At 38.2% G+C, this 288358-nt stretch overlaps 15 protein-coding genes, 2 long non-coding RNA genes and 1 pseudogene across 40 annotated transcripts in view; 12 read left to right on the top strand and 6 right to left on the bottom strand.

Moving 5' to 3' along the window:
• The window catches only part of LOC113109573 (A-kinase anchor protein 2-like), a 97684-nt gene extending 39555 nt beyond the window's left edge, over positions 1–58129 (top strand). For 3 of the 6 annotated variants that reach the window (XM_026273220.1, XM_026273217.1, XM_026273219.1), the window contains 5 exons: positions 6458–6540; positions 43085–45215; positions 51759–51949; positions 52806–52829; positions 54048–58129. In XM_026273220.1, coding sequence (XP_026129005.1) covers positions 6458–6540; positions 43085–45215; positions 51759–51949; positions 52806–52829; positions 54048–54182 — 2564 coding nt within the window. In that variant the 3' untranslated portion in view covers positions 54183–58129. Of the gene's footprint in view, positions 1–6457; positions 6541–11567; positions 13452–37403; positions 37646–43084; positions 45216–51758; positions 51950–52805; positions 52830–54047 lie in introns of those variants that run through there. The other 3 variants (XM_026273221.1, XM_026273222.1, XM_026273218.1) reach the window with 3 other exon arrangements.
• Positions 58130–59408: 1279 nt separating this feature from the next.
• On the top strand, positions 59409–64434 carry LOC113109572 (thymic stromal cotransporter homolog). Its single transcript, XM_026273216.1, has 4 exons — positions 59409–60688; positions 61521–61604; positions 63037–63193; positions 63287–64434. The coding sequence occupies exons 1-4, from the start codon at positions 59707–59709 to the stop codon at positions 63339–63341; spliced, it is 1278 nt and encodes a 425-aa protein (XP_026129001.1). The 5' UTR covers positions 59409–59706; the 3' UTR covers positions 63342–64434.
• Positions 64435–64488: 54 nt separating this feature from the next.
• LOC113109571 (sorting nexin-30) lies at positions 64489–84148 on the bottom strand. Of its 2 annotated transcripts, none has more exons than XM_026273215.1 (9): positions 84115–84148; positions 76924–77112; positions 75316–75426; positions 74937–75095; positions 72472–72661; positions 71381–71580; positions 69348–69434; positions 68426–68578; positions 64489–66762 (listed from the first exon to the last, which is right to left on the bottom strand). In XM_026273215.1, exons 1-9 carry the CDS (start codon positions 84124–84126, stop codon positions 66691–66693), a joined length of 1173 nt encoding a protein of 390 aa, XP_026129000.1. In that variant the 5' UTR covers positions 84127–84148; the 3' UTR covers positions 64489–66690. The 2 variants fall into 2 exon arrangements, with proteins under 2 accessions (XP_026129000.1, XP_026128998.1); XM_026273213.1 differs by lacking the exon at positions 84115–84148 and adding an exon at positions 80298–80541.
• A 396-nt stretch (positions 84149–84544) lies between these two features.
• LOC113110442 (uncharacterized) lies at positions 84545–85370 on the top strand. Its single transcript, XR_003293139.1, has 2 exons — positions 84545–84921; positions 85193–85370. It is a non-coding gene; the product is annotated as an uncharacterized LOC113110442 (long non-coding RNA).
• Positions 85371–85818: 448 nt separating this feature from the next.
• LOC113110441 (uncharacterized) lies at positions 85819–87659 on the top strand. Its single transcript, XR_003293138.1, has 3 exons — positions 85819–86519; positions 86640–86698; positions 87081–87659. It is a non-coding gene; the product is annotated as an uncharacterized LOC113110441 (long non-coding RNA).
• A 7747-nt stretch (positions 87660–95406) lies between these two features.
• On the top strand, positions 95407–97760 carry LOC113109570 (vesicle-associated membrane protein 8-like). Its single transcript, XM_026273212.1, has 3 exons — positions 95407–95619; positions 96280–96441; positions 96598–97760. The coding sequence occupies exons 1-3, from the start codon at positions 95617–95619 to the stop codon at positions 96739–96741; spliced, it is 309 nt and encodes a 102-aa protein (XP_026128997.1). The 5' UTR covers positions 95407–95616; the 3' UTR covers positions 96742–97760.
• Positions 97761–98442: 682 nt separating this feature from the next.
• LOC113109566 (heterogeneous nuclear ribonucleoprotein D0-like) lies at positions 98443–103536 on the bottom strand (annotated as a pseudogene).
• Positions 103537–103670: 134 nt separating this feature from the next.
• On the bottom strand, positions 103671–107613 carry LOC113109567 (heterogeneous nuclear ribonucleoprotein D-like). Of its 4 annotated transcripts, XR_003292990.1 has the most exons (9): positions 107383–107613; positions 106839–107007; positions 106599–106760; positions 106390–106521; positions 106035–106140; positions 105787–105951; positions 105059–105151; positions 104614–104705; positions 103671–103915 (listed from the first exon to the last, which is right to left on the bottom strand). XR_003292990.1 is itself a non-coding variant. In XM_026273210.1 (8 exons), the coding sequence occupies exons 1-7, from the start codon at positions 107469–107471 to the stop codon at positions 105081–105083; spliced, it is 894 nt and encodes a 297-aa protein (XP_026128995.1). In that variant the 5' UTR covers positions 107472–107613; the 3' UTR covers positions 103671–104705; positions 105059–105080. The 4 variants fall into 4 exon arrangements, 3 of the variants coding, with proteins under 3 accessions (XP_026128995.1, XP_026128994.1, XP_026128993.1); XM_026273210.1 differs by having other exon boundaries at positions 103671–104705; XM_026273209.1 differs by lacking the exon at positions 104614–104705.
• LOC113109569 (enolase-phosphatase E1) lies at positions 106965–117489 on the top strand. Its single transcript, XM_026273211.1, has 7 exons — positions 106965–107086; positions 108842–108927; positions 109010–109111; positions 113866–114068; positions 114508–114640; positions 116451–116574; positions 116667–117489. The coding sequence occupies exons 2-7, from the start codon at positions 108844–108846 to the stop codon at positions 116804–116806; spliced, it is 786 nt and encodes a 261-aa protein (XP_026128996.1). The 5' UTR covers positions 106965–107086; positions 108842–108843; the 3' UTR covers positions 116807–117489.
• An 818-nt stretch (positions 117490–118307) lies between these two features.
• On the bottom strand, positions 118308–129352 carry LOC113109565 (transmembrane protein 150C-like). Of its 3 annotated transcripts, none has more exons than XM_026273205.1 (9): positions 129001–129352; positions 127657–127835; positions 124736–124827; positions 124593–124646; positions 124467–124499; positions 124326–124393; positions 123668–123795; positions 123371–123548; positions 118308–119360 (listed from the first exon to the last, which is right to left on the bottom strand). In XM_026273205.1, exons 3-9 carry the CDS (start codon positions 124807–124809, stop codon positions 119164–119166), a joined length of 732 nt encoding a protein of 243 aa, XP_026128990.1. In that variant the 5' UTR covers positions 124810–124827; positions 127657–127835; positions 129001–129352; the 3' UTR covers positions 118308–119163. The 3 variants fall into 3 exon arrangements, with proteins under 3 accessions (XP_026128990.1, XP_026128992.1, XP_026128991.1); XM_026273207.1 differs by having other exon boundaries at positions 127657–127753; XM_026273206.1 differs by lacking the exon at positions 129001–129352 and adding an exon at positions 128229–128300.
• An 834-nt stretch (positions 129353–130186) lies between these two features.
• Positions 130187–143924, top strand: carm1l (coactivator-associated arginine methyltransferase 1, like). Of its 4 annotated transcripts, none has more exons than XM_026273203.1 (13): positions 130187–130443; positions 132641–132766; positions 134226–134332; positions 134452–134532; positions 135246–135356; positions 137839–138016; positions 138111–138201; positions 140845–140926; positions 141026–141111; positions 141488–141577; positions 141657–141794; positions 142231–142320; positions 143772–143924. In XM_026273203.1, exons 1-13 carry the CDS (start codon positions 130287–130289, stop codon positions 143779–143781), a joined length of 1347 nt encoding a protein of 448 aa, XP_026128988.1. In that variant the 5' UTR covers positions 130187–130286; the 3' UTR covers positions 143782–143924. The 4 variants fall into 4 exon arrangements, with proteins under 4 accessions (XP_026128988.1, XP_026128986.1, XP_026128985.1 ...); XM_026273201.1 differs by having other exon boundaries at positions 134449–134532; XM_026273200.1 differs by having other exon boundaries at positions 134428–134532.
• Positions 143925–146608: 2684 nt separating this feature from the next.
• Positions 146609–149668, bottom strand: LOC113110440 (phosphatidate cytidylyltransferase 2-like). The gene is made up of 4 exons (XM_026274630.1): positions 149461–149668; positions 148100–148435; positions 147775–147845; positions 146609–147649 (listed from the first exon to the last, which is right to left on the bottom strand). Exons 1-4 carry the CDS (start codon positions 149573–149575, stop codon positions 146939–146941), a joined length of 1233 nt encoding a protein of 410 aa, XP_026130415.1. The 5' UTR covers positions 149576–149668; the 3' UTR covers positions 146609–146938.
• Positions 149669–150599: 931 nt separating this feature from the next.
• Positions 150600–170945, bottom strand: LOC113109561 (protein transport protein Sec31A-like). Of its 5 annotated transcripts, none has more exons than XM_026273191.1 (27): positions 170807–170945; positions 170113–170192; positions 169881–170004; positions 169116–169314; positions 168933–169028; positions 167033–167173; positions 166127–166269; positions 165944–166043; positions 165701–165862; positions 165464–165616; positions 165145–165375; positions 164995–165069; positions 164868–164915; positions 162685–162862; positions 162382–162560; positions 162072–162198; positions 160791–160936; positions 160497–160670; positions 158912–159052; positions 157015–157096; positions 155849–156094; positions 154774–154809; positions 154190–154248; positions 153893–154108; positions 153685–153795; positions 152394–152465; positions 150600–151691 (listed from the first exon to the last, which is right to left on the bottom strand). In XM_026273191.1, exons 2-27 carry the CDS (start codon positions 170189–170191, stop codon positions 151512–151514), a joined length of 3498 nt encoding a protein of 1165 aa, XP_026128976.1. In that variant the 5' UTR covers position 170192; positions 170807–170945; the 3' UTR covers positions 150600–151511. The 5 variants fall into 5 exon arrangements, with proteins under 5 accessions (XP_026128976.1, XP_026128978.1, XP_026128977.1 ...); XM_026273193.1 differs by having other exon boundaries at positions 155894–156094; XM_026273192.1 differs by lacking the exon at positions 154774–154809.
• A 39-nt stretch (positions 170946–170984) lies between these two features.
• LOC113109562 (uncharacterized) lies at positions 170985–174220 on the top strand. Of its 4 annotated transcripts, none has more exons than XM_026273196.1 (5): positions 170985–171058; positions 171723–171934; positions 172983–173393; positions 173470–173540; positions 173671–174220. In XM_026273196.1, the coding sequence occupies exons 2-5, from the start codon at positions 171910–171912 to the stop codon at positions 173809–173811; spliced, it is 648 nt and encodes a 215-aa protein (XP_026128981.1). In that variant the 5' UTR covers positions 170985–171058; positions 171723–171909; the 3' UTR covers positions 173812–174220. The 4 variants fall into 4 exon arrangements, with proteins under 4 accessions (XP_026128981.1, XP_026128983.1, XP_026128984.1 ...); XM_026273198.1 differs by having other exon boundaries at positions 173008–173393; positions 173671–174219; XM_026273199.1 differs by having other exon boundaries at positions 173470–173575; positions 173671–173812.
• A 1085-nt stretch (positions 174221–175305) lies between these two features.
• On the top strand, positions 175306–204088 carry LOC113109560 (CDC42 small effector protein 2). Of its 3 annotated transcripts, none has more exons than XM_026273187.1 (5): positions 175306–175532; positions 192714–192973; positions 198327–198428; positions 199881–200000; positions 201228–204088. In XM_026273187.1, exons 2-4 carry the CDS (start codon positions 192920–192922, stop codon positions 199980–199982), a joined length of 258 nt encoding a protein of 85 aa, XP_026128972.1. In that variant the 5' UTR covers positions 175306–175532; positions 192714–192919; the 3' UTR covers positions 199983–200000; positions 201228–204088. The 3 variants fall into 3 exon arrangements, with proteins under 3 accessions (XP_026128972.1, XP_026128975.1, XP_026128974.1); XM_026273190.1 differs by lacking the exon at positions 175306–175532 and adding an exon at positions 175550–175637; XM_026273189.1 differs by lacking the exon at positions 175306–175532 and adding an exon at positions 187999–188621.
• A 947-nt stretch (positions 204089–205035) lies between these two features.
• sptlc1 (serine palmitoyltransferase, long chain base subunit 1) lies at positions 205036–213890 on the top strand. Its single transcript, XM_026273186.1, has 15 exons — positions 205036–205134; positions 205815–205922; positions 206144–206238; positions 206332–206425; positions 207200–207272; positions 207349–207481; positions 207564–207693; positions 208598–208687; positions 210367–210474; positions 210562–210657; positions 211518–211614; positions 211730–211784; positions 211960–212077; positions 212819–212892; positions 212971–213890. The coding sequence occupies exons 1-15, from the start codon at positions 205081–205083 to the stop codon at positions 213062–213064; spliced, it is 1419 nt and encodes a 472-aa protein (XP_026128971.1). The 5' UTR covers positions 205036–205080; the 3' UTR covers positions 213065–213890.
• A 1612-nt stretch (positions 213891–215502) lies between these two features.
• Positions 215503–283078, top strand: LOC113109558 (tyrosine-protein kinase transmembrane receptor ROR2). The gene is given in 10 exon segments (XM_074559932.1): positions 215503–215859; positions 254912–254992; positions 263120–263416; positions 264938–264968; positions 269447–269565; positions 277445–277747; positions 278006–278263; positions 278360–278565; positions 279420–279555; positions 279558–283078. Coding segments are annotated over 10 exon segments (2796 nt in total). The 5' UTR covers positions 215503–215783; the 3' UTR covers positions 280847–283078.
• Positions 283079–284166: 1088 nt separating this feature from the next.
• On the top strand, positions 284167–288038 carry nfil3 (nuclear factor, interleukin 3 regulated). Its single transcript, XM_026273185.1, has 2 exons — positions 284167–284346; positions 286285–288038. Exon 2 carries the CDS (start codon positions 286392–286394, stop codon positions 287775–287777), a length of 1386 nt encoding a protein of 461 aa, XP_026128970.1. The 5' UTR covers positions 284167–284346; positions 286285–286391; the 3' UTR covers positions 287778–288038.
• Positions 288039–288358: the final 320 nt, after the last annotated feature.

Genomic DNA, 288358 nt, shown 5'->3' with positions numbered 1-288358 from the left:
CATATTTAGTACATGTTTTTACTGGAAACCTGAGTTGATTCTGATATACTCTAATAAGTGCCAAAATTCATAGAACACACCAATATTGCTTAAAATTACATTACTTGTACATGATATATACTAATTCAAACATATTTATAATTATCATTTAATCTCCATTATAACCTGATTACTCTTGATCATCTCAAAAATATCACTGCTCAAACAGTGATAGTTCACCCAAAAAGAAAAATCCTCCACTTGTTCCAAAACCTTGTTGAACACAAAGAAGATATTCTGAAGAATGTTAGTAATCAATCAGTTGCCAGCAGCCATTGACTTCCATAGTATGGGGGGGGGGGGGTTGTCAATGGCTACCAGCTATTGTCTGGTTACCAGCTTTGACAGAACACATTTTTGCTGGGTGAACTGCCCCTTTAAGGACAATACTGACAGTCATTCCTCATAACCCCTAAACACCAGCATTTAGAAAGACATTATACTTACTTCTTAAAATTGTCTAGAATGCACAAAATGCATACTTACTAATGTGTCTTGATATATTCCTATATTTTCCTATAACAACATCTCGGTTAAGTATGGTAACCCTCGTTCCCTGAAGGAGGGAACGGAGACGCCATGTCGGTGACCGACGAATATAGGATATCGCTTCGATAGACCAATCTACTTCGAGTGTAAACTAAACGAGCCAATGCACATTGGCATGCAGTTATTGCATCCAGCTACCTCTGATCACTGCGTGAGTATAAGAAGGCAGCAGGTGCAACGCATTCCAGTTTTTTCGCTGAGGAGGCGAGCTGGGGACCCGGCAGCTCAGCTTACCATACGTAACCGAGACGTTCTCTTTCAGTCGGTCATGCTGGACGCCACGTCGGTGACCGACGAATATGGGATCCCTATCAAAGCGCCATGGGTGCTGCCCCTATAAGGTGTAGGCCGGGGCTCAGAACAAGTAGCTCCACTCACCATTGTCAAAGCACTACTTCACTGGTTGAGATTGGATAACACTGGGAAAACGTACCCGGTCCGGGAACCGGGACGCTGCGGAGGACCCATCCTTCCGGAAGGAGGTCTTGGAGGCAAATACACATATAGCATCCGTTTAGGAGTATACGGAGAAATTTGAGGTGATTAAAAACCCTCTTGGGAAGGCAGAAGTCTGCCGGGGAAACATGGGCTCTAAGGCTATACCGTGGACTATAGACATATGAGTACAGCTTAGGTTTCAATATGGAACCCACCCTTCCATGGTTCTCACGGATACATCATGAAGGCCTGGCGCCGGGCGTACCGCTGCGTCCAGCTGCTTAGGGTGATGGAGGATCTCAACAGGGTCTACAGTACAGACACTCTGGAGTAGTTTAAGCAAGCCGACACTAACCGGGGCCTCTCAGTGCCACTACCCGTTTGAGGTGAGAACACAGGAGGATACCGGCTTTACACGAAGGCTATAGAACCTAGCGAACGTGTTAGGGGTCACCAGCCAGCAGATCTACAAACATCTGTCAGCGAGGCGCCATGAGCCCGCGCCCAGGAGCATGCAACACTTCTAGTTGAGTGAGCTCACAACCTGAAAGGGCAAGGCACATCCTGAGCCTGATAGGCCAGGGTTATGGCATCCACAATCCAGTGGGCCATCCTCTGCTTAGAGATGGCACTCCCCTTCTGCCGGCCTCCGTAACAGACAAATAGCTGGTCTGAGGTCCTGAAGCTTTTTGTCCGGTCTACATAGCACCTTAATGCTCGGACGGGACAAAGTAAAGCCAGGGCTGGGTCTGCCTCCTCCAGGGGCAGCGCTTGCAGGTTCACCACTTGGTCTTTGAAGGGTGTAGTGGGAACCCTGGGCACGTAGCCAGGCCGGGGCTTCAGGATTACCTGGGAGTCAGCCGGCCCAAACTCTAGGCACGAATCGAAGACCGAAAATGCATGCAGGTCCCCTACCCTTTTGATGGAGGCCAGTGCAAGCAGGAGCAGAGTGAATTTTTTCAATGAATGAAACTTTAGCTCAACTGAATGCAAAGGCTCAAATGGGCCCTGCTGTAGTGATTTAAGCACTAGAGACAGGTCCCAAGAGGGTATAGAGATGGATTTAACCTCCTGGCCCCTCTAAGGAACCTGACGATGAGGTCATGTTTACCCAAAGACTTCCCATTCACAGGTCATGATATGCATCAATAGCACCAACCTGGACTTTGAGGATGGAGGGAAACAGCCTTCGCTCCAGCCCTTGCTGCAGAAAGGACAGCACGACCGCAATCGGGCATCTTCGGGGGTCTTCTCGCCAGAAGAACACCACTCGACGAACAGGTTCCACTTCAAGGTGTAAGCGTGTCTCGTAGACGGTGCTCTTGCCGAAGTGATGGTGTTCGCTCCCTCTTGGGGTGGGTCACCTAGAACTTCCATGTCCCATCCAGGGACCAGACATGGAATTTCCAAAGGTCTGGACGCGGGTGCCAAATGGTGCCCAATCTCTGAGTCAGTAGATCCTTCGTCAGAGGAATTGGCCAAGGAGGGGATGTCGCAACGAGCACTAGTTCGGGGAACCTGGTCCGCGTGGGAAATTATGGTGCTACTAGCAAGACTTGCTCCTTGTCCTCCCAGACTTTGCACAGTGTCTGTGCGAGAAGGCTCACTGGGGGAAACGCATACTTGCGTAGGTCCCGCGGCCAGCTGTGTGCCATTACGTCCGTGCCAAGAGTTCCCTCAGGCAGGGATTAGAACAACTGGCAGTGAGAGGTCTCTGGAGCAGCAAACAGGTCTACCTGAGCGGCTCTGAACTGCCTCCAAATCAGCTGGACCGTCAGGGGTTGCAGTCGCCATTCTCCCGGGAGCATTGCTCGAGACAGCTCGTCGGCTGTATGACTGAGCGGGCCTGGAATGTGAACGGCACGAAGTGACCTCAGAACCTTCTGACTCGCTCGAAGGTCATTTGCGGTTCGGAGTTCATCCAGAAGCGCTGGATCGTGACCATCCTCGTACAGGTCCTTCAGTGCCTTAGCCTGGTGCACCTGCAGTAACGCCATAGCGTGTTAGATGGAAGCAGCTTCCCCGCAAGCCGCATAGGCACTGCCGGTCAGACCAGACGAGTGCCTACAGGCCCGGGAAGGGAGCACCGGGTCTCCACGCCAGGAGGCGGCAGACTTAGGACACAATTGCATCACTACCGCCCACTCCACCGACGGGATTCCTGAATACCCCTTCGCTGCACCGCCATCAAGGGTGGTGAGGGAGGAGGAGCCCACAGGCCGGTTTCTGGCAGCAAAATGTGCCATCCACGACGTGGTGAGCTCGTCATGCACTTCTGGAAAGAAAGGCAATGGGGTGGGGCACTGAGAACTAGCGCGCCATCCGAGAAACCAATCATCCAGCCGTGAGGGTTCGGGACGTGGTGGGGGATTCCACTCGAGCGCTTCCCTCTCGGCGGCCCGGGAAAGCATAGCTTCCACTTCGGGATCCGACTCAGGCTTTGTCACCATCCCAGAGGGTGGTAGCGCAGCCGAATCGTCATCCGACAGCCCTCCCTCTGACTCTCTAATAGAAGAGAGACACGTGAGGCAGTGATCATGACCATCACCCGTTGCGAGGTAACGACCGCACCCAGAAACGCCCATGAAGCTCTTTAGGAAATGCTCTTTTAGTGCTGAGGTGCACAGGGGAATTGGCCGCTTGCAACACGACAGGGGTAGTGCAGCCTGAAGTGTGCAATCCACTCTACACAGGAACGACCGCCGGGAGTGACCGACTGAAAGGGAACCCATTATATGCACTATATACTATAGAAAGTTATTTTTGTTTGTGTGTGCTGTGGCAGGATTATCGGACCAAACTACACTTCCATCATTCTCTTCAGCACCATGAAGATGACAGAAAACACAGATAAAGCATCAGCTGCATGCTTAAAGTGAATCTCTATGTGCTCTTTAATATGTTGCATTAGTGCAAAGCTTCCTAGGTAATAAAAATGAAATCAGTATAAATATCTATAAAATATCAAGTCGTAATTACAATTTCCGAACTCATAATTACAAACCTCCCAGGAGGATCTGAGAGCATCATTAAAGACATTCAAAATAATCACTTAATGTGTTATTAGTCAGAGAGCCTTCCACAAATAAAAACAGCACAGCTGCACTGGGCTCTTATCATCCTCTCCTCATTTACATAAACTATTCCAGTGACAAATGTTATTTACAAGATCCTTCTTCTTTAAAAAAAGAAGAAAAACAGAATGGAAGCAGTTTTCTCGAAGCAGACTTACACTATATGAAACACAGAGCTATAAACACATGAAATTTGAGATATGACCTTTGAAAATACAGTTAAATATATTTAGATGTATTGAGCCCATCAGTTGTCCCGAGTGGCAGGACCTGCAGCTTTACTGCTCTAGACAAACCAGCAACAAAAGTTTACAGTCAGCTGCTTTAGAAACAGATGCTTAGGAAAATAAACAGGGCAAAATATGTATTTAAAAAGAAAGAATATACATCCTGCACAATCTTCAATGAGTACACTGTAAAAATTGATCATTTTCAATTGCTACCTTTATCTTTAGAGCTATTTTAAATGACATTTTTATAATTATATGAATTGTTTTGTTGTTATTAATTATGTTGTCATTAATTATAATGTACTTTATAACTTTTTACTTGAATAAAGCAATTTAGTTAATTAGTTAGATGTTATTTTTATTCAGTGAAGTGAATGTATGAAGCAGAATTAAATGTAATAAACAAGAAAAACACTATTAAACTTACCAGCTGCAGAGAATAATCTCAACAGTGTAATGGACAGATCTACCTGAACCGTATAAACTCTCTGACCTGGCTTTGAGAGAACATACTAGAACACGCATTAAAGGCAGGGTAGGTAAAAAATATATAAAAAACTTTTTTTCCAAATTTGTTTAAACTTTATTTATATATCAATACATAATTAAAATGTAAGTACTCTGAAAAAGAAAGTATAAATATCGAGTGTCTGTAGACCTCTCACGACTGTTTTAAAGACAGCTCATTATTTCCATTCACTCCACCCCCTCCCTTCTGGGCTCCTTCCAAAGCCACGCTATAGCTATCATCTTGAGCTAGGCCTATAGATTATTTATCGTCTCTACTACGGCTCGCTAAGTAATGTTATGTTAGCTATATTATGCAGCTACGTGTGCTAATGACACATGCTTCATGAAAAAATAAACAAAAAAATATGTATGATCAAAATACAAAAATAAAGATTTACCTGTTCAGCAGAAATAAAGCCATCAAGGAGTCACTTTTCAGCCCCTTGAGTTCCCTCAGTTCTCGCATCGCTGGAAAGCCACGCCGATATTAACTCACGTTTTATTTCTTTGTTTATCCAAAGACTTTTTGTTCATTGCCTTTTCTTGTACTGTTACTGTCTTCCTTTTTTTGCCTGGTTTGCCTTCACTAACTGCATAGGCCGGTACTGTGAATTTTGCTTGCTGTTTCTCTACAATTGTTTTGGTATTCCTAGGATCCGTGCCTCTTGAATTCCTAAAATCAAACATACGCTCGCAAGTGGGCAGGTCATGTGTGGCAAAAGTGTGGTTGCCATGGTTGCGAGAGAGTGACAGTCGCCTAAGCCAATCCTATGTTTCGTCCCCGAATGGAAATAATGACCTGTGTTTAATACAGATTAAACGGTCTAGAGTCACTCGATTTTTATACTCTTTTTATCAGAGTACTTACATTTTAATTATGCATTGATATATATAGAAAGTTTAAACGAATTTGGAAGAAAGTTGTTTATAAATGTTTTACCTACCCTGCCTTTAACTATCAAACACTGATAGTGGCATTAAAGGAATATTTCACAAAAAAAAAAAAATAAAGTAAATTGTGTGTGTGTGTGTGTGTGTGTGTGTGTGTGTGTGTGTGTGTGTGTGTGTGTGTGTGTGTGTGTGTGTGCGTGTGTGTGTGTGTGTGTGTGTGTGTGTGTGTGAGAGAGAGAGAGAGAGGTAGGCACACGGTGAGATGGCATATTTAGCATTTCAAACCCAGCACACTATCTTGACCTTTGACCCCTAAGGCTGTGTGTGGGCTGCTATTATAAACAGCACAGCTGACCTTCCTTCTCTTAAACACTTTATCTGATACAAATAACAACCTCAAATTACTTCTATTACACACAAATAACCCTAATTACACATTTGCCATTAACATGCTGCCAGATGCAGTTCCATAACAGAGCGATGAGATATTATTTAATGTTTATGTCATATTTAGTAAAGTCACAGACAAACATCCATCAGATTTTCATCGAAATAACTCACTCAACAAGTTATTCCTGTGTTGACAACATCACTGTGAAGTACAGCTTCCTGTTGCTATGATTCCAGCTGGTGGGCGTACAGTAAATCTATATTTGAGGCTGTTTGAATCCAGATTGTTTGAGGTTATGATAATGAAGTGATTGGGTTGGTGATATTCTGTTGCAGGCGGGGAGAAGGCACGTTCAGTGCTGCTGACACCCGAGAATGGACTGTATCCTACAGCCACACCACGATCTGCTGACTCTCTGGTAAGACTACGGTGATCATTTTCACAGGGCCACCTGGATTTTATTATTACTACACAATATTTCAATATGTCCGAGGTGATTTAGAATTTGACTTTAATCTTCCATCAACACCAGTGCCAGGAAACAATTCTGGAACGTCATTTCTATGCAAGATCTTTTCAATAGATTAGTACATTCATATCTTATTAATCTGCCATTCCTATAACTTCAGTGCACTGTTAAATGTATTAGTGAGAAGGTATGTGGGTACCTGGAAGATGGACAATCTGTTACTACTTAATAACAGCATTATATTTCTCTACATTAAATTATATCATTTTGAAGAATTGCTTGGACATGGGGTGTGGGGTGGTCTTCTCAGCTGTTTTCTGGCAGTAATTGAGAGATTTTGAAAATGTATGAACTTTATGAATTGTGTGGTTCTCCATGTTTATGACTCCAAGGCCACTTTTTGTCAAGACAATATTCAAAGACTCTCAAATATCTAGGCTCATATGTACCGCTCGTTGGTTGGTTGTTTGATTGGTTTGTATTTATTTATTTTTATTTATGAATTCTTACTTTTTACTTTTTTATTTTTTAAGACAAAGTACTTCCGGCACTTTCAAATATGAATCCATTAATCATAATATAATGCATATTTTTTACTAGTACTGAATGTTAAACATCGTGGGTGTATCTCATGAAAACACGCAGGTCATATTTCACCTCAAAACCAAACTAAGGAAAATAATGAATTATACGCTGTTTGGATGGGAATCATATGGAAGCCCATTTGTGCCATGTAAAAAAACAAATAAATCATGCCTTAAAAAGTCAAAATTATGACATACTAAATAGAAATTATGAGATCAAATGTCGAAACTGACCTAATGACTTTCCAAACACATTGGTCACAGGATACTGGTCTATAATGATAAAGGGACATTCTGAAACGAGTTAATTAGGCAGTTTGGGGGGACCAAGTTCAATACACACCTTATTAATAAATCATAGTGCCATAAAAAAGGTCTTTGCCCCTTAATTGTTTTTTTTTTTTTTTTTACTTTTTTGCATATTTTCCATACTTCAAATATTCAGGTCATCAAACGAACTTTAATATTACACAAGATAATGCAAGTACACATGCAACACATCATGCCGCAATCTAAAGAAATTCAAGAACAGATGAGAAACAAAATAGTTTATATGTATTAATCTGGAAAGGGTTATAAAGCCATTTCTAAGCGAACCACGGTCAGAGCCATTATCAACAAATGGAGAAAACTTGGAACAGTGGTGAACCTTCCCATGATTGGCTAGCCAACTAAATTTACTCCAAGAGCACAACAACCGCTCATCCAGGCCTCACTTGCCTCAATTAATGTCAGTGTTCATGAATCAACAATAAGAAAGAGACTGGGCCAAAACAGCATCCACTGGAGAGTTCCATGGCAAAAGCCATTGCTGACCAAAAAAATAAAACACACAAAGGCTTGTCTCACATTTGCCATAAAATATCTTGATTATCCCTAAGACTTTTGGGCAAATATTCTGTAGACTGATGAAACAAAAGTTTAAATTTTTGGAAGGTGTGTGTCCCATTACATCTGGCGTAAAACCAACACAGCATTTCATAAAAAGAACATCATACAAACACTCAATCATGGTGATGGCTGTGTGATGGTCTGGGGCTAATTTGCATCTTCGGGATCTGGACAACTTGCCGTAATTGATGGAACCATTTTTTACTGATCAAGTATCAAGTATTTATTTATGTTGGTTGATTGGTTGGTTGGTTGGATTGATTGAATTTGACCTGCACATGTTCTTGTCAAGTTCTGTGAGATTTCCCCTCGTGCCATTTGCTAATAACCAATTGCTTAAAGTTATTATATTGCGTAAGTCTTTGATATGTCGCTGAGAAGGAGGTATGTTGATTATCCAGACATGCATGAGGAAGACATTCTTCAGATGCCTTGAAGTCTTTTAACTTTTTCTCTAATGAGTCCACAGCGGGACATTGTAGCACAACTTAATTGTTCTAGAGAATGTTCAAAAAAAAAATGCCCTGGGCTTTCAATATTTCACTGTTGACCCCCTGCGTCTTTGTTTGCCAGAGTGGAAACAAAGGCAGGATGGGGGCCAGACTGAATAGGCGAGCCGTAACCCGAGCACAGCGCTCGACTCATTGTGACCAGTTCCTGATTGAGCTAGAACGAGAGAGAAACGTCCACGCTGCTCCAGTGCTGCTCTGCTCATTCATTATTCAGCGGGAGCGTGCCGAGCGCGAGAGACAGCGAGAGAAGTACAGTACAGAGAGAGAGAGAGAGATCAGACAACAGCACAAGCGCCCAATGCGTTAAAGCGCTCAATGTCAGAGTTGCTGCAGCATCTGAGAGCGATGCACAACACTGGCACAGTGACGGTTCCATCTTACAATCTACAGCTGAGGAACTGATAGACACTTGATGCTGTTCACTGGTGAGAGGTAACCTTCCTTTTTATATCATTAAGAACATGTGAATCATATCAGGATACAGAGACCATTCAGATAAACCTTGTACATCTTTTGTCTAAATATTCATCTGAGATCTGAAAGAGGCAAGTGCATTGGTCCCGATGTCCCTTGCAGCGTTTCACTGCATGTGTCCCAGTGCAGGTGACCTCTTCTTTAATTGCACCTGGTATACTGTAGGTGAAAATCAGTCTTGTGCGAATAAAATACAAGTGGAACGGCTAGAAAATCCATGCATTCATGTTCAAAGAACACAAAAAGTTGTGCGTGCCAAATGAGATCTGTAATGAATTACAATTTTGTTGCCACTGACCATGCATATTGCAGTTTAGCATCAGTTTGAGTGGCAGAGACTGTATTTGAGATGCTGTTAACAGACCGATGGGAGTGTATTGATTATAATGGAACTGAAATGTCATTTGAAGGTTTCTCAGAAATGCATGCTTGTTATCTAATCACTATTACAGTTTTTGCTCTGAATGGGCCTCTGGGAATTTTTATTATAATGTGTTAATCTGCTCATGTTGTGCTTGGAATACAAAGTGAAGTGAGGAGAAGCAGAGGTCATAGGCACATTCTTATTTGGTCAGCATTCCTGAGGCACTGTGATCCATGAGCAAAGCTTACGGTGCACCACAGGCTAGCACAGATGTCCTCCACTGATTCTGATTTGTTTTCGTGGGGAAGTATTGGAGAAACAAGAGAATAACAGATATTGCCAAGCAGTGCGAACACAGCAGCTTTCTATCAACAGAAAGCTGACATTACTGTACATTACTTGCTCATCAGTGAATCCTCTGCAGTGAATGGGTGCAATCAAAGTCCAAACAGCTGATTAAAAGAGCCTTATAAATAGCAGATGAAATTGTGTATAAATAGCAGATTTATTTATTTTATATTTTATATTTATACACAGAAATTGATATTGGTGTGCATACAATACACACGTGTTTGACATGCATATAATTCAAACTTTTTGCATGCTAATGATACTCACTTTGTTGGCTATGCATATGATACACATTTTGGCATACATATAATACACACTTACACCATTAAAGGTGCAATAGGTGATTATTTTCAGATTTTTTTTTTTGTTATGCTGGTTGAAAGTCTCTTCACATCCCTATAGCAATCATTAAGTTGAGTGGTCGAGATGTATTTATCTGTATTTATATATTCTGTGGAAGGCGTAGGACCAAGAAATGTACGTCCAATCAAAACACTCGGTCTGAGCATTTTAAATGGCTTTCCTATCTGCCTGTCAACACATGTATTTGCATACTTCTGCGCACCCTGTTTGCGCAGACAGGATACGTGATCAACACGTTCAGCGTTCACCTGAGTAGGTATTTACTTCACTTCGGAACATGGACTGGAATTGGGAACCGCTGATGTTGCCTATTGTAGTAGCTACTGTTGTCTCTGGTACACTGGTCTGTGAGCATAAATGCATTCAGGGGGCGTGGCTTTGGACAGTGATCGCAGGGAGGGTGGCGCAGTACCTTTCAGTGCTATCAGGCTAATGTTAGCATTTTCCAAGATTTCCTATCCCACCTTTAAACCAAGCAGCAACCTCCCACTCTCTCTCCTGAAGCCACCAAGGAAGTGACTTAAACTGTAATTTGTCAACTGTCCGCTAGAGGCTGGCTGCAAAAGGGAGTCAATCCCATAGACTCCCCAAGATAAAGCAGAAAAAAATATGTTTACAGCCTAGTTCAAAAAATGATTTTGGTCTATATAGCTATGCTATCTAGCTACCTTCATGACAACAAGGGGGGTGATTTTTTTGTTATAACTCATCCGTATAAATTATTTTAAGCCTTAAAGTGCTTCATAATTAGGGGGGTGGCCACCTGAGTGACAGGTGGGTTGCCACTGCTATCACAACCATCAAGTTGGGTGGGCGGGATTTCAGCAACCAGCTCCTGACTTTTTGCCAATTTTTTTCGAATATCAGAGAATGATGTGCGGTGACGCACTGCCAAGATGGCGACGTTCTGCTCCGCCCACTTTGAGCTTCAAAACCACTCTTCAGAAATCAATGGATGATGACACTACATCCATGTTTTTATATATTGGGTTATCCATACCACTCCAGTCCATCAATTAACATCTTGAGAAGATAAAAGCTTTTTGTTTATAATAAAAAAATAATAATAAACATCACCAGACATTTGTAACTTTGTTGCTAAAATATGAATCCATAGTATTGCTTTCTCCAGTGAAAATGTGGTCTGGTCTGAACCAGGAGAAAAATCTGCGCGGATTGAGCACAAGCCAAAACAGCTCTAAACAGATATGTGGATGGATTTTTATGTGAGAGACAACAGAAGATGGGTTTTTCAGTGAAGCAAGCAACATTACGGATCACAGACTCTATTTTGTGCAGAAGTGATGGTTTGAAGTCTTAATGATGAATTTGTTTCTTACAAACATGCAGCTTTTGGCTTCACAAGATGTTAATTGATGGACTGGAGTGGTGTGGAATACATTGGATTATTGCTTTGTTTTTATCAGCTGTTTGGACTCTCATTCTGACGGCACCCATTCACTACAGAAGATAATGAAAATTCACAATCATAAGGTATTCCACCAAATTCAGCATGTTAATGGTGTTAACTGCATTTGCATAGATGGTTGGCAAACTGTAGATTGTGGGTGATCTGTAGCTTTCAAAAGTTGAAAAGACGACAGACTTACTAGAAAATATGTAAAGGCTTAATTATTAACATTTCTTTGAGTCCAAACGTGATCAAAACTGATTATTTGATTATTTGTGACCATACAAAGATAGATTTTCAAAACAAAACTCATGATGTCATCATTACTCAGACACATGGTTTGGCCGTAGATTACACAACCACCATTCACACCAGTGTTTACTACGGATTATCCATCCATATCCTGTTGCTTGTAAATGATACAGGAATGCAGCTATCTGCACATAATCATCAACAGGTGAAGTGGTGTTGTGTTCTGACATTATATCTTAATGGGAAGTAGAAAGCATGCTAGTGGCCTGGCGATTTTCCTGCTGTGTAATGGAAGCGTTGTTGGATAGATGTGAGCCGAGGGGTATCGTTTACTCCATGCTTAGAAACCAGGACAGTCGAACCCATGGGGCATAGTCCACTTTGTTGTCCCTGTTGTAGTCTATGGACCTGAATTACGTTGTGTATGGAGCTTTTACCAAGAGTCCTACAATTATGGACCATTAACATGTAACTGGCATGACCATTAAGCTTCCAATTTAAATGTATTCATAGATTCTGTTTACCGTAATACAAAAAATTACAATATTGTTATATTTGCCTTTAATTTGTAATAGCTAATAGTTACAGTAACTTTATTCATAGGAATTACAAAAACTGAAATGAGAGCTGGGCATGTGGCACAAAATTCACACATATATGGGCTTCATAAAACTGTTTGTTAACCTTGCTAATCTTTTAACTTCTGTCATGGCCATTAGGCTGGTAAAACCCATAACTTTATGTAGTGTACACACAGAATAATCTATAAACATATAACCAGGCATTCATCTGTGTGATGTAGTTTCTCCTGTAAGGCTGTTGATTGATTTGTGGAATTGTTATTGATTAGTGAGGAATTTAGCATTGCATACCAAACTGCATGTGACCAGATTCCAAGAAGATGAGAAACTACAATACTGTGACCGGAGTGATGCAGAGAACATGGAAATAGCTTCTGACATAACCATTTGTGTCCATGTTGGAACAACCCATCCCATCTAGTCACCATGCAATATAACATATCATACAAAGTAGTTCATGCAATCTATGCGCCGTTTTCCAACTGCCACTATTTCATGATAACCAAGAGTTTTTTGTAAGGGATTTATTGCAGCTGCAACACATTTTGTGTCACATGGTAGAAAGACAGTCATATTGAATTGGAATTAAACATGATTTAAGTGAACAATGGCGCAATATTTCTTAATACACGAAATAAGACATAATTAAAAGACAAAATATCTGCAGTGTTGAATATTGATTCCAAATGAAGAATAGATTGGCAGCCCAGGACTTATTCACACCGTCTAAATAAAGCAGGGTAATCAGGAGCTGGAAATAGGATTGTGGGATGCGGTGATTATCTGTCTGTCGCACACTACGCTCACAGAAAAACCAGCGACACTATTTATTTCTCCCAGCTCTGCCTTTGCATCTGCATGAGAGAGCGCTGGTGTTCGGTGTGTTGAAGGCAGCCTGGGGCAGACAGCAGCTAATTGAGTCTGCCATGCTGACACTGATGCTGAAGCCGGGGCACAGTTAGGAGTTACATTCAGAAGTCAATAGGCGAAGGTGACGCTCGCACAAACGGGATTAATCTATATCTGCAACTGTTTTAACCAGGTCATGTCACACCGGGACTTTTAATGGCATTACAGGTAAGGGTCGCATTCATTTAGGATAAAATGTTGAAGATGGTAATTCCATAAAGTGAATATTTCCCTCTTTGCTGATTAAGATGAATACTTATGTAAGTAGTTTAATTGCATTAATTATACATAGTAATGCACTTTACAATGCAGTGTATGATCTCATTAATAATTGTAAACACAGCTGTAATACATTATAATACTTTTACACCAAGTATAATGCATTAAAATGCATGACACAATCTTTCAAATAGTATAATACATGTTGACTTTGTGCATAATTATTCATGAAAAGATTAAATGATGCATTACAACACATAATGCATGCCTTTATAATGCATATTGATGATGCCAAAGCTTTTCTCTGAACTTGACATGGTTTAACATGTAATGTTTTATGAATAAGCATTATAATTCATCAAATAGATTATACTTATTTATATTTATTATAGTATTTGTAAATGAATAATTAATAGGCAGTATCCTAATGGTCACAGAAACATTGTAAGAGCATTTTGGAGCATAGAAAGCTCCTGCAAACAGGACTACTCAATGCAATACTCTAATAAGCATAGTGCATACAAATATGTCAGTTGCTTTATCATTTTTTTTCTTGGTTGCTTTCTTATAATGCATTACGGATTTGAGTTTTCTGTGCAGGACTGATGCAATGCTGTTTTAGAATCTCTAGTGTAGCTTCTGAATGATACACAAATCAGTTCCAAATCAATTATTTATGGGATTCGGAATCAGTAACTCATTTGCTGGCTTTTCCCTATTTCAAATGTAGAATTGAGTTTAGAGTTGAATAAGTCTGACTCCCGGTGGTTGTATTCCAGTGAGTAAGAGAACTTCAAGTTGTTGGGAGTGCAGCAGACTCTGTTTTGGAAAAGTGCGATTTTTACACCAGTGTGTATATTGTTGATTGCGTGTGTTTACGTGAATACATCTGTGCGAACAGATGAGTGAAAGAACTTGAGTGTGTGCTCTGATTGAAATCTCATCAGGGCGCTTTCATTCACACCTGCCGTCCAGATCAGAGCAAAAATCATCCACAGCTGTTATTAGTGCTCGGATCTAAACCATAGCAGCAGATAATGAGTGAAAGGGGAGAGGTGCAGTGCACTGTGGCAATCTCCATTAGTTAGCATCAAAATTAAGCCTTCTATCAATGTTCCGTGACAAGCACAATGACAGCTAACAAACGAAGGCATATCTGTTCATTTTAGTGAATCTGTTGGTTTGAACTCGATTTGAGTCTCTGCATGGCATGTCTTTGTTTGACTTCATTTTATGTCACAATGTAATAACCTGGAGTGCCTCTTAAACAACAGGCTGTATTTTTGGAAGTTAACACCCACTTTGCATGAGCCAATCAAGTTCCTCCCTAGAGTTTTTCCAGTCGAATATGCTTTCACTTGACCATGTATTGGATTTTGAAAGTAAAACAGATTGCGAACGGCTTTTCATGTTGGTTTTAAAGGGGTTTGTTGTGCTAGGAGTGCACCATGCTGACTACAGCACATAAAACAGGCCAAAAGCACTGAATGTGCACTAATAAGAAACCTTCCTCCTCATACGACCCTCAGTTTGCACTTCTCAGTGAAGCTGAATCCAGTGTGCATAGTGGAAAATATTTGTGGTTTCTGTTTGTATTGCATCTATAATGCCTCATGTCAACAAAGCTGTTTTATATATGCTTTACACATTAACCGGCAGTAGTAAGTTTGTTTGCAGAGATGTGTGTGATGTCTATGAGTGGATGCTAATGCTGCGATTCTGAGCCGGGTTGTGTCTTTAGAATCTCATGCACAAAGTCTTTCTTTTCATGTCTCCCCAGCATTCAGCCTTTTGTTGAGCTGCCTGTTTATAAAGAGAGCGAGCGAGCGAGCGAGACCCATGTTGCCATGACTGTTGCCAGCGTAGAGTGCATCTAAGTGCGTTTCCCAGTTAAATCAACAGATCGGCAAGAAATGGTTTCATTTTGGATGATATTTTCGGCTTTTTTGGTAGGTGGATTGTTTTTATTTTTTAAATAGTCATATTAAGGAACACTTTTACAGTTTTTTTCAGTCGCTAACAAGCATTTGTCCAAGCAGTTGTCACATTTTCAAAACTCTAAACACAATTAGCACAGCATCTGTCTATTGTGGCCATACCATTCACACATTTCATGTCGTTTTCACACAGTATGGAGTCATTGAACACATTTCCACAATGCTTACATTTTCTGAACAGACAAGCTATACCTCCCAACAAAATTATGGATCGTTTTTGTAGTATTTACAAATGTTAACACACAACATCCCACAATAGCAAAAACAATGTTCCAAACCTTAGATACAGTATAAAAACCTCTGCTTCTGCAATGATATCAGTTCAAAAACAATTTATCTTAGCTGATTTATGTTGTGTAATTTGGGCAAACCACAACTGATTCCAATCTGGCTTAGACTCAATGGCAGGGGTTATTTTTTTCTATTACATTGACACTTATACAATACAGTTTTTCTCAGTCACTTTGGTGCATTTTTCAAAACAGAAATGAAATTCTCAAAACTACTTGTACAACCTCCACATCATCTAGCCATTTATACACATCATAAAACCAGTTTCTCATTCTTTTGAACAAGTTGCGATTGCTTTTGTACATTCATGCAATTGATTATGCATGTTTATCGGCAGTTTCCTACATTATCAGTTGCTCATGTCATGTTGCTCAAAATGTATTGCATAGTTTTCTGTGCAACAGTCTTACCCCCCAAAACATCTAGTCTTTAGTTCATCATATAAGTCATTAAATGCAAAATGGTTAATCTAGTTGTCAAAAACTGCCTAGCACACTTTTTATATTTATTTTTACACATTATTATTAGACTTTTTGTACATTTGGCATGAATTGTCCAAGTGAATCTTGACTTATGAAGAGAATGTATATGATAAACCAATGATAAACCCTTTCTCTGAAATAGCTCAAAGGTTCATCTCATGAATCTTCAGTTGAAAAGCTTATACTGTATAGACAGAGGACAACACAAGAGTTACACATTCTGAAAATGGACTTATTTTCATATTTGTGTCCATATTTGTTTTTCCTTTTCTATATCACAATGACATTGTAAAGGTTTTTTTTTTTTGGTCAGACTTTGTAAAAGTGTAACTGGGAATTCTATCCAGTCTCTTTCAGTCAATATCCCACATACAGTAATGTGTAAATGTGTACGTTTGAAATGGATATGGCATACATAAGCATATGGCATATTGTTCAATACAGTAGTTTACATCAGATCATCCCTCCAGAGTAAACTGTTATATTGACAACATGACTAAGCAATTTGACTGTCTTATCCGTACACTATGACACAAGGACTTGTCATTCTGATGGCACTGATATGTTCATTGACACAGATATTTACTTTTGAGAGATGAACTAAGGATTTTGAGCAGGAGACTGGCTTTTGCAGGTAATCCATGGTGTTTTGCTATTTGTACGGGTTGTTTTGAGAAATGCACTTTATGTTTTGCAAATTGTGAGTTTGATTCAAGAAATGTACCAAAGCGACTGAGAAAAACTGTAAAAGGAGGACTTTGAAGAGTGATATTTTTGGAAACAGAAACAGAAAAAGACAAACACTGTAATGTATGGACGAGGAAGAGTAAGAGCAAGGGGCCCAGTGAGAGGAGCAGGAGCAGTGAGAGATGCAGTGAAAGGAGCAGTGAGAGGAGCAGGAGCAGTGAGAGATGCAGGAGCAGTGAGAGATGCAGTGAGAGGAGCAGTGAGAGGAGCAGGAGCAGTGAGAGATGCAGTGAGAGAAGCAGGAGCAGTGAGAGGAGCAGTGAGAGGAGCAGGAGCAGTGAGAGGAGCAGGAGCAGTGAGAGATGCAGTGAGAGAAGCAGGAGCAGTGAGAGGAGCAGTGAGAGGAGCAGTGAGAGGAGCAGTGAGAGGAGCAGGAGCAGTGAGAGGAGCAGGAGCAGTGAGAGATGCAGTGAGAGAAGCAGGAGCAGTGAGAGGAGCAGTGAGAGGAGCAGTGAGAGATGCAGTGAGAGATGCAGGAGCAGTGAGAGGAGCAGTGAGAGGAGCAGTGAGAGGAGCAGTGAGAGGAGCAGTGAGAGAAGCAGGAGCAGTGAGAGGAGCAGTGAGAGGAGCAGGAGCAGTGAGAGGAGCAGGAGCAGTGAGAGATGCAGTGAGAGGAGCAGTGAGAGGAGCAGGAGCAGTGAGAGATGCAGTGAGAGAAGCAGGAGCAGTGAGAGGAGCAGTGAGAGGAGCAGTGAGAGGAGCAGTGAGAGGAGCAGTGAGAGGAGCAGGAGCAGTGAGAGGAGCAGGAGCAGTGAGAGATGCAGTGAGAGGAGCAGTGAGAGGAGCAGGAGCAGTGAGAGATGCAGTGAGAGAAGCAGGAGCAGTGAGAGGAGCAGTGAGAGGAGCAGTGAGAGGAGCAGTGAGAGATGCAGTGAGAGATGCAGGAGCAGTGAGAGGAGCAGTGAGAGGAGCAGTGAGAGGAGCAGTGAGAGAAGCAGGAGCAGTGAGAGGAGCAGTGAGAGGAGCAGTGAGAGGAGCAGTGAGAGAAGCAGGAGCAGTGAGAGGAGCAGTGAGGGGAGCAGGAGCAGTGAGAGGAGCAGTGAGAGAAGCAGGAGCAGTGAGAGGAGCAGGAGCAGTGAGAGAAGCAGGAGCAGTGAGAGGAGCAGGAGCAGTGAGAGGAGCAGGAGCAGTGAGAGGAGCAGGAGCAGTGAGAGAAGCAGGAGCAGTGAGAGGAGCAGTGAGAGGAGCAGTGAGAGAAGCAGGAGCAGTGAGAGGAGCAGTGAGGGGAGCAGGAGCAGTGAGAGGAGCAGTGAGAGAAGCAGGAGCAGTGAGAGGAGCAGTGAAAGGAGAGGAGCAGTGAGAGATTGTTTTTATTTTACCCCCCCCCCCCCCCCCCCTTTTTTTATCTGGGCTTTTTGCTGTTGTTGTTTTTTGTTCAGAATGCTCTTATGTGTTTCATGGATATTTTGTTCACTGTAAGCAATACTGTCAAACCTTTTCTGTTCTATCATACCGTGTTTCTACTGTACCTCCTGCAGTAAACAGTAAAGGAAAAAAATAGCTTTTTACTGGAATGCTTTTGAATGTGAACATTACTGTACATTTGGACATACAGTTCCTAACCAAGAAATTTAGTGTAAAACAATGAATTGCATGTTTTGCATGCAAATACCTGTAAAAGTGAAACATAAAAGTCTATGCAGTTTTTGTAATGTCAACAATAGCCAGTATTTTGAAACCTGGTGTACTTTGATTGACTGCATGTACCTTTTAAACAAGTGTTATTCTTTGACAGAATAATTTAATTTTGAGTCAGATTTCCAGTGTTTTGGTAAAGTTGGTGTGTGCAGAGAAAGATGTGTTCTATTTTGAAATGAAGACTTAGTATATATTTAACAAAATGTGTTTTTGAGAAGAAAATTATCCATTTGGCCAATTGTGTTTTGTAGGTGTTTGTCTGTGTTAAGAGTTTAGAAAAAGTATCTGAAGTATGGTTAAGCGCTTGTTAGCGATTGAAAAAAACTGTAATGCAGATCTGTAGCCAGTTAGACTTTTGGTGCCTTTGAGATGCAAATTTTTGTGTGTTTTTTGTCGTTTTTGTTGTTCTTTTGTTTTGTTTTGTTTTACATTTACGTTCTCTGTAGATCCCACCTTCTCACACACCACGATTGGTTGATTATGTACAATACCTGCATGTTATTGGTCAAACTACTTTGGATGTTTTGTAGGCAATATAGAAACCCTGGCCAAGGTGTGTCCTGTATAAATGGCACATATGTACACTCTAACTATGACCTAGTTAGTTTGTTGTTAAGTTTAGCATGGATAAATCAGCAAAGATTAGATTAAACAGACTTTCAGATAGTCAGGAATGCACAGATTGCATTAACAGCGAAAATAGATTAAGTAAACGTCTCAGTTTAGTTTCAGTGGCCTGGAGATATGAACCGTATACTTAAAATATCACCACTTAAAAGAAAAATATGCTATTTTCTGGGCTTTACTTAAGCCTGAGGAGCTGATAAGCTTCACGTTTTGCTAGTATGTCTTCAAGACTGACAAAGCATCTACAAATGCTTTTCTATGGGCTTTTCATTCCAATTTATAGGTCTCTTTTTTATTAATCTCTTTTTTTTTCTCTTGGAAAAAAATCTCCAAGAAAGAAAACCTGAGCACTAGACCATCAGTAACCTTCAGCCCATAACCAGGCATAGACATAATAACTACAGTCCTGTCTGAATCATCAAATGACCTGACACAGGTCTCCTGTTAATAATTCTAACTTCATAAATTAGTGCATTTAAAGTTTTACTGTATTATGAGAAGTCTATGATTGTTTGCTATGAGCTCATGTTTTGATATTGTGCTCACTCAGCAACATAAGCAATAAGAGAAATATTAATTAAGGGAAACCAAAAATGACCTGGAAAACCTGGCCAGCAAACATCTGGGAAAAGAACAACATTATCCAAATCCTCTTCTCTGAAAGAAGCCAAATAGCTATCATTAACTCCAAGGCTCTCTCCAAGCCAAATAGTTTTAAATGTAATGGCACGAATATGGCGCTTTTTCCTTTGGCCCTTGAGTTGTTCAGGGTTTGTCCTTGGAATGGTTTTGGGTTTTTCCTGTCTGGCTTGACCTCTCACATTGTGCTGAAAGCACAAACAAATCAGCTGCTTCCTCCCGTCGAAGTCTGTCATGGAGTTAAAAGACAGCTGCTTTCAGTAATGTCTGAGGAATAACCGGAAAATGAGAAAATTCCTGCAGCTGCACTGCACAGTATTTTTTAACCAGCAGTGTACCTGTCAGGAAACTGTTTATTGAATATGAAATGGTGAATGTTGTGGGGAAATCATTCCTGTTGATAGCAAGCTAGCTAGGGGAGAATTGCCCTGAATAGGATTGAAACTGAAAGGACTCTTGCGGTTAGATTCCTGGAAAAAGACAGAAAGTGTGTCAGCTTCGCTGCGTGAATCTGGGTTGCATTTGGCAAGGACGAGCCAACTGGTGCAGGACAGACATACAGAACGATCTCTGCTGCCAGTCAGATACGCCAGAGGAATGGACCTTCCCGATCTTTCTTGCATCATTACACGGGTGATCTGCAAAGAACTAGCAATATAGAAATGATGAGATGTTTAGGCTTATTGTTTTGTGAAGGCTTGAATGGATGGTTAAAATTCTTACCGGTTCAATTGAAGAGACTGTTGGAAATAAACTCCGTTTGCAACCCATTTAATTTCGGAATGACAAAAATTGTAGGGCGGAGCTTGGTTTTATCACATCGGGAAGAGAGTGTGTTAGTGCCCACCCACTTTTTCAGTGGCTTTCGTTTCAGAAGTATTTTTCCCGTTAATTTTCACACTGGGATTTTTTTAGTCTCTGTTAAAGCCATGAACCAAACCAGCCAGCTACGAGGAGAACAACAAAATTACAATCTTCAAATTGACACAAAAACATATTTGAAAATTCGATAAAAACACAGATATACAAAACTGTGTGAAAAATATCTTTCGTGACTGAAAGAACAATAATCCCACGATGCAACACAAAAACTTTTTTTATTGAAAAAGGAGTGTATATATATATATATATATATATATATATATATATATATATATATATATATATATATATATATATACAAATATTTAGTTATTTTTAGAGTGTAGAGAGGATGCATTGATAATATTATCCACCATGAAAGTGTTAAAGTGCCCCTATTATGGGTAATTAAAGGTTCGTATTTTTGTTTTCGGAGTCCCCAACATGCATGCAAGGTCAAAAAACACTTTAATTTTCTTATAATATGCATTTCTTTTTACCTGATTTGCTCAACAACTCCCAGCGATTCACTTAAAGGGGGGGTGAAATGCTATTTCATGCATACTGAGTTTTTTACACTGTTAAAGAGTTGGATTCCCATGCTAAACATGGACAAAGTTTCAAAAATTAAGTTGAACGTTTGAAGGAGTATTTTTGTTCCCAAAAAACTCCTTCCGGTTTGTCACAAGTTTCTGAAAGTTTTTTTCGAGTATGGCTCTGTGTGACGTTAGATGGAGCGTAATTTCCTTATATGGGTCCTGAGGCACTTCTCCCGGAAGAGCGCGCTCCCGTATAGCAGAGCACTGAGAGCACAACAGACTTCACTGATCAGAGCGAGAGCGTCGCGAAATGTCACAAAAGGAGTGTGTTTTTGGTTGCCAGGGCAAGACAACCCTGCACAGATTACCAAAAGAGAAACAGCATTAAGAGACCAGTGGATGGAGTTTATTTTTACAGAGCATCAACGGAGTTGTGCAAGTGTTTGTGTTTGTTCCCTGCATTTCGAAGATGCTTGTTTTACAAACAAGTCCCAGTTTGACGCCGGATTTGCGTATCGTTTATTTCTTAAGGATGATGCAATCCCAACGAAAAAGGGTCACGATCGTGTGTTGGAACCGCAGGCGGTGAGTAAAACTGCTTCAAATATCTCTGCATCCTTGTTAGTGCGTCCGCCTCCCATGCCAGAGGCGACCCGGGTTCGAGCCCCGCTCGGAGCGAGTCGTTGCTGCTGCTGCTCTCGTTCAGTTTCAGCCTCGGGATCTGATTCTGGATCATAAATAAACGGCTGAATCTGACTGTAAGCCATGGTTTGTTTTGGATGATGTGTTTTTCCTCACGGTAATGTCACAGCTTCCAAACGCTCTCAACGCAAAAGCCTACTGGCGCTCGTGATTCTTTAGCTCCGCCCACACGTCACGCCTCCAGCCGGTCGTGTTTTTTTTTTTCTGGTACAGACTATCTTTCTCTTATGAATATAATAAAACTAAAGACTTTTTGGAGTTATGAAGGATGCAGTACTACTCTATAGGTACTCAAGATTAACAGGATATTGAGTGAAAACGAGCATTTCACCCCCCCTTTAACGATTAATTTTTCCAAACTCCTTCTTTGCATGATGCTCCTCTCCTTTTCCATTTCATATACATATATATATATATATATATATATATATATATACAGAATTTTCATTACTACCAGAGCATCCATTATAAAGTAAAGATTGTTTACATATTGACTTAATATAACCTAGTATTGCTCTGTTCAGTAAGGCAGTGCTGTAGGGATCAACTGCGTCAAGAATGACATCAATGACTTTGGGGCTTTCTGCGGTTCTGTTCAAAAGTTCCTGAATGAAGAGCACTTTGACTCGCATAATTGACGTTTTATTCTTTGTCATTATTTTGTCCTTCATTTTGAGAGAGTTATCGAGTGCACTTATACAACAGCTTCAAGAGCAAATGGAGAGAAGAAAATGACGGCTCTCACCTATCAGATAGGAGAGCCATATAATTGGTTCTGATGTTAAGCTCATTTTCAGATGAAAAGCCCTCGGGGATGACTTTACTTGGATAGGCGCTGCTATAATCGGCAGTAGAGAGGAATGTTACTCTCTGTGCATACGCTTCTGATTTTATTTGTTTTTTCCAAATGAACGTTGAGGAGGTCTCTGGCCATAATTAAGGAGGAATAAACATCGAATGAAAGAATGTGAGAGCACTGATTGCTGTTTTATTGTGTAGTCTAGTGAATCAAGGAACCTTTATAAGTATGTTGAAATACACAGCACCTTGGCAGGTCCTCTGCCTCACTTTGGAAAAAAGCCCAAAGGTAAGACCTTTTTATTTTAGAGCTTAACATGGACTTGGCGCTGTACCTCCAGTTTTGTAGTCTTTGAAGTTTTTTTGAGGAGCAAGGATCAGCTGAGGGTTGTCTGATGCTGTGATTGTTGAGACGATTGCAAATGAGTTCAATTGTGGATGAGGAAGCTTTGCAACATTTAGAACAATTTTACATTGAATGAGTAATATGTAAAGACAAAAATAGTGTTAATAGCTTGTTGAAAATGATCACTGAACAAACTTGTTCTGCATTCTGGCTGTAAGATCTTTATAGCAAAAATGTTTGGCACTGCTGTCTAGTATCATTGTGTTATGAGCAACACCAATGACATTTTTCAATGCATTCAAGTCAAATAGATGAACAAAACATGTCATGATGTTCATCATGTATCACTCTTGTCTATTTTAGTTGAGATCACAATAACATTTAGACATATAATTAAGTTGAAAATGCAGCCTAGCTGTTTCTTTTTCTAGAGAAATTGTCCATAAAACAAAGCAGGGTTTACCACATCACAGCTCTGCCTGCAACCTGGATGCCAAATTTAGAGTAGAGGATGTGCTCTATTTCTCTTCTCCCGCTGGGCTTGGAAAGCAGGTTAACCAAGAGTTTGAGGGCCACACTGGAAATGCCATGCTTAGAAGTTCACTCTAAGACTAGCCTTATCGAGCTGTATACAGGTGCTGGTCATATAATTAGAATATCATCAAAACGTTGATTTATTTCACTAATGCCATTCAAAAAGTGAAACTTGTATATTATATTCATTCATTACACACAGACAGATATATTTCAAATGTTTATTTATTTTCATTTTGATGATTATAACTGACAACTAAGGAAAATCCCAAATTCTGTATCTCAGAAAATTAGAATATTGAGAAAAGGTTTAATGTTGAAGACACCTGGTGCCACACTCTAATCAGCTAATTAACTCAAAACACCTGCAAAAGCCTTTAAATGGTCTCTCAGTCTAGTTCTGTAGGCTACACAATCATGGGGAAGACTGCTAACCTGACAGTTGTCCAAAAAACGACCATTGACACAAAAGGTCATTGCAAAAGAGGCTGGCTGGCTGTTCACAGAGCTCTGTGTCCAAGCACATTAAATAGAGAAGAGAAGCGAAGGAAAAGATGTGGTAGAAAAAAGTGTACAAGCAATAGGGATAAGCACACCCTGGAGAGGTGGGGGAGATTCACAAAGAGTGGACTGCAGCTGGAGTCAATGCTTCAAGAACCACTACGCACAAACGTATGCAAGACATTCAGCTGTCGCTTTCCTCATGTCAAGACACTCATGAACAACAGACAGCGTCAGAAGCATCTTGCCTGGGCTACAGACAAAAAGGACTGGACTGCTGCTGAGTGGTCCAAAGTTATGTATTTTGATGAAAGTAAATTTTGCAATCAGGGTCCCAGAGTCTGGAGGAAGAGAGGAGAGGCACACAATCCATGTTGCTTGAGGTCCAGGGTAAAGTGGACTACAGAGAAAAAAAAGTGTTACTTTGAATTATTTCTACATTTTATTCAGCGGAGCTTCTAAATGCAGACTTTATTCTTAGGTGTGCAGGTTTTTGGTCTAATAAGTAATATCTGAATTTAATAGGAGAAATTTCTGATCATCTAATCTTTTATATCCTTAACACATTCTGTTCAAATAGATAATTTAGAAATAGAATGATATGAAAAAATGTATCTGATATATATAGCTGGGTATAATCAGCATAACAATGGAAAATTAACCCTTGTTTTCTAATAATATTTTTTAAGGGGCTGGATGTACAGTATACTGAGAAAAGCAGAGGGCCTAAAACAGATCCTTGAGGCACTCCATACTTTACTGGCATTAACTTATAATAATTGTATACTTACAATATATAACTTATAATTCCTTATTTACAAAGATACTATGTAAATGGTCAGACAAGTGGGATCTAAACCATCCTGAGGCTTTTCCCTGAATGCTAGTATAATTTTGTAGTCAGTCTAAGAGTATGTCATGAATAATTAATTTATTATTCTCAATGAATATTATTCTCAATGAATTATTCTTATCTTTTATTAAAAATACATCAAATTGTGTTTGTGTGTGTGTATGATAACTTGTATGATTAGAAACTAGGTGTTTAGGTTGTCTAGGTTATAGCCACTGAATGAATTTTACTTGTTTAAAGTTTGGTGTGGTTGAGAAGATTTTAGAATACAATTAGAATTATTGGCCTATCTCTAATAGGTTGGTTTAAGTCAGTTATGCTCCCTTGACCTTTATTCCATGATGTCTGGGCAAGCCTGTGAGGTGTATAAGTGTCAGTGTACGGACATCCCCTGAGTAATGGACATAAGCCATTAAGCCACTGTAATTCAGCTTTCACTAACTGGGGTTGGTGCCATTTTTAATGGCCTTTAAGCCAGGTTAATTTGAGGACAGTAAGCTGTTTTCCAATCAGCTCTACTAGTTGTAAGTACTAAGGCTAATTGAAACAGTTCAACGAGTTTCACAAAACCATACTTGTTTTTGTTGAGGGTGTTGATTTTCCCATTTTACCCTTGGGTTTGGCTGACAATATCCAGATGACCCTCTTCCAAATGTCTTCCCATAGATTAGAGGTCATATTTTAGGCAGGGCGGTGACAGGGTGTTAAGCACAGTGTCCTGGGTTTTATTGTCTTCCTCACCTCCTTGTCTCTAAATACATTGTTGTTTCAGTCTACAGGGTCTACAGGGATCTGATCTTCTTGGTTTCAAACCAGCTCCTCTGAAAGCTGAATTAATTTTGTCCTTTCTACAAGGCACACATATACAAAGTATATAAAGAAAAAAGAAAATAAAATAAATTATAATACCCGTTAAATTAAATAATCATTAACCACCTTGTTTTTAAACATTTTCTTGAATTTACAAAGTGAATTACACAATTTTAATTCCGTATGCAAATTATTCCAAAGATTAACCCCTTTGACAGATATGCATCTATTTTTTGTATTAGTTCTAACCCTTATTTTTTTTTTAAACATATGCATTCCTCTTATTCCATACTGACTTTCTCTTATTTCAAACAGCCTCTGGATACAGTTTGGAAGCAAATTATTGTAGACTTTATACATTGTCTGTACAGTGTAGAAATTTACTAGATCAAAAATTTTTAAAGCATTTAAGTTACTAAACAATTGATTAGTTGGCTCGTGATAGTCAACATGCTTTATAATCCTTATTGCTCTTTTTTGTAACATATATATTGGATTTACATTGGTTTTATATGCATGTCCCCAAACCTCCACACAATATATCATGTATGGAACTATGAGCGCACAATACAAAATATATAATGAATTTTCATTCAGAATATGTTTAGTTTTATGTAATATTGCAATGGATTGTGACATTTTTCTTTTTACATAATTAATATGTGGTTTCCAACTTAATTTATGATCTATTATAACACCTAGAAATGTATTTTCATATACTCTATCTATTTCCTCATTGTTAATCCTAATTTTAACTTTATTAATACTCTTTCGATTACCAAATATTATGAACTTTGTTTTACTTAAATTCAATGACAATCTATTATCATCAAACCATTTTTTTAAGATCATCAATTCAATTTCCACTGTATTCAGAAGCTGTTCCAAATTTTTCCCTGAACAATATAAATGAGTGTCATCAGCAAACAAAACCATTTTTAATATTTTTGACACTTGACAAATATCATTTATATACAGTACAAACATTATGGGGCCTAACACCGAGCCCTGTGGAACACCACAAGTTACTTTCATTAAATCTGATCTAACATCATTTATTTGGACAAATTGATATCTGTCATCAAGGTAACTTTTTAACCAAAAATAGGCTTTGCCTCTTATACCATATCTTTCCAGTTTCCTCATTAATCGACCATGATCAATAGTGTCAAAAGCTTTTTTTAAATCCAGGAAGACCCCCACAGTATATTCATTATTATCCATTGAAGTGGAAATCTCTTCAACCATTTCCATCACTGCCATTGAAGTTGACCTATTTGCTCTAAAACCATACTGATGTTCACTCAATAGTTTATGTTTGTCTATGAAGTTGTCTAGCCTACACACAAATAGTTTTTCCAAAATTTTTGAGAACTGGGAAAGCAGAGAAATTGGTCTGTAATTGGAAAAAAGATGTCTATCACCGCTTTTAAAGATAGGAATAATTTTAGCTATTTTCATTTTATTTGGAAATATACCTGTTAAAAATGATTGATTACAAATATATGTAAATGGTTTTACTATATATTCTATGATATTTTTTAATAATGACATGTCAATATCATTACAATCAGTTGATTTTTTATTCTTACAATTATTAACAATATCAAGTATTTCCATTTCATGAGTTCCCCTAATAAATATTGAATGGATATTACTAGGGATATCTACTTCATCTGGCCTTTCCTCATTTCTCTGCTCCACAATCTCTTGTGCTAACTTATAACCAACATTTACAAAATACTCATTAAATGTATTGACAATGTCATACACTTTATTTATAATTCCTGATTCATAATTTACAAAATAATTAGGGTAATCTACTTTTCCTCTATTTGTTTTTATTATACTATTAAGTACTTCCCCTGTTTTTTTAGTATTACTCTTATACTTGTTCAATAATGTATGATAATAGTCCTTTTTACTAATTCTTATAATACTTACTAATTTATTTTTATAAATTTTATAATTATTTTCAGCTTGTTTTGTCATTGTTGTAATAAATTTCCTGTATAATGCATTCTTCTTTTTACATGCCTTCTCTATTCCATTTGTAATCCATGGTTTGTCCACATTTTTTCGCTTCCTTACAAACTTCTTGAAAAAACAATGTTTTTCATATTTTTCAATCAGTATGGTTAAAAAAGCATCATAGGCTCTATTAGGATCTTCATTTTCATAAACCTCACTCCAATTAAGTTTCTTTAAATCCTCCCCAAGAGCAGCAATGGCTTCTGGTGTTCTATGTCGAATCATTTTAACATTGTTTGTCCTTTTTTCATTTGGTTTTGTAAAAAATCTTTGAAAGATCGCAAAAACTGGGAGATGATCAGTCACATCATTTATAAATAATCCTCCTACAGTTTCCCCTCCAATTTCATTTGTATATATATTATCAATTAGTGTAGCAGTGTCTGATGTTATTCTACTTGGTTTTGTAATCACCGGAAATATACCCTTACTATACATTGTATCAATAAAATCAGATGTTCTTTTATGTCCATTTGGATTTAACAAATCAATGTTAAAATCTCCACATATAATTTGTAACTTGTTCTCATTCCATTTATTTAACACACCTACTAATCTATTCATAAATGTATCAATACATGTTCCTGGTGTTCTACACACAACTAATTATTATATTTTTAGATCTTTCAAAGTCGATTTCTATGGTTAAGCATTCCAGAATGTTTTCTATAGTCCATGACATACTTTTAATCAAACTACATTTTAACCCTGTGTCAACATATAAAGCAACTCCTCCTCCTTTTTTGTTAACTCTGTTAATCGTCAACAAATTATATCCATCCAATTCTACATCTTGTGCTTTCTCATTATCAAGCCAAGTCTCTGACAGAGCAATCACATCAAATTTATTAAACTTGCTCAAAAAATCCTTAATTTGTACGAAGTTTTTATAGAGACTTCTACTATTATTTATTAATTATTAATTATTATTTTGATAATGTAACAATTAAAAATGTATATAACTGAAACATCATAATAATATCAATGCTTTTAGATGCTCAAACATGCAGAAAAAAATACATTTTGTACCTTTAAATGTTACGCACAAATATCTATGCATACAAACAATGACACTAATCTGATTTGAACCAGTAATAAAGGAGTTATTAATGTTTCCTGAAAACATGAAAAAGTTGTTAATAGTAAAAGCACATGTATTTATGAATTGCTAAACATTTATGCCTAATGTGTTTGTAAACATTTTAGGAACACTTATTATTAATGCAAATCATGTCAACTAAAGGTAGAAGTTGAAGGTGTCCTGAACACATTGATCGATTTGACCTCAATTCTACAGCTTTCTTTAAAAAGCTACAAAGCATTTTTCTCTCATGTAAACTGACGGACATTTAATCAGGCTTTGTTTTTGTCATTCCCACTTCCATTCATGGACAGTCCTGGATCTTTAAGGTTCTGCAAGCTCTTGAGGTGCAACTGTGAGGTTAATCTCAGTAGTTTCTGTTGCATTGTGGAGGCATTGAGTAAGACTGTTTACAACAGCCTTCTGAGAATAGTTTAAAAAGATTTATTTTTTCGGTCCTCGAACTATAAATAAGATAGTAATGGCTATTATGAGTGGCTTTGAATTGCTTTTATGTCTGAGGTTGGAATGAATGTTGTCATTTAATAGTATATTAGCCTCACTCTAGGAGGTCTGTTATATCTGAAGAGAGCTGCCATTTATCTTGACTGCCATTTGCAGTATCTGACAGCTGTTTGGCAGGCACATGAAACCTGAAATGACCTGTATGTTGCCAACTTTCCTAACTGACACTCAGTTTTGTGCATGTATTTGAAAGGATTTTAGGCTTAGCTGGTGTTGGAAAGTAATTAAGAGCATTTAATTTGATCTTTGACCTACTGACTTTTATTTCATAATTTTAATTTAGTATTCCATAATTTCACAATATTATAATGTCTTTTTATGTCAATTTCAGCTTTTGTTTCAAATAGTATCTTATAGTTTACACATTTCTGTGACTTTCAACTTTTTAGTTACAGCTTAGAATATCCTGATTAATATTTCTTGCAAGATTTCATTACTTTTCATTTCAAGAATATGATAGTATTTTATGCCTTACTTTGACTTTTCATATTGTCATTTTGCTTTTCATCTCACAAATCTAATTAGTATTCCAGAATTTTGACTTTTGTCATTGCGACATTTCATCTCAAATTTGACCTAATTCGACTTTTATGTCAGTTTAAACTTTTTTATATTATAAATATGAAAAATAATGTTACCTTTTTATCATAATTGTAACTTCAAGACTTAGAATCATATAAAATATGATATTGTAATAATCATATATGACCCTTAAGTGTGAATATCTTAAGTGTCAATTTTTCGAAATGATGTATGATTTATTAGGATAGGACAATATTTGGCAGAGATGCAACTATTTGAAAATCTGGATTTTGAGGGTGCCAAAAAAATCTAAATATTGGTGCCGGCACCTGTCAAGGGGGGCGCGAGCATCAGTAAATTCAGACATTCCCTTGAGGATTCATGAATATAAGTTCTATCTTAAAAGTTCTTAATCTTAAAAAGTTACCAAATCGTTAGCCATCCACTAGGGGGCAATCTGACTCCCACTGCTAGTCAACAGGTAGAGCAGAGTAGACTCGAGTATCAGTCACGCTTAATGACAGTGTAAGATGATTTACGGTTAGCCGTTTCAGAAAACCAACCACAAATTATCTTTTTTTTTTTCTCAGAAACACGCTCAGCAATCAAACTGAATCAAGTAAACTGGTTATATATTTATGTTGCCGTATAATTACGCACACTATGCAGGGGCGGTTCTAAACCATTTTTAGGTGGGTTTCAGTCCCCGATCTATCACCTTAGCTCCCAAAAACTATCTTAACGATCAGGCCAGTGCTGCTTCCTAAAGAAAGTTTTTCATTCGTGTTTTAAGTCTTGTCAGTTTGAACACTAAAGTAATTTTAAGCCCAAGACATCTCAGTGCAGTACTCATGTGCTGTGATAATGCATTTTTTATGGCGTTGATTTACTGACAAATGTCGGGTGCGCATTATTGTAGCGCGAAAGCACATTAATGCAATGTGCGAGCGCAAATCTCTACACTCATGTGCGGATTTTCTTTGCTCTCGCACAAAACCGGACGTGCGAGGCATGGAAATGGCAAAAACTGCATAAACCTAAATACAAACAAAAAAAGAGATGTAGTAAAACAAAGTAGCTACATTAACCAGTTTATGTTAAAACAAAAATACAAAAATATAAAAAAAATCAAGGAAAGGCCCTGCACAAATCTGTTTTGAGACTACTTTTTAAAAGTTTATCATAACCTTTGACGATGTTTAATTCAGGTGCGAAAATAATTAATATCTATGGCGCATGAGCACAGAAAGATCTGAACGTGCACAGGACACAGGAGAGACACGTTTTAGGTGCGCGCAATTTCTCCGGGCGAGAGCAGTGTATATCTGAGCGTGCACCCCTGGTTTGAGCGAGAGCAAAGGAAATTTGCGCATGAGCGGAGAGATTCGTGCTCGAGCATTGTATTAATGTACTTTCACGCTACAATAACGCACTCTTGACATTTGTCAGTGACAACTGGTTGTCTCTTACAAGTATCCTTGTAAGCACAGTCGGTTGTTTTGTGTGAACATAAAAGTAAAGATAATATCAAATTGATGTGAACGGATCAGTGCATTTCTAAACGAAAAAAAAAATTTTTTAGCTGCTTTATTAGCTTTAATGGATATTTGCATTTATGATAATGTTAATAAAGTAATTAGGTGTGAATATGGTGTGGGGGGCGCGAGTGAAATTAGACAAACTTGGGGGGGCGCATGTCCTAAAAGGTTGAAAAACCTGCCATAGACTGCCAAGTAAATAACAGTGTTACGGTCCGGAAAAGTATGAACGATATCGTCAGAATACTACATCTGCCATAAGTGGTTCAATCTGAATTTTATGAAGCGATAAGAATACTTTTTGTGCGCAAAGAAAACAAAAATAACAACCTTATTCAACAATTTGAACAATCTGTACACTGTTTGCGTTCAGCTCATTTTCTCTAAAATGTCGCTACAGTGATGCGGACAGACACAGAGGAGACGAATTGTCAAATAAAGTCATTATTTTTGTTTTCTTCTCATACAAAAAGTGTTCTCGTTGCTTCATAACGTTACGGTTGAAGCACTGATGGCAGATGGACTATTCTGATGATATCTTTCACATTTATCTGGACCTTGACCGTGTAAGTTACTTGGCAGTCAATGGGACAGTCACAAGCCTCCCAGTTTTCATCCAAGATATCTTAAATTGTGTTCTGAAGAAGAACAAATCTTTTACGGGTTTGGAACGACATGGGGGTAAGTGACTGATGACTGAATTTTCATTTTGAAGTGGAGTATCCCTTTACGACAGGTTTTGTGGTCCAGGGTCACATATTATTTTGTCACATTATTACCTCCTAAATATGATTTAGTATTTTATAATTTTTTTACTTTTGTCAATTTCAGCTTTGTATATTATAAATATGACGTTTACTTTTTCGCATTTTATATCTTAGAATCATATTATTTTGACTTCTAATGTCATATTTTCAACTTTTTATATCATCAATATTACTTGGTAGGTCATAATTACAACTTTTATGTCATTATTATTATTTTTATGTCATAATTAAAAGAAATTGGCTTCCATAGAACACTTTTTCAATAAGGTAGCTTGACTGCAGCTATATTAGCAAATTATTTGAAGCTTAAAGCATGACACAAAATACCGAAAACAGCACACAGAACTCTGCATTATTATTATTCTTGATCCACAATGACACACGGACTGTGGGAGGAAGGAGCTCTCTAACAGAGGATGACACACCCCAGACCACTGCTACCAACATCCTCCATTAAAACACACTTCCGTTTCAGCCATTCCTTACAGACACCTTCCAACTCTAAAGAAGGAGAAATGAACAAAAACCCCCACCACAACCTGTTACTGTTTTGAGCAATATCACACATACTCCTTTGAGTAATATTTTAATATATTTCCCAAGAAATTATGAAATGGTAGAGCATTGCGTTAGCAGTGCAAGGTTGTGGGTTTGATTCCCAGGGAACGCACGTTAGGTAAAAAAAAAAACTAACCTAAATGCACTGTAAGTCACTTTGGATAAATCATCAATTTAATTTAATTTAAGATAGCTATGTGAAGTGGTTAAATACATACTGCAAAACAGTAAAAACTCTTTATTATTGATATGACTGTTGTTTCTGGGTTCAGATGAAGGTTTTACTGCAGTCTTTGTCTATCTCTGAAGAGAACCAAGCATGTGATGTTATTATTAGCACAACGTCTCCTTTGCAGCCTTGTATGACTGAGTGGCATTCAATTCTCACAGCAATCTTGCCTGAATCTCTTTTGCTCTTATCTGTATTTCTATTGTAGTCCCATTTTTAAAGGCCCTTGTTGGCACAAGGACATTATAGTGTTACTACAGCGAAATCTCACCAGGATTTCGTCAGGGACGTACTGTGCTAACTTCTATTTTGAGATTTCAGTGAAAACAATAACTATAGAGATCTATTTAATCATTTACCCATAAATTCACAATGTGTACTACACGACCTGATAAGACATACAAATAGTACTTGCTAGCTTTTGTGAGTAAATTCCTGAAACGAGCACAACAGGGCTGATTAGAAACTGAGAAAGTGAACACAAATCACATTGTAATTATTTTGTTTATGGGATGGTTTGGTTGCTGTGAATTGTGTGAGTCTGGCTTAGGATTATTGGTAAAGGGCCTATAGAGTAATGACTCAGTTTGGTACCTGCGCTCTTCTCCCTGCTTTCCAGTGCTCACTTGTGTATTTGTGATAAGAAAAATACTTGAAATGTGCCATATTTGCTCATAGGTAGTACATGAGCCAATAACCTGAGCCATAAATGTCATGTGACTGATTATAATAAGAGCTGCAAGAGACCTGGGAGTGTAAAATACTTCAGTTAGTTTACCTGATTACCATAATTAATATTAATTGCAAGGATTTGTACTTTACTCACACGCAATTGTAATACTTAGGATCTTACTGTCACGATCATGGACCTTCTGTTTCTATTGTGTTTCCTTATTTTGGACATGTCCCGTTCCTCGTTTTGTTCATTGATTTAACCCCACATGTTTTCCATTCCCCTGATTACTGTCCATGTGTTTAAATACCCGGTCTGTTTAGTTCCTCCTGGTCCGCGATTGATGTTAATAATGCTATTTCTCCTGATGTGGTGTCCTGAAGTTCTGATGGTTGAAGATTTGTGTTGGATTTACCCTTTTCTCCCGTAATAATTAAAATACTATTTTGATTAACATCCTCCTCGTTCGTTTGATTACCAAGCGAGCAGACATTTGTAACAGAATCGCGGACCCAAACAGTGAGTTTAGCGGCAATTTTAGTTCTTTTTGCTTTTGCTTTCTCCCTCTCCCGGAATGGCTATCCCGGCAGTCCGACACCTGTGCCTGGAGCAACTCGACCGTTCGCTGGAGAACCACACCAGGGACTTTATCAATCTGGCATGCCTTACCAACTTCCCAGACTGCTCGCTCTTTTTATTACACCGGCCTGAGCGAGCGGAGTAACACACGCCTGCCAGCGAACGGTCACAGAGAGGATTTTGCTGCCTTCGTGGAGTGGGAGCTGGTGAATAACGGATCCCCGTTCACCGTCGGCCCCGCTGAGGAGGATATCTCCAGCCCCACTCCCAAACCAGAGACCAGCCAGCCATCATCCCGCTGCACAGAGAAACTCCCTGAGCCCAACGCAGATGGAGAGCTCAACACGACGGAGCCGATCGTCGCCAAAGTGCCTGAGCCACTAGCAGGGTCTGACCAGGTGTGTTAGCCGACAACACCGTGCGTCGTGGAATTGCTAGTGAGCATCGAGGGCATGGAGGAGAGCCCTGCCCACACTCCTACAACTGAGAGTGAGCTGAAACTGGTTTCTGAAAATTATGTAGAGGGATAAATGGACATTTTTCAAATGGACCTTATAGACTGGTTCAGTGAGGTATTACCCAAGTCCCCTGTGTCTTCGCTGGTTCTGTCCAGCCCTGATCCTCCTGTGTTCCCTGTGTTCCTCCCTCTCCCACTTCCTCCTAGACCAGTCAGTTCCTCTGCTCCATTCCTGCTGTTTCCGTCCAGTCCTGAATCTCCTGTTTCCCTGCTGGTTCTGTCCTACCCTGATCCTCCTGTGTTTCCTCCCAGTCTCTTTCTCGCACCTCCTCCTAGACCAGCCAGTTCCTCAACCTCATCTCTGTTGGTGCCAGTCAGTCCCGCAGCTTACCCAGCCTCCGAGCCCTAGACTCCACTTCGGTCCTTCGACCCAGTGGCTCCGCCTTGGCTCTTAGCTCCCTCGTCTCCGCCGTGGCCCGGCATCTCACCAGCTCCACCGGGTTTCCTCATCCCTCGGGCTCCACCTTGGTCAGTCATCGACCATCTGCCACCTCCGGACTCCATTCCTCTGGTTTCGCCTCGTCACTCCATCCCTCCAGCTCTGTCAGGCTCCTCCTTCCCTCATGTTCCGCCTCCATCCTCAGTCAATCCGGCTCCGCAGCGGTCTTCCAGGGGCCCGGCTGCGCCTTGCTTGCTTGAACCTTCTGCTCCTCCTTGGCCCTCCAAATCCTCTGCTTCACCCTGGCTGTCTGTCTGCTTGGCTCCAACCTGTCAGTCTCTCCCGGTCAGTCAACCCCCTGGTGTTGTCGGCTCCTCTTCTACAATGGCTCCTCCTCCCGTCGACTCCACCAAGGGTCAGCATCCTGGCTGGTCTCTGGATGACCATCTGGCTTCTCTTACTCCGGGCTCCTCCCATCCTCTCCACCCTGGTTCCATGCTCCATGCTTCCTCTCCATTGCCTGTCCCTTGCCTGCCCCACGCCCGCCTCCAGAACCCCCACCTTCCCTCTGCTGGAATATCTCTTTCAGTGCGAGGACACACCGTTCCGGGAGGGGGTGAACTGTCAAGATCGTGGACTTTCTGTTTCTATTGTATCCTTATTTTGGTCATGTCCCGTTCCTCGTTTTGTTTATTGATTGATCCCCACATGTTTTCCATTCCCCTGATTACTTTCCTGGCGTTTAAATACCCTGTCTGTTTAGTTCCTCCTGGTCCGCAATTGATGTTAATAATGTTACTTCTCCTGATGTGATGTTCTGATGTATAAAGATTTGTGTTGGATTTACCCTTTTCTCCCGTGATAATTAAAATACTCTTTTGATTTACATCCTCGTTCATTTGATTTCCATGCCAGCAGACATTTGTAACACTTACTTAAATGCATTTTTCTGAATAAAAGACCTTTCCTGTTCTAAGGTTTATTGGTCAGGCCATTATTATCCAGTCACATTTCACGTTATTTAGCTAAGCAATGTCTAATGATATGGGAATATATAATGACAATGCAGCAAAAGTTATCTGTGTTAAACATTACATTTGTGTTAAATTAACATTGTATAAAAAACATAACAAAAATTTACATTACAAAAATTTAAAATGAACATTAAATTCATTGTAAATGCATGTGTGTTTATAAAATGTTTCAATGTTTTAATTTTTTTTTTTTAAGAAAATTTGTACTTTTTAAGCATTTGTTTCTATTGAAACTTGTTTGTCATGTTTTATTTTTTTTATTAATTGTAATTACATTTGTAATCGCACCTTTGTAATTCTGTAGAAATTTTGTACATTTAAAATATATTAACTTTAAATGTTGAAATATTGAATAACACAACAGTTAAAATGATACTCTGATATATACTTAACTTGTGCTTTATGTTAGCCGACACATCAAAATAAGTGTGCTTTATTTAAAGGACTTTAAAGGAATCTTTAATTTTATATTAAAAAGTGCACTTTTTTAAAAGTTTACTTAAGTGTGTTTAGACGCATTGTCGTGAAAACGAGTTTAAATTTTAAACACAGTGTGCTAAGAAACATAGCTATGAAATTTTCAATATAAATTCATTAAAAATATCAATTTGTGCAGTACGTTCAAATTCTTGCAATATCGGGTTTGGAAACACTTGAATGCAGCCTGCCTTAAAGTATTTCAATTTGTTATATTTTAAACAAATGTTTATATTAATTTTGTAATATATTAAACTATAGAAATAAAGCTTTAGAAATAGCATATTTCCAATAGCATGTTTTTGCTGTGACGTGGTAAAATTCTATCTTTATCAACTTCCAAAACTTGTTAACTTATCTAATATGAGTAAGAGAATCCAGTCAGGGAGTCATTTTTGAGTCAGCGGTGAATAATGTTCCACCCAGAAGACAGATGTCCACCCAGCCATACTGCGTCTTTTCTTGTAAGGTGTAAGCCATACTAGAGGAATCTGGAGACTCCCTCGGTCCAGGTCAGTGAAGGGCGTTTGGAGGGCGGCTCTGACAGAGCGCTTCTCTATGTGAGTACAGGAAGAGACCACACCCCTAACTCTTAAACCACACATGCGGGACACACACACACACACACACACACATGAGGAAAGGGGCGGGGGTGGAAGCAGTGGCCAGGAAAAGCCCTCCGTTGTGTTGTCCTGGGCAGGGTTTCACTGGGTTTCCTCAAAGGCTTATAGTTTGAGGTGTTGGAGGACTCAGCTTTGACAACGGGACACTCAGGACTTCTAGTCTGTACTGAGGTTTCTTTTTCATGTAAAGGATCTGTGATTTGGTGGCAGAAATCCGTTTACAAATTTGGAAAAGTATGAAAAAGGTAAGAAAAAACTCTTTGCAATAGGGGTTTAGACATATGGGCCTAAATATATAGAAAGTGTAGTTTCAGATTCGAGTCTGAGAAAAGTGATTGCACATTCATAGCTCAGGAGATTCAGTTGTGTTTCATTTGTGTATCAGCTGCATGAGATGTTTCGACTGGAATCCCTCAGGAAAAAGAACTTAACTGTTGACGTACAGTGAGAGTTTATACTCTTAAAAATAAAGGTTTTTATTGGCATTTAAGGTTTCACGAAGAACCTTTAACATCCATGGAACTTTTCTGTTCCACAAAGGATTCTTTATAATGTAGAAAGGTTCTTGAGATTTTTTTTAAAGTTCTTCACACTGAGACAAAGATGGGGTTTTAAGAACCATTCACTGAAAGGGTCTTTGGGGAACCAACAATTTAGGAACCTTTATTTTTTAGAACGTAGACACTCTTAAAAATAAAGGTGATTATATGCACTGCCATAGAAGAACCATGTTTGATTCCACAAAGAACCATTCAGTCAAAAGAACCATCTCTTTCTTACCTTTTTATAATCTGAAGAATCTTCGTTTGCCACAAAGAACCTTTTGTGAAACAGAAAGGTTCTTTAGATGTTAGTTAAAGGTTCTTTATGGAACCATTTAGACCATTTATATATATATATATATACAGTGGGGCTCGAAAGTTTGGGCACCCCTTGCAGAATCTGTGAAAATATGAGTATTTTTCAAAAAATAAGAGAGATCATACTAAATGCATGTTATATTTTATTTAGTACTGTCCTGAGTAAGATATTGTACATAAAAGATATTAACATTTAGTCCACAAGACAAAAAAAAAATGCTGAAATTATTAAAATAACCCCACTCAAAAGTTTGGGAACCCTTGGTTCTTAGCACTGTGTTCTGTTACCTGATGATCCTCGACTGTCTTTCTGTTTTGTGATGGTTGTGCATGAGTCCCTTGTTTGTTCTGAACAGTTAAACTGAGCAGCGTTCTTCAGAAAAATCTTTAAGATCCTGCAGATTCTTCAGTTTTCCAGCATCTTTGCATATTTGAACACTTTCCAGCAGTGACTTTATGATTTTGAGATGCATCTTTTCACACTGAGGACATTTGAGGGACTCAAACACAACTATTAAAAAAGATTCAAGCATTCACTGATGCTCCAGAAGCAAACAAGATGCATTAAGAGCTGGGGGGTGAAAACTTAAGTGCCCAAATACTTTCAGGGGGCCACTCTTTTGAAAGAGAAAGTAGGGCCAAATGTAGCAAACCGGTTCAGATGTGTTAATTACATCTGTCTGTCTGATTAACTGCTTCCAGATGCTGCGAGGGCAACAACACGCTGAGTGTCACATAAATAGAGACACAGATAGACTAGTTTCAGTAAATGTAAAATGACAAATATGACACACTTTGTCTTTAAGCACATAAAGTTATATAAATATACAAGGAGTTTATCTCCATGCATATCGGTCTTTTGCAGGTTTATATACACACACACACACATGGTTAAGTTAGGTTGAGGCAGGGCTGAGTATCCTTCATCACTTCTGTTAGACTGCAGGAGTCTGGAAGACAGCTGAACTATGCTGGGAATGTCAGAGGGGGTTTGTGTGTGTGTGTGTGTGTGTGTGTGTGTGTGTGTGTGTGTGTGTGTGTGTGTGTGTGTGTGTGTGTGTGTCAGCCTCAGCAGATATATATGAGATCGGCTTATGGTTATTAAATAGAAAAAAAATGAAGAATTAAGAGGGTAATTCTGACAGGTTGCTCTTTCAAAACTTCTTTAACGTACTAGCTTTGGCTTGCATATTTCATCTAAGATTACTTAAGAAATACATTTTCACAAATAGTGAGCATTAAATGGATGTGAATCTCAAGGGTTAGATAAGAAAGACAACAGGTTTTAGTGAAATTCACTATAGACTTACTATGAGCTCTGAGGTTTGTTGGTATACAGTATGCTTCTCTAGAGATGTGATTTAATAAAACAAAGACTTAAAGAACTACACTATCCATAATCCTGAACAGAGCTTCAGCAATCAGACGAGTCGCTATTACCAATGAGACAAAAAAAGCTTTGTCATTTGATTTGGTCACTCAAACACTGGCTATATCTGTAATACCTAAATATTTAGCAATAAATGTTAAGTATACTGATTTTGCATATTCAGTTAGTCATATAGTTAAGTCAGTATTTTTGCTTCATGTGGTTAGTTAATTTTTAAAAAAATTCGAGCACTTTAGTTGAACACTTGTAGAACGAAAGTTTCAATGCTGTAGTTCATGTCTAACTCTTTTCTGAAGATAAGCATTGATGATTACTGTTTTTTTTTTTTACTTAATTATGATGAGCAATGTTTGAGCTCATATTAAAATTACATACAGTCTTTTGACAAATCTGAGCATTGTTTGGGACACTATTGAGAACTTATGAAATTGCAATTTTTTTTTCTCATAAGAAAAACCTGAGATAGACTTAAATGGATATTTCAAAAATGAAAGCTTTGTCTGTCAATGTTTAATACGTTGTTCCAAACCTGTATGTGTTTCTGTCCTCTGTTATATGCCTTATAAATGAACTTATAATAAATCAGTTGATAAGCCAGGTCGTTTGAGGTAACAAAACAGTTTCTCCAGACAGTGTGCCAATCAATCACTGGAATATTTGAATAGTCATGATTCATAACATCCATTTTTCTGTTGTCTTTTTATTTATGAGCTGTATGAATTGCTCTGTCAATGATTTGTAAAACCGTTCTTACATAAAAAGTAGTGGATTGAATTAACCATTTTACAAATAATTTGAGTTAGTGCGGTGCTCTATTCAAAATGATAAACATTCACTCTCTGTCTGTAAATCTGTCCTAGTCTGTTTTTCACAGCCTCGGGGAAGTTCACATGACTTCCTAATGTCATTATTTGGTAAGAGTTTGGGCTGAAAGCTTGTGAACACACCCGGAGGCGAAGGGTGGTCTGTGCGACTGAAGAAAGGGGTCTTATTGAACTCATGCCACATTAAAGACATCATGTGCCTGCTACTCATACACACTGCAGTTTGAGATAAGAAGGACATTATTAACACTAGTTTGATATGAATTAATTCTTTAGATTCGCTTTTACAAGCTTGGGCATAAAATGTTTTTCCCGTTTAGAGCAATCCATTCTTTTGAGAATATGTAACTGTTTTATAGTTGGTGATTTTGTAAGAATCGTTCAATTGTTAGAATAAAAATATACAATGATGTAATACAGGTTTTGTTCCGCCCAGTGTTTAAACAGAAATAGGTTTACTTTATGTGGCAATGAACACACCGTCACCTGAAATAGCACTTGGCTTTGAGTTGAAACAAATTCCTCTTTTCTAGGCTGTCCAGTAAAAATAACATCTCTATGCTTCATTTCCCACTAGTTTATTATGCTTTTCCATTTATGGCAGGTTATATTACTGCTTTTCTAAACAGGTCTCTGACTAGCCTTTTCAGGAACGCCAAATTTCAAACAACAGCAAACAAGTGAAATTGCTCAGGCATGCATGCTCACCTCTAAAACATTAATGCTGAGCAAAGAAACCAAATTCCTGCCATGGCCTCTGTTTACTAGAGAATATAGTGGTTCGGTTCAGTAATACTGCACTTTAGACAGGTCTAACAAGCAATAACTCTCTCACATTGTTAGTATCTTGTATTGATACTGTGATTTTGTATGTTAAAGGTTTGCTAAAACTTTTCTGGAGTGCTGTTCATGTAGGTTTGGCACCCTGTGTTTTCCAAACTTGGAACCAATATCAGCAAAGGAATTTCATGCAGCTGGAACAGCAGACCAGCATAACAAATTTGTGGCCAAGATTAAACATGAAAGCATAAAATAAAAACTCATGTGGACTAATAACAGTCAACAACAATGTTAACAAGATTGTCATTCCACAATAATCTCAGCATTATTTCAGTTCATACCAATTGATGAACCTAAACCTGGGACACTGAAAATGATGTCACATTGTGTAAGACTCTGTCAGAGTTTTTAATTTAAAAAGATCTGTCCCATCTGGTGAATGAGCAGCAATGAAAGCAAAGCTCGGCGTAATAAGTGGTATTTTCCCCTGAGGAGACCATGCAGTGCTTCATTCTGCAAATGCATCTCAGCCATCTCCCACAGGGTTACCAGACCACTTAAAGGTTTCAGTACCAGATCCACGGAGGACAAGAACCTCTGCAATTAGTGCTCTGTAAATAAAGAGAGTCATAGTCTAGACATCTGTGTTTTTCTTTTAGTACATAATTAGGGCCAATTACACACTTACACACATTAGACATGGACATGGAGGGGGATATTGAAAACTAAGGCGTGCAAAACCTTCTCTTTTCTCTATTTCTTTTAGTGATTTCTTCAATTCAACTTGTGAACCAATTACGTTTCTCATAAACTTGCTTATGATGTTCCTGTAACTTAACCCTTAGAGCAGTGCAAGGTCATTGGTTTAAAACTTAGGAGATCAGTTGTAGCTTGCTTTGGATGAATATCTCTGCCAAGAACATAAATGTAAATCCTTCCAGCAAATAGAAGAAATCATAACTGAAAATATATATGTACTTTATGTTCTATTGCAGGTAAAGGGGATTTTCCAAAAGGATAAGTACAAATTCCAATACTATTTTGGTTCATGTTTTCTTCTAATTCAAAACTTTTGCAACTCCATTATACCATTGTAGACCTCTGAAGAGACCTTAAATTATTAATACTCAGGATCAAATAGCACAGGTCAGAGTTCAACAAACCCATTATCTTGCACATTTTATCACAGATAACCTATATTATGCATGATGGTCACAAGCAGTATTTCCTTTGAGACGTTGTTTTGTTCTATGATGTTCATACAACTGGCAGTGTAGAAACTAATATAATTGGGACATTTCATCATTTTAAGTACAGTACTATGCAAAAAAAAAAAAAAAAAAAGCAAAGCAAGTACTTGGTTTGGGACAGGGATCTACCCATTCACATATTTTGTCATTGCATCATCTTACACTATTGTAAATTATGCCTTTTTGCATGCATAAACAAATTGTACATCATTATGTTGTTCTGCAATTTCATTCATATCAACAGCAAGAGTTCACAAGAACTACATCCCAGAGCACCTCAAGCAGACTTGAGTGTGGATTACATATGCACACACAGCTTCAGAAAACAATGCATGCAATCCAAACCAACCAAACTTTGACATCAAATAAACCCAGTTGTGCAGAAAAAGTGTCACTAAATTTTGAAGGTATGGAATGTCTTAAGTTTTGAAAAAGGTCATGTCTTGCAATTATAGAAATGCTCAATCCTTGCTCTTGAGTACTCAAGTGTGCATGCCCATCCATAATGCAGTGTTTATTGTGAAGAAGAATTGCATAAATCCATGTTTAAACTAATGTGACCTCTGTTTTATTTCCCCAGAAGTCCCCTGTACTCTCAGAGGATGACAGTGAGCTGAAAAGCGAGAGAAGCCTGAAGACTGTGAGTTTTTTCGATTCTGTGAGTCTGATATCCAGTGGTGAGAGCAGTATGGAGCTTGAAACTCAGACCAACTCTCAGCAAAGTTATGAGAGCAGTGGACAGAACATAGTGAGAGATGGAAGAGAAGGAATGGACAGCGAAGTTGCCAAGGAAATCCTTTACCTGGATGAGGTCCTTGAGGCCAACTGTTGTGATGCCAGGGCAGAAATGACTTCAAATGGGACAAGTTCCCCTGATATTAAGTCAATTCAAGTTCATGGAACTGGACCATCTGTGCGTACTTGTGACACATCTCCCTTATACAACCATGAAGTTGTTTTAGAAGGAAAAAAACAGACCACTTTTGTTGATGACAACTTCAACACCAAACCCAATGGTCATACAATGGACTGCACAAGGTCACCTGAGTCACCTAGGACAGCAATCAAGAAAGAGGCCCGTTTTGAGCTCCGACCATTTCATGAAGAGAAGAAACCTTCGAAACTATTCGACACCCCAACTAAGAAAGAAGTTCGGGTGAAGAAAATCAGACCCTCGGAGGAGATTGAAGAGCTAGAGAGGGAAAGGCTGGAACTCATCCGGGGTCAAGCAGTCAAGAAGAATCCTGGAATTGCAGCAAAATGGTGGAACCCACCTCAGGAAAAGACACTGGAAGAGGAGCTAGAGCCAGAGCAACTGGAGTCGCTTCGAAGATATGAGGAGAGGAAGCAGATGAGAACAGACGTCAACCTTATGCCTCAAGCTGCACCCAGACAGACAACCTTCTTTACCCAACCTGAAATAGAAAATAAGGAGGATGTTGTCATGGAAGAGATTGACTTTTCTGCTGCACGCAAGCAATTTTTGCAGATTGAACATAGCAAGCAGCCCACAGCCCCTAAGAGGAATGTGGCACCACAGCTTTACTCTGCCAAACCTTTCTCCAGGACTTCAGAGGTCACACATGTAGAGAGGCCATGCGGTTCTGTTACAGTTGCCAATCAAGAAGGGGTCACATCCTACAATGGAAGTGAAGTTTCTACAGTCAAAGCTGAAAAGATTTACTGCTACTCTGAAGAATCTGCCATGCCACCCAAAGAAAATTTGGCTCAGAATGAGTTGAAAGATGATGAATTTACTTGTGCCCGGGCAGTGATGACCATTGTGAAGGAAGAGGACTCTGATTTGTGTCAACGCTCTTTGAACAGCTCTTACCATATGGAAGAAATCGACTCCGGATTAGATGACCTATCCCTTCGATCTCAGGACACCACTGTACTTGAGTCGCTCTCCAATGACTTCAGTATGGACAACATAAGCGACAGTGGTGCATCAAATGAGACCATGAGTGCCTATTTGGAAAACTCTCTTGGGGAATACTCTTTTCCCTCAACTCCAATGGCCACTACACCAATCAATGGAAAACATGAAAGTGGAATCAAATCTCCAAGTGAACAGAGTGGGTCTTATCAGGCAGATGGCTTGACGGAAGAAGAGCTGGAATACCATGCAGGTATTCTTGTCCAAAACGCTATCCAACAAGCCATTGCTCAACAGAATGACAAATGGGAGCCTTTACAGGCCACACAACATTCATCCCCCATTCCTGAGAGACATGTGGAAAGTATTGAACCACAACCCCAACCTTTAGTGGAGAGATCTGCTGCAACGCCACCTCCCAAAGTGCCATCCCCCCTGGAGGAGAAGAAAACAATTGCTCCTCAGATAACTGTAGTTCAAGCTGCCCCGGTTATCCCAGTGAACACTTACAAACCTCCCAGTCCCTCTCCACCAGCAAGTGAGAAACCAGAATTCAGCTATTTCAGTAAGTACTCTGAAGCAGCAGAGCTCAGGAGCACCGCAGCTGTCACTCGTTCTCAGGAAACAGAGGTCACCTCAGGACCGTTCAAACTGCGCTCACGCAAACAGAGAACCCTGTCCATGATCGAAGAGGAGATTCGGGCGGCCCAAGAGCGTGAGGAAGAATTGAAGAGACAACGACAGGCACAAACATTGCACCTGCCCCGTACACAGAAGCTAAAGTCCGGCACCCAGCCGAACAAACTGGTCCTTGCTGGGAAGACAGCACCAGGTATGATTATATCCAACCATTTTATGCAATCATGGCAACAATAATTGAACACTCAGAATGATAAGTCTGATATATGTGTGAAACTTTATTTGAAGACTCTAAACTATCACGTTTATCATGATTTTTACATTAAAATAATAGGTTATTTTCTGTCCCGTTTTGACCCCACTCATCAGAACGCTCTGTTTAAATAGGCATGGTGGACTGTAGACTCAGAAGTAAATGCCCACTGCTATGATTGGCTTTTAGTTATGTTTGACAGGCTGCATCCTTCCTAGATAGACACTACTGTGTTTTAGTTTAAAACCCCATAAATACTTAGTAAATATAAAAAGATTATCTGTAAAAGCAGACAAAGAAATAGTAACCACATAATAACAGTAACACTTTTGGTAAATATAGTTGACAATAGTGTTGTCAAATGTCTCCACTTCAGTACAATTTGATACTGCAATTTTTAAAACGTCTATTTCCCACTAATATTTAGTACTGTTGAGCGGATTCTTAGACTCAACAGATGTGATTGTGATTGGCCGACTGGTACCGAAGTAAGTACTTTTGACAAAGTATCGTATTTTAGTTTCAGTATTTCTGAAAATCCTGTGTTGAACTGTGCTTTGTTTGTAAATGAATCCACTGTTAAATGAAATGAATGAAGAACCAAATTCTTATTGACATAGTCTGGCACTTAATTAAAAATCAATCAAACAAATAAAATGTATCGTTTGGTTTCTCTGTAGACCGACATTTGTTGTTCTCCTTGTGTGAATTGGTGGGCGGGATTAAACAGGCAGTAATTTAGAATCGGTGGACGGGGTGAAACAGGAAGTGATGTAGAATCAGTGGGCAGGGCTTAACAGACAAGGGCTGGGCTAATCAGGCAGTGATGCAAAATCGGTGGATGGGGTTAAACAGGCAGTGATGTAGAATCAGTGGGCGGAGTGAACAGGCAGTGATGTAGAATCAATGGGAAGGGCTAAACAGACAAGGGCTGGGCTAATCAGGCAGTGATGTCAAATCGGTGGGTGGGGTTAAACAGAAAGGGATGTAGAATCGGTGGGCGGGGTTAAACAGACAGTGATGTAGAATCAGTGGGCGGGGTTAAACAGGCAGTGATGTAGAATCGGTGGCGGGTTAAACAGACAAGGGCTGGAATAATCAGGCAGTGATGTACAATCATGGGTGGAGTTAAACAGGAAAGGATGTAGAATCGGTGGGCGGGGTTAAACAGTCAGTGATGTAGAATCAGTAGGCGGGGTTAAACAGGCAGTAATGTAGAATCGGTGGCGGGCTAAACAGGCAAGGGCTGGGCTAATCAGGCAGTGATGTAGAATCGGTGGTGGGGATAAACAGACAAGGGCTGGGCTAATCAGGCAGTGATGTAGAATCGGTGGGCGGGGTTAAACAGACAAGGAATGGGCTAATCAGGCAATGATGTAGAATCGGTGGGTGGGGTTAAACAGGAAGGGTTTTTAGAATCGGTGGATGGGGTTAAACAGGCAGTGATGTAGAATTGTGGCGGGGCCAAACAGACAAGGACTGGGCTAATCAGGCAATGATGTAGAATCGGTGGGTGGGGTTTAACAGGAAGGGATGTAGAATCGATGGGTGGGGTTAAACAGGCAGTGATGTAGAATTGTGGCAGGGCCAAACAGACAAGGACTGGGCTAATCAGGCAGTGATGTAAAATCGGTGGACGGGGCTAAACAGACATGGGCTGGGCTAATCAGGCAGTGATGTAGAATTGGTGGGTAGGGCTAAACAGACAAGGGCTGGGCTAATCAGGCAGTGATGTAGAATCGGTGGGTAGGGCTAAACAGACAAGGGCTGGGTTAATCAGGCAGTGATGTAGAATCGGTGGGTAGGGCTAAACAGACAAGGGCTAGGCTAATCAGGCAGTGATGTAGAATTGGTGGGCAGGGCTTAACAGACAAAGGCTGGGCTAATCAGGCAGTGATGTAGAATCGGTGGGTAGGGCTAAACAGACAAGGGCTGGAATAATCACGCAGTGATGTAGAATCGGTGGGTGGGGTTAAACAGGAAAGGATGTAGAATCAATGGGAAGGGTTAAACAGGTAGTGATGTAGAATCGGTGGCGGGCTAAACAGCCAAGGGCTGGGCTAATCAGGCAGTGATGTAGAATCGGTGGTGGGGGTAAACAGCCAAGGGCTGGGATAATCAGGCAGTGATGTAGAATCGGTGGTGGGGGTAAACAGACAAGGACTGGGCTAATCGGGCAATTATGTAGAATCGGTGGTTGGGGTTAAACAGGAAGGGATGTAGAATCGGTGTGTGGGGTTAAACAGACAGTGATGTAGAATCGGTGGGCAGGGCTAAACGGACAAGGGCTGGGCTAATCAGGCAGTGATATAGAATCGGTGGGCAGGGCTAAACAGACAAGGGCTGGGCTAATCAGGCAGTGATGTAGAATCGGTGGGTAGGGCTAAACAGACAAGGGCTGGGGTAATCAGGCAGTGATGTGGAATCGGTGGTGGGGGTAAACAGACAAGGACTGGGCTAATCGGGCAGTTATGTAGAATCGGTGGTTGGGGTTAAACAGGAAGGGATGTATAATCGGTGTGTTGGTTTAAACAGGCAGTTATGTAGAATCGGTGGGCATGGCTAAACAGACAAGGGCTGGAATAATCACCCAGTGATGTAGAATCGGTGGGTGGGGTTAAACAGGAAGGGATGTAGAATCGGTGGGCAGGGTTAAACAGGCAGTGATGTAGAATCGGTGGCGGGCTAAACAGCCAAGGGATGGGCTAATCAGGCAGTGATATAGAATCGGTGGGCAGGGCTAAACAGACAAGGGCTGGGCTAATCAGGCAGTGATGTAGAATCGGTGGGCAGGGCTACACAGTCAAGGGCTGGGCTAATCAGACAATGATGTAGAATCGGTGGGCAGGGCTAAACAAACAAAGGCTGGGCTAATCAGGCAGTGATATAGAATCGGTGGGTAGGGCTAAACAGACAAGGGCTGGGCTAATCAGGCAGTGATGTAGAATCGGTCGGTAGGGCTAAACAGACAAGGGCTGGGCTAATCAGGCAGTGATGTAGAATCGGTGGTGGGGGTAAACAGACAAGGAATGGGCTAATCGGGCAATTATGTAGAATCGGTGGTTCGGGTTAAACAGGAAGGGATGTAGAATCAGTGTGTGGGGTTAAACAGGCAGTTATGTAGAATCGGTGGGCAGGGCTAAACAGGCAAGGGCTCGAATAATCACGCAGTGATGTAAAATCGGTGGGTGGGGTTAAACAGGAAGGGATGTAGAATCGGTGGGCAGGGCTAAACAGGCAAGGGCTCGAATAATCACGCAGTGATGTAAAATCGGTGTGTGGGGTTAAACAGGCAGTTATGTAGAATCGGTGGGCAGGGCTAAACAGGCAAGGGCTCGAATAATCACGCAGTGATGTAAAATCGGTGGATGGGGTTAAACAGGCAGTGATGTAGAATCGGTGGCGGGCTAAACAGCCAAAGGCTGGGCTAATCAGGCAGTGATGTAGAATCGGTGGTGGGAGTAAACAGACAAGGACTGGGCTAATCGGGCAATTATGTAGAATCGGTGGTTGGGGTTAAACAGGAAGGGATGTAGAATCGGTGTGTGGGGTTAAACAGGCAGTGATGTAGAATCGGTGGGCGGGGCTAAACAGACATGGGCTGGGCTAATCAGGCAGTGATATAGAATCGGTGGGCAGGGCTAAACAGACAAAGGCTGGGCTAATCAGGCAGTGATGTAGAATCGGTCGGCAGGGCTAAACAGACAAAGGCTGGGCTAATCAGGAAGTGATGTAGAATCGGTGGGCAGGGCTACACAGACAAGGGCTGGGCTAATCAGGCAGTGATGTAGAATCGGTTGGTAGGGCTAATCAGGCAGTGATTTAGAATCAGTGGGCAGGGCTACACAGACAAGAGCGGGGCTAATCAGGCAGTGATGTAGAATCAGTGGGCAGGGCTACACAGACAAGGGCTGGGCTAATCAGGCAGTGATATAGAATCGGTGGGCAGGGCTAAACAGACAAGGGCTGGGCTAATCAGGCAGTGATGTAGAATCGGTGGGTAGGGCTAAACAGACAAGGGCTGGGCTAATCAGGCAGTGATGTACAATCGGTGGGCAGGGCTAAACAGAAAAATGCTGGGCTAATCAGGAAGTAATGTAGAATCGGTGGGCAGGGCTACACAGACAAGGGCTGGGCTAATCAGGCAGTGATGTAGAATTGGTTGGTAGGGCTAATCAGGCAGTGATTTAGAATCAGTGGGCAGGGCTACACAGACAAGAGCTGGGCTAATCAGGCAGTGATGTAGAATTAGTGGGCAGGGCTACACAGACAAGAGCTGGGCTAATCAGGCAGTGGTGTAGAATCAGTGGGCAGGGCTACACAGACAAGGGTTGGGCTAATCAGGCAATGATGTAGAATCAGTGGGCAGGGCTACACAGACAAGGGCTGGGCTAATCAGGCAATGATGTAGAATCGGTGGGTGGGGTTAAATAGTCAAGGACTGGGCTAATCAGGCAATGATGTAGAAGCACTCACTGATCTTCTTCTGGCAGTATTTAGCCACAGTATTACATAGTCGTACCTTACAAAGTCTGTTGTTTTGGCTGATTGTCTTCAAAATGTGCTGTTTTTAGACTAACAAGACAGTTTTGAGTTTTGAAACTTACAGGATGTTTTATAGTGCAATTACCTCTTATAAATCAAAAATCATATAAATCATATAAATAATTTCTTTGTTTGTTTTTACATGGATTGCACCAGTTAATTATGTACTTCAATTAGTAATCAATGCATCTTCCTCTGATGGTGTATATGCCAGTTTGACTACTAAAGCAAAGCATCTAAAACCAAAGGTTCAGATTTCTAGCTCTGAGCTTTGATGTTAATTAGCTGGAGATTTTCAGTCATGTAACTGGAATCCTGGAAGTTTTCTTTATAGAGCTTCTTTAGTTTAGATTCCTTGCACACTGTGTCCCATGGGTCTGCACCGGCTGTTCATCCTGAGACACTTTTGCAAGCTGTGCTTTTTGAAGAGGGTTTTAGGAAAACTGCAGCACAGCGACAGGGGAGGTGGTGGTTTTGTTTAACTGTATGAACGTGATGAGTGATGACTCCTCGGATTAATTAGCTAGATAATACTGTGTGGCTATATGAATAACATAATCAAGGTTTTCAGTTCTAGTGACCACTAACACTTTACATTTCTGTAGGTTTGATATAAAAAAAATTACAACCGGCTGTAGTTGTTCCTGTTTATGCATGTTTGCACTCCATTGTCCCACTGAGGCTTTATTTAGCATGGAGCTAGATGTAATGCTCAGCTGCACAGTGTTTAATGTCATTGTGTGCTGTTCCTGTTGGCCATTGTCCACGTCGCATTCTTGATGATGTTCTCTACTGGAGAAGCTTATGTCTGCCCTCTAGTGGTGTCATAAGGAAAGAATGAGTCCTTTCTTTTAGCTTGCTTTTAGCTTGAATGCTAATACCATAGTGTTTGTTTATAGCTGTCTTGTGGTATAATTACAGGGATCTGTAGAAGACAAATATACAGTAGACTTCTTATAAGGAGGCACTTACTTTTTACAGTTAAATGTTATTTTCCAAAGCAGTTACCAATGTCAGTAAATGAAAATAATGTCAGTTTCAGAGAATATCATGTAATAAATATGTAACAATCTATGACCAGTATACAAAAAATACATCTAATAATATATTACGCTGCTCTTTTATTCTGCCTTGTTTTTGATATAAATAACTTATTTATGCTTGGTTTGGTTTTTCTGGCATGGTTTTCTCTCAGATTCGCTTGATTTAATGGGATGAGGAACCACATTGTGGGTTTCTACACTGAGTTCTCTGTGCCTCTAGTAGTCATACTTGGGTCGTCATCAAGAATGTGTCTGGGACTCTGGAACTCTGGGACCTCTAATGTCCTCTGAAATGATGAGTGATGGAAAAAGTATTTTGCTGAAACATACTAAAATTCCAAATTAATCCAGACCTCATTTCCATATCAGTGCTCGGAATGGAATGTACAAAAAAAAAAGAAAAAAAAACACAGAAACAGAGTTTGATTGGATCTTGTGAAAAATGCCAAGATTGTATGATGGTCATATTATACCCTACAATATAAATAAAGACATATCAAATTATATGGATTTCTTGAAAATTCATTCATTATTCTGTTTTGGGGGAAGTCGTGGCCTAATGGTTAGAGGGTTGAACTCCCAATCGAAGGGTTGTGGGTTCTAGTCTCGGGCTGGACGGAATTGTGGGTGGGGGGAGTGCATGAACAGCTCTCTCTCCACCTTCAATACCACGACTTAGGTGCCCTTGAGCAAGGCATCGAACCCCCAACTGCTCCCCGGGCGCCGCAGCATAAATGGCTGCCCACTGCTCCGGGTGTGTGCTCACAGTGTGTGTGTGTTCACTGCTCTGTGTGTGTGCATTTCGGATGGGTTAAATGCAGAGCACAAATTCTGAGTATGGGTCATCATACTTGGCTGTATGTCACTTCACTATTTTGTTTTCTTCTGTCTGCAGGTAAGATAGAGAAGGTTCGTCCAGTTCCTCCAGCATCGCCGTGCTCTTCAGATGGAGCTCTGCCCTCGCCGCTGTCTGATCTGGGCAGTGATGATTCTGGAGGACAGCGACCCAAAAACTTCATGCAGACTTTGATGGAGGACTACGAGACACACAAGGTCAAGCGCCGGGAGAAATCTGAGGACAACAGTGTAAGTCTCTTATGGTCAGGTTTTTAATGGTGCTAATCAGTGGTATAATTCATTGTCTGTGGTTTTTCCTTGTCTACACTTGCATTCTCTCAGACATCCATTTGCTATTATAATCCCGTCCAATGTCCTCTATTTCATCTCATGCTAAGAAAGTGAAGAAACGGGATTTTCCAGCTCATTTAGAAACTGAATTCACATGAAAAACCACCAAAGAATGCATACTGAGGACACACTGTTTCATGTCAACCACAATCTTTCCCCTTTTGCTTCCTCAGATATCAAATACACATTTCTTCTTTAAAAAAAAACTATTATTTGGAGAACAAACTATAAAGTGCCCGTGTTTGGCAACTTTGCTGCACTGACAGTATCACATTCCATTATTATAATGCATGTAAAGTAACAGAACCACAGTAGTGGTAATATTATTGGTCTTTGAGGATTGAATTCACTTTCAGTTCTGAATGCAAAATAAATGACAATTACTGCAGCTTTATGTTGCACTGTATTGGTTAACCACAGATCTAAATATAGAAAGACATGTCTTGTGGTAGTGATGCCCTGAACCTACACAAACAAACACCTCCACTTGTCAATGCATTTGAATAAATATAGTCTATACACCTGCTCCTTGAAAAATAGCCCTAACAAAGTTAACAACATAGTCATTTCAAATGCAGTCATTAGCTTTGCCCAGAGCACACAGTCTTGAGCTAATATGATCTGTATTCATGTGTACACACGTATGAAAGAAACCTAATTATTTGGTGTGAGCTGACCTACTTTCAGAAGCTGTTCTCTACACAATAGCAAGTGTTTGCACATTAACGGATTCTTCCTCTTTCCTTCTCGTCAGTATGTCCGCTCAGTTACAACTGAGGTACTTGTACAATGCTTGCTTCAAACTTCACTGTGTCTTCATCTGTGTTATTGCATGTTTGTTTGTTTGTTTTTGTTGTTTTTTGGGGGGGGGGGGGGGCTGGGGGGGTTGTAGCCTTGCCAAATACTTTGACGTATGAAAAATATTCCTGAGAAATCATTGTATTGTATATGGTTGGTACAATATAAAAACCTTCGTAGTCACGGGAAGAAGTAGGCAGGAACTGGCGGACATTTAAATCAAAACTTTAATAATAAAATAAACACAAAACAGACCCGCTCTGGTATCATTGCATAATTCATTACATGTACATTGTACAGAGCCACATTTTGAAATAGTCAAAGTATTTGCACCATCATGATCTTACTATCCAAAGTGCAGAGTCACGATGCATTCCCATTAAACCTAATGTCCAGTCTTCATTTGATCATTTCAGCACCTCCATTTAGAGTCCTATTAATACAACCCAAATGTGTTTTTGTGTTTTTAGATTTTATACAATGTTGACGTTAATAAAGAACTTCAGATTGGGCATTTAGGTTCACTGAAATAAGACACAAAGGCCCCTGTGAGTGTAACACTTGTCAGCTGTTTTTACAACCATATTTCTTTTGAAACAGCATGACTGTTCTCTTTTCTGCATTATTTTTTCTGCTTTTATGCTGTGTTTGCACTTTAGCTTGTATTGTGTGTTCACAACAGGTGTGCTCTAAAATGGACCATCTAGTGTGTATGTTTGCACATGACGTGTGATTGATATTTTAATAACTAAAAGTCTTTATGAATGAATAATAACTTTTATTTTATTAATTTTTTGTGCTCAATGTAAATAAAGTATAGCCACAGTATAGCATGGTATAACAAAATAACATACAACCCAGTCCTTCTATAACATAAGCTTTTATTTATTATTTTTTAAAATGCATAAATAATAACAATATATTAATAATAATAATAATTATTATTATTATAAATAAAGAAATATTAAAATTAAGGGTTAAATGAGTTGTAGCCTTTCTATAACAAACTTTTTTTTTATTCTAAGAAAATTTCAGTTTTATACACAGTATTTAAAATATCATTTTAAGTCAACATCAGGTTATGGTTGAAAGATTAATTTCTTCTTCAAATGTTTTTGTATTTTTATATATAAAAAGTGAAAATATCATCACATAAAAAAAAACGGCCATTAACACATCTTTTTATATTTATCTTCAGGTTCTGGAGGCAACGCGTGTCACTCGCAGAAAAAGTAACATGGCCATCCGGTGGGAGGCGGGAATCTACGCCAACCAGGAAGAGGCTGAGGAAGAGGAGGAGGAGGAGGAGGAGGAGGAGGAAGAGGAAGAGTAAACTACATTTCCATTGTATCCCAAAAAGAAGGAAAAAAGAGAGAAAACCCAGAGGGAAAATGTGCAACGGGACAAACACAAGTATTTATTGGGAAGTCAAACCCCAACAGCAATTCACACCTCTCTGAAGATTTGTTTCAGGAGACTATGGAAAAAAAAACCCCCCGAAGACTACAGACACTATACCGCTTCACACTTTCACGACCAAGTTATTGCTTTTTCTTTTGTGCTGATACGCTTTGAGAAATTTTGATTTTGATTTTTTTTTTGAGACTTTTGTCATTTATGATTAGTGTGAAGATCACATTGCATTTGAATTCACTAAGGCTAAGGAGAACTTGGAAAAGAATGGAAAATATGGGATAATATGCTGTTATTAGTAGACGGAGCTCAGATGTAGATAATAGTGTGACAACTGATTTGTAGCTAGATTATTGACATTTCGACTGTGCCATGTATATGAACTCAGTCCTGAGCCCATTCAGAAAGCAGAACTACATAAATGTGTCTTGCAGTCTCCCAAACTCTCATTATTTTCCCTGTTAATCACATGATCTCAGTTGCAGGCTGTAGGGATAGGAAGACAAATCATTCTCCTCACTTTGCCATATACAGTTCAGAGCGAAACTTTAATGAGGAGGACAAACGAAAGTAGGGCACAGATGTTCACACCCTTGAAAGATGTTGTGAGGTTTGTGAGAACAGACCGATATAACAATAACTCCAAGCAGAAGAGGAAGAAGCGGTAAGAACCTGCTGAGGTGGCAATGGCTCGGCTTTCTCCATTGACGAAAGACAGGAAACGCGTGTGAAATTTAACTTTAGGATGTTGTTGCTGGTGGATGGAGGTATACTGTAATGCAGAACATTTAATGGCTGATGTAGATGATTTGGGAATGTTTATGTTGTGTTATGTGTAGCGCAGGAGAGCAAAAATTATGGAAAGAGCATGATATGTATTCACTGAATCGCTTGGTTTTTCCTTTAATCTTAATTTAAAAGGTTGAATATTTCTCTTTGCATTCTCCTTTGGCGTTTTTGAAGCCATTATAAACAGAAATTGTTAATGGTATTGCAAACACTTTATTGATTCATATGTACACATGAAATGTTGGAATGGTTTATTCTTTGTTCACATTATTTTAAAATATAGATGTTATATATAGGACACTGACATCAGCGATGGACGTCCAGAGACGAAGTGGACAAATACATGGACAAATCTTTCATCTTTCACTTCTCATTTTTGCCTTTGGTTGGATGCGTTCTTCAAACCACAAACAAAGAGGATCCTACAAGCTTCATTCAACAATGTGGCTTTGTTATTTTTTGTACCCTCCACATATAATATATATATTACACAAAAGTATTTAATGGACTGCTGTCCTTTTATGAGTATACATGAAGTATTTGTAGTCTCTCGATATATATTGCATAGGTTCTCAAGTTGCAGGCAAAATAAAAAATACAGTTATGCATTGTTATACCATCTAGAAAGATACAAATGCGTGTTTTGTGGAGAGGTTGCGTTGACTTTATTTAATGGATGGAAACAGATACGTGTTGATCTCTGGATCCTGACTTTCTGGAGTGTTTGTTTGTGTTGATGCTTGATGTGAGATTGTGTGATGACCATCAGTTTTACTCAGAGCAGGGTATTGGGTTTTTACTTGGATTCTTTGATATGAGCTGATTAATGTTGGTGAGCAAATAATTTGAATTTTATAAGTGGAAAATATTTGTATTTGAACAGTGTTCCTGTTTCGACTGGTGTTTAGTGCTATTACAGCACATTTATTCATATATATACTGCGTTGTGTGTATTTGAGGGCCAAGTGTGCTATACTATATGCAGTTTTCATAAGTTTGTGTAGGTGCTAACATAATTAGCACAGATTGAGTAGTTAAAGTTTTGACTGTGATGCTGTTGGGTTTTGCATCATGAAATGTGCAGCGTTCAAATGAAACGTAAAGCCAGCTTATAGTTTTCCTAAAGATGGCATGCTTTTGTATTATAATGTATGAGATATGGACAAAAAAAAGGTTGTTTTTACCTCAAAAAGCTAAATTATAAGAAATAAGCCAAAGTTCAAATCTGTTATATAGGTAGGCTATTAGGATTCCTATGGCATAGGAAGGTGGCCAAATTGCTTTTAACACAGACTACCAGAGGAAAAGGGAACCGTTAGAAATGGAGCAGTCTTGCAGTTGTCGATGAGTTAAAGCATTATGGCAAAAGTATGAGCCTTTCTCTTGGACATCAGGGAACAGCAGACGAGAATTGCGACCACGTTAGTGAAATTTCGCTAAAACATTAATTGTCTATTGTCATGAAGCACAATCAAGCAGCTTTCTGTTGGTTCACCACGACGAATGCGAAGTTTCTAAATTGGAAATTGGGAAATTTTAATGCGTATATTCCTATTTAAATAACTGCATTTCTCCCATAAAATCCTCCGAAACACATGTAATGTTGAGAAATTTCGCGGCTGATGTACAGATGTTGACATATAATAACTGGGATTCAAGTCTTCGCGTGAAGGCGAAAAAGTTTTAGTTCGTGTTTCAATAAGGCATGGGCATCGTGACGTCATTACTTGGCATAGCCGCCATGTTGATGGCCTCCTTTACCGCTACTTGGACTACAGCGCAGTGTTTAGACGTACTCCCTCTCAGCCGTGTGTCTTAATTTGATTCATTAAAAATCTATTGTGGGGTGTAATAGTGCAACACATAATCGCCATGGGAAAAAAATGAGAATGGATTAGCTTACCTGCTTGGAGGCGTGACCGCGGAGACCATAACATCTGAATAATAATTTATATCGCTTAAGTCAACATCGAACATTGAAAAAAAGGGAAATTACCCTGGTTACTCATCCAAAATACGGGATTTTTTTTACATTCATATTTCTGTTGTAACGTTACAACAAAATGGCCGCATTAACTAAGCGAGTTGTGAAGCTAGGTCTGACGTGACTTTGCTGACGGATTGGTGTGAAATCGTGCTCTCACAACGCTAACTTAAAAAGCCCAACATCACACTAAGGTTGCTTTCAAGTAAGTAAAACGAGGCTTTGAAAACATGTATCACTGGAAGGGCAAGGGGGTAGCAACAGGACAACAGCACAAAGACTGAAAAGTCTGATGGAGGGGCTAACGGGATATTTTACAGAAAAATACTGAAACGGGAAGACAGCGGGAAAAGAGCTCAAATACATGAGAACCCCAGAAAAAAACGGGAGGGTTGACAGCTACTAACTACACTTTTGAACCACATAGTTAAAAGTACATTTGTGGCATTCCTTTTTAGTGTATCCCTGTAAATCCCACATCCTTTTAGCGATTTTAACATATTTTTTCTTCCTCCCAATTCTGCTTCTTCTCATTCGACTTGCTGTATGTTTACATTCGCGAGGCCATCAACATGGCCGCCACGTCCCAGAATGCAACACGGCGCCCAAGCCCTATTGGTCACGTGATTCGTCCCATTACAGACACAAAGCTGTTGGATTAAAGCAGGGTTGCCAAGTCCACAGTCTACCTGGGTTGTCAGTGATTGTTTTATTTTTTTAGTCCAGGGCTGCCCGGGAACGCGGTTTTGATTTTGGGCTGGTTTTGTTCCATAGATCTGGCAACCCAGTTTGAAAGCGACTTTGGACACACTACTGAATTACCTTTATGTCTGTGAAATTTCACCAAAATGTCGCTAATGTGATTGCTAAAGTTTTCAACTATACTTTACACTTGTAGTCCAGCATTTTCCTCGCCAGTGTCCCGTGTGCATGACAACTACTGCGTCTGTTTCAATAGCTTTTCAGTTTATTTTAAGTTCCACAGAAGACAGTTTGTGCTTTTCAATGAAAAAATATATATATTGCCTTGAAATCACAAGAAGTATTGTTTTTTTCACAGTTTGAACCAAGTAAACAGTGTTTTTTATCTTTAACTTTGAAGTAACACCAAGATTATGTTACATGTTTTTGCTCTTATTGTTTAAATAGTTATTATGACAAACCATTTACATAGGCTATGCTTCCTTAAAAGGTTTATTGATTGCTCTAGTTCCCTTTGGGAGAAACCAAAGGAATATTGATATGGTGTGATAATGCAATCATGCTTTCAAAAGCCCTCTTTTAACATGTTAACCACTTATCGTATGTTAATATTCTGCCTATATTGTTTTATAGTAATTGTAAGTCTCACTCTTACACACATATATAATTATTTTCTCATTAAAAAGAAAATGTGTAAAACGTCTCTATTCTTGACTCATCAAAATCTGTCAATGTAATGCCCAAAGAGTTTAAAGGGTTCACCCAAAAAAAGAAAATTTTATGAAAGGTTACTCAACCTTAAACTATCAAAGATGTAGATGAGTTTGATTCTCAATCAGATTTGGAGAAATGTAGCATTATATTTATATTTAATTTCCATTTAGTCATTTAGCAAACGCTTTTATCCAAAGCGATTTACAAATGAGGATTTTTTTTACATCACTTATTACTTCACTTGATCATCAGTGGATGGTGTGCAGTGAATGGGTGCCGTCAGAATGAGAGTCCAAACAGCTGATAAAACATCACAATAATCCACAAGTAATCCACAGCACTCCAGTCCATCAGATAATGTCTTGTTAAGATAATAGATGCGTGTCTGTAAGAAACTAATCCACCATTAAGATGTTTTAACATCCAGCTAAAACACGGTACAAGTCCTGTACACTAAAGGTATACAAAATATACATTTTGAAAAGTTACTGCCTCTGTGACAGCTTTTATAAAAATAAATCTGAGCGTGTATCCATAATAAGCTTTCTCCAGTGAAATTACAATAAAAAGGCATTCAAGTTTTGTGAAATGAATAGGTTGTAAAAAGGTATGCCAAATATCATAACGTTCATTCAGAAAGAGAGTGATTAAAATATTTGGTTATGGCTGAATGGTCAACTATGTGGTACTTTCACGCTTTAAATGTGCAAAATAATAATAATAATAATCCCTTTATACCCTTTTGTCCTGCTTGAAGCTTCACTTCTGAAAAAGTGCAGAGCCTACGTTCTTTTCTTTTTTCATTAAAAAGAAACAAGCATGAGGGTGAGAAGATATTTATTATCATTATTATTTTAGGTGATCTATCTGTTTAAGAAAAGTGTCCTCGTGACTACTTGAAATCCTGTTTGACTGGTTTACACAAACCAGCAGGTATTGCATCACATGGGGATTTATCTTTCTTTTAGGAGACTTTTCATATTCTTTGAAATCAACACATTTCCTTTTCTTGGAATCTGTATCAAATAGAATTCACTTCATATAAATCAAGCCTATACTGTAGCCTGTGTCCTTACTGTTTAAAAAGTAAAGTGAATGTGTTTGTGTCTGGGTGAAACATGACTAACCACTGACAAGTATTTCGGTGTAACTTCCCCATAGCAGAATGACGCGATGGGCTTGACCCAAGGAGTTTGAGCTTCTGTGAAGTATCGACTCGGATCAAAGAAGGTTTTGTTTGATTTTATTATACTGTATGGCGGTAATGATGTCCTGTCGTAAATACATCGCGCCTCTAGTGTTCTGTGCCCAGGTGGCCAGCTCGTTTTTTGACACTGCTCTCCAAATGGTGGTTAAAGAACGATGCGCAAACCCCGACAGAGACGCCGAGCAGAAAGCCATCACAAACTTCAACATGACCTTCAACATGGTGCTCAAATTCATGCCAATTGTGCCAGCGATCCTTCTGGCAAAGGTTGGAGACAGAGGTTACAGGAAGGTGCCAATAGTGGTTCCTCTGGTTGGATATTTCCTGTCGAGAGGTCTGCTCTTGCTGGATATCGTGATGAACTGGCCTCTCCAGGTGCTGTACGCGGTGCCGGTGATCCACGGACTGTGCGGCGGCTTCGCGTCTTACTGGGCGGGAGTGATGGCGCTGGTGTCGGTGTGCTCCGGTGAGGACGAGCGCTCCGTGCGCATCATGAGGACCGAGCTGGTGTACGGAATCGCCGGGTTCATTGGTAGTTTGGCTTCTGGTCACTTATTTAACCTCTATACCGTAGATATCAAACAAGGAGCAATTTTATCTAGTTTCAGCGTGCTACTCTATTTCCTGTGCCTGCTCCATGCCGCATTTTTCCTGAAAGTCGATCTTTTCTCCGAGCTTGGAGAGAGGCAGGAGCGAGAGGAAAGTGTTGGGATCATAAACCACGAAGCCCGGGATAAAATTAACATCGCTTTGCTCTTCGTCAGTGGGATATTGTATGATATAGCAGTGGCTGGAGGAATGGAGATGTTGGGAGCGTATGTGCTCAAAGACCCCCTCAGCTGGGGCGCAACCGAGGTGGGCTACGGAAACGCGGCGGGATCTCTTCTCTTCATCACCAGTTTTGTAGGTGTGAAGATGTTCACAAGATGCTCTGTTAGAGATGAGAGCATGGTCATGATCGGGATGGTGTCTTTCGCGACTGGGATTTATTTCATGGCTTTTGTGACCACAACTCCGATGTACTTTTTGGGTAAGTTAGGCTATAACCAAAAATCCATAACCTATCTTCTTTTTTCTTTTTCTTTTTTTTTTTTTTACTTAATGCTTGAACTTAAGGTTTTTTCATATATCCTTAAATGTACCTTAAATGTATTAAATATGACCATTAGCCTATGTGGCTAATTATTAACCAGACCCTGTTGACTTACATCAATGAAAGCAATCAATAATGGTCGGTTAATGTACAATATCTGTTAACGATGCAGATGTTATGGTGCAAATATATATAAGTATATTAGCATTATTATTAGCATTACCTCGTGTTTTTTTTTTTAAATGCTGTTTTGGGAAGTGTAAAAGCCCTTTCACACAAAAAGTGAAATGAATAAGCCTCAGGCTGAAGGAATGTAAATTCACATTAGTACAGTGGAGAGCAAACAAACAGCTGTTCTGCAATTCTGGATTACAATGAAGAATCGGACACAGGAGAACAGAGATGGTGTAACACTTTTCAGTAATAAAAAAGAAAAAGAAACACAAATGTAATGTTATGTTTAAGTAATTCTTGCTTATTAATATGGTTGAAATGGATCAGTGGAGAGCTGTCAGTTAATAAATGCGACAGCAAAGTTTTATTTGTAAATTAAATAGTAATGTTACTTTACTTCACTAGTTAAAAGGTAATCTGATTATGTAACTTGCGTTACTTGTAATGCGTTAACCACAACACTGTTTTTTACTATAGTAACTTAAATGAGTATTTAAACTGGAATATAAACCAGTGCATGGTTCCTCAAAGGAAGAATTTACAAGTCACTGATTTATAGTTGATTAATCTGAGGTTTTGTTCTTGTCTCTTTTAGCTCGTTCTGTCACTCTGTTTGCTCTGATTCCAATGCCCACCATTCGCTCACTGCTGTCCAAACAGGTCAAGGGAACCTCGTATGGTAGGTGTCATTTCTTTATTCTTTCCGTGCCCTAAACGAGATGTGCGTCTGTATATGGTGCTGCCAAAGACATTTTATGGAACACTAAAATTTCCTCAAAAGTAAACTTAGACTTCAGTTGACTTTTACACAATTTGCATGTTAGCTCATGCAGCTGTGCTGGAAAGCCTATCAGTATCTGGTGTATATACTCAGAAGTGTGAGCAAAACAAATAAAACAAAAAAAAAGAGAAATGAAACTCTGTGTCAGAGTATTCACAGGTGGGGGCCACATGAATATTAATGCTTTTGTTTGTTATCAAGAAGTAGCTTTATTGGCAAGTGTTAAATTACACTTCTGACCTGTGGTGCATTTCCCAAAAGTAACTATGTTAAAAAATTACATAATTACCAACAGAGTTCAACAGAACCCTAGTTATCACTTAACAATTATTTTGGGAAATACGCTCCTGGTTGTTTTCTGGTAGTCATTGATTTGTTTTCGGTGCTTAATTACCCATGTAGGTCCTGTAATGTAGGTTAGAAAAGGTGCAGCCATTCACTCTTAAAGAGACCAAAACTTTTATAAACTAGTTTTGATCTCTTCGAGAGTGTTGCCCCTTTTCTGATTGACATGGCTTTTGATTTTTGGTTGCACCTCCTCTTTCATTGGTAGAGCCCCTCTTTTTAGTAATCTTTGTAGCTACTGTTGTTAATCCTAGCTGTACAGTCAATGGTTGATGGGCTGGCTGAGGTGACAAGGAGTTAGAATATGGTTTATCAAAAGGCAAGGGTCCAAGTACCAAACCCTGAGGCACTCCAGTGGATAGCAGATGCTACTTAAATACTCCCTCTCTAGAAGATACATTGTTGATTCTGCCCATGTGGTAGGACTCAGGCCTGTTAAGTGTTGTTCAAATAAAATCCTGTTCAGGGAGAGTGGACAGGTGAATTTTTAACCCTTGCTACAATTCAAGGCTGTGCAAGTATATCCAAGTATGTGCTAGGCTGTTCTAGACAAACTTTTTTGATCCACTTCAAATGTTGACTACTGTATGTGTGTGTGTGTGTGTGTGTGATTGTATATATGTATATATATATATATATATATATATATATATATATATATATATATATATATATATATATATATATATACATATACATATACATATATCAGTATGAGTGTGTATCCCATCAGCCGACTACTGGAGTGCCTCAGGGTTCAGTGCTTGGCCCACATCTCTTCTTGGCCACTTGAACCAAACATTCACCTCTGACACTGTTGGCACTGACATTGTGTAACTCATATATAGTAGAGCTGAAATAATTGTGCATAATTGTGGTAGTGATAGGATGCCAAGCTGAACAAACAGTCTTTTGTTAAGAACTCATTAGTTTGATGAAGAACACCTTTTGTAATTTTCATGATTAGCTACCTTTCCTCCCATAGGCATTACCTTTGTCATGCTCCAGTTGTCCTTCAAACTTGCAAGCTTGGTCACCACACCCATCTACACAGTTATCTATCAGACCACACTTGACACATTCCCAGGGTTTGTCTTCACACTGTCCAGCATCTTCACCGTTCTTTCTATGATACCCATTAGGTAAGATGAGATTTCGGACACATTTGATAATATTCCATTCACTATTAAATTCTGAGAAAAGTTGGTCTTAATTTTTTCTTTGTTTATGTCTAGCATTGTAGGATGCCGCTCTGCAAGACATGGATATGAGAGAATTCAAGGGAACTGACAGCATCAGCCACACCAAAGGAGACACAAAGTGTCACAAATGGACTCATTACTGAAATATGTTTCCTTGATAAAGGATTTAAAGGTTAACACTGGAGTTACAATTTAAGATATTATATCTTTCAGCTGACTAGAAGTCAGCTTGAATGAATAATATTATTAGATAGTGTTAACTACTGGAATAGATAATATTCATGATGCACTGTGGTTAAACTTAGCATTATTGGTAATGCAGTCTGTGTAGCATCATATTTGACAAGGTTTTTACACGTCTTTGTAAAAAATGCTGACAATCTTTAGATTTTAGATATTTTGATAGCAGCTTACAATTGGTACCATTAATTGACTACAATACTAAATATGAACTAAAAATAGAGAAAACGTTGAAAGTACAGTATAATAATCTTAATGTTAATTTCAACATTAGTGCGATCAAAAGTTGTATCTGTTAATATTATTTAATGGACCTGTACTGACAAAGATCAGTTTTATTTTTATTAACCAGCAGACACAAAAAATTTAATATATGTATTGTTCATTTTAGTTAACAAATTAACTAATGTTAACTAATGGAATCTTCTCATAAAAATGTTAGCAATATTTCTTTATGCACTGTCTATTTGAAATGGATGACATCTTTTATCAATTTTTTATTGTACAGATTTAGCAATAAATCAAGTTATTTGTACATCTGGTGTATTCATATTAAACATACTTTTTTTTTGCACAATGTGTACAGGAAATACAATTATTATACAACTAATCATCTATCTATAATGCAGGCTGGAAGTCTATATAGTTTTTAGTATTTCTTGTGCAAAGGCACAAAAATACATTATATAAAAAATAGATATTAGTATCTTCTAATTAATTTATGGCAATGGTCCAGTATTAAAATCAGGTAAAGAGTAACAGCATCAAACAACACTGTGCACATTATTCTTCCTTTTAAAGCACAGACTTTATATCCTATCAATTTAATGATAAACAATTTATGCTGAAGAGAAGCCAAATGAGCTTTAAAAAACATGACATGTATAAAACATACAAAGGGAATAAACATTTAATAAACTGCAAGTGATTCTCCTCACATGCTTAAGTTTAATTTGTTCATTTATACTTCACACCTGCTGGACTGATCTGTAAGTAAACATGACACACTCATGCTACAGTTGTTTAATATTTGACCAAAAAAAATGTTTTTCCATTAAGTACATAAAATAACACATTAATGGACCACAATTACCGCAGATTCTGCAGGCAGTCATTTGAAAGTCATATATTCTCTTTACATTTAACCTGTTGTTGTAAAAAAGAAAAAAGTGTATTTTATATCAGAATGTACAACATGCTTTAAAGCAACAAAAGTCATATAGCTGCCTTTGTAACAAAATAAAATATATTCAAATCAAATCATCTTAAAAATGAATAAGAGAAAAAAGTATAAGGATTTGATGAGTTAAACTTCAGGCCATGTATCTTCTCTAGACCCCATAAAAAAGGGCAAAGATAGACAGAAAAGAGCCTATGCTTCCAGACAGAAAATGTATTCTGGTGCCTCTGTTTTCTTAAAGAAAAGGCAATGAGATTTGCTCAAACACTGGAGGGCCAGATCTGATTTAACATACTGTATGACTGGTCTTTGCTACACTGATGGAGAACTCACTTAAAATGTCAAAATGATGCACACTGGGATCTCTAAATGACAGAACTGTGAGAGATGATCTGTTCATGAAGTCTGCTTTATATACTACCTCATATATATGTTTCTTTTTTTTAAATGTTTCATTCCATGGTGAATCTTACAAAATGTCTGGTCATTTAATATAAAGTGGAAAAAAAAGTACAGAAAATGAAGCCTATGTTCAAAATAAAGCAAACGTTTTTCCCTGCAACTTATAACCCAAAACACAATTTTAAATAAAAATTATACATGCATAAAAAATAAATATATATGCTTTACATATCATACTAATTGGAACTAAAGTTATAATAATAAATAATAATAGTGATTAGAAAAGATAATCCAAAAATAAAAGTTCTGTTTATTTACATTGCTGGGTGAAATATCCCTTTAATAGACATGAAATAGGCTTCATTTTCTTAATGAAAAATATCATTTTGATTAGGAGCTGAAACAAAGGCCAGGCATTTCTACAGTTTTTGTGAGAAACACACAAAAACACGTTCAGAAACGCGTTGCGTCAGGAGTGTTGAATAGAAAGGTTTGGGTTGGTTTGGCATATGATTCTACAATGTTTGAGCGGATTATTAATGTTCAAAAGTTTGGGGTCTGAAAATAGCAGCGCAACGGTTTTCAAAATTGATAATAATCGGAAAGTGTTTCTCAAGCAGCAAATCCTCATCTTAGACTGATTTCTGAAGATCATGTGACTCTGAAGACTGGAGCAATGATGCTGAAAATACAGAGTTTATAAATTACATTGTAACATGTATTCACACAGAAAACTGTTACCGGTATTTTAATTTGTAATATGTCACTATTTTTACTGTATTTCGATCGAATAAATGCAGCCTCGGTGAGCCTAAAGAGACTTCTTTAAAAAATAAAAAAAACTTTCACTATCCTGCACTGCATAACCATATTAACATAAGCAACTTAATAGATGTTCTTTGCATTTCAGAATGGATGTATATTATTGGAGATTAGCTGCTCTCCATTATTATCCCAGAGTTTGACAGGAAACGCCTCACATTACATTCACCTCACTTGACTAGTTGACCCAACCACAGTTCCTGCCCCATTAGCACAAGTACAAATCATTATGACACATCTTTAGTCATAAATATTTAATGAGGTCATGTATGGCTGGGTAAACATCCTTCATTTCAACGCAACATAACGAGGGAACGGCCGATCCAGGCAAGGCTTTTTGTACTCCAGGGAATCTTCTGGGAAAAAAAAACAAATCGAGATATCAAACTCTTTGGCAAGAGGAAAAACCAGACTCTTCATGACTCCACACGAACCAAAGAACAAAACACTGACGTCTCGGCTCCCTTGGACGGATCAGCATCAAAACACAAGCATTTACAAAAGAATAACTGGCAAACATCTCACTAAAAACGTCCTCCCCCTCTCTCTTCCTCACGAGCGTTCACAGTTTCTTCTGCAGTTCCAGTCCTGCAGATTCTCCTTCCCCCAAAAAAAGAAAGAACGAGAGAGAGAGAGGCAGTTGGATGGGCTTTAACAAATAAAGACACTTTACAAATGGATTCTCGGAGCTCGTTCGTTCCAGTAGCGTCCCGTGAAAGCTCTGGTCCGAGTTCAGCCTGGATCCCGAGCCCTGGACCTCGCCGGTGGCCAGGAGAACGGCTGAAACACACGCTCAGCTCGTTTCGCCTTCTGCTTCCTGTTTGTCTTGTAACAGTGGAATGAGGGACTCCCATGCTGCAAGGCACTGTGGGACAGAAGCAACAGCAGGAAGTCAAGGAAGGTCAAAGCCAGCTTCTTCCACTTTTGCCGGGTCAGATTTCCCTGAGTGACATCTAGATTATGCACATTGTGATTTTACTTTGAGACTATTTTCTTTACAAACAAATAAAAATACATCACTCCACATCACTCAAACTGTCAGCTGTCAGCCGCGCCACAAGGATGCGCTGTTTTCTTTCAAATCAAAGCACAAAAGTTATTCTTGTTGCTTTATAACATTACGGTTGATCCACTGATGGCAGATGGACTACTCTGATGATGTCTTTCATATTTTTCTGGACCTTGACCGTGTAAGTTACTTGGCAGTCAATGGGACAGTCACAAGCCTCCCGGATTTCATCCAAAATATCTTAAATTGTGTTTCAAAGATGAACAAAGCTTTTACGGGTTTGGAACGACATGGGAGTAAGTGATTAATGACTAAATGTTCATTTTGGGTGGAGTATCCCTTTAAATGTATCCTCAGATAAACTAACGGCAGAACATTGCCATTGAGACTTTCCCATGATGAGTCCACAGCTGAATACAGGTGCTTCACTCGTTGGATGCGTCATTATAACGTTTGAATAGACCATACTATGCCGTTTGACAAACTATATTTTGTACAGATTTTATTTTGTTTTGGCAAGTATTAATTATTTTGCCCAGGGAAAAACATTGGATTATGCAACAGATATGCAACTCATTGTCTCCATGCAGTTAATTAATAAACTATCTGCATCGGCCCTTTTCATGCTATTTCCAATATGCCGATGGCTTCAAAACTTTAAAAAATTGGCCAATAATTATCAACTGTCAATCCATCGGTATAAAGTTGCCAATGTTACTTTTAGCATTATTTACATACCATTATATTTATTATTTTGAATTGGCTTTTATTTTTATATTTTCAGATTCCATAAATTTAATTTGAGTACTTTTATGCATGCTCTAAAATTAAGCTTTAAAACTCTATTTCACCTGCTTAGCCTTGATTTCAGTTAACTTAGTAATTTTAGTCATTATAAACAGTAAACTTATTTTATTGTAATCAATTGCAAAGACAAAATTTCTAAAATTTGTATGTTTTTTTTTCATCTATTATTCATATTTTAATTCAGCTTTATTGTAATTAACAAAGACTTTTCTTTTCTTTTTTTTATAGTTTTAGCTAATAACAACACTGATTGCCATGATGCAAATAGTGAAATAAGTGAGCTTCTCTGTCTCTTGCAGTACTAATGGTTCCTGGGCTCTTCCCGTTTGACAGTGGTGTCTGGAATTTAGCCACACTGTGTCAGTGTTTGACAAAACAGCAGGAATGAAATGTGTGAGAGTTTCAACAACAGCTGAGCATTTTCAGAGCAAGAATCACTCCAAGTACTCTATATACAATTTATATAATTACATCAACATTGAGTCAAACAGAACCCATTCATTTCCTAGAAAACATTTCAAGTTGTTGAACACAATTTTTCAGTTCACATTATTCTGAAGTAAAACGTTTGTCTTGGTAGCCGGTCAAATTTTGTTCTTGCATAAAAATATAATAACATGCTCCGCCTCTAAAATGACAGATACAAGTTTCCACCTCCAACCACATAAGAAACTACGTTTTCCACTATTCCAGGAGGAGGAGGGTTTCTGACCTTCTCGTAGTACTGGATGTTTTTGTCGGCCATGCCCGTCAGCAGGTGTCTGAAGTCCTGTCTCTTGTTGTTCTCCCAGCGGTCCCAGTCGGCCTTCAGGTCGGCGTTGAAACACTCCACACGGTCCTGGCACTTCTCCACGTCGGTGGGCACCTGCAGGACAGAGATGTGTGGAGAACATCCACTCCAACCGGTTAACCAGTTTCCTCCAGCACATCTAACACACTTCAGTACAGGCCAATATGTAGAGGAGTCGGTTTCCTCATGGGAACAGATTGGTAGAAATGTAGCATTGCGTCACTTTGTTTTGCAGTGAATGGGTGCCGTCAGAATGAGAGTCCAAACAGCTGTCTTGTGAAGCCAAAAGCTGCATGTTTTAATAAACAAATCCAACATTAAGCCTTTGGTTTTTGGCTGAAATACATGAATCAGGAGAGAAATCTGCACAGATCAAGCACCGTTTACAAGAAAAACAGATCAAAACAGCTCTAATATGTGGCTGGATTTTGATGTGAGAGACAACAGAGATGGACTTTTTCACTGGAGGAAGTGTTTTGAATCACGGACTTATATTTTGATCATTAGTTTACAGTTAAAATGCTTTAATGATGGATCTGTTTCTTAAAAGCACACAGCGTTTGGCTTCACGAGACATTAACTGATGGACTGGAGTGCTGTGGATTATTGTGATGTTTCTATCAGCTGTTTGGACTCTCATTCTGACGGCACCCATTCACTGCAGAGGGTCTATTGGTGAACAAGTGATATAATCATACATTTATCCAAAACCGATGAAGAAAGAAACTCATCTATATCTTGGATGGCCTGAGGATGAGAAAAATGTTCAGCAAATTTCAATTCCTCTAATAAACACAGCTCTAAAAGCCCTGCAAATCAGAGTTAGCGAACAAATGCAACTCACCGGGGTCTTTTTGTCCTCTCTGAACACGACTGCCTCCAGCTTGGTTTCATACTCGGCCTGAACTTGGTCTCTCTTCTTCAGCACATTCTGACAAACGACAAGAGGCAGATGTTACAGTTTCCATCCTCTGATTTCACTAACAAGTGATATCACCACAAAACAAATTAATAACTCAAATAAACACATATTCATAATTAACAACAAATTAAAACTACTATGACCAACCTTAATCAAATACATACAGTACACTTACATAAATTAATATTTACTATTTATGCTTATTTCACTGCAAAATGTAAACGTGTGTGTGTGTGTGTGTGTGTGTGTGTGTGTGTGTGTGTGTGTGTGTGTGTGTATCCATACATGAATATATTATAAGCATTAACACCATGATTTTCTGTAAAGCTGTTTTGAAACGATGTTTGTTGTGAAAAGTGCACTACAAATATATTTAACTTAACTTGACTTTAAAAGAAAAAACCAATGATCTAGTTGTTGAAATATGTTTGGGTTCTTTTAATTGTGTAATAATTTAAGCAGTTATGCAACTGTAGTCCTGGCAGTACTTTTAGAGAAGTTTTAAATACTTTTGCTGAATGTGTAGATGCGTCAAACTAAGACACAGAGGAAGTGATTTTATCTGTTGAGTTTGCATAAGAACATTTCCTCATAGCTGAATAATGCAACAATTATTTCTATCAGTAGTTCTGCCTTTGTTTTCCAGGATAAATATCTCACGAATTTTAAATACATACACCACTGTTCAAAAGCGGGGGGTCATCAAGGCTGCATTTATTTGATTAATACGACAGCAAAAACTGTAATATTGTGATAATATTTAAAATAACTTTTCCATGATAATTCAATGAAAAAAAATAAGTAATGTATTTCTGTGATGCTCCGCTGTATTTTCAGCATCATTCCTCCAGTCTTCAGTGTCACATGATCTTCAGAAATCACTCTAGTATGCTGATTTGCATAAAAACATTTCTGCTTATTATTCATGTTCAAAACAGCATTTTCTTTTTTTTTTTGCATTGAAGAACAATCTTGAAATATATGTAGCTTCCTTATTCAAAGTGTTTTCTTGCTTTAAGATAATCCTTAAAAAATAAGATTGTTTTTTTTTTAAGTTCAAAATTCACATCTAAAACGAGAAAAAGCTATTTGCCAGTGGGTTAATTTAAAAAAAATGCAATTCAGAAACACAATTCAAAACGGAAATGGAAAAAGAATTAAGAAACATAGAGTGAAGAAAAAACGGTGTTGAAAGACACCACGCTGCATCATGCAGAGCAATTACAGTGTTTCAGCATAAAACAGCTGCTTCTAATATAATATAAACATCAAAATGACATTATTATGAAACCTTTCTTGTATTATTTCTTGAAACTACTGAACTCTCCAAATTGCACATACAGTAAATTAACATTGGCTCAGTATTGGTAGAATAAGCAGTCAGAAAAAAAACTACAAACCATTACATTCCCTCTGCAAACAGTCAGAAAGGAAGTGAAGCGTTCGGCATACGAGCTGTTTCCCAATGACATCAATTCTTTCCCAGCAGACAGATGAGGGAAACTCTGCTGGTTGCTCCATATTAAAGGGTCAGTTCACCCAAAAATGAAAATGAGACTGCGTTTTACTTACCCCCGAGGCATCCTAAGTGTATATGACTTTCTTCTTCCAGACTAGAAGCTAGATTCAAGTGATTATTACGTTTTAAATATGGATATTTTTCTTACAAAAATGCATCAAGCCGCTACAGGAGGCCGTGTGAGACCTCTTTTGGACTGATGCAACACCCGATGACTGCAATGATAGAGCTTGAAAGATTAAAGACTATTGTGAATATAACTCTGACTGGATTCGTCTGAAAGAAGAAAGTCATATACACCTAGGATGCCTCGGGGGTGAGTAAAACGCAGTCTCATTTTCATTTTTGGGTGAACTGAGCCTTTAATGCTGAATCAAATTAAAATCAGATGAAAAGGGGAAGAAATGAGTAAAAAGCTCATCTGAAAGCCGCTCACCTTCATGGACTCAATGTACAGGACGTATTCTCTGAGCACAGGGAGAAAGTCTTCGCTCATGTCCTCCGTGAGCTCCTCCAGAGCACTGGAGCAGTTCGACACGCACCCCGACACCCCCTCCAGAGGATCATGGAGGTCCTCCTCAAAAGACGACCAGGAGGAGTAGACAGGCCCGTACTCTCTCAACTCCATCAGGAACTCTGACACACAGAAACAATGAAAAAGACCACTGTATTCTACTTTTTGGTAGCATTTATTTTTACAGCCAAATCCCACAAATGGGCAATTTTTTTCTGATTGTGGTATTTTTGTGATTTGTCAGGATTTGTGGTGAATAGAATGTTTAGAAAAGCGTTTATTTGAAACATGTTTTATATGAAACCGAAATGTCTTTACTGTCACTTAGGTTTAATGCACCCTTGCTGAATTAAAGTATTAATTTCTCTTAACAAAAATATTAAGATGTAGAAGTTTAGTCCATTGAGATCAGAATGCAAGTAAAAGCACTGGAGAGCTGTTTTATAGTAGAAATTGAAGCGTAATTCCAACGGAATGTGAAACTGACATGTTTTTTTTTTTTCATGTTTTAGGGGCCGTTCACACAGAACACGTATTTGCGTCTGAAAACCCAAAAATGTAGCACATTGATGAGCAATGTTGCATGTAAAAATTACAATTATTTTAACTTAACACGGTGACTTAAAAACATGGCACTCGACGGTCATACATGTACGCGTTTGCATAGAAAAATCATGAAAAACTAGTCGATTGGAATTGAAAAACATGTTCTGAGTGAACGGCCTTAAAAGCTGCTTGCTTTAAAGCAATCTACTGTATAAAGTGCTTTATAAATAAATGTGGTGACTTTGCTTGAGTGCGGAACTGCAGAGCTTCTGTATACATATACACATTGTTATGGTCAGATGCTTTCTTAACTGCTGTTTTCTCACAACTGGCATTTTTGCTGAGCGTTTATTTTGTTTTTCAGTGGAGAACGGACAGCACATGTTTATATATTCATTCTTAACACCACTCTCAGGAGCTCAGGCGTTTAAAAGTTTCTTTTAAACGCCAGGTGGGATGTTCTTTACCTGACTGCTCTTTGATGATTCTCTGTGCTATCCTGTCAATGGTGCCCAGTTTCGGTGTGAACAAGTCCAGATAGTCGCCCATGGCAGCAAACTCCGCCGGCCGTGCCCTCGGTTTATAACCACCCGTCACAAACTTCACAGATTCCCCCATTTTAGTCAGAAGAGCCAGGCCTTGACGCTTATTCAAGTCCTGAAAGTCAAGCACACAGCACATCAATTCTGTCTCACGGCCAAGAAATCCCTGCCAAACCCAATGAAATCCCACCGCGTTTCTGGAACAAGCTTTCCATGCTGGAACATATAGCCTGCTAGCAACATATTGCATATGCTCAATGTTGTCAGGCTACTCTCAAAAGGACATCTGGTTCTGGTCATAAACAGCTAGTAAGGATTTCCAGAATTGGCAAATGGCAATCCAACACATGATTGTACAAAATGTGAGAAACTATACAAACATGAAGCATGAAATATTCATAATTCCTGTAAACTCATGAGTTGTGTTTCCAAATTTAATTTCCAAATTATTTTAATTTATAAAGTCAGTTTGGACTCTGGAAATATGTTCACAAAAGTATTTAGTAACCTTACATTTATAAATTTAGCAGATGCGTTTATCCAAAGCGACTTACAGTAAAGGAATACAATAAGTGATCAATCATAAAGCAGCAAATAAATGCGGGAAGTCAAGTTCTTTTGTTGTTGTTGTTTTTTAAGATGAAGTCAAATGGTGACGAAAAAGATTTGTTTTCAGGTGTCGCTTGAAAACTGTCAGTGATTCAACATTCCGGATGGGGTGGGAAGTTCATTCCACCAGCCAGGAACGGTGAACGAAAATGTTCTGGAAAGTGATTTTGAGCCTCTGTGATGGTACCATGAGGTGTCACTCAACCAGGAGCCAGTGCAGAGAGATGAAGAGAGGTGTGACATGAAGACCAGTCATGCCGCTGCATTCTGAATCATTTGTAGAGGTTTGATTGTGCTTGATGGAAGTCCAGCTAGAAGAGTATTGCAGTAGTCCAGCCTAGAAATGACATCGGCCAGGACAAGAAGTTGTTGAGCATGCTCCGTTAGGAAGGGCCTGATCTTTCTGATGTTGTGCAGTGCAAACCTGCAAGATTGAGCAGTTTTTGCAATGTGGTCTTTGACAGTCAGCTGGTCATCAAAGATTACACCAAGATTTATGACCAAGCTTGATGGGGTTATTATTAATGAACCTTACTGGATGGAGAAATCATGCTGTAGAGTTGGGAGTGGCAGGGAAGACAAGAAGCTTGAGCTGTAGGTGATGATCTTTCTTCCATGCCGAGATGTCTGCCAGGCAGCCTGAGATCCTTGCAATGGTAGGAGAAGCCTGATGTAGTGTATATGGAGAAGAGGAGGGGTCCTAGAACAGATCCCTGAGGAGCTCCAGTGAGCAACTGATGTGATGCCCAGTGATGAGAGGGCGGACAGGAGCATTTGATGATTCACAGTGTCAAAAGAGGCGGATAGATTCAGCAAAATAAGAAATTGATGATTTGGAATCAGCTTTTGCTATCCGCAAGGCTTAAGTGACAGAGTAGCGCTGTCTTAGTTGAATGTCCACTTCTGAAGCCTGACTGGTTAGCGTCAAGTTGGTGATTCTGTTAAAGAAATGCCGATACCTGGTTGAAAACCACTCATATTCAAGTGTTTTTGCTATGAATGGAAGGAGAGAGATGGGTCTGTAGCAATTTGTAAGTGAAGTGATTAATGTAAGTTGAGCAAGGGGTTACCCAAGCCTGCTTGAATGCAGCGGGGAAAGTGCCTGTGAGGAGAGATATGTTGATGATGTGTTTGAGTGCTGTTATGAGTGTAGGGGAGATTGCTTGGAGAAGTTGTGAGGGGATTGGGTGGAGAAGAGACGTTTCGATACATCTGCCTCAGTGAGGGGAGGAGGAGGATGACAGGGGAGTTTTATCAGTAGATGTGGTTGGTTTGAGTCCCTGTGTCTGGAGCTGAGAACTGACTGCTGATTGTTCTAGTTTTGTTTGTGAAGAATGTGGCAAAGTCATCTGCTTTTAAGGAGGTGGAGGGGGTGGTGGAGGATGACATCTTGAAGAGAGAGAGAATTGAAGAGAATATGCGTGTCAGAACTGGTGTTGACCTTGTTGTGGAGATATGAAGCCTTGGGAGTATGGACTTGCAAGCAAAGACTGATATATACTCAGGTCTGACAGGTCTTTTGATTTGCGGCATTTTTTCTCTGCTGCCCTGAGTTTGGACCGATGCTCATGAAGAACATCGGATAACCAGTGGTTAAAGAACAGAGGTTTTGTCTAAAGTTAACAGATAGAGTGGTTGGTGACTCACAGGTAGCAAGATGTAGGTTAAATGTTATGAAGAAGTGGTCAGAGGTGTTGGGGTAATCCAGCTCTGTCTATAATATGCATTTAGAAAACAGATAGTGTGAATGTTTAATTTCATGCGGATTTTAAAGCACTGACCTTTGCTGAGAGAAATGCATTGAAGTGCTCGTTAAAAGAAAGCACAGGATGGTCTGCTACACGTTTGAGGAACTTGTCTAGTGCCTTTCTCCTGGTCTCCACAAACTCCTCTGAGAAACGGTCCACAACGCCCTTCATGACAAACTTCTCAGGCAAAGGCTAAACGATTGCAGAAAGGAGACAACAACAAACAGAGCACATTGCATGGTCTGAAATAGCAGATTTTGCTTAATCTTGGATGAAATATCAATGATTGGAGCAAAAACGATATCCACATTATTAAATGCCTTGTTACATAACAACTAATTGTACTAATGTGCAGATGCATTAAAACTAGTGGTTTTGAGAGCAGTGCGGTGAAGGCTCTTCCTCTACCTACTGGAATAAGATGGGTGGGTTGGCTTTCCTCTAATTTGTTCCTCAGCCAGTCAAAGTCTTGGTAGCGTCGCCTTACCAAGTACTCAGGCAGGTCAAACTCTGTTCTGGAGGTCTGTAGGACACACAGAAACAAAAACAGGTATAACTTACCAAACAATAACTTTTTTTTTATTCAGCAAGGATGCATTAAATTGGTGAAAAGTTACTATTTATAATGTTACAAAACATTTCAAATAAATGCTGTTCTTTTGAACTTTCTATTCATCAAAGAAATCTTAAAATGTGTCAACGTTTTCATAAAAATATGAAGAGCGACTACCATTTTTAATTTGATAACCATAAATGTATCTTGAGCAGCAAATCAGAGCATATTAGAATGATTTCTGAAGATTGTGACTCTGAAGACTGGAGCAATGATGCTAAAAATACAGCTTTGCATTGCAGAAATAAATGTTATTTTGAAATATATTCACATAGAAAACAGTTTAAATGAAAATAATATTTCACAATAGTACTGTTTTAGTGCATTTTAAACAAATGAATACAGCCTTAGTGAGCAGAAGAGACTTCTTTCAAAATCATTAAAAAGGTGGTAGTCACTAGTGACCACGAACTTCCTGTGGCTCACTTCCTGTGGCTCGGTGGTAGAGCACAGCGTTAGAAGCCAAAATGTTGTGGGTTTATTTCCCAGAGAAACACACATACTGATATAAAAATGTATGGCCTGGATTAAAAAGTCTGCCAAATGCATAAATGTAAAGGTTCTGAATGACAGTTTAAAATAATAAAGTGTATTACTACAGTAAAGGATGACAGGATCACACACACAGTTAAGAAATGACTCAATGGTGGTCAGACATATTTTGTGTCTTATAAAAGGTTCCCACACTGTCAGACCGATGAACTCCAATTATTAAATTATTTAAAACAAAAACAAAACTTAAAAAAAAGAAAACAAATATTTGAAATGTTGTATTGGCATTTTACTGAGAAAAAAATTGAAATAAAAGTGGAAGATCTAACTTTTCTAAATCTGAAATAAAACTAAATGAATGATAATTAAAATATAACATTAAAAGCTCAATCGAATTATTAATGCTATGATATTATATAAATCAACCTGCAACAATTCTTTCAGCCATGATATATCACTGTATTATTTTGACTATGATCTCAACCTGGTTTCTTTCACAATCCACAAAAAACCCAGCAATGAGTTTCCAAAGGGCTGATGGGAAATAACTCTCAGATGCATTGCGTCATGCTTTGATTGGCTGTTTTTAATTAGCACCTTTTAATGAGGATGTTACAGATCTCAATGTGAGCAAACACCCGCCGCAAGAGCTAAACTACAGCACAGAGAAAAGCTGACCTCTTGAAAATAAACTAATCTAAATACCAAAAACTAATGAGGCATTTCAGCAGCCACAGAGCAGTTAAACTGGATCAAACTGAGGGTTAGGTTTCACCACGAAGACACAATCACCCTATGAAATCTGTCTAAAGAGGCTCATTATCCTTCAGATGTCTGTTTAAATAACTTTATATAATCGCACAAATAATAACAGCATCTCATTGTCAGTGAAGTCTTTGAGCTTTGACCTCTGACCTTTGTGCAGACTCTGTAGGTGATATATGTCTCCATAGTAGACACGTGTTTCTTGGGGTCGTCTACGGTCACAAACAGATCTCGTGTTTCTCCGTCCAGATCGTCATCGAGCTGTAGTCGGTTCAGCAGAGACGAAGAGGAGGCGGGGCTTGATGTGTCTACTGGAGTCCCATTGGGCAGGATCAGGTCCTGGGGGCGGGAGTAACAAAAAGTCATAAAAAAGACATTTACAGTCAGAATGTCACAGAATTTGTCAAATTTTAGAAGGATAAATCAAAAGTAGGTCAATGCACTTAAATCAAAATGTGATATGGACTATAAATCTAAGAATGTTAAGCCATAAATATGAAAAATATGAATCCTGCATGTTCTGTGTGTCTGTGTGTGAATAAATGGCACGGACGAGCGGTTTTGTGTACTACACACATACTGAAGCGTGTGACGCTTGGTGTTTTCAGCCTCAACACACGAGTACATAAACACATCAACATGATCTCTTCTCCAGTATTTTACAGTTAAACTATCTCATGTCATATACTAACAGGAACCTAAAGGTCTTCACAGCAACTCGTCAAAATAAAAGTTCAGTTTAACTTGAAGAAACCGTGACAGAAATAATACTTAATGTAATGATAGTAGTACTAAATAAAATTATTATTAAAGCATTATTTGTACAGGAATATTTACCAAAAAAAAAGTATTGACCAAACTTTATTTAGCAGAAGAATGTAAATACACAACAGTATTTCAGGGAAAAAATAAATCCATTATTTAGAGATGCTTTTAGTTATTAATATTTCCTGAAATTATTAAAATGGAATCCAACAGAAAAATTAACAGAAAATTTAATTTTGTCAACAACAACAACAAAAAAAAAAAACATTTCATTCTCTGTTAGAAATCTTATAATGGGCCAATAATCTAAACACAAACCTCAAAAACAACACAGAAATGGGTCACTGAGCACAAAACCAAGCTTCTGCTATAGCCACTCCAGTCCTCTGACCTGAACCCTACAGAACATGAGAGGAGTGAACTGAAGAAGCACCAACATGGAGCTGGGAATCTAAAGGGTCTGGAGTGATTCTGGATGAAGGAATGGTCTCTGATCTCTTGTGAGGTGTTCTCTAACCTCATCAGGCATTATAGGAGAAAATGTAGACATGTTAAACTGGCAAATTGAGGTTTCAAAAAAGATTGAATAAAAGGGTGCCAATAATTGTGGCCAATGTGTATTAGAGAAAAAACATTTATTTCATAATGATCTTTCCCCCCATTTTAAATTCTTATTATCCAATGAAAGGATACATTTTTGTGATTTCTTTTAATAAAAGATCAAAAGGATTAACAATGCAGACGAATTTTCACAGCCTTCTTTGATCATATTTACCAAGGGGGCTGATATTTTTGGCCACGACTGTGTAATATATATATATATTAAATTTAAATAAAATTAAATGTATGCATTTAGCAGACGGTTTTATCCAAAGCGACTTACAGTCCATTCAGGCTATCAATTTTTAAATATCATATATATATATTTTTTTTTTTTTACACTATCTTACCATTACACATTTTTACATATATGTGCGTGTGGAAGACTTTCTATGCTTAAATGTTAATAAACTCTAAACTAATTTGAGTTTGTAGGAAACCTGCGGCAAAATGTAGGAATAACTAACATCCTCACATTCAGATCCAGCTTTTAGGAAACTGTGACAGCTTTTTCCTGATCACATGCCCACTTGTGAGAGCTAAAACATGTGCGCTGACCTTCTTCTTGCTGAACAGCAGAGTAAAGACACGAATGGACACGATAAAGAACCGGGCAACAACCCATCATCTTTATCACTACAGGGTTTGTTTCTGCTCTCAGTATCCTTCAGACACTTCACTGCATCCGAAAACAGTCCTTTATCTTAAACATGAACAAACATGGTTTCATTACCAAGCAGCGGTTCTCAAAACTCAAACACAGTTAGCTGTACAGACATTAGACATAAAACCAGAGGAAAACCATCAAATTCACTCATTCAAGACTAAACTTATGCATTGTTCTTCACCTCAATGTCCTCCAGAACCGAACAACTTTACGTATTCGCCAGAGTTCAGCAGTCACACACAGGCAAATTCATTCTTGACTCCAAGAGTCCAGTCATACGTTTCCAACCGATATAAATCACAGGAACCTCTCCCCGAAGGAAAGGGAGTAAAGAAAGCCCAAGCTTCTGGGTTTGCTCAAAAACTTGCTCTGATGCATCTTATTAAATTAGCAAATTTCCAATAATATTGATAATAATACACTTTCTGGCAAAAAATTTGCCATCGGAATAAACAAGTACAGAAAAAGCCTTACATTCGCTAATAATGAAGTAGAGATAGAATTAAAACCATATAATATTATTATTATTAAAACAGCCATTTTAATATGAAGTGAACAACAAGCATTCGCAGCATTTACAATCAATTATCATATTCCATTAATAGAGAAAACACAGTGCAACGGCAACAATACATTTATGAGCAGAGACTCGAAAACAACCCTTCTGCGTCATCACGAGTAAACACAAGAAACTGTTCATTTAGCAGCTGTACCAAGCTCAACACAGCTCTATTGTCCAGACATGTCTGACCTCACACACTGCACAGCAGCCATCTGAGATTACTCTTTACACACTCTCACTACTATTCACTCACAGCAACCTGGCACCATGTGTTAAGAAGCACGCATATACATTTTTTTCTGTGTGATTTGTGCTACATTTAAGTCTAAATTTGTGGTTTATTTACCGTAATTCCTCTAAGTCTTAAAGGACTAGTTCACCTAGAAATGAAAATCAGACCTCAGGTCATCCAAAATACAGATGAATTTGTTTCTTCATCAGAACAGATTTGGAGAAATTAAAGCATCACATCACTGCAAGACATTAACTGATGGACTGGAGCGCTGTGGGTTATCGTGCTGTCTTTATCAGCTGTTGTGACTCTCATTCTGACGGCACCCATTCACTTCCATTGGAGAGACAGAGATGCAGTGCTCCAAATCTGATGACAGACTCAGATGAGCTGAGGGTGAGGAAGATTTCAGCTATTTGTATTTTGGGGTGGACTATTACTTAAGTTTTATTTCCATTTTCTATTCACACATAAATAGTATATATAAATATAGATATATAAAGGATAAATAAACATCAATATGTGCAACACTGATCAGTATTTATAACAATTCAAAACGGAGAGATCACATACGTATAAGACCATTTCACTTTAGCCAAACCTTTCAATTTTTTAGATTTAACACAAAATGCTTCCATGTCTCATTATTCTGAGCGCTGCCCAGCTGGAGAGCGCCTCTAGCCGCAGCCGGAGCTCACCTTGTCCGCGGCGCGGCCGGGGCTCAGCGCGCTCTCCTCGGCGGACAGAGGGTGGCACATGTCCTGGATGGACTTCTGTCCGGAGGAGGCCAGTGATCGGGGGGCTCCGGCACTCATCGCGCTGATCGGCTCTGATCGCGCAGGGGTTTTGATTTCACAACCGCACGATCCGACACTGCAAACATCTGTCAGAAGCGGAACTACGCATGTCAGCTGACTCTCAGAGGAGACGCGCACTTCCGGATAAACAGCGCCTCTTTTCAAATTAAAAGTCGTTCCACGGGGTTTTTTTTTTTTTTTTAAGTCTTAAGATAAACTGAGTTATCAAATATTCATCCCTGATATCGGGTTTTCCCAGTTTCACTGATTTGTATCCAAGGTCATATTCGTTGTTCTGTACATTGTTCCCTGAAATGAAAATAGAAACTGTGAATCTATAAACAAAGCGCTCGAAACGCCGCAGTCTGCTGCTCCAAACGATGTAATTGCAACGAAAACTACTAAATGTAATCAAACAGCGTTAAATATGAAGGTTGTGTAAAGTCATATGGAATTGTTGTTTTGCCTTTAATTTAGAAGAGCATGCATAACAAAATTTATCAAACAACGAACCTTCATTATAAAACTGACCCGAGATCAGTGAAAACCACACGGTTTACCGGATCAACACCATCTAGCAGCAAAACATCAGGATTTTGAAATGTTCGTTTTGTTATTATTGAATAAGAATTAGCATTGTAAATAAATACACGTTAGTACACACACACACACACACACACACACACACACACACACATATATATATATATATATATATATATATATATATATACACACACACACACACACACACACACACACACACATATATATATATATATATATATATATATATATATATATATATATATATATATATATATATATATATACACACAAACACACAAAAATAAAACCGCAAAAAAGGAGTAAACACAAGTAAAAAAATAAAAAATAATAATAATAATAATAAAATAATAGTAAAATGTGAGACAAACTAATAAATAATGTTGTTTTTGTTTGCTAAGATCACGTGACCAGGGGCCGTTTCACTAAGGAGGTTCAACCAACTCTGAGTTTAAACTTAAACTCTGAGTTGACTTACCCTGAGATGGGAAACTCTGAGTTTTCGGTTACAGAACAGCTGAAATTAGTTAGTTTAATCAAATCTAAATTGACTGACTCTGAGTTAAGCGCGTGCACCACAACTATAACAGCTCCCACCAAAAAGCCATCTACATACTTCAGACTCAATACAAATGTAATTCTTATCAGTGTTATAATATCACAGGTGAAAACTGGCAGAACTTATAATAGCTAATCATTTTATGTTATCTCATGAGCAAAAAATATATATATAAAATAATAATAATAATATTTTAAGTGCATTTTTCTTTTTCTACAAATGATCTGTCAATAGAGTAAGAAAAATACGGCAGTGGTTATTTACACTAAGTGGAATTAACATAGTTTCTTAGTGATAGATCCTATTTACAGTAGGCTAAGTGCAAGTAGCTCTAGATGCTATTTACAGATAAACTGAACATTGAAAATCGTGTTATATTCTATTTACCATGTAAAAGTAGCAGTTCTTTGCAACAGGCTGAGTGTAAATAATAATTAGAGGCTAGTAATACTTTATACTGGCAGATACATACTAGGCCCATTTGCACCTCAGTATTGTTATACATTAACAGGATGCAATAATAACAGATTATAAATGATCATGTTTATTACAATTATAAATAGTTGTATCATTAATAACCATTTTTAGGCACATTACTTCCACTCTTAGAACATTTTGTTCATTTTTATTGAAAATAAATTCTAATGTGACGTGATGGGAAAAGTGAGAAGAACAAGCTCTGCAAAAGCTGGACTCTAACCCAATCAATCACAGATGTTGTATTTAATCTTATGTTCCCCCCAGGAAACAAGACTAAGTATCTTATATAATTTTCTTATATAGAAAATCAATCTTTATTGTATTCATCTTTTATATTTGTACTTGGGGGGGGGGAGAAGAAAATACACTTAGTAAGAAGAGCATTTTTCCAGCATTCATCAGTGGTGGACGAAGTACACAAATCAAGTACTTGAGTAAAAGTACAGATACGTATAGTAAAATATTACTCCAGTAAAAGTAAAAGTACTCCTTTTTCCATCTTACTCAAGTGAAAGTACAAAAGTACTCAATTTTTTATGTACTTAAGTAAAAAGTACTGAAAGATAGATGTTTGCAATTTTATATAGGCTACTTAATTTAATGTTATATTAGCACATATTTTTTTTTATAATCCTACTGCTCAAAATACCTGGGATTTTTTCCAAAATAACCACTATATGGAGTCAAGATATATTTTTGTTGTTGATATGGACTACACTGATGAGAGTAATGTTCACTGTGAAGCTTACACTGTGATGTACCTGAGAGAAAACAGAGTTGACCATCTGTTTTTCACCAGTAAGAACAAAGTAATTTAAAGTTTGTTTTACAGAACATCAAAGTTACAGTACAGAACAAAAGTTTGGACACACCTCCTCATTGAAAGAGTTTTCTTTATTTTCATGACTATGAAGATTGTAGAGTCACACTGAAGGCATCAAGGGCTATTTGACCAAGAAGGAGAGTGATGGGGTGCTGCTCCAGATGACCTGGCCTCCACGGTCACCGGACCTGAACCCAATCCAGATGGTTTAGGGGTGAGCTGGACCGCAGACAGAAGGCAAAAGGGCCAACAAGTGCTAAACATCTCTCTGGGAACTCCTTCAAGACTGTTGGAAGACCATTTCAGGTGACTACCTCTTGAAGCTCATCAAGAGAATGCCAAGAGTGTGCAAAGCAGTAATCAAAGCAAAAGGTGGCTACTTTGAAGAACCTAGAATATGACATATTTTCAGTTGTTTCAAGCTTTTTTGTTATTAATATAATTCCATATATAATTCCACATGTGTTAATTCATAGTTTTGATGCCTTCAGTGTGAATCTACAATTTTCTTAGTCATAAAAATAAAGAAAACTCTTTGAATGAGAAAGTGTGTCCAAACTTTTGGTCTGTACTGTAACTTTATATATGACATGATAATAAGGCCTGAAGTTAGGAAGAACATTAAGGAAAATATAATTATATTTTCATAATGATTTTTTCCTTCTCAAACCTTGTCTATGGTTTAAAAACTACCCTGGCCAAACAGGGTGCATCTCTTCCCACTTAAATAATTACTGTAGTTACCATGTTCTGAACATCACATCCTTTCTTTTCTAACCAGATGTAATCTCTCTCTCTCTCTCTCTCTCTCTCTCTATATAGGTGGTTGAATAAAAATATTTGGACATTATTTATAAAAATTACCTCAACTTAGCACCAACAAGCTTGTTAGCTAGACAGTTAGCATCAGCTAACAATATTTACTTATTTTCAGTACGGTTATGAATAAACATTCATGTCTGTCTACTCGTCTAGTTAATCCAAACAATATACATTACGTTACTGTTGATAAACAATATAAAAACAGACGTCACATAGGACATTTTAATAAAACTTTTAACATTATGGCAGCGGGGAATTTGAACGTGCATGAGTTACTGTATTTAATCTGTGTTATTTAAAGGGTTTTTTTTTTACCTAAAATTGATGTGTCTGCACTCGAGCATTTCAGTGGGCTTAAATAGATCACTCTTTACAACGGATTTAGTTCCCAAACAACTGAAAATTTTGAACTAAATATGATTTTCAGTTACAATAATTAATCCAATATTTCGACATTAATAACTTACTTTTAGCAACATCAGACGCACGCGCTCACAAGATCTCCCGGTTCTTACTTCTGGAGACTCGCACTAAACGGTTCATTTGAATCAGTGAGTGGTCGACTCCAGAACAGCTGCAATCGGATCATTCTAATTCCTAAACGAATCGTTTGGTGCGATTCGCGATCCGATTTAAAGGTTTATTTTGAAAAGACTCAGTTCATTCATGATGAATCAGACACCGCTTCTGCCTCTCGGAGCACGTGATATATTATAGGGAGTAACGATATGTTTTATGAAATGTAGTGAAGTAAAAAGTACGATTTTATGCTTCGGAATGTAGTGAAGTAAAAGTAAAAGTTACTCAAAATAAAATTACTCAAATAAAGTACAGATACTTGAAAAATGTACTTAAGTACAGTAACGAAGTAAAGCTACTCCGTTACTGTCCACCACTGGCATTCATTAATGAAGTGTTTAAAAATACTGACTCAGAGTAAGTTACCTCTCTGTCAGAAACGGTCTTGACAAACCTCCCGTTCTGAAACAGAAAACCTAGAGTTTCCCTCATTTCAGGGTTAACATACTCAGAGTTTTCACTTAACGTCCTTTGTAAAACAGGCTCCGGGCGGTTTCTGAACCAATGCTTAGAAACAAAGATTCAAAAATGATTCGAAGCCTCATGAATACTCGAAAGCGGCTCTCGGTGATCCCTGGAGCCACCGCTGGGGGCAGTAGAGCGCTGCCGAGGCTCTGCCTGAGATCAAAACGGAAGAAGACTCACTCCATGTGCGCTTCGAGCAGCGGTGAGGGTCGAAGATTGGCAGCAACAAGGTATATTTTAGGCTTTTATAAATCAAATGTGGAGAATATTTTAGAACTAGCTTTTACAAACTGATTTATAGATTAATCCAACTAAGTGTTATATCGAAAGACGGAAGATTTGAACTGACCCAATGATTAAACACACTACCCATCTGACCCTGATCTCAGGGGAACGATTATTTACTCTTATATGAGGGTCAGAATAATGTTTTGTCATAATTCTGGCAAAAGTTGAGCTGTTCCTTTAACATTTCCTTCCTTGTTCTTTCTTTCGTTTCAGTCGAAGTGGACGAGACCGGAGTCACGTGTAGGATTCATCTCAGCACGTGTTCTGTTGGTGTGATTAGTTATTAATAATGAGATCTGGGGAATAACTTGTTCTTGTCTGTTATGGTGTGAGACTTACATTTTGTAGTTCTGTTCTGTGAAATCCAATAAATGTGTTTTTTCAACAGTCATTCTGTTACTTGGTTACTCGGATGCTTCATGCAATCATGGGAAAACCTGAAAATATTGTCTAGTTTAAATAGTTTTAGTGTTGTGACTCTTTATGTTTTCTAAAAACTCCTAATGAGTTTGCGAGCTAAATATGTATTTAAGCATCACAACATCGTGTGGAATATAATTACTACAGTAATAACGATGGACCCATGGAGAACTTGGACAAATAAATGAGTCGAATAGAGCTCAAAGAGTATTAGCCAGAGGATCTGAATGAGTGTGATCACTTGTGATGAATCTTATTTTGTGTTGAAGATATCTCAAGATAACCAATGTGGTGCGTCTCAAGAAAAAATAAAATTAATTAAATTTCTTTCATTGATGGGAAGTTACCCAAAATTAATATCATACGCAATACAAAACCTTTTTATAAAACCCATATTAAAGATTGTTTTTCAGTCCAATTCTAATGTTTAATCGAACAAACCCCCGCACGTTAGTGGATCGGGCGCTTCCTCCAGAGCAGCAGGCGGCGCTGCGCAGCTTCACACAACAGCAGAAGAAGAGTCCTGCGTGATGGGCACGCGCTCGAAGCCGAGAAACAACAGTCATTTACAATATTGGCGTTTTCTTACATTGTTTTTAACGGTTTGTGTATTTGCTGTGTTTATTTTCAAACTCGGTAAATGCAATTGGCGTTATTAATCTGTTTAAAAAGCCACGTGTAATGGCATTATAAAAGCATCGATTATAGTCATTTATCTTTGCAGTTTCTTAATATTTTTATTCAAAGATCAGGATAAGACAAGAAGACATGTTTTTAAAGATGATGACCGACGTCTGACAGCTATCAATAAACCAAATATGCTTCCAAAATTATCTACATGATTAAATTCTTTAAATATTAGTCCACAACATTTATTATTATTATTTTATTTATTTTTTAGTGTTGATGCTTTTTTTTTTTTTACTTTTTAGCAAAATGTAATTTTGGTCCTGTGTTTGTCTGTTTTTGTTGTTGTTTATTATATCTGTTGTTGTTAACTATGTCTTAGTTAAGTAAAGTCTCATACACATTTTTTACTCCTCTGGACATAAAGCTGCATGGTTAAAAATAAATGAAGAATTCCAAAAAAAAACAAAAAAACAAGAATGAAATATCAGAGGTAAGTAAATATTAAAGAGGAAAGTCACGTGAGTTTTGTGATGTGATCAAACTAGATATCAAGATGTCATTTCTGTCTGCTCTCGGAGGCCAAGAATATCTATTAAATTTATTCTTTCAGATGCTCAAAATGACCCGAGCGGTCGAAACAGGGAAAGGATGTGGAGAAAAATAAAATCTGTAAGTGATTTGTGTGAAATCGTGTGAATCTCAAATGATCACATGCCAAAACCAAAAGAAGAAAAGGAGAAAAGAAGCATATTTGTAGGCCATAAGAGTTTTCTATTAATGTATTAAATTAGTGACATGCTTCAAGCATAATTTTCCTCCCAGATTCTCATGACTGTATTTCTTCTTGACATTGTTTGTTACTGTAATACAGTACATCGACGTGTTGATGATACATATAATTGTGTAAGAACATACTGACGTGTTGCTTTCCCTTTATATATCTTACATTTTCTTTAAAAGGTCTTAAATCTTCCTTCATAAAACCTGTAGAAACCCTGCGCCCATTTTTCACACTGGCATAATAAGAGCAAAGCATTTCTTCTTCTTCAAGGTGGATATAAGACTAAACATCGTGAGTTTCCCGAGGCTACTGACTGTTGTTATGTGTTATGACCCCGTGAGAGTCTCCTGCTGGACAATACACCCAGAAACAAGACATGACCCTGATTCACTGTCACTGATACTCACCCGTCTTTCATCTGCTCTGTAATACGAGGACATAACTTTAATAACTTGTACAATATGTTGGATTAGCGCTGATGTGGTTGTGTTCAATTAAATGCAACCCCTTTGCCACATTGTAAATAGTACTTGTTTGGCTATGTGTTGAATAAATCATAAAATCATGTCTTTTTTCGGTGGGGGGGGGGGTAGTTCACTTGGTACCACTGTTGAGTTTTGAATGTATCTGAATGTCAGTATTTGGTGACAACAACAGATAAAGCAGAATGCTTGGGATGATATTTGATTACATTTAGTTATGAACAGCCGTGAATCATGTTTCACTGTCTGTTCAACTGTAATGAAGCATTTCAGATTATATCAGTTTTGTTTTTAACCCAAATTCACAATGTTGTGATGCTACTGTGTCCAGTTCTGTAAAGGCACTTATCTTTAAAGAGTAATAAAAATGTTCAAAATGTATTTTCAAAAACTCATCTGCTCTTAAAACGTCTAATAGTAAATGTGTTATTCAGTGTCCCTAAAATGCACAATAGCTGAATAAAATACATAGGCTGTTTTAGCATTGAACATTAATGGAGCAACAGATTTTGTATGAAAACAAATCATTCAAGTCATTTATTTTGTTTAAAAATCTTATAAATGAATGAGGAGATACAAATACTTCAGCTAAAATAATGTTGTTTTTTTATGATGTCTACTTTAATATTTGTTTAAAACAAACCCTTTAGCAAGGTCCGTACTATTTAATGCTTATTTTGAAAAATATGTTAAAAAAATGTTTGTTCAATAAATATACTGTAATTAAAACACACACTCACACAAATGCATTGTAATTTAATTAAGAAAGATTTGCTTGAAACATGTTATTATCATGCTACATACTAATCATGTTAGAAACATTAAAAACAAGCTAACAACAAACTAATCATGCTAGACACATGCTAGTCATTTTAGAAACAGGTTAGTAACATGTAAACCATGCTCAAATATTTTAATCATGTTACAAACATGTTAGCAACATGCTAATCTAATAAGCATGCCAGCAAAATGCTAGTCGTTAAATCATGATAGCAACATGCTATCAACATCTGTCTAAACTATCTAAACTTTCAAGGCTTTCGCAAGCCAACTTTTGTTCACAAACTTATCAGCTTAACTAAAAAGCAAAATCATAAAAATTACTCAAAATAAAATAAATGTAACTGTAATAAAATATAAAAAAACTAGAACTTAATTTATTTCAGCTAACATTTTCCTTTTTAATTCAAGAGTTAAAATTAATTAAAACTAAAACTTGAAATTAAATAAATTCATTAATAAAAATGAATAAATGACATGTAGACATATTAAAAAACAAATACACTTGACAAAAACAAATGTTTAAACTAAAATTAAAGAGAAAACAGAAAATGTAAATCACACTAATTACAAATGTCAAAAAATATTTTATAATGGTATTACTATTATTATTACTATTATTACAAATGTATTATTATTATTAAATAGATTATATATATTTAATCATATTACATATTACATTTGCTGTTGACTGTTTTAGTTTAAGTTTTTATGTATTCATGACTTTAGATTGGAAATGCATGTTTATTATTTATTGACTTAAGTCAAATTGAATGATTATATCCCCAAATCCTGGGATTGGGATGTTATATGGATGCTGTTTCCCTGCATAGAGTCACACAACACTTAAGATTAAAAGTTTGAAAAACATATTTGTAATGTAATCAAAAGGCAGCGTATTTGCGTGTTTTAATGAAGGACTCGACTTTGTGAGCCTCTAAGCGTCCCTCGGAGGAAGACAGAAAGAGAAAATATCACAATAAAATCTGTCCCAATGTATAAGCACTGCCATAAACGCATAAAAGCGCCGGCGTGGCAGCAGAAAAACAAGACAGAAGCGATGTTTGTACAGTAAGAGCCAGATGGCTCGTCCATGTCTAATGATAACTTTGGGCCCTACAGCATGTGTATATAACTTAATATTAATAATTATATTTCTCCAAAAAAAATCAGTTTAGGATTGTACTTAGGCCATTATTTGTAAAATTAAACCATTACCGTGTAATGCAAATTAAGATTACCTAAGGTAAGCAAACAAATATATTTATATTATAGTTATGATGCTGAAAATTCAGCTTTGAACACAGGAATAAATTACATTTTAAAGTATAAAACAAGTCTTGGTGAGCATAAAAAGCTTTCAAAGTTATTAAAATATCTGTCTGACCCCATTACACTACATTACTAAGTAAAATCATATAGATTTTAAGCCTATGTTTTCATTCTGTCATTCATAAGGATTGATAACAGAACACAGTCACTTACCTCCCTAACATACAGGAAACCACTTAAAGAGTTTAAGTTATTGAACAACATTACCATTACGTGTTTAATATTTAACAGTGAAGTCATCTGTTATAAGGTTAAAGTCCTGTGAAATGATTATAAATCTATAAACAACTCTTAATTTGACCAACAGTGGTTCCTTGAAATGTTTATGATAAGGCATAACTGACATGAAGGGAATACTCAAGCAGAAATACTGATACAGTATTTTCATCCAGAAAGACATCAGATGATGCTATTATGAATTTATAATCAAATTAAAAAAGGAATCAGTTCAGATGCCCCAGTAACCTAAAGAAAATAAGCAGTTGTGATATGTATTTCACGGCAATATTGTGTGTGTGTGTGAGTGTGTGTGTGTATGATAGAGTGTGTTTGTGTGTGAGTCTGAGTGTGTGTGAGTCTCAATGTGCGTGTGTGTGTGTGTGTGTGTGTGTGTGTGTGAGAGAGTCTAAGTGAGTGTGAGTCTAAATGAGTGTGTTTGTGTTTGAGTCTGAGTGTGCATGTGTGTGTGTGTGTGTGTGTGTGAGAGAGAGTCTAAGTGAGTGTGAGTCTGAGTGTGTGTGTTTGTGTGTGAGTCTGGTGTGTATGTTTGTGTGGGAGTATGATAGAGTGTTTGTGTGTGAGTCTGATTGTGTGTGAGTCTGTGTGTGTGTGTGTGTGTGTGTGTGCGTGAGTATGATAGAGTGTGTTTGTGTGTGAGTCTGAGTGAGTGTGAGTCTGATAGAGTGTGTTTGTGTTTGTGTGTGAGTCTGAGTGTGTGTGTTTGTGAGTCTGAGTGAGTGTGAGTCTGATAGAGTGTGTTTGTGTGTGAGTCTGAGTGTGTGTGTGTGTGTGTGTGTGTTTGTGTGTGAGTCTGAGTGTGTGTGTTTGTGAGTCTGAGTGAGTGTGAGTCTGATAGAGTGTGTTTGTATGTGAGTCTGAGTGTGTGTGTTTGTGTGTGAGTCTGAGTGAGTGTGAGTCTGATAGAGTGTGTTTGTGTGTGAGTCTGAGTGTGTGTGTGTGTGTGTGTTCGTGTGTGAGTCTGAGTGTGTGTGTGTGTTTGTGTGTGTGAGTCTGAGTGAGTGTGAGTCTGATAGAGTGTGTTTGTGTGTGAGTCTGAGTGTGTGTGTTTGTGTGAGTCTGAGTGAGTGTGAGTCTGATAGAGTGTGTTTGTGTGTGAGTCTGAGTGTGTGTGTGTGTGTGAGAGAGAGAGAGAGAGAGAGAGTCTGAGTGAGTGTGAGTCTGATAGAGTGTGTTTGTGTGAGTCTGAGTGAGTGTGAGTCTGATAGAGTGTGTTTGTGTGTGTGAGTCTGAGTGTGTGTGTGTGTTTGTGTGTGTGAGTCTGAGTGAGTGTGAGTCTGATAGAGTGTGTTTGTGTTTGTGAGTGAGTCTGAGTGTGTGTGTTTGTGTGAGTCTGAGTGAGTGTGAGTCTGATAGAGTGTGTTTGTGTGTGAGTCTGAGTGTGTGTGTGTGTGAGAGAGAGAGAGAGAGAGAGAGAGAGAGTCTGTGTTTGTATGCGAGTCTGAGTGTGTGTGTGTTTGTGTGTGAGTCTGAGTGAGTGTGTCTGATAGAGTGTGTTTGTGTGTGAGTCTGAGTGTGTGTGTTTGTGTGTGAGTCTGAGTGTGTGTGTTTGTGTGTGAGTCTGAGTGTGCGTGTGTGTGTGTGTGTGAGAGAGTCTGAGTGAGTGTGAGTCTGATAGAGTGTGTTTGTGTGTGAGTCTGAGTGTGTGTGTTTGTGTGTGTGAGTCTGAGTGAGTGTGAGTCTGATAGAGTGTGTTTGTATGTGAGTCTGAGTGTGTGTGTTTGTGTGTGTGAGTCTGAGTGAGTGTGAGTCTGATAGAGTGTGTTTGTGTGTGAGTCTGAGTGTGTGTGTTTGTGTGTGAGTCTGAGTGTGTGTGTTTGTGTGTGAGTCTGAGTGTGCGTGTGTGTGTGTGTGTGTGTGTGTGTGAGAGAGAGTCTGAGTGAGTGTGAGTCTGATAGAGTGTGTTTGTGTGTGAGTCTGAGTGTATGTGAGTCTGAGTGTGTGTGAGTATGATAGAGTGTGTTTGTGTGAGTCTGAGTATGTATGTTTGTGTGTGAGTATGATAGAGTGTGTTTGTGTGTGAGTCTGAGTGTGTGTGTGTGTGTGTGTGTGTGTGAGTATGAGTGTGTGTGAGTATGAGAGAGTGTGTTTGTGTATGAGTCTGAGTGTGTATGTTTGTGTGTGAGTATGATAGAGTGTGTTTGTGTGTGAGTCTGAGTGTGTATGTTTGTGTGTGAGTCTGAGTGTGTGTGTGTGTGAGTCTGTGTGTGTGTTTGAGTCTGAGTGTGTGTGAGTATGATAGAGTGTGTATGTGAGTCTGATAGTGTGTTTGTGTGTGAGTATGATAGAGTGTGTGTGAGTATGATAGAGTGTGTTTGTGTGTGAGTCTGATAGAGTGTATTTGTGTGTGAGTCTGAGTGTGTGTGTGTGTGTGTGTGTGTGTCGGATAGAGTGTGTTTGTGTGTGAGTCTGAGTGTGTGTGAGTCTGAGTGTGTGTGTGTGTGTGTGTGTGTGTGTGTGTGAGTATGAGTGTGTGTGAGTATGAGAGAGTGTGTTTGTGTGTGAGTCTGAGTGTGTATGTTTGTGTGTGAGTATGATAGAGTGTGTTTGTGTGTGAGTCTGAGTGTGTGTGTGTGTGTGTGTGTGTTTGTGTGTGAGTCTGAGTGTGTGTGTTTGTGAGTCTGAGTGAGTGTGAGTCTGATAGAGTGTGTTTGTATGTGAGTCTGAGTGTGTGTGTTTGTGTGTGAGTCTGAGTGAGTGTGAGTCTGATAGAGTGTGTTTGTGTGTGAGTCTGAGTGTGTGTGTGTGTGTGTGTTCGTGTGTGAGTCTGAGTGTGTGTGTGTGTTTGTGTGTGTGAGTCTGAGTGAGTGTGAGTCTGATAGAGTGTGTTTGTGTTTGTGTGTGAGTCTGAGTGTGTGTGTTTGTGTGAGTCTGAGTGAGTGTGAGTCTGATAGAGTGTGTTTGTGTGTGAGTCTGAGTGTGTGTGTGTGTGTGAGAGAGAGAGAGAGAGAGTCTGAGTGAGTGTGAGTCTGATAGAGTGTGTTTGTGTGAGTCTGAGTGAGTGTGAGTCTGATAGAGTGTGTTTGTGTGTGTGAGTCTGAGTGTGTGTGTGTGTTTGTGTGTGTGAGTCTGAGTGAGTGTGAGTCTGATAGAGTGTGTTTGTGTTTGTGAGTGAGTCTGAGTGCGTGTGTTTGTGTGAGTCTGAGTGAGTGTGAGTCTGATAGAGTGTGTTTGTGTGTGAGTCTGAGTGTGTGTGTGTGTGAGAGAGAGAGAGAGAGAGAGAGAGAGAGAGAGTCTGTGTTTGTATGCGAGTCTGAGTGTGTGTGTGTTTGTGTGTGAGTCTGAGTGAGTGTGTCTGATAGAGTGTGTTTGTGTGTGAGTCTGAGTGTGTGTGTTTGTGTGTGAGTCTGAGTGTGTGTGTTTGTGTGTGAGTCTGAGTGTGCGTGTGTGTGTGTGTGTGAGAGAGTCTGAGTGAGTGTGAGTCTGATAGAGTGTGTTTGTGTGTGAGTCTGAGTGTGTGTGTTTGTGTGTGTGAGTCTGAGTGAGTGTGAGTCTGATAGAGTGTGTTTGTATGTGAGTCTGAGTGTGTGTGTTTGTGTGTGTGAGTCTGAGTGAGTGTGAGTCTGATAGAGTGTGTTTGTGTGTGAGTCTGAGTGTGTGTGTTTGTGTGTGAGTCTGAGTGTGTGTGTTTGTGTGTGAGTCTGAGTGTGCGTGTGTGTGTGTGTGTGTGTGTGTGTGAGAGAGAGTCTGAGTGAGTGTGAGTCTGATAGAGTGTGTTTGTGTGTGAGTCTGAGTGTATGTGAGTCTGAGTGTGTGTGAGTATGATAGAGTGTGTTTGTGTGAGTCTGAGTATGTATGTTTGTGTGTGAGTATGATAGAGTGTGTTTGTGTGTGAGTCTGAGTGTGTGTGTGTGTGTGTGTGTGTGTGAGTATGAGTGTGTGTGAGTATGAGAGAGTGTGTTTGTGTATGAGTCTGAGTGTGTATGTTTGTGTGTGAGTATGATAGAGTGTGTTTGTGTGTGAGTCTGAGTGTGTATGTTTGTGTGTGAGTCTGAGTGTGTGTGTGTGTGAGTCTGTGTGTGTGTTTGAGTCTGAGTGTGTGTGAGTATGATAGAGTGTGTATGTGAGTCTGATAGTGTGTTTGTGTGTGAGTATGATAGAGTGTGTGTGAGTATGATAGAGTGTGTTTGTGTGTGAGTCTGATAGAGTGTATTTGTGTGTGAGTCTGAGTGTGTGTGTGTGTGTGTGTGTGTGTCGGATAGAGTGTGTTTGTGTGTGAGTCTGAGTGTGTGTGAGTCTGAGTGTGTGTGTGTGTGTGTGTGTGTGTGTGTGTGAGTATGAATGTGTGTGAGTATGAGAGAGTGTGTTTGTGTGTGAGTCTGAGTGTGTATGTTTGTGTGTGAGTATGATAGAGTGTGTTTGTGTGTGAGTCTGAATGTGTATGTTTGTGTGTGAGTATGATAGAGTGTTTTTGTGTGTGAGTCTGAGTGTGTGTGTGTGTGAGTCTGTGTGTGTGTTTGAGTCTGAGTGTGTGTGAGTATGATAGAGTGTGTATGTGAGTCTGATAGTGTGTTTGTGTGTGAGTATGATAGAGTGTGTGTGAGTATGATAGTGTGTTTGTGTGTGAGTCTGATAGAGTGTATTTGTGTGTGAGTCTGAGTGTGTGTGTGTGTGTCGGATAGAGTGTGTTTGTGTGTGAGTCTGAGTGTGTGTGTGTGTGTGTGTGTGTGTGTGAGTCTGAGTGAGTGTTTTTGTGTGAGTCTGAGTGAGTGTGAGTCTGATAGTGTGTTTGTGTGTGTGTTTGTGTGTGTGCGTGAGAGACAGAGAGAGAGTGCGTGTGTGTAAGTGTGTGTGTCAATGTGTGTGTGTCTTAGTGAGTGTTTGTGTGTGAGTCTGAGTGAGTGTGAGTCTGGTAGAATGTGTTTGTGTGTGTGCGTGAGAGACACAGATAGAGAGTGTGTTTGTGTGAGTGTGTGTGTGTGTGTGTGTGTGTGTGAGAGAGAGAGCCTGAGTGAGTGTTTGTGTGTGAGTCTGAGTGAGTGTGAGTCTGATAAAGTTTGTTTGTGTGTGAGTCTGATAGAGTGTGTTTGTGTATGAGTCTGAGTGTGTGTGTGTGTGTGTGTGTGTGTGTGAGAGAGAGAGAGAGAGAGAGAGAGAGAGAGAGAGAGGGCATATTTTTTGACATATCAGGACACATCTCTGTATAATGACATGGGTATGACACAGGTATTAAAAGGAGAGGGTGACTTCTGAGGACATAACCCATGTCCCCATTTTTCAAAACGCTTATAAATCATACAGAATGAGGTTTTTTTGAGAAATTAAAAATGCACAAAGTTTCCTGTGAGGGTTAGGGTTAGGTGTATGGTTGGTGAAGGGCGATAGAATATACATTTGTACATTATAAAAACCATTACGCCTATGCGATGTCCCCACTTTTCACAAAAACAAACGTGTGTGTGTGTGTGTGTGTGTGTGTGTGTGTGTGCATGTGTGTGTGTGCTCTTGTTTTTGTCATATCAGGACACAACTCTATATAATGACATGGGTATGACACAGGTATAGAAAGTAAAAATGCACAAAGTTTCCTGTGAGGGTTTGGGTTAGGTGTAGGGTTGGTGTAGGGCCATAGAATATACAGTTTCTACAGTATAAAAACCATTACGCCTATGGGATGAACCCACTTTTCACAAAAACAAACGTGTGTGTGTGAGAGAGCGAGAGAGAGAGAGAGAGAGAGAGAGAGAGAGAGAGAGAGAGAGAGAGAGAGAGGTGGGCTGAGCCTCAGTGTCAGACTCGTGAGGAGCCAGTAAGAAGTATTGTTCTGGTTAATATGCAATCTGTCTGGGAGGGGAAGCTCTGTTTGCAAATGAGTTCTCTAATGTTTCATCCTGTTCCTTTGCACTCGTGTTGTAGCTCACAGGAATGAACTTCTCTAAAAACCCTGTACTTTAAGCAATGGTCTCGGTCTAACTTCTGAAAACCCTCTGACAGCCACAGTCGGACATTTAAGGAAGTTTGACAAAAGTTTCAGAATGGTAAGTACACCAGGAAGCCTGCGCTGTTTGCTAGTTAAATGTTTATTTAAATGCGTATTTGTTCAAGGCTTTGACCGGCCTGTGTGCTCAAACGAACATTGTTAAATATGTACTAATACATTAAAGACGATCAACCAACACGCGAACCTCAATATGTCCGTGTTTTATAGTGTTAACAGAATGTGTCGACATTATCTGTTGAAGCTGACTTCATCTAGATCTTTGGACTCATCTGAATATGATTGTCAGGCAGGAAGTCCGTGCTGAACATGTGAGGGAAATAGATGAAAAGCCAATAATGATATCCTGTCGAATTCAAAATAGTATACTGCCTTATTTTACTGGCAGTAAGATAAAGTGTAAGATCTTTCTTAGTTTTCCCTCTTCCTGTTTCACTTGTTCAACTAACATTGAAAGTGTGTGTGTGTGTGTGTGTGTGTGTGGGTGGGTGGGGGAGTTATTAAAACCAAATAAGCAAAGCACAGCTGAGGTTACAAAAAGCCATCCCCCAAAAATGTACGCAATTAGTTACTTTTTCATGGAGTAACAAAATGCATTACCTTGAAAGTAGCTCTCCTCGTGACTGGTCATGTGTTTTGTTATTAGTGTATTGTTGTGTCGGTCCAGTGGATTACTCTTGTTCTTCTCTTTATAATGAAGGCCGACTACAACGCTGAACCACAAGCGCCTAGCAAACTCAACCAAGTTCAGGATCAAGTCAATGATGTTAAAGTCATTCTCAAAGACAACATCAACAAAGTCCTGGAGAGAGGAGAGCGGTTAGATGATCTGATGGGCAAAACAGACGATCTGCAGGCCACGGTGAGCCTTTGACACCCTTCAACATCAACACGAGACCAATGTGTAACATTTCTGGACCATTAGTGAAACTGAACTTGTAGCCAGATGATCACAAAACATTCTTTTTCATGTTCGCTCATGATAACTATTGATTATGTGTGTGATTATCTCGTCTAGGCGGACTCATTTCAAAGGACATCCACGCGTGTTGCCAGAAAGATGTGGTGGAAAAACACCAAGATGATGATAATAATTGGTGTGGTTGTGCTTGCCATCATCATTTTAATCATCCTGCTAGCAACACAAGTCATTCCCACCTAATACAACCCAGACAAGTACACACACACACACACACTAAGAATTAATGCCTTTTTTACTATGAAAGAAACTGGACACATTTGTGTATAGGTATATTTCTATTTTTGACATTTCCTGTAAAATTCTATATAAATCTGGGGTGAATAGGGGTGTGTATACATATGCATTATATGTGGTTTTTACTTGTTAGGCTGTTTTTCTAATATAATGAGACTGAAAACAAGAGTCTTTCAGGATGTACCTGCTGTGCTTGACACATTCCTATCAAAAACACACCAAAAACCATTTCAATTCTGATGACATTTCATTACGAACCTGCAGACCTGTGAATGGTTATATGACAGTGACTCGTAACATTTCTCATGCTTTAACTACTGTGAAATCTCTCTGAGCTCGTGAAACTGATTTTATAGCTTGACAAAGTATAGTCTGGGCTGAATTAAGAGGCTTTTTCAAACCCTTACAATGTCTCAGTCAGAAGCTGTCTTTGTCAAGAGGATGTGTGGACTGTATAGATAATATGATCTATATGGGAAATGCTGATTGGCATGTAGTTATTGTGTAAAAATAATTGCGTGACAGAATGAAAACTTTCAATGAAGTTCACCCAAAAGTGAACTACTTTCCTTCTGGAAACAATATAATGAAAGAGAATCACAAATGTAAATATAGTCCTTATCATTTAAAACCAAAAGGTGTAGGATTTACTTTAAACAATTTTACAATCAGAAATGTATATTAAATGTCATGAGTAATTACAAACATTGAATTTCCCATGTAATTTTTTAAGTAGAAAGACTGAAAGTGGATTTTATTGTAAAACATATTCCTATAATGTTTAATTTACCAAATATGTTGGTAACATTTCACCTTTGTGCATGTACACTATAAATATATTCATGGTGTGGATTGTAATGCATTACATCTTTTCATAAACAATTACAACCAAAGTGAAAACGCATTGTTATTTGAAGGGTTTTTACTTTCTGAACGTGTGACAATAAATAGATATTGTAACTGTGGTTATGATTATTCATTAGAAGTTGCATTTAACTAATGCATTGATACTACTTTTATAGTGCATTATAAATTGAGCTTGGAATCCAGTTCATTTCCCTTATAATGTACAAGTCACAAGTGTTATGTTAAAGCTGGGCGCCAGCTGCTTTACTCGTGTTTTTTTGAAAACAGCAGCAATATTTGACATGAAGGAGAGTAAAAGATGACAGTCTTCGTTTTTGGGTGAGCTATGACTTTAATCTCTAAAGGTTAATACACTTTATTTTGTTGCATTTTCCAATGGTTTACATGACTCTGTAGCAAAATACTGCAATGTGAAATGAATATTAGCTGGCCTACACTCTGTACGCTCTTGTAAGCAATAAATTAATAGACCTGTATACAAATCATTTCTAAATGGTTTAGGCTCTCTATAGTTCATTGTATTCAACAACACAGCAGGGAATACGATAATAAACTTACACAAGCTACACCAAATTAAACACAAAAACAAATATTCTGGATGTTATCATTCAAAATAACACTTGAAATATTCTTTAGTGCGTGTCCTTTCGAAGTAACTTCAGGTTTAAAATGAACTGGTGAATGAAATGGCGACCTCTGGTCCTCTTGTTTTCTCCTCTCAGGGTCGACTTGAGATTCGCTCGTCCATCTGAAAAACAAAAAAGAAAACCGCAATTACGCTTCAGAAGGACACAAACTCATAAAATGTCAAGGAATCCCAATTGTTTAATAATTTCAATAAGGAGACATGACTTTGAAATCGAATAATAGCAAATACAATCAATAGTGTTCAATTAAAACACTTGAATGCGCAACCGTGAATCGATGGAAATTAAAAGACAAAAAGGAAGAGCATTACAAGCATAACAATAAGACCTTTCCAAGATTTCAAAAGGTTAAAAAAGAGAATCTGTTAGATGAAATTAACACAGCTTTTTCCACCGCTGCCAGTAGAAAAAAAATCACACAATACAAATATAAAAAAGTATTTGTCCAGCGCAGCGGCATCCGAGTACAAACCGGCTTTTAGCTCAAGGATTACAGGATATTACGAGCTACAAATAAAGAAAGCATTACATGTAAGATTAGATTAGAAATGCATATTAACACTGGAAAGTCCAGAGAAAGCCGTATCCTTCAAAAAGTGAACAGTTAATTTTAATTTCCGGCTCTCGTGTCATATTTTACCATTACTTGATGGTGCCTGGAAAAAATGCCATTACATTATAATATATTATTACATAAGACCAATCCCATTTTAAAAGGAACCTTTAAATAAAATTAAAAAAAAGACAAAGTATAAAAATGCACACAAATCAAAAACAGGATAAAGGCTTGAAGTGTCCTTTTTAAGTTTTTGTTGCTGAAGTTGTTTGATTTTACAATTCGTATACAGGATGTTGGAAGACCATACCAAATGGGAGCATTCGAGAGCGTACGCCTCTCGTACCCTGTCCGCATTGAGCGGGCCTGAGACAATCGGGAAGTCAGCTCATGGCCTGCAAGGAAGTCCCCGCTGGCAGGTACAAACAAGGTATATGTCAGAGTTAGGAGACAACATTCTTCGGCTTTCTTTCCTTGTAATTCCATATTTTCTGGTACCCATTTAGCAGTACTGTACCTGTTAATTTTTACAGTTAAAAATGGCAAGAAACAGCCAAAAGCCAGCTGTTACATTACTGCCAAAAGTCTCTATGTTACCACTACTGTAAAGCACTTCAGGGTGCTGTGAAACTTTAGAGAAAAACAAAAATTAAGCAACATACATTACCAAAAAAGTAAAAAAAAAGTTTACAAATGGTGATTTAGAGACTACAGATGCACGTGTGTGAGCTATGCGTCGGCATACCTGCACGTTTCTGGTTAATACGGCTTGTAAGTGTTTTGATGGCCGCCTCGCCTCGGGAATTTTCCGTAGCCGCTCTGCTGATCTAGAGTAAGGAGCACAAAACACACACAACGCAGACATCTACAGTTAAACGTGCTGGCACACGGGCGCTCCAGACAGGCGGAAAAAAAGGAAAAGAAGCTTAGCGATTCGGGGGTTAGAGCCAATTTGGTGACACTTGCGAGATACTTACGTTAATTGTATTCAAACATTCTTTCAAAAATATTGTATTCTGACAATGTGGTGAGAGACACAGATCTGTGGCGTAAACGAATGTTTGAAAACTGTTTATTATTTTCTAAAAACGACCGCATGGCCTACAGTTTTACACGTCCAATGGATTCAAAGGCACTTTGACAGATGTGTTTTGAAGCTAAAACATCCCTTTCTATATTTAGCACCATAGTTATTATAATACATATGTACAGAATAGCTTTGTGCAAGCAAGCCTTCCCTGTAGGACAAAAAGCAACTGCAGCAATGTTCTAGAGGTTTCTCTGGAAGCGTAAGGCGTGTATGATACAAGCATGTGCATTCTGCTCAGATAATTTAGTGCACAACTGTCATAGTCCGGGTCGAGTACCGACAATCCACGATACAATATATCCTTAGTTTTTTCATCTGTGCGTTCACAAACAGTATTACATACTGCTGTAGTCACCATATCCGTAGTAGTTGTTGTAACCAGAGTAATCATAGTCGCCGTATCCACCATAGCCTTGATTGTTGTAGCCATAGTTCCCGTAATTTCCATAACCTTGATTCCAGTAGTTTCCGTATCCCTGGTTCCAGTTCGGATTGGGACCTGCAACAGACGCCGAAGACACATCAGCGTTAGTCACGGCTTGAAACTAGAGCAGCCTATTGTGCCACTAACTTAAGTGGACTGAGATGTCAACACAAAAACATTTCATTCAGAATTTACGAACAAAGCAATAAAATGTGAGGAAATTCCAACCGTTTAGCAATTATTATTAATAATGAGAACAGAATTCTTAATCGTATTTAATGAATTACAGTTCACTTTATAGATCATATTGGAAAATCATGCACCAATTTACTCCACATATACATTTAAAAAGATGTTTAGATATTTCTATAAGCTTATCCTGAAGTTGTACATTCTGTGGTGCGCAACAGTAAAGTATTCACATTAATTATGCAAATGTCTTATTCACTAAATTTGGAATATCTTTGAAAATTCTTTTTTTCAAATCAACATTCCAAATTCCTAACAGTGTGTAGTTGCCCCAGTGGTGTTGGGACGCACCTCCTCTGCCCCGGGCCCTGACGGCGTACCCTCCTCTGCCCCCCCACGGCTGCTGCTGCTGCTGGTACTGCTCCTTCGACATGGCCACCTTCACCTCACACTGCACACAGGGTCACATGACATCAGAACAACATCATCCTTCAGAGTCAAAGCTGTCAGGATCATTTCACCCACAAATAAACACTGGGAGTCAATATAAAGCCCGACTGACTACTGATTCTGAAACTGCATTATCCAAAAACATGCATTTCCACATGGTTATTTAGCAAACAAGTAATTTTTGGCTAAAAGATTGGGATATGTACCATTAAAGTGATATAAAGCTGTTGCCTTAATTGGGGGGATGGGGAGTCATGTCCATAAGTTTTAATACATTTGCACAAAAAAGCAATTTCCTCACATTGTCTTCATGAGGTTTTATAAGTCTCCAATACAAAAAATTTTCGTATTCAAAAAAGAAACTTCAGAAACTTTTTGGAATTTAAACAATTTGTGTGTTAACATTTCTAATTTGTGTCAAATGACAGGATCATTATAAGCCTGTACCTTGCTTAAACCGATGTTGTGGTACTTCTTCTCCATTATTTTCTTGACTGGCTCCTCCTCTTTAAATGTTATGAAACAAAAACCTCGTCTTTTATTTGTTTTGTTCTCCATTGGCAGCTCAATGGATTCCACCTGAAGAGAGTATAGGTGTAAATCATGTGTTGTTTTGTCATGCATTACAAACGTCTTCTCAACTTTCTGCTTTCTATATACCTCTCCGTAGCCATCAAAGTACTCTCTGATCTTCTCTTCTGGAGTATCTGGGGAAAGACCTCCTACAAATACCTTCTTCACAGGCTCTTTGGACTTCATGGCCTTTGCTTTTTTAGGGTCGATGGCTTTTCCATTCAGTTTGTGCTCCTTCTGTGTGATCACCTTTGACGAGGAACAGACACAAATCCAGATTTAATCGGTCAGAGATGCCTCGCCGGACTCAAAACTCATTAAACAGAATTATAAGTCTGCCAAAATACCTTGTCCACACTATCAGCCTCTTTAAACAGGACGAATCCAAATCCCCTGGACCGTCCCGTCAGAGGATCCAGCTTTAAGGTGCAGTCCACCACCTCTCCAAACTTAGAGAAGTAGTCTTTCAGGTCTTTCTTTGTTGTGTCCCAACTCAAGCCTCCAACGAACATTTTCCTAAAAAACAAAAAGACTGATGTGAGAACAGAGAAGAGGTTACAGTGATTTATATCAGCTGAAAACACTTACAGGTCAAGAACAACATAAGAGACAAACGACGGTTTATGACGAAAGATTATAAGACCAGTTAAAGGTAATTTAAGGGAATAAGCCAATAGGTTCTCTCAATGTAAGTGTAACGAGAACACAATAAGCACAATTTACAACCAATTCTGCATTCCTTTTTAATTAAAATACCAAAACAAAAAGCTTAACTACTAGAAACACTACTGGAATAAGTATTTCTGTCATGTGTTGCAGTGAAACATATCAAAACAAAGTGAATTCATGAATGTTTTTTTTTTTAGAGGACAAAAATCCTGCTTTTAGGATTTGAGAAACTTATTTAAGAGCAAAAACAAGTTTTTATTCCCCACTGACAGACTATATCTTAAGTTTGCATTTGAAGTATACCTTGTTTTAACAATGTTTAAGTATTTGTTCCGCAAAATGACAAAAAACCTGACAAAGAGGATCGTTTTTGCATTACATGGAATATTTAATGCCACGGTTTTATGATTTAAAGCATTTTTTATTCAATTTAAAACCTATTAGGCCTTCATAAATGCAAAATGTAACATTTTTAATATCTAACGTTACATTAAAGTCTGGGTTAGACTCCTTCAGGTTCATTTGAAAGCTTCACATTTAATCGTTGATTTATGATAAAACTACGCAACAACACGAAATGAACAAACCCCACCATGAGCTGTTAAACACATGAGGAGTTTCTCCTTGGAAAAAGACACAGCTGACATTTGAAAGGCAAATGTGTTTGAAACAGCTGCAGCCTCATGAATATGCGCAGGCGACTCATGAATATTCATAACGTCTTCCGACTGATACACTGACGTCATTTACACTGTTTGACCCACGATTATGTGCTCCATAATGATAAACAGATACTGGTTCTTTAATTTGAGAGAAACCCGTTACAGGAAGCCGGATAGCCTCGGGGGATAATGATCTAATACACTATTATATGGAAACCGTGTAAATTATTGTTTAATTGTGTAGTCAGTCAGCCGAGACTCACCCCTCATCTTCCTCGTTTTTACTGGCGTCTATCTTGGATCCCTCCGCCTGTCCCTGGCCTTCTTCATCGGGCCCCAGGAGCTGCTCTTCATCCTCCCTCCTCCATCTTCATCAGCGGCTCTTCGCCCAGGAGCTGCTCCTCCGACATCGCTGATCAGTTCTCGGCGAACACGCGGGTTATTGCAGTCGTTTTTCCTGAGGAAAACGTCGCAGGTTAACACGCGATATAACTGGCAGTGTGTCGTGTTAAAGTAGGCTCGGAATCGCGTTTGTTTTACTCTGCTTTCAGGATGTCGATGGCAACGGCGTCCATTCACAAAATGGCGGCGTAACGGCAGTCGGACGTCATGACGTCACTGCGCGTTTGAAAACAGCGAATCATGACTCGTCTGAACACTGAGCAAATACGGTTATAATAATTATACCACCGGTCCAGCCACGTATAACACACACGACTGAGAGAATGAAAGAAACAGCACAACCACATCATTTTTCTCAAGTTTTAATCCCTTTATGCAAAAACCTTCAGGAAAAGAACTAAAATACAAAATAAAGGACACTTTCTCTATTCGAGACTTAAGAACACATCAGCACAAAACCTACAGGTTCAAGACAAACTTGGAAACAAAACGCCTCGCTATTTACAAGGTTTAGACACTGGACAATGTTTTTTAATGGTTGTTTAAGGACAGGAATCCTCCGAGGAGCAATGTGGAAGTCAGCCTGCCGACCTACAAGAGAAGATACGCAAGATGAACAACTCTGATTTGGACATGTTCATGAAAAAACAACAACAGCACGTCCATGTTTCAGTGTTTAACTTCTTGAGCTGTCGATTTTAAACTAGGAAAACCATCATTAGGGATTAAAGATCATATGTTGGACGGCGTCTTAGATTGACAAAACAGCAAAAGCTTGAGCTCCAGGCGGTTGGTGGACCAATCGAGGAGCGAGCCAAGCGTCATCCCTTTAAACCCAAAATCATCATTTGCATTCGGCCCATACGTGACATCTGTCTAACACAGATTTGTCAGCTTTAAATGGCTTGGCAAAAACCCACTTTACATATGATCTTTAAAGGCTACACTTAAGGAAAAGCCTTTGAGGTGAACCCATTTGAAGTTTCTCTATGGCCTCTAAAGAAAAAGCAAGCATTATGAGAGAGTTTATGCATTTATTTATACAAGGGAGGTGTGATCGAAACCAAAGAAATACAAATAATAAACCACTGAAGCTCCACAACTGAAACACAAGAGCACTACAATTGAAAAAAGAGAAGTTATGAATCACTTTTAGGTTACGTTAATAAAGTCCTGGAAGAAACACATTTGGAACAGTTAACGGAAACCAACAACTTAAGGCAAATGGGGGAATCTCCTTTGCTTTGTGTTTGTTTTACGCTGGTACAGGAAGTTTGAAGAGACCATACCACAGGACAGCGTTTCTCGTGCATGCCGTGCTCTCTGCGACGCCCAGAGAATGACGTGGTCAGGCGACACACGGCCTGCAATGAAGTCCCCGCTGGCAGGTACAAACAAGGTACAATAATCAGAATTAGGGAAAGAAAGGGAAAATCAGGACTCTGTACCCCTTAGCTGTACTTTACCTGTTAGCATTGCTATCAAGTCTATCATGATCACCTGTTAAAGCAGGAGGAGGAAAAGGAAAACCTACAGAAAAACGCTTACGTTTTTCTGACACGCTAAAAAGGCAAAATGGCTACACAAATGAGAGTGATTAAAGATCTATAGACATGTGGGTGCACTGATATGCGTAAGGCCTTAGCTTTTCTTTTTCTTTTTTTTTTTTAGATAGTGTCTATTGATCTTTAACATTGAGCTCAGGTCCAGAACGCAGCAGAGATGTGACCTTACCATGAACGTGTTAGCCACTTTATCAATACGGCTGGTAGCTGTTCTGATGGGTGCCGCTTTCCCGCGAGGCCTTGCCATAACTGCTCTGTTGACCTACACAAATTACAAACATATGAAGCAATTTGTACAGTGTCTTTCTTTTTTGAATGTTTGCTGTTCCTTGCTTTTCGACAAAACCACTGCACCTCTACTGTTATGAAATTATCTCTAAATATAGTGTAGCAGTATTACAACATTTGTATAAAACGGAATTTAATACCGAAACATCCTAAATGTGGATAAAACCCACACGTAACATTAGGCTAGGTTGGGAACGAATGTATGTACTTACAAAGCACTGAAACACTTTTGTAAATTTTTTATTAGATTTTTCAATTTGTATTCGGAGCAGTTTCATCATTTTCATGTTTCATTTGTGAGATATATACATATATATATATATATATAGTGATATTATTTTAATACACTATTCAAAACAGTTTAATAATACTTATAGTATTTAATTAACATTGTTATAACTGTATTATTGTTTTAAATAAATCTGTGTGCTTAATTGTACTGACATTAACTTTAAAAATAATGGTGTAAGTTTGACCCAATTTTGCCTAAACGGAGTGGAGATTTATAACTATTGGATTCCTAAAAGATGGAAAACAACACCACATTGTGAATCTCGAGACTTGGGTGTCTGACGGTTAAATGCTCAATAAGAAACTGTGTTTAATTACCACTGTAATCATCATAGCCTTGTCCATAGCCATAATTCGGATAGTTGTATCCTGAATAGTCATAGCCAGAATAGCCGTTGTAGCCCTGGCTGTATCCGTCACCGTAGCCTCCGTAGTTCTGGCCGTAGTAGCTGCTGTAGCCTTGATTATAGCCCTGGCCCTGTCCTGTTCACAAAGAGTCAGAGGCGCACCTTCAGTCCAGAACTACTGCCATTCACAGTCTGCCAAAGACATCTAGATTTGCAAACCTCTTCCTCGGCCCCTGAAGCCCCCTCGTCCTCCTCCGAAGCCCCGGTCCGCTCGGCCCTGCTGCTGTCTGTACACCTCTTTAGGCTGCGCAACCTTGACCTCACACTGGCAACAAAGATTCACAGCATCACTCACATGCAGTCATACTGCTTTACTCACCGTAATTAAAAGTGACAGCTTTATGACATAGCCATCAAATCATAGAAAAGCAACCTTACTGACCCCAAATGTTGTTTTTTAATGGTTAGTGTAAATATAAGATACAATATGACATACCTACCACGATCGGTTTCATTAATTGAGAGCGAGGTACATGCATATGTCAAATATAATATCATGATGACAACAGCATACCTTCCCTGATCCAATCTGATGGTATCTGTTCTCCAGCAGCTGCTGAACGGGATCCTCTAAAACGTACGTCACGAAGCAGAAACCCCGTCTTTCGTTTGTTTTGGTGTCGATGGGGAGCTCAATGTTTTCAATCTTTGGAGAGATAAAGACACAGGTGAGTTTAGACGCAGCGGTGTGGCACTGCTTCCAAAAAATTAGGAGATACTCACTTCTCCATAAGCGCCGAAGTACTCGCGGATCTGTTCCTCAGACGTGTCCGGACTCAGCCCGCCGACGAACACCTTCTTGGGCGGCTCCTTGCCCTTCATGGCTTTGGCTCTCTTGGGGTCGATCAGCTTCCCGTCCAGCGTGTGCTCCTTCAGCTCCAGCACCTGAACACATCCAGAGCCTGCTATCAGTGCTGCATAAATCATGTTATCACTAAACTAAAGAGTGACGGGGGGACTCACCTTGTCAACGCTCTCAGCGTCTCTGAAGAGCACGAAGCCGAAGCCCCTGGAGCGGCCAGTCATGGGGTCTGTTTTGATGGTGCAGTCGAGGACCTCTCCAAACTTGGACAGGTAGTCAGTCAGGTCTTTCTTGCTGGTGTCCCAACTGAGTCCACCGATGAACATCTTCCTGCACGAAAGCAAACAGCACTCCACTGAATAATTGATGCACTAACATGGTGTTATACACACATTTGCTGGTGATGCAAGTAAGAAATTTAACAATTAAAAATTATTGTTTTTGGTAATTAAACCTCACTAGTAGATCAATTCACAAACTATTAGCCATCAGACGCTAGTAATATGCGAGTACGCAAACGGATTGAGAACTAGGTTACGAGCTTCTTGAGCTCGACTTTATGTTTAATATAAGTTAGTGCATATTAATAATAAATGCGTTTGGAAGCACACTGAAGTGGCTGATCGATGAGGAGATGTTTGTAATGTGAAGCCGCTGCTGTTTTGTTGTTGTGTCGCGCGGCCTCTCTCCTCGCGCCGCACTCACCCGTCATCCTGCTGGTTTTTACTCGCGTTTATCTTGGAGCCTTCTGCAAACTCGTCGGTGCTGAAGTCACCTTGTTCTTCGGCCTGCATTTTGGAGTGTATGTAGTTTTATCCGAGGCTTTCTACGTAACTGGTTGTGGATTTAAAAGGTCAAAGACTTCAACACGAATAAAGTGCCGCGTTGATTAAAATGGCGGACGGAGATCAGTGACGAAATCCGTCTGCACGAGAAAGGGGGAGGGGCGGGGCTTATACTGCGAATAAATAATACTCGTCTATCGTCTAAAAAAACCGTTGTTATTACAAAAGAGATATCTTATCAAAATGTTTTTTTTTGTAATGACTCAATTGCCCTTGATAATTATATGTGCGTTCCATTAAATAATTCCAATAAATTACACTATTATTAGAAAGTGTACTAACAAAAATAAAATAAATTCTAGCATTATTTACAGCGCTGTTTTCTAGCGCCGGGGGCGGGGCCTGATTCGGTTGAAAATAGTAATAATAATAATAATAATAATAATAATAATAATAATAATAATAATAACGAGAACAATGAAGCCTGAAAAATTAATTCATTCCAATGAAGGTCAAGACTTATTAAAAAGGTACATTATTCCTAAATTGATTACCCTGACTAGAAACAAACAATAACTTCAACAACTAAAACAACAACAACATTAATTGTATTAATAACAACAGCGGCGACAACAATATAACAATTGCAAATATATAAATGTAAAAAATATTTGGCAGGTCCCTTTGTTTAAGGAAATTATTTTCCTTCAATTCTTGTATTTTCAATGTACACAAACAAACAATCAAACAAAATACTAAATAATTACACTAATTAATTAATTCCACACAATGAGTAAAAGTATTTTATTTAAATGCAGCCTTTACTTATCACATTTACTTCCTTAATCAACAGCCTTGCCCAGCCGTGTTGCCAGATTAACATAATAATAAAACTAATATTACTACTACTACTACTATTAATAATAAATGCTTAATACGGCTACACGGCTATTAAAGTAATAAATAAATAATTGTTTGCACAAAAAAAAATCCTTTATTAATTTTATCACCTCAAAAAGTGTCTAGAACTAACAATCTAATATTTTATAAACTATTATTATCACTTTCCATTGCTAATTACAAGTATTTTAAATATAAATGTAAAGATGGTGTGTATATGATCATGTATTTTTTTTTAAATAGCAAATACATAAATGAAGCGTACCAACGTAACGTTGGCATTACACAATTAATTAATTACGCTGATGAAAGAGGGTGGGATTTCTGTGCGCGGGATCTGGCAACCCGTTCCATGTGTTAGCTCAGCACTAGCCTGCTAGCTATTATTGGTCCATTTGTCAAAAGCAGAGCTTCTCATCTCATATAATCAAACCAAACACAGGACTTTAACAGACATATATATCGTTTGCCATTGATAGAAATGGCAGCGATTGCAGTACCAGAAAATACTAGAGTCTTTCTTCTGGACATTGAAGGAACCACGACGCCCATCACGTTTGTCAAGGTAAGAGCTCACAGAGATAATAGAACAGCATAAAATCAGTTCATCATGTGCGAGGGTTTATTGTGTTATCTTCTGCATGTAGGACATCTTATTCCCCTACATCCGAGAGAATCTGGAGGAATATCTGTCTGCTCACTGGGAGGAGGATGAATGCAAACAAGACGTGCATCTGCTCAAGAAACAGGTCAACACCTTTCAAAACACCCTTTATGCGCTTTTGACCACTTATTTTCACATGTGAAGAGGGAGTAATGCCACTGTTTCTAAACTGTTTCTAAATTTTAGTTAGTGCTACAAAATTTGTGTACGTTTTTGTTATTATTCGCTTTAGATGAAGGTAAGTATTATATAAAAGCTTCAAATCTTTTTAGTCCTTCTCATGATAATGACAAACTCAGTATGTGGCGGTAAAACAATGTTCTTATTTGAAAACAAAACAAAAATAAGTGTGTGAGCTGGTGTTCTGGAATGAGGAGGCAGTCCTCAAAGCGTTTTTTTATTTTTTTATTCAAATGTCCCAGTAACATTTTCTTGGTTAAGTAAACAACTTGCATTTAAAAAGAAAAAGGGTGGGGGGAAAAAATCTATTTTATATTAACAATGTAATCAATATTCTATTATTTCAAGCCATCTATGAATCTCGTCAAGTTTGTGTTTTTAAGCTATTTATATTTATTAAAATAATAACTCTATGCAGTACAATTTAAAGAAAAGTATTTTATTGTGAATGTTTAACTATTCTTTTTAATAAATAACTTACATTTTTATCCAAAGCGACTTACAAATGAGGACAATGGAAGCAATCAGGGGTGCAAAGCCAGTGTTGCTCATTAAAAATGATTCTTGCTGCCGCGTTCTGAATTAATTGTAAAGGTTTGATAGAACTGGCCGGAAGACCTGCCAAGAGAGCATTGCAATAGTCCAACCTGGACAGAACAAGAGCTTGAACAAGGAGTTGTGCAGCATGTTCCGAAAGAAAGGGCTTGATCTTCTTGATGTTGAATAAAGCAAATCTGCAGGATTGGACAGTTTTAGCAATGTGGTCTGAGAAAGTCAGCTGATCATCAATCATAACTCCAAGGCTTCTAGCTGTTTTTGAAGGAGTTATGGTTGATGTGATGGTGAAATTGTGATGAAACGATGGGTTTGCTGAAATCACAAGCAGTTCTGCCTTGGCAAGTTTGAGTTGAAGGCGATGGTCCTTCATCCAGCAAGAAATGTCTGTTAGACAAGCTGAGATGCGAATAGCTACTGTCGGATCATCAGGATGGAATGAGAGGTAGAGTTGAGTGTCATCAGCATAGCAGTGGTATGAAAAGCCATGTTTCTGAATGACCGAACCTAATGATGCCATGTAGACAGAGAAGAGAAGTGGTCCAGGAACTGAGCCCTGAGGTACCCCAGTAGTTAGAAGTTGTGACTTGGACACCTCTCCTCTCCAAGATACTTTGAAGGACCGATCTGATCGGTAAGACTCAAATCATTGAAGTGCGGTTCCTGAGATGCCCTTTGTCAGTAGGGTTGATAGGAGGATCTGGTGGTTAACCGTGTCAAAAGCAGCGGACAGATCAAGAAGGATAAGTACTGATTTGGATTCTGCTCTTGCCAGTCTTAGGGCTTCAACAGCTGAATGTCCACTTCTGAAGCCAGATTGGTTGCTGTTGAGGAGGTTGTTCTGTGTGAGAAAGACAGAAACTTGTTTGTTCAAGTGTTTTTGCAATGAAAGAATGAAGTGAAACTGGTCTGTAGTTCACTAAAAGAGATGGGTTGAGGGTGGGTTTTCGTAAGTAGTTGAGTTATACTAGCCTGTCTAAATGCACAGAAAATCACCAGTGTGAAGGGATGTGTTAATAATGTGAGTGCAGCTACAAATGCAGGAGAAATGGCTTGAAGGAGTTTCAATTCAAGTTTATTTGTATAGAGCTTTTTACGATACAAATCATTTCAAAGCAACTTTTCTACAATATTTAGTAGTAGCTTATAAGTGGTGACTGTCAGTTTATGTGCATAGATGTGTGAAGATGAACATTATTAACATCATCATTATTTGTTAGTTCTGTCTATTGATTCAGGCTTAGCATCATCTGAGGGTCAGCATCATCTCTTCTCAGGTGTTCTGGATCCAGACTGGAGCTTGTGTAAATCCTAGTTACACAAAACCGAGAAACAAAGAGGGAAATCATTAGCATAGCTGCTGTTCCAACAAAGTCAATTTAATTAGTTTAAAGGGGGGGGGGTGAAATGCTCGTTTTCACTCAATATCCTGTTAATCTTGAGTACCTATAGAGTAGTACTGCATCCTTCATAACTCCAAAAAGTCTTTAGTTTTATTATATTCATAAGAGAAAGATAGTCTGTATCGATTTTTCCCGGAAAAACACGACCGGCTGGAGGCGTGACGTGTGGGCGGAGCTAAAGAATCACGAGCGCCAGTAAGCTTTTGCGTTGAGAGCGTTTGGAAGCTGTGACATTACCGTGAGGAAAAAAACATCATCCAAAACAAACCATGGCTAACAGTCAGATTCAGACGTTTATTTATGATCCAGAATCAGATCCCGAGGCTGAAACTGAACGAGAGCAGCAGCAGCAACGACTCGCTCCGAGCGGGGCTCGAACCCGAGTCTCCGGCATGGGAGGGGACACACTAACAAGGAGGCAGAGATATGTTAAGCAGTTTTACTCACCTGCGGTTCCAACACACGATCGTGACCCTTTTTCGTTGGGATTGCATCATCCTTAAGAAATAAACGATATGCAAATCCGGCGTCAAACTGGGCCTTGTTTGTAAAACAAGCATCTTCGAAATGCAGGGAACAAACACAAACACTTGCACAACTCCGTTGATGCTCTGTAAAAATAAACTCCATCCACTGGTCCCTTAATGCTGTTTCTCTGTTGGTAATCTGTGCAGGGTTGTCTTGCCCTGGCAACCAAAAACACACTCCTTTTGTGACATTTCGCGACGCTCTCGCTCTGATCAGTGAAGTCTGTTGTGCTCTCAGTGCTCTGCTATACGGGAGCGTGCGCTCTTCCAGCAGAAGTGCCTCAGGACCCATATAAGGAAATTCTGCTCCATCTAACGTCACACAGACCCATACTCGAAAAAAACTTTCAGAAACTTGTGACAAACCGGATGGAGTATTTTTGGAACAGAAACTTTGTCGATGTTTAGCATGGGAATCCAACTCTTTAACAGTGTAAAAAACTCAGTATGCATGAAATAGCATTTCACCCCCCCTTTAACCCAAGCTAAAGAATAAGAAAGCGCATTTGATCAGATGCAACTCCAGTCACAATTTATGAGATGCATTATTCGAATGCTTGGTGAAAGAGATGCTTTTTTAATCTAGATTTAAACAGAGATGTTTAAGATGAGATAGAATTGGATCAAGCGGGCAAGTAGTAGTATGATAAGAAAGGATGAGTTTGGAGACTTCTGCCTCAGAAGGATGTGAATGAGTGTATGTTTGCTGGTGAGATGTGCTTGACTGATTGTGGTGTGGAACAATGAGCACTGATGGTTTTAATTTTATTAATGAAAAATGTGGCAACATCGTCCGCTATTAGGGTTGATGCAGGAGGAGGACAAAGAAGCGAGGAAAATGTTTTAAAAAGCATACGAGAGTTAGACGTATTGTTAATTTTGTTATGGTAGTATGTGCTTTTAGCAGTGGAGACATTAGCAGAGAAGGAAGAGAAGGAGTGACTGATACACATTAAGGTCCATAGTATTTTTCGATTTACACCATATATAATAATATAATAATCTTTATTTATTCCTTAAAAAAACTTAGTTTTATTAATATTCATTATGACACAGTTTCTTCATGTTAAACCAGACTTTTATTTTGACAGGCTGCCTTGAAGAATTTGCAGCTGCTGTGTATGTGATCTGATGGTAGTTTTGTAAAAGTGAACGGTAAAATGCTAATGAAGTGACTCTCCGAGCAGCTGGAGATAATATTTCTGTATTCATATCATCATAGTGAGACCACAGAAGCTGAAAACACCACGAGCATCATCTACACTTTTTTTTTTTTTTGTGAATGTAGTATTCATTCATTGATGTCGAATGCTTCCACAGATTGTAGTATTACTAAAGCGTTTCACCTGAGCATTGCAAATCATGTATATTGCTTGTTTCTTGTTAACGGTATCTCCACAATAAGCACTGAATTAATCACAGGCTTTCTGTTGTAAGATTGCACAAGGTAAATATGAGAGTGACATCTCGTGGAGAAAACCAATGATAAGATTCACGTTAACCATATCTTGAATTAAATGTTTGCTAAAAAAAGTAAAAGGTCGATTTGTGGTTTTTGAAAATCGATATCAATTAAAAAAAACGACAACGACAACATTAGGTTCAAAATCAAAGCCGAGCATTGCTGGTAAATTTACCTGCTGGTGCCACTATTGAACAGTGTTTCTTTTTGATTCATACAGTTTCAATGTTATTTTGTAATATGAGTGTGTGTATATATTTTATTATAAAACAGATAGTTCCGGTCCTTGATTCTGATTGGCTGAGCCGCATTTGAAGCTGTTGTAAATTACTCTACAAACACACACCTTTGTTTACTTCTGTGTGTTGCTCGGCAACCACTTTGTTGGAACCACAGCGGTTTCTGAGGAACTACATTGTTTGGTGGAAGAATACTGTTTTTATTAATATCATTACAGTTCATTTGCTCTGTTTAATTCAGTGAAACCATAATGATTTTATAAAAGCAGTAAACCCCGTGAAACCATGGTTCACAGTTATTTTATAAGAGCTAAGGGGCTTTAAAAAAAATTTCTCATTCAATATTTTGCCTCGTCGGATGTAAATGCACCATCCGTGTCTAATAGTACAGTGCATGGGGACCGATGCCAATGGACAGCGCAGTGCACTTACTGGGATGCAGTGGCTCACACTGAACCCTGTGTGTGTTTCAGGCTGAAGAAGACCTGCGGCTGAATAAAGCGTGTCACGTTCATGCGGTGGACCAGACGGTGCACACAGATGAGGAGAAGGCCATCCGGGAGGTGGTGGAGGGCGTCCTGTGGCAGATGGCAGCGGACAGAAAGAGCACTGCGCTCAAACAGCTGCAGGGACACATGTGGAGAGCTGCGTACATGACGGGGAAAATCAAAGGCCAGTAAGTAACCAGCACAAACAGCCCTTGTGTGTGCTGACCTCAACGGTAAATCGTCTTCTTGTTTATTAAGAAATGAGCTTTAAATACAGGCTATCAAATCAGCTTGTGGCTTGCAGCTGGCATCCACATTTTTAGTCAGTATTCATTAGGGATGTAACGATGAACCACTCAAAATAGTTTGAGATGTTAAACAATTGGAGTAGGAGTTTATATGAAAGTAAAGTTTACACTGCATTTTCTTTCCATCTTGCCTCTGAACGATGCATAGTATTCATAACAGATTGTCTTAAAGGTGGTGTAAGTGATTTCTGAAACATTCAACCATCAAAAGTGTCATAAATCTTAAACTTGTAATCTATCCTATGCAGAAGCTGATTATATAGTTGCTGTATGCAGTGAAAGCGAGCTGTGTTGTTGTTTTGCTGTGGTTTTGTGGCAGGGTGTACCAGGATGTGGTTCCAGCCATCAGACGCTGGAGACATCACGGTCTGAAGGTCTACATCTACTCTTCAGGAAGTGTGGAGGCGCAGAAGCTGCTCTTCGGTTATTCTGTCCAAGGCGATCTCTTAGATGTAAGCTAATCTATCAGATGGGTTTCTCTCTCTAAACAACAGGAAGCCGTTTCTTGTGCTCGCGTCAGATTCAGATCTGCAGTCTGGATGTGGGTCTTGTGCATCGTTCATTACTGTGATTGATTATGTAAAGAGTCATTTCCTGTAGGCAAGTCATTATTGGTATTGTTCCGAGCTGTGTCACTCTGGTTTATTTCACACTGATGTCCAGCTGATTGTACAGTATTACAGTGGCTTTTCTAAATTATCAGTGTCTATTGGTTTAATTACCTTTTTTTTATATATATATATATAAGATGCCAGCAGTAATGTTATTTTATTAGTGATGGTATATGGAAGCGTATGGGTAGCAATATTCAATTTGGGATGTAATATGCAAAATGACAATGCAATTATGTGCCCAGCTATATCTGATTCAAATATTATGCTGATTAACAGTGAGCGGTGGTTTCAGACATTACAGTGCTTCACTCGCACTGACTCTTATTCTGTCTGAAAGAATGAAAAGACAAGTTGAAGGTGGAGCGATTCGACCAATCAGATGAAAGCAGCGTTTCAGCTCCGCCCACAAGTGCGAATGAAATATTGAAGCCATAAACCGAAATGATCAAAACATACACGGGCCAACTGTCTTTTCCATGTTTTCTCACTTGAATCCTCTACTTGAGATTTGAGTCTCTGACCGTCTGCAAGCCCCGCCTTGTTTCACGCAGTGATTGATTGTACACATTGAATTTTGCTACATTCATTGCGGGACATTGAATGAAAATGCAATCATAAGTGTCTTCACTGTGAGTGTTAATGCATTTGAGAAAAATAGCATTTAAATGATAATTTTTCCACAGTTTTTGCTTGAACATGTTATACATATCTAATCATTTCTGTAATACATTTTCCTTTTAATTTTGCAACTTATAAAGCATTAAAATTAGTATTCATTTTACATTTTAAAACTGGTGTATGAAATTATGTAATTTTCATTTTGCACCAAACATTGCACAAATGTATTGGAAAATGTTAATGTAAATACAGAAATACATTGTCATTTTACATATTGCATCCCAAATTGAATATTGCTACCCATATGCTTCCATAGTGTTAGACTAGTGTCGTATTAATTCATATTTTGAATAAGTATCTTTTATATTTTTAGTTTTTGATTTTAATTTTAGGTAAAATTCACGTTTTCTTTTGGGATGCATTAGTATTTATTTAATTAAAATGGTAAAAAAAAAGAAAGTTTATTATTATAGTATATAGTATTATAGTATATTATTATAGTATTAATATTTTTAACTAACTTTTAGTTCTATATCAGTTTTCATTCTAGAAAAGTATAATATAATAATAATAATAATAATAATAATAATAATAATAATTATTATTATTATTATTATTATTTGTTTTTAGCTGTAATGTATTTTTATTGTTTTCGCACTCAGTTATTTACCAAAGCTAAGTTTGTTTTTCCATCTATTATTTGTGTGTGCGTATATATTTATATATAAGGATGACAACACTGGTCTTATTTTTCCCATTAGTTTTTTATTTTTCTTTTCTTTTTTTATTTCTATTTTTATATATATATTATTAGAAAAGCAGTAGTAACCTATGGTATTTCAGTAAAGGTAAAAGTTAATAATGCAAAGTGATCTAGAAAGGATTATAAATGACAATCACGTGTGCCTACATGGGTGGAATTAAAGCCAAGAAACAGTGATCCATCCACAGGAAAATTAGAAATAAGTGTGTCCTTGAAACAGATACACAAGTTTAAATGAGTTAAAAATTGTAAATTTTATTTTCTCAGCTGTTTGATGGTCACTTCGACACTAACATTGGTGCCAAAGTAGAAAGTAAGAGCTATGAGAACATCGCGGAGAGGATCGGATGCCAACCGGAGGAAATCATGTTCTTAACCGACGTCACACGAGGTACAAACACGCGTTTCATTTTCAATACATGCTTGTTCCACAATCACATGAGGGTTGAGTGTTAATTCAGCTTCATTAAATCTCCTTTACAGAGGCGAAGGCAGCAGAGGATGCTGGGGTGAGCGTGATCATGGTAGTCAGACCTGGTAACATGGAGTTAACCGAAGAGGAGAGGAAGCATTATAGGATCATCACCTCTTTCAGCCAGTTAGAACTGAGCGGGAACGTTTGACAGCGCAGAGGCAGGGTCACAGCATCAGATCATGTGAAACCAGCCGCTACTGTCTGTTGTTATTCTGCTGGACTCAAACGCCAAGCCTCCCAGGTGCTTGTTTTTTACACTGAAACCCATCTATGAATTATCATACACTTACATTCTCCGTGAATGTTTTATATGCTGTGTTAATGTGTAGCATATGACATGTTCATGTCTTTATCCCCCACATGTGCAGTGATATAAAATATGATAACCTGCCAACTAGACACAGGTTTAGTGTGATTGTACCTCATGTCTTATAAACCTCGATCTTAAATGTTGTTGTAAAATTTTATTTCAAATGGAAACATCGAACAAATCACATTTGTAACATCTAGATACACCAGCATCTGAGAACAGATGTCTGTTTTAGTGACAAAATACAGGTTTATGACCAATGTCCGAGATGTTTTACAATCCTCAACATCAAATGTATAAGGTTAAGCAGGACAGTCTCAAAATTAAATGCGGTTGCATGAATACAATACATCTATGATTCAATTTCAAATGGAGTTTCTTCTTGATATTGAAGGTATAGTTTACCCAAAAATAAAAATAATTTACTCCCCCTCAATTTGTTACAAATCTTAATGTTCTGTTGAACACAAAAGAGGATATTTTGAAGAATGTTGATGGTAGCCATTGACTTCCATTGTATTTAATTTTTTTTATACTATGGCTATCAGCAACTGTTTGCTTACCAACGTTCTTCAAAATATCTTAATTTTCAACAAATGAAAGAAACTACAGGTTTGGAACAACTTGAGGGTGAGTAAATGATGACAAAAGTTTTATTTTGGTTTGAACTGTCCCTTTAAATGAAGTTTCCAAACCTGTATGCGGTGTCTTCAGAAGCTTCCACAGGAAAAAAAAAAAATAATAACAGCATATGGGTTTGAAGTAACCAAAAGGGTAAACGACAACAGAATATAAACAATGATTCTTAAAGCTGCGGTAGGGAACTTTTGACGCTCTAGCGGTTAATAAACAGAACTGCTTGCGTCTTGCGGAAGAACATTGTAGCCGGAACTACTTCTCTCTGTTTATGTCTATGAAGAATCACAAAGGTACTGGGTTACTCCGCCGCGGTACCCCCGAAGCAATCTAAAATAGTCCGAATATAAACACTTATTATAGGTGCACCCTAGTGATTCAGGACAAGCTAAAAACACGGTTTGGAAAATGGATTCATGGTGTACTCGTTTATTATATACATTTTTCTACATTTTGAACACAAACAAAGTCACGGACCGCAGCTCTGATTGGTTGTTTCTTACCGGGAGTGGATGACTTTCTGCAAATGGCAATAGGACACTGGGAGGAGCCAGAGGAGCTTGATTTTTTTCACAGATTATCTGTCTCATATTCTACTGTCAGGACATAATGACAGGTTTAACAAATATGTTAAAAATATATTTTTACAAAAGTTACCTACTGCAGCTTTAAAGGTACAGGTTGTAGGACCTGCCACTAGAGGGCGCTCTATCAAAACAATAGAAATCACGTGGTTTGATGATGCTAAGGAGCGAGGAATGATGGGATTTGTTGTCTTCAGAAAGTTTAATCATGGATTTAATGCGAGTTCAACGATTTGCGCGAGTAGATTACATACAAAGTCAATGCAAAGACATGATCAGACTATGGATCAGACGCGATGCCCCACGTTTGGCTTGTATGCCCCATAATGCTAATCTTGTTGATCATTATAATAGCATACGTTTTCTGTAAAGATACGAATCAAAACAACTCACCAGTCGAGTAAAACACAAGCGAGATCGGCATCTCTTTCTAATTGAAGTTTGTCGCGAAGCTACTTCCCCATTTGTCCATGACGCTGTTGTCATGTGGTTCCTACGTCAGTAAAGGCGGTAACAAAGGGTAACTAACATCATTGACAGGCGACTGCACTGCCCCGTGTCACTGTTTAAAATGGGACTATTCTTATGATTTACAAGTAGTTCAAAACATTAGTGATATTGTTAGTAATCCGTTGTACAAAATATATAACAATAGCCTAGTGGTTTTTGGATATTTTACTGCAAATAATTAATGGATTGGAATGGATTATCTTGCTAGAAACTGTTCCTGTATTGAGATGTTCTCCAGTGTCCTTGTTGCTTCGCTCATCTGACACACAAACATGGAGCACGTCACAGTAAATCCTTGTGCATTTCCAGAATTTGTTGCTTTTGCGAAAGCCTACCAACAGGTTCAGAAGACGTACTCGTCTTCTGAAGGTCTTCCTAGAGAGATTACATTCAGTTTACATGCAGGACTGGTCACTGGCGAACACTGGAAGAAGTACGAGGCTCCACAGACGCTGAAGAGTGGGACTAGAGCTGGTCGGACTGGTACTCGGAGACCCCGGAGAGGCTGAGTGGAGGGTCCTGCTCGTCGCTGCACACTATCTTGAAATGGAAGTGGCGAAACTCAATGGCGAACGTGGCCAGGTACATCAGGAAGAACATGACCAGAGCCCACTGAGTGCGGGCCGCGTGCATGTGCAGCCGCTGAGCCATCAGAGCGAAGTCTGAGATCTGCCGTCAAGGCTGAAAATATGAGAAAGAGGAGAAGATTTTGAACAAGTGGAGGGTTAAAGCGATAGTTCACCCAAAAATGAGAGTTCTGTTATTAATTACTCATCCTCGTGTCCTTCTAAACCTGCAAGACCTCCGTTCATCTTCAGGACACAATTTAAGATATTTGTGTCGAAACCTGAGAGCTCTCTGACCCTCCCAAAAACAGCAAGGGTCCTTACACGATCAACACACGTTTGTGAGCGCAGTGCTGCTTTGTGTACAGCGTAAAAAAAAAAATTGCATTTTCATTAAGACCAACAAGTGGGTGGGCAATATGCTGATGTTTCATGAAACGACTTGGGATTTGTTTTAAAAATGACTCTTATCAATGATTCAGAGTTGACTCTTTCTTTTGAGAAACAATAATTTTATACACGGTGCACTTTTAGATTTAAAACTTTGTGGGATGTTTTCATTCAATTTGAGCGGTGTTACACACTGCATGAAAGGGAACTTTCTAAAAACTTTAAATTATTATATTGTTTTCTTTGTGCACAAAAAGTATTCTCGTAGCTTTAATAAATTACGTTTGAACCCCTGATGACACATGGATTATTTTAACGATGTCCTTGCTACGTTTCTGTGCATTGAGTTTGTAAGGACCCTTGCTGTTTTGGGGAGGGTCAGAGAGCTCTCAGATTGCATCAGAGATATCTTAAATTGTGTCCTGAAGATGATCGACTGTCTAACGGGTTTGGAACGACACGAGGGTGAGTAATTAATGACAGAACTCTCATTTTCGGGTGAACTATCGCTTTAAGGCTAGAAGGGAGACCGCTGTGGCTACTGGGCATGCGTGCATCAATACAGCTTAATATCTTGTCATGCTATACAATAATCATTTCTATTTTTGCATTGTTGTAAGGGGTAAGTTTAGAGTTGGGGTAGATGAAGACGTTAATAAAGCACCATCTAATAGGTAGAAAAATACATTTCATTGTTAGTTTTCCGGTCGAAGCTGTATGTTAGTTTCCCACAGATCCTTGAAATCCTTGAAAGTTTGTGAATCTGAAAAAAAGGCCCTGGAAAGTTTAGAAAAACATGCAGATATAGGGCCTTGAAAATGCTTGAATTTATTTTGTGCAAGATGTTATCTGAAAAGAAAAAAATCCATATTTTTCCCTCTGGTCCTCTGTGTTATTTGACCAACAATTTGTGGCCCATGCATACCGATGCATACTAGCTTGCTTGATTTACGCTAGTTAACGCGCTTTTACGCGTTACGTTAAGTGTTTCCCACGTCAGGTTTTTGTGCTTTACGCTGCCGTGACGTTAGTGACCATACGTCTTCTTTTTCCCGCGCACGTCCTCTTTTTTTTTTTTTTTTTTACCTTACATTTATTTAATTTGGGCGTTCTCGTGCTGAGAAATAGAATAATTTCCATGATGAAAAGTTTTAGCATGTTATGGGTTTCATTTTGTGGTGATCGCACACTGACTCACTGAAGGAATTCTTCAGACGGTTGTTTTCTGAGTGCCATACACAAAAATAATGACTCCTAACTCCAAGACCGTAGCCAGGAGAGTCAAAAGGTAGGTATCTGGTAGAAATTGGTCTATTTTTATGGGGGAAAGTCTTTGCATTTGAATATATTCTCACGCTGAGAAATAGGTGATAAAAATAAAATGTAAGAAAAATTAGTGTGATCAAGAGAAATTTTTCGTATAATTTTTATTTGATGTTCAATATCTCATGAAAGAAATAAGGTATTCAGAAAATACTTTTTTGGTGATGTTCCCCAACTTGTGTGCTGTATGTGAATAAAATTTAGTGGTGATATCATTAAGAAATCAGTTGTCTGATTCAGCGGTTCTTTTCTGTCATCACTTACATCACACATATCTTTGCATGGCTTTTTTATGTTAAATACATTTTTTGCTTAAAGTAAAGGTGTATTTTCTTTCTTTTATATCGTTATTGCCTTTTTATGGAAGCTTGTTTTTGTCTCTGAATAGTTATAAAGTAGTTATAATGTTAGTATTGCATGATATAAATTTGCAGTTCTAAGAAATATTCAGAAATTTTAAAGTTTTGAAAATGGGCTTCCCATCTTGGTGAGAATCAAGTACAGTTAAGCTTTTTTTTTTTATTATGCTACTTATGGAAATAGTATGCTTTCAAAAGAATATACTGTTCAGTGCATAGTGAATGCAATGTTTTCGAACACTTAATTACATGTTGCTATTAAATGAAATTGTATTATAATTTAAATTCATATTAGATTAAATTAGCCTAATTTTAGCTTTTTGACACACTTAAGTAGGACTTCTTTATGTAATTTCATAATTCTATTGTCTTTTAAAATAGTATTAAATAACAATCCAACTTCTATTCTTGCTGTTGCCGCCGGTGTAATGTTGTGACCCGTTTCACTCTCTCAAAAGAGGACACAACTAGAAATCAGTGGATATGTTCCAGAACAGTTCAACCCAAATATTCAGATGTGTGCAGCTGATTTCATGGAGGACTCACGGTTGTTTCTATAAAGCAGAGCAGTTCAAACTTTGCATGGACAGTCTGGCTCTTCTGACTCACAGACTGTAAGTGTGTTTTTATATTTAGAGTATCTGCCAAGATTCAAGATTTGAGCATTGTAGAGTAGCGCTTGTTGTTTGTTGTTTCTGCGATCACAAATGCAGACATGGTTTTATGTTTATGCAACGCAATGTGTAAAAAGACAGTATAAAGCCCTGTTCTCACCTATAAAGATAACAATATTAGCATCCACACCAGTGAACAATATTGTCTGTTCATTAAGTGCACGTGCGTCTGCCGCTTTAAATTTTCCAGCTCATTATGGAAGGCTTGATTCTGATTGGCTGTCAATATTTGTATCGTTCACCAGCTGGAAAAAAATTCTGAAAATGATTCCAACTATATCGTTTCTCTGTGCCTTTATTGTTATAGATGTGGTGTGGACTCTGCTATTCTTAAATAATGAGAATGATTTTTAGAACTATATATTTATTGTTATCTTTATAGTTATCATGCTTGGTGTGAACGGGCCTTATGTTAATATAATCAGTAATTATGCACCCCACTTGATGCAACAATTGCCTCGTTTGTAATGGGTTTTATTGGTTTTGTCTAGTCGTGCCGGGACACTCATCACAATCTTAAGGGGTGTAATATTTCCGTCACACGCTTGAGGAATTCAGCCAATCACAACGTACTGGATAGCTGGCCAATCAGAGCACACCTCGCAATTCAGACCGATGAGCTTTGTAAAAATCTACACGTTTCAGAAGATGGGGTATAGAGGAGCAACAGTAATGTACAGTATATGGAAAATAATGTGTTTTTTAACCTTAAACTGCATAAACACAATTCATTACACCAAATACACAAAAATAATGTTAATAAATAACTTTTTACATGTGCTTTAGTATGTTTGTCAGATTAGATTAGAGAAGATTAGAGTACTACTTTAAACTATGACCAAATGTTTTATCTATTATTATTTATATCGTTGTATTAAAATAATTGCTTTAAAGTAAAATGTTTAATTTGACGTTATTACAAAGTGCACTTTTTAAAAGTGTGTTATGAATTGTAGGTTACACATTTCATTTCAAAGTGTTCGGGTTTGGTGTGCAATATACATGAAAGAACCGTTTTTACAAAAGTAAAAGTACACTTTTTTTTTTTTTTTGCAAAGGGGGTGTATATAAAGTGGAAAGAGTTTTTTCATGCTGCTTTCTTTCTAAATTTTTTATGTTCAGCATTTTTTATAATTTTGGATCTGTGACTACAGGGGGTTTGTTTCAAAATTACATATTTAGATAATTCGGAGCTAGATGTATGATGCATATCATCAGAAATCAGGACATTCTGGCGTTATCACCCAGCTATATCATTTACTCACAGCTGGATTCATTTCTTTCTGCACAGTCAACAGTGTCAGTGCTTGCGTATGTTGTTTTTACGTATGTGAGGTTACAGTGGAAGGAAAAAGGATACAAAGCAACATGCAGGAAGTTACAGCTCCGGACAACAGGAAGCGAGGGATTCCTGCTCGCCTGCCTTCATTCCTCAGGTTGACCTTTAGGGTCATGAAAGACTGGACCCAGCAGAAGAGTGTTCCTAGCCCAAAGGTCATAAACGTGCCAATGTTGTGCAGCTCCTCAACGCTGGACAGCTAGATCAGCAAAACAAATGATGAATAATCACTTAACAAGAAATGCAGGCTTCTATAGTACATATTATGAAAAATGTGGTTCAGTACTGTGTTTGCAAAAAAATAAAAATAAATCATACCTGGAAATTCCCAACTAAAGTCATACCAAAGCAGGCAAGAGACAGAGCCCCCAGACTGCTGATGTTGAGCCAGGGTTTATGTGCTCTGGGCTTCAGCTGCAGATATCGCAGCACTCCCAGAACGAAGCCTGGAGCACAAGACACCATCAACATTTATTTCAAACAATTCTACATTCATTCCAAGATGTTGATGAGTTTGTTTCTTAATCAGATTTGGAGAAATGTAGCATTGCATCAGTGTCTCAGCAATGGATGCTCTGCAGTGAATGGGTGCCGTCAGAATGCCAAAACGGCTCTAATATGTGGCTGGACTGATGTGAGGGACAAAGGAGATGGACTTCTTCACTGGAGGAAGCAACTCTTATTCTGACGGCACCCATTCACTGCAGAAGATCCACTGGTGAGACACTGATGCAATGCTACATTTCTCCAAATCTGATGAAGAAACAAACTCATCAACATCTTGAATCTTTTTTCTTTCTTTTTTTTGTGAACTATTCCTAACTAAACTGATGTTCATATGATTCTGGTGGATGCAACAATTGCATCAGGCTACAATTTCAGTCTATATGAAATTATGATTATATTAGTCGTTAGCTCTTAGCTCTTTCTGTTTATAAGACCAAGTCCTCTGACAGGATCTGAGCACCATTCATACCTACAAAGGCTGCCATGTTCATGACTTGACTGAACACACAGCTGGCAGGTGGAGCATTGCCTGCAATACTAAACAGCAAAGACAGCGCATAAGAACAGTTACCAGGCCTCTAAACGAATCATGCCATTCATATAATCTTACCTGATATATGGAGGAGGTTTTGATTCTGACCTACTAAAATAAGTAAGGAAAATAAGTTTGAAGGAGGCATAAATATTGATGTCTTAGATGAAATAACTGTCTTGCAATAAAGGGATATGGCCTTACTTGTACTCTGCACTGAGTGGGGTGATTTTCTCACCCTCCACAGCAATGAAATACCTGTTTAGAAAGAAATTATATAACACTTATCTTAACAGCAGCTTAAGTCATTGACATGGAAACAGGCAAAGCAGACGTCAGATACTCACACGACCCAGAGACCAGCAGCTGTGAAGAAAGAAAACATTACAGGCAGAAACATCCATGGACTGCACTTCCTCATGTCTCCTCATGAACAGCCCTGCAATAAAACCAACAACATATCCTACATTTATAATGAATCACATTTAAAGTGTGTAAAGTGCAAAATTGGTTGCCCCATTTTTATATGTTTACTTATGTTTTATTTATTTGGTCCTTAATCCAGATTACTTACAAATGTTAGTCCATTACAGATTATATTATAAAAAATTGTAGTTAGTAATGTAATCTGAGTTACTTTCGGTAATGCATTCTGAGTACTTTTAAATTATTTTGACACGACTTTTACCTATAACTTGTTTTAAACGTACCATAAAATGTACCACATTTATATAAAATATATTTCACTCTTTGATATCATAAAATGCATTTAACATTAAGCTTTTCAAATCTAAACATAAGTATGATTTTTTTTGTAAGTGAACTTTAAATGAGAAAAAAAAGAGAAGAATTAGGGAAAATCTATCAATTATAAGTAAATTGCTGCCATTGTATGAATGATATGTATTCATGTAAGACATAAAAAGTAATTCATCTGATTATGATTATTTTAAGATGCAATATAATCTAAATACAAGTACTTATTTTTAGTAAGATCCAGATTATACAGTATTGTTCAAAATAATAGCAGTACAATGTGACTAACCAGAATAATCAAGGTTTTTAGTATATTTTTTATTGCTACGTGGCAAACAAGTTACCAGTAGGTTCAGTAGATTGTCAGAAAACAAACAAGACCCAGCATTCATGATATGCACGCTCTTAAGGCTGTGCAATTGGGCAATTAGTTGAAAGGGGTGTGTTCAAAAAAATAGCAGTGTCTACCTTTGACTGTACAAACTCAAAACTATTTTGTACAAACATTTTTTTTTCTGGGATTTAGCAATCCTGTGAATCACTAAACTAATATTTAGTTGTATGACCACAGTTTTTTAAAACTGCTTGACATCTGTGTGGCATGGAGTCAACCAACTTGTGGCACCTCTCAGCTGTTATTCCACTCCATGATTCTTTAACAACATTCCACAATTCATTCACATTTCTTGGTTTTGCTTCAGAAACAGCATTTTTGATATCACCCCACAAGTTCTCAATTGGATTAAGGTCTGGAGATTGGGCTGGCCACTCCATAACATTAATTTTGTTGGTTTGGAACCAAGACTTTGCCCGTTTACTAGTGTGTTTTGGGTCATTGTCTTGTTGAAACAACCATTGCAAGGGCATGTCCTCTTCAGCATAGGGCAACATGACCTCTTCAAGTATTTTAACATATGCAAACTGATCCATGATCCCTGGTATGCGATAAATAGGCCCAACACCGTAGTAGGAGAAACATGCCCATATCATGATGCTTGCACCTCCATGCTTCACTGTCTTCACTGTGTACTGTGGCTTGAATTCAGAGTTTGGGGGTCGTCTCACAAACTGCCTGTGGCCCTTGGACCCAAAAAGAACAATTTTACTCTCATCAGTCCACAAAATGTTCCTCCATTTCTCTTTAGGCCAGTTGATGTGTTCTTTGGCAAATTGTAACCTCTTCTGCACATGCCTTTTTTTTAACAGAGGGACTTTGCGGGGGATTCTTGAAAATAGATTAGCTTCACACAGACGTCTTCTAACTGTCACAGTACTTACAGGTAACTCCAGACTGTCTTTGATCATCCTGGAGGAGATCATTGGCTGAGCCTTTGCCATTCTGGTTATTCTTCTATCCATTTTGATGGTTGTCTTCCGTTTTCTTCCACGTCTCTCTGGTTTTGCTCTCCATTTTAAGGCATTGGAGATCATTTTAGCTGAACAGCCTATCATTTTTTGCACCTCTTTATAGGTTTTCCCCTCTCTAATCAACTTTTTAATCAAAGTACGCTGTTCTTCTGAACAATGTCTTGAACGACCCATTTTCCTCAGCTTTCAAATGCATGTTCAACAAGTGTTGGCTTCATCCTTAAATAGGGGCCACCTGATTCACACCTGTTTCTTCACAAAATTGATGACCTCAGTGATTGAATGCCACACTGCTATTTTTTTGAACACACCCCTTTCAACTAATTCAACTAATTGCCCAATTGCACAGCCTTAAGAGCGTGATATCATGAATGCTGGGTCTCATTTGTTTTCTGAGAATCTACTGAACCTACTGGTAACTTGTTTGCCACGTAGCAATAAAAAAAATATACGAAAAACCTTGATTATTCTGGTTAGTCACATTGTACTGCTATTATTTTGAACAATACTGTATGTAATCAGTTATTACTCCGCTCTGTTTATCCAATAATGTTCTTTAAATGAATAAAAAAAAGGATAATAATTCAATAAAAATTATTTGCCACATTAGAACATATGATTTAAAATGTAAATATGAAATCATGAACTACTGATCTCTCGTAACATTGTGAATTATGTAACTGAATCAAAAAATATATATTTATTGCAAGTTTATTCCAAAATTTTAGTTTTTACCTTCTGAAAAGAAGTGTGCTTAATTCTAATTCTGAAAGTGCACTCGAAATAAAATGAGTGAACAATGAAACAAATGAAATAAAAGGTATCTTAATTGCACTGAGAGTGCGTAGTTTTGCAACTGTAATAAAAAAGACAATCATGTCAACATTTACTACTTTACATTATACTCTCATCATGGATTATGGGTAGTGAGGTTCCTTATTAATAATTCAGCCATTACACCATTAAATCTCTCATATATATATATATATATATATATATATATATATATATATATATATATATATATATATATATATTTTTTATCACTTACCAACTCTTAAGGTAATAATAGGCATGAAATTTTAACTTGCAGTACCCTACTGTTGCACTTTATAGTGAATAAGACAGGAATCAAGCCACTGACCAGCCTCAAGATTTCTTGGAGAATATCTTATCTGATGTGTCGACAGGGTTCAGTCTACAGAGACAAAACCAAAAGCCCTCTGTACATCTGAAAGCATCTATGAAGCAATATGACAGCAGGTTAATCGATCACTGTAAGCCTGTAAGCCATGGTTTGGTGCTTGTGGACAGCTCCTAGTGCTGAAATAGAGACAGTGACAGAGATCAACAGCATGTCCCTGATCCCAGATTCACACATCCAGTTACAGAGAGAGTAGGAAATGGGATAATGCATGGGCTAACTTCATTATCAGCTTTATATGATGGACTTTATCAGCCTATAATGCAAAATTTAAAAACCGTCATGGTAAATCTGTATTTCTTAAGACTCAGAATAATAAGATGCCACCTTAGTTTAGAGGACAAGCCCAAATCATAAGTATGTTCATAACTATGTTCACTTTGAATACGCGATGTTTTTCTGTAAAGCTGTCAAAGAGCCGTATTGTCTTCGCCATTAAAATGGGAGATCATCGCGTCATTTAATAAAAGGTTTAAATCACTTTATTATGAACGACGGGTATAACCCCATACCTTTTAGGCCGACGGACTCGGTCCGGTGTTTCCCAGACAGACATTGCGCGTAGTAGTCATGTCCGATTCGCAAGCGAGTCGTTCTTTTGAACCGGTTCTTTTTAAGGATTCATACGAACCGATTCGCAAAGCATCTCAACTGAACCGCTGATAAAGGCGCTACCCAGGCCATAGAATAGAATAGAATAGAATAGAATAGAATGATTTTCCTAAATTAATGAAACCAACTTTATTTAAATACGTTTTGCAAGAAAATACAATTAATTTAACGTTTAATGTCGGCATTGTTGTTTCTATATAATTATTTGTCAGATTTCAATCAACTACTATCAATTTCTGCAGAAAAAAGTAAATCCTAAATCTTTTTTTTTTTTCATGGTTTGTGAATAAAAACATAATTACAGCTTCATATACAAAGTGAAACCATTATGAGAAGTAGAAAAACCGGTTTTGTTGTTGTTAGATCTTTAGATCATTTAGGCTATTCCACCTTTGTCAAATACACATTTACAAACATTAAAGCCAACTCAAACGAAACTGACATTTAAAAAGCTAAATATAAAGCAAACAAAAAAATGGTTCAAGTGTTTAACAACCCTGATCTGTACCACCCATTCAGTAAAAATATGAGCAGTGACAGTGTTTCTAGAGTTACATGCGAATAGCCTGCACAGTGCAAGGATACAATAACATGAATTAACAGTGTTATTTTCTAAGATTGTTAAAGTTAATGTGTTGGTGTGTTTCATCTTGACAAACAATGTTCACTTACCATTAAACAGGAACTGATCTGCGTTACTCAATAGAGTTGTGTAGAGTTGTGTGGAGTTACCGAGAGTTATCTGTCGATGTCAGTGTTGGGGAAGTGGCGAGTCTCACTGCTATGGATCCAGTTTAACCAGTGTTTAAGGTGCTGTTACATAAACTGAAGTCACTCAGTATGCTAACCCTTAAGTCTTAGTGTGTCTCAAATGCCATTCTGTAATCCAAATATAGAATCAGACTACTAAATAATAACTCCATGAATTACAATAGCTAAGTATAAAATCGAGATTTTTCTTAGAGTACATACTAATGTAGCTAAATCTTCTTTAGTCGAGAGCTGTAATTGTGTGGAATCACATTTTGTCTTGCACCAGTTTTCTCATTGTTTATATTTCCGCTAGATGGCGCTGTTCATCCACATCACAACATGACTGCTGCCTGTGTGAAATAAAGCTGTTTAAACAAACCTGGACTGAAGCTTGTTTAATCTTATCATTTTAACATCGCAGCATTCATATCCATATCCACTATTACACGGATGCTTACTTTACCCAGCTCGATTACACTTCACATTATCAGAGATATTAGCACTTTGTTTTATTGTAGCTACAATCCACTTTTTCTTAGTCACAAGAGTATATTTAATTATTTATCTTATATTTTATTTTTGAGAATACCTTACCTTTTAGGACATAATAACGCAATATTTGCATAGTGCTGCTAAACACATTAAGAGAAAAGAGTTAGCCTGTTGTGTGATTAGACTAAAAACACAAATTAACTTAAACCTGTTAGCATATATTTCGATAATATTACTCCAAAACACTTACATGATGTAAAATATTTTTTTACGGACCTTTTTACCTCCAAGCTCACTTTATATGCCAATTTAAACAGATTATAGAAAATGACATTTTTTAATACTAATGTTTACCATATAAACTTCAGATTTTAGTCTTGCTGTTGCTCATGTGTTTTCTGATCTAATAAAGCTGCACTAAAACAATTTGTAGAAATAACAAACAAGCCACTTGGATCTGTTATTGTATCAAACTATATGGTTCGTTTTATGGGTGCTGTAGAAGAATAATTAATTGTGTCTTTGACATACTGAAGTTAATTTATTTATTTACTTTTGTCGTCAGATATTTTCCCGCCAAATCTGTGTCGTTAGCCCCGCCCTCTGACGTCAAGGCCGCTGTAGAGCCTCCTCTCGTTTAAACTTGTTCTCAAACTCTGTCAGAAGGCTTGTACAGAAGGATATGAGAGCTACGATGACTGCTGGATTCAATCATGGGCGATAATCAGTTACAGACCAGTTTCTCTGTCACTCTGGTCTTTCTGAATGAGAACGACTTGAAGAAAGATCCGCCGATCTCCAGTCCACATCAGGAGCTCAGACTGGAGATCCACAGAGAGGCTGACGACATCTGTCTGACCGTTAATAACGGTAAACCGAACATCACTTTAATCTGTCTGACCGTTAGTAACGGTAAACCGATCATCACTTTAACCTGCCTGACCGTTAATACTAATAACGGTTAACCGAACATCACTTTAATCTTTCTGACCGTTAATAACTGTAAACAAAACATCACTTTAATCTCAGAATTGAAATCTCAGAGTTTAGATGGCAGACCTAAGCATTTTGGCAAATATAAAGAAAATATTTGTTTGACATTGTTATTGAGTTTTACAGTTATTATTGTTGTTGTTCATATTATTAGACACTTATTTAGGACTATTTTTCGAAATGGTTGATTCTGAATCTACTTGAAGAAATAATGAGTTGGAGTTGTTACAAATGTATTTCCTATAGCAATAATTATGCATAATTACAAGCTATTAACATAAACCAAACACTGACAATAAACATATCGTTAATACACGATGTTACTTAACATTTCACTTAATGTGTGCATTTTAGAATAAAGTGTGAATCGAGAAACATCAGACGAGTCTCCATTTAAACTTTTAGTTGATTGTATCAGCTGTAAAATCTGAGATATTTATTAGATCTGATTGGGGATTTTTCTTTCCTATGGATCACTATGCTCTTTTGGGTTACACTTTATTTTATGTTGTCCTTGTTACAGTGTAATTATTTATTAAAGTACTGAGGGATATTAATTACTACATGTACTCACTATATGGTTTAGGGTAGAATCAGTGTTGCTGGGATGTAATTATGTCTACTTAATTGTTATTATAATAACAAGTACATGTAATGTGTGACAAAGACATCTTAAAATGTAACCCCTTTTTCAATTTTTTGGTCAGTCGGCCTTTTTTATTTGTAATTATAGTGAATGCCCAAAGTTCCCATTTTCAGTATGTGCTGCTGTCTGGATAATATGAAGAGTGAGGAGACACATGGAAGCATTCACACTGTAAATAACATCATATCATATGCATTTCTCCACTGGCTCTTTGTAGTGTCCTGTTTCTTGGTTAAAGGGCAAACGAAGGCTCTTTATTCAGGTGTGCCACACATTTTCTGGAGTCTCGTTGTGTGGTCTGGCCAGATTTACGGCTCCGCTGTTCATTCTCCGTGAGCTCCAGCATGGCCTGCACCGGACTCTGTTTTCTTTGACACGCTACACTAGTCCTGGCCGCCAGCGCTTTCTGCCTCCTGCTGCACAGAATCAGATAGCACCGCTCTGGTGTTTCTCTGTGTCCCGTACCTCACATAGCAGGATACAGTCATTTCTGCTGCCAGCTCATGGCTGAAACGCAGGCTTTTTCTGTAGAGCACAGAAGGAGATGTTTAGCAAAATGTTCATGCTTCTGTTTCCTTTACTGAAAACACTCAGTGACCACATGCTGTAGTCCTTATTCATTGAAAATCCTTGAACAGTGTATTCATAATCTGAAAAAAAATTGGATAAATATGCATCACATCACTTGCTCGCCAGTGGATGCTCTGCAGTGAATGGGTGCCGTCAGAATGAGAGTCCAAACAGCTGATTAAAACATCACAAGTTATCCACACCACTCCAGTCCATCAGTTAATATCTCAAAAAGTGAAAAGCTGCATGTCTGAAAGAAACAAATCCATCCTAAAGATGTTTTAACTTCAAACCGTTGCTTTTTGTCAAAATATCAATAATGGTCTCTCATATCAAAATCCCCTCACATATTTGTTTAGAGCTGTTTCGGACGGTTTAAACAGTTCTTAATGTGTGCAGATTTCTCTCCTGATTCAGATTTTTTCTCTTAATAAAGCAATAGGGTAGATCGATAGCTTTTTATCTTTAGTTTTGAAGTTAATCTAAATTGCAAAGTGATTTCAAAAAGGGAAAAACAGCATTTATTTGAAACAGAAATCATTTTTCTAAAATTATAAATGTCTTTACTGGCGTAAAGGATAGTTTTTTGATCAATCGAATCCATTCTTGCTGAATAAAAGTGAGTATTTAATGAGTTTAATGAACTATGTTTTTGTACTGTTTGGATCTTGGCAATATAAATCACCATCCACTTCAGTTTTATGTAAACATGCATGAATGTCTTTCATACCTTTTCCTCTTGAATTGTATGTGTAAGGAATGACGTGAGGGTGAGTGAATGGTGACAGATGTAGGGTCACACAGTCCTCTCATTGTTTTAGCAGCATTCATATGGCCGGTGTATTCATGTGCTTCCAGATGCGGGCGTTTGTGTTTTTAAGTTCTCCATCACGAGGGACACAGAGTGTTGTCGGGTGGCCAGCCGCTCGTTCCTCATCACTCTGGGCTGTTTCAGTATCATCATGCGCTTCAGCACCCCGTCAGGTCAGTTATCTGCAGTTATCCAGACCTCTCTTTACCTCAAAACTAATCTGATCTCTGCCTGATCGATCTTCTCAAAGATACGGAAATGTTTTGATCTCATTTGACAGTAATTCTCTGCAGCAGAAGCCAAAAGCCTCAACGCTCACCGAGACATGTAGTTATTGCTTTTCAGTTTAATTTGGTTAATATTTCTCTAGTAGTACTAATCCAAGATCAAAGTATGGAATATTTTGCTCTTTTTTTCTCTGAGAAGCATTTCGTTTTTCCAGCACATCTGTTGTACATCTGTATGTAACGGCTCAGGGAGATTTGGGATACATCCACTGGTAACTGAATCAAACACGATAGAAAAAATCACTAATGGCAAGCCCTGTGGAGACACGCTCAACATCACGCTCTGTATACAGACGAACTGACCTGAACGCTATAAAAGTGTCCATTTAATGTCTAATATTTAGAATGTTTCAATGTAACAAATGTATTTCAACTCATATTCTATTTACATTTGCCAGAGCCCCTGTCAAATACTGCTGATGCACTGATCCTGACAATAAGGGCCGTTGCATAGTCAACGCATCTGTACGCATACACGTCCCCGAGGCTACGCATCGCTACGCTTCGGCCGCCATTATGCGTCGGTGCGTAGCCAAATGTGTCGTCCTAGTTTTTGATACGCGACACGCCGATTCACGCAATACTATGCGTTGTCGGTGGGGGCGACATTGCAAGTATTGTACATTAATTCAAGTATATTGTGTTTACAGAAGAAGAAGGTTTGAATACAATGGCGGGCGAAGAGGAAAAATTATGCGAACTTATATGTATTCATCCACATTTATACGATAGTTCATCAGCAACAGAATACACTCCTCTTCAGTTGCCATTGTGATCTGAATATCACGCGACGCGACTCTACTAATATCACCCGACTCTACTACCCCCTGTTGCGTGAGCGGTGTATTGCATACACGCATCATCCGTGACGCTTGCGTTCACTGTTTAGACTAAGCAACACGAGCGAAGCGCTCCCTTTCATAGTCTAAACAGTGAACGCAAGCGTCACGGGTGATGCGTGTATGCAATACACCGCTCACGCAACAGGGGGTAGTAGAGTCGGGTGATATTAGTAGAGTATTAGTATAGTATTGCGTGAATCGGCGCGTATCAAAAAATAGGACGACACATTTGGCTACTCACCGACGCATAATGGCGGCCGAAGCGTAACGATGCGTAGCCTCGGGGGCCCGTATCGGCCCTAACAGACACACAGACTTCTGGATATACGTTTATTTGACCTCATATTTGAACTTTGAATGTTCATATTGAAATATTACTAACAATATAAAAGTTATTCTCATGTTTCCTTAGTACATTTCAGATCCAGAAGACACATGAAGCATTTTTAACCCTGATACAGTGGGCTTCATGACCATCCTCCTTGTATTGTTGATTTCTGCAGAGTTTGAGGTCTTCCACAGGATGCTGTGCTCATGGCACGAGCTCAGGAGACATCAGTCTGTGTTTCAGCAGAGGACAGACGAGTCTTCTGCACTGCAGTACTTCCAGGTAAAGCGGAGGATCACCTTGATTCAGTTTCTGTGTGTCTGTGATGTGTTATTAGCCTCTGTAAGAAATGTGAGACATCTGTAGTTTCCTCTCAGTTCTATGGCTGTCTGTCCCAGCAGCAGAACATGCTTCAGGACTATCTCAGGACTGCAACCTACCAAAAAGCCATTTTGCTCAACGATGTTGACTTCAGAGATAAAGTATGTGTTTATATACTTCACCTGGCTAGTTTGTTCTGATTTACCTGATAACATTACATCATCAAACACCGCAGACTTCATCCTGCAAGTTTTTAAGGGTGTACCCAATAGTGGTCTTATGTTGATACTATTGAATTGATATTACTGAAATTTCACAATATGAATAATTTTATTTCATGATAACAACATGCATATTACATAATTGTCATTTATTTGTGTATTTTACAATTGCTATATGACACATTTCTCAATATTTGGGTAATTTTTTGTCCTCATCGTACCACAAAACCAGTTTTAAGGGTCCATTTTAAAAAATCGCCTTTAAAGTTGACCAAATTAAGTTCTTAGCAATGCATATTGCTAATAAGAAAAACAGTTTTGATATATTTACAGTAGGAAATTTACAAAATAACTTCATGGAACATGATCTTTACTTAATATCCTATTGATTTTTGTCATGGAAGAAAAAATGGATAATTTTGACCAATACAATATATTGTTGGCTATTGCTACAAATATACCCCAGAGACTTAAGACTGCTTTTGTAACACTGTAGAGGTAAGAATCCTAGATAAAAGGTTTTGTCAAATAAATAAATGTAAAAAGGGCACCTTCAATATTTTTAGAAATGAAAGTCCTAGTGAAATCTATAATAACTGGTGTGTGTTTATTGCTTGTTTCCTTTACTCTTATGGTGCTTCATGTGTTTGTAGGTGGTTCTTGATGTGGGCTGTGGCACAGGGATATTGTCCTTCTTCGCCGTCCAGGCCGGGGCTAAGAAAGTGTACGCGGTGGAGGGCAGTTCTGTGGCCAAATATGCAGAAGTACACACAATCCTATTCATGATTCATGTGCTCACCCTTGTCTTTCTGGAACACAGAAGATGCAGAATGTGTTCCATGCAGTGTGTTAGAAGTATTATAGAGACTAGTCTGTGTGACTTCTGAAGTCATACGAGGTCTTGGTGTGTGGAACAGACTCGTGGCTCTCAAATCTTATTCCCTCTTCTACAGATTCAAATGAGAGCCATTCGGCAGCATTGATGTGTGACGGATCTACATGCAAATTTGAATGAACACGAATTAAAGTTAAATCTGAGTGTTTTACAGAAAATAAAGGTTTGGGTTTGGCTTAAACTTGGGTCTGTTCCTCACACAGTGTTGTTGTAAGCCTTGGATCACACACAGACTACTTTTAGGATTCCTTCATGTCCTTTTTTACAGCAGCTTTTCCCATACACTTTATTTTAAGAAAAAGAGTTGAATGAACATTCTGCGAAATGTCTTCTTTTTTTTTTTTTTTTTTTTTTTTGGAAGAATCAAAATCATATGGCTTGGATTGACTTGATCATCAGTGGATGCTCTGCAGTGAATGGGTGCCGTCAGAATGGGAGTCCAAACAGCTGATAAAAACACAAGTTACCCACACCAGTCCAGTCCACCATGTCTTGAGAAGTCAAAAGGGAAAACAAACCTATCATTATGCGCTAAAACATTTCATACCAAAATGAGTCCATAATAAGGCGTCCTCCAGGGAAAAGGTCCTGGCCCAGAATCGACTTGTTTGTTGCTTTTTTGGACTGTTTTCACTTGCAGTGGTGCTTGATCTGTGCAGATTTCTCTCCTGATTCAGACCAAACCACGTTTTTCACTGGAGAAAGCAATATTACGTATAAAGGACTTGAATTTTAGCCAAAAGCAACAAATTGAAGTAAAGTTCTCACTGATCTCTTTATAAAACACACACCATTTTCACTTCTCCAGACATTAACTGATGGACTGGAGTGGTGTGGATTACTGTGATGTTTTTATCAGCTGTTTGGACTCTCATTCTGACGGCACCCATTCACTACATAGCATCCAGTGATGAGCAAGTGATGCAATGCTACTTTTCTCCACATTTGATAAAGAAACAAACTATTTCTTGGATAGCCTGAGGGTGAAGATAGTGTCTTTAGCAAATTAAATAAATCACAGGTTTCCTTTGGTAACTCTATTATAAAGAGCTTCCAGTGCACAGTGAGGACATATGTGTTTTTTGGCCAGCTGTTGGATGTGCTTGGATGATACATCACTTATCACTATCTGTGCTGTCACACCCATTTGGCCTGAAGTTCAGGGCTATGGGTTTTGTGGAAAAATACCCAGGGCGAGACAGCTTTTCTGGAACACTTTCACAGGGCAACACCTTCAGGAGTCCTTCAGAAGGATCTTTCCTGCGTGTCTGGAATGCATGACATTCTGGCTGCTAAATGACTTGAAGACAGATTTGGCCGGAAACTTGCGTAGTGGGCAAACTGACACGTGTTTTCGGGGATAAAGATTGCTTTCTGTACAGTGCTAATAGTGCTCTTTTTCTCATTTAGAGGAAAGCTCTTGTTGCTCTTGTAGTTTTTTGTAGACTACTTCCACATGTGTTTGAGTTTCTATTGCCACATCTGATTTATACAACTGAAGTTCCAAATATAACACACTAAACCTTTAAATGATTTCCTTTGTTTAGAAAAGAGATTACAAATGAGATTTTTGTACATGTTTGCAAGGGTGATAATCAGACCCATATTTTTAAACTGTTCCTCAGTGCTTGTAAGGAATTTTCCATTTAAAGTTTAAAGTTAATGCTGCCTGGTTTAAAATGGCAACTTTAAAACTGTGCAGTTACAAATATATTTAAAAATAGAAATGATTACATTAAAGTTTATTTTAGTTTACTATAAATTTTTGTCAGTGCATTTGACAGTAGACTTAAAAATATTTTAAATCGAATTATAAAAGAACATAAAAACAAATATGACTTAAATATGTAAAAAAAAAAAAAAAAAAGGTTAATATAACTGCTATTTATACACATTTACACACATTTAATTGCAATTAAGGTCTACCTAAGTGCCCAAAAACATTATATGTAACATTATTTATTATTTTAAAATATATTCTTTCAATAGTAAGAGAATCATTCTTGCTCTTGCTCATTTTTTTTGTTAGGCATATGGTTTGTAAGCCATTTAAGTTGTCTTTATATAGTCATTGCTTTATAGGCTGACACAATTCCTGTAATCTTAAATGCTTATAATATAAAAGTTTGGTTTTAACTTATAAGTTAACAATATAACTTTACACAGTCACACAGTAGTGATGCACTGGTCTCATTAGCATATAATCTTGTGGTTCTACTTGAACAAATAAAGGTTTTTTATGTTTATTCTGGTGCTAGAGATTGCCCCATAGTATTCCATTATAAAGGCATCACCGGGAAAGAGATGCTGTTGATAAAGCTTAAGTTGTTTTGTCATTCTTGTCTCTTCAGATTCTAGTGAAAAGCAATAACTTGTCGAACAAAATCACAGTTTTGTCAGGAAAGATTGAGGAAGTTTGCTGCCCCGAGAAGGTGGATGTGATCATCTCAGAGCCCATGGGCTACATGCTCCTCAACGAGAGGATGTTAGAGAGCTATCTGCACGCCAAAAAATGGTTAAAACCCAAAGGTCTGTCAATCCTCACATTTCCCTGTACACATACATGCTGTGTTCAGATGTTATGGGTTATTAGTTAGAGTACTTGTTTTCTGTCACTGTCCAGGCATGATGTTCCCGACTCAGAGTGACATTCATCTGGCTCCTTTCACTGATGAACAACTCTACATGGAGCATCACGCTCGCTCCCACTTCTGGTAAGAACAACTCCTGCCTTCTGTACTGTATCTGCCATTTTCATTCATAGATAGAACATCTGGGAAATATAACATCTGCTTTTTAAATGCATGGTTTGAAGAGAACAACCAGTGTCATATACAGCTGCCACCGACTAAAGATTTTTCTACATCAATCATTTAATGCATTAGTCAACTAATTGCACATTTATTAATTTAATAATTTAAATATATAAATGATAAGGTCAATAAATGATGCGAGAACATTTGGATATTTCTGCCCGAAATACTGTACTTACTAAAACGACCAGCTGTTAACAATCTGTTCATTACAGACTGTGTGACTTCATGTTGCCCAACATTTAGTAAAGTATCAAGGGGGCAGTGGTAGTCGAAACGCAAAAAAATTCTAACTTGGCCATCGATTACTCACCTTTTTTTATTTCTTCCATGTAGGGCCGCAAAACGATTAGTCACGATTAATCGATCAAAATAAAAGTTTATGTTTACATACTGTGTGTGTACTATGTATTTATTATGTATATATAAATACACACACATACATGTATATATTAAGGAAACATATGTTAAATTTATATGTAAAATATTTTAATTTTATAGCTGTCAAACGATTAACTGTGATTAATCGCATCCAAAATATGTTCACATAATATATGTGGCTAATTATATGTATTTAGATGTATTTAGCAATTAGTGGTAGACCATTATTGTTTTTTTTTGTTTTTTTTTGACAGACGATAGCTGATTTTAAACCAGAATAATTTGTCAAAAATTGTAATATTTAAGAAATTTATATAATTTGACAATGGATTAAAAAATAAATGAGTGAAATAAACATACTTGTACTTTAGATGACAAAGTGTTTTTCACAAATAAATATTTACAGGAATTACAGGAATAAATAGCATTCAACAATATATTCAAATAGAAAACAGTTATTTTATATTGTAATAATAATAATATTAAATAATATTACCGTTCTTACTGTATTCTTGATCAAATATATGCAGCCTTGGTGAGCAGTAGAGACTTCAAATACATGAAATACTCGTTGCCCCAAACTTTGGAACATTAAAAGAGCAAAAGCTTGCATGATAAAATGCCAAAGTGGCCAAAGGAGGATTGGTGGTGGGGCTTAGCAAAACGTCAAACATTGATAACAAATAACCGTATGTTCATAGACATAAAAAAATGATCTTACATCAACATTCAATGATGAAGTATATAACTCTTGACTTTTTAAACTAGTTTTTAAACTAGTAATGTGTTTTATAATATGAAAAAAGTATTTAACAGAAGTATGATCTACACCTCTATGTATTCAGCCTTCCCAAAAACTGGCTCATGTACTGTATTACTGTAGACATTTTTTGGCTCTACATAATAAAACTTAGGAATGAACCAAAATGATTATCTACGGAATGGGTGTTTTTCCACCTTTTGTCTTGAGAACATTTTTGTCATAGTACACAAGAACATGCTCAGTGCAGCACACTAAATGTTTAGAGCCTCATCCATGATGGTTTATTTTACAATGGCCCACAGGGGGTTGTGGTTTGCTTGCATGGAAAGACAGTAATGGTCCCACCGCCCACATGCCTGCACTGTACTTGCACCGTGCCGTGACCAAACTGAAGCCAAGCAGCTTCCCGGTTCTGTAAAATGCTGTGCTTCAATCCAAACCTGATTCATGGCACACAGCTCACTCCTCTCAGTCTGTGCTGTTCAGTTCGAATGACTGAGTTTATGATACCTCGTGTGACCGTGCTTCAGAACAATAAGTGAAATCATCTCGCTGTAGCTTTTATTCCAAACACAGATAATGTTACCAGGTGTCATGTCAAGTTGAACACCCAATATTTATGTTAGAGCAGAAAAGGCTCATGTTTTGCAGTGGGTACATGATGAAATCTTCATCTGTAGAGCTTTGAAACTTGGATCTCTTTTTTGGCTTAAGTTGTAAAGAGCTTCTGGGAATGGCATTAAGGTTTGGCTGGATATGCCAGAACTACACCAATATGTGGGGAAAAAAGTTCCTCTCTTGAAAGCTATTGTATAATAAATGGATAGTTGTATTTTATTTTCATTTAACATTGTTCTTTCGTCCTGTTGAAACTCACTGGTTTCCATAGATAGTGATAAAACCACTCCTCTAAAACAAGGGTGCTCAACAGGGACCCACTGGGGGGCTTCGGCAAACTTCCAGAAGGGCCTCAAGATGTAGAAATAGGACAAAATCAGCATTTAAATGAGCTAGAACAACTAAAACACATATTTCTTATTTTAATCAACCATTTTCGTCTTTGAAGAAGCAGGCTTCGCGCAGTACATTTTTTTAAATGGGGAAAAAAAACTTCACTGGTATCAGATCGGCCAATACTAAACCCTAGAGATCGGAGTCGGTATCAGAGGCAAAAAAGGTAGATCGGAGCATCATAAGAAACACCATGTGTCTGAAAACACTATTAATGTTCATAAACTAGGAGTGCTCACAGATAAAAATTGTAAAAGGGTAGGTGGAGGGACAAATAAGAGACATGGAGTCAGAGATGTTGTGAACCATGACCCTAACCTGTTCACAGAATTCTGATGATCTCAAGATAACAGATGTTGGAAACATGATTGAATTTGATCTTACACCAGGAATCAGAGATGTTTCTATGGTGTGAACTTGAGTGGGCTTCATTCTTCTGCTGTGGATGAGTTCTTCAGACAGCCAATAGTTGTGAGTCTACACACACTGACTACTACAGCATCCATGAGTCTGGCTCTGTGATTGCATCATGGTGTTGTCAGAGAGGGTCTCAACGTCTTTGTGTTTCAGGACACATTCGATATGCAGGTTCTCATGGCCAGGTCTGTGAAGTACACAATCAACTTTCTGGAGGCAAAAGAAGAAGATTTACACCGGTAATGACAGTTCAAGAATATAGCAGCATGCAGAAATTACCAGCACAAGCACACCAGGAAAAGTCTATAAGACATTCACCATTTCAATTTTCAGTTTATCACATATATGTCAGTGTAGATCACTGTAAATGTTTTTGGCAAAAATAGGTGCACCTTTGTCAGTATCTAAAACTGCCAAAATACCCTGTGTTTTTAGCAACTTTTCTAGTGAGTATTAACAGGTGAAGAGATAATACCATCATTTTTGACCAGCATGGTCTTAAGATGATTTGTGGCCAGTTTAGGTACAATCTGTTAAAGAGTTTGTAGGATACATTTGAAGTGTGTGACCTGGAACAGCATCTTAATATCTGTAGTGGATGTGTGTGATTCACAGGTTAGAAATTCCTTTTGTCTTCAAACTGCTGCAGTCAGGGCTGATTCATGGACTTGCTTTTTGGTTTGATGTGGCCTTTGTTGGCTCAAGGTGAGACTCACAATTATGAAAGGAAAAGAGCACGAAGACAGCATGCTTGAAAAAAGTATTGATAGTGTGTTTTGTACAGGACGACAGTATGGCTGTCCACTTCTCCAAATGAGCCTTTGACGCACTGGTATCAGGTACGCTGTCTTCTGCAGACCCCTCTGTTTGCCAAAATGGGACAGACGTTATCTGGACGGGTTCATCTAATAGCCAACAAGAGGTGCGACTACCTTTGTTCACACATATGATGAAGGGTGCATGACATTTCTGGGTTTAGAACACAGAAGGAAAATGTAGCAGGGTAAACTACTGGAGATGTTAATGGGAAACCATAACAAATATGGTTTTTGCTTTCCATTTTGCTTCAAAAGTATTTAATGTATCTTAATATCCATTAATTTCTTGTTCTCAAACAACCAAAGAGTCATTTTTTGCATGTCACCAAACAACACACAGACTGGTCTGGAACCGAATTAGGGAAATTTTAAATAAATCACAGATGTCTTCTATTGCAGCTTCTTCAAAGTATCCATCTTTTTTATTTGTTTACAAACTAATTTGAAGCATTAATGAATCTTTAGTCAGGATTGTATTCTTGTAGTAGTATGTAACCTTGCTGCAACATCATTTTGTCTAACTGTACATCTCTTTTACAGACAAAGCTATGACATTCACATCACTGCTGTGGTTGATCAGTCTGGATTTAAATCTGGGAACTCGCTGGATTTGAAAAATCCTTTTTTTCGGTAAGCACCACAGGAAATCCAGTTATAAAAAGTTATAAAGCCAAAGAGTTGTCTTCCACACAGTGTGCCACACAGAGAAAACAAGAAAGGCTGTTTGTAGTCAAACCAATTAAATATATAAATAGTTTGCTATGAGCGGGTTCAGATAGACTATGCTTTCTTTTAATTCATCTGGAGTGAATTGGGGGAAATCTGCAGAATTAGACAATACAATGTAGTAAATACAGAAGACGACGCATTTGTGCAATGACAGGCTTTGCAGTTCTTCAGTGTATTCTGTGGAAATCCTTGGACTTCTTTACACCTGACAATGACAAGGTTTGCATAGTTCACCCAAAAATGAAAACTTGCTGAAAATGTACTCATCCTTGAACCATCCAAGATGTCGTTTGTTTGTTCATGGAAAAAGATTTGGAGAATTTTAGCATCACGTCACTTGCTCAACAATGGATCCTCTGAATGGGTGCCAATGAATGGGAGTCCAAACATCTACCCATCCATCCATTCTACTGCTTATCCAGGTCAGGGACTGGGTGATCCCAAGGCATTCCCGGGCCAGCCGAGATATAAAATCCCTTCAGCTTGTACTGGGTCCCATTGTACCCGAATCTCATTCTATTGGTCATAACCTAGAGCTAATGACCATAGGTCAAATCGACAGCTTCGTTTTCTGGCTTATTTTCATACCACGGATGCTAAACATTTTTGCTAACTTTTCTAAGCTGAAGTTTACATGCAGACACTCATATGATGAGTTTTAATCCACAAACTAGTCATTCAGAGAACACATGATTATTTTTGAAAATAGAAACATTTTATTACAGAACATGAATACAGATTTTACACCAGTTGTGTAGAGATTGGATATCATGAATTAGTGACCCTGGCACCCCATATTACCGGAGTGTCTCCTAAAAGTGGTCTTAGCGAACATGGACACAAACCTTCTCCATCTCCACAGAACACATGTAGGTTGGATAAACAGACTCCTCATGCCCCCTCCAGGGATTCTTGCCTGGGTGAAAAGCTGGTCCACTGGTCTGAGACAGCCGGTCACGTTCCCCTTTGTAGCACTAGGCTTTCATAAGAGTGATCTCTCTAGAATTGAAACACCTGTAGTCCCCTTCTATAAAAACCGAAGCCACCAGGTGGTGCTCTACAGTGAATGGGTGCCGTCAGACTGAGAGTCCAAACAGCTGATAAAAACATCACAATAATCCACAGCACTCCAGTCCATCAGTTAACATCTTTTCATTTTTTTTTTATTTACTTTAATAATTATTTCTATCATTCAAAAGAATAGTTAACAAATGGTTCACTTACCAAGATGTATTCAGTAAGGACACATGAATTACAGGAAGGTAATTGACCAAGTCATTTTAGTTAATTTATGGTGTATTTCAGCATGATTTAACAAGTTGAAACGTGTGATCTATCTCTGTCTTTTACAGGTACGCCTAAATCATCGTTCTCCTCATTTATCCGATCAGCCTAAACGAAGACTGCAGGTCTATCACTCAGCATTCAGATACAATCTATGAAGGTTCTGTGCACATGTGATATAGCGATTTATGATATTTGTTAATAAAAACAAGGTGACTGAATGAATTTGTTATATTTTCAAAGCTATAAACTTTCATTCATTTTGCTTTAAACATATAGTTCAACCAACAGCTTAATTTAGGCTTTAAATCACATATAACATCACACACATACATAAAGCACCTCAAACATGGTCAACGGAAGCTCAACCATACTTGCTTGAAGTGCAAGAGCAAATATGAGATATGAGAAAACAAGAGACACGTCAGAACAAACCTCATTTGTTCTTGTGTATCAAGCATGTTTGAACTTTCATTTATCTTGTTTGATAAGCTTTATGTGTGTTATCCTGACATCTGTTGATCTGTTGTATGAATACTCTAAATTATGCAAATGTGTGTTTAACAAATAAAAAAAGTGGAAAATAACTACTTTATATACATAATAGCTACCTCTAGATCCTGTAGGATTACAAAGAACATGTCCATAAACACTTTCAATTGAAAGACTGGGATTAAGTTACATAATTTAGGAGAAAATTAGCATAATATAATTCATGTTGGGTAAATCTAACAGGCCTGACCGTTTTTGTAACTATTGGTCTACTCCCATGCTTTTTTCCTGTGGTGTGCCTCAGGGTTTTATTTTAAGCCCTATTTTTATTCTCACTGCATGTTGTATGAAAGTAAAACAACAACAAACAAAAAACATTCTCGTCTTCTGCCTTTTTAGAGGTGATTCTTCTGGGGGATTCTGAGGTCCTTCTCTGGAAATATATACAAAAATAAATGCATTGTTAACTTAGAATAGTCCATCTGCCATCAGTTGTCGCTTCATAACGTTACGGTTGATCCACTGATGGCAAATGGACTATTCTGGTGATATATTTTATACTTTTCTGGAGTTTGACCGTGTAAGTTACTTGGCAGTCTATGGGACAGTCACAAGCCTCCCGGTTTTCATCCAAAATATCTTAAATTGTGTTCTGAAGACGGACAAAGCTTTTACGGGTTTGGAACGACATGGGGGTAAGTGATTAATGACAGCATTAAAAAGTGGTGGCCCGAATGGTCCTTGGGTGCTCATTATTTCTAAATTAATCTAAAGTATTTTAAAGTTTAAAATTAAAGTATTAGGTCCATGTCACAGCTGTCACAGAGCTTCCGGTCACTTAAATTACACTATTTTTGTTTCTGGGTCGACCATCATGCAGCGGTCAGGCTCCTCCTGCCAGTCCAGAAGCTGGATGATCTCAGGAACCCTGGGACCTTGATTTTCTCGAAATAACAGAGCGACCTCCAGTGGAAGGGGATGGGGATAACCGTCCTAGAAGAAAGACAGTTGATAAGATGGATAAAGGACCAAACTGATGACAAGGATAGATAGTCTGTTGAAAAATAGACTTTATAGACTGTGATTAATGTTGTGACAGTGACAGAGAGAACAAAGACTACTTACGATGCCGACAGATTTCTTGTTCCTGTTGGAGGTGAATTTTACTGCCACATGATCAACAAAACAAAGCAAAAATTAAGATTTACAATTAATTTATGTGCATAATTCATCTATTTTCAATCATTAACTGTGAACATACATCAGTGTTCATATATGTCAGCATACAACTGTGAAAAACATGTACATTGTGATGAATTTAAATTTTAAGCATGTTTTAACAAGTCTGACAGGTTAAATTCCCTAAACCGTTCATATATATGACCCTGGACCACAATACCAGCCATTAGGGTCAATACAAGGATCATCTGAAAGCCTTCCATTGATGTGGGTTTGTTAGATTATGGTAATATTTGACTGAGATACAACTATTTGAAAATGCAAAAAAAGAAAATGTAAATAAAGTATAATTGAGAAAATTGCCTTTAAAATTAAAATAAGATCCAAATTAAGTTCTTAGCAATGCATATTACTAATCAAAAATAAAGTTTTTATATATTAACGATAGAATATTTTCAAAAATTCTTAATGGAACATGATCTGTATTTATTATCCTAATGATTTTTTGACATAAAAGAAGAATTTATAATTTTGGCCGATACAGTGTATTGTTGGCTATTGCTACAAATATACCCCAACATAAATTAGTGACACTGACATAAACTAAAAACCTAGTATGAAAACCATTATTGTTATTAGATTTTTAACAAAACACCCCCATGGTTGGGCTAAAATAGCCCTCAGTCTGACAAAGCAATTTGCTTTAAACATTTACAGCAAAATCAGAGTACATGCAGTTTTTGCTTAAAGATAAAAGTACAAAATTAGAATAGTCTTATCTGAAAAAAAATAAAATAAACGTTAGCTGGTGCTAACTAGCTAGCTAACTAGCTACTTGATGCTAATCTGAGGTAATCTATAAATATAAAGTCCAAATATTTTGACTCAACCAACTAGTTAGAATACATTTGATGGAAAAACAAAGGATTTGATGTTCAGAACAGAAAAACTAAAGTAAGTGACCATTGCACCCTGGGTGTGTTTTACCCCACTGACTACGTATGAGAAAAAAATCATGTCATTCTGAAAATATAATTATATTTTTATTAAATAACAAGTACTCCCAGTCTACAGGCCCTACTGTTCTCTTATCAAATATAACTGTGATGTTCTACAAAACAAGCTTTAAAACACTTTTTCTCTCTCCGGTACATCACCAGTGTAAACTTCATCATGAAAACTTCTACATCGCTCTTCTCAATGTAGTCCATAATTACAATATAAAATAATCTTGTGGTTATTTTGGGAAAACCCGTTTTCCCTTCTCTACCCTACAGTACAATTAAAATATTGAAATAAGTTCATAAAGTCCTGTTTGAGTTGATAAACCCTTGCATTTTCCAGTCTGTTTCTCTCTTGGTGTCTTGTGTGTGCGGTGCTTCATGTCCTCCTCATCGTTCTCCAGCAGGACTCCCAGATCTTGCAGACGTCACCTCTCTCATAACCTCACTCTTCTGCTCATCTCCTTCCAGCAAGTGCTCTACTTCACTCTTCAGCTTCCGCTCCGCTTTCCGCAAACACTACAGTGGATAAAAAGCCACTGATAAAGCCCACCCATGTCTTCTTAGTAGACAACTAGAAGAGAGGGGTGCGACCAAACAAGAACCCAAACTCGGAAGCCATTATAAATAAAGCAAGAGATGGGCACTATAAACCAGATCATGCCCTCAAACAGGTTGCGAATGATTAATTGGGACAGAGTGGCCAAAATCATTAGAGTCCAGCCGAGCATGTAGAACTGTGGGCGATGGCGTCTCTTCACCAGACTCAGAGCAAACATGCAGAGCCCAGCGAGGTACAGGACAAACGGAATTAAGCCATGGGATTGGCTGAGCAGGCGTATAGGCTCCTCCCTCTGCACCAGAGTGAAGAAGTTATCCGTGAGCGTTTCCCCATAGAGGAAGTCGTTCACGTACAGCAGGAAGTACCAGCTTAGCGTTCTGAACCATGGCAGGCGGTGCCAGTGATAACCGATGGTGATCAGCTCATGGAAGCACTTGATCTGAACGCACAGCACAATCGTCATCAGAGACATGGGACCCAGATAAATACTGCAGAAGAAGCCAGAGATCATAGCCAAGGCGAGGATCTCCCTCCATCGCCAGGAAAGGCCTGAGAGGACTCTGTTGAGACCCTCTGGTGTGTCGTCGACAGGAACGGGAACTTCAGGACCCTCCGAGTCTGATTTAGTCTCAATGTCCGAGGCTTCATAAGTCTCCTCGTCGTCCGAGCGCTGATCTCGCAGCTCTGACAGAAGGACTTCAGAAGAAGCCTCCTAGAAGAAACACAATTCATATGATGATTAGATCATTTCACAAATAACTTTAGAGCAGTTCTGGACAAACGGTTGACAGCGGGAGTCTGTCTGTGATTGTTAATATGAGATGTTTGACACTGAACCTCTGAATGAACCGATCCAAAGCCTCCTTCTCTCAGATCAACGCCGATATCATCGCTGCAGGAATTAATGCCTGTTAAAAGAAAAAACAGAGGTGTTATGAAATGTGATGCAAGATGTATCTGATTCATATATACATTGAGATACTACATGCAATATTTGTGCTTTTAGAAATTCATTTGTCAGCACTACACGACTTTGATCTGAAGTGCTCATTGAACTACATTCCCATGTTATTTTTAATTTACCCTTGCATACTGAAGTTGTTTTAAAATATAGTGAAAACAGATGTTATGTGTTTTTCTTGGCTTATGGTAGCAAACTGACCCATAGCTGTTGTCTGAGTATCCTCCAGCTGGCTGGTCTGAGGTGCCTCAGGGGCCTCTGTTGGACCCTCTGAAGTTTGGGCAGTGCTGACTGAATCCACTTCAGGGTGACCAGTCATAGGCTCCTCTGTAGTCAGGACATCAACACTCAATTCAGGGACAGTCTGGAACGAGTCGACGTCACATTTGCACATGACACCGCTGAGAACGTCAACTCTCCGTTCAGACAAATCCCAGACTAAATCATGGATCAGCGGCTCGTGGCTCCAGTCTTCAGGGTGACGGCTCGAGGGTTGCTCGACTGCTGCGTCACTGCTGATATGTGCAGAAGTCTGGCCTAAAGAGGATAATGACATTAACACAACACTTAATAAATACTCATATTACTGCAATTAAGCTCAGTGTAAATTAAGAAATTTATTTTTGCCAAAACTCATGCCAGACACATTTAATGGTGAAGGGTTAGTTCATCGAAAAATGAAAATTATGTCATTAATGACTCACTCTCATGTTGTTCCAAACCCGTGAGACCTCCGTTTGTCTTTGGGACACAGTTTAACATATTTTAGATTTAGTCTGAGAGATCTCAGTCCCTCCATTGAAGCTGTGTGTACAGTATACTGTCCATGTCCAGAAAGGTAAGAAAAACATCATCAAAGTAGTCCATGTGACATCAGAGGGACAGCATCCAAAATACATTTTGGTCCAAAAATAGCAAAAACTATGACTTTATTCAGCATTGTCTTCTCTTCCGTGTCTGTTTTAAGAGAGAGTTCAAATCAAAGCAGTTTGTGATATCCGGTTCGCGAACGAATCACTCGATGTAACCGGATCTTTTTGAACCAGTTTACCAAATCATACTGAATTATTTTAAACAATTCAGGGCAATCATCGCCAATGACGCCATTACGTCGAGCGCAAAAGAACCGAAGATAAACGGAGGTCTTACAGGTTTGGAACGAGTCATTAATGAGATAATTTTCATTTTTCGTTGAACTAACCCTTTAAATAGTTTGTTTTCAATCAGCTTGAGCATTGTGTGTTTAAGTGGAAGTATCATGTTAAACTGTTAAAAGTGTGCAACATTAAGTTACAACTTTTTATTTTGTGAATGTAAGCAAGGTCACCAGATGCTGCTTGGTAAACTTCTAGGTTACCATGTCAATAAATATTGTGTGAATAGATAAATGATGCATTGTTAGTTTTATTCAACTCTTTGTTAACTTAAGCTGTAATTTCTATTAAGTTACAGACTTTATAAAACTGAACTGAAGCTGGGTCTCTAAATTCTTGAGTGTGTCCAGAAAACATGGAACACACAAAAGCAGTGACATGTTGTCATAACATGGACATATGATTTACCATCAGGACTCCGCACAGGAGGAACATCTTTCTCATCTTGACATGAGTCGATGCTGTTGACTTTTCTCCTTTCTCTCTGAACTAAAGCAATTACTCCAAGTAAAGTGAACAGCATTTTGAATGTCTAACTATCGTAGACTGCAATACAAGCCAGTTAGAAACACCAAAATGAGCAACTGTGATTTACTGATTTAGCAAAGATTGAGCAAAGGAGCCTCAACACGAGCATGTAACTGTGACGTCACAATCGAATAACCGTTCCACGGCTGCTGGAGAAACGTTTCTGAGCTGCTACGCGATTGGTCCGTTGTGGGCTGTGGGCGGGGCTTATGCGCTGCAAAACTCGTAGCGCTGGTCCTTTACTGTAGTTTTATGAGGCGCAGAAATAAAACTGTTATTTAGGATATGATAACATGCTGTCTGTTTGGTGAAGAATGCTTTGTTATTATTTCGTGCCGATTTAAGGGTTTACAGGTAAAAAAAGGTTAATATTGGCGTGTAAATAAGTTGATTAGATTCAAGAATGAATTAACACGCACTTTACTGATCGCGTTTTGTTTTCATTAAAACATAAGATGTGACCATTTATTCTTTAATAATTGTATCTAAGAGTGTTTAATTAAAGGTTCTATTATGTTATAACAGTGTTTATGTGATCTAATGATCATATATCTAGTTTCATGAGTTGAAAACATACAAAATCATTGATCGTCAACTGTACATTAATGTCAGTAATAAGAGTCATAGCTATTTTGATGTAGTCTGTATGACGGTTTTCACTGTATTAAGATTAAACCGTATTCAAACTGTATTAGCGTTTGTGTGGGACTGCATGCACTGTTTATAACTCTGAATAACAGATATAGAGTTGTGTCTGTACACCCATCTAACCATAGATTGGGGGCAGATTTGTACCCAGAAGTGATCTGAGAACATCCAGGGACGCCCTCAGGAAATAAATGCAATAGTTTTCGTTCATTCATTCAAAGGGTGCAGAAAGTTTTCTCTTAGGGTTAGATTATAGTATTTATAATTAGCTTTATACAAAAACCGAAGTCTATGCAGTGTCCAGTTTGAGAAATGAGTAGTATATGAATTTAACAAATACAAAAAAAAGTATCTTAAAATAAACAAACCAGTGGTCTCAATTTGTTTTTATTAAAACTGCAAAACAGTCATCAGATTTACAGTACAATCTCAATTACTGAGACAGTACACAGAGTGCATAAAAAAACCCAACGTTTTAGAGCAAGCCTCCAGACTTTTGTGCAGCCTTATGCAAAATTGCTCAAAACGGACTTATTAACAGAGACTGTGATTAAAGAAAAAAATAAAAATAAAGGCAGACCTTTTTTTTCCACGCACATCAGATCCTGTTTCTTTTGCCTCTTTTGTTTCAGAAGTAAGATCTGAACAGATGTTTAAATCATGTAGTGATGTACTATAAAGACAGGCAGCATTATTATGAAACAAACACAAATCAAGATTTAATCGTAAATTTCTAATTGTATGAATGCCAAATACTAAATCAAATACGTTTTTAAATAAAAATTCATTGCAAATTCATTTATTATGTTACGATGATGCCACATCCGGACTTCATCTGCAGAAATGATGTCATAACGTGAATCAAAGAAGATTCCCAGAAAATACATTGAAATGCAGAGAGGCTGCGATAATCGTAAACGTCTTAAAAATCTAACTAATAATGCCAAGTGAATAGCATAAATCAAGAATGATGCACTGGAAACGATTAGCATACTGCTGCTATTCGTCACTAAAGCATAAAACTGGCATTTCATTTTATGAAGCTAATTTACCCTTAAAACTGGAGCCATAAAAGGGGAAAGCCCTATTGCACTCTGCTCTGCCATGATTACAAACATGTAATAATAGCAGCAACATGAAAACACATGTGACAAAATACAAAGAACAAACTGATAAAAGAACGCTGTAAACCAGATCGGTTAAGTATATGCACAACTGGTCCTGGAAAGATGGCTTGAGGGGTTGAGAATACTTGTTGGTTTGTGTGCTCCAGACGGTGGACATCACACAGCCAGTTTGTTGGCCTGTGTCAGCACCACCTTCAGGATGGGCATGAAGGCAGACGTCTCGCTGAAGTTGCTGCTGCTCACGATGTGTGTGTGGATGTTGAGTCCGTCGCTGTAGCAGCGGCACTCGATGCTGCGGACCATACTGTGCAGACCACTGAGGATAGCTGGAGACAGCTGGAGACGAGAGAGTGTGTGTCGCATTCAAAACACTGCATTACAATTATATTTAAAAGCAGTATTTTAAAGCTTGTGGTTAGGGCTGGGTGATATGGCATAGAGATCATGAGATCTTTGTTGTTTGTTAATGATGACAGAAATTAAATTATAGGGTGTACTGTCCCTTTAATGACAGTTGGCAGCATGTTCAGTACTGTCCCTTTAAGAGCTGCATGCATCTAATATACAAGCATGGTCTGTTTTTCTCTTTACTTTCACTTTCTTTACTTTATTTTAGACACAACCAACTGAGTCTATATGTAAACCATGTGTGTTTTGACATCATTAGTGCAAAAGATAAATTAGTTCAGTAATCAGGTGCTGTGTGACAGGATTATTAGAAAAGCACATGTCAGAACAGCACGCGAATGAAGCGTTTACATAAACCATACAGCAGAACAGTAACTGACTTGATGTGTTCTACATTTACATTTATGCATTTAGCAGACGCTTTTATCCAAAGCAACTTAAAGTGCATTCATTTTTTACCAGTATGTGTTCCCTGGGAATTGAACCTATGACCTGTTGCGCTGCTAATGCAATGCTTTTTAACATCTATGACATTTTTAACGTCAAGGATCAAAAACTGTCACATCGCACAGCCCTACTTGTGATTTAACCACTAGATTGCAGGTTGATTCACAGTAAAAAAACACTCACTGTTTGCTCTCTCAGCTTGTCATAGAGATACTCCAGCCTCTTATGAGCATCATCCAGCTTCCTCTTGGTTTGCTGTTAGGATGAAAACTTGTTTACTTGGAATGCTGGGAAATTTGAAACAGGATACAGACAGAAGAACATGCAAACAAACATTCTTTGGTAGTCGTAGTAATATTTACTACGGGTAATAACTTGTATGTTGGTCAAGATGCCTTTCAGAGGGAGTTTGAATAAGATTTTTGGTAAAATGAATCACAGAGGATACGCATGTTTAGCAAATAGCTAATGAGATATATGTAAACAACATCACACATCGTCATATTTACCTCAGGAAAACCATTCAATGTTCATAGCTTATATGTTAGTTTAATAAAATATAACTCAAGAAACACATTTTGCTAAATAGATGTACCGCATTACATTTTTTTAAACATAACCTGATATCATAATTAATGCATGCTTAAATCATTTTGTCATGAAAATAAGTCAATAATTAAATTTTTATACTTCAACAATGAACTGGAGAACAAATATCATTAAGAAGTTGATTATTATATCTTAAAATAAATAGTTGTTAATTTGAACCTTTATTATAGTAATGTATCAACTGTTTTTGACAAGTACTGCAGTGGATATAGATCCGAATGAATCGCTATAGATTTCAGATCACAATCGAATCAAGAGCTAGTGAGTCTGAATTTATTTGTCATGCAGATTGCAATGAAATAAATTGCATGAACTTAATAGCATATTCAGTAGTAAATATTGAAAAGAAAACTAGGGATAAACCATACAAAAACAGCATGAGAAATACATGAGAACCAATATACAGTTCACAAACTTGACATCGCTGAGACTTTTTTTTTTTTGCTTTTTGAAAACAATGAATATTTCTATTCAGCAAGGACACTACAAATTAATAAAATAAAAATCAATAAAAAAAGATGTATATCTGATATTTAAAACACTTTTTGGGGTGGGTGTGTGTGTGTGTGTGTGTGTGTGTGTGTGTATATAGTGCAATAATATTATCACTATTATTCATTTTTATTTTATAGTTATATTTGATGGGTCACACTCACATGAGAACCAGGCTTATGTGAATCCTTAACTCATTCGCACTTCTGAAGCCTGGCATTAATTCATATCATAAATAGTTATATTCAGTAATAATTAAATCAATGTTATCTGCTTCCAATACCCAATAATGATTTCGGACCTGCACATCTGATTTTACTTTTTGTAGCTTTGAAGCGATTGTTTTAATAGTGTAACTTCATTGTAAACAAACCGGGTCTGAAGCAGCAGCCAAGCATTTCTGGATCAGTCCCTCAAAAGTGGTCTTCAGAACCAAGTGCTCTTCAGGGATTGGCTTCTTGGTGATCTTCTCAGTCGGGATGGACTGAAGTGGATGAGAATAGAGTATAATATGTGTAAAACACCAAGTGTACGATCGCTTCCAGGTTAGCATTATAGGTTTATTGTACATAAACAAATACCTTTATGACATCTCCAATTGGCGCTCCAGGCGCACCCTCCATGTTGCCCTGAGGCATGCTGGGGTTTCTGCCCGGGGGTCCCAGTGGCTGCTGCTGGATGGGGCTGAAGGTGGCTGGGCCCAGCTGATCGGGACCCTGTTGAGGGGCCTGGGGGTCTCCTAGAGGGGTCATGATGGGTGCTGTGATGGGGGCTGGTGGAGTGAAGGTTTCTGGCATCTAGAGACCAAAAGCACTAGATGTTTTACTGAAAGTCCAATCCATGTGGGTTATGAGCAAGCAGACAGTCTTCAAACTCACCTTCTTCTTTTTGGGAGCCCTGTTGACTGCGGGAGGATCGTTCCAGCCGTTCTGAGGTCCTGCAGAGGAACAGGAGGGGTCATTTCATTTGGGATTTCAACTGGTGCCAATGCATGGTCCAACCTGGAGCTAGTTTAACTCTCAGAATGGAGAACATAGAGCTGTTAATGAATTTTATATCATGCTGATTGGAAGCAGCTTTTTAAATCACAACTATTGCAGGACTCAAACAGTTAATGATTTGTTCTGCATGCACCACCGATCACAAGAAAACAATCAATCATATTGGACAACTAACAAAATACACCATTTTAAGTTTAAGGAATGAGTTATTACAGCCACAGTGATGTTTACCAAACTTACCGTGCAAATACAGAGCTAAATGACTGCTTATGTGCTTGTATCATTATCTATAATAATATCATGATCGTAAATGAGTGATTCATTCAGTTTAGAATTACTTGAGAAAAACAATCACTGTGGAACAATTCTAGTGAATCTTGCGATTATGTATTAATGATAACCCAAGACGGCCAATCACGGTCCTCCATGCTAGACTGTGATAACTCTCTTTATAAATTCACCTTCCAAAGACCAGGCCGAGTCTGGATTTAATCCTCCTGTGAATACATAAAGTAGCTGACGCATCACATGTCCATCACAATTAAACGATTTTAGATTTAAATTCAAATAAACCTATGTAACACGTGTAATAAACATGTAATAAACAGCACCAGTACACCACTGGTAGTTATTTTTAACTGTGAGTGTACAACTCGAGTATACACCACTTTAAATCACCCTTTATTAGTTCAAAAATCTGATTTAAGTGTGTTAAAGCTATAATTAACAACAACTACTGTCTATATATCTATCTATCTATATCTATATCTCTATATATATATATATATAGATATAGATATAGATATAGATATAGAGATATATATATATATATATATATATATATATATATATATAGAGAGAGAGAGAGAGAGAGAGAGAGAGAGAGAGGAAGAAAAAAAAATATATATATGATATATATATATATATATATATATATATATATATATATATATATATATATATATATGAGAAATATTTGGGTTTTTAACTCACCAAGGCTATATTTATTTGATCCAAAAAACTATAATATAGTGAAATATCATTACAATTTATATTAACAGTTTTCTATGTGAATGCATGTTAAAATATAATTTATTTCTGTGATGTGCAGCTGTATTTTTAGCATCATTCCTCCAGTCTTCAGTGTCACATGATGTGTGTGTGTGTGTGTATAGATGCAAATAACTAATCAAATGTGACAGAATTCATTGGAATATTATGTCTCTATTTCCAATAGATGTTTTTAACATTCATATTAAAACTATTATTAAGTGCACAGCAACAGAGCAGCAAATCATCATATTTTCATGATTTCTGAAGATCATGTGACAGTGAAGACTGGAGGAAAGATGCTGAAAATACAGCGCTGCATCACAGAAATAACTGACACTTCACAATATATTCACAGAGAAAACTGTTGTGTTCAATTGTAATAACATTCCACTAAACTGCAGTTTTTACTGTGTTTAGTTTGCGGAGCAGAAAGAGCTCTGACTACAGTGTGTGTGAAGCAGCTGATGATCTGATGTCTCAGACCTGTTCTCTGGGAGTCTGGGATCAGAGCGGGGGCGGTCTGAGTACCTGGAGCTCTGGAGACCGGAGGAGGATAAGCTGTGGGCGACCCCGGCCCACCGTGCTGGAAAGACACGCCAGAAGAGAGAGGAGGAGGAGAGAACGGCTGAGAGGAGGCAGGGGGCATGAACGGTGCAGGATAGACAGAGGAGGAGGAGGAGGGAGAGTACTGAAGAGTCCCGGCGGCTGGCGTGAACTGCTGAGGATAGTCTGAAGATCATGAGGAGAGGAGACAGCGTGCAAACATTAATAAACAGCTCTAGTCAACATACATCAGAGTACATACTGAGCAAAACGGTCATGCAAAGATTTTACAGCAGCCAGCATCCTTACAAAACACCATGCATCTTTTTTGGAATCGAAAAGCATGAAAAACATTAAATGAAAACTTGAAATGATGCAACTGATGCCGGTTGGTTACATGACATTGAAAACATGGCAGATATGTGACCATGGACCACAAATCCAGTCATAAGGGTCTATATTTTTAGATTTAAACATCATCTGAAAGCTGAATAAATATGTTTTTCATTGATGTATGGTTTATTAGGATCAGACAATATTTGGCTGTGTTTCAACTCTTTGAAAATCTGGAATCTGAGGGAGCAGAAAAATCTAAATACTGAGAAAATCATCTTTAAATTTGATCAAATTAAGTTCTTAGCAATGCATATTACTAATCAGAAACTAAGTGTTGATACATTTACAGTAGGAAATTTACTAAATCTCTTTATGGAACATAATCTTTACTTAATATCCAAATGAATTTTTGCATAAAAGAAAAATGTATAATTTTGACCCATACAATGTATTGTTGGCTATTGCTACAAATATACCCCAGAGATTTCAGACTGCTTTTGTGCTCCAGGGTAAATATAGTACGTCCAAATTACATTCATACGATACAGATTGTACTTTTTAACTTAGAGCAAAGTAATTACTCAATAGAGAGAAGTACCTGCTCAGACATCAGGTGGTTTTGAACACAGCCAATGTCAGGTCATCGTTAAGTGAACTGGCCTAAAACGACTTGGCTAAACTGACAGCTGAAAGCTTTTTAAGGTGTAGTGAGGAAACCAGCCGTCGTCTACGGTTCGGTGGGGAGGTGATTTGTGTGAGCGTACACTTACTCTGGTACTGCTGGGAGATCATGAAGGGAGCAGACGCACTCACAGGAGACTGAAGAGCGAAGCCTGGGGCACAGGACTCCCCCTGAGGACAGACGAGAGACCCAAACCTGTTCAGACACCAACACTAAATACCCTTCAATGCAAAATAGCGGGTTTCAATGAAAATAGATTTTAAAATGTTATTCATATCAGTGAATCAGAAAACATCACTCATCACCTACAGCATATGCATGAAGAACCCAAACAACTAGTGCCTTCTGTTATTAATTAAAGACATACTGCTTCTGATAACATGTCAGAAGTCTGACTATAATCATGTAAATAAGTGTGAAGGATTGTAAAACTGTTGTCTTGGCTTGGGGGAGGAAACACTCGAGGAGCTGCCCATCTGCTAATGAGATTCGATTATAATCGGCGATATTAAAAATGTATTTAATACATAAACAGAGGAGTGAAATCATACTATAGGAGCAGGAGAGACTGTTTGCAGAAAGCAGAGAGTGATGGACAACCGCTGGCAGAGTATTTTACACAATATAAGCTGATTTCTATCGTGTGATTTCTATGATGATAATATTAACGTCAAGCACACACAAACTAACGTGCAAATTAGCTCAAGTTTATTTGTATATTACATTTCATTTAGCTTGATATAATGGCAATATTCATATCTGTTTTCCCTCAGTCCATAACAAACCTTTAAACTTTTAAAGCTTTCAGAACAGAAAAGGAAAGATTTATTTCTATAGTGCTTATAATGTTTGTAGATGTTTACTAATATTTCACATTATTTCAGAATGTAATAAAAATCTGCTTTATACACGCATGAGACGTGTGTTTTGTTTTTTCCTCTTGAATGCATGTTTGTACGTTTGGTGCGACTCATTTTCCGGGTGAAAATAGAGATGTTTTAAGATGAAAACATATGATATGAAAGAAACTGGTTATTTGCGAGACAACACAAACATCTGCATTAATGTGTGAATGAATCAGAAACTCTGGACTGATGAAGAATGAGCTCAATAACACACATAATAATCATTATTAATACTCTTTCAGTTCTTCAGCCAGTTCTGATATTAGAGTACATGTTTTTTCTCTTTAGAAAATAACGTGGTTTGGAAACAATGCCAACTCTAAAGCATAGAACACCATGATTTAAAATTGATTTAAAAAACATGATTTATTAGATTAAAAACACAGGCAAAGAATAAATCTTGTGAAATATTATTGCAATTTAGAATAACGGTTTTCTATTTTAATATGCATTAGAGTGTAATTTATTTCTGTGATGTAAAGCTGTATTTTCAGCATCATTATCCAGTCTTCAGTGTCACATGATCTTCAGAAATCATGAAAATATTATGATAATAATTTAATTAGATGATAATTAAATATATATATATTTAAACATGATACTGTTTTCAGGATTTGATTAATAGAAAGTAAAAAAGTAGAACAGCACTTATTTAAAATAGAAATCTTTTGTGACAATAATATACACTAACATTCGAAAGTAAAGTCATTTATTTCTTTTCATTTGAATGGATGTATTAAATTTAAGTGACAGTAAAGACTTGCAGAAGTATTTATTCATCAAAGAAAAAGTATCACAAGTTATAAAAAAAAGCCAAGCAGAACAACAATTTCCAACAATGATAATAAAGCAATGATTTTGATTTTGAGCATGATTTCTGAAGACTGGAGTAATGATGCTGAAGTTTCGGGAATGAATCTTGTTTCTCGGTTGAGAAAAGCAAACACAAATGTGTCTGGAGTTGAACTCACAATGGAAGTCAGTGGAGTGAACTACTCTTGGAGATGCATTACTGTTCAGCTCTCGTAGAGCAAAGAAACGGAGCGGTTTAGAGGCTGGAGTGTGAGCGTGTGTGTGTACCTGAGGATGATACGGTGTGTGTGCGGCGGGCTGCACAGGGACCTGTGGAGGTGCAGGTGCTGTGTACGTCAGCATCACTTCAGACGGCTGAGGATGACCCAGAGCTCTGCTCAGACGATCACGCAGATGATGCACAGCCACCTACACACAAACACACAGCATCTGCATCAAACAACATCACACAAGTACAGTGTAGTTACTGTGTTCACATTGAACTGGAAAACACTTCTGCTGGTATTGAGGCGTATTGATGGGGGTCAGGTTAGGCACTGGTTTAGTGGTTGGGATTGGGGGTGGTTTTAAGGGGGTTATATAATATCCAGACTCAAACTGTAATTTATGTAGATTGATCATAAACCTAAAAGGCATTTTACCTGTGGCAATCCTTCACAAAACTAATATCTGTCACAGTTTATCAAGTACAATTTAAAAACATGTACACATTAGGTGCATTGTATCACATTATTAAATAAACACACAGTAGTTAAGGACATCTAACACAAACCAAAGTAGATTTGTGTGTTTGTGTATTGCGAACAGTGCATGAGAGATTTTGTTTGTGACACTCCTTTCAATGTTTGACTTAAACAACATTTTCAGGAATTCTTATTATCAGTGTTATTAAAATGAACAATCAATTAATAAATTATTAGTAACATTAATATAGCAAAATGTACTTAGCAGCTGGTCTATTTTAAATTATTATCTAATTATTAATAATTAATAATTAATTATTAATACTTCATACTTGTTTAATGTTTTATTTAAAAAATAAATGAACTTAGGAAATGCACTTGTGTTTACCATTTAAACATTTTCAGGCCCAAAATATTGTCAAATCTGTGTAGGACAAACATCACAGAATGTACTAAACTTAATGAACCCCACAAAAGTGCATTCACATCAAGTAAGATTGCTTAGTTTTATAATTGTTAATAAAATATTTGTAAAAGATTTTGACTATTTAGTCAATGCAGTGTTATTTTTGTAATCTAGTATTCATTAATATTTTAAATGAGCTTTTATTTTTAAATTAATTGTAAATTGTGGATGAAATTTTATATTTTTACTTTTTTTTATCTATATAGCTTTGATTTTTTATTTTTTCTTCAGTTTTAGCTTTAGTAGTTTTAGTACTTCAACTTACTTTATTTCGATTAGTTATCAAGGCAACACTTCATAAACATTATTTTTCATGTAATATTTTTATATTTCAGCTTATTTAAATGAAAAAAATCTATATTTTCTAATCATTTTAGCTGTAGTTTTAATTAACAAATCACAACTCTGACCCAAACCAGCAAACGCTGAAATCCTTGCTTTAGAGCAATTTCTGCATTTTACAAAAGACACACATTGATTTGTTTTGCAGGATGCATCGGGAGACATTAGTGTTTACACCAAAAGTGCAGTCACATGTGCAATCGGCTCATTTTACACCATGTTTAAACCTGTTTTTAGTGCTCGCCACTATTAGGATTTAATATAGAGCTCTATAGGAAATAATTCAACACATTATTTTTGCAAAAGCAATAGTAAACTTTCTCTTGTGTGAGCATCTACCAAGTTAAGGCACACTTCTGACCTGTTGAGTGTTGGTGGGCAGGTAGGACATGGCGGTTTGTAAGCTGCCCTGTGATGCCAGCAGACTGGCGTACTGATTCATCTTCTCTGCCAGCAACGCACCCATATCAGGAGAAACACCCCCCTGAGCTCTCAGCACAGCTCTCTGCAGGACCACCACCTTCTCAACCAGCTCCTACAAACACCAACACAGTTACAGCAACCTTCACTGCTCATACGCTGTTCACTCACACAAGCAATATAACCAGGTGTTGCTGGAGCACATGGAGTTGGGTGAGGGGTGTGTGAGCCTCACCTGCAGTGCCAGCGGGCCGCAGGAGTCCTGAGCTCTGACCCAGTGGGCCACCAGCGGCTCTACGCTGCCTGCGCAGATGTAGCAGAGACAGGCCTGAGCCTGCAGCGCTGTGTCCTCAGCAGCCTCCAGCCTGGAGCCCAGCACACCTGAGGACACACACACACACACACTCATGCCAGGGCCGGCCCATGTTCAGATCCTATCCATCATTTCAAATTTCATGTTTTGCCACGATGTTATTTTTTAGAAATCGAGTAATCGGGATTTTGAATAGAAATATTACTTTAAAATTGGGAACTTTGACAATATGCCAATCATACAGTAAAGAGAAAAGCACGATCCGACCATATCTCAGCACACGATGCGCTCTGTGAAGGACTGCGTGTAGAATATATCTCTAGTAGGACTGTGCAAAAAATCAAATGCAATTTTCATGCGCATCTCATCAGTAAAGACGCTCCTGTAATTAGAAGTATATCTCCAGCACGTGTGTTCAGATCAGGGTTGCCAGGTTTTCACAACAAATCCTGCCCAGTTGCTTCTCAAAACCAGTCCAGAACTAATTGCGCTTCCAGGAGGTTCCCCAAAAAATTGCTTAAAATATATAATGTTTTTTTTTTTTTAGCAGGGTTTCCTTGATAAAATTAGCATTTTAGGGGCTAAATATCACGTTATTGGTATTGGGGTTGCTTCGAACCGCGGACATGAAAAACAACCGCAGACTTGGCAACACTGGTTCAGGTTCAGTTACTACACAGAGCCGTAGTCTACCGACAACTTTTTTCATTTTATCAAGACAACCCTGCCAAAAAAAAAACTTATATTTTAACCACGGGAAGCAATTCTTTGGGGAACCTCTTGGAACCGTGATTGGGCTAGTTCTGGACTGGTTTTGAGAAGCAACTGGGCAGGATTTGTTGTTAAACCTGGCAACCCTGATCCGAACGCACATGCTGGAGATATACTTCTAATCACAGGAGCGTCTTTACTGATGAGATGCGCAGGAAAATCACATTCGATTTTTTGCACATCCCTAATCACTAGGTGCCATTTACACAGAGCATGCTTTTGTGTGGACAAAGATGCGACACATAAGAACATTAATTATAACAGAATGTATTTATTTAAAGGCCACTGTTTACTAAAAAGACAAAAGAAGTTATTTGAATATAATATCTGATTTCTGATGTTCACTTCTCTTTAGCACTGTCCCCCGGCCATCAGACAGATCGTATTACTGAAAGCATCTTCAGTTTTGAGATGTGTATAGACTGGACTCACCACAGAGCGAGGAGAACTCGTCCGGCTCGGCGTAAGTCATTACTGCAGCCAGAGCCTCCTTCCAGCTCTGCAGATCACACGTCTCCAAAACATCCAACCAGTCCTTCATCACCACAGCGCTAATGAGCTAAAACACACGCAGATCTGACATCAGAGCTGCTACAGCAAACGCCAAGACATGCAATCCACACAATTCAATTCTCCTAACATATGACTCTGAAATAAAAGGAGACGGGTTTGGTTCTCAGTCGGGTCTAAACTAACAGCAACACATTAGGAGCACGTCTACTGTGCTGCTGCATGACCTCACCTTCGAGATTTTGCTATGGGTTTTGCTGAAGTATTTCTTCTGAGTCTTTGCCAGGAGCTCAGGACCTCCAGCGATGGCCAGGATGATGCCGTCAGCCATCCGGTTCTGATGCAGACAGAGGTCCACCGCAGCTTCGTAATCTCCGGTCAGCAGCGCCTGGGTGATCAGCCCATCAGCGTCTGAAAGAAAACACAAGACATTGGTAAGAAGTCACTTCCTTTAGAAGAACCTGACCCCTGATTCGATGTGCTCCGTTAACGCTGGTTCTCTCAGTGCAGGTTGACCGCTGTAAAGGACACTTGCCCTGGCTGGCTTCGGGGTGAACGGTGTCTGAAGGAGCTGGAGTAATGTCTGTGATGGACGTCTCCTCAGCAGCTTCTTCTTCTTCTTCTTCAAAAGGAATCTGGTCTAGTCCTGATGTCCCAGCGGCAGGCGGCTCTTCTTCTTCTTCTTCTTCCTCTACACTGCTTTTCTTCACAACCTTGATAAGAAAAATATATGACAGTGAACAACATGAGCATTGCTTCCTCTTCCTGGTTAATTGCAACCACAAAAAATTTGAATGTCATCTCTAAAGCAAAAAACACAAACACTAAAAACGAAACGTTCAAAGCTCAAATCCTAGTTGCAAACAATAAGTACATCAATAATCACAGTAAGAAATTACTTTGATTAAGATCAGACTAGATTGCTTCAATGGTATTTTTATGTATGTGTAGTTTTGACTTTTACTACATTTTTTAATAGCTATCCGTATAATGCATATAATATTCATTAAAAAAATGCATATGCATCCCAAACCAGAACACAAAATATACATTTCAAATAGGCCTCCGTCATTTTACTTCATTAAATTTTTTTATAATTATCAAATGTTCTCATTTGTATCCATAATTTGTCAGAAGCGCCACTAAAAAGCCCCTTTACTGGTGTTTTTACATTGTTAAAATGCATGATGTTCATGTCTTGTACAACTGTAAGCAAATCTCTATCTTTGAGAATCATGGAAGAGGATTTATTTACTTCTAAAAGGTCACATTACACTTTTTAAAGAAAAATATGAGTACTATCTTCATCTCATGAGTGAACACCATTCAGATTAAGGATTTCCTAGATTACGCGTCATGAAACTCCACTGGTGTTTCTAACTGGTTCATTCATTTCAATGTTTCCAGCCAATCAGATTCACATACTCATTACGGTTTACCTATATAACCAGGACATATTCAATGAATGCTTCGTCTGTACTCTGCATGTCCTCATGTTGTCCCTCCACCTCCCCAGCTCCACCTGTCTAGATCTGTTCAGGGCAGCAGCATGTTTCCTTTTCATTTAAAGATCTGAGCATTTAGTAGAAGCTAGTCTACTTGTTCTGCAGCATCAGTGTAGCAGATCTAGTCCACCAAGACCAAACCTATGCACATACTATTTACATTAATAAAGATTTGATTTCAATTTAATCCCGAAAGTTGTCATGACTGAATTAAGTTTATGTAATTCTTAGAGAGCATTTAAAATGGCACGGGTGGGCTAAACATTAGCAGTTCTGACTGTCACAATATGTTGTTCACAATTTACTAGGCTTCTACAATGAGTGTTTTAGAATAAATAAATAAATACATTTGCAAGAAATTCACCAATCATGCACTAAAAGATTTCAGTTAAAGAGTTCAAGGGTTGACTTTGAGGTAATTGTTAGTAAAAAAAATAAATAAAAAATTAACACTTTGTTTGGCATGTCAATTAGAAAAATAATTGAGCTGCTGAACGTTTTATTTATGCAAGTATCTACTCCTAAAAAAAAAACAGCATTCACTTTCACTTCCCCTAGCTTAGAGGAAAGCACATGTTGCGGTCTTGTTTTGTGTAATGAATTAAACAGGGTTCGTACAGAAACTGCTAAATGACATTCAACAACTTTCAAGGACTTTTCAAGCACAGCTTTTTTGGTTTTTAAGGACTAAAGTCAGAGATCTCACTTATCAAACAATATTGATATTATCTTTGAAATTCTAATAAACTAATAAAACTAAACGGCACAAATGTAGTGCAGCACAACAGCATGCAACGACTGAGACAACTCTAACATTTGAAATGAATATGATAATCATGAAGAATGAAAGCTGTATCCTTCACTTGGGAACTTATGAGCTTTATAACCCCTTATCCTCTCTAGGGTGTGTGACAATACAATTAGCCCACCAGATGAGACAAAATACAGATACTTGGTTCACTAGAATGAGATAATATTTTAATACTATTTTTAAGATTTGTCTTTTTAATCACACAAATCAAAACAATGCAGTTTTGGTAATCAAGAAATCTACTGATTATTTTGACAGTTGAGTAAAATGAGATTTTAAAAAATGTTAAGCACCTTGTATGAACCCTGATTAAAGCACCAGCATCTTTTTGCTTGGTTCTCAAAAAGGCTCAAAATAGAAAGGATTAGCCGTTAGCTCAAACACACTGACCGGTACACTTACCACATCGTCCTCAGCAGATTTGCCGTTCTGTTCTAATGCTGATGCAATCTGAAAACCACAAGCAGAATTAAATCAAGACGCAGAAGCAGCTAATCACAATACAAACACTGTGGACGCACAGAAATACCTTTAAAGCGAGCTCTTCCTTCTTGTATCCCAAAAGCTCCAGATATTTCCCTCGTGCATCTTCTTCAAAGTTCACCTGAGCACATAAATCTATTTGTCACAACTTCGGTAATACAAGCACAACAGCTTATAAAGCATTCGAGTGTCCCACCTTCAGAAACGACCAGACGGTCTTCTCAAATTCACTCCGAGCAGCTTCAATCTTGGTTTGGCAGTACTCAAGGAAATGTCCTGCAGTGAGCGTCGCCTGAAGCCGGTTCGATCGATCAAGGAAATCGGTCTCGGTCACAACCTGACTGATATGAACCACATGGGCGGCAGTCTGCTGGGGCTGTTGGGCCGCCGGCTTGATGTTGTCCAGAGTGACCAGTTTTCCACCAAACTGCTCACGGAAATACAAAAACTGATTAGAAACAAGCCTACATCATAGGGTTTCTAAATTGTACAATGCCAAATCTGTGGTCGCTTACAGCGAAAGACGCTCCAACTGGCCTGCGGATCCATTTGGGGGGTTTCTTGAGAGGCGTGACGGTGCTCTGGGACGGGGCGGTCTGAGGCAGCTGTAAAGGCGGCAGAGTCTTCCCCGTACCAAAAGGATCCATATTTCCAAATGAACTACTTAACTGTTGAGCCAAAGAACACCAGGAGCAACTGTGAGCAGATCAAGCTCATGAGAAAGCTGGCTTGTATTGAGAGTTCGTCTGTACCTGTTCAGCCTGTAAAGAACTGGCGTTGTCATTGCTTCCTCCCATGATGGAGTAGATGCTGATGTGGCCATCAAAGGCAGCAGCAGACAGCACAGCTGGGTTTCTGGGACACCACTGGATGTCAAAACACCACTGAGTACTGGTAGGCAGCTCATACAGGACCTGATTGAAAAGGCATCACAGGTTACACCCCATGAAGGTTTGGTGGCACCTCAAGTGTTCATCATACGACTGATCTCTCACCTCAGCCGTGTTGGGGTTCCAGCACAGGATCCGGTTATCTTTGCCACAGCTCAGGAGCAGCTCTGGATCTGCTTCACTCCAGGCGATGGCCAGGACACCTCTGAAAGCACACACACAGACACCGATGAGGACACGGGACAAGACTCCAGGAGGGTAAGAGTATCTGCTGATGATTAGATCTACCTCGTGTGGCTCTCCAGCACTTTGAGAGGAGAGGTGGCAAAGCGCAGGTCCCACATCTGGATGACGGGCATGCGGTCGTCTTCAGACGCCAGAACCAGCTGAGTGGCCACCTCCGGGTTCCAGGCCAGACCAGAGCAATGCATCTGAACCACAACACAAACACCAATATAATCACATGGATCAGACAGCAATAACTACTAAATACTACAAGACACAGGCATATCTTAGCAGTGCTATAGTAATAACTAGGAGTGTCAAGCAAATACAATAATTACACAATGGCGATGAGGTTAAATTAATTGTCAATTAATCACACGTTAAATTTGGTTGAGAAATGACCTGTTATTGTGCTAAATGAGAAAAGCATCAATCAATCAATCAAAGGCATTACAAAACGTGCCAGTAGGTGGCGGTAAACATCTTGAGTAAATCATTGAGTCATTCATTCACTCGATTCGTTCAAACATCTGATTCATTCAGGGATGAAGTAAAGGGCTCTCTGTATGAATGGGACACTGAATTATGGATCTAACCGATTCAGTCAAAATGCTGATCCGTTCAGGAATGAATCAGCGTTGTGTGCTGCTCGGAATTGCATAACAGCTCTTCTGTGGCTTTATAGTTGAAACTGAGTTAAATCAGACAATACTGTGCCACCAATCAATTGTATGAAGATTTCTGTAAGATAACCTGCACAGGTCTGGGGTGGAGGCATTACATGCATTATTCATTTTTGATGCATTATTTTTCATAACTAATTAAGTGATTTTACACATTAAATCAATAGCCATAGTACTAACATGATACTATGTCATTAGTTAAATACACCAACTTTTTATGCATCATTAAAGTTATTATTAGCAAATGATTAGTCAAATCAAGGCTAAAAGGAATAAGTGCACAAACCCGGTTGCTGTGGTCGCTGACTTTGATGATCAGGTCGTTCTTCCTCAGATCCCAGACTGAAGCTTTCCCGCTGGGACTGGCCGAGGCCAGGATGTGCTGCACCTGCTTGTTCCACGCAACACAGCTGATGTCCTCCAGGGGCTGAGAGCAACAACAGAGTCAGCATTAGACGAGGTTGTTTACGGTCTCAGGTCAATCCCTAAATATATCAGCTCCTTTTTCAAGTCTCTGGGATTTTTGGGACAGTTTTTCCATCCACCCGGTAAAATCTGATTGCCTTACAGTAAAGCTGCTCTCAACCCATCTCCATCGTCCACAACAATGTTCAAAGTCCCCCATTTAAACTAACAAGATTGCCGTGGGACGACTGCTGTAATATTTTGTCTCCCAAACTTTTTTCTTTGCTCTTTAATTTACATAAACCAGTGTCCACTAATTAAAATAAGTAACTAAATAAAATATAATTGAAAATAAAGTAAGCTTCAGAATAGGGCTGTGCGATTAATCAATATCGTCATAAAATCACGATTTGAGCATGCACGATTTCTAAATCGCTTTATAGCATGATTTTCCGTGGCCCCGACCTCCCGCAGTATGCTATCCGATCCAATCAGAATGCAGCGCTCCTAAATGCAGCGCGGGAACAGAACAGACTGGGTATATGCATACGTAAAGCCAGGTTCACACACTCTTGTCTGTGGTGCATTTTTTTCCGTGCACATGTTAACGGATCAGAGCGTTCACATTACACACTATAATAGATGCGAAAGATGTGAACAGAAAAGGTTAGAAATAGAAAGGTGCAAAAAGAAATAATATCTAGCGCATGAGCACAGAGAGAGTTGTGAGTGCACAGGACACAGTTTGAGTGAGAGATGACATGTTTTAAGTGCACACACTCTCTCCGGGCGAGAGCAGCGTGTAACTGAGTACCTGCTCTTTAGTGATCTCACTCTTGTTAAAGGATAAGTCCACTTCCAGAATAAAGTTTTCCTGATCATTTACTCTGCCCCATGTCATCAAAGATGCTCATGTATATCTTTTTTGAGGATATCATTACATATCTTATATACGGAAACTGCATTTTGATGTTCAAATCGTTGGCCACCATTGAAGTCCACTATAAGGAGAAAAGTCCTGAAATGTTTTCCTTTAAAAATAAATATTTTATATTCCTTTAAAAATATATATTCAACTTTTTTTGAGAAAGAAATATGTTGCAGTTTAGGGTCAACGATTTCTTTATCTCAATTTCAAAAGATTTGAAATAATTTAAGTTTATTTTAATTCATTTATTGTTTTTGTTTGTTTTAATAATAGCAATATCTGGCAACACTGTGTCGATGATTCTCTTGCTAGAACATGGGCTGGTGTACGTTATGCAAATCTTGGCGGCGTAAACATTAATGATCCTGACTGTAACATCACAGTCAATGCTATGCTGGGATTCGTTTCTTTTTCAGTGGTCTTTTGCATGCATGAGATTTACATAAGGAGGAAACAATGGTGTTTGAGGCTCACGGTATGTCATTTCCATGTAAAAAAATAACAAACAAAGCTCTTATTATTCAACTATACAAAGGTAAATACAGCTTTCCATTCTAAAGCACCTTTAACCAATGAATTTAAGTGACTTTTACAGTCGTTCGTGATTTACTGGATAAGGATTTATCTTATAAATATTTTTAAGTAGTTCAGAGGTGTGAATTTAAATATGAAATATCTTGATTTTTAATGAAGTTTCAGCTTTTTTTAAAATGATTTTAATTCATCTTGTGTCCCGCTTGAGAGACGCCGCTCAAACTACAACTACTAATAACATATAATTACATTCTACTAATGACATTCACAAACCACAGAGATCGAGAACCAGACTAGAGCTCCTTCTTGAGATCTGCACCTGTGTTTTGGGTCCTGGCGTCATCGGGGAGCTGAAGTTGTTCAGATCCCAAATGTAGATTTCAGACTCATTTCCCCCAGAGGCCACAAGGTTTGTCTGAAGAAGAGGAAAAGAGAGAGAGAGTCACATACTGATGCACGAAGCTGACACGGAGAAGTAATAACTCCTGGTGTGGGTGATCACCTGAGACGAGTTGACGTCGAGAGCTCTGACTGCTCCCGTGTGTTTCTCGCTCTGGGAAATGATGACTTCACTGTCTCCAGCGATGATCCTGGAGGCGTCGTACAGGATGATGTTGCCGTTCTCTCCTCCAGCGATGAGGACACCTGAGGGCAAACTCTGGTCTTCAATGCCATGTGGACCCCACACTAGTTTGTGGTATCTAGAGACAGAACAGAAAGGTCACTCCTGGGGGACAAAAGTAACCCCCAAGTAAGCAAAACTGGCTTTATTAATAGAAATTGCAACATTAAAGGATTTATTTTATTATTTAGGAATTATATGCACTTGCTATTGTAACAAATAGCTAAAGAAAACGTGTGCCGTGATTGGTTTAGCAGATTATCCAAGTTAATTCTGTTTAATTTCTGTCCTCAGAACTTGAAGGATCAAGCCACCAAAATGAAGATACATTACCACCCGCCTTTTTTCTGTTTTCATTTTGCAGTTCCTGATTTCTGCACTGTTTTATAAGAACAGCTCACACAACAAAAACCTAATTCAATCATCACTAACCCATTCTCATTTGTGACTTTATTGCTTCCATGAAAAACGAAACATTTCACATGCAATGAAAGCGAATGAGGACCGACTCTTATCAAAAGGCACTATTAAAGACATACTCCACTGTTTTGGGAACTGAATTGAACGGTTTTCAGTGGTGACACTGGTGGTCGTTCAGATGACAGAAGTGTAAAGCACAGGCAGATAATGAGAGCTTGTCAGCACCTGTGTGGAGAGGAGAAGGAGCCGCATGACTTCATGGCTAAAGAGGGATCAGCCAGATCCAGTTCAAAGATCTCCAGAGAGGCACTGGTGCTGAAGGAGGCATCGAGCTGCTGGGCCGACGTACCTGAACACACCACACCAAACACACCTCCGTCAGGGTATGTTTAACACATCACAGCTAGTGCACCAGAGACTGCTCATGTCAGCCGAGTCCAGTGCTGATAGCGGTTACCTGCGGCCAGATAGATGGGGTGCTGCGGCGCTGGACTCCAGGCCTGGATCGCCGTTCGGTTAATTTCTTTAAGCTTCATCCTATAATTAAAAATGACATGCATTGACCATGCTATGATTATTCAGTTAATGTCACATTGACAGTCAATGTGCAAACTGTTTCTGTAAGTCAAGACAATGTTCTGTTTAGTAGACTGTATACCTCAATGGAAAGCTCTACCAACTGTAATAACAATTATAATAACAAAACATTATGCATAATTACAAGCAAGTATTCATAAGCCAAATCCTAACCATAACCAAGTACATATAGTTAATTAATATCACTCAGCACTTAAGTGTATAACTGCACTGTAACAAGGACACCTTAAAATTAAGTGTAACCAATATTATTATGAAAATAATAATTACAGAGGTTATCGTAACAATATTGTAACAGCAGCTGGAAACAATAAATAACATCCTGCTGCTAAATAATTTAAGACATAATACCTACAGCTATACAGTTAGCAAGATACTGGACAATGAATGTTTCGGATAACTTGAATGAGAAGTTCATAACAGAGCAGTGTTGTGCATGAGAGGTGACAGCGGACGTGTTTTAGTGACTGAGAGGTGAACTCTGGACACGTAACGTGCATCTAACAGATCATAGTGCAGCGACACAGAGGCTAATGTTAGTTTTAAGTGTTTACCTTCTCTCGCGGTCACACACACAGACTCATCCACGCACAAACGCGAGCGTCGGAGTGAATTGAACAGATAACTGTCTTGAGATCCGCAGGTTTGTGTGGGCTTCGCCTGCAGATGGACTGAGCTCCACGTCTCCACTGCTGTCCATCAACGTGGCACAGCAAGCCCCGCCCACCGGCGTGACGACTTCCGGTAGCGACTCCCTCCCTCCCCCTCAGGCGACTGATTCCGGCGGAAGAGCCCTGGGTTGTCATGTAAGTGTGTGTTTTGGTTTTTGTGGCACCTGTGTGTGTTCGTACTTGTCAAATCTCAGTTAGTGTCGAGTTAGCGATTTCAAACAATATTTGCGCACGTAATTATTATGGCATGAAATCATATTGACTGTGGACGCAGTTCGTATTTCCTCACAGTTAGCAGCGGTGCTATTAAATGTTACTGAGTGATTAGCATCTTCATTATTTACTGCGGATATATGAACGATACTCATAACAGTACATGTCTGGACATATTTATTTATTTATTTGGTTGTTGTTGTTGTTGTAGCGATATGCAGAAGTGACCGAATACAAACTAGCATAAACAACATTTGTTTGTAATATACATATCTTTCAAGGATGTTTAGCTTTTGATGTGTATTTGAAGGAATAGTTCACCCATAATAAAAAGTGAATTGATGGATTGGAGTCTTATTTTTTTGACAATATTCAAGAAGCCCTCTCATCTAAAGCTCATGTTTAAAAATGAATTAACTCAAAAAAGATGATGTTAGTTTACTGCTATACAGCTTTCTATATCAAAAGAGGATGTGTTGTATTTAAAGACACTCATGATCGGTTTTCACGATTTTCAGATTTCTTCTCAAGTACATATGACTTATTATACCTTCAGAGACTAAAACAAAACCATTCCTTCTTTCAGACGACAAATCCTGGAGCAGAAACGGCCAGACTGCATCAGTTTATTCTCTGGTGATAAACAGAGAGTAGAGGTTGAGTCGGGGGAAGATGAGCCGGGGGTAAGATCCGACACCTGTGCATATGAGCATTGATTTGTCATGTGAGCACACGATCTGGAGGAAGTGCACAGCTCACCCAGCTGTCTGTAAATGAGAGGAACGCGAGAGAAAAGTGGTGAGATTGTTTTCATATTTCTTTGACTTGAAAAATACATTTTTACAGCTCTAAAAACATACAGTGCACTCCAAAAGTCCATAGTTTGAAAAAATGTAAAAAAAAAAAGGTTTTAATGACTTAAAATGTATATATGACTAAAGTATTTTAATTCATGCAATAAAATGTATTAAATATAAAAAAATTGCAAAATAGAAGCATTTTTTATTAAGATATAGAAATTTAAAATAGATATATGCATTCTATTTTGATGCATAAGACTTTTATGTTTAGTGTATCTTTAGAAGCATGAAGCAATATTGGGAAATATTATTATATTTATTAATATATTGTAACATTTTTATTCATTATGTGATCAAAGCTGTATTCAGAAATCATTCTGATATGCTGCTCAAGAAACATTTCTGATTATTATCAATGTTGGAAAAAAAAAAAGTTAATAGTAAATAGTAAATATATTTCTGTGAAAACGGTGATACGAAATTCAAAAGAACAGTACGGTATATATTTGAAATCTTTTGTAGAAATAAAAATGCAATTTTAAGCAATTTAATGCATCCTTGCTGAATAAAAGTATTATTTCATTTCAAAAGATACACATATATATGTGACCCTGGACCACAAAACCACTAGCAATAGACAACAATACACTGTATGGGTCAAAATGATAAATTTTTCTTTTACGCCAAAAATCATTCGGATATTAAGTAAAGATCATGTTCCATGAAGATATTTTGTAAGTGTCCTACCATAAATATATCAAAACTTAATTTTTGAATAGTAATATGCATTGCTAAGGACTTCATTTGGACGACTTTAAAGATTCTTTTGTTTTTGTTTTTTTGCTCTCTCAGATTCCAGATTTTCAAATAGTTCCAAATATTGTCCTGTCCTCACAAACCACACATCAATGCAAAGATTATTTATTCAGATTATTTATTAATTTAATGTATAAAAATGGACACTTATGACTGGTTTTGTGGTCCAGGGTCACAGAGAAGTGAGTGTGTGTGTGTGTGTGTGTGTGTGTGTGTGTGGTTCTTCACAGCTTGTGCTGTTGTCGATCACCACAGGAAAGCGATCATGCCACGGAACTATATTCGTAAAACAGACTGGGGATCAGTGACCTATGAGGAGCTGGAGAAAGCCTTCGTTGAAGTGAAGCGAGGGAAATCTATCAGAACAGTAGCAAAAGAAAGAAAGATCGGCAGGTCCACCCTGCAGCGCTACATGAAGAAGGCAGAAGAAAAGAGAGAGAAGACGGTGGGCTACAGAGGAACGGCTGAAGCCAGGAGGATCTTGTCTGAGGAGTTAGAGGAGGAGCTTGCTGAACACATCCGCGTGCTGAGCGAAGGCGTGCACGGCCTCACGCCAAAGAAGTGCAGAGAAATCGCTTTTGAGTTTGCGCAGAAGAACAACATCCCCGTCCCCAACAACTGGGGAGAGCAGAGGTTAGCAGGTAGGTTTTGTTGAGACACTTTCATTGAATTATTCAGCTGATAGAGTCTCTACCTTGATTCTTTAAATTCCTGTAGGTCGAGACTGGCTCAGTAGTTTCATAACACGCCACAATCTCTACGGCCACATAACTGAAGCTACGGGACAGGTGACAGAGCCCCTGAAGAGTTTCTGACTGAATCAGTAACTATTGACCCTCATCAGCAATCAGAAGCGGCTGTAATAGAGATGCACTGGAGGATTCACAGCTGACACATCTACCTTTCTGCATTTTCTAGATCATCAGTTTCAGTGTCATCGACCAGGACGAAATCAAGACCGGAATCAAAGAGGAGCGCGACGTTCCTGTCCCCGGCCGCCAGACGTCAGAGGAGGACCGAGAGCGAGACCTGTTAGAGACTGACTTGTTTCTGACATGATGTTATATGATGAAGCACAAATCATTCTGATGCTTAATCCTGTTTCCTGTTCGTTTAGGAATATCTTTCACAAAAGAAGTACTGTATAATGATTTAAATGTGGTCACACATTATTAATCGAATTCTTTTCATGCTGGTACTTATAGAAATCATTCACACTCCTGTTTTTTTTTTCTTAAGTTAATGTTTCAGTTTAAATTTATGTATTTATTTATTTGTATATTCCTGTAGCTTAACTCATAGAGCATGGTACTTGCAATGCCAAGGTCATGAAGTAACCTTCGACCCCTAAACAATTCTCTGTTTTATATCTAAGGGGGATAAAACTTTCAAAAGTTATACTGTACATAAAATTGTGTTCAGACATATTAAATATGGTGCTTTCAGAAAGTATTCAGACCTCTTTTATCACAATTTTTATTTTGTTCACATAAATATACACTTTTCACTCCTTAATGGCACATCGAAACCAGGTTTATGATAATCTTTCAATTAATATATTTAAGAGAGAGAGAGAAACTTGTGTGTGTTGATCTAATGCTTAACTATTTCAAACTACATTTCACTAATTCAGAACAATGAAGTATTTTCTCAAACCTCTGTTTTGAATCATTTGTGATGATTAAGGAGTACACAGTTTAATTATTTGTTTATTGCTGGGGTCAAATTGCTTATAATAACATAATGGTGCCTGACAAACCCAGCTGGAGCTTCGATAACACTTCTTCTGGATTTTAAAGGAATTGTTTATTCTGAAAATGTCACCCTTAGGACATCCCAGAGAAATGCAGCATTGCATCACTGTCTCACCAGTGGATGCTCTACAGTGAATGGGTGCCGTCAGAATGAGAGTCCAAACAGCTGATTAAAACATCACTATTATCTACAAGTAATCCACACAACTCCAGTCGATCAGTTAACATCTGGAGAAGACAAAAGCTGCGTTTGTAAGAAACAACTCATTATTAAGACCAGAAGCCACAGTCTAAAGTTAATGTGCCTCATTCATGTATGCGTTTCCTTCACAAGACATTAACTGATGGACTGGAGTGCTGTGGATTATTGTGATGTTTTTATCAGCTGTTTGGACTCTCAGTCTGACGGCACCCATTCACTTCCATTGCAGAGAGGGTGATGTAATGCTACATTTCTCCAAATCTGATAAAGAAACAAACTAATCTACATCTTGGATGATGTGAATTTTCCTTTTTGGGTAAACTATTCCTTTAATGATTCAGATCAATTTAGATAAATAATGGGTTGTAGTTTTAATGTGATTAATGTTACTCAAACACCGTTGTTTGCAGATTTTTAAAAAAATCTATTTGTAGATTGTGTTTTGTTTTTACCAGTTGTAATATCTATTTGTGACTTTTAGTCTGTTCATTTTCAATGTTTTTGGCATCAATTTACCCCCATATATCTGGACAGAGCACGAGGGCAGTATGGTCATGTTGTATTGTCCTGTGTTGACGCACAGGTGGCGCTGTTTCTTAGTTTTTTGTCCTCACAGTGGGAGTGTTCCTCCTCATTCGAGGGTTTCCTCTCCTTCTCCAGCGCTGCTGTCATTCACAATCAGAAAAGACACAAAGGCAGATCACAGATGAAGGTGTACAGCTCAAAGCTGGTTTAAGTGAGGGTTTGTTTCAGCGGAGGCTCGTCTGATCAGACGCCTCGCGCAGGTGCTTCGTTTCCCGCATCGATCAGCTGAGCATCCGACGGTAAGACAGCTCTTCATTTACATCACTCACATGAACACTGCTGCTCACACTCGTGCACTGCATGACACGTCTCAGTAAACTCGTGCATTAGCCGAATCAGTCCTGGTAAGTAGAAACCAATTTTTATTTGTATAATAGTAACTGGTTTCATACGATGGTAATGCAGCAGATTTAGTCGCTAGTCTACACGATCCTGGTCATATTCCGAGGTGATATATGAAGACATAACGTCAGTGTGTTGTGTATCCTCTGTTTTCTGCATTACAGCAGCACATTTTAGGAAGTACTTCAAATTCATTCTGTTTTGACTTGTCTTTATTAACAGACGAGTCACTTATATTGTCATGAAAGTGTGAAAGTCTTTGCATTGCACTGCACACACGCCCGTGTGAAATAGAATTCATTAAACACTAGTTCCGGTTCTTAATTCGGATTGGATGATCCGGTTCGTAAAGCGCACAGTGTGAACGCGCATTTCGTATTAATGGGCAAAAGTGTTGTTGCTGGGCAACTATAAACAGCCAATAGTTGATATATGAGTTAGAATAATTATTATTAATGTCTTATATACTGATGTGTTATTATTCACTAATTAAATTATATCATATTGCAATTTTTTGTTTTTAATCTTGTACCCGGCTTTGCATATTACTTGATTTAACAGACTTCTCTCTGATAATTAATTCTGGTTTGTTACAGAGAACTGCTACAATCATGGGCAGGCTGATTATCGTGAGCTAAAACTAAAACCATGAAAAAACTGTTACAACTTTTCTTATTTTTGTTTAGTTTAATTTGAAGTATTAAAATAATCAAAAGCAAATAAATAAAAACTAATTACTAAAATGATATAAACATTTGTATTTAAAAAAAGAGAAAAAAAAACATAAAATTACTAAAACTTAACTCAAATTAAAGTGAAAACAGTTATGTATATATAAAAGCACACACATACAGCATATATTTTGAAAATATTTACACCTATTTACATGCATATGTTTATATTCTAATTATATTCAAATTTCTAATTATATATATATAACAATTAATATTGTTTAAAATATAAAGTACATATTTATCTTGAATATATACATGCATTTGTGTGTATTTTTATATACACTACAAATATGCACAGTACACACACATTTACTATGTAAAGAATTTTTATTTTTTTAAAAACATTTTACAGTATTACTATCCAATGTCTTTTCATCATGACACTGTAACTATATACACATCTGACTGCAAATATCATCTTTCTCCACTGATGACGGTCCAAAAATGTCTGTGTATTGTGATAAAATAATATTTTTTTGCAGACCTGTTTACTAGGATTACTTTTGGAATAAACCTTTTAATAATGAATAACAATTTTACATTTAATAATTGCGATTTTATTTTAGCCAATTTAGACAGTAGAACCACATGATTAATACATTAATACAAAACTGAGAGCTAAAGTTATACACTGATGGACTGCTAGTAAAGTAAAAGTAGTAGTAGTCTAGATTGGAAAAAAAACATCACCTCCAATTAAAAGATCACTGCAGTTTTATAGAGAGGTCTTATGATTGCCTTCGGAAACTTCCTACTTCCCAAATCTGAAGATGTCATCATGAGTTTGTGGTGTTCAAGTGCTTTATTGTTGGAAAGAAGAACAGACATCATGGTGGACAGCCTTGCTTGCTTGTTTCTTTGGGAAACTTTATTAAAGCCAAAAGGTGTAGATTGGAAGATACGTAGAAATGTAGCATCCCATTCATTGGTAACAATATAAACATTCACAGCACTATCTAGATATTCAGCTCCCAGGTGTAAAAATACAAGGCAGTTCATGTCCAATTTCAGACTAGGAAACTCATACCTTGTGAAGGCAGCATTCATTTGGACATTTTTACCATCATGAAAATCACTTAACCACACACTCTCAGAAAAAAAAGGTACAAAAGCTGTCACTGGGGCAGTACCTTTTCAAAAGGTACACTTTTGTACCTTTTAAGTACTAAGATGTACACTTTAGGTACATATATGTACCTTTAAAGAACCAACATGAACTCTTTAGGTACAAAGTTGTGCCTTTTATAAAGGTACCACTACAGTGACAACTTTTGTACCTTTTTTTCTGAGAGTGGCAACTGTCAGTTTCTTTTGTGAAACTAAGTAACAAAATGTAGCTCTTTGAGTCAAGCATGCATTCCTTTAAAACCTTCAAGACCCTCCAAAGGGCTGCAATTTGAGAAAACCACAAAATAACACAAAGCACAAAAAAGCAAAACAAAACCATATACAACAACACAAAGCCAAGAAAAACGGAAGAACATACAGTGAAACAACACAAAAAACGCAAAACAACAAACGATATAAAACAACAAAAAGCAAAGAAAAACAAACAAAAGCATAAAACAACAAACAAAATGTATCAAACTTTTAAATAACTAATTTTGTTGTGTTGATTGAGCAAAAAACAAAACAAAAAAAAACTACTACTAATTTAAATTTTCCGGTATAACAAAATAGTTTGCTCATATATGTCATTTAAAAAAAATATTATTTAACTTTATTTGTGTACTTCTGAGAATTTTCTCATTGTGTAGAAGAATGTGACATTAAAAAAAAAAAAAAAAAGTCACTTGCATTCTGTCGAATCAAGAGGTTTAATTAAAAAAAAAAAAACTCTTTTCATAACAAAACAAAATAGATTGTACATCTAGTCAGTCAGATAACAGGAGCCTCAGGTTTGTGTGAAGGCTGCTGCATTTACATTGGCTCCTTCAAGTGTTTATTGTCAGATCAGCAGATCAGAATACAGTCACCATGTATTTTGTAAGCATCCCTTCGGTCACAGTGCAGCGGGGGAGGCAGGATCGTCTTCGCCCTGCGGCGTGACATGCGAGACATGCAGGAGAGTAGTTTAGTCAGCAGATGCTCATATCACAGCTGGGCAGAAAGAAAGGAAACCACCTACATCTAAACACCTCTGCAATACAACCCTGATACTTTCTACAGAAAGATTCAGACACGACAGAACGGTGGGGAGAGTATTTCAATGCAAGCTCTTGGTTGATTGTGTTCGGTCATCATCATGGACATGATCTGCATCTGTATTCTGTATTTGCTCATTGCTAGTACATCAGCCACAGAACAACCACTCTTCAGGGCTTTTATGGGATTGTGGTCTCATGCTAATTTGCCCTATTTAATAAATCTGGCCCTAAGTCCATAATCATACTGTTCAGTCAATATTATAACATTATTGACATAATGTTTATACTGTATATAGCCAGAGGAGAGCTGGACCCCTGATGGAGCCAACTTTATCCAACATCAAATCGAGTTTTTCTTTGCTTGCCACATCCGCCTTTGGTTCAAAGATAAATATAAAGTGATAAAACATGATTTCCTATCAGACTCTTGATGAAACTGCTTAGGGGTGTGCGATATGACCAAAACAGTGATAGTCATCACCTGCTAGTAATTCTGGCAGAACGTGGGTTTGTCACGACACCAGAGTATTTCTAAAGTCGACAGCTATTACTGTTTACTCACATAAAGCAATATATAAGCTACCTCTACTGTATTATAGCTGATTGTAGACTGTCCTACGGTCAGCTTTAAACTGATTAATTGTGCGCTATAAGACATTAAAGCACTATAGACCTTAACTTAATAATATTACATTGTCTTGACTTCTAGAAACTTCATGGGTCAAAGGTTTGGGGTCAGTAAGAAGTCTCTTATGCTCACTAAGGCTGTGTTTATTTGATCCTGAAGTAAGGTAAAAACAGTCATATTGTGAAATATTATTAGAATTTAAAATATCTGTTTTATATATGAAACTATAGGGTACAGTCAAATATAATTGGTTGCTGTGATCAAAGCTGAATTTTCAGCATCATTACTGTATAAGATTCGTCAGATTTTCTCCATCTGTGTTTTAGAAATCAGCGAATACAGGTCTATAGAACAAATGCAAGCTTTTAGAAGTGCATCGTACTGTTTTGCGACCTAGTTCTGCATCATATGATCCAACAGCAAAACAAAAACATCTTTATTTGGTGCTAATCACAGAAATCTGGTCAAGTACCACTGAGTGAGTGATTGCACCATTGTTATTCAGGGAAAAACAAGAGTGTATTCTAGGATTGTTTTAATACGGAGACTGTGAAATCGCATTTTCCTCTCAAACCATTGTATTTTGGTGTGAGTTACAGCTCGAGTGGAGAATGCTCAGGAACGTCCTAATCTAATCTAGCCTCCATATGTTTCTCTTTAAGAGATCCTCCCAGGCTTAAGACCCTTCGTCTGTGCGATGGTCAGAAATTCCTTGCGTAATTGCATCTTGGCACCTGTCCTCGAGTGTTTGTGGCATTGCAGCTTTAATTTAGTTTTGGCCTTTGCAGAAGAGCCGAACATACTTTAGTTCATTCAATTATAGAGCAGGGGTTGAATTGATGTAAATTATATTAAACAATGTGGAACATTCAGAGGCAAGCATCACTTATAGTTCTGTAAGTATTAAACTTTCTACATGAAAAACGTGCCTCCGTTACATTTTTGCTGTAGACAACAACAACTTTTATTCCCTTTTCACACAAATAATGATTACAGAGGCAAATGATCAATTAATATAGATTTAGTTACTTGCACAATACTATTGTTTACACTTTTATCACAGTGCATTATTTATAAACAAATACATTTTGATGTTTCCTTCACATAACCAGCTCCATATGTATGGCTTATCAAAAAAAGTAAAATTGCTCGGTAGCGCACCTGGTACACCATTGAGTTTGTGATGCAGGGCTTTTGGTTACGAGTCTCGTGATACATGAGATGAGATAAAAGAACTGAAAGACTACAATTGCATGGTTCCTTCAGGAAGTGTGTTTTTATCATATTTGAGATTTCATTAACTTTTCCGAACTTCTACAATACATACAACAAATAACGTAATAACTGAACATGCTTTTCGTGCATTCATTCACTTTGGTGAAGTGCAGATATTTCCCCTCCTGTTCATTACGAACGTATGATGTGTGTGTGTTTTACATCAGCTCAAGACAGAGTCTGTTGGCTCAAAGTGAGACTCACACTTGTCACTTTACAGTTAAGACTTTGCAACTTGTCAATCAAATGACTTAAATGTTTACAGTGCTTCGCTAATTTGGTCTGTATGCATTATGCCATTAAGTCCAGTGCCGTTATTTTGAAGAAAAAGTCAAAATGGTAGTTCAAAGCATATGCAAAACTCAAAAGTTTTTAAAAAGGTTTGGAATGACATGAGATGAGGTAAATAAATAAATGTCAGATATCATATACAGAGTGTCACAAAGGCACTAAAGGCAGCAGGGTTGTGTGCCATTCAGAACTGAATTCATGAAACTTCCATATTTAATTTAGTTTTTATTCAGTTTTTTAAAATCTGCATAAAAGCCACACTAAAAGACGCCTGCTTTGAGATGCCAACAAAAATAGGATAAGTAGGTACCCTGTTTGTAGATGAATCAAGAGCGACTGAAACCATTGTCAATCAGCGTGCATCCTGTTTTCAGCGGCTGTGCACGCGAACGATCAACCTTCAAGCTTGGCTTCTTCAAGACGTTTTAAAATCAAGCTCATTCTTGGTTTTTGTTCTTGGCTCATACATCTCTCTGAAGGCTTCTGCACTTCCTTTCTTTTCAATAACCAGAAAGATTCATAATTGTTTAAAAAAATAGGCGCAAATACTAAAACTTTCTTTGTGGTCAGAGCTGTACTGGATAAAAGTGAAGTGAACCTGCAATAGAGATTGAAACTAGACGTGTTGGATCTCTTGTGCGTTTGGCATAGTGTCAGTCATGAGCCAGTTATGATATTGTGATGCACTGCGATGTATTGAATTGCAACACATCACTTTGTTATATCATATCATGAGATAGTTGCTGATACCAAGCTGTGGTGTGAAATGAGCTCATATGAGATCATTTAAGACATACATCTTAAATATATAGTACACTAATAACAGCACTTCTTTAGGACTTTGCTAGGTGTAATTCCTAAAAATATAAAAAAGCTATTTCCATGATTGGGTATAATGGTTAGGAAGAATCTTAGAGACTTCTTCACAAGCCAAAAAGGCCAAATTGGGCCTAGGCAGACAGTGATGGCTTTATTAAGCAACTGGTCAGTCATCAGTAGTATCTGGGTCATTGCCTTACGGAGAGATGAGACATTGATGTTGCCTTTGCTAGCTGGCTGTAATGGTAGTATAAGGCATGCTTTGTTACCACTTTCTTTGCAAAGGGAAATTAACCCTCTACCACAGCCATGCAGCCAAGCTAACATATCGTGCCAGACTTGGTGACATTTGTGGTCAAACATCCTTTCTTGCATGCTGCAAGGTGTAGCATTCTGCATCACGTATCTCAAGTGACAAGTCACATGGTTGCATTGAACAACATCTTCAGTTCTCTAGTATAACAAAAACAATGTCTTTAAGGAATATTTTCACTTCAATATTATGCACCCTAATGTGCACTATATATGTCACTGCTGAGGTCATGTGTTCAAAGCCTAGAGAACGCATGCATTAATTAATAGTATATTAATAGTAATTTATTTAATTAGTATTATCGTGCCAATCTACCTCCAGACCTTTAAAGGGGAAGCACTGCTCTGTTATGCTGCATGAAGCAATGGAAAAATCATGGTCGTGCAAATCTTAATGACTGGAAATCTCATATTTGTTGGAGAATGAAGATAAAAAACCATATGTTTGTTTGGAAGGTTTTTGTGAAACTTAAAGAGGACCAGCTTAGGGGTCTTCAGAGGCCTGTGACTTTGTGGTCTTGTGATCTGGATCACACAAGAAGGATTTGTGTACTGGATACTGAGGAAAAGCATGATGTCATCAGAATTTGCCCCTGGCACAGTGCAGAGAAACATCTGTAAATATTTCAACAAGTTTATTATGAGATCAGACCTGTGTCCCCTGTTCTTATGTGCAAATAAGAGAGGCATGCAAAATGTGCAGATCTGTGGATCCCCAGGACCATTGAAAACACTCATGGACCCATCCTCACTTTTCTAACCAAGATCTTCCTGATGCTGGATGAAAGGATGTCCTTACCTCATAACATGCCTAAAAATAAGTATTTTGACCACTTTATCCAACAATTTGTAATATCAGGGATCTCAGGAGGCATGATCCAGTGTGTTTCCAGCTCTAATATATCCAGTCGTGTAACTACATTAATAGGGCTGGGACAATAAATCGATACATCGCAAATCGACAAATGATTCTGCATCAATTCTGAGATTTTCCGAAGGAAACGCAATTCTCTCTTGAGTCAAATCTGAGCTTAGTTTTTAACAGCAGATGGCACTGCATGCTTTTGGAATAGCCATATTCTGCTTGCTTCCCGTTTCTTACCGGGTGTGCCTCACACATCCTGAAAAGTGAAGTTGCAGGCTCTTTGATCACCCCCTAGTGGCTGGCTGCAGTACAGGTCACAAACCCCTCCCTCTCCATGTAAACAAATGGGACTGTCATTTAAGGTAGTTTTTACAAAACTGATATATGTTCAATTGATCGTTTTTATGATATGTTTGATTTTAGCTTGTAATTTGATGTTATAAAAATGGGGAGTGTCATAATGGTTGATTGGGTCTGCCAAAGTTTGGGTGGGAGTTTGATAACGTGGCTCCACCTCAGGACGAGGTGGCTTTTTCAAACAAATCTCTACTGCACATAGCCTGTCTCCAAACGAATCTCTACAGCGCAGACCCTGGCTCCAAACGAATCTCTACTGCGCATACCCTGGCTCCAAACGAATCTTTACTGCGCTGGCCCTGGCTCCAAACGAATCTCTACTGCGCAGACCCTTGCTCCAAACAAATCTCTACACCGCAGACCCTGGCTCCAAACGAATGTCTACAGCACATATCCTGGCTCCAAACGAATCTCTACAGCGCTGGCCCTGGCTCCAAACGAATCTCTACTGCACAGACCCTGGCTCCAAACGAATCTCTACAGCACATACCCTTGCTCCAAATGAATCTCTACACCGCAGACCCTGGCTCCAAACGAATCTCTACAGCGCTGGCCCTGGCTCCAAACGAATCTCTACTGCGCAGACCCTGGCTCCAAACGAATCTCTACTGCGCAGACCCTGGCTCCAAACGAATCTCTACAGCGCTGGCCCTGGCTCCAAACGAATCTCTACTGGGCATACCCTGGCTCCAAACGAATCTTTACTGCGCTGGCCCTGGCTCCAAATGAATCTCTACCGCACATACCCTGGCTCTAAATGAATCTCTACAGCATAGACCCTGGCTCCAAACGAATCTCTACTGCGCAGACCCCTTGCTCCAAACGAATCTCTACCGCACATACCCTGGCTCTAAATGAATCTCTACAGCATAGACCCTGGCTCCAAACGAATCTCTACAGCATAGACCCTGGCTCCAAACGAATCTCTACAGCACAGACCCTGGCTCCAAACTAATCTCTACAGCGCAGACCCTGGCTCCAAATGAATCTCTACTGCACATACCCTGGCTCCAAACAAATCTCTACAGCGCAGACCCTGGCTCCAAACGAATCTCTACAGCGCAGACCCTGGCTCCAAACGAATCTCTACAGCACATACCCTTGCTCCAAACGAATCTCTACAGCGCAGACCCTGGCTCCAAACGAATCTCTACTGCGCATACCCTGGCTCCAAACGAATCTCTACTACGCAGACCCTGGCTCCAAACGAATCTCTACTGCGCATACCCTGGCTCCAAACGAATCTTTACTGCGCTAGCCCTGGCTCCAAACGAATCTCTACTGCGCAGACCCTTGCTCCAAACAAATCTCTACACCGCAGACCCTGGCTCCAAACGAATGTCTACAGCACATATCCTGGCTCCAAACGAATCTCTACAGCGCTGGCCCTGGCTCCAAACGAATCTCTACAGCACATACCCTGGCTCCAAACAAATCTCTACAGCGCAGACCCTGGCTCCAAACGAATCTCTACAGCGCAGACCCTGGCTCCAAACGAATCTCTACAGCACATACCCTTGCTCCAAACGAATCTCTACAGCGCAGACCCTGGCTCCAAACGAATCTCTACTGCGCATACCCTGGCTCCAAACGAATCTCTACTACGCAGACCCTGGCTCCAAACGAATCTCTACTGCGCATACCCTGGCTCCAAACGAATCTTTACTGCGCTGGCCCTGGCTCCAAACGAATCTCTACTGCGCAGACCCTTGCTCCAAACAAATCTCTACACCGCAGACCCTGGCTCCAAACGAATGTCTACAGCACATATCCTGGCTCCAAACGAATCTCTACAGCGCTGGCCCTGGCTCCAAACGAATCTCTACTGCACAGACCCTGGCTCCAAACGAATCTCTACAGCACATACCCTTGCTCCAAATGAATCTCTACACCGCAGACCCTGGCTCCAAACGAATCTCTACAGCGCTGGCCCTGGCTCCAAACGAATCTCTACTGCGCAGACCCTGGCTCCAAACGAATCTCTACTGCGCAGACCCTGGCTCCAAACGAATCTCTACAGCGCTGGCCCTGGCTCCAAACGAATCTCTACTGGGCATACCCTGGCTCCAAACGAATCTTTACTGCGCTGGCCCTGGCTCCAAATGAATCTCTACCGCACATACCCTGGCTCTAAATGAATCTCTACAGCATAGACCCTGGCTCCAAACGAATCTCTACTGCGCAGACCCCTTGCTCCAAACGAATCTCTACCGCACATACCCTGGCTCTAAATGAATCTCTACAGCATAGACCCTGGCTCCAAACGAATCTCTACAGCATAGACCCTGGCTCCAAACGAATCTCTACAGCACAGACCCTGGCTCCAAACGAATCTCTACAGCGCAGACCCTGGCTCCAAATGAATCTCTACTGCACATACCCTGGCTCCAAACGAATCTCTACAGCACATACCCTTGCTCCAAACGAATCTCTACACCGCAAACCCTGGCTCCAAACGAATCTCTACAGCGCTGGCCCTGGCTCCAAACGAATCTCTACTGCGCAGACCCTGGCTCCAAACGAATCTCTACAGCGCTGGCCCTGGCTCCAAACGAATCTCTACTGCGCATACCCTGGCTCCAAACGAATCTTTACTGCGCTGGCCCTGGCTCCAAATGAATCTCTACCGCACATACCCTGGCTCTAAATGAATCTCTACAGCATAGACCCTGGCTCCAAACGAATCTCTACTGCGCAGACCCCTTGCTCCAAACGAATCTCTACAGCACATACCCTGGCTCCAAACGAATCTCTACAGCATAGACCCTGGCTCCAAACGAATCTCTACTGCGCAGACCCCTGGCTCCAAATGAATCTCTACTGCATATACCCTGGCTCCAAACGAATCTCTACAGCGCTGGCCCTGGCTCCAAACGAATCTCTACCGCACATACCCTGGCTCTAAATGAATCTCTACAGCGCAGACCCTGGCTCCAAACGAATCTCTACAGCGCAGACCCTGGCTCTAAATGAATCTCTACAGCGCAGACCCTGGCTCCAAACGAATCTCTACAGCGCAGACCCTGGCTCCAAACGAATCTCTACAGCGCAGACCCTGGCTTCAAACGAATCTGTTTCCCATGAACATTTCAGTGTGTGGTTAAAAAATAGCCTATAGCGCTATCTGCTGTTAAAAACTGAACTCAGAATCGATTCTGAGAGAGAATCCCAATGCATTCCTAAAATCTCAGAATTGATCCACGAATCATGATTAATCGATTTATTGTCCCAACCCTATAAATACATACAACATAGCATTTGTCTGCTCAATCTGGTGTACAAGTCAGCTCAACAAGACTCCATCATTTTTAAATCCATGAACTATTACCACTTATATCATTACATCCAGTTATGGTTATTAGATTGTAGTTAAAAAGAATTGTGGTTAACCAGATTTTCAAGCAAGATCTGACAAAGTGCCTTTAAGAGGCTGCACAGTTCCTTCCACTCGTTTATTGGTTATGAACTACTTATTTTAGCTACGTGGATGGAATTGAATTGACTAAAAATTGGTCTGCTGGTTATATGTCCACCGAGCAGGGATGATCAAATTAATTTGAGATGATCTACTGCTGGGATCTCCAGTCCCCTCAGAGTTCAGCTCCAGCCTGCTCCTTCACAATGCCATAGAAGAACCTTTTTTGTCTAAATGGTAAATGAGTAACACAGGTTTGTAACACGTAGTTTTCCCATTTATTCACTGACATGTCCCCTGTCCTCATGTTGAGAGAAATCAAGAGTGCAGAGGCACTTTCTTCAGCCAGAGGCTTATTAGACTCACTTTTGGTGAAAAAGGGCCTTTACAGTTGGCAAAAATAGAACTTTTGGGTTTATTTTAATTAAGTCCAGGTGACAAAAAGTAACACAAAAGTAACATAATGCACTATTTTCCTGGAAAGTACCTTCTGTGCAAGTGATACTTCATGTATTGCTACACCATAGACAATAGACAACAGAGCTTTTTGTCCACAAAATTTCACAAAAATGTCTCTAATGTAACTTCAGATTATGACAAAAAAAATCATGTGTAATGTCCATTTAATACAGCAGTTAAAATATACAAATAATGGCTGAAATGTAATTAAAATTTACAATACACTATAATCCCAAAATTTACTGAAAAAACTCAACAAAAACCTTTTATTATCCAGAGATTTTGAAATTCAGTCTTTACAAAATTACCACTTTTGTTATTCAGCCAGCCAATATCAAATTAATACAGTGCTGCATTTCACTCTGAAACCAACAGTGCATAGTTTTCATTGAGAGCAAAGAGCCACAATAAAAAATACATGGTTTAACTTTTAAAAATTAAGAAATTAAAATGTGAATATTAATATTGTAGGTTTTATAGTACTATAAACAAATATATATTCATTTCAGATTATTTTATAGTATAAAGTATTATTATTGCAATATATTTCTTAGCTATTTTATTTAATAGTAGTTAAAAAAATCTAAATCCTAAAAAAAACAACTAATATTTCATAGTTATATTGAATGGGTCTAAATGGTGGGAATGTAGCCTATGAAAACTGAAGTGGAAAGAGAGTCACTGCCTTTTCAATTTAAGATGTATAAGTTAGTTCTAGTAAAAAAAAATAAAAATAAAAAGGAATTTTTTGCATTCAAAGAATCTGATTTTATTATATTATTTTGATTATAATATTTTAACAGTCCTACCCTCTATGGATACACACTCTAATTGTGACACATTGAGTGTTTAATGTATAAACTGTAGATTGTGGATTTGGTCACACACACACACACACACACACCACGACCCATGGCTACCGTGGCAACAAGCCCAGTGATGGAGGAAATGAAAGCCAGTGTTCAACAACAAGCGAAACAATCGTCCCGTGTCATACATTGGTTAATGAGCTTTGAAAAGGACAGGCTTCCCTCTCTGAAAAAACATTTATAATTCCACTTCTCCAATCAAGCCATTTTTGCTGAGTTGCATTTCCTCATGTTACATATCCATCTCATGTTCTGTTCCTGTATCCTGCTCCTTCAGACTGAAACTCTCTTCTCCCGCAATAGAAAGGATCTAATGAATTGCAAACGCTTCTGATGCTGTACTTTTATTAATAGTTTCTTGTTGTACCCTGGAACACAATCTCAGTGAGGTTCTTAAAAATAGATAAATAATGCATCATGCATCAATGCATAATGTAATCGAGCACATGAAGACAAGTCCTAATGCTCTTATGTGGTACAGCGAACAGGATTACAGATTGTTGTGGTTTTCGTCAATGGTTTTCTTGTAAGCCAGCACATTGCGAGTGTTTCTCCACCCCAGCATTGCTTACGTAAGCCACATTCAGTGGGAGGATGGTGCTTACATAAAAGCCTCCGCGGCGGTGGGAAAGAGGGGCGGGGCTTAGGCTGAGGAGCGTGCACGAGCCCAGGCCGGTCAGTGATGCAGTGAATGCCAATCGCCCGCTGATCCGTAACTGAGAGCGGGACAAAGGCCACCTGGAGAGCCCACAGCTCCTCGGCCTGGGATAATCGCTGAGACTCCTCTCACTTCCTCACTGCAGCCGGGCAGCATGGTGAGTAAGATTGGGAAGCAGTCGTTTCTTTGAGAGCTATTGCACTGGTGTATGATTTATGCGTTAGCTTGGGGCCGGTCTTGATGAGGTTTTGATGATGGTTCCCTGAGGAGTTTGAATATGCATGCACTTGCATCAATGCAAATAAAATAAGGTGATGTGATCAGAATGTTATATTGGCCGGTATTAATCGTTTTATGTCATAGTGAACTGTGTATACAAAAGTTTGAGGACAGTAAGATTGTTAAAAAAAAACAAAAAAAAATTAAGTTTTTGCTCACCAAAGCTGCAATTATTTTATCAAAACTATAGAAAAAAGAAAACTGTAAAACTGCAAGTATCATTATTATTATTATTGAAAAGGGTTGTGTTTTATCAGTATTTCTGTGGAAACTGTGATACATTTCAGGATTCTAAAAGAACAAAACTTATTTGAAATTGAAATCTTTTGTAACATTAATGTCTTTACTGTCATTTTTGATCGATCGATCAATTAATTCCTAACAAAACAAAAAAAATTAAGAAAGACAACTTGATCACAAATTATATATTTGAATATTTTATTTGACCATAAATTCAATGGAAATGGTTTATTTATCAAGAAACAAACTCTATTACTATTTAATTTCACAAATAAGTAGAAATAATCAGTAAGTTACACTTTGAATTAAACATGACATTTTGAAGTAGAAAGTATTTTCTTACAAAACATTATTTTTATTTTCAACTTAGTGAAAGATAATGTTTTTTTTTACAGTGCATGTGGTAATGTCTACATTTAGAAAACCCAGTAAATAAAACATATGCATCTTATTTCTTTATTTTCTCTTTTATTTTGAACTTGATGGCTGCAAACCAATCATGCGTAACAGAAACATCAGTGTTAAAACAGCTTAGTGTTTCATTACGTAACACTTGAGTTCTGAACAAAATATTGCTATTAATATTACGTAATAGACACTTCAGTCTCTAAATTCTGATTGAACGAGCTATTATTAAACCTGGTGTAAAATATCTGCGTAAATAACTCATAGCAGTCCTATAAAACCACTGTGTAGTAGTCCAGATCTCTCGCGTGTGTCATTGCGTGGCAGATACCCTGGGAACAGGTCTTGGGTGTATTGTGAAGGGTCTTCTTCTGACCCCTCACACAGAGGCCTTTCTTGCACTGACAGTCTCTTTCAATGGGTCTGCGGCTCTCACTAATGGAGGGATTTCTGTGTGTCTTCCTGCCCGGGAACATGGGATTCTTCCCTAGAAAAATGGAGATGAGCTTGCTGTAGTTCCTAATAATGTGAACCGTCCTTAAGAATTACAGTTCTTAACTTTCTTGGCTGCTTGGTTGAGCTCAAAGTCTCTTTTTCCTAAGAAAGAGACAATCAGAATTGGACTTAACTGTTTATTTCGAGATAATCTACAATCAGAAGTTGACTAAATCAACTATGCATTAACCTTGGCATGCATACATGTTTAAAATGTAATCATCTTCTTCCGAGACCCATGCGTTTATGTTGTGCTATATTTCTAGTTTGTCTTTTGAGGTGCTTCCTCCAGTCACAGCATGTGGCGGATAGAGCTCCGTCTGAAATGATCTCATATCCTGTCACCGTTTAGATCTTGACTTGATGAATCCAGGATGAATAGAGACTGTGGAGAAGCTAGACACTGTGACATCAAGAAAGCATCAAGGCGTATTGAAATGCACAGATAATTTTAGCAGCGGAAGACTCTGCACAGAGAGCAGCTCTGTTCCCGGGTTCATTTCCATAGACATGTGGCTCATGGATTTGAGCACAGGATGCACCAGCATGTGTCCACCAGCTTGCCCACAATCATATTATTCATATGCACATGTTCAGTGAAAAGTATCAAGCATGCATTACCAGCATTTTAGTGTTCTGTCCTAATAACTCATTTTTACATCAAAAGTGGCATACAGATTTAGGGCCCTATTTTAACGATCTAAGCGCCAAGTGTAAATCGCACAGCCAGGTGCACTCAGTGTTTGTCCAAATCCAGGCGCATGGTCTAAATGGGTTGTCCCTATTCTCTTAATGAGTAATGGGTGTTTTTTGGGCTTAACATGCAATAAACCAATCAGAGTCTCATTTTCCATTCCCTTTAAGAGCCAGTTGCACTTGTGCCATGACATAAATATATATATATATTTAATTAGCCTACAAAAATATCTTAGGTATTGCAATCCTATAATTTGTAATATTTGGCATGTTTGTGTGCTGCTGTGCGTCCCTGTGTTTAATAAGCAGCATGTACGCTCTTTAAATAACAAAGAAAAAACATTGCGCCAGACTTTAGACCAGGGTTGAGTTGGTCTATGGCGCAGTCTATTTTCAGCTCCTTAAAATAGCATTACACCAGCAATGCGCCTGAACACACCTCTTTTTTAGACCAGCACGCCTATGGGCGCACAAATGGGCACAAATGCATTTGCTAATTAAACGACGTGGTGCAGGACGACCTCATATATTTGAGTCGATTGGTTTGAGGCTGTTGGTCTTAAGAGTTCTTCACGGTCCAGTAAAAAAAACATGTATTCTTTGTTTTTCAAAATGAATATTTAAGGAATAGTTTATCCAAAAAAGAAAATTCTGTCATCATTTACTCACCCTCACTTGACGGTAGCCATTGACTTCAATAGTAAAACATTATGTAAGTCAATGGCTACCATCAACTTGTTTGGGGTATCTCTTCATTGTTCGAAATCTCTTCTTTTGTGTTTATCAGAATAATGAAGCTCATCATTATGAACGAGTAAGGTATGACAGAATTAAAATTTTTTGATGATATAATACTTATAAACTAATATTATAATTCTGTTTTCACTGCATTTAATTTCAGCAGATCTGTTGTCTTGACTTGGACAAGCCTTAGTACTTTAGTAACTGAAGAGTTAGGAGCTGATTTTATTTTTTAAGTAGAGTTTCTGACCCTGTGTGTCCCTCGTTGTTGAGCAGTGAACTGTCTGTTAGGACCGGCAGCGCCATACCGCTGTTAACATGGGCTTTAAGGGGGTCATCGGATGCAAAATTCACTTGTACAAGTTGTCTGAATTGAAATGTGTGTTGGAAGTGTGTGTACACAACCACCCTATAATGATACAAATCCAAATATTTTTGAGTGATTGCCTTAATGAAATAAAGCAAGAGGTGTTGATTTGAAAGAATGACAGAACATGGTGCGAGATACTTCACAAAGAGAAGTCTGTTGGATTTAAAAATCACAAGACAATAGATATAGTGTGAACGTGAATAGAAAAGGAACCACCTGTGGTTATTCTGCTTCAGTCCTTCACTAAAATCCCCATCACGTCTGTTGCTTAAGAGTGTCTCGGGGAAGTACAGAAAACTCAATGACAACAATGACATTTAGTTTGAAACGTGATATTCTGACAGTTTGTTTTAAATGATCTTAGTTTCCAAATACTTTTTGAGAGCCATCAGTCTGTCTGTAAACTACTATTTTAAAGATTATCCAGCAACAGAGAACAGCTTTCTTGCCTAAGAGTGTAATTTCAGGCTAATACACATCAATGCTAATTCATTTCGCACTAGCATCACTGAATCATAATTAATGTGTAATTATAGTTTAGTGTATGATGACAAGTATAGCAAGCAAACACTAATTAACTAGCGGACTATCTTTTTATACACAGATGACACATCTAATCCATCCATCTATATATAGCTGGATAGCTTGGCAAAAAAAAATTCTATTGTTTTTGTGTTTGAACCAATGAACACTGAAGTTACTGTATAAATATTGATGTTTAAAATCAGAGCTTTAAATTAAATTGTAACAGAATTTAAAAGTAACGTCAGATCCTGAAGCTGTTATTTTGGGGGAATGTTGGTGAAACGCTATAAACGCCTATCCACAAAAATGTTGGAAATTATATGATCGTGAATGTAAAACATACAGCAGAGCTGGATATATTATTCACCTTTGTTTTGATACAGTGATATAATAATCTCTATTTTGATTTGATTTCAATTACTTGTGCAGTCACATTTGTTCCCCGTGAGGCAAACGCTGGTGTAAATGATCTGACAGCTTTCTTCTTGTGTCCTGCAGGTCTGAGTGTTTGCTAAGTGGACTGAGCCATAAACAGGCTTCCCGTCTGGATCTCTGCCATTGCTCTCTTCCTGCTCTCCTTTCCCTGGATCCTCAGGCTGCAGAACATCTCCATCATCCCCCATCAGACCTTGAGCCCCGTCCAGAAGAGCCAGAGCCCCTCAGGGCCCACGGGCACAGCGGCACTTTAGGACTGTCTGCGAGTCATGAGTGAATTCTGGTTGTGCTTCAACTGCTGTATCGCCGAGCAGCCGCAGCCGGTAAGATTATCATCCCCTCCAGCCTCCAATCCACAGAAACTGGAAAGAAATCTCTTTGTTTTAATCAGTCACCTGCTCATGCCTGTTCCTGTTCTCCTGCTGGGTTCCCAGTTACCGCTTTAATATTCTACATCTGTCTCTCTTTTAGTCTTCTGTTAGACCTCGAGTTAGTCAACGTTGGTTCCACCATAAACATTTGACATTTTTATATTATGTGTCTTTAAGTACTATACATGTACAGTATAAAATTAAGCATTTGCAACAATGCTGTTGTGGCCTGCATACAGTACATGTTGTTCTGCAAAATTCCTGCCAGGTTTACATTTGTTGCGATTGAGGTTGTGATATGGATGACATTTAGATATATATCTGAGATGGAAAAATGCAGTTTTACAAATGCTAGAAACATGGCTTTCTAAGGAAAGATAGCACACCTAGGTTCCTAACTGATGACGAAGAATACTAGAGCTGAGTATCATCATATATCAGCATGTAAAGCATGGAAAGTAATGATCCTAGTACTGAGCCTTGAGGTACTCCATACTGCACTTGTGATAGATATGATACTTCTTTATTCACTGTTACGAACTGATGGCGGTCATATAAGTACGATTTGAACCATGGCCAATGCACTTCCTCTAAAGCTGTTTTTGCTGTTTAGTTTCGGTAGATCATGGTACACAGGGAAGTTAGATTTGCATTTTGAACATGAAACGTTCTCTTTAACAATAATACCTCCCACACTGAATCTGCACTTTCAGATCTCTGTGAAAATCTCAGTTAATTTCAGTGAAATCAGTTAGCAAAATCAAAATACTATAAGTACCAGTAGTAGTGTATGTTTGCATCGTGGTAACAGCACTTATTTTAGCACACATCTGATTTATGCTCATCTATAAGCATGTGTGTTTGATAAGTCTGAAATCCTTGGCTCTGCGTGGATGTGAATAATTTTGCCCTTTTGACCTCTGAGTTTTTGGCTGTCACAACACATTATGTCAAATTTATCTCTGCTCAGTTAATAAGGCTTAAGAGATTTATAATAACAAAATACTTCAGCCCCAACAGGCATACCATGACTTAATTTAACCAAAGAATGATTTACTGATAAGATGGGTGTGAGGAAATCTAGTTTGAGACTGTTTGCCAAGGACAACCTGAGTACATTTTGTGTTCAGGGTTTGCAAATGTTTTGGCATTTAGAATTATTAGATTAATTCAAGACTTAGGTTTGTTTGTTACAGTTGTGCTGTCTGTTATTGGAAGATCTGGACTAGTAAGCAAAAGGTTACATTATGGTAGTAGCCAATATCAGTTGATTTGTTTTCTTGAATACAAAATAATTACAGTGTTGTGTTAGGTAAAGTTACTTTTAAAATAATGCATTACAATATTTTGTTACTCTCTAAAAAATTAACTAATTGCACTACTTGGTTACTTCTTATGGAAAGTAATGCATTACTTGCGTTACTTTTTCTCTTCTGGGCTGGGCTTGATTGTTAGATTTTGACATAAAATGTAAACTGTAAAATCCCTTTCATAACAAAAGTGAAATGAATATGCCTCAGCTAAAGGAAATGTAAATTTAGAAAGCTCAAACAGACCTTTCAGCTGTCCTGCTATTCTGATTGCATTAAGAATAGAATGCAAGAGAAGAAAGTTCAACACTCTTCAGCAATGTTGAGATGTGGGCGTGGCACTCAAAAGTGGAGATTACAGGGGCGGGGTTTATGTGGACTAAATGATTGCAGACATCATTTTCACAGGAAGGCCCAATTATTACATTCTGATTAAACAAGAGATCAAAACTATTTGGAAAATCTAATGTATCCTATACACAGATTAATTTAATTAATCTCATGTTAATCTATAACATGTCACAATAGTTTTAATGCTGACTTAAAAAAAAAAAATTCTTGAATGTCTTACAAGATGAAGTTGAAATTGGTAAAACAACTTTTATGAGTTAAAAGTCATGGAAAAAACATGTTTCCTTGGCTTATTGCTGTAATAAGCATTTTTATTTTTATTTTTTACATGCAATGCAACCTCAGATGACTCTATAATTCAGTATTAGATCAAAAGATCAAAAACAGATTTAGAGAAGAATTAAATGCTTAAACAGACCGAGTCCAACAATTGTATTTGACTCAAATAAAATGTGACCGACTTAATTATGCAGATATTTGATGGAGCCACTCTCTGTATTTCGCTGTTCTGTGAGTCTAGTTGTTTTCTGTGTTCACTTTACACAAATGAATTACAACATTAGTGCAAAAGTTTTCTGCTCAACTTGAGAAGTTGCAATAAGGACAGCTGATCTTCAATCAGTGTGTAATTTAAGAAGATGGGTGCTTATTAAATTAGGTCACACTTTCCCCAGAGCGAAGAGACAAAAGCGTGTCCTAATTATGAGCTGTCACCCGTCCTGTGACGAGTGTTGAAACCTTCATCCCCTGATCAAACAGCACTTCTCACTGCAAACACACAGCCGACGGACTTTACATTAGATACTTTTCCTGAATTGCTATTGAATGAAGTATATGTATATGGTAGAGTATATACTTTTCAGAGTCATTTGGCTTAAAGAAGGTATTTCCGAAAGCTTTCTGCTTTTGGTGCATGTCTGTGAAGTCTTCAAATGCTCCCTAAGTTGGCAGATCACACTTGATGTGTAGTCTTCATTGTATTTATGAGTTAAAAATGTGGCACAAAAAGGGAAGGTGCTTAATCGTTGACCTTTCTCTGCTGTGCGCTTCCTCACAGCTCACTGGCCGTTTGGAGCGGTGCTGGGAAATTGCAGTAATAAGAGGTTTTGTCAATTATATTGATTTCTGCTGACAGATCCTGAGGGCCACACGCTGCGCTCCCAACAACTCACATGATCCCAAACCTATTAGCACAGTGAATACAACCACACACGGATTAACGGGTGATCGAAGACTTGTCACTGGGGCGAGACCTTTTCGATAGGCACACCTTTGTTCCTAAAGAGTTCATATTGGTACCTTAAAGGGATACCCCCATGTCGTTCCAAACCCGTAAAAGATTTGTTCTTCTTCAGAACACAATTTAAGATATTTTGGATGAAATCCGGGAGGCTTGTGACTGTCCCATTGACTGCCAAGTAACTTACACTGTCAAGGTCCAGAAAAATATGAAAGATATCACCAGAATAGTCCATCTGCTCATAATCTCCAAAATGTCACTATGATGATGTGGAGAGAAATGGAAAAGGGGAACGGTTGAATACATATTAGTGCCTAAAAGCTACAAAAATGTACCTTTTGAAAAGGTATCGCCCCAGTGATAGCTTCTGTACCTTTTTTTCTGAGAGTGTGAAAGCCAGGTGTTTCGAGTTTTGAACATGTATAAAAATATAACGAAGGCCACCTGATGTTTTATTTTGAAATATTAAAAATGAGAAATTGTCTCACTGCAAACGTCAAGGTTGTTACAGTGACTTCACATTTTAATTTGGAGTCAAACTGAATGTGCATTTCTTGAGTTATGTCAGATAATATCTTCTGCTAGTTTCTGTCAGTCACTGTAATGATATATTATTTTAATATTCAGTGATGGGCGAGGGAGAAAACTGGCCTACTACTGATAAGAGTTTTATGATTAATAAATCCAGTGTGGCATGTTATAATTGTTTTCCCTATTATTTATTATGAATGTTCTCTAAAAAAAAAAAAATGATTCCATGAGAATATTTAGCTAGCACGAGGAAACTGTGCTTTTCTGTGTATTCCTTTAATGATTTACTTGAGAGCAGCATAAACGTGTGTGGAGTATGTTGATGTTAACCTGGTTTGATGAATGCAGAAGTGGTGAGCTGTGAAAAGCCATCTCCTCTGTCCAAGTCCAGTATGTCACGTCTTGATCCTGAGAAACAGATCAGTGAAGGTTTCGATGATGTCTGGCACATTAAGAGCAATCATTGATCTGTTTAGTGAATGAGCCACAGCCAAGCAAGGCTTCCCCAACTGAGGGGTATTTAAACATACAGTTGTGCGCCTTGCAGAATATGCAAGGTGTTAATCATTTTAACAAAATAAGAGGGATCATGAAAATGACATGTTATTGTTTTTTAAATTCGATCCAATTCAGTTAAAGAAGCTTACACCCCCAGCTCTTAATGCATTGTGTTGCCTTCTCGAGCCTCAGTAAATGTGTTCACCTTTGAAATAGCTGTGTATGAGTCCCTCAGTGTGGAAAGATGGATCTCAAAACCATACAGTTGTTGTTGGAAAGGGGATTTTTCTGAAGAACAGCAGGAAGTTTATCTGTTCAAGACAAACCAGGGACTCGTGAACAACTATCACTAAACAGAAACACAGTCGTGGATCATCCAGGGAACAACACAGACTATTATGATTCAAGGGTGTGTAAACTTTTGAACGGGTCATTTTTCTAAATTCAGTTATAGTTTTGTCTTGTGGATGTTTATATGTAAACATCTGTTAAGTGAAATGGCTTATTCAGGACATTATTAAATAAAGAATAACATGCAATTTTCATCATCCCTCTTATTTTGTTGAACATTTTGCATATTCTGCAAGGGGCATGTACGCTTATGAGCACAACCGTACCCCCGTATAATTATTTAATTTTAATGTATTTAATTTACAGTGTGCATTTATGAGGTTGATGTGAGGTCATGTGGTAAATATGAAGCACACTTTTGAAAGATGTTTCAATGAATGCTGCTGTTTAATTTAAGCAGTAAACCACATAGTATTGCTTCGGCGTGGCGTATGATGGATTTATGAAGTGCCTCAGCTGGGTTTGAGCTTTTTTAGTCTTCACTCATTTTCTATTTCATTTTCATTTTTTTTTGTAATGGATTAGTTTATGGATTAAACATATTGATACTTTTTTTTAAGAATAGGGCTGAAAGTGATGTGCTCAAACCAAGGCCTTGATACTGATGGCATAGTACTGGTTTCTTAAAGATTTCTAACAAAATTGTATAGGTTTCTGTCGCTCCATTGAAAGTCCAGGTAACCAAAACTTTCAAGACATTATAAACACAATTCATAAATATTTTAAGACTTTATTCCAATTCTTCTGAAGAGATTTAACTTTATTTGATGGTAGAAAATGCTTGTTTGATGCTTAAAATGAAACCAATGAGGTTCTGGTGGAATGAACTTTCATTGGAAGGTCAGAAATCTCGAAGGCGTCTTTATTTGTGTTTCAAAGATGAACGAAAGTCATGGAACGACATGATAACAGTTTTTATTTTTGTGTAAACTAACTCTTTAATGTAAAGTTATAAAGGTTAAAGGAACACTGCTGCTGAAACATGTTTAGATATGTATTCATCTGTTTGTTTCTTACTCTGCAGAAGAGGCGGAGACGTATAGATCGGAGTATGATCGGCGAACCGACTAATTTTGTCCACACGGCCCACGTAGGCTCTGGAGATATCTTCAGTGGCATGAACTCTGTGAGTACAACTAATGTTCAGTAGGATTGGGAATCGAAAACCAATTCCAGTTCCAGAATCGGATACATAAGGTCATGAATTGTGATTTGAAATGAGATTCATTCAAGAGATTCATTCAAAAACACTGATTCATCCAGTAATGAAACGTGTAAATCTTGTGTGAGTCATTGAATCGTTCCATTCATTAATTTACTTTAGTCGTCTAATATTTCTTCTAGTATAGAACTACAACCTCCATTAAAAACACAAAAAAGGCTAAATGCATCCAGAACGTGCCGCTCTATTCTGCACACGAACAGCTCTAAATCAAATCCAGTTTTTATGTAGCCTGCTGATTTTTGTTCATAGTGTTCAACAGCAATTAAATGTTTTGCAAAAAGAGACACAGAATAAATAGGTTCGATATCTAAATGTTTGACTTAATTTTTAACCACAAAAATGAAAATCAGAATCGGACTTGATCAAATTCAAACGATTAATGTTCCCTCATCCCATTGGTTTCACACCATTTGGTTACTCATTTGGTTACAGTTCTGCAGACAAGTCTCTAAACTATCCAGGCTTTAACCCACGTTATGCCCTAGTATTAGAGATAGGTTTAGTGCAGCTTTGGTTCTATAAAACACAGAATAAGCTCAGAAGAATCAAAGAAAGTAAGAGAAAGTAGTCCATACGACTCTTCTGAAGCCATGTGCCAGGGGTATTTGATTTGATAATGTGACTCCTCCTCCACTGAGTGACAAAAGACACTGGTTTTCAGCGTGAATGCTGTGACAGAACACACAAAACACATCTGAAACGAGAAAGGGCTTGTGATTAACTGCACAAAGAGATTAGACAAGAAATCTGAGGCATATTTACAGACCGTGGAAAGCTACAGAAAAGAGATCCAGTTTCAGACACACATGGACTCCAGGCAGCGAAACATGGATTTGCAGTTAACATTTTGTGTTAATATTTTGAATTTTGCAGTAAAATCATAGCACCATACCCTGTATTTTTTATAGTTATGTCGTATAGACACCTCATCAGTGAAAGATTTCACGTTTTTGGGGCTGGATGATAAGACGATACAGTATATAACACTGATTCAAGTGATCACCCAGATTTTAAACCAACCTATTTTATATTTTCAAAATGCGTTCACGGGAAAATTTGCTTTATGTAGTTATATATCTCCCTGGTGTCCACATGGTGCTCATATAAATGTCAGGAAACACGACTCTTGGCTGCGTATCAATATCAATGCACCACTGGATCTTTAGTAAGTTGTAAGGAACAATATATCAAGCCCGACAACCTTTAGTTGAAGCTGATTATAGTTTGTTTTACTGGTGTTATTAAATGCAGGCGTGCATCAGCTCAGTCCGGCTGAGGCCTGTGTTCTGGAGGGAGAGTGACGATACATTTCAAACTCAATTTGGGTTGATTTTGTTTTAATCCTATGTCCAGGTGAACTCCGTTCAGAACCAAATGCAGTCTAAAGGAGGCTATGGAGGAGAGGCCATGTCTGTTAATGTACAGATGCAGCTGGTGGACACAAAAGCAGGATAATGCGTGTTGTTGGAAGGGGTGAGTAAACCACTCTTTAATTTGCATGAAATACCTGCTGCAATGTGATGCAATACTTGTGTGGTTTAGTGCTTAAGATCTGAGCTGAAATCTAAAAGCTTGTAGGTTCAAACCCTGATGAGCTATGGTACAGTCATCACCTTAAGACACTTGGGCTCCACTTTCTGTGTTAACTTCTAAATGCATTAATGTCCATTGTTTTGAAACATTTGTTTTTTTAATGGGTTTTTGGTTAACTGCCTGAAAAAATATACCTTTTCAAGATATTTTCATGTTTAATACCCCACTAGTTAAGCTCGACAGAAATTAATGACTCATTCACCGAAGACTTTCATTCAGTTAAGATCAGTGGAAAATCTGAGTACAATCAGGTCATACATTCTCACAAATATAAATCATTTTACAAAAGAACAACCCAACTGTTCAGATTCTCAATCCTAACATCATTGTAAAATCAAACATATATAATCATCTTTTTGAATGGTAAACCACAAACCACTGGCTCCATTGCCACTAGGTGGCGCTTTTGGAGCAGCAAAAATAAAGTGAAAGTGAAGTTACATTCAGCCAAGTATGGTGACCCATACTCAGAATTTGTGCTCTGCATTTAACCCATCCGAAATGCACACACACAGAGCAGTGAACACACACACACACTGTGAACACACACCCGGAGCAGTGGGCAGCCATTTATGCTGCGGCGCCCGGGGAGCAGTTGGGGGTTCGATGCCTTGCTCAAGGGCACCTAAATCGTGGTATTGAAGGTGGAGAGAGAGCGGTTCATGCACTCCCCCCACCCACAATTCCATCCGGCCCGAGACTAGAACCCACAACCCTTCGATTGGGAGTCCAACCCTCTAACCATTAGGCCACGACTTCCCCTTGGAAGAATAATGCTCCCCTGTAACACTGTACTCAAAGCAACACTGCGCTCACAAACTCTGCATAATGAAATGGAAATGAACTTGAAAATTTTGTGAAGACAGTCGGTTTCCTTCAGATATACACTAATATAAAACACAAGCGCTGCGTTGTGATTTTGAAACACTGCTCATGTCGAAGCCTTTTGGAAAATCTATTTGTGGCTTCAGAGTTTGTCACAGGAAAACTCAGCACGCTCCTGCAAGCTATTCGAATCTTAAATGTTCGCTCTTGTGGATTGAAATACTGCTTTCAGCTGTGGTCATCCTCTCTGCATGAAGCTAATCAGTCTGATATTTTCTGCAGGGTCTCGTGATGAGCTTCTTCTGCTCTCTGGTTCCCCTCCAGCAGCTCTCCACGTGCCCCGGTGGCCACTTCTCACCTCAATCTTCTCCAGCAAACACACGGACAGCTGTGTGCTCCCCGGGGAAGAGGCAGGACCCCACAGTGCTCCAGTGTTGTTCCCGTCACTGCTTCATCGCATGCCCCTCCAGCCTAGAAGTGTGTGCCTGCTTTCTTCTGTGGTGTGCTGTCAACTGTTGCTTTTCATCGCGCACATCTGTGGGTCTGGAGCCCATGCGAACAGTCGTTTTGGGTTGGTTCTCTTTTGTTCGCTCGTGAAAACTGAAGCTTTTATTTTTGGTTCAGTGATCAGCTCGGACGGACCACAGTGTTTGTCTGAGAAAGTGGCTGCTTTCAGTCATGCGCTGCCAGACTGCTCAGTGCAATGCAAGGACTTTGTGTTTAAACATGAGCACAGCTAATGACATTTTTAAGGAAATGTGATTGTTACTTTGCCATCTCAGTGTTTCAGTTTGCATCTTCTGTTTTCATTGTAATGAATCACTGATGTTGAAAGGCATGAGTGGTGTTTGTCCTTCTGCTGTCTGCTGTGTCAGTGTACGTCCGAAACTATGTACAGAATAAAATGTATAAAATGATTTTGATTAGTTCTAGTGCTCGGTATCGTTGTAGCTGCGATTACAGGGGCATTTCATTAAATAAGAGTAATGAGAACTGTAGGTAACTTGGCCACAAAACAGCGCCACCTATTGGCCATCGATGACTGGACTCACAGTAAGATCCTATTTCTGTTCAAATATGGAGCTCCTAAGGGGACATAGTCTTGGAAAGAATAAGATAGGATGAAAAAATGATCTCATTTGCAAGCAAAGTTTTTGCATTCCCCTAAAAAACTTTGAATGCACTGAATGCACAACTTGAAATAATATGAGATTGAAGAAAAAAACTTTATTTCAGTGTTTTTTTTTTGGGGGGGGGGGGGGGGTGCAATGCTTTTGCACGCAAATGCAAAAGATTATTGGGAGAGTACAAATGTTTTGTAAATGACTCAAACTGTTTTGGGGGAATGCAGTACTTTTTACGAGTGAATGTAAATTTTCTTCGGTGAATGCAACAGTATTGAGAGTATTTGTCCCTCTCATGACCATGTTCCCTCAGGGGCTCCTTATTAAAAGACACACCGCAGCTGACATGTACTGCTCGCTTGTAGAGCTGTCCGCTTGATCCAGCCAAAATATTATGGAAATATAAAATAGGCTACGGCTGTAGTCTTATTCTGTATAGACGTTTGTCTTTTTTACAGATTTACATTCTCTCAAAAATGTGGTGTTGAATCTCATGAAACCTGTCAAGAACAAGAAGAAAAAGCTCAATATTTTGCATAAATTTTTAGGACCATTAATATTATTGCATAATGATGTTATTTTTATAATTTAATAGCCTCCACACACTTATATCTATAAAAAATATCTTAATAAAATAGCAATATAATAAATGATTACGTATTATAATATTAGTTACTGTATATATACTTTTTATTTTTATGCATGCTTAAGCACAATTTAGTATTTTGATTCAAATCAGATCTATGTAATTTTGGGGCAGGTGAGCTTGGCCTGGACATGTTTTTGTGAGATTCCTCTCTTGATTGTTTTCAGGATTAATCAGACAGTTGAATTAGATGTTCTGCTCATTGCAGTGGATTGGTTCAGCCGGCTGTGTGTTATTATACAGTCTACGCTCCTATTCTTCACTCAGGACAAGATGAAAAAGCCTACAGTCTTCTGAAACCTCTTTAAATCTGTATTGCCAATGCTATGATCAAGTGCAATTCTTAAATGGTATTTAAATTACAATTACCACCTTTTTATTATTTTCCAGGATTGTCACACAAACAGTTTAAACTGTATATTTGTGTATATCAGTTCCCTTCATTTCCGACCCAGTGTGGTGAAGTTTATAAATTATCGTAAAGGGTAAAATCCTTTTAGCTGCTTGGTATTTTTTGTGCTGTTTTAATAAGGCCTGCTGTGTCATATAGTGAATATTTGCCAGAAGAAAATGTATAATCTTCAAATATTGACTTTGAGAGAGTCAAAAGATGCAAGTAAATTCCTGTGAATGCTAACTGTATTTGTGCATGGATCCCTGTTAACTCTAATCTTTTCTCTAAGTGCAAGTGTTAAATTATTTCCCCCGTTTAGCTCCTGCTGTGTTTTGTTCTTTGTTTTGCTGGCATGTGATCAGAGATCTCTGCCAGTGCATTTTTTAGATGGATGTAGAAATCAAATCAGAAGGTATGCAAATGTGAGCCGCATCACATGACCCAGTGTTTTAACATTTGCTGCACCTCTGTCTCAAATTGACTGTAAGTCTGCTTGGTTTCGCTCATTTAAAGGGACAGTTCACACTTCATTTACTCTCCCAAACCTGTATACGTTTCTTCTTTTGTGTTCAGCAGAAGGACGAAACAACAACAAGCGAATGATGACAGAATTTTCAGTTTTTTAGGTGAACTGTCCCTTTAAGACTTGTTCATGAAAGAAAAGCATAAGTGAATTTCTGATGTTCATGTCGTGTGCTGGATTGAAATCAGAGCAGATATGTGACGTTGTGATGATGAGGGCATTCAGAAGCCTATCTTGGTGTTTTGATTTTAATTTGAATGCAATTTGATGTAATGTGTGGCCAAAGTGTTGTCCACCAGCCTGCAGTACGTGACAATAAGCCTGGTTTAGTTTGACTGCGGATGGAGTTCAGCATCAGGGAAACACTCATTTCTTTGGCACCCATGATATTTTACATTGTGTCAGCTGGTCGATTACCCAGATGTGTTCTGTCGAAATAAATATTTTTTACATGTATTATTGCTTGAGTGAACTTTTTCTGATTTTTACAAACTATAAGAGAAGTGTTTTTAGACTTGGTCAGGATTCAGTGGCGATTAGTTTAAACTGCTCGGAGGCCAAGCCGAGGAGAGATACTGAACTCATGACAAACATAGCAGTGTAGATGACATTAGTCTGTGTGTTTACAGCAGAACAAGCTCAATGCTCACCAGCAGACTGTCATTTCACACAGTTACCTCCTTCTTTATTCTGCATCACTTGCTGAAATATTAGAGGGATGTGAAATATGAAAACTGGACATCATTCTTTAGGTGCACTGTAAATGTGTTTGCTAATAAAAATGACACATAATGTCCATGCCGTATACTATGTGACCCTGGAGCCCAAAACCAGTCTGAAGTCTCTGGGGTATATTTGTAGCAATAGCCAAAAATACATTGTATGAGTCAAAATTATAAATTTTATTTCATGCCAAAAATCATTAGGATTTTAAATAAAAGTCATGTTCCATGAAGATATTTTGTAAATTTTCTAACGTAAATATATAAAAACTTCATTTTTGATTAGTAATATGCATTGCTAAGAACTTCATTTGGAAAACTTTAAAGATGATTTTCTTAATATTTAGATTTGTTTTCTGCTCCCTCAGATTCCAGATTTTCAAATAGTTGTATTTCATCCAAATATTGTCCTAGCCTAATAAACCATACATCAATGGAAAGATTTTTTATTCAGATCGCAAGAAATCGCAATTTCAAAGCATTGACCCTTATGATTCTGTGCTCAATGTTAGTGCACGTTCACAGATAACAGAAAGTCCACTAGGTGTCAGACTCACACAGGAAGTGACCAGAAATGTGTTTCATTTTGTGAAATTGAACGAAGGTATTTTCAAGTATTAATATATATTTATTTAAACATTTCGAGGATTGCACTGACGCCTGTGGTCCGCGCGATGGCGCGTTCATTACTCCGGAAGACGCGCGCGGTCACGTGACTCAGTCAAGATGGCGTCTGGACAGCAGTGGGTGTTGGTGGAGATGGTGCAAGCGTTTTACGAGGTAATTCTAACTTTCTTCTTTTGTTTTTTACATTTCCAGTCAGTAGAAATATCGACAGGCTCTGTCAAATGTGTTCATTTAAACAGCGCCGGGCTGTGTGAGTGTATTTGGCTCTGCTTCACATTTAATCCCGAGTGTTGTGATGCTGTAACTCCAGGAAGTGAACAGTGTTAAACACACACCTGAGACTCACATCAGTTCACATTACCTTCATCAACCACTACACTACACTACACTTTATTACTGATACTATCAAATCGGCATGATCCTTAAAAATGTTATTTTCCTCGATCGCTCTTTCCTTTTGTGTCTGCTTCCAAGTCATTGTAGTAACTACAGCTGTCTGTAATACTATTTTGTTGTAAATTAAATGGATGAAATTGTTTTTTATGAGCTGTTTGCTGTTTATCCTTAATGCTGTAGCTCCATTTATTTTCTTTTTGTGTGTTAGGATGGTTGATAAAACTGCCAACAAACCTGTATGATGTATATTTCCCTTTAAAAAAAGCTTTCCCTTAACCATTATAAGACTAGACACAGCAATTTAAATGCCACACTTGTTAGTGTTTGTATCTCCATCTTTAGCAATACATCCTCCAGTTATGAACATTGTTATATAATGATGTGAATCAGAAGGTGATGTATTGATGTTATAATAGTCGTGTTGTGTTCTCTTCTAGGCTCCAGCATATCATTTGATTTTAGAAGGGATCCTCATTTTATGGATCATCAGACTGCTGTTTTCCAAAACATATAAACTTCAGGAGAGATCAGACCTCACAGAAAAGGTGCGAGATCCATTATGCACATTATGCACAAAAAATACTGTTGATTGTCAGTTGGTATTAGATAAGTCTGATTAAATAATATCAACAGATCCAACTTTAGATTAAAATAATGCATCAGTGGATGTTGAGATCAACGCTGAATAAGACTAGTAAATGCTTTACAGGTGTTTCTCATTGCTAGCTGGTGTTGATCGTCTAATATTGTTGTTGATGTGTCTCAGGAGAAAGAGGAGCTGATCGAGGAGTGGCAGCCCGAGCCGCTGGTCCCCCCCGTCTCTAAAGACCACCCCTCCCTCAACTATGACGTGGTCACGGGGTACGTCTCTGCTGTTTCAGGACACATCTCCATCACGTATGGTGTAAAATAATAATAAAGATGCTGACTGAAGGCCGTGTTCTTCTTCTACAGGCCTCCAAGCCACAAAATCATTGTAAATGGGAAAGAGTGCATTAACTTTGCCTCGTTTAACTTCCTAGGTCTGCTGGACAGTGAGCGCGTGAAGGTTTGTCTTACCAGCTGTAGGAGTTTTTAATTATTTATAATATTTGCCTAGTCTGTATTTATGTGATTAAAAACAGTAAAATTGGGAAATATTTTTACAGTTAGAAAATACCTTATTTTATTTAAAACTTTGTTATAATATTATTTATTCCTGTGATCAAAGCTGTATTTTCAGCATCTTCAGAAATCAGTCTAATATGATGATTTACTACTCCAGAGATATTTCTAATTATTAAATATTTTCTGTATTTGCCATCTTTAGTTACAGTTAAATGCTTGTACTGTCACGTTTGATTAATTGAGTGCATCTTTGCTTAAAGTCAAATCTGTCTAACTTTGCATAGTAGATAAATAAAGTTTTCATCTTATATAACAACAGACAGAAGCAAATTAATTATCTTCTGTTGAAAAAAACAACAACGAAAGGTGTACAAATAATCAACATCAACTCAGACTTCTCAAGTTAACATTTAATCTAAGTTGTCTCTGTTTTTTAAAATATAATTCTATCATCATCATAACCTCTAAACAAAATACCACATATACCAGATTCCTTGAAGATAACATCACATGCCGTTCACAGTTGTTTTCACTATTTTACTCTTGTGTTGTGACGCTGTTAAGATTAAAACACATGTGAGTCATGAATATTGTGGTGTGGAACATGTAGTAAGCAAAATAAACGATGAGGCATGTGAAAGGTGAATAAAGTTCATTATGAAACTCTGTTTTGTGTATTAACAGAAGCCTTACAGTGTGGTCCGTTTGTTTTCAGCTGAAGGCGTTGTCGTCGCTGAAGAAGTACGGCGTGGGGACGTGTGGACCGAGAGGCTTCTATGGGACCTTCGGTGGGTAGACTCATCATCTCCGGTGTCTGTCTGTCTCGTGTTGCTCGTCAGTTTACAGCAGTGCAGTGTTTCACAGATGTGCATCTGGAGCTGGAGGAGCGCCTGGCCAAGTTCATGGGGACGGAGGAGGCCATCATCTACTCGTACGGCTTTGCCACCATCGCCAGCGCCATCCCAGCCTACTCCAAGAGAGGAGACATCATCTTCGTGTAAGATCCTGCTGAAGCCCAACAGGCCTTTTTTCACAGAGAGGAGCAAGCCTCCTGATCGGACTCTCTCTTGTTTTCTCAGCGACGAGGCGGCGTGTTTCTCCATTCAGAAAGGCCTGCAGGCTTCACGCAGCTTCATCAAATACTTCAAACACAACGATATGGAGGATCTGGAGCGCCTCCTGAAGGAGCAGGAGATCGAGGATCAGAAGGTGATCTCACACCGAAGAGGAATTCAGACCGCGCATGAGTTTATGACAGATTTCCTGGTGAAGCATATGGAAGGCCAAAGTAGTCAAAATTAAATACATGTTGAAAAATATAAATAAATACATTTTTTTCCTTTAAATACATAATTACAGAGATAAAGAAATGCATAAATTAATAAATATATTCATTTATATATTGATTTATTTAATTATTCATTTTTATTTATTTATACATTTATTTATTTAGTTACAGTTGTTGGTACGTCATGAATGAATGTGGAGTGAAATAAATATTTATTTTATTTAACGATTTATATATTTCAGCATCTATATAATGATTAATTTTGAGTAATTTGGCCTTCCATAGAAGCATAGTGTGCAGTATATAAATATTAAAGTAATTGAAACAGACTTGATTAACACTGTCCTTCTTAAATGTTAAATACACTCAAGTAAATTAAAATTATGCATAATTGCAAACAACAAGCATTAATCATAACCCTGTATTTAGTATATTTTGTTAATTAATATTACACAGTACTTATTTGTGGACACTGCAACAGCAGAACATTAAAATAAAGTGTCACCAGTTTTAACAATTGGGATTTGACTACAGTGAAAAGTGGCTTTATCGGTTATTTTAACATTTCTCTCTCTCCGTGTGGCTTTTTGTCAACAGAAATGTTTTTTTTTTTAAGCAGAAAACATTGTTCCCTTTTTATGCAAGATTATAAAAACAAACTTTAGGACTAAGTAAAACATGCACAGATGAATAAAGTGCAGTGAGATTTACATTTTCATGATCTATCCACACTAATGACTTTAGAAAAGTCTAGCATTTGATGTTTCTCTACACAGTTATACTCACTTGTTCATTCATTCGTATTGTTTCTGTGTTTTTCTTTAGAATCCACGCAAGGCGAAAGTAATCCGGCGGTTCATTGTCGTTGAGGGACTCTATATCAACACTGCTGATCTCTGTCCACTACCTCAACTGGTAAGAGAAAATGTTTTCTTTTAAGTTATCACAAATCAGTTTTTTGCTTTATCATAGTGTGTGAGCCTGGAGCACAAAAGCAGTCATCAGTTGCACAGGTATATTTGTAGCAATAGCCAACAATACACCATATGGGTCAAAATTATCCATTTTTCTTTGATGCCAAAAAATCATTAGGATATTAACCCTTTAACTGTCACTCCCATTTTTGAACGTAGATGTGAAAGTGCACAAACTTAAATTCTCATAATTCAATGAATGAAAACATTTTGTAATCTGATTTTGATGTGCCATTCACAGATATATTGTAAATGTCCTATTGTAGATTTATCAAAACTTAATTTTTGATTAGTAATATGCATTGGAAAGGATTTCATTTGGACGACTTTAAAGGCTCAATATTTTGATTTGTTTTGCTCCCTCAGATTCCAGATTTTAAAATATTGTCCTGATCCTAACAAACCATACATCAGTGGAAAAAGTGTTTATTATATTTGATCTAAATTACAAAAATGGACCCTTATGACTGGTTTTGTGGTCCAGGGTCACAGATGGTATGGTGTATAAGCTGAAACAACAAAATGCGAAAATCAAATAAACTAAAAACTCTCTGAAAGCACTGTTTGTGTCATCTGACTCTGTGGTTTTTGCTAAGGAAAGCATCACTAATAATATGCAAAATAGAAAATTGTGTTTGATTTACTTTGAAACAAGTTTCACTTACAAATTGTGAGTACATTTTACAAACAATTTCAAAGAAACAAATTAAAGGGATAGTTCACCCAAAAATGAAAATTGTCAATCTAATGTCGTTCCAAACCCGTCATACTTTTGTTCATCTTTGAAACACAAATGAAGATTTATTTTCATGAAACCTGAGAGATCTCTGTTCCTCCGTTAGAAATCTATTCACTCGCTTCAAAACATTCATTAAGAGATTTAAATAAATCCACGTGAATCGAGCTGTTTATAGATGTCCTCTGAAGAGACACATTCACTTGATGAACAGATTACATTTCAAATGTTTGGAAAGTGTCCAAACCTTTTACTGGTACTGTACTATAATATACACAGACTATCAGCCGATATATCGTTATCAGCTTTATTTTACTCTCTAATATCGGTATCGTTATCGGCCTTATTTTACTCTAATATCGGTATCGTTATCTGCCTTATTTTACTCTCTAATATCGGTATCGTTATCGGCCTTATTTTACTCTCTAATATCGGTAACGTTATCGGCCTTATTTTAGTCTCTAATATCGGTATCGGCCTTATTTTACTCCATGATATCGTTATCGGCCTTATTTTACTCTCTAATATCGGTATCGTTATCGGCCTTATTTTACTCTATCGGTTTCGTTATCAGCCTTATTTTACTCCATGATATCGGTATCGTTATCAGCCTTATTTTACTCCATAATATCGGTATCGTTATCAGCCTTATTTTACTCTCTAATATTAGTATCGTTATCAGCCTTATTTTACTCCATGATATCGGTATCGTTATCAGCCTTATTTTACTCTCTAATATTAGTATCGTTATCAGCCTTATTTTACTCCCTAATATCGGTATCTGTATCGACACCCACAAAAACCGATATCGGTCGGGCTCTAATGGAAACCTAGCTGTAGACGTACATGGACTGATGTTTTTGCCCTTGCTTCCTCTTTTCCAGGTGAAGCTGAAGTACAGATATAAAGTGCGAATCTTCCTGGAGGAGAGCATGTCTTTCGGAGTGCTTGGAGAACACGGAAGAGGCGTCACAGAGCATTTTGGGGTCAACGTACGTAATACTAACTTCTCTACAGTTTCAGGAACTCGGGTGTTAATTAACTATTTGGTGAAAACCGCATGTGTGTTATAATTTCAGATCGATGATATTGACCTCATCAGTGCCAACATGGAGAATGCGCTGGCGTCCATCGGAGGCTTCTGCTGTGGACGATCATTCGTTATTGATCACCAGGTATGACTACAAAACAGCAATAACTGATCTGCACCATTGTGCATACTTTATAAAAATTACAATTTATTTGCTCCATTCAACTCAGACTGCAAAGCTAATGTCAGTGTACTTTTTTCATTCATTATCTGGTCTAAACTGAGATTCTGCCTCAGTGAATGCACTTCTGTGAATAGGGGATGTTTTACAGCAAATACTGGCAGCCGAAATATTCTTTAATCTTCATTTTTGATGTTGGGTTTGTCTTTCAGTTAGCAAAGGATTTTATTAGTCAGTGAGTACTGTAAGGTTTGGCTTGCTGGTTATTATTTAAATGATCAAAGGAAGTCTCCTTTGTATATTTCTACACATATGGTTTCTATATTCTGAAGATTAAACTGTAATTATATACATATGCAACGTTTTTAGATCTGGACGTAAGAGCACAGTTATCCTCATGCAACCTATAGTCATAAGTGATTTATTCTCGTCCTCGCCTATTTGACTTTCATATAACTTCACTTGTGAATCGCACGGATCATATCAGATCCATTCTTCCTTTAGTGACTTGACACATGCTCTGTTTAAATGCATGTGGAGCATCAATAATCTGAGCAGCGTTTGCAGATTATCATACAGTACTTTCATACTTTTTTTTTTTTTTATTCAGTGGCTTGCGTGGTTTTTCCACCAGCTGCCACTGTCTCCAAATCTCAGGTCTGAAACACTTTGTTCAAATACGTGTTGTATAGCCTTTGTTAAAACCTGCTTGCCTTCTAAAGAAGACGCTCTGTTTCCCATCATTACTGCACTCAGACATGAACATGGTTATCTTATGGTGTGCGCTGGTGATTGAGTATGCATGTGTTTTCTGGTGTTGTCAGCGTCTGTCGGGTCAGGGTTACTGTTTCTCCGCGTCTCTTCCACCCATGCTGGCTGCTGCTGCTATCGAAGCCCTCAACATCATGGAGGAAGATCCAGGTAACAACAGTTTTGTTTAATTAAACCACATGCATTCAATTTCTCGTGTAGAGCATGTTTTGGTCAAATTATCACACTAATTGCCTTATTTAATTTTTTTCATTCTCTCTCACAGGCCTTTTCAGGGTATTACGGGATAAATGCAAACATGTCCACAAAGCACTACAAGGGCAAGTCCATTTTACCTCCTTTTTTTTAACAAAAAATAAAAAAGAAACCATTTTTTAAACCAGAATCAGTGTTGTGTTTGTTATTATGAGCAGTAAAGATCTGACCTCATACACCGGTGGGCTGCTGGTGGTGTTTTCTGTGGACTTTAGTGATGATTTGGGGGGTGTTCTGCAGGACTCCAGGGCTGAAGGTGATCGGAGAGCCGTTAGCTCCTGCTCTTCACCTGCAGCTGGAGAACAGCTCGGGATCCAGAACAGATGACCTGAAGCTGCTGCGAGCCATTGTTGATTACGTATGTTACACCAGCAGGCCACAACTCACTTGTCTTAGTGTGGTTATCATGCATATGGTTGTCACTCATTGACTTACTATATCACGATATTTTCTGGTATTTATTGCGATATCAGTTACGGTAAATCATATGCATCTACTGATGCATGAGAGAGAGATAAAATAGGGTGTTGTGAGCAAATACATGTAAAGTAATGTCTGATTCATTCATACTGGAAGCTAGAGGGCGCCCTCGCGCAGATACTCCACAAAAGTCATAACTGTTGACAGGAAAAAGACATCCAGCTATCACAGAGTAAAAAAAGATAGAAACCCTTAAACTGATTGAACGTAAAGACAATAAACACACACTTATTTAAAATACATAATTAAAATACATAATTTATCTTTGTCTACAGAGCGTTGTCACCACTATGCATCAAATTAAATGCATTAAATGTAATCATTTTAATTGAATGTGCCATCAGCATTTACAACCATTTTTATACATGGCTCATCCAATCACAATTTAGAATTGGAATTGGCAATTTTCTAACATTAACTGTTGATTATATAACCAGAAACAGGAAGTCATTAACGTTTTTATTATTTTTATTACTTTAAAACTTATGAAAACTTATTTATTTTTTTTTAGAGAAATGTCACAGAAATGCATTAAATGAAATAAAAGTTAGATTGTGAATTCCTGTGTATTATAGTAAATGCGGTGTAAATAATCTCTTATTTGTGGTCTCTTGTGTAGAGTTTGGACCGACAGATCGCACTCACTTTGGCTCGATACCTGGACAAAGAAGAGCGTTTCCTTCCACCGCCGAGGTGATTATCTGTGAGCTATGTGTCTGAAATCATGCTTTGCTGTGAATCTGATGTTTCTGAGCGTGTGTGTGTCCGCAGCATCAGAGTCGTGGTGACTGTTGAGCAGACGCAGGACGAGATCCAGACCGCAGCGCAGTGCATTCGAGAAGCAGCGCTGAAGATCCTCAAATGATGAGAGATCATGTGAGAGCCATGATGACCTTTGACCCTGGAGACCTCGACTGCACACAACTCGAATGGATGAATACACCGATTGTATTATATTTGTTTTCCATACCTGCTGTACAGATAATGTTGATTATTTCAGTCTTCATTTCACATTGAAATAAATGCAGCACTGAGTTGGTGTGCACCATCTTGAATGTCTTGAATAATGGGAGATCTTGTCTAATCAACAATAACTATGCCCTAGAAACAATCATTATTTTATATACAAAGTCATTTTTATAGACACTAATATTTACATCGCTTTGTTACCTTTGACCAAAGAGTTGCTTCTTTACATGTTTTCCCAGTGTTTATGCCCTGCATACGAGTTGTTTCTGAATCAAGCGTTTATTCTTAGACTCTTTCGGTAACTGGATGCATTGAGTGCACTGGTCAAGAGACACCAAATCTGATCTGGTTCTGAATCTGTCAACATGTCATTTGTTTTCAAATATATTTCAAGAATAAAACGCGTTTCAGCTTTTTAATATAGTATTGTTGCACTAGTTTTTATAATCTTTTTCCATCTCCAGCAATTCATACGCTGAATTATATTTGAATCCTGCCGTGTCTTCAGTCTTCACTGGACTTTTAGTGTAACTTTTAGTCCACCTTCAGCTTAAGCTTCATGTGTGTTTTTGCAGAAAAAAAAATCAGTTTTTTCTGAAGTGAATATGATAACTTTTATATTGTTGGTAATATTTCAAGATGAACATGTACTGGACTGAACCAGCTTAGTTTAACTTGATTATCTAGACAATATTATTATTAAAAAAAACTATCGAATATCATCAAGCTTTGTTTCAATCAATCAGTTTCATCAATAAGTCATCCCTGCAAAGAATGATGTTTATATTCATCTTATGCAAGTATTCTCTCTCTCTCTCTCTCTCTCTCTCTCTTTCTCTCTCTCTCTCTTTCTCTCTCTCTCTCTCTCTCTCTCTCTCTATATATATATATATATATAAAACGTTTTGGCAATTTTTGATAACCTTTAGGCCTCTGAATATCCTTCATGTAATGAGCCATACAGCAAATATGATATTCGTCAAAACACATTTATTAATTTTAGTGCTGTCAAACGATTAATCACATCCAAAATAAAGTTTTTGTTTTCATAACATGAGTGTATACTGTATATATTTATTATGTAATGTATATATAAATACAAACACATGCATGTATATATTCATAAAAAAAATTTATACGTTAAATATATTTAAATATGATACAAGAATATAAATATATGCATGTAAATACATGTAAATAGTTTCTTAATATTTACTGTATAAGTGTGTATGTATATATATACATAATGAATATACACAGTACACATTCATATATTATGAAAACAACAAATTTTTTTAAGCAATTAATCATTTGACAGCACTATTTATTTATTTACTTATTGTCTAATGGTTCACTAAACTGTTCAGTTAAAAAAAGATTTTTCTTTAATTGTATGTCATGCTCCCCATAGATATTATGCTGATTTGCTGCTCAAGAAACTGATTGAACTCTTATTGTTTTAATTATTAAAATGTTTGGCATGCTCATTTTAGGATGTGTATGCATTTATATGAAACTATGTAATGTGCATAATATGTAAAGTAAACATAATGCTTTATTAATTTAGTGTTGTATAATTTTATTTGGTTATTAAATACTGTCAGCTATGAAAGTATGATCCTTCCACACAGCTGACAATCTCAAAAACAGAGATACAGATACATAACCCTGTTCCTAGCCCTGTATAATGAAACTTTATTAAACACTCATTAAACTGTATAGAGATTATACACAAACTGTATAATTCACATACTTTACATGTGAATTTGAAATGACAGATGTCTGGTCAGGTTTTAAATGTTGAAAAATGTTTTGAACCTCTTCTCATTTTTATCGATTTTTATTTAAGTTATTGATGATCGATTATTAATTTATTTTTATTATCATTGTTAAAACACTTGCACTGCTTAAAGTTTTGCAAAGATTGGCCATATTTTCTGGATTCTTTAATTAATAAAAAATTAAAAAGAACAGCATTTGTTTGAAACATAAATATTTTGTAGCGACGCAAACGTCTTGATTGTAAATTATGAATGAACGCATCCCTGCTAAAGTTTTTTTTTCTTGTAATAATTTTTTTTTCACCAGTAGGTGTCGTGTTTTTCCAAAGTTTTCACATTTCTTATCCCATTTCAAATTCACTAATCCTACTATGGCTAGAAATTCCTGGTAACCTTCTTGGAGCGTCGTGACACGTGACCTCTTTAATATTCATCAGCCAATCAACGTGCTCCTCCAGCAAATCAAGCGGGCCTGCTGATTGAGGATAATGAATATTCATGAGCGGCGTCTTTGCTGTAGTAGGATTGGCAGATTCGCTCCCTCCCTCGCGATGGACCCGTCCTCCGTCCAGAGGAGCTGGAGTTACTCCTGCACTTTTCCATTAGGAGACTTTGGGACACTTGAACGGGATCACCGTTGGTCGACGAGCACCTCTGGACTGAGCGGGATGAAACGCGTTATTCTTCTGCAAGCGCACCATCAGAAAGAGTTTGATTCCGTGCACACTTGAGACCGGACGCGCTGTGTTCGCTCGCGCAGACTCTCTTATCGCTCGCGCAGAGATCTGGAAGTTTGAGCGCGCTGATCCCAGATCCAGCTGCTCCAGAGGAAGGATGCACACTCTGAGGATTACAGCCAGAGCTGCTCTGATGCTGATAGCAGTCCTTCTCACAACATGCACACTCACAGGTAACACTTTCCTTCGTTTAGCACCAGCTCTCCTTAAACCTGATGTGAACGCGCTGGTTTGTGCTGGGAGAAATAACATTGTAAGAAAGGAGGCAAATAGTTATTTATTTTTTTAAAGAGTCAATGCAACAATAAAAAGTTTTTTTTGCTTTTCAACAAGTTTATCCGAACCACCTATCCAAAGAAATGTTTCATTAAAGTTGAAGTCTTTAGTAGCCTGAATGTTGCATGCCGTATTGTTGATCGACAGTGATTTATTATCATATGAATATGCTTTTGGTCATTTTTCTGTTAAATTACTGAATGCGTTCTAAGCAGATCCAGATCATTTCATGTAATGCACTGTTTCTGGGTGTAGCACTCAGAAATCTAGTTGAATCGGTGTTACACGAGAGCCTTCGGGTCTGATGTTGGTAATCAGATGCATATTTTGGGATTGATTTCTTGTTGATTAATTTCCTCCCCGCAGGGAGGAGGGGGACAGATGTTGAGATTTCCTGTTTGGAATGTGCGCTCTTTTTTTGGCCATTTGGCTGGAGTTTAAAGGGGGATGGGACGTGTCCTCCCAGCTTTATCACCCTGAGCTGCAGATTGAGCGCCTGGAGTGAAGAGATGAGCTCATCATTGATTAGGCGTTCCTTCATGCACGCGCACCACGTGACTGAACAAGTTTTGCGTTTATAAACGCGAGAAGTAAAAACAACAGAGATGCACAGATGCTTTTAAAAAATAATTAATTAATTAATTTCGGGTTTTCAGAACGGCTCAGAATGGGAACATTTGGAAAGGTTGCGCATGCGCTGTTGAGTTCTTGTGTTTTCATTTAATAATTGGGTTTAAACGCTGACAAAAAAAACTGAATAAAATGAAAACAGAAACAATACAATATTTAAAAATGATAATTTTGCTGGTTTCTTATTTTTCTGAACGTAATCTTGTTTTTAGGTATTATTAAACGAATGCCTTCAAAGCTGTCTGTGCTTGTGATGCACATTGTTTCATCATGGCATTAATGTTGATAATTTCTTAATAGGGTATTACAGTTAACTAAGACTGTAACTAAAATTAAAACTGTAAAGGTTATTAAAATTATTTTAAAAAAATAATTATTATTTAAAATAAATTGTATTGAAATTTGCTATATTGTACACATCACCGTATATGAATGTAATGTATAATATAATTATTTGAAGTTGGATGCATTACATTGACCCTGAGCACAAAATCAGTCTTAAGTCTCTGGGGTATATTTGTAGCGGTAGCCAACATAACATTGCATGGGTCTTTTATGCCAAAAGTCATTTGGATATTAAGTTAAGAACATGTCACATGAAAATATTTTGTAAATTTCCTACTGTAAATATATCAAAACATAATTTTTATTTTTTTTATTTTGAACAACTTTAAAGATGATTTTCTCAATTTAGATTTTTTTTTTTTTTTTGCACCCTCAGAGTCCAGATTTTCAAAATAGTTGTAAAAATGGACCATTATGTTGCGGTCCAGGGTAACAACTTTATAATAAAGAGCAGTGCAGAAATACAGGTCACATTTTGCAATGATATAAACAATCAAAGTGTCAGTGTCCAATTTAAAAATAAGAGCGTTTTTGCTTGAAAAAATAAATCCATTTTAGAAACCGTCTGAAACCGTCCCAGCTGGATGGGCTCATCTTCAGTCCTGGCGGGGGTGTCTGTGTTTCTGTGGTCCGCAGGGGGTCCAGCTCCTCTGACTCACACTTTCAACCATCAGAAAGGTGTGGGAGATCTTTAACAAGCCCATTGACGTGCTAATTGATTCAGTTGCTAATAAGAGCCCTGAAGCCCCAGACAACTGAATCAGCTTCACACAGGGCAGAGGATTGACTGAAGGGCTTGTGTTTCTTCATGTGCAGATCCTTCGCTGTAATGCCTCCTCCTTTGAGTTTAACGCCTGCGCCTCTCAGACGTTTGCATATTTACACTTTCCAGTTTTTGGAAGTTAATGCTGAATGATTGTGTTGATCATTAAAAGACAAAAGGGCTTGGTGGAAGCCAGGGGTCCTAAACTATTTACAAACCCCCTCCAAAAACCATGAAGGAACCCTTTTCTAAAATATGAAGAGGAGAGGAGAAATTTATATTAAGAAAACGAAAGTACAAACTATTTTTGGTGCTTTCAGAGATTTTTTTTATTATTATTATTATTTTAAATCAAGGAGAAATTAAAACACATAAAATTATGTAAATTTTATGGATTCATTTTTTTATTTAATGTTTTAAATACATAAATAATAAAAAACATTTTTTACTGAAATTTTGCACAGACCTTACAGATCCTTAAGAGTCCCAAAAACTAGTTTAGTTTTTACTTTCCTATTTTAAAAGTTTTCATTTTTGCATTTTCATTTTAATAATATTTAAAGTTTTAGTACTTTGTATTTGTTGTTAAAGTTTTTATGCACATTTTTTTCTGTTTTAGTTATTTTATTACAACATGTGAAATGAAAACGAGAAATTTTGACTAGTTTCAGTAAAAATAAGCTCAAGTTTCAAGACTTTAAGATTTCTGGCCTCGTGACAAAGTGAGAATCTAGTGACTTAAAATAATGTGAATTACAAATAATAAAATAAAATTAAATAAAAAAAGTCTGTAGACATTCTGATAACAAAAATTCAGGAATAGCACAACTGTTAGAAAACAACTCCGCAAACGTTTTTTTATATGATCTATTATATCTGACCTGAACTGGTAAAGTCCTGACTCAAAGACAGCGGAGAAGCACGGTTGTGTTGAGCTGTGAAGTGAGCTGGACGCGCTCGTGGTGTTACCCAGAGTTCAGTCAGTTAATCCAGAGTTGACCAGGGCAAGGGGAAATCTTCAAAGCGTCCGTCATGAAGAAAAGAGCGCAGTAAGGCAGCTGATCCTTTAATACTTTTGGAGAGAGCCAGTTTAGCCGTGGGAAAGAGCGAGACATACCCACGCCTTGATCTGAGTCTGTAACCTTTATTAAACACACACACCTCTTCTGTAATATTAAGGAGGTGTTTCAATTAAAAACGGTTTACAGATAAAGTTTGAGGTCTGTATTTTTTTTTTAAAGAAGTCTCTTCTGCTCACTAAGGCTGCATTTATTTGCTCCAAAAATACAGTAAAAATAATAAAAAATGATTACAATTTAAAATAAGTGTTTTGTACGTAAATATCTGTTGAAATGTAATTTATTTCTGCGATGCGCAGCTGTATTTTTAGCATTATTCGGTTTGTGTTGTTTATTATTTTTGTGGAAACTGATGTTTTTTTCTGGCTTTTTTTCACCAACAGAAAGTTCAAAAGAACAGCATTTATTTGAAATATTTTTCGTAACAATGTAAAAGTATTTACTCGTCACCTTTTGTTTACAATTGAATGCATCTTTGCTGAATGAAAGTATTATTATTATTTTTATTATTATAATATTATTATTTATTATTTTTCAATGCAGTGTGAACCTAAGCTGAAGCAATGTTTTAATGAACTGTTGTTTGATATATGTCTGAATTAAAAGGTCAAATAAGGAAACAAACAATTCTGAATCTAAATATTATGTAAATATTTCTAAGTATACTTCTGTTTTCTAAATAAAATGCATTGTAGGAATGGCTGATATGCTTTGGTTAGCATTGATCCCACGCTCTTTGAGGCTTTATTCTGTATATAATTATATAACTGACCAGTAGAAACAGACAGATCATGACTAGTATTAGAAATGCCTTTTTATGGTAATTGCAAGATGGAAACCAATGTGGAACTGGAAATGAGTTTTGGTGGAGTGATGAATGCAGAGCAGAGATGATTCAGAGCAGATGAAAACGCTTTCGCTGCCGTCCCGAGAAAGAGACATCAGAAAGAGGAAATCTGTCCCTGATTGCCAAGCCAGTCCGCGGTCGTGCTTGTGCAATGGAAATGTTTTTGTAACATTACTGAACCCTCGCATCCCTAATCCAGAGCATCTCGAATCCAAACAGCGCCCCAGCGCGAGAACCAGACGGGTTTGGAGGAAAAGCTTGCTGATAAGAGCTTAATCGCTTTCTATGAACTATACAAACATGATGCAATAGCAAAATAATTGATTTTTTTAATTTTTTGATGATTCATACCATAAAATCTATTACTCTGTGCAACTGTTTTGTGTCGTGATGACAGATTTCTCTTGCATGCTCTGTTTTATGCATTACTACGTTAAGAGCGTGTCTTCACCTTGGTCCTTTAAGCAGCATGAAAACAAAACCCTGATCCATGTTTTGATTCGGGTCATTGACTGAAACACGAACAAGACGTTCATGGCTGTTCCTGTGAAATCTTTAACATATTACTGCACTCTTCCTTCGTCCTCGCTCTGGAGCGATTGCATTAACCTGATTAAAATGGAAAAGAATCGCCCGGGAGCCATTGATTTGATACTGATTATCTAACCACATTAAATCAAAAATGCTACATTTTTATACGAGTCATCCAAACGCTAGATTAACCAGCGAGGCGAGATGTTTCCAGAGGCCACCCAGCGCTGGACTCAGTCCTTCAGCACTAATCTCTGTTTGGAGGAGAAGGACATTAATGCGGTTGCCTTCTGTTGGAAAGTTGGCCTGCGTCTCTGTCTCTGGTGCCACTCTGCTGCTTATGTTGGACTTATTTTTTCCCACTTTGCATAACGGATAAAAATAGACTATCGGACAAAAAGCGAAATGCTTATTCATGCTTCTGTTGTGTTCATATGAGCGGTGTTTTTCACTGGAGATACTGGCTCAGCCGGATGCTTTCGAGAAGACTGGAGCTGAAGAAGCTCACATTCTCCGATTGATCAATGTTGGAGAGTCGAGTTTCATGCCGTAACATTTCAACTCCCAAACAAACCTTCGGGTCAGATCTTCAGGTTTAGTTGTTCAGAGACCGTATTGAAATGTGCAGAAACATGATTTCTCAGCTTGAGCTTCAGAGCCTTGTTCGGGTCCCGTCTCACACTTCTGTCAATGCATTGGTCCTCTGAGTCTGAGGAGTCTGAAGCGTACCTGTAAAACATCAGCACGTTTTATTTAGTCCACAAACATATTTCACAAGGTGTGAATCCTGCAGGCCAAAGCATTTTTTTTTACATGTATGGAAAGCATATCTGCATGTCTTTAAGATTTATGGAAAGTGTTTCTAAAGCCACCCTCAATCTTTGTTAGTTACAGTCATGAACTCGTTTTTTCAGGAGTAGAAAGAAAAGTGAAATTGCTGTGAGGTGCTATACTGTTTTTGACTCTCCAATCTATTGATTTTATTGTCTAACTTCATGATTTGAAGTAAAGAACCAAAAAAGATTTCCATGTTAAAGAAGGTAGAACATCTATTAGATGACGAACCAATGACGGTGTGATTGTTTTAAAGCAATAGTTCACCTAAAAATGACAAATAATTTAAAGATTACTTGCTCTCAGCTCATCCAAGATGTAGATGAGTTTGTTTCTTCATCAGATTTGGAGAAATGTAGCATTACATCACCCTCTCAGCAATAGATGCTCTGCAGTGAATGGGTGCCGTCACAATGAGAGTCTAAACAGATGATAAAAACCTCACAATGTCTCAGTTAATGTCTCAAGAAGTGAAGAGCTGCATGTTTGAAAGAAACAAATCCATTGTTAAGATTTGAAGTCCTCACTTCTAGACAAAATAAGAGTCCATAATCCATAATAACACTTCCTCCAGTGAAAATCATCTGTTGTCTCTCACATTAAACTTCACCAACAGATCTGTTGTGTTTGATCTGTGCAGATTTCTCTCCTGATTCAGACCAGACAACTAGTGTTATTATGGATTATGGACTCATATTTTAGCTGGAAGCAACAGTTTGAAGTTAAAAACACTTTAATGATGGGGTTGTTTCTTACAAACACACAGCGTTTATCTTCTCCAGATGTTAATTGATGGACTGGAGTGCTGTGGGTAACTTGTGGATTAATGTGATGTTTTTATCAGCTGTTTGGACTCTCATTCTGACGGCACCCATTCACTACAGAGCAACCACTGGAGAGCAAGTGATGCAATGCTTCATTTCTCTAGATCTGATGAAGAAACAAACTCATCTGCATCTGGGATATCATCTTTCAATATTTTTTTTTTTTTTGGGGGGGTGAACTATTTCTTTTTCTAGAAGTTTTTAACCACTGAATCCTCTCAGAGCATCTTTGTTTTCCGCAGATTTAGTCTGAAGTATATCGAGGCTCATGCAATCTTATTGAAATCTTATTTTACCCATAATCCTGATTCATTATATCATTAAGCATCATATTTTTCCATGGTTGTATAAAAACAGAACAGGGACTTGCATATAACTGAAACAATCAAAACCGCAATAGATCAAAAACTGTTGTAGCGTGCATTCTGACAGCTTCATGGTGCAAGAACATCCATTTTAATGAATGGCACTTAAAGAGACATTTATAATTCCTGTAGATCTTACATACTAACAGGAATTTACCGAACGTCCTTCCCTCGACCTCTCCCACAGAAAAAGAAACGAATAATCCAGATAAAGTTGGTGTTTGTGGTCCTTCATGAATCAGGGATGTGTTTCGAGACGTCGTCCAGCGCTAGATGTGTGCTCTCATCTCCATCCGTCAGCGTCAGGCCTGGAGCAGGTGTTCACCGCGGATCAACAAACTAATAACCCAAAGCATGCTCGGCTTCACACTGCCACCAAGGAATTTAATCAGAATGCATTGGGTTCATGATCCAAACGACAGGAGACGCTTTAATATTCTAGCCCAAACCCTCATGGTGGGGGATATTCAATTGTATTTTTTAGTAAATACAAATTCTATTACCAGCATATGAAAATTAAGCATAAGGAAAATACCCACACTGTTACAGGAATATTAAACCCAACTGAAGCCCATTTCTGCCACCGAATATTTTTTTTACTAATATAAACTTGCAATTGTGAGAAATAAAGTCAGAAACTTGCAAGAAAATTTGCAAATCTGATATTATTTCCCAGAAGAATTATATATCCCACAATTCTGGGAAATTGCAACCAAAATTGTTTTGTCAGAATTGCACGATATAAACTTGTGATTCTGAGAGATGGAGTCACTGTTCTGGGTTTACAATTCAAAATTGTGAGGGGGAAAAAAATCTAAATTACCTTTGTGAGTTTATGTGTCACAATTCTGATGAAAAAAAAAATTCAAGAAAAAAAAATGAATTGTGAGATAAAAAAAAAATACTTTTCTTTATATATAATAATATAAATATAATTCAGTCATCATGAAAATACGTTTTCAAATCACTCCCCAAAATGGTATTTAAAGGGATGGGCATAAAGGGATAAAGTCGTTTTATTTCTGTTTCCTTCGCAAACAAAAAGTATTCTTGTCTTTTTATAACATTACGTTTGATCCACTGATGGCAGATGGACTATTCTGATGATATATTTGATACTTTTCTGGACTTTGACCGTGTAAGTTACTTGGCAGTCTATGGGACAGTCACAAGCCTCCCGGATTTCATCCAAAATATCTTAAATTGTGTTCTGAAGAGGAACAAAGCTTTTACGGCTTTGGAACGAGTGATTAAGGACTAAATGTTGATTTTGGGTTGGCGTATCCCTTTAAACAGATGTAAATGATAGATATTTTGTTTCAAGTTTTAACATTCTAAACCGTGTCAAATTCTGTAAATGAGTAGACATTAAACTGATTGGCTGCAAATTCTACAAATCTAAACTGATTAATTTGAGTTTAGATTCTGGCAGAGACGGTTTCTTCCCGTGGATGTAACTGATGTAAAGTTCGAGGAGTGTGGCACAGTGATGTGGTGTTTCAGTCTGAAAGCAGTACTGTACATTGGTCTTGATGAATACACGCTCTGATAAAGATGGAAGTGTGTTTTCAGCAAACTGCTGTTTCATGTGGAGCTGCTGAGATGCTGGGCTCTTTAATGATACGCTCTGAAATCTGCTTTTAATTTGCCTCATAAACAGTCACAGGACATTGCCTCATGTTTAATACCGCATACCTCCACGAGTATGTAACGGTCGACCATCGCCTGCCTCTTTTCCTCTTGGAGCCTCTTCTCTTTAACGTAAACCTGTACAGTTCAGTCTCACAGTGTTGTGACTGTCGTCTGTCCCGAAAAACAGCTGTAGGAAAAAACTAACGCTTGACTGTTGTTTTCCTTCGAGCTATTTTTGCTCAAACTCTTAACAGAATCAGCGTTTAACATGAACCGCACAACAAAACCGTTTCATAAGAAGAGACAAAGATTTTCTGACAAAGCCCTGCTCCGAAACCTTTATCCTTGATGTGTAGGATATGTTGTTTCCAATATTCAGAAGAGCAGGAGCTTTCAAAATAATTACCGTAAAGGGAACATGTGTGTGTGTGTGTGTGTGTGTGTGTGTGTGTGTGTGTGTGTGTGTGTGTGTGTCAGACCTCAGCAGTTCAGCAATATCATCTTTTTAGATGAGAAACAATTGGAAACCTTTTACATTAAGATGGTTTTTGTGTTTTATGTGTCTTTATGTAGTAAAACCTTGATATGTCATGACTGGGTTATGAAAAGAGTGTTTCATAAAAGAATAAAGCTGGGTGGGATCAAGTGTTCGAGGGGTTCGTGCTGAAAAGGAAAGCTGTTTTAGAGGTTATTGCATTCAGATGAAAGATAAAGACTTTTTTTGGGAATAAAATGGACAAATGAAATTCTCATATATTTGTTAAAGAAATTCATACTTGTATTTTCTGTCACTTTTTATCAATTTAACATCTTTTCTAAAAACATTTATAATTGTACATAAGATTTAGATTTCCAATCTTTTAAACTTTGATCCAAACCTACATGACATTTGAAGCTAAATATGTTTTGAAAATTGGAAAAAGAAAAAATAATGTTTATTTTTAAAATGAACTACAGGAAACATTATGGATGATGTGATGAAACAAAATGAATGACTTGCATTGATTGTTTTTTTTTGTTTGTTTTTTTGCATAATCTAGAATCATATTTTTATACATAAATTCTATATGCAATACAGGTTTTTTTAAGCAAGGAAAAAAATTAATTGATTAAAACGGGCAGTAATGATAAAATACTACAAATTTCACTACTTATTTCAGATAAATGCTGTTTTTTTTAACCTTTTATTAATCAAAAAAGTTTCCACTTGAGATATAAAGAAGCACAACTGTTTCTAACATTTATAATAAATGCATATCATCATATTTTCATGATTTCTGAAGATCATGTGACACTGAAGACCGGAGGAATGATGCTGAAAATACAGCTGTGCATTACAGGAATAACTTACATCTTACAATATTTAATTGAAATTTAACACTTCACAATATTATGATTTATACTGTATTTTCCATGAAATAAATCCAGCTTTGTTGAGCATAAGAGACTTAAAAACATTCAAGAACATTTAAAAAAATATTCCTGACCCCAAACTTTTTAAATGTATGTAATAAAATTTATATTTTAATTTATTTTTATTTTAAAAATACTTTTTATAATGCATTTATGTAGTTGTAGGAGCCTTCAGTTCCTGCCAGGCAAAAGTGATAAGATCACTTACAGAAGGAATCGCCCTCTTCTCATCCAGTTGTATATTTCGAGGTATCGTTCATGTCTGTAGCACAAAATATACAAGTCAGAGGTCAATGCTGGTTCAAGTCAATAATGAGACCCTTCTAGAAAGCCAAGCGATGCTGGTCATTTTATCAGTGGGATGGCCTCAAACTTAATTGAACCCAGACAGTGAAACTAGATGTGCCTCTATTTATTGAAAGTGTACACAATGACATCTGCGTTTCATTTCTCGGCCGGTGCAATCATTCGTGGCTTATGTTATGAGCTCTCTCTCTCTCTCTCTCTCTCTCTCTCTCTCTCGTGTGTTTGATGCCGTGGTGTTTACTGTTCCCTTCTCTCTGATTGAAATCAGCACAAACACACACAGATGCACCCATCTCCCCTCAGACGTTCCCAGGGTGGGGTTTAACCCTGAAGATCGCTGGTCAAGCAGTTGTACATGGATCTTTTGCCCGGCTTCGACACATAAGACGCTTCACACTGTGTTCAGTTGGAGGCTTTACTGTAGTAATAAAGACCAGATGATGCCGCTCCAAGTCCAACTGTAGTGACTCATGTTAGACGTTTAAAGAAATATATCGACCAAGAAATGAGGAACATCATCCTTGGCATTCTGTCTCTAATATTATTTACTGTATTCAATCAAATCTGAGTGTCCGAGCTGTTATTTTCCATTCAGCGAAAGTGGCTGGTGATTTACGCTGCCAAGATCAGAAGTAGGAAGAAACAGTTTTTTCTTCTTTTGAACACAAAGACCATATTTTGAAGAATGTTGGTAACCAGACAGTCGACGGTAGCCATTGACTTGACATATTAAGGAAGTCATTGGGGACCAGAAACACTTTGGTTGGTAACATTCTTCAAAACATATCATTTTGTGTTCAACGGAAGAAAGAAACTCATACAGGTTTGGAGCAACTTGAGGTGGAGTAAATGATGACAGAAGCTATTTATTTTGTGGTGGGGTTTTCTATTTTAACATATGTTTTCCATGGCATGTCTGAATACTGGATTCTGATTGGCTGGCAGGTGTGCAGTAAAACCGTTTAATGCACAGGGAGATCCAAGTCAGTTTATTCACTGTTTTATATTAATGAATCATACAAAGCCGTAATTGGTGAAAGTAACTGTTATTTTTACCCTTCTGGTCAAATATTGCACTGAAAACATCATTAACGGTATACTCCACCCTAAAATTTACATTTAGTCATTAATTACTTATCACCATGTCGTTCCAAACCCTTAAAAGCTTTGTTCATCTTTAGAACACAATTTAAGATATTTTGGATGAAAACCGGGAGGCTTGTGACTGTCCCATTGACTGCCAAGTAACTTACACGGTCAAGGTCCAGATAAATATGAAAGATATCATCAGAATAGTCCATCTGCCATCAGTGGATCAACCGTAACATTTAAAGAGATGAGAATACTTTTTGTTTGTGAAGAAAGATTACAAGCCACATCAAACTGAGAGGTCTTTGCCTCTCTCCAAGTAAGGTAGGAAGAGTCTTCAGGCCTTAATAAGTAACCCTTTTTAGTTCTCATTATCAGACAATCACCCCGACGGTGGCAATAAAAGTGGAGTCTGGTTCTGTTTGCGTCTGGCTAATTGCAGGCTTGTCTTTTGTGCAGATCTGTGTCTCAGAGACGCTCTGTTAAAGCATTAGAGTACAGTCAGGGTGACTCAGATACTGAGGGGTCTCATAATGTCCCCTCCTCACTTCCTGTGACTGTGTTTCACCTCGCTTTTGCTCTCTAAGCACTCTGTTTGAGACCCTACTCTGAAGTAAGAGCTCATTTGGTTCCTCCACACCGAGTTCCTAGAACTAGAACCGTGCCAGTTCCTGTGCAGCCAACATGACAAAAAGTGGATAGTTACACAATCAGTTAGGGATGCATCGATCCGATACTTAGAACCGGTATCGTCTCCGATACTGGCGTTTTGTGCCTCCTCGGGTATCTTTCAGACGAGACCGATCCAAATCCCATATTATTACTGTGTTATTTTTACATTACATACATTATAAAGCACCATAAGCCAGGTTTCCACCGCACAAACTTTACCCAGGAACTAGGGACTTTGGGCTGGTCCTTGTGTGTTTCCACTTCAGGAACCAGGAACTAAATAAAGTTCCGGGTAAAAAAATGCCCCTCAGAAAGTCCCTGCTGCCGAGGTGGTACTTTTTCAAAGTTCCGGAACTTTCGGGGGCGGGACTTGGGCATTAAACATCCTGATTGGTTGAGTTCACGCAGCATAACACACAAGAGAAGACCGCAACATATGATCGAGAGGACTCCTATTTAAAACACAAAACAAACAACAACAACACACATTACATACATTTATGCATTTTTCAGTTTTATCCAAAGCAACTTAAAATGCATCCAAGGTACATGTTTTATCAGTTTATTTATTCCCTGTGAATTGATATACCTATATCCAGAGATGTATAAAGTACTAGAGACCCATACTTGAGTAAAAGTACAAGTGCTCTATCAAAAAAGTGACTTGAGTAGAAGTAGAAGTGCTCTTTAAGCACCACACTTAAGTAGAAGTACTAAAGTATTCAACATTTTTTGTACTTAAGTATTGCAAGTAGTCTATTTGAAAATTTACTACTCAAGTACTGAAAGTAAAAGTAGAAGTGTTGTGTTATGTAGCTATTAAAGAAAGTAGTCAAAAGTTTGAACATTGTTTTTACTATTTCAAATGATTAACCTAAAGGACAATAACAATTCCTTTGACTAACTTCTTGTAAACAAAAAACTGTTACTAGGGTTAGTTAGCCCAATTTGCAAAATTATGTCATTAATAACTTACCCTCATGTTGTTTCAAACCCGTAAGACATCAGAGGGTCATTTAGAATTATTTGAAGCATCGAAAATACATTTTGGTCCAAAAATAGCAAAAACTAGACTTTATTCAGCATTGTCTTCTCTTCTGTGTCTGTTGTAAGACAGTTCAAAACAAAGCAGTTTGTGATATCCGGTTCGCGAACGAATCGTTTGATGTAACCGGATCTTTTTGAAACAGTTCACCAAATCGAACTGAATCGTTTTAAACGGTTTAAACACAGAGCCGAGCCAGATAATGACTCGTTCACGAGTCAAGAAGCGTTTCTGTCAGACGCGTCCGATTCGTGAACCGAGGAGCTGATGATACTGCGCATGTGTGATTTAGCGTGAAGCAAACCGACACACAGAGCGTCTGGAACCGAACTGATTCTTTTGGTGATTGATTCTGAACTGATTCTGTGTTAATGTTATGAGCCCAGGTGCAGTCAACGCTAATGACGCCCTTGCGTCGAGCGCAAAAGAATCGGTGAACTGTTTTCTTCAACTAGTTTATTGAATCGAACTGTCAGAAAGAACTAACGTTACTGGTCATCCGAAAACCGATGCAACCGGTTCTTGACTCGTGAACGAGTCATTATCTGGCTCGGCTCGGTGTTCATCTCTCTCTTCACAGCAGTTCAGTCAGCACGCGCAGTCTTCTTAATCGCTTGATTCGCTCAATGATGTGGCAGCTTCATCAAACCTGCCATCTACAGTTCTGGCAGTGGTTTGTAATGGAATGATTCGTAACATTTTTATAATTGTAACGAGTAATGATGCAGCACATAAAAAAAATATTGGAGTAAAAGTATTAAACTCAGCGAAAATATGTACTGAAGAAAAAGTGGAAGTAGGAGAAAAAAAAATACTCTAGTAAAGTACAGATACCGCCTTTTAGTACTTAAGTACAGTAGTGAAGTAGTTCTACTTCGTTACTATACGTCTCTGCCTATGACCCATTTGAGGAGAAGAAATAGTGTAAAATGTTGTGTAATATGAAAAAGGTTGTACAAAAAATTGTGCACGATGTACAGAAATCCATGCACATGTGCGATATGATGACATTCATTTTTCTCTTGCAAAAACAGCTGAACCACTTTAATGTGATTAACATCAGTCGATGCATTTCTTAGGGATTTTGAGTTTGAAGACAGGTTTAGTCTTACAACAGAAATCCCCAAGTTCAGAAAAAATCGTGGCCCTCTCAAGCAGCATCATGCTCTCCAACACACTTGGAGGTGAATATAACGTCTGAGGTGCACATTTCTTTGGCGATGGGACAGGAATAAGAGGTTCATGGGTCTTTGAATGATTGGCCCAGGCTCTGTTAGTTCTGTGCTCATGTCTGCTGGTTTAATCGTTGAAGGTGTTGACGGAGAGCTGCACTTCACACATGATAAATCGAGCTGCTCTTTCGGAAAGCACGGGTCCAAAGGGACTCCCTGGCTCTCGATGTTCTTCATTTCCGACTCCATTTTTATATGGCAGCCCTCAACTATCTTGATTCCTTGCACTTTCTTTGCCCTTTCTTCTTAAAATAACACATTTGGAGTCTCTTGCTTCATCTGACGCAAAGTTTTTTTTCCGACATTATTTTATCTTTTGTCTGCTCACGCACTCTTTACATTTCCCAAAATAAACCCATTATTATGGAGGGATTTTGGAGTAGTTGACACTGCGGATCCATGGACTGCTCACTCACACAGAGAGGTTGACTTCCATTAAAAAAATCTGGTCCCTGCAGTTTTCTCCTTGGTTTTACACAGTTGCTGGTTGTCAGAGATTGTTATATAGTTTTTATCAATATGCCTGGAAAATGTTTTATATTCAAGGATCTTGGAATAAAAGTGACACAAAAATATGATAATCTTTGTAAAATTATTACTATAAATGCGTATAACAGCTCATAAATTAAAAGTAGTTGTTGAAATGCCCTAGGAACCCATTAAATTCTTGGAGGCAACTGAGCTGGATTCAGTGTGTTCGGTCTCCTTATTCAATGCCCAGTGCTTTATATGCATATCATTTATCTGCTCATGGAGAATATTGGGAGTGTCACAGAAGCAGGATGGATTCACAGTCAATCTACAGTCTAGTTGGTTCGTTCTAGCACAAGTGGTGTGTTGTTTTCTTGGAGCTGTGTGCGTGTAATGAGACACAGAGCAGAGCAGATGTTGACGAGGGCTTTTTGAGCAGCTCCTCACAGACCGAGCTCTTGTCCTGAGGACTGATGGTCTGTCTACATGCACTTTGACTTCTTGACAAAATATGTTTCCTCCTCATGAAAGACCTTTACTAAACCATGAAATCAGTTTTACTTTTGCTATGCTAGACATCATGGTGCATTAAAAAGACATGGAGCTTTGTATCTAGATTCATCTGATTACAAGGTTAAATTGTTTATTTTATATTAATTGTCATATGATAAAATGTGAAAATCCATCCTGTTCCAAACATTTCCACATCTGTGGCAATGATTTGAATCTGATGTAGGTGTGAGGCATAAGCCAATATTTTATTCCTCCCTCTTAGTTTCCTGAGTGCAGTGATTGGCTGTCTCTGCTGTGAAGTAACACGAGGCAGCTGTGCTCTTTGTTCAACTTGCCAGCCTGCAAACAATTTGTCTGTGACCGTCGGGAGTCCTCGCTCAGAGCGTGTAGAAGTTAAGCTGCTGGGAAGCTCAGCAAACCCAGGGAATCAGGCTGAATCCCCTCAAGAAATCACAAGAGCATGCTGAATCTCCCGTTTCAGTCAAAAAGGGGGTGCTGTGTAAGATGAGTGTTTGTAGGTGATTTTTTTCTGCATGTATGGCTATTGTTTTCATAATTAAAATCCTTTTAAATGAGAAAATAAGTTCTGCAGTATGATTTCTGTGAAGTATGATTAGCAGAAGAGTGGTGCTAGTGATGACATCAGTGATTCCCAGGGGGAGGGTCCTCTGACATTGGCTGTTTGCTTGTGGGTGTGGCTTGTAGTGGTTGTGGTTTTGAGTGTGGTTTGTAGGGAGTGTAGTTGTTGTGGGTGTGGTTTGTTTGTAGGGAGTGTGGTTGTTGTGGGTGTGGCTTATTTTGATTGCTGCCTTGTCCAAATACCAAATACAAAGTCTTGAGCCCCTTTCACACTGCGATTCAGGAAAATACATGGGTAAAGTGTTCCGGCAATTGTTCCCGGGTCGCTAGATTTTGCACTTTCACACTGCCAGTGATTACCCGGAATATGTGCGTGCGTTCACACACAACCCGTAAAGGTCCCGTAAAGACACGTGACATCAGGATGTGACATTTAATGTACGAGTCAAAAACGTTAGGCACGTTATACTTTCACTGAAGCTGGCGAACGATCTCCGCTTCAGTGCGGATAGTGAGGAAATAACATCTCTGCTTAATTACAGTTTGCACATATTTGTTTTTTCATCGCGAACATTGCTCTGTCTTCAAAACACCTGGTGAAAAAATCACGCGATAACGTGTGTGATCACTACGACACACCCTTTACGGCATTAGTTCTGGCTTTTGTTCACACAGCTCTAGTTCCGGGACAAAGTATTGCATGTTTTATTGGTGTAAAGATGAGTAGTGTTGATTAGGGGTGTAACGATACATGTATTCGTACCGAACCATCACTGTACAAATATCTCGGTTCGGTGCATGTGCCCTTACACCGAATACATGCAGTTCATCCATAAATTCAGAAGGGGGCGCCCACAGTAATGCAGCGCTGTTTGATAACCACCAGCAGAAAAACAACAAATGCAATGAGTTGCACACTTGAAAAGGCATGGTTTGTGATGGTGTGGTTACATGGGTGTGTGGGTGTGGTTTAAATGGGTGTGTGGGTGGGGTTTGTGGTAGGTATGGTTTGTGGTGGTGTGGTTTAGGATCTAAATACAATTCCGGGTAAAACAATGCCCCTCAGAAAGTCCCTGCTGGCGAGGTGGTACTTTTTCAAAGTTCTGGAACTTTCGGGGGCGGGACTTGGGCATTAAACATCTTGATTGGTTGAGTTCACGCAGCATTGTGATCTCAATCACCATTTATTCAGATGATTTAAAAAAATATTACTGTTATTGTGTCATGAAATGTAGTTTTAAAAGTATTTCAGGCGAGAATGTAGTTGTTTAAAACTCAAATCTGTGGTTTATTTATAAAAATGTGTTTTCACTGATCTCGGAGACGGTGAGCTCCACTCGATCCGCAGAGAGCAGCCTCACCTCGGCTAGACCTTCTGATGTGTGTTGCTGGCTCTGATGTCTCTTTAGTGGTTAAGCATAACATATAATTTGTTGTGGGTAAATCTAACAGGTAATCTTAGGACTGTATTCAACTTAACTATATGTTAAAATGAAAATAAAAAGAAGCAATACTGTTTGATATAATATTTAGTTTCATTGGAATGTAGGCTATATAGGCCTACGCATATCCCTGAACTACATTTCTGCGGCCATTAATATGTGTAAATGAAAACGAAAGGAGTCAGTGGTGTTTGATATCCTATTTCATTTTATTGTAAATATACGCGAAAATTGTAAATATACGTGAAAATTATCAAGTACGCTGCTGTTCGCAGAATTACCGGATTTGCGTCATCCCATCCGGCAGGAGATCTCACTCCTGAGTCGAACTCGCGAAGTCCGAAATTTGCGAACTTTGTATTGAGAAACGCCAGCAGATCTACGTCACCAGACTATTTGCCTGATCTTCACTGTACGTTTGACCGCTGTCGAAACACAGAAAGCAATATGTCTGGGGGGAAGAAAGCCTAGGCGAAAAAAAAGTTCCTGGTACAAGTGTTCTGGGTATTTTCAGTGGAAACACGGCATATGAGGGCGTTGTTTGTAGTACTGCAGGACACAGTCAGAAACACTTGGCCAGAGCTTCTCTCGTAGAAAAGCTGCAGGAGGAATCAGATTGGCATCTTGTTGCATAGAAATGAGTGTTTGTGTTCCCTGGGTCACTCACTATTGCTCTCTGTGTAACCTGAAGGCCTCGGTTGTGAGGCTCAGGGTCTGTTTATTTTGCAGGTATGTAGAAAGCATGTCTCGTGGGTGGAGTCGAGCAGCTGTAAGTTCTGGCAGCCCTTGTGGAGTTCGCACCCGGTAAAAAGGCCACAGTAAATCAGATGGGCCCCAGTGCACCATATTGTAGGTCTCCATTCGGATTTATTCTGATCCCTTATTTCCTACAGAATGTGATGGTTTCTCCATTTGAAGTTGTTATTGGACAGTGGCACCTGGGCTGTTAGAGAGATAGTAACCTTAGCTGCAATAACTAATCGATTAAATCAACAGTAATCAATAATGAAAATAATTAGAAACAACATAGAGTAATCGTTGCATGTCATTTTACAGCAATTAATAATGCATTTCTGAGTACAGAATGATTATGGGAAACGGTGGATGTGCTGCTGTGGGAAATGTACACAAAACATGTTGTCCTAAACGTGTGAATGCATCATATTACGTGCTTATGCCAGTAAATTGCATTTTATGGTTGTATCCTCATCTATTATTGATTATGTTTACATGGAAATCAGTCATCTAATTATTTACCTTATTCTGAAAAAGACAATTAGACCTATTATGATTAAGGTGTTAACATGAGTTGCTTTTAGAATAATTATGTTCCCATTTTACATGTAATTTAAATCCGCTTTAAATCCTATAAACACCTTGTTTAATGACTCTTAGAATGGCGTGTTGGACAACTGATTAATGTTGTGATTTAATGCAGTTTTATATTTTTAAGTGTGAAATGGTGTCCAGATGTCTTGTGGAGAAGAACCAGAGGCTTGTGTTGCATTTGAGTGTGCACCCATAAATGATCAATGGAACCAGATTTAGTCCACAGGAAGTTACGCTTCATTTATCTGCAAGCCTGAACGTTCATCCTATTTTTTTACTTGATTAATGAACATTTCTGCTCTTATATGGCATGACCAATCTGTGCATGCCATTTCAAGTACATACAATGTCTGTTTTCAGAGTATAATTAAAATGTAACGACAACTTTTCATCAATGTCACAAATCCCTCTTACACTTTTTCTCCCTAACTGTAATTTCAGACTAAATGTGAACATGCATTTAATCACTTGCACAAAAAACTGATTTAGTATTGCTCGAAATGAATAAAAACAAGCATTACGTTCTATAAAAAGTAACTAATGGAATTAGTTAGGCCTACTTTTTTAGGCAGTAACACAATATTGTAATGTGTTACTTTTTAAAAGTAACTTTCCCCAAAACATCAGAAAGAACTAAAACATTCAATTGAGGAAAAAATGCTTTAATGTTTGTTAGATCAGGTCTCCACGCCAGATAATAATTAGGATCCATCCCCAGACACCAGATCCCGTCAGAAAATGTCAATTTGTCCAGAAACAGAACAACTAGTCCGCAGCTCTTTTAATACCCAAACCCTGTTAACAGCAAGTTTTGTCTGGTATCCAAAAATACCCAAAACAGTCTTCTGTCAGTCAAGAAGTTGACCGAGGAAAGCCAGAGAAGAGCAGAAGCAGGAGATGAAGTGATGATGGTTAAAAACAAGTACGTTTATTAAACAATCTTCAATAATTGCGTATGTCTCAATGTTCAAACTTGGTCTGACCAGCAAAAATTCAACATGTACTGTTATACCAACACTGCTTCACAGCAACATCCCATAAACCTTGGGTTTCCATAAACATACTCTTATCTGTCTCTATTCATACAGACATAACAGTTCACGAAACACCACAAGCAACAACAATGAATATGCATAAGCTAGGGAAAATTAATAAGAAATATAATACATAGAAACATAATAAATGAATCACATCATCCATCTAAGGATCCTTCAATGTGAAGAGGCTTAGTGTTCAACAAAACCATGTCTCGACATCTCGATTGCTTTCCCAATCTCGTTCCCCCCTCTCTTCTCCACTCGTTTCCTTTCTCTCTTCAAACTGTGCTGTCTAAAGAAAGCCAGCAACAAGTTATTTGGTTCCCAGATTTCCACTTTACAGCAAACACTAACATGCCTAGATGTCCTAACAAAGCATGATGCAATAGGTTTCTAGTGACAAACAGTACTGACAAACAGTACACTGAATGGAGTTTTTGCAGGATAATAGACCATGTCACCAATTTCATATATAAAATCTATTTATATGTGTCAGGGTTTTTAACCAGTGGGATTTCACAATGGGTGTGACGTCCAAGTACAACGCTGCAGAACCTTTGGTTGCATAGGCCACAAACTTGACAGTCATCTCTTCACTTGCAAACACTTGTTTTTGATCATTCTGTCACTCAATATCAGTTATTTCATGGTGTATCGATTATAAGGCAATCACTATAAATCTTTGCTAAAAAGTATTGGTCTTTGCATATCTTTGCTAGCTGTTATTTTAAGCAGTCAATGTTGGCACGTCTAGGTGGGTGAGACTGGCTCTTAATCCCGAGCACACTGATCCGTTTGGGCTGTGTTTATCTAGAGAAACTGTAAACTTTGCGTGAGGTGCTCAAATATGCACCGTTGAAGCCCTGTAAGCTGGGAGAGGCATGCTTTATGAAAACAACAGGGGCGAAGAAGAAACCCCAAGCGCTAGCTCACCACAGAGCTCTGCGTATATGGAAACTCAAGTCATGATGATGTTATATGTGGAGAACAACGAGGGCCCCAGGACGGTTTATTCCAGTTCTGGGTGTTATCATCAAAGTCCTGTGAGGCAGTACAGGACACACACATCAGCAGTGATGGATTTATCACAATAGTGTGTGTGTGTGTGGTCTGCTCGTAACAAGAGTGTACTGGGTCATCTCTTATGTCCATATTGGGGAACGCTTTGAAAAAACAGCTTCTGGTGTAGATAATAGGCTAATGGACAAAGAGTTGCTGACAATAAAGTCTCTTTTAGTTAGTTTCCTTTCAAAAGAATATAAAATGTTGAAACTAAATTCAGTTTTTATTTAGCTTGTTACTAATTTTACATGTTGTGCATATACTGTAGGGCTGAACATTTAATCAAAATAAAACTGAAATTGTGATATAGTGTTGTTTATTAGATTATTATGCATTTTGAGATCGAAGAGCTGCACTGTGTTCTTTTACATGTGAGCTGCTCATGATTCGGTGTTTTTCGTAGTAAACGCATTGTTTGAGCATTTGAAGTGCAACATGTGCCAACCTCTTCCCAAACTTGCCAAAACTGCAATGAGAAGCGTTTACAAGTTTGGCAGGTTTGGGAAGATACTGGCGCAAAATTTTATCTGTTCACCCAAAATAAAACTTTAATTAGTTTTAAAAAAAAAAGTTAAATGCATGAAATAAAGAAATTAATTTATAAATGGTGAGAATTTTAGTTGAATTTTAAATTAAAATACAATTATTCTATTTTTTTTAAGTAAAATAATGCAGTTTCTTCCAAACAAGCTCATTTAAAATCTCTATTTCAATTTTTTTTTTTATCAGAAAAATATTCCTAGTAGTATTTTCCTCCCAAAGCATACCCTAATATTCAGTTTACTGATACAAACATGTTCTTCAATGAAAGGATATTTTTGTTTACTTTTGATAAATAAACACTTTGGTCCTGTGACTCGCCACTTGATGTTCCTATAAATCATGGTCCTGAGAAGCAGTGGTTTATATCCTGCACCAACAATTTATTTGCCTAAGCCGGGGCGTTATTTAGGCCAAAAGGCCCTCGTTGTGACTGAAAGTAAATGGTGCTTTGTTAAGGGTCGTTAACAGTTCTTTGACATGAAGGAAGGTGAGGGCTGATAAACAACAAAGAGACATACAGAGAAGGAAAGTGGGGGAGATCCAGAGAGAAAACAGCATGAGCGAGGATAAGGTCTGCAGTAGATGTCTCAAAAGGCTCTTTCATGACCACAGTGCTCTTGTAAACTCAGGCCTACCTTTCTGTTCAAAGAGTTCATATAGAGAAAAAACATTTCTCATTTATCTGCTAGACAGAGATTGGTACAGGCTTTACTGAATAGTGGTGAGCAGTATGTGTATGATAACAGTTTAGGAAAAAAAGTTGTGCATACATTTCCATATGTAAATTTAAAACACTTGTTATTCCAGAAACCGTTTACTCCCAATTTGCATGCATGCATTTGAAATCTGAATTAACAAAACATAATTCGTGCATCGAATCCACAAGGAAAGTCTAGCACTTTCAGCAAAAGTGTGAGAATCCTGAAAAATAAAAGGTTTCATGGTTTCTACAACTTTTGCAACATTTAATAATTATTATTATAAATTATATTATTATTATAAATGATTTCTGAAGATCATGCTGAAAAATTGATAAGTTGTTTTAAATTGAAATATATTTGACAAGATAACCTTGGTTAGCGTAACACACTTTTGAACGGTTGTGTGTGTATATTATTGCTTTTAGCTGGAAATTCAAATTAAAAACTAATTGTTATGCTATTCATATCACTATTGCAAACTGCAAAATGCAAACTATTCACAATGGCATATGGGAAAAAATACACTAAACTTACAAAACACTCAACTTTTTGTTATAGGGTGCTAGTGAGTAGCGCAGTGAATTATTTCATGATGTTTTTGAACACAGTTTTAATGTAGAATTAATTAAAGCATAGATAAGGAGCTGTACTCTGTTTGAATGAGTGAGGAGTGAATGCATGAATGAATGAATGTTGTTGACCTGTTGTTTGCTGGTTTGGACTCTTTTAAGTTTAATTGCGGTTGTTCACAGACAGTAAAGACTTCCTCTAGTGGCTTCTAAACCATAAATGCTTCCCCTGAGCCGGTCCTTATTTTTGTGTTTCATTTGTAATTCAGTAACTTTCGGTCAGAAATGTGGTCTATGGAGTTCCAATGGAGTCAGGATAAAATCAAAGGAAGTTGGACTTATCTGATCTTGGTCTGGGGGCCATTAAAAGGATATGAGAGCGAGGGATATGAAAAGAGCTGTAGCACACGCTGGGGGTTGGGACCCTTTATAACACAACGCATCTATACTGCTTGCTGAACATTCCTCCTCAAAGGTGTTGTCGCACAATGTAGCGTAATTTTCAGCCGATGTTGACTTTGTGTAAATGGTACTAATCCGTGGCATTAAAGAGAAGAAACTGTGTGTCACTCAGACACGGTATGTGAAAGGTCAGGAAAAAGAGCAGCTCTGTCTGTGAGCCGTGCGTCTGTTCACAAGAGGCTGTTTGTTTTGGGCTCCTCTTAACCCTCCTGTGGTATGTGGAGTGCCCTGCTGGTGTGTACGTCTACAAGCACTCACACCACTTTTATTCCCGGCCAAAAGCTGAAGAGACCGACCTGAAGTCAAGATGCAATTCTGTTTGCCCTTAAAGTTGATTCTAATTCGATTGAAGCTGGTATTTGGCCTAAAAGGTCACTAAGAAATTTGGAGATAACTTGTCAACCTTGTATTTGATTTGGTTTCTAAGTGGAGTTAAGTCATTTTATCAACCTAAGATCATTGGAAAAATGTGCCTCTATCTACATTTTCACAAAACTCCAAAAACATACATACATTTATCACAAATATTGTGATTTTAGGGCCAAATTATCACATAACCAGCTCTGTATGTATGTTTTTTTTTGGCATAGTAAACTTGCTCGGTAGCACACCCGGTCCAGCCTGGGTATGAATCCTGTAAAACACAAGTCATGTTACAAGACATGCAAGTGAGCTAAAATGGCATGGTTGTCTCAGCAGCCATGTTTTTATCTCATCTTAATACTAAGGTTTGTGCCATTTTATTTTAAAAAGCACTATCCTTTGAGCTAGAGCTGCATCTAACGATTATTTTTTCTGTCGACTAATCTAACGATTATTTTTCCGATTAGTCGACTAATGTAACGATGATTTTTATTACAATAAATAATTAATCTAATGTTCTTTTTTTTATTAGCTAATGAATCCTTTGGATAACTTTACAAAAAAAATATAAGTACAACTTCTAATATAATATTTCAACCTTTATTCATTTCATATTCATATTCATCAATGTGGTTGAAGTTTTTACAGTATAAAATAATAAAGAGGCAAAGAAAATTATTTAACTATGGTAAATATGAGTTTATGACAGCGTTTATAATTAAACCACAGTAGCCATAAATTTACAGTTGTCTGAGACGTCATGAAATGTTCTTTAGCATCACAAACCATAAAAATGTAGTTTTTGTGGTTTCCAGAGATCTGGAGCTGATTCGGGGTAGCTCGGTGGTTTGTGACTGTTGTCTCATGGCGTGCTGTCTTTTAAGGGGCCGTTCACATATCACGTCTTTTGCGCACTCAAGTTTGTTATTTCCAATGTAGGCGCGCGAAAAGTGCGCTCATAATGGAAGTGACGCGGTGCGACGCGCTCGTTTTTTCCTGAACCAGGAAGTTGGTCACCAGATCACACGGTAACCAGTTAACCGTAACACCGGAGAGCGGCAAGATGTTTTCCTCTGAGGTGCTCGCGCATCGCAGTTGTGCTGCCGTGGTACACCATATCGGTTTTGCATTTTTTCCATTACGCGAGATGTAAACGAACAGTGTAACGCGTCGACGCATTTCACGCACACCAACGTATTTTTGTAGTCGACTTTATCGATGACGTCGACGCGTCGTTGCAGCACTACTTTGAGCATCACTCACCAGATATACCTGCCAACATAGTGAAACCGTGCCATAGTCACATTAACCTGTTTACGATAAAACTGAACACACACACTGGACTTTTTACTTTGCTAAGAAGCAATGTATTGTCATTTTGCCAAAATGCCACCACAGGCATATTTTTCTGGCACTTTGGGTTGAATTTAAAGGAGAACATATAGTTTAGTCTATCTAGTATCTACCATGAAATATATGAAATCTAGCGCTATCCTTTTGGGACAAACCATTATCATTTATTTCAATCTGTCATGAAGGAAAACCGATTTCAGGAGTTGTGAGAGGAGCTTCCTGGCTTTGTGAAGCGGCGTCAGAGTTTTATTAATGAGCGTTGAGGTTGTACACCGGATATTGTCAAGCCACTATACAGAACATGTTTGAGTAACGAAAGGAAAGTCCTTGTTTCCCCACATCTGCTGAGCACATGGCACTGACGCTAGAGAGACAGAGTGTTAGATGAATGCATAATTCTCGCTAACAAATGTACCATGTTATGTGGCCATGTTTCTAGTTGTTTTTCTTTTCTTTTTTTTTGGGTGCTGCATTAATACCATAGCATACTGTTATAGTAAGGCCTCACAAAATGGTACTTTTGTGTCTGTATTGTGTGTTTTATGTAGTCTTGTATATTTTTTTTTCTTAATTTGAACAAACAGCATATTGAGCGCTGCACTTTTATCAAAAAGACGATTGGCTCTGCCTGTCTGTTGTTTTCTGATGATGTCTGTTTGCCATTATCATTTTGTAAACTACTTGTATTTATTGCAAATGTGTTGAATGAGATTGCTGACAAAGCTCTGGAGGTCATGTCTGCCTCCTGACAAAAATATTTTCTGTCTGTAGTATAACCTAATAATTGTCGTACTTTTAATGAATCTGATTTGGCTCAATCTTTGAGATTTGATCGATGGAGTAAACGTGTTGAAGGTGATATTGGTTAGATCCTCGGATTAAAGCTCCTTTCAATTTGTGGGTTTAAAGGATTAAAGTAATTTTATTTATAAACTTTGCTGGCTCAAACATAATGAAATTAAGTTGTAACACAATGATTCGCATTGCTTTAGCTAATTTTAATAAAGTTCAGCAGGTTGGAAAATCATTTTTTGAGTGTTGTCCATATTGAATCAGCTTCAGGTCTGTTAGTTTGCAGGTAGTTTTTCTCATGAGAATATTTTTCTCAACTCAATATCAGATCATTTATGTTGTACGCAGTATAAATACAGCATTTGTTCTGGTCTTTGTCTCTTCATTTGTTTTCTAGAGGAAAAACGATACTTGTCTAAAGCGCCAAGAAGAACTAAAAGAGCAAAGTATTTAAATCTCAGTGCCTCTGAGAGCTGATTTGGCCATTTCACAAGCCAGGATATTAATGGTTGTTTAGAAATGACTTGTAGCCATTAAGCGATGAAGTGTTGGCTCGTAACCACCGGAGTAAACCTAAAATATGAGAACCAAGCTCTGACTTGGAAAAACCTTCATGAAGCACATAAAAGTTCATGGAGGTCTGGAATTATTTGCTGAATCAAAACACTGCAGCATTTGATATGAAGCAAAACTGAAAATGGGGGGAAAAGAGACTGAGGTACTTGAGGAAATGAACTACTCATGCCATGAAGTATTGCACAATAATGCAATAATGCTTCTAAATGTTCACAAAAAAAAACAAAATCTGTGACATTATTGGTAAAAATTCTGGCAGCTGTGGTTGCAAGAGTTTCACAGTAAAAAAAAAAAGGTTTTACAGACGTAACTTAAATTCACAATAAAATACTGTATTTAATGAGCTGATGCAATGTTAATAAACAAACGTATTGAAGTACTAAAATCTGTTTTGAACCATTGTAATGCACTGATAACCACCAAAAACTGATGGTGATGAGAAAGTCACACGATGAATCAAAGCTCATCACAAACCGCTTTTCTCTGAGCTGAGGAGGGCAATACTTCTTTAAGGTGCACAGTGTCATTCACACAAACAATAAATCCCATCATGCTGACACACATAATACTGAAATAATGCAATAAACATTAATTTAACAACATTAGATACAAGATTAAACCCCATTGTACACAATTGCTCAGAAAAACTAAGAAGAAAAATCAAATATAAAGTGTCATGCAGGGAATTCTGGGAGTGTCAATTTACGGTTGGTCACTGTAAATTATACAATAACTTTCTTTTTCACTTAAAAAAACTAACATATTTTGTAATTTTTTTAATTAGTATTTTACTGTTAAATTGCATTCAGTGTAATTTACATTTATTCACAGAATGTAGTATAGAAACTTACTGTTAACCAGTTAACAGGTTTTTACTGTAGCATTTTTACAGTCTTTTACTGTTAAAGCCACAATCATTTTTTACAGTGCAAAAGTATTGAAATATTTAATACAAAATGAAATTAAATGAAACAAATTGCAGGTAGATAGTCCATTGTAATCTTTCATGTGTAACTAAAAGCAATTTTACACTAGTACAATGGTGCAATGCACCTTTAAGATGCTCTGCCAATATAATAGCATTTGAGTTTATTGATTGTATTTCCTTGAACATTGTGATTTATTTAGGGAAATAAGGAATCTTTGTGAGGGGTTTACATTTGCAACCACATGGTTTTAAGGCCTTTTCACAATGAATGCGACAATCTGCACGAATGTTTGGCACAATGATGCTTTTTAATTGATGCAATAGATCCCTAATGGGGGGTCATTTTGATTTAACTCATTTTGATTGATATATTGAGCAGCAGAAAATTCACATAGTCTACATGAGAAAAAAATGCTCTGTTGGTCTGTGCCACCTATTGTGCAGGTGTGAATTAGCAGAAGACGATCAGTCGTTTCACGCCATTCGCCTCTCTTTTTCACATCGCGTTCAGTGTGAAACAGCCTTTACACATTCAAAACAAAGCTCAAATTAAATTGCCTTTTAATCACTGGACTGTTGTCAGCTGCTCCATAGAAATAGTTTTTATATTGAAAGTCTTGTTGCTGCTGAAAATTTGGGATGAAAAGGCCTTTAGCCACAGTTTGTTTTAAGGCAGAGCTCGACCAGTGAAGCACCAGTGCAGTTATGACTAAACTAATTTGGCCAGATTTCTTCTCACTTGAAGCCAAGTTGATTATCTCATTACAGGCCAAGTGTAAGAAATCCACAGCGGTTTACACGAAACCACAGAAAACAAACCCTAAATTCAGAGAGAAGAACAATGCGCAGTAATTGCATGATTCGGGGGATTTAGCAGATTGATGAGGTGGATGATGAACACGCTCCACAGTCCAGCTTTTTGTTAGCTTTAAAGTCAAGTTAATACAGGAATAAAAACCATTCACAAATCCAGTTTCTAGTTGAAAAGTTTAATGCATAAAACCATTTTTAATTAACGTTGTGTTTTCTTTTTGTTCTTATGTTCATGGTCATTGTTGTTCTGTTTTTTTACCTTATCCAAGCATTTTTTCCTCTCTTCCATTGGAAATCCCTTCTGTTTCTGTGCATCAGTGTATGTTTAGGGCATTTAAGACCATTATCAGACTGTCTTTTGCAAGTCTATGCCTCTGCTTCGATGTTCTGTTATAGTTTAAATGAGAAAAGTGAGTTTTGTGAATCAGTTTAATTTGTATTGGTACTGACGCCAGTCACTAATTTACTTTATAGACATTTGTGTAAACAACAACAACAACAAAGCTAGTCTGTCTTGATGCTAGACATTATGCAACAGTCCATGAATCCATTTCTGTCAATTCTTCACCTGCGAATATACATTGAAAAATGATGAATTATGACATTGTTGCAGAATTCAAACATTTTCATTAAAACCGATTTGCCGCAGTAGTAAACGGCATGAAAATAAAAATACAAAAATGTATAATAAAGCATCACACATTATATTTTAATGTAATTTCCCATTTATAATATTGTCAGAGTGTCCGAAATGTTCATAAATATTATTAATTTGTGTGAAGATTTGAAATATCCATTGCATCCAGTAACTGTACAGTTTCATGTCTCCTAAAGACAGGGCGTCTTTACTCTGCTGAAGTGGTGATAAAAGTGCTTCGGAAGCAGCATAAATACCCCGGAAAGCTGTGTTTATACCATTGTTTCCTAGGGAGCTCTGATTTTGCAACAAGGGAGCCATAATTGGTCCTAACTACATGAAAGTGTATATTTAAATACACATTGTCTCATAAACATCAATTGAATCTTTTTGGCCAATTCATTTAATGAATGGACTCGTGAGAGTTGTTTGGGAAACTAGTTACACCGAACATGCTTTTTGTTTAAAAAAACTAATGGGATATTCTGTACATGTTTACAGAAGAACAGATTTTTACAATATATAAGTCTCAGGTGTTTCCAGAATGCGTCTGAGAAGTTTTTTCACAAGCTGGAATAGAAAGGTTTACAAAAAATGTAGTGGATCATTTTTTTTTTTCACGCTTTTGGGGTTGGTAGATGCACCAGGGCCCAGATTATAGCACTTAAACATGGAAAAAGTCAGATTTTCATGAAATGTCACTATAAAAATAATAATAATATTGAAATGAAAGCTACTTTGGGTCTAAGAAGTGATTCGTTAATTCGCAATTCGTTAACAGATTGCTCCGTCTGCTTTCTATAGAGCTTCTTAGAGCCTCCATGTTAGTTGGACTGTCCTGGCGACACTTTGAAATTCTTGCATGTAGTTAATCATGCAAAAACAAAACAGACATACACAAGCTTGCACAATACTTCCTTTTGGGATATTCTGGTTTCACAGCAAATTCTGAAAGATGTGCTCAAGGCATAACCAACAACAGAAAACTCTGAACAAAAGGGTTTATTAGCACGGTTGGATGCATGTGATAAAGGAAGGTTTTGAAACTCTGGTTTCCGCATCTGTTGGAGCGCTTGTGTGGGAGTTGTGAAGGTCTGTCCCCAGAGGCGTGTAGCTTGCTATTGACAGGCTGGAGGTGATGAAAACCAGAAGATGTCTCAATAAAGGCCCAGTGGTTCTCAGACCTGCTCGAGCAAGTCCAGCAATGCATGACCAAACATAACATCCTCCCATTTATCCTTCACTGCTGTTAATGAACGGGTGGCATTCATCTCTTTATGAGCTCTAAAAGAGAGTTGTTGTTTTTTCTACGATGCATCTGAATGGATTGGATATGTTCTACAGCACCTCCTCTATATATATGTAAACCAAATGACCAAAAGTATGTGCACCCCCTTCGAATTATCTAATTGCAGCTTACTATTCCAGTATTTTCTTTAATATCCATCTTAAATGGGTATTTCACCCAAAAAATGTCAATTGTCATTTATTTGTGTCAATGCAAGTGTAGAAAAACATTTATTTTCAGTATAACATATCTTTTTTTCTCTCTATCCAATGGAAGTCCACACTACCAACATTATCAAGCTTCAAAACATTAAAAAATACATTAAAGTACTTAATGTGAATTAAACGGTTCAAGTCGTATGATAAAAAAATATAAAATTTAGGCATTTATTTTATGTATAAACATTGAGAAATTCACATAATAAGAGCACGTGGATTACTTAAGGATTGCATGAATTACTTTTTGAATCATGAAAAATTTGTGTGGACACTAAATACTGACAAACATAAAAATACAACAACAACAAAAAAAGGAGATGTTTACTTACAGATTTCCTTTTATATATATATTTAAAGGATGGTGATTCCATTGAATAGCGCAGCATTTTATTTTATGGCGAGTTTGAGAAGGTAACCGATGCTTTAATAAACCCAGACATTTCTACAGTAAGACAACTGTATGAATTTTTATTTATTTTTATTTATTTTGAAGAAATACTCTATGGCATCTGCTACATTTTGAAAGGTTACATCTTTTCAAAACCAATCATAAGAACAGCTTTCAAAAGTAAAGGTCCTTGGTATCTGTGGTTCCATAAACAGCCTTTAACATCCACACAGTGTTTCCATTGCACATAAGGTTCTGTATAGTGGAAAACTGTGTTGATAAACTGATGATCTCCACGTTTTGTCGAGATCTCTCTATTGAAAGGATGGTTCTGTGGCATCGCAGTGAAAACCCACTCTTGGAGAGCTGCGTGTTCTTCTTTGAGGATGGCACACAGAATAGTGTGACTCAATGGCCACCTCATGTGAATGGAATTTATTGCTTTGCTCCAATAACAGGAGGCTTTCTAAAATAAACTATTATGTTGGCAGACGGTCCACAAATCTGGTCTGTAACATGTCAGATGAAGCACTCTGTGCGTTTTCTCGCTGTCCTCTTTGCACAATATTGCCTGCTGCCCCATTTCGGGTGATTTTGCCAACGTCATAACAGTTGCATGAGCTATGGACGTAGGAGACGGCTCTCCGGGGTGGAAAGTTGAAGTTATCCTTGTGTCAGCGGATGTAAATTGCAGCATGTCATCTGACACGAGCCAGTGAGGTGGGCTGTAACTGCCTGATGTTGTGTTAATGTGAGTTTTGTCAGCTTTCCAGCTGGAGCGTTACACACCAGACACACTAGTCGAATGTGAGAGCTCCTGGTATAGTCAGGTTGACACGGAGTCATGTTCACATTACCATGTAATGTTCAGCTTTACTTACAATCCTGACCACATCTACTTTAAGTGACAGCCAGCAATTTTATTTATTACTCTACTCAAGTGACAAGTGAATTTTTTCTGCCAACAAATGTTTTTATTTTATTATTTAAAGGGTAAGTTTACTTCCAGAATAAACATTTCCTGATAATTTACTCACGCCCATATCATCCAAGATGTTCATGTCTTTCTTTCTTCAGTCGCAAAGAAATCAAGTTTTTTGAGGAAACATTTCTGAATTTTTCTCCATATAATGGACTTCTATGGTGATGAATGATTTAAGGTCCAGAATACAGTTACAGTGCTGTTTCAAAAGACTCTAATGATCCCAGCCGAGGAATAAGGGTCTTATCTAGTGAAACGATCATCATTCTCTGAAAAACAATCATTATATTCATACACTTTCTTTAACAATTTTTTTCCTCAAAAAAACTTAATTTCTTTGAGTCATGATGGTGAGTCAATGATCAGGAATTTTTTATTCTGGAAGTGAACTTATCCTTTAAATAAATTGTCTTTTCTTTTTTTATTACTACTAGTTACAAGTGAAGTTTTCTGCTAACCAACAATTTTAGATGTTTAAATTTTTATTTATTTATTTATTTATTTTTTGCTTATTGTATTGTATTTATGGCATGAAATCAAAATTGGTTTTTGGTAAGAATTCAAAATTGATCCCATTTTTTTGATTGAGTGAAGTTGTTTGAACTTTGGCAGCCACTTTAGTAACGCTGTGACTGCAGTGTTATTCTATAGAGTTGAATGCATTGGGCAGTGCTGTGCTCTGCATTACATGATCACTTTTACACTATGCTCCGCATTTTAAGTGATGACCTATTACACTTTATATATTTAGTCTTGTTATGACTACCAGCATTCCTGCAGATAAACACAGTGCCCAGAGGGAGTTTATGTCTGTGGAGAGAGCTGTTATTATCCCATCATTTGTGTGGAAGATCTGAGCAAAGCTCGTACGCTGCCATGTAATTACACTTTTGCCCTGAAAAATACACTGGTCTGATGGAATCACATCTCTCCTGACTGAGTCTGTAGTGTTTCATGTTCTGCACTTCCCTTCTCTATATGTCACAGATTCATGACATTTCACATGCATCACACTGGCTATTCTTTGCATTAGGTAGGTGGATGAATGGAAACATCTCCTAAAATCACATATTATAAGCACCTTATTAAATCGTTATCCTCCTGTTGAATTGATTTAAAGATCAGAATTATCTTTGTCAGAGCAGCATTACATCTATGTCAGTTTTGGATTTTGTACATCTGGCAGGGTCTTCTCAAATTCGTTGAATGCTGCAGGCCTTGGAGGATTTGAACTACACACAAATGTTTGCTCTTAGCGTCTCTTTTGAAGTCTGTTCCCAATGGCCTGGCCAACATCGAGTATACTGCGAGGGTGGTCCTCAGATTCTTGCATTTAAAAACAGATTTGATTCGATTTTCTATCAAGAAGAGAAGCCCTTGTGAACACCTTTTTGTGTTTTTGTGAAACTAAATGAATTTGTTTAGGGAATTTCTAGTTTTGATTTGATGGCTACTGAAGGACAGATCAATTAAAACAGTTGTTGGATGCTCTCTTTTAGGCATTCTCATTTGAGTACTCGATTAAAAAAAATCCTTGATTCGCATTTTTCCCGTGTCGTGTAACCGGCAAAATACCGGAAGTGGTGTATTCCATGGATGAGAATCCATTAAATGCATTGCTAAACCCATTTCCAAGGTTGCATGATATATTAAACAAATTTAAAAACCACATTAGAGCATAATGCTTTTGTGAAATCACAAATGCCGTGATTCAATTTAATAAATATATGCGATGCAAGTTTAATATGTTCTTTAATAACAGTAGTCAACATTTTGAAGTGGAACAAAAATAGTTCATCAGTTGTCCCAAGACAAAAACACATTTCGGTTTAAGGACAGCTTTTTAAAGGTTTAGATCAACTTCAAATGTTACGCATACATGTATGTCAGAGCGGCTCATCAAGGTAAATCATTTATTAAAAAAAATGTAAACATAGAATACTTCAATATCTTTCTCAATATGTTTAATTTCAAAATAAAAGCTCAAGATCTCGCTTGGAGTTAATACGTTTTGACATATTCAATGAATTAAGTGGCTGTAGCATTTCTGTCATAAACAAGTGGCCAAATACTAAAGAGAAATTGAGTCAATATTAAACAAGGATCAGACTGCAGTAAAGTGTAAAAACAATCGCCAGGCGCCGAGCGCCCTCTACACTCATTCGTTATGATGCATAATGTACGTTAGCTCTTTTGTTTATAATACATTATAGTACATTACTTGATTTACTTTATTTGAACCAATTATTATTGCCTCATTACTATTATATATGTATTTTGAGTCATTTTAAAAGCTATTGTTTGCTTTTTGTTGTTGCCACAAAAAAAATATAATTATGTGATTACTCGATTAATCGGCAGAATAATTACTGGATTACCAATTCAATCATTATTGACAGCCCAAGTCTACTGGTGTATACAGATACTGCGTCCAAATACAGGACAAGTGGATTAATGCATGGATGGATGCATTTGATTTGCTCAGGAATTGCAGCACTTGATTTGATGTTGTTGCATGATATCGTGAGATTGGATGATGCCATTGGATGATGAGCTTTAACGAACGGACCGCATTGGTGACTGTACCGTATTAGATGCCAGTGTAGAACAATGCCGGCTTTGATCCACATCTCAGAAGATCTTTAATGCTGTTGGAAAAAGTACATTGCAAACTAATGAGCCACTGCTGACCTCACTAACCATATCAACCAGCTGTTCTGCACCGGATCGAAGGAAACTTGTTGTGGGGTTTTCCATTCTCTGACATTATCATAAAGTTCTGTAACACTCCCTTCACCAGCTCATTGTTTATGTGGCCTGGGCCTGTCAGGAACCACCACGAGCTGTTTTCCATGCTAGTCACCTCATGCTAAGTACATCTGCACATGTGCTAGTGAACCAGGTCTGGAAGTTCATCGTCTTGGTGTCTTGTTGCAGATCTATGATTGCAAGCCTGAACTGACAATTGAGCAAATGAAGGAATGAGCAAGTAATGCCAGGAATGTGCCCCGTCAGACCTGAAATACAAAAAGTACTGATCCCCCAGTTGCTCATATATGGTCAGAGCCAGAGCTGGTCATAACTGATCACATGTAATCTGGATTATGTAATCCGACTCCAAAAAGTAAACACTTGTTATTCGGTTATGAGTATTTTAAAACGTAAGGTTATTTAGACTACAGTTACTTTTTTTATTGATTACATGATTATATTTTATTCACACAATAACTATAAATAATATATCATTTGATTTCTTTTTCATCTTTTAAAATGTTATTTTTAAAATAAACTAGCCGACATAACCGGATTTAAACGAGTCGGTACTTGTTATTCAATTATGAGTATTTTAAAATGTATTCTAATTAGACTATTTTTTATTGATTGCAAGACTACACTTTATTCACACAATATCTATAAATTATTCATAATTTGATATATTTTCCTTTCTAAAACACCCTAGCACTTGTATACCTTCAGAAGTCCTTCAGTTTTGTGGACATTCACACAGAGACCAGTCACTAGTCAGATGGCTGTAGTTACACAGAAAACTGAGAGGCCACATTCAATTTGAGATCTGGATTTAGATCAATTATTTAATGCATTATGTTAATAATAGCAAATATTTTCTTCATCCTTGTATTTTTATATAAGTACGGTATTATCCCATTTAAATCAATGTGATAAATGAGTTAGCAATCAAAAAATAGTCTGTTCATATTACCTGAAATGTGTAGCCTAATGTATTGGAATATGTTACTAACTACAATTTTTGTCTTGTAATTTTGCTGTAAAACAGCTCTGGTCAGGGCCTAAACAAAACATCTCATCCGTGGAAGAGAATGCAGTGTTCTTCTCAATTTAATTCATGGGAAGCTACAATTACCTAAATGGGTTTTTAGCCGTGTTGTTTTTCCCAACCAGTTCAGCTCTTCCAAACTTTCTCCCCTTTCTCCCGCTCCTTTATTTTATGAACCTGGCAACCAGTTCCGGACTGAACGGTTCTCCAGAGGACGAGATGGAGTGTTAACAAGCTTCTACATTCTCAGTCTGGCCGAGGGTGTGCTGCCCCCCTCCTGGAGCCGGTCTCTCCCACGGGGGGCTCGGAGGACTGCAGCCGTCACCTCTTTATGAGCGCTCCGAGTGGCCTGCTTGCAGACAGTTGCCAGGCGAGTAACTCGCTGAAAAAGGAGAATCCGCTGTGAAAGGTGGTGATTCAGAGGCTTGAGTGCTCGCAGGCACCATGAGCCAAAATAATTAGATCAGCGTCTTTTCCCAGGTCTCCACACTGGCTCTTTTGTTGGCCTCCCTCCAGCGTGGTGGCAGCAGCCTGCTGATTACTGCCGTGGCCCGATAACACCAGGGTTAGAGGTTCAATCCTAAGTAGAGCTGACTTGGGAACTGATAAGATGCGTGACCATAGATGTTACAAGAAATTACAGAAGAAAAAAAAATGCCTTTGCGAACATGACTCCAAGGGAATCCAGTCTTTAATACAGGCAGTGTTAGGAAGGTTAGAGATACCAAGTGACCTATTAGTTAACTATTTCAGATACTTTATTGAAGTACTGTAACCGATTACTTTTTCATTACTTTTCTAAATTTCCAATGAATGTGTTCAACTGTTAATTATTTTCATAGTTAAAGCGTGCAGGCCTTACAGTAGCACTCAACGCTGATTAATGTCCGACTTTCTAAATCCTTTGTCACTTTAAGATTATTATACTTAAATTTTAAAACACAGCCGTCACAAAATCAGACTTTAGCACCTCTTCTACTTTGAGGTCAATCCGAGGTTAAATGCTGATTTAGAATCATAACAAGAAAACGTTTAATCGCTATGATGCTGTTTTTGAAATCAAATCTTTGCATAGCTGTGACAGAAAACACTGGAATCTAACAATGCTTTGAAGAAAAAAAAAGAGTTAATCTTAAAAACTATTAAGCGCATAAATCCTAATAGGGTCAATTAATGAGCGTGTGTCCTGTTCTGTGAACTCCTAAAACATTGGTGTGCCTCATATATTTTAGAAAGGTCAATGCAATTTGGGAAAGAAATCAATCAAATCTGTACGTGTGTGAAAATATTCAGAATTTAACCCTCTTTGTAATCATAACATTTTCATGAGTAAGTCATTTTATTACACACTCTTTCTTTTATTAACTGTAATGGATTATGGTTACATTTATCTGATAATTAAATAATGATGAAGCCGAGATTGGAGAAAGTAGCTAGTTTAACAAAAACTGTAAATCGCTCTTATGTTTTTAGTAGCATGATTGTTGTAGTTCAATTGTAATTCAAGCAAGCTCAAAACCAGTTTTAGAAAGTTTGTGAACAATCAGTGTGCATGTTAATTTCCTTGTTTTCCAGAAAAACAACACATGCTTTTTCATCTCAGGTTTGCTTCCACAAATCATTGCCAAAGTCAGCCTACTTATTCACTTTGTTTTGCCTTTGGCTTTTCCTTTTGCACATGATTTGAGAGCGGAAACACCTGTTCATTGCTCAGAGGTGCTAAACTACATGTGTTTTTAATTCCTTTTTGTTTTGTTTCTTTTGTTCAAATTAAACACAACCGTAATTATGGTGCTACAGGAACTGGCAGATGCTCGTTAGCTTTCCACATAATCTGACTCCGTTTTTACATTTGCTACACAACTCTGCTTTATTTATATTGACTTAATGACTTAAGGACTTAAGACTCACTAACGGCAAGAACATTAACTATATTAGAGTCCATAAAATTATTTTAGTTTGTAAGCATGCACTGCATTTATCTTCTGAAAAACTTTCAGTAAACAGTTATTTAAAGAACCATTTTTATAATCCGAAAAACCTTTTTTTCACTATAAAGCACCTTTTGTGCAATGGAAAGATTCCTTGGATGTTAAAGAACCACAGAATCCAATAACAAACCTGTTTGATAGTGTAGCGTTTCTCATTTATGTAGAGACATGGAGTGACCATCAGATATAATATTTGGAAATCTATCAATACATTAAAAAAAATTGACATTTAAACATTTTGAAGTTCACATCTGTAGAGCAGGAGCAACTTTCCAAATCTGCTTCGCTGATTCCATTAGGATGCCATTAATAATCCACAAATGGATTCATGTAAAATATGTTCATTCAAAAGCATCCTCTGCTTTTCTGTGTGACTCATGTCTTTGGATTGTGCATTAGTTTCATGCACGGGAATGTTTGAGATATTTCATATGCGAATTAAAAGAGAAATGTGTCTGTAACTCTAGCGTATGTGGGTTCTGCCATGGCCTGGCCGGCTCTGAAAGACACCATCTGTGTGTGTTATGGCAGATAATCATTCAGCAGGCTGCATTAAATAAACCTACAGAACCAATGTTTGATTAGCAGAATCACCAACTTCATCAAGATCCTCCTAATCTTTGCAGCTCTTTGTTTTAGCACAGATGAATGATGTCTGTTTTGCGTAAACAGTTGGCTTGTCTTTGGCGAGCCAGTCTGATTTGTGTTACACAATAATGATTTGTATATACATTTAACATTAGGATCATTTCCATTACCGTATTTCAGTACGTATGGGGTAAAGCGAGCCAAGTAGTGTGTTTGTCAAGACTGTGTGGATGACGATCACGAATGCTTCAGCTGGTTATGGATTATTACTTGAATACAGCTCTGTAATTATGTGAAGACCTGGCCCAGCTGTTTATAGCACGTCAAATGTGGTTTTCAACACGCACATTCCCAGCTTACTTCTATTCCAGGATAATTTGCATAATAACTATTTAATTTATTGGAGCAGATAAAACAAAGAAATAATTACAACAACATATTAAGCAAGCATAATTTATGCCCCATATGTAATGGTTCTCACGCTGTTTTGAGTCTCAGAAGGAAATCACTCCACACTGTTAAACAAGGATGTAATTTGCCTTTAACCGCATACAGTGAGCTTGTTAAACACCGGCCCAGTTACCATCTGATCATTATATGAACACTCACTCCACTTGTGTTTTCTGTCTCAGTTTAGGGTATTTCTGGAGCATCTCAAAAACCCCACAGTCAGCAGTAATGTGTTTTATGGTAATGAGATGCTCTTTTTGGAACAGATTTTCAGATTAAACACTCAGGTTTTTTTACTTGCATCAAAATTAATGGTCATTTTCCAGTGAAGAGAGTTCTTAGTCATAGTCTGATATTTTCTTTATTATTTTGCTGTTGGTGCACAATAATATTATCCAAGAAGAATCCAAGAAAAAAATCTAGTTTTAAAAATGCACATGCATCTCATTTTAGTTTCATGTGAAAAATTACAGTTTCAGCCATTTTATTTGTATTTATTATTATTTGTATTATTATTATTATGTAAATATAATTTTTTTTAGTTGTATAATACTGATTCCCCACAAAAACATTTCATTTTATAGGCCTATGCCTTACAAGAATATTGAATTAATAATGTCAGTTCACGGTAGAATATGTATATTCAAGTCACTTTATGAATTGCATGTTGGTGTATTTCTATAAATGACCTGTTGGTAACACTTAAGATTAGGAATCACATTTTCACTATAAAACTAGGACTTTTACTTAAATAAACTCATAATTTGATACTTATTAATAGTTAGTAAGGTTTAGGGTTGCAAGAAGGTGGACACTTTCCAGTACATTTTGGGAAAATTCCAAATTTTTTGAAATTTTCCCAGGATTTTTGGAAAGTTTCCAGAAACTTATTGGAAATGTTCCACCCCTTTTGCAACCCTAGTAAGGTTGTTGTTTAGTTTAGGTGTGGCATGGATCAAGAGATCTAGAATAAATGCAGAATGAAGCATTAAAGGCATAGTTCACCCAAAAATGAAAGTTCTGTCATTATTTACTCTCATGCCGTTCCAAACCTGTACGAGTTGTTTCTTATGTTGAACATAAAAGAAGATATTTTGAAGATTGCTGGTAATCAAACAGTTGGTGGTTGCCATTGACTTCCATAGTAAGATAAAACATCTCATACAGGTTTGGAACGACATGAGGGTGAGTAAATGGGCTAATATGCTAGTAATATTCATGCTAATAAGCATTGAGAATTGATCATTAAAGTGTAACAGACCTGTTTAACCAGTCTTTAATATGGGTTTACAGCTGCTGCATATTTGTTGTGTATTCTCTAGAATTCAAAGTTAACAGTTTTATAAGTTACTTTTACCGACACTAAGGTTAAGATATTCCATCATAATAATTTGATAAGAGCACAGTCGTTGTTTATTGGAGCACAGGTCTTGACTGGTGGTGTACTAACGGTCTCCTGTGTGTTCTGCAGGGGCTGATGTGAACCTGTCGGAGTCTGGAGAGATCGAGGCTGTAGCTGAGGCCCAGAGCGGAGGACTGCCCACAGCTGAAGGTACAGGAACACAAGGACTGATTAAACCCTATCCAGCAAGCAGCATCCCAACACCTTATATCCTGCAGTTTCATTTTAGGCCAGAACTGATTACATGTAATCTGGATTACGTAATCTGATTCAAAAGAGCCAGTACTTGTTATTCAATTGAGTATTCCTTCTGCGTCCCACTGCATCATGTTTTTAAATGAAAAAAGTGCTCTTTTGTTTGCAGTCGTTAACATTAAACTATACATACATACATGCATACATACATAAGTACATGATGATTTTTATTTCCAATCTTTTAAGAAACGTAATTAACTCTTTTGCAACTTTGGGGATATTTTTGTCAGTTAAATTTTTATTTTGTCAACGTAAAATGATGCACTTTTTGTTAATAGGCTTTCATTCTGTTGGCAAGCCTTCAAAATTGTGTGTGTGCTTGTAATATTTGAGAGAGAAAAACTCTACACCAAATCACAAATCCAACCAGTGTGTGCACCACCAGCCCCCAGCATCTAATGGGGAAAATTTGGTTCTGCGCCAAAATAAAATCTTACTGATCGCTGATAGCATACTGTAGTAAACTGTATTTAACAGTGTTGTTCAATAAAACCATGTACTTAGTTTTGATATTTTTTTTTAAGTCAGCTATTATTGCTTAATCGTTACTTTATATATAAATATGATCATATTAAATACTATTTTTCCACCTAGGTCTGTCAAAAATGTCAGATTATTTATCAAAATCAGATAACTTGATTAGCAAAATAATCATTAGTTAAGCACTAGATTAGTTAAAACATTAAAAGACAAATTTTTTTTGTCATTTGAAAATCTCTTAAACTATTAAAGCATTTTCTCGTTCTTTTTCTCGTTCATTTTCTCGTGAACCAAGTATCTGGATTTTGTCTAAGCTTGTGAGCATATTGCAAAGTGTATTGTCACACCCCTAGTGTCAATAAGCAGCGATATAGCTCATAATTTCCCAAGTGTATGACATAGCTTTCATTCTTCAGGTCAGTCATAAATTCATGAAAAAAAAAATATGTTTGAATAAGGAAAGCGATAACTTTGCCATAGTATCCTTTCAAATGTTAAAGTTGCCACAGTCACTGCATTCTTTGCATGTGCGGCTCTTTATTTGTACCATTTTGTTTTATTAGTTTATTAGAATTTGAAAGATAATAACAATATTGATTATTAAGTAAGATCTGATTTTAGTCCTTGAAAACCAAAAAAAAGTCCTTGAAAGTCCTGGAATTTTATTTCGCAGTATCTGTACGATCCCTGTTTAAGTTACCAGCTCTTATAACCATTTAAATGTTTTTGTTGCTGTTTGAACTGAACTGTAGTTTTCTGTAGTGAACTCTATTTGTATATTTCCTATTTTATATTCATTTCCAAGTAGTTAATTTACCATTATTTATTTCAACAAAACAATTTCAGAAATGTCCATTTTTAGATTGTAGATCATCTTGCACCCTGTCAAGGACAAAGATAATCAGCAAAACTTATATAAAAAGCATAGTTAATATTAGATGTTTTTGAAACCTATTGTAGTGAGTAACCTGTTTTTGTTATTGCAGTTTCAAATATCCCTCCATTTTCTGTAGTCTGAGCCTGTCAAGGGCTAATGGCAATGGCAATGGCAGATACGTTACTAGCTAGTTTCAAGCAAAATAATTTTCTTTTTTTGTTTGCCAAATAACCCTGTGTACGTGTCCACCCCTGCTAACCCCAACCCATATTTTAGATCTCATAATATTAGACCATACCTAAATTTAACAACCACCTAACTTGCTATTGATAAGCAGAGAATTAGGAGTTTGAGGCAAAAGTTATAGTTAATGGTTTGTTAATGGCGAGAATTGGACCTTAAAATAAAGTGTAACCAAAAATCAGTGGAAAAACTGCATGATAGGTGTTCACGATAAGGTTTGGATCATGAAATGCGGCCTGCTATGTCTGTCAGGAGTGCGTCTGCGTTTCTGCTTTCCGTGTGCATAAATCAAGAGTTTGAGGAAAAGCCACCACTTTGCTCTGGCAGGCCTGTTTAATAGCTGCTCCGAGTACGAGCGCTGCAGAGGTTATTTGTGTTGGCCACGGGACCAAGGGGTCTGGGGACGAGAGGAAGCTGTAATAGTTTTCAGGAGAGTGAATGAACGTATGAAGGGCAGTGTTTCTAAACCATGCATTACCAGTATGAACTAGAAGCAAGAGAAAAGCTCACAGAATCTGTGAAACATGTTAGCAAGCGAAATGTAGAAGAAACAGTTGGAAGTGAATTATTTTGTCTAACCAGGTGCATGATAAAGCATCATTCACTAAATAAATGTAAATAATGTCTCCATATTCAAAACCGGTTGTGACAGTCAATAACTGTGTTCTGGATCAAGATATTTTAATATAAATTTGGTTTCTGTTTTTTTACTTAAGGCTAATTGGCTTCACCCACAGAAACCTTCAGTCATATTAAATTAAAGAGCATCAAAACATTTATTTCATTGGAGTTGGGTGATTTAAAATTGGCGAAATTTGCAAGCTGAGAATTTTCTCAAAAACAACAAAACATTAAAAAAAAAAAATGCAATGGTGATCAGCAAATTAATACATCAACTGTGTATTAATTGTATTAAGTTTGTAGTATATTTCACATCTTAAAAGTGTATATTAAAAAAGTATTTGCAGATATTAATGCAGAAAGGCCTCTTAAAAGTACTTGGAAAAGTACACTTTCATGACTGTTTTGTAATGTTTAAATAAAACATTACTTCAAAAAATGTATTTACTTCAAAGTGCATTTTAAGTCATTGTGCAATTTATTTATTTATTTATTTTTATATCAAGTTTGTACTAAATGTATATTATTTCTGTTGTTTTTTTAAAGAATGCGTTAAAATGTACTTTTCTCAAGGGTTCATAAAAGTTTCTGGCTTCAGTGGTGCATATACCTTGAATGTTTTAATGATGTGTATAAACAATTAAATATGTTTGGTATGTTTGACCAGAAATAACTTTGCAAGTGCTGCTACAAACTAAAAGCTTGATTTTGGGATTAAATAATTGTTATTGGTAAAATGGTGATTGTAAAGCATTGTAAAATCATTCTTTTTATCCACCTATCTTGAAATCTACTTGTAAAGTTATATTAGCATTAAGTGTTGCGTTTGAAGGCCAGAGGTTGGCTTGTCAGCAGCGCTCGTGTTGTTTATCGTTCCAATCATGGCCGCCCACAAGTAGTCAAACCCACTTAACCTCGCCTGCCAGCTGCACTCGCCAATCCTGGGCTACAGAGATCTCTCTCAGAGGGGTTTTTTCCATAAGTGGCTGCATGATGGTCCATTTCAACGTTTTTGTCTTCATCTTCTTTTTTTCTGCAATATTCTTTTGAATTCTGAATCATGGGACTAATCTTTATCTAATTTGGCCCATTGATTTACCTCAGCTTGCTCTTTTTTCTTTCAGTAGTTAATGCTTTACTCTGTGCTTGTGAAGTATGTTGTGCTTTTGTAAAGTGAAGTGATGAGAACAGCTTGGCATGTTGGAGTGGGTGCAGCTTTATACTCTTTCAGTTGCACTGGCATCTATGCATGAGTAATAATGGATTAGTGTGATATTAATTTCCCATTCTGCCTGTTCTAGCACGCTGACTTTACCTGACTGTGAGTCTAGCCGCACATAGTGGTTCTCAGTGTCGGTGCCGTGGTTCACTGATGTTCAACATGTTCCTGTACAGTTGTGGCTGTCTCATTATGTCACGTCTTCAGAGCGTCAACTGAGCATGATCACAACACCCTCGCTCATGTTTGCAGATAGCAGAGGGCCTGTAACAGCTTGCCTTTACATAGTGAGGGTATATGGACTTGTGTTTTCACGGCTTCACTTTCTCAGTCATTCACAGTGTGGCTTTGTGACACAATTGGGCCTTTCATGCCTCGGTTTCTTTGCAAATCTTCTGTGATGTGATGCAGAGCTTGTCAATGCTGCCTTGGTTTGGTAGTCGTTGTTTTTCAGTCTTTTCATGTCGTCTTTTGTTGACGGTTGAATTATCTGCTGATAGGGATTATTATTGTTTCACGTTGCTCCTAACTGAACAATGCATTTCAGTTGCCTTAAACCCAAGAGTATACTTTAGTTTTACGCAAACTCAGTAGTATACATATAAAGTGTGAGACATGCATTCAGCCTAAATTTTGAAATGTGTAATATTTACAACAATCTATTTACAGAAATGCAATATAATATACATAACTATGGTCTACTTCAACTATTTCAGAGGTGTACAAACACCTTTCCTAATGAACCGTTATGTTTTTATCACTTTAGATTGAGTGATTTCTATCTACATACATCATGAGTCCCCTTACGTGGAAGTCGCCATCATGTTTCTATAGTAGCCCTAAACAACGGCGTTTCGTCACTTTGTTGTTCTTGCGTATAAAACACTGACACAATGAATAACAAGTACATTAACATTTGCAAAAACATTGATTTATTGAATAATTAAGAAAATTTAATTCCTTGATTTACCTTTGTAAAGAAATCTCATTGATTAAAGAACACAGATGCAACATCTCATTTACATATCGGTCAACACAATATGACACGCGCAGTGCAAATTACAGCAGTCACAAATAAAGAATAAAGAAATAAAGAAGCCACAGTACATGAAAAAGAACCGGAGGCCCAAAAATGCTAGAAGTTGCAAGAGGTTTTGATAGAGCTGGGATTGCGTGTCTCCTAGTTGAGGGCTCCAAAGTTGTCTTTTATTTCCTGAAGCAAGTTAAAAAATAACATGGCTTGGCAAACAATACGTTCGTGTTCTTCTTGCATTCCAAATAAATGACTCTCCCTTCTACCATGCTCTCTCTCATCTCTGCTGTGCCTTATCCTAGCAACAAGTTGCAGCAAATTGCTTTTTTAGGGCATTAAATAATGGTGCAAATGCCAGTTATTATGCGAGTGCAAGTATATAAAACGCGTTGTGTGATTCATTTAAAAACTCTTCTTCTCTACTCTCACTTTTGCGTCCAAAAGAGAAACTCCTACAAATGCATATTCAATAAAGTCAGGCGCAAAAATAACAATCCACGTCTTTTCAGTCCTAAACGGTCACTGTGCATCTTTAGTAAAACCTATCAAACTGCCAAAAGACGGTTTGCACTGGCACAAGCTATTAGTAAAACTGTCCCTTTATCGTCGTTAACTTCAGGAGAGAAATAGCGCAGACACAGCTAAAGATGAAACTGCATGTGTCGAGTGGGATTCACAAACATGCTAGTCTTTGGCCAAAAGCTACTTGTAGCTAAACAACACATTTCACACTAGTTTGAAACTGATGTAATCAACCAGCATTTAGGGTTTTTGGGATTGTTTCTACAGACAGGAGGAGAATGATCTGGTAATCTACATCTAGTTTGTATTTAGTGGTGTGAAATGGTCACCAGCACAACAGAAAACAATAAACTGTGAGGATTAAATGTGCACAGGGGGCGTCTTTCTGCCCTGCATGTGCTCGAACTCAGCTCTTGTAATCATTCAAGCGTATGTTGGACAACTTGGCAACTGCGTGTCAACCCCATTTAAGGCTACATACCACCCTTATGATGGCTGTGGGTGCGGAGATATGATCTCAGATCAGGTTGGAGAGCACAGGGGATTTCATGTCTGCTCGATAAGGCTGAGGTCTGTATGGCTGTGTTTATTTGAGCTCCGTCTGGCTCTCTACACACTATGAGCTCACACTTCTCGGGCTGAGCTTAGCCAGCTTCTCTTTGCTCTCTTGCTGTGACTTTCTCTGTTTTCTCATCATGCAGTCATGTTGCATTTCTCACCTCCACAGCATCGCGTCATCTCTCATGTCTCTGTGATGAGCGGAGGACTCCGTCAACACACTGGCTCCAGACACTGTTTTAAAACTAAAAGAACAATCCTCTATGGACACATTGGCAATGCGATCGCCATAAATATATTCCAAATTAAATCTGGTTAAAGATACTTTCAGAAAATGTCTTATTTTCTACAATTCTTTTAATAGTTTATTGAAAATCTGATATTGTGAAAGCCCTACTTTGAAAGAAAGTTCAAGTGTTTTATTAATAACACAGTCAAGTTGTGTACATTTGATTGAACGTAGAGTTAATTAAAGGGACATTATGGCTCTGGAGTTTGGGAAGCTCTGCTCTACCGTTTTCTTGGTTTGAGTGCTTCATTGCAGAGGTCTTCAAATCACAAGTTTGCCAAAACAAACAAATCCCCTCCTGGGACGTTTCTTTCATCCGCAGTTGTCAGGATGGGACCACTCGACGGAAGATGTTTGTTTTGATCTAAAGCTTGAGTTACTTCATCCAGATGTGCTTTCCCAGAGTGGAGTAATTCTGCCGTCAAACGCAGGGGTCAATGCTGTGGCAGTCTGACCTTGACCAGTCAGCTCGTGTTTATCTTGTCCCATCTAAAAATAAAAGAGACAAAACCTTAAGCTACAACAAAAAATGTGTACGAATGCAACAAATTGAGAATTCTTGCTGGAACCAATCGTTCTTGAAGCAGCTTCAAACATGGCTCATGCATTGAATTTTGATGTTAATAAAGCAAGTGTTTTAGAATACTTCACAGAACAAGTATGTAAAGAGGACAAGTATTTAAATAAGAAAAAAGATGAAGATCCTCTTGTGTGTCTGCCAACTAGGTTCAAAAGTGTCCCAGTTTCTGTTACCAAATTGAAAAGTCACATTAACAACGAGGGTTTTTAAGGAGTAACAAGGAGCCAGAACAATAATTGTATGCTTGCTTTTATGCAACAGTTCAATGAATAGGAGTTGAAATTGAGTAACTTGCATATTAGAAACAATGGACCCTTTTAATACTGTTAATGCAGAGTTTTGCTCCATCCATCCCAGTATACATATTAGTATATATTACCTTGGTATTAGGCCCCGTCCACACGGAGACGCGTTTCTGTGAATACGCACACATTTTTTATCGGATAGGCGTTTCGTCCACACGGATCCGGCGTTTTCGTAAGGTGAAACCGCTATTTTTTGAAACCAGTGGATAAATTTGAAAACGCCGTCTTTGTGTTTTCGTCTGGACGGCTAATCCGTTTATTTTCTGAAACGATGACGTCACCAGCCCACGTCTCCCCCCTAGTCAGACAGCTCTACGTCACGTAACAGCAACAAAAACACGAACAAACACTGAACGATTGTCTTTTTATTAACTAACATTAACACTGATTAATAAATGTATTGTTCCATGTTCGTTTGTGTACCACGTGCAATGTTTATGAGCATAGTCCAAGTCTTCTTCTCTGTTTTTAGTGTATCTCTGTGGCAGAATTACAGTGCCACATACTGGTCTGGCATGTATACTACATCAATATGCGGTTTCGTGTGGATGCAGATATTTCTTGAGATGAGGAAAAAAAAGATGGGATTGGGGTAAGCTCCGTCTCCGTGTGGACGGGGCCTTAAACTAAGGGTGTTTCTAACACAATTGCTGATTGCTGTGATCAGTCTCTTTATAATTTTTCCATCTGTTCATCTTTTATTTTGCTATTGGATTAAACTAGAAACGCATTTGCTGTAGTTTCCTCATTTCAAATTCCACATCTGACACCTTAAGTGATCCTCCTAGACTTGATTCAGTGGACAGATTGGTTGAGTGAATGATTCAGAGACTCATTTATAAAGTTTGAGCAGCTTTACTGCAGACCGAGACCCAAAAACTGTTATCCTGAGCTGCTCCCTTGTAAATCAACACTTTGCCATGCCTTGCTGTGAAATGCATTGCAAATGTATGTTTTATTTTATTTATAGCAGCTTTTCAATTTGATAAACGCATACATTTTCTCAATTTTTCAGCCCTTGTTTTAATCCATTCTAAAAACCCTTTAGTATGTGAATGTATGATGTAGAATTGATATCTAATTGGTTTCCGTTCACAGTGTTTGTTTTTTTTTGAGTCCTGATGTGTGTAAAACTGCACACATTAGTCAAACCTTTAAATGGTTTCAGTGTCTCAAGGTAGTATCCATCAGTCATCTCAGCGAGGATGGGGGTTGATTTCTTCTCAAGCCTGCACTGATGCTCAGGGTCCTCACCTTTGACCCCTCTAACAGCCTTCCTTGACCTTTGCCCTCAGGTGACTTCCTGGAGTTTGTGGAGCCACCAAACAACATGACTATAGTGCAGGGTCAGACGGTCACTTTACACTGCAAAGTGGCGGGCCGCCCGCGCCCCAGCATCCGCTGGCTGAAGAACGACGCCCCGGTGGTGCAGGAGCAGGGCCGAATCTCCATCCGCAAGACAGAGGCTGGATCCAAGCTCCGCATTCAAGACCTGGACACCACCGACACGGGATACTACCAGTGTGAGGCCTCGAACTCCCTCAAAGTCATCTCGGCTACTGGGGTGCTCTACGTGCGACTGGGGACTGGAGGTAAAGGACTTTTAAACTCCAGACCAACATTACATCTAAAGCTAAATATTATATTACCATTGGAAAGAAGACGGTCAAGACGTTTATATGAAAACACTTTCGTATAAGGACTAATTATCACTATAAACTAGTTGCATATTTTCATGCCCATTATTAACATATTGTCTGTTTATTAGAGCTTATAAAGCAGATATTCTGCATGAGCATATAATACATACATAATCCTAACAATAGCTAAACCTAACAACTACCTTACTAACTATTAATATCCAGTGAATTAGGAGATTATTGAGGCAGAGGTCATAGTTATTGGTTTAATATAGAGAAAATTGGACCTTAAAATGAAGCTTGACTTATTGTATATTTAACATTATTATTTAAAGAGAAATTAATGGATGTGATCAAATAAAATGAGTGAATGACATGCATTAATTGAAAAAAAAACACAGCTGTGCAAAATATGCAAATATTTACAAATATAGTATACTTCTATTGTATATACACTACAGTTTTTTTTTAGCAAAGACCGATTAAATTGATCAAAGGCATTTATAATATTACAAAAGATTATTTCAAATTTCAGATTGAAGTTATGCTTCAAATACAGCTGAGCATCAAAGGAATAAATTACAGTTTATAGTATACTGAGATATAAAACATGTTTTCTAAATTGTACAGTATATGGTCTTACTGATTGGTTGAGCTCTCTTCAGAATGAAGGGTAGTGTAGTTCTTCAGGAATTGTTCAGAAAAATAATCTTCAAAGTCATAGTTATATTCAAAGTCTTGAACTTTATAGGTCTCTCTTGAAAGCTTTATACACTGTCATTAAAAATCAATTTCCGTATGGGTAAAACGAATAGGATTTTTACTTCCAGTACCCTGCTGTTGCACTCCATGGGAAGACGGCACAAGTTTCCATTCATTTCTGTCAGGCCAGAGATGTTTGTGCATTTAATGCATAGTTATTTTTGGAAATGATTGGTGTCACGTGAAACCCAGCTCAATTAAACATACCTGTGTGGCATCCCAATATAAACTCATCCAATCAATGCGTTCTCGTTCTGTCATAGCTCTAGTGTTTTCTTTCCTGTTCACCTATTTCGGCTTATTTTGGGAGTCCGTTGATTTACAGACAGCAGTGTTTTACAACCATATGCGCCAAATCTCGCCCTGGCATCCCTGTATATTTATTGGAAAGCAGCGATATAAATCTCAGTGTTCCTGCATTAGGACTGTACTTAAGAAACAACTTCCCACTGTTTCCTTCTGGAGGAAAAAAAAAACCTTTTATGTGCATACGGTAAATTCTCCACAAGGAGCGTGTCCGATGTGAAATACATTCTGCTGCTTGTGACAGGTTTAGGAGCTTGCTTGCGCCGTGCCTCCTGCATCGTGGCTTAATAACACTGCAGCTCCCTTGAACTGAAACGGCAAATTAGGGTTTGTGAAAACAGCTGCTCCCGAAGGGAAGATCATGTTAAGACGCTCGTCTGTAATTCCTCCTATCTGTGTTTGCAGGACAGTCCCCGGCCCACGGAGGAGAAGACTCGTAAGTACTGCTTTTCTCAGTTCGTCTCCGTGTGCATTTGTGCAGTTTTCACTGCTTGTGTTTCTGTAAATAAATGTTTTATCAATGTTTTCATAATTTCCACACAGTAAACTTTTTCAAAAATACACACTCACAAACGACCTACGGTTTGATGAATTTGAAGAATTGTTTTTGAGAATAATTTTTTTTTATTGCCCACACACCACATTTCTGCTTCAAATGCCCAGATGGTGTGTAAACTTTAGCTTTTTATGATTATCTGATTGTATCTGACTATTATTAGCGTAGATGCCATTCTTCTAATGATGTAGCAAGTACATCGGGTGTTATGGGAAGTGTTCCCGGTTCCGGTTTAACTAATTAATGCAGCCTAAAAATCCTTTAACGGATTTGGATATTAAAAGCATATTAGTATGTTATGTGTATGCCAGGTTAAAGAGATGGGTCTTTAATCTAGATTTAAACTGCAAGAGTGTGTCTGCCTCCCGAACAATGTTAGGTAGGTTATTCCAGAGTTTAGGCGCCAAATAGGAAAAGGATCTGCCTCCCGCAGTTGATTTTGATATTCTAGATATTATCAAATTGCCTGAGTTTTGAGAACGTAGCGGACGTAGAGGAGTATAATGTAAAAGGAGCTCATTCAAATACTGAGGTGCTAAACCATTCATAGGATTCATTCCTGTATACTGAGAACTGTAGAGCAGTGCAATCACAGTGCGGTCGCATTTCTGCTGTATGGTAAATGTTTGTGGCCAGATCCAGTCATTTCAATAAGAAATGACAATACCCGGAAATATGTGCGTGGGTGAAAAAGCACTGACCGACAGAAAGCTGTTTGGTTTAATAATGACTTCTGTGTGAGCTGTGATTATTTATCGCTAGGCTTTCAACGGTGAACTTCTTCCCTGTGAAGTTTGGCCAAAATCTCGCTAATGTGACCACATCTAAAGTGAAGTTCAGTAAATGGATCTGGACATTGATGAAGTCTTCAGAAAGAACAGGAGTAAAAGGATATTGAAAGTATAGTGTACAAGGCAAATGGACCACGTTTCTTTGAAGGCAAACTTGTATGCAAAACTAATATCCAGTTCTTGTAAACTTTGCACTGCTTGCAGCCATCAGGGAAAGAATGATTTGCATTTATTTAATATATTTTTAAAAAAAAGTAGGAAGTAAATCTGAATCTTGTTAGGCTCAAGTCCTCGAACATTAGCTTGAGAGAAAATTCCTTTGCTCAATCCAAACTGCGGTGAAATTGTAACCATATGTGATATTGAGGAGCGCCGTAGCTGAAGTTTAGGGCATCGATGGTTTGGTTACGCTGGCAAAATGCCACAGTTAGGAGCCAAATCAAACGTGAATCGTGCAAAAAGGTTATTTTAGCACCGCTTCACACTAGATCTATTCACAGATTTCACCGTAGGAGTGTTTTGAGAAACACTGATTAGAGATCTACTAAAACTTCAAACCCAAAGAGTGAAATATGATTTGCTGAGGGCTCTGGACAGACATGTTTCTGATCTTGTTACACAAGGCTAAGGGAAGGACATTTTCAGAAATGATGTTTGTACTATATATATATATATAGAAGAAAGTGTTGTTTACTGTTTTTCTGGATTGGTAACAGATCAGCTCTGTTTGCAGTGGATTAGTCTAATTCTCTTATTTTGAACTCCATTGCAACTCTTTTATCTTGAATATGTGACGGGCTTGGGGTGTCTTTTTGTTTCCAGTTATTTTACCTGTACCTATTATTGCAAATTTTTATTTCTCATGTTCATTTATCATCATAATCTTAAACTCACTGGTTTGTAGCATAAACGTTTTTCCTGTTTACTGCACTTTTTTATTATTCTAGTTATCTCTCACACATTCACTTCTGATTTGAGCTGCTATAATTGTTCCAAAACCTCTTTTAAACAGTCAAAAGTAACATCCAGACATCAGACATGCTCTCAACACAAAAGAGTTTTGTGTCTTCACAAATTCAAACATAGCTTTTATTAGGGGTGTAAAAATTGTTGAAAATGTTCATATGGGTCTTTCGGTTCTGTGCGTATGTGTACCAAACAAATATAGCATTGGATCTACCACTGCATGAGTGGAACTGCATTGGAAATTTACAGGTTTATATATTGTTACTTTAAATGAGAAAGAGACTTTTCAGGAAATTCAAACAATAAATCAGATCATCGCAATAAACATGAATGAACATCTCATGCTTCATGTAAAATCGCTCGAAAGGCAAAACAAAATGTTGCGTAAGCATTTCATTTACTTTGGGCATGTCATCAGTGTCCACAGCTCGTTAGTTCGCCAGAGAAATTAAGTCTACACGTGCATACCAAACATTTTCACTTCAAATAAGTGTGTCATTACACTCCTAGCTTTAATGTATCCTTTACACATTTCATTGAGCTTGTGAGAAGAGATGAATTGAAAAATATTGATTATATTTTTTTAAGACACACTTATATCCAACACAGATGCATTAATCTGATAAAGACTGACTGTAAGGACCTTTACATTGCATATTTACACACACTTTACATACATTATTCAGTTGTTCTGTAGAACTTTCTATTCATCAAAGAATGAAACTGTCATCATTTCCACAATAATATTAAGCAAATCATCAAATTAGATCATATGACACTGAAGACTGATGCTGAAAATACAGCTGCGCAACACAGAAATAAACTAGCATAGAAAACAGCAGCTCTGGTGAACATAAGCAACTTAATTCAGATACATAAGAAAAACTTTTGAACAGTACGTGGTACTTTAAACTCATTTCATATTCAATTATAGAGAGTAAAGCCATTTGAACGGGTAGAAATAACTATAAATATACCAGCGTCTGCTAAATGATTAAATGCAAATGTAAAGGAATATTTTGGCCAGTATTTGTGTGTACTGTGTATTTTCACTTTTGGAGTATCTTGCTAACGTCTTGCACTTAGTTTTAACCACCAGAGTTTGCATTTGTTCCAGATCCATCACTTACAAGGTTTCATTTCGGTTGGGATGCTGCCTTAGAAGGGAGACAGGAGACTCTGTTTGGATCAGAGCCTGACCCCGTATCGTATTTTAGCTGCTGTTGTGGGTTGAGACTAAAACAAATGTGTCTGTTGTGGAGACCAAAAAACTTCAAAGCATCAAGTTCCGAAGCCTTCAGATCCCAACTCCAGCCAGTTCCTGAGTCATCACATAAAGCTATTTGTGTTTGGCCAGAATAGACCATTTTTATCCAGTTGGTAACGGCATAAACAGCAGAGATGGATGTCCTGAGCTGGTGATTTTGGTCACTTCACGTTCAGATTATGATGAGAGAAACAGCAAAGCCCAAAGGTAGCATAATAAACAACTACTGAAACCCCTTCAGAAGTGCTCCAATCATAACACGCTGTGAACACACTTCTGTATGGCTTTGGCTCAAAGTGAGCACCTAGATTTCATGACTCCGTGAACAAGAGGACACGAGATGCATGGAGACGCCCTTAGCATTCATTAATGTGGTCTCTTTGCTGAAGCCAGCAGGATATTTTTTTAAGGGTTAGTTCACCCAAAAATGAAAATGTGATGTTTATCTGCTTGCCCCCAGGGCATCCAAGATGTAGGTGAATTTGTTTCAGTAGAACACAGACTGAGATATTTAACTCAAACCCTTGCATTCTGTCAGTCATATATTGCAAGTGGATGTGAATAATGGCTAAAATATATATAAAAAAAAAAACTATGGCTCGTGACTAAACATTGATGTGTAAAGACACAGAATGGTAGGTCTGTGCAAGAAACTGAACTGTATTTATATAGTTTTTTACCTCTGATGCACTGCACTGTCAGAACTGTATGAGTGCCTCCTAAAAACAGAGGCGTCTTCTTCTTCTTCTTGCTTTATGGTGGATCGTAGACTTATAAGTGCATTAGAGCCAGCTATGTCTTAAGTGGACCATTGACACTCCTAATTGGGATTGTAGAACGTGTCAATGGTCCACTTAACACATAGCTGGCGCTAATGCACTTATAAGTCTACGATCCACCGTAAAGCAAGAAGAAGAAGATGCCTCACACAGTTCAGTGCAGTTCAGTTTGTGTTGTCCTAAAGAAACAAAGTGCCCTGAGGGTAACAGATAAACATAAAATGTTTGGGTGAACCATCCCTTTAACATCAGCATTAGAAAGCTTCGTATTGGCCAGACTAGATGTCAATATCCTACACAACTTACATTCTTGAGAAACGATTAAGTACAAATTATGATATAATCTAAATAATAATGTGAAACTAGCGGTGAAAGGTCATAAACCCATTGTTATATGCAATGTGGTGTTTGATGATAGAAATTCAAATTGTAGTCTTTTGTGCGCCTGAGTGTTCAGTGTTCAGGAAAGTTGACTCACTTAAAATAAGCTCTGTGTGTCTTTCAGGAAAGTTATCATCTTGTTCATCACTGTCTGTCATTTTCTTTTCTCAGAAGGCACGAGAAGGGCTTCTGCCAGCCGTACCGTGGCATCGCGTGCGCTCGCTTCATAGGGAACAGGAGCATCTACGTGGAGTCTCTTCAGATGCAGGGAGAAAGTGAAAACCGCATCACTGGTGAGCACTGCTGGGAACACAAACACACTACAGGTCAAACGTGTGGAATAAGTTGTATTTTCACTTCTACACTTGTATTTTCACTTTCAATTATTGTAATGATGAGTAACTGTAATTAATGGCTTAAAATGTGTGAAAACTGCATTTAAAGGGGTCATATGATGCGATTTCAATTTTCCTTTCTCTTTGGAGTGTTACAAGCTCTTGGTGAATAAAGAAGATCTGTAAAGTTGCAACGACTAAAGTCTCAAACCCAAAGAGATATTCTTTATAAAAGTTAAGCCTCTGCCACTTCCTCCTAAAACGGCTCGTTCAAACACGCCCCACATGTCTATGTCACTATGTGGAGATATTTGTGTGATGCTGCCCAAAACAAAGAAGCCGTGGTTTCAGTAACACAGCTAGTGTTGAAGCAGTCATGTCAGGGAGATGTGTGTGTATCTAGGAGAAAGAAAAAGCACTTTAATTGGCCTTCAGGAAGTAGATGCATTTAGGAAGCTTTAAGATTACTTACAACAGAACAGCAACATATTTTATGGACGACAGTTTCATGAACCTTGGAGAGGAGGTAATACTGACTTTGATACGACAATCTGGTGCTTCTGAATTATCTACTGGAAGTGTGCTTTGTTATTAGTTTAAGTATTTGCTATCGAATGATCAAATACGGAGTTTTGCGCGCCGTGTGTGTTTGTGTGTGTGTGTGAGAGAGCGAGAGAGAGAAAGAGAGAGAGAGGGAGGGAGAGAGAGACCGTTTCACACAGTTTAAACACATACGAGCTTCATCACTGTGTCTGTCACGACTCTGTTCCTCTTTCAGCTTGAACTGATGGGAAAACTAAGGACATTGTTAACTGTCTATACATTTATTTTGAAAGATGAAGCTCAAGATTATGGAAAGGGGGTTTTTCCGGTTACGCCACCAAGAGGATGACAGCCTAGTTTTCGAGCTCCCCGACGGTTTTGTAAAATAACCCCAGAAATCACTTTTTTGTCATAATTGGCGAATATTTTATGTAACAATGGAGAAAGGGGTTACTACTAGAAGTAGGACAACGACGATTGTAACAGAAAATGATCCTGAAGCAAGGCAAGATAGCAGAAGTAGCTCTCCGACATCAATGCACGATGACGAAGATAGTTCCGAAGTTAGCTTGCGATGTATTCTCAACGAACTTCGAGAGTTCAGAAGGGACAATAAAGTACAGCTTTCCGACATCAAACAAGAATTAAAGAGAACAAATGACAGACTGGAGGAGGCAGAGGAGAGAATTGAAGAAACGGAGACCGCACTTCAAGCAACATCAACGCTAATCAAACGGCTAACACATCGCCAAGCTAATCTGGAAGCCAGACTGATAGATCAGGAGGGTCGTGCTCGTAGAGACAATTTAAGGATTTTCGGAATACCCGAAGAAAAAGAAGGTACGGACATGGTTGGCTTTCTAGATAACTTGTTGAAAAACGCACTAGCCTTTCCTCCGGACAGAGAGCTTGGGATTGAACGAGCACACCGAGCATTAGCTCCGAAACCCAATAACTCGCAAGCAAGGCCACGGTCAATAGTAGTAAAATTCGGCAGTTATCGGACAAAGGAGGAGGTTCTTCGGAGAGCCTGGCAGAAAAAAGAAGTGTTCTGCAACGATGCACGATTCTATGTTGACCATGATTTCCCTCCTGAAGTGCTTAAAAGACGAGGGGAGTATGCCGAAGCCAAGAAAGTGTTAAAGGAGAAACGTATAAAGTTCCAGACACCGTACCCGGCAAGGATGCGTGTATTTTACAATGACGGCACTCGGCTATACCAGGATGCTACGGAGGCAACGAAGGACATGATTTCACGAGGATTCTCGGTTTCCGTGGTGAAGTCACCCACTACTACGGATCAGAAGGAAATCGAGCTGCTATCTACTTGGCAAATGGCGGGGAGAAGACGCGAACAAGGCGGGGATCAGGAATCTAGAGCAGTGGACGGTTGCACACAGACCAAGAAAACTGCCCGCTCTCAATATAAAGAAAAACTCCAGAAATTCAGGAAATGATCCCCAGCGAAAGGTCTACGCCTGAGTCAGAAATGCAGATAAGCTCTAACTGATCTTTATAGTTATATTTTGTATCTTGATTATCATTTACTTTTATTTAGTTGTGTAATCCCTACGGTTCTAATCTGTGAATAACTGAAGGAGTCGGGACTTGTTAACCTGGCGAGTTATCCGAGACATGTTTTGTTTACGTTAAATTATTTATAATTTTATTTGGACTAGCGTATGTCCATATAATAGGGCCCCACTTTTGTCACGACGTGGGACTTTCCCTTACGGAGGCTTTGATAGTATGAAGCCCCTTAAGGCTCTTTTGAAACGAGCCTCAACACCGGAAACAACTGTTCAAGTTTGTTTTGGTGGCATTTTGTTCTTTAAAATTGTTCCAGCTTGGTTTTTGTTTAATGTTTGTAATTTGGGAGAGGTACTGTTAATGTATAAATTGAAAGCCAACAGGTCCAGCAAAAAAAAATTATGAACAAGCACATCCTTAAAGTTACTACATTTAATGTGAATGGGATTCTGAACCCAGGTAAAAGAAGTCAAATACTGTTAAAAATGAAAAGGGAGAACGCAGAGATTGTACTCCTACAAGAAACACATCTCACTCCAGTAGAACATGAAAAACTAAAGAGAATGGGATTCTCTAAGGTGTATTACTCATCTTATAGGTCAGGTCATAGAAGAGGAGTAGCAATTCTAATATCACAAAAAATACCATTTGAATACCTCTCAGAAATCTCAGATAAGGAAGGGAGATATATAATAATTTCAGGGAAAATAGATGACACTATCATAACAATATGTAATATTTATGCCCCCCCTGGAAGTGACTTTGCCTTTTATAGGAAAATATTTGACTTGATGATAGGAGCCAAAGGAATTGTCATATGTGGTGGAGACTGGAACATCCGTCTTAACCCAAAATTAGATTCATCAAAAAACTCACATGCCACATCATTACATAGGAAAATTAGTGTCCTGATGACGGAACTGGGTGTACTAGATCTTTGGAGAGATTTTTATCCATCGGGTCGTGACTATACGTTTTACTCACCCCCTCACGACGTTTACTCAAGGATAGACTATTTTTTTGTATTAAAGAGAGATCGTCATAGGATACAAAGCTGTGATATAGGATCTATTGATTTGTCTGATCACGCCCCTCTCTCTTGCACTATGCATATTAGAGATAACCCGGGAAGAACACTGTGGAGGTTAAATACAAGCATTCTAAATAACCAACAATTCCAAACTCAAATTAAGGAAGATATAAGAATATTTTTTGAAGAAAATGATAACGGGGAAGTTAACTCTGCCATAGTATGGGATGCCTTAAAAGCGGTCATTAGGGGTAGAATTATATCCTTTTGTGCTTATGAAAAGAAGTTAAAGCAATTAAGATTAACAGATCTCAATAAGGAACTAAAAGATCTTGAAACACAACACAAAAAGGAACAAAAATCAAACCAGATGATTAAAATAAAGAAAATTAGGAATGAAATAAATATAATGTATTCTCAAGAAACTGAAAGAAAGATGGTATTTACAAAACAGAAATACTATGAATCAGGCTCTAAATCAATGAAACTTCTGGCGAGGAAGCTACAAAAACAACAAACAGATAATACAATATATAAAATAAGGGATTTGAATTCTAAAAACATACAACATAAACAAAATGAAATACAAAAAACGTTTAAAAAGTATTACAAGTTACTGTATACACAACCACGCCTAGAGAACGAGCAACTGATTGGACAATTCCTCGACTCCCTCAATTTGCCAGTTATGACAGAGGAACAAAATCAAACATTAATAACTGAGATAAGTGAGATAGAACTAAACAATGCCATCTCCAGGCTCAAGGCGAATAAGTCTCCTGGCCCTGATGGCTTTCCATCAGAGTGGTACAAGACTTTTAGTTCTGAACTAATACCTGGTCTTCTCCGGGCTTGCAATACATCTTTATTGGAGGCCAAAATGCCCCCATCATGGAGTGAGGCAGTGATCTCAGTTATACCAAAAGAGGGAAAAGATAAACTAGAATGCAGTTCATACAGACCAATCTCGGTCTTGAACGTTGACTATAAATTATTCACAAGCATCCTGGCCAAGAGATTAGAAAAGATTCTCCCCCAACTAATACATAATGATCAGACTGGGTTTATCTCACAAAGACAAACTCACGATAATATAAGACGATCTCTGCATATATTAGGTCATATTCAGCAAGACAAACTTGAAGCCCTCTTTATTAGTCTAGATGCGGAAAAGGCGTTTGATTCCGTAAGTTGGCCCTTTTTATACAGGACTCTCGAAAGATTTGGTATTCACAAAATTTTTATCAAGGGCATCCGCTCATTATATAATAAACCATCTGCCCGAATAAAAATAAATGGGTACCTTTCAGATACCATTATATTAGAACGTGGATCAAGACAGGGGTGCCCAATTTCACCACTGCTTTTTGCGCTCTATATAGAACCTCTCGCACAGTGGATAAGGCAGACCGAAAACATCAAAGGCATCTGTATAAATGGAGCAGACCACAAATTGGCACTATATGCGGACGACATACTGATTTACTTAAGTAAACCCACTAACTCATTTCTCGAATTAATGAATCTTTTAGATACATTTGGTAGATATGCAGGATACAAATTAAATATACAAAAAACACAAACTTTGACTTTGAATTATACACCTCCAAAACATATTAGAGATAAATTCCATCTTGATTGGGATCAGACTTCATTGAAATATTTGGGAATATATTTAACAAAAGAAATTTCAACACTAGTAGAAGTAAATTTTGACCCACTTTTAATAAAAATCAAAGATGATATACATCGATGGAATGCCATCTCTTTCCTTAGCCTAAGTCATAGAATTGACTCGATAAAGATGAACATCCTTCCAAGGTATCTATATCTATTCCAAGCACTTCCTGTAGAAATTCCCTTAAAATGTTGGTCTGAATTAGATAAGACCATCTCTAGATTTATCTGGCAGGGGAAAAAACCCAGGATTAAATTCAAAACATTACAGCTTCCTGCGGAGGAAGGAGGCATGGCATTACCCAATTTCAGGGATTATTTTTATGCGGCCCAGACTAAATATTTAATTAATATATGTACTCCAACATATCAAGCTAGGTGGAAAGATATTGAACTTTCAATAATGAATGACCCCCCAACTCAAGCAATATTGGCACATAAAAACTTGGGAAGTTTTATAGATAAGGTGCAAAACTCATGGATTAAAGCCCAACTAAAAATCTGGAATACAATAAAAGAAAAATATAAATTGGATTGTAAATTACAAATAATGCACTGGTGTGCTTATGACCCTGAATTTAAGCCAAATATGTTGGATCATAGATTTAAATCTTGGATCTCAAAAGGAATAACAACATTCTACTCTCTTACGGAAAAGGGAGTTCTGAAAAATTTTGAAAGTTTGAAGAAACAATATGGTCTTGAGAAATCAGATTTTTATAGATACCTCCAACTACGTAATCATTTTGAAAACAACATTAAAAATAAGACAGACTTTGATGACCCAATACTGAAGATATTTATAGGTGCTTACCAAGGTGTTTCAAATAAAGGTGTCATTTCTAAATTTTATAAAGCTCTCAGGGAAAAAAAAAATCATTCTACAGAATACATTAAAGAAAAATGGGAAAAAGAAGGTAATTTTTTGATATCGAATGAGGAGTGGCTTGATGCCTGTAAATTTCCGTGGAAATGTACTAACTCTCACATGTGGCGGGAGTTTGGGTGGAAATGCCTTATCAGATTTTTTATTACACCAAAACAGAAAGCACATATTGTGGGAGGGGACGCTAAATGTTGGAGGCAGTGTGGGTTTCAAGAAGCCAATCATTGGCATATATTTTGGGAGTGCCCAGTGATAAAACCTTTCTGGGTGGAGTTTCATAAAGTAATGGAAAGCATACTTAAAACCACAATGCCTTTGCAGTTCTCTACATTATTTTTTGGAATAACTGATTTTCAAACAAGATCCTCTGAGAGATACCTATTTGGCATTTTGACATCTGCTGGTAAAAAAGCGCTTACAAGGCGTTGGCTGCTTCCTGAACCCCCCACAATACAAGAGTGGATAGATATAGTAAATGATATTTATGTTATGGAAAAGATTACTTTTTCCCTTCGACTTCAGATGAATGTGTTCAGAAAAGTCTGGTCTAAGTGGGTTGAATATGTAAAGCCATTACAGCCAGACTTTGTGGAGATGTAAAAAAAAAAAAAAAAAAAAAAAAAAAAAAAAAAAAAAAAATGTACCCTTCTTTTCTAAGTGTGTAATGATTGTGTGGTACCTGTGGAGTGCTTTTTCCATATTGGAGGCCAGCGGACCCTCTCCACGGTCTCCAAGGACTGGGAACAAACTCTTGACTTTGTTTAGTATGGAGTATGATTATTGATTTTGTATCTGTCCTCCCCCGAATGATAGAAATGATTGTTATTATATTATTATTTAATTTTTATTTTATTTTGTTTGTTGTTGATCTTTGATTTGTGTTAAAAAAAGAGAAAATGGATGGGCAGAGAACAGTGTAATTGCATCTGCTATCTGTTGTTGATGCTGCTACATTAAAATAAAAAATTTCAAAAAAAAAGATTATGGAAAGGGGCGTTACATTTCTAAAGAGTGCTTGTGGTGTTCGGCCAATCAGAGCAGACTGCAATTGTCTGAAGGAGGGACTTTGTAGAAAATAATGTTTGAGAGAGACGGGTCATAGAGGACCTACAATAATGTACAGTATTTAAAAAAAAATAATGTGTTTTTTGAAGATTAAAGCATGTCAACATATTCTGTTACACCAAATACACAAAATAATGATCTTTAAAAAAGCATCATATGACCCCTTTAATAAATACCATTTTATGTATTTAAAATATATCATCTTTATGTTTGTTTCTACATTAATTTGGAGATTCACTCTGAAATGATGACTGTATAAATATGTTATTAATTGCGGTTAACTACAGATTTTTTTTATTTTTTTAATCGATAGACAGCACTAGAATAGCTTATATTTGAATATATTTTAAATGTAATTTATTTCTGTGATGGTATGGTAGATTTTGCTGCTTAAGGCTTTTATTCAGGATTCATATAAATACATGTAAAATGTCATTTAACATTTACTGTTACTTTTGATCAATTTAATGCATTCTTGCTGAAGCTATATTTCAGTATTTATTTATGATCATATTATATATGAAAACATCAAATCAGCATATTAAAATGATTTCTGAAGATCATGTGACACTGGAGACTGGAGGAATGATGCTGAAAATACAGCGCTGCATCACAGAAATAAATTACACTTTAAAATATTTTAACATTAAAAACAGTTCTTTTACATTGGAATAATATATTACAATATTATTTTATCGCTGTTTTTTTTATTAAGTAAATACAGTCTTGGTGAGTTTCTTTCAAAAACATTTAAAACATTTGATTCCAAAAAAATATTTTTTTTTTCAGAGTGATGCAATAGAAAAAACATTTTGGATTCCCCAAACATCCTTTTAGTGAACAGTTCTTAAAATAGCAATTAAACAACATAAAAAAAATAGTTGAAAGAACCATTATTCCACTATAAAGAACTTTTGTGCATTGAAAAGTTTCCTTGAATGTTAAAGGTTCTTCATTACAATATTATTTTATCATTACAGTTAATTTATCATTACAATAATATCAATGCCTGTAAAGAACCGTCCATTTAAACTGTAGTGTATCATGTTCATAGACTCACCTGACATTCTGCTGTTCTCATTATTTTTCATTGTGTTGTTCTCCAGCGGCCTTCACGATGATCGGCACCTCGACCCATCTGTCAGACCAGTGCTCGGAGTTTGCCATCCCGTCCTTCTGCTACTACGTCTTCCCGTTGTGTGAGGAGGGCACCAGAGGTCCATGGCGGCGCCAGCTCTGCCGCGATGAGTGCGAGGCTCTGGAGAACGACTTGTGCCATGCAGAGTACACCATCGCACGCTCCAACCCTCTCATCCTCATGCAGCTGGAGCTGCCCGCATGCAACCTGCTTCCCCACCCCGGCTCGCCAGACGCTGCCAGCTGCATCCGCATCGGCCTGCCACCGCAGTGTAGGTTAACAAGACTGAACACGGGGTTTAGAGCCAAGGAAGGCTCAAGGGAGGGTTAAATAAGCATGAAATCCACTGTAATTGGCTCCCAAGCACCCTCAGTGAGCAACAGCAATTGAAGCGAGAGGGCCCTCTTGTGGTGCATCTCAAATTTCTTGGTTGCATTGCTATAATAAACGATTGTCTATAACTTTTTTCCATTTACTTCTCTAAATTTTTGAGGACAAAACACCTACTAATTTTCAATCCTTGTTAAAGATTCACCCCCGAATCACAGCTGCTACAACGGAAGTGGCGCCAACTACAAAGGCACGGTCAGTGTCACCAAATCCGGCTACCAGTGTCAGCCGTGGAGCGCACAGTATCCACACAGTCATCATCTGACGCCTGTCGAGTACCCGGAGCTCAGAGGAGGACACAATTTCTGCAGGAACCCCGGAGGGCAAATGGACAGCCCCTGGTGTTTCACGTTAGACCCTAATGTGAGAGTGGACTTCTGTGACATTCAGCCCTGCAGTGAGTAGAGTCTTTATGACTATCATGATGGGCAGGAAAATAACTCATGTCTTAAATAAAAAAATTAATCGTTTTTGTTTTGTTTTTCTCCCTCAGTGCCTCCAGAGAAAGTGAAAAAGGAGATCCTGTACATCTTAATCCCCAGTATAGCCACCCCTCTCATCATTGCCTGCTTATTCTTCTTGTTCTGCAAGTGTCGCAACAAACAGAAGGAGTCTGCTGACAGTCCAACTCGCCGTCAACTCACGGCCTCGCCGAGTCAAGACATGGAGCTGCCTCTTCTGAACCAGCACAAGCATCAGGTGAACAAACCTCAAGCTCCTGAGCATGTGCACTTCATTCAAAAACTGCGATTCTTGCATTCACAGCTCAGTTTGGACCCAACTGAACATAAGATTATAAATTAGTAATAACTCCATTTATTTTCCAACTAAGATTTTGCACCTGATCAGTAACTTAATGAGTAAATGTCCAAAAATGTCCATGTTATTATTACATGTATTACCATGTTATTACTACATTATCCTTTTTTGTAATGAAAACATTGAGAATAGTTTTTTTTTAATTGTGATGAATTATTATTACATTCATGAGAATATGCAATCCTTGCAGAGAGTTTGCAGTATTCAGTAAATTAAAACAATTGAATGCATTCATTTCATAAATAATTTAAATAATTTGTAATTTCAAATGACGACTGCTCAGAATTAGTCAATATATATTCATATTCTAACACAACAGCATTAATATTACTCTTAAATGTTTTCAAAGAAAATACGTTAAGATTATTTTTCTTTCTGCAGTGGTTCATCAAATGGTGTGCACATTCATGTTTATCAACAAAATCCAGTCCCAAACGTGTGTGAGATATTGGAATGAGGCTGAATACATTTTAGTAAACTATTTTTGAGACAAATGTTAAAAAAATGCATCTTAAAAACATTTTAAAAATGTAATACTGTAAAAACTCGTGGCTCATTTGTAATGTTTGGTTCCCTTAGAAAGAACTGTGCATTTTTGGAAGTCATTAATCTCTTCCAGGTTAAACTGAACCGTGATGTATCATTATGATTAGTGAGTTAATATCTGTTATTATATCCGTACATCAGTTGAGCACGAGCAGACTTGATCATTTCTTGTTGTCTTTAATTCCTAGGCGAAGCTACGAGAACTCAACCTGTCTGCTGTTCGGTTCATGGAGGAGCTTGGCGAGGACCGTTTCGGAAAGGTCTACAAAGGTCACCTCTACGGTACGGCTGCAGGTGAGCAGACCCAGGTGGTGGCTATAAAGACGGTCAAGACAAGGACGAGGGTCCTCTACGGGAAGAGTTTCGGCACGAGGCCACGCTCCGGTCCCGTCTTCAGCACCCCAACATCGTCTGCCTTTTGGGTGTGATAACCAAAGAACAGCCCATGAGCATGATCTTCAGCTACTCGGGCCACGGTGACCTCCACGAGTTCCTGGTCATGCGATCCCCTCACTCGGACGTCGGCAGCTCCGATGACGACAAGACGGTCAGATCCACTCTGGAGCAGGCCGACTTCCTGCACATCGTCACACAGATAGCAGCCGGGATGGAGTATCTTTCCAGCCACCACGTGGTGCACAAGGATCTGGCTGCTCGCAACATCCTAGTCTGCGATAAACTCAACGTGAAGATCCTAGACCTCGGGTTGTTCAGAGAGGTGTACTCCGCTGACTACTACAAGCTGATGGGAACCAGTCCCTTACCAATCCGTTGGATGTCTCCTGAAGCCATACTGTACGGGAAGCTTTCCACCGACTCCGACATCTGGGCCTACGGCGTGGTGCTCTGGGAGATATTCAGCTATGGCCTCCAGCCGTACTGTGGCTATTCTAACCAGGATGTGATCGAGATGGTGCGCAACAGACAAGTGCTTTCCTGCCCAGATGACTGTCCGGCCTGGGTTTACACGCTGATGCTAGAGTGCTGGAATGAGTTCCCCGCACGAAGGCCACGATTCAAAGACATTCACGCACGCTTGCGCTCCTGGGAGAGCTTATCCAACTACAACAGCTCGGCGCAGACCTCGGGAGCGAGCAACACCACTCAAACCAGCTCGCTCAGCACCAGCCCCGTCAGCAACATCAGCAATGCTCGCTACGTCAGTCCCAAAAAGTCTTCCCCGTTTCCCCAGCCTCAGTTTGTGTCCATGAAGGGCCAGATGCGCCCAATGGTGCCGCCCCAGCTCTACATCCCAGTCAACGGCTACCAGCCAATGCCTGCTTATCCGTACATGCAGAACTTCTACTCCATGCAGATCCCCATGCAGATGCCTCCGCAGCAGCTGCACCCACAGATGGTGGCCAAGGCTGGATCGCACCACAGCGGCAGCGGCTCCACCAGCACCGGCTACGTGACCACAGCGCCCTCCAACGGATCCGGCACGGAGAAGGCGGCCCTTACGAATGACGACCTGAAGACGACAGACGAGGATTTCGCTGACGGAGCGTCTCAAAGTGGGCTGCACAACGAAGAGCTTTCTGTTCCAGAGACAGAGCTCCTGGGGGACAGTGACAGCCCACAGACCAAGGACAATGAAATCAACTTGGAAGCGTAGATGATCTTTTTAGATTAGTTTAGATGAGAAGAATCAGGTTTAGGTACAGGTTTAAAAAGTGAAGGGAAACCGGTGAATGACACATGGACGTAGTGTTATTTATGGGTTTTTATGTTTTATCCGCAGCCACTGATGGATGAACGCATCATTCTGCTGGAGATATTTTTATAGGAAACTCAGCTTCAGCTGCGGTGTTTGTAGTCTGTGATGAAGAATTGAGCTTTCGGCCCTTCTGCTTTGGGGTCGGCAGCAGATGATCTTGTTGGTTTAGTTGTTTTTTTTATCAAATTGTTGCAAAGCTATTCAGAAGAATGCATGTTCTTACTGTTGCTGTGCAACATGAAACATCATTTCAAGCATGTTGTGGGTACCATTTATTAATGTAACCTCTTCTCAGTTGGTGTTGTGATTGAGAACAAGTCATTAATCAATTCTTTCAGCTCCACGGGATTAAATGTGTCTTGCTTGAAGGCTTTGGTAAATGATATGCATTATAAAAACCTCTTCATGGATCAGGATATTGGACGATAAACGATGTGGATGTGCTGAGACATGGATGCTGACCCCAAGACATTGTGTCCTTTTATTGTTTTTTAGAAGTTGCTTTTATAAATCTCCTGTTGTAAAGATTTGTAATTTATGCCATTGATTCTCTTGAAGATTTATAACTGGTTTGTAATGGTCTTATTTTGTTTAGCCTCTAGTATTACTTTAAAGTCATACCAACCGGAAGCTTGCTTTCTACCCAGATGCTATTAACCAACATTAACCATATATTTTGTTCATCGAGGCACGTGGAAAATCCAATAAAGTAATGCATAATATTATACTACTTGTGGGGTTTCCTCAACTCGTATAGTCAAAGCTTCAATCTAGACATTGGAAAAGCCTTTTGCTATGATAATGTAATTAAAATAGCACAATCGTGTATTTTATATGACTTCTTATATGTGCTTTGTGAAAGATTGAGTGAGTGAGTGATGTGTGCTGGTTCATGTAAACCAATGACTGTAGAGGAGGTGTTCTTATCTCCCAAGAAAGGCGGGACCAAAGTAATAACTGATATAGTCTCCACTTTTGGAGCAAATAATTTACACTTGCAGAACTGATACTTACACGGTGACACACGCTTGCCTGCTGAGATGTCCACAGGTGCTTGTTGCTCCACGCAGGATGAGCTGGTTTGCGTCAGCGGTGCACGGAATGCGTGCCAGTTTCACGCGGTGCCAAGCCTGCGTGCAAACAGCGGCACGCGACGGAAGAGACAGTTCACGCCTGATGAGCAGAAAGACGGTAATTACTGGCTCAAGCGGACGCGTAATAACGAAGCTGCGAAGAGGTCTCGCCAGCGCAAGAGGATGGAGGAGCATCTTCTGGAGTCGCGCGCCGTCGAGCTTCAACGAGAGAATGACAAATTAAAGGCTGTGCTCTCTACAGTTCATCACCACAGCACGGCTCAGGGTAACCCGATGCATGCTGCTTTTGGGTTCCCTCTTGGACTGCCAAATGAGGGTTACCCGCGCAGTTTACCCGTCCCCGCAACTGTGTTACCACTGCGCAGTCTGCCGCATTGCACATTTTCTGGTTGTTGCGGAACAATACGTCCTGAAACAAATCTTTTCCGCTCGGTTTTCGATTTTGCATCGTATCCTTTGCTGAAAAGCTCTGCCAGTAATACTATTACGAAATCCCCGCGCATCAGTTTATTGGATGGTTGTCATCCAGTGGGCAGGTACAGTCATGGAGCCAATGCATGCACCAGCGGAGCGTATGCGAGGAGTAGAGTTTTTGCGAATGGAAATGCTCAAATGATGCACGAGCTGCCGGAGGACAGAAACGCATGGGCCAACCTGTCCCGCTGTTATATTTCCAAAACATCGTCTTCTGATTCGGCGCAGAATTACGCGCGTGAGCCTGGACCGATCGGAGGGGAACCGCAAACACGTGCAGAGGAACGAACTTGCCAACAACAAGAGACCACTCAGTCCGTTCTGCTGCCGCACAAACTGCGCTACAAAGCTGCTGTCGCAAGGTTTGCGTCCACCAACTTTCCATCTTAATGGAAACCACGGAAGACACTCGTTTGTCACCAGACGTGTTACTGGCTGTCATGAAAACATTGTCATTTTTAATTGCATTTGTTTAATTGCTCACATTTAAGTAAAAATCACTTACCTTGCACTGTGAATCTGTAGTTGTAATACCTCTTAAATAAAAGGTATTGTTTCTGCACCCGTGAGTGCTTTGTATGTGTTATGCATTGAATGTTTTGTTTTTTTTGACTGCATGATCATCATCAAAACGTATCCAACTTACTTAAAAAAATGCATATGAAATCTTATAAAGGAAAAATCGATGCTTAGGTTGTTTCTAAATGTGCACCGACATGTTTGTTTTCCCACAGGGTGGCGCACTCAAACACGTCTTTTTAAATATAGGGCATCTTTTGGGCGCCACGTTGTGCAAGTCTTTTAGTTTTAGGTTACATCACATCCACACCTGTTACATCATGTCGACCATTTGACAGATATTAATTATGTTACATGTTGACAATTTTATATCACGCGCATATTCAAATTAGTTTTAGTTGTTGGAGAAAAGCTTATGGCGGTCCTTGAGTTGATGATGCTGAGAAAACCACAGATTGGAAGAGATGCAACACTAGGGTGAGAGTGTCCTCTAAACCAGGTGATCATGCATAACGACATTTATGTAAGTCTTTGAAAGGGAGACCTTCTCCTGTAAACTTTTTCTGTTTGTCTGAATACCACTAGGTGGCTTAATTTCTTTCAAACAGAAGATTTGTCTGTTGATAGTTTGGTAACAACTGCATACACGTCATCCAAAGTCATAGTCAGTCCTTCGTCATTAAAAGTAAACGGGTAATGTTTAGAACAATCGCTATGTAATTGGGCTTTATTCATTTCTAGATTAAGATCATGGCGGTTTTTTATATATACGATATTAGTTTCTACTACCTACAACATCAATACCAAGATGATAATAACAATGAACACTGACTAATGGTTAAAAATATTAATCAATATAAATTTGACATGTAGACATTTCTGGATATTCTAGATCTGGTGGTCTTACAAAACGAATTTAGAAAGCTTTTTTTTTAGTAGGCTATAAAAAAAATTTTTTTTTAATAGGCAGCCGACAAGGTTTTCTTCAACTGAACTACGGAGTCGTTATTGCTTATGTGAAACAGACTGCTACAAATGAGGCGCGTTTCATTGGCTCAAATCGGAAGATGCTGTGTTTTGATTGGTCGAGAGATGTGTCAGTCAATGGACGCCGCCAATACTCTTCTGTAGTGACCTACTAACACAGATCCATGAGACAGCAGGCACTCCGGCAGGAAAACGCTCAGGAGAAACACAAGTATCATTTCCAGATGGGATGTTATTACTGCTGATGAAACACTTCTGGTCGCTTTGAATGTTTTATATGCATTATTTATCCCGGACATCTATTTGGACCTTTGCTTATAAGAGGTAAATGTGTTCTTCTTTTACCGTGCGGGTAAACGTGAAACGGACGGGGCTCGTTGGGGTGTTTCAACCGGTAGCCGGTATCTGGCTTTAACATATTAATACAGTAAGGCAACTTTCAACTTGGTCTGTTTTCAATATAAGCTATGCGTCATACTTATTTTTCCCACATCATGTCAGTGCAGACCCGTTTTAGTGTTTTACCTAAACGCTTATGGATTACTGTTACTTATACAGTGACATATTTTTATACAGCACATTATTATGATGTTTTTGGAAATCAAAACATATCGGGCATTGGGAGACGGGGGTGGCACAGTGACCCACTATTCGTGCTGGTTGGGTGTATCAGGCTCTCAGGTCAATACTTAATACATTTAGACCTTATGCAAGTTAATATAATTGAACGTTAAATGATATTATATAGCTAGATCTGTGGTTTTAACGTGTTCCATTCGTACTGAATTTTGCAGTGCTTTAATAGTAGGCTAAATGTTACGTTCAAGTATTTCAGTTTCTCTCCGCTTGTTTGCATTTATTGTGTAACAGTGACTGATCATCTTACAGTCCTTACACAATAACGGAAGCTGGGACACTTCTGACAAAGAGACTTGAAACGGCACGACATCACGAGCTGTTGATCAATGCCCAGAGATAGCTGTTATTTATTCTGACCGTCTGTGGAAACCGAGATCTTTGATTTATCGCACGCGCACGGATCAGGCTGTCCTGAGTGTCTGTGTCGGGATGGGGTGAATGCATTATTAAAGGCCTGTCAGATAACAACACAGCAAGGGCATGGTGTGTCTATACGCCCATTGCACTGAAGTAGCTTTTTAAAGTGTAAAATAATCACTTCATGCCAGCCAACTTTGTTGTAGCCATCTTTTTATTATTCTTTAGAGACGCAGCCATTGGTTGAATCCCAAAAGCATAAATCTCACGCATGTAGCCTCTGTTTCACTTTAAAAAAAAAAATGTATTTCCATGAACCATTATAGCAGTAATAATAGCAGCTCTTTCCTTGTTTGTCGAGTTGCGAGATGTTCGAGTCACATTTTTCTAGCTCCTTTTTTATTGATTAATGTGTCTCTGTTCAGCCACGTGTGATGCTGCTGCTCGCATTCCTTTGTTCCCTGTGCTCTGGTCTGCGCGTGCACTGGAGCGCGAGCCCGAGCCTGGCTGTGTTTACAATCTGTTAATAGTGTTATGATCGAGCCCTCTGCTGAGTTAAGTTTATGGCCACAGCCAGGTTTAGATGAGGTAATTCCAGCTGTTTGATCTGCATGTTAAAGGTCATTGTCAGGTCTTCAAATCTGTCTCCTGCAAACTAATACCCTACTTTTTCGAAAGGGTTGCCAGATTTGAATGTAAGTCATGACCGTATTCTATTACATTATGCTTTTGAAAGCGTGAGCTGTTGCAATAGCCTACTTTAAGCATGCGACCCGCCTCACAAATGGTGACATAATGAGGCAGAGCAGATTACTTTGCATTTTCATAGTCACGTTTCGACTTGCGTGACATAAACCTTTTATATTTCCTATCCGTCTTTTTAAAAATAGAAACACTGGGCACACCGATGATAATATTTTAGGCTTTTTTGCAGTCGTGTCCATCTACAGATGCCAGACCTTGAACGAATCACTCTGATCTAATCGGTCAAACTGGTTTTTGCAAACATCTGGAATCTGAAATGGTTGGCAATTCATTTAGACACATTTACAGCAGTTTCTCAAACAGTACTACCAGAAAACCAAAAGATCTTGCTTGAGGAGTTGGATATTTACATACAACCAATTGTAGGAAACAAAACTTGCAAATGCCTTCGACCCTTTGTGAGCGATAAAGCAGCTCTTAAGTTATATCCATAACTGTATCAAATATGGGGGCGCTTTTTTGATTGGGGTGTCTAATGTGTCTCTGTTTTTATCTCATCAGATCCATTACAAACTTCTCTGGAACTGACTTCACAAAAGAGGATACATGACTTCTATTGCACTCTGACTCTTAAAACCAGAGTCAACTAATGAGCTTACACAGTCTTGATGATGACCACACTGTGTAATATGCAAGCCATTAAGAAGGAGCCGTCATGCACTGGGCCCTACGGCGGAGACGATGCCTTGGTGCTGGCAGTGGCTTTGCAAGGGACAGACAGAGACCTGATTGACCACAAGCTGTCCTCCATTCCCTTTAAAACCAAGTCCACAAACTGTCGCAGAAAACGCGAGTTCATACCAGACGAGAAGAAAGATAATCTATATTGGGAAAGGAGGCGCAAGAACAACGAAGCAGCCAAACGTTCAAGAGAAAAGCGCAGACTCAATGATATGGTTCTGGAGAACAAGCTCATGGCCCTCGGGGAAGAGAACGCATCACTGAAAGCCGAGCTTCTGACGCTTAAACTCAGGTTTGGCTTAGTGAGCTCCGCAGCTTACGCTCAGGAGGTTCAGAAGATTTCCAGTTCAACTGCTGAACTCTTCCAGGACTTTATCCAACCCAGTGCCACCAAGGATTCCTACCCAAGTGAGCTCGAGCCAGCGCGTTTAACCAGCAGCCACATATCAGTCATCAAGCACTCACCTCACAGCGCCTTGTCCGATGGATCCGACTCAAGTATGGTGGCCCAGGAGAGCCCACTTATAAATATATCCCGAACGCCTGACGGCATCAAACAAGAACCCCTGGAACCCCGCAGATACGCCAAAGACAGGGTTAGTCCATATGAACTTTACAGGAACTACCTTAGTAGCCCTTTCCTTGGGAGCTACTCCCAGCCATCGCCGTACTTGCAAATCACCAGATCGTCCAGCAATTCTCCTCGAACATCTGACGGTGATGACGGGGCCGTAAGCAAGTCCTCAGATGGAGAGGACGAACAGCAGGTCCCGAAGGGTCCGGCTCCACCCAGAGCCGATTCACAGAGTGTGATTGTGTCAACCCTCAAAGTGCCAGATGCCAGTGCCTCAGCTTTGCCCCACAAGTTGAGGATCAAAGCCCGGGCCATCCAGATCAAAGTGGAGGCCATCGATCCCGACTATGAATCATCTGGCAAGTCCTCCTTTCCCATTGACATGTCTGCGAGTCGATGCTACCAAATGAGTCCGTACGTTACACCCGAGTACATTCAGTCGTCTCTTAGCCCGATGTCCTTCCAGATGACCGATGTTCAGGACTGGAGGCAGAAGCCGAAGGAATGGCACCAGGAGGATCACCAGCACTGTCCTGACTCACTGAGAGCTACGCCTAACAAACTCATCGCCGACCTTAAAAACGACTCGAATGCTAGCTCCGAATCCGAGAACTTGTACTTGAAACATGGCATTGCTGATCTGTCGGCAGAAGTGGCCTCCTTGAAAAGACTGATAACAAAACAGCAGGGGTCTGTTATTGAGTCCACCAAAAGCACTACTGAAATTGACTCCTTATGAAACGGATGCTTCTGAAACTGAATTTCTTCTATTTGCACAACGCCTGTTTTCCACTGTGTTCGCTACTGCACTGTGCGGCTGTTATGGTGTCAAAGAGCTGCACTTCATTGAGAAGAATGGTGTTTTGTGCACTTACTGTTGTAGTTTGGCGTGTCTTCTTGATGACTCCATTTGTAGCCCAAAAATGTTAACTTCTCAAAATGTATTGTACATTGTATGTTCTCTTTTGTTTACAATAAATGCAAGCACTGAAACACTGGAGTCTTTTACATCTTCCTTATTCAGCAAAGCATATACATTTTATCCAAAGTTTTACAGAATATTAACTCTTTAATATTACATATTCTGAGGAAATAAAAAGTTACGAACACAGAGCCGTCTTTTAAACATCCAAATGGATTTATAATGTTGTCTTAATATTTATCTGGTGTTTGTCTGCCTTAAGTAAAGTAACATGTAAAATTAAGTCTTTTAAACAGAAGATTTTATGAACGGGTTATATTGCACATTTGCTGTTTTTATTGTAATATCAACACAGTTATATTGCACTGTTTCAGATGTTAAATGCTAGCATGAGTTGA

Source organism: Carassius auratus, chromosome 10 (genome assembly GCF_003368295.1).
Source record: "Carassius auratus strain Wakin chromosome 10, ASM336829v1, whole genome shotgun sequence".
Taxonomy (NCBI): domain Eukaryota; kingdom Metazoa; phylum Chordata; class Actinopteri; order Cypriniformes; family Cyprinidae; genus Carassius; species Carassius auratus.
This window is presented reverse-complemented; position numbering and strand designations above follow the sequence as displayed.

Coding starts and splice junctions, on each gene's coding strand:
- LOC113109572 (XM_026273216.1), top strand. CDS start 59,707: ATGGCGGTAATGATGTCCTGTCGTAAATACATCGCGCCTCTAGTGTTC. Junction 60,689..61,520: donor AACTCCGATGTACTTTTTGG/GTAAGTTAGGCT, acceptor TGTCTCTTTTAG/CTCGTTCTGTCACTCTGTTT. Junction 61,605..63,036: donor GGTCAAGGGAACCTCGTATG/GTAGGTGTCATT, acceptor TTCCTCCCATAG/GCATTACCTTTGTCATGCTC.
- LOC113109571 (XM_026273213.1), bottom strand. CDS start 80,414: ATGAGTGCCGGAGCCCCCCGATCACTGGCCTCCTCCGGACAGAAGTCC. Junction 75,427..76,923: donor CCTACAGAGTCTGCACAAAG/GTCAGAGGTCAA, acceptor TGTGTCCTACAG/ACCTCCAGAACAGAGTTTGA. Junction 71,581..72,471: donor AATCATCAAAGAGCAGTCAG/GTAAAGAACATC, acceptor TCTGTGTGTCAG/AGTTCCTGATGGAGTTGAGA.
- LOC113109570 (XM_026273212.1), top strand. Junction 96,442..96,597: donor CAGACGATCTGCAGGCCACG/GTGAGCCTTTGA, acceptor TATCTCGTCTAG/GCGGACTCATTTCAAAGGAC.
- LOC113109567 (XM_026273208.1), bottom strand. CDS start 107,471: ATGCAGGCCGAAGAACAAGGTGACTTCAGCACCGACGAGTTTGCAGAA. Junction 105,952..106,034: donor CTTCAGGGGCCGAGGAAGAG/GTTTGCAAATCT, acceptor CTTTGTGAACAG/GACAGGGCCAGGGCTATAAT. Junction 105,152..105,786: donor AGGCTATGATGATTACAGTG/GTAATTAAACAC, acceptor TAATTTGTGTAG/GTCAACAGAGCAGTTATGGC.
- LOC113109569 (XM_026273211.1), top strand. CDS start 108,844: ATGGCAGCGATTGCAGTACCAGAAAATACTAGAGTCTTTCTTCTGGAC. Junction 114,069..114,507: donor ACGGGGAAAATCAAAGGCCA/GTAAGTAACCAG, acceptor GTTTTGTGGCAG/GGTGTACCAGGATGTGGTTC. Junction 114,641..116,450: donor TCCAAGGCGATCTCTTAGAT/GTAAGCTAATCT, acceptor TTATTTTCTCAG/CTGTTTGATGGTCACTTCGA.
- LOC113109565 (XM_026273205.1), bottom strand. CDS start 124,809: ATGAGGAAGTGCAGTCCATGGATGTTTCTGCCTGTAATGTTTTCTTTC. Junction 124,647..124,735: donor GCTGCTGGTCTCTGGGTCGT/GTGAGTATCTGA, acceptor CTTTCTAAACAG/GTATTTCATTGCTGTGGAGG. Junction 124,394..124,466: donor AAACCTCCTCCATATATCAG/GTAAGATTATAT, acceptor TTTGCTGTTTAG/TATTGCAGGCAATGCTCCAC.
- carm1l (XM_026273200.1), top strand. CDS start 130,287: ATGGGCGATAATCAGTTACAGACCAGTTTCTCTGTCACTCTGGTCTTT. Junction 134,333..134,427: donor CTGCACTGCAGTACTTCCAG/GTAAAGCGGAGG, acceptor GTTTCCTCTCAG/TTCTATGGCTGTCTGTCCCA. Junction 138,202..140,844: donor CACGCTCGCTCCCACTTCTG/GTAAGAACAACT, acceptor ATCTTACACCAG/GAATCAGAGATGTTTCTATG.
- LOC113110440 (XM_026274630.1), bottom strand. CDS start 149,575: ATGCTGTTCACTTTACTTGGAGTAATTGCTTTAGTTCAGAGAGAAAGG. Junction 148,436..149,460: donor TCCTGTGCGGAGTCCTGATG/GTAAATCATATG, acceptor TATCCTCTTTAG/GCCAGACTTCTGCACATATC. Junction 147,846..148,099: donor TACTCAGACAACAGCTATGG/GTCAGTTTGCTA, acceptor TTCTTTTAACAG/GCATTAATTCCTGCAGCGAT.
- LOC113109561 (XM_026273191.1), bottom strand. CDS start 170,191: ATGAAGCTTAAAGAAATTAACCGAACGGCGATCCAGGCCTGGAGTCCA. Junction 157,097..158,911: donor ACACACCGTATCATCCTCAG/GTACACACACAC, acceptor GTCTGTCCTCAG/GGGGAGTCCTGTGCCCCAGG. Junction 154,109..154,189: donor GGGCTCCCAAAAAGAAGAAG/GTGAGTTTGAAG, acceptor TTTGGTCTCTAG/ATGCCAGAAACCTTCACTCC.
- LOC113109562 (XM_026273196.1), top strand. CDS start 171,910: ATGAGAGGAACGCGAGAGAAAAGTG. Junction 171,935..172,982: donor AGGAACGCGAGAGAAAAGTG/GTGAGATTGTTT, acceptor GGTTCTTCACAG/CTTGTGCTGTTGTCGATCAC. Junction 173,394..173,469: donor GGGAGAGCAGAGGTTAGCAG/GTAGGTTTTGTT, acceptor AAATTCCTGTAG/GTCGAGACTGGCTCAGTAGT.
- LOC113109560 (XM_026273187.1), top strand. CDS start 192,920: ATGAGTGAATTCTGGTTGTGCTTCAACTGCTGTATCGCCGAGCAGCCG. Junction 192,974..198,326: donor TCGCCGAGCAGCCGCAGCCG/GTAAGATTATCA, acceptor CTTACTCTGCAG/AAGAGGCGGAGACGTATAGA. Junction 198,429..199,880: donor TCTTCAGTGGCATGAACTCT/GTGAGTACAACT, acceptor TCCTATGTCCAG/GTGAACTCCGTTCAGAACCA.
- sptlc1 (XM_026273186.1), top strand. CDS start 205,081: ATGGCGTCTGGACAGCAGTGGGTGTTGGTGGAGATGGTGCAAGCGTTT. Junction 205,923..206,143: donor GATCAGACCTCACAGAAAAG/GTGCGAGATCCA, acceptor GATGTGTCTCAG/GAGAAAGAGGAGCTGATCGA. Junction 206,239..206,331: donor AACTATGACGTGGTCACGGG/GTACGTCTCTGC, acceptor CTTCTTCTACAG/GCCTCCAAGCCACAAAATCA.
- nfil3 (XM_026273185.1), top strand. CDS start 286,392: ATGATGACCACACTGTGTAATATGCAAGCCATTAAGAAGGAGCCGTCA.